Genomic DNA, 288,358 nt, shown 5'->3' with positions numbered 1-288,358 from the left:
GTGTCATCAGTTTTGCTACATAATGTTGAACTTACTCATTGTTAAACTTTTTGAGAAATGTGTCTTTGTTTTGAGAACTGACTCAATGGTTTGGGAAAATGGGCCAACCAAAGCAGTTATATTGTTAACAATCGAGAAAACTGCAATAGAAGATTCTTACCTAACTCTGCTATTAGTTTTTGTGATCGGCATCTTCTTATTGATTTCATGTTATTGTTTCGTCCGATATTTCAGAAAGGCCTATATCCATGATGAAAGTGGAGCGAGCGGTCGAAGAATCGGATCACCAGACAATTATGGGATGAATCTCAGACATATCCAGACGGGATTAGATGAACTTCAGACGACTTCTGAATAAACTGAGAAGGTTAAATAATTGACCTGTTAAGAGTATGTTGACAGTCTGTCTTGAGCTACAGAAAACCAGAAATCAGGCTTTGACAGTTACAGATTTGAAAAACAAAAGGCAGGAAAAAAGTACAATGCAAAGAACCATCTCAGAATATGAACTACATGTAAAAAAAAACTTTAAAGGACCAACTTTTTTTGTAGGTAATATACAGAAATAAAGTTATCAAACACTTTACAGTCTTAACTGCATTAATTATAAATTAAATATAGACTACTCCATATAGCTACAATTGTTGCTATTACCTTTGTTTTTTGATTTGATACCTTTGTTGCTCTGATGCACATCTCATTTTAACTCTTTATGGTAATTTAAGATGTTATCTAACTAATTTTAGACTGCGCTTATGAGAATACCCAACAAAGCAGGATTAAATATTTTTATATTTCCCTGCTCGCCCCAGTTGGGTGGTATTTTTTTCCTCCAAGATCGGGTTCTCTACCAGAGACCTGGGAGCTCAATGGTTCTGCACAGTATTTTATATATACTTATATATATATATATATATATATATATAAAATATACACGACCGCTCAAACGTTTTTAATGTTTTTAAAAGAAGTCTCTTCTGCTCACCAAGGCTTCATTTATTTGATCAAATATACAGCAAAAACAGTAACATTGTGAAACATTTTTACAATTTCAAATAACTGTTTTCTATTTTAATACATTTTACTTCTGTTGGCAAATCTGAATTTCCAGCATCATTACTCCAGTCTTCAGAAATCATTCTAATATGCTGATTTGCTGCTCAAGAAACATTTATTATTATTATTATTATCAATGTTGAAAACAGTTTTGTACAATAGTTTGTTTCAGGATTATTTGATGAACATAAAGTTCAAAAGACCAGCATTTATCTGAAATAGAAAGCTTTTGTAACATTATCACTACCGTTCAAACGTTTTGGGGTCAGTAAGAATTTCTTTCTTTCTTTGGAAAGAAATTAATACTTTTATTCAGCAAGGATGCATTAAAGTGACAGTATAGACATTTATAATGTTGCAAAAGCTTTCTATTTCAGATAAATGCTTTTCTTTTGAACTTTCTATTCATCAAATAATCCTGAAAAAAAAAATTCAACATTGATATCAACAAATCAGCATATTAGAATGATTTCTGTAGGATCATGTAAGACTGAAGACTGTAGTAATGATGCTGGAAATTCAGGTTTGCCAACACAGAAATTAATTGCATTTTAAAATGTATTCAAATAAAAACAGTTATTTTAAACTGTAAAAATATTTCACAATATTACTGTTTATGCTGTATTTTTGATCAAATAAATTAATCCTTGGCGAGCAGAAGAGACTTCTTTTAAAAACATAAAAATTCTTGCTGATCTAAATCTTTTGAGCGGTAGAGTGCATAAATACAATTGCATCCATGTACATTACCACTCAAAAGTTTCATGGAGGTAGATTAATTTGCAGTATACAATAAATACTAGTTATTCTATTAGAATTTCCAACCTGTTTATAGACCTAACAGGGTGGAACATTTTGAGCTAAATTAGCTGTAGTTTTTTGAGTGATCAACATTTAGCTCTCTAACCTTCTATAGATGAACATAACTTTTATAACTATGTCAGATATGTTTTTTATTTTTCTTTGATTGGACAAACATTCTCCATAATATAGCCTAACAGAGTGGAACTTTAAGAGTGTGACAAGCAGGAGAACATTTCAAAAACTTAAAAAAAGGTAGGAGTGAGAGTTGACACTTACTTCCATTTGTACAGTTGAATTCCAGGGGAAAAAATAAACAAGATCACTTGGAAGGTGAGGGAGTACATACTAACAGGGTGGAAGATTACTTTAGGGACATGGTAAATGAAGAATTTTTTTTTTTTTTTAAATGATAGTTTCACATGATTTATATGCATGATTAGATGAAGTTTAGCCTAGACCATAACATAATTTAAAAATATTTTGAGGTTTTTATCATTTCATGGTTAATATTTCTAGTGTAATTTGATTACTTTGAACTGAGGACATGATAAAACTGAATGCCTGTATCAATAAAAAAGTGTGTAAAAAAACAAAATAATATTTTTAATGTCTATTATCTCTGTTTAAGTGATAAAGTAGACCTATTATGTATAATTTAAGCAATTTCTTATAAATATGTGACTATTTTAGAGAACATATGAGTAAGTAAATCATAGAGACAGAAAAGTCACTGTATAACAGGAATGACATGACTTTTACTTGTAGTCATTTAACATTTAAACAACAATGAAACAGTCATTTTACACAAATGAACATTTTTAAAACAAATGTAGAAAGGCTACAGTAGGCTTCAGAATAATAAGAGTTGATATTAGCAGATTCAAAGGCAGACTCATAATAAACCTCATAACTACACTTAAACATTTCTAAACACTGAGGAAAGAGTAGGGCATTTACCATGTTTAATTATAGATCTTGTTAATTCACTAGTGTCAAATGAGCCAATATCATGAATAGACTGACATCTAGTGGTGTGACCCAGAAATACAGAAAGCTGATAGTTGTGAACAATAACAAAGACTATAGAATAGACTTTGACAATAATGCTTCGGATATGCTATAGCCTGTCTACTTTCTGTTCTGTTTGAGGTCTAAAAGTCTATCAGAGTTGCATTAGGCTAATTTACAAATAAATAATCTGATTTTGCAGAAAGATTTAATTAGCCTACACAGCATCCTATTAAACTTATGAACAGCTGTTGAGTGTTTAGGCATTGCTAATAAACTATTAAATAATTTTTTTTTCATCTAATTGCAAAACTAACATCAAACATTGTTCGTTCTTTGCAATCAAATAATTTGTTTACATTGATTTATGAATAGTTCTTATTTTAATGAAACGATGGGTGCATTAAAACCCTTGATATAGCCTATATTTGTCTATGATCTTACAAATTCATCTTTGTAATATATACATCTTTGTAATACAGATTCAAAGTCGGAAGGAGGGCATGAAACGTTCTATAAAACTTTCTGGATGCATGCAAAAAAATAAGGTTTATGTTACACAGCATGCAAAATGAACTTATAGTTCAAACAGTAATGTTTTAAGATATTCAGTGAGTTTTATTAGAACTACTGTAGATGTCATTCATTTATTCATTCTCAATAATACTGAATATAAAGAGTTAAATATTTTATTTTATAGGTGTTTTGTAAAACCTTATTAGGGAAGAAATTTGAGTAGTATTTTTAACATGCTGGTCACGTTGTCCTACTTGAACATTGGACGTGATAAAATTCACAGCCAGTTCTTTTTTAGAACTACAATTGTATGTTATTTCTTTTATTGAAAGAATGATTAGCCTGCAGGTGTGTTTGAATGGCCTTTGTGTGTCATAAACCCCCTGTTTGAACAGATGTGAAGAGCCTCAACCTTCCCCAACAAAGACAGCATGTAATGGAGGTGGGGTTTATTGTCAAAATTAATTCAAATATATATATATATATATATGTATCCATCCATCTCTGGCACCAACATCTCACCTCAGGCACAGGTCAGAACAGGTAAGATGAGGTCTGAATGCCCTTTTCTGTTGTTTTTGCACAGGATGGGACAGTTCAGTTATTTATGTGATAATGCAGCAAATGATTTAGACTAAAACTGCTGCTGTTAATATCTGTTCAGGTGAAACTGAGGGAATGCAGGCTCTACTGGTTCTGCCTCTGCTGTCCGTGCTGGCGGTCAATGAGGGCTGGAGGATGTCATTAGACGTTGCTTCTAAAAGTTTGATAGTCAAAATAGCTCCCTGCATGTTGGTCACCACACATTTGATTTTGGTGGAAAGAAGATTTTGAAATATTAACAACTGTAAAAATGGAACGAATAAATGAATATTATTTAATTTGATCAGGAATTATATTTCATTTTAAACAAATATATATTTTAATTTAAATGTAGCCTATTTTCTACAAGAAATTGTAACATTTTATATTTATAAAGTCAAAATTAATTTTATTTCAGAAATTGAAAACATGTCCATCATAGATAGACTTGATAAAAATTGTAATATAGTAGTGTAAATATAAAGATAAAATGTTTTTGTGATGTCTTGACTTTCAGTGGTAGTGTTTTTAGTGCATACAGAATTATTAAAAAAATCTATTCTTTATTGAAACTGACCCAGGATATCCATCAGTCTTAAAGGCATGTGTTAGTAACTTCATACTGCAGGTCTACGTGTACTAATAACAGCACGCTCCATAGGGGTCAGAGGTCATAGGTTTGTTTAGCATGTATTTCACTGTGGTAACACATTCACATGTCTGTTTAATTTCTTTGAAGAGTTCCCTTAGCCTCTGGCATAATTCAGACTTTGCCAACAGAGTCTTTACCAAGTGGTTTTGGGGTTAAACCCCACATTATCCCTTTGCCTCGCTGTGACTCTATAATACAGTGCACAAACAGGCTGGACAGAAATCCCTCTTAAAAAGCTTACTCCGCACAGATTCTTAAATTAGTGGTTTACATGTCTTAATACTCTGCTCTCCCGATGTCTAAGCACTTTATTCTTGATTTTCTCTTTTTGGCTGATATGAGTTCACACCTGTGCAACATTTATAAGTAGATTTGTCTACTAATAAAGCATTTATGAGTAGACTAATCACATTAAAATGCTGTTAAAGACTCACAGATGTATGGTTTGTTAGGAATTATACTATTGTAGATGTATATTGTATATATTTGTAAAAACTGTTCATATATAATTATTAAACCTGTGTGATTGACTTGTACAATATTTTAGGATTAATAGGATTAATTTCTCAAAATAAGATTTTTTTTGTGTTGAATTTGGACTGTCAAAAAAAAAAAAAGAATTGCACAGAACAATAAAGATATGAATAACATAATGGTCACCTTCTGCTCTTCAAAACTTCAGTAAATAAAGCAGAAATACAGAGTTATAGACCAACAGCATTTGATTTAAAATGGTCCTGGTCCTGGAGATCTACCTTCCTGCAGATTTCAGGCTGGGCACCCCTGATCTACAACAATACATCTGTTTCACTATCAATACTTTCCAGCTACAATAACTTAAGTCTTTGAGGAAAACATTTATTATACATCTGAAATGGTTGCAGTCACCACATAACTAATGTCTGTATTGTCAATAATGTACAGTAGTCAAAGGGTTTTCAAATCAATTTATTAAATACAAAATAGAAAACATTCAATTCAGGTTAATACAGCTACATACAGCCAAAAATCTAAATGCACAAAAGTACAAAAAAAAAAAAAAATACAAAGCAATGTAAAGGCCATACAAACAGGTAACATCTCTGCAAAAAACATCAACTCCTTACTTTAGACTGGACTTGAAATTACCCATTTCCCAACCAGGACACAGCACAATGTGCTTAGCAGGCGAGCCATGCTGCCCACATGAAAAAATATTATAGTAAATTTACCATAGAAAATGTTGTCAAATTTCTCTGTTAAATACTACAGTGTTTTTGAACCATACTATAGTAAAGGTACTACAGTAAATTGTACTAACTTGTGAATGGTAATTTGCTGTGGTAATCCTACAATAGTAATATTGACAAATTACAATTGTTATTGACACTTACTTGTTATCCTAAGTCTTTCTTGGGATGCACGGCTTAACTGGAGTGACTTTTGATGATTGAACCCCAGTCACTGAATGTGTTCAAGCCCATGTCTCTATTGATGCAGACAAACATCAGGAGTTGACTTGGCTGGAGTAGGGCCTAGCACACGCAGTCCTGACTGCAGAAGATTCTCCAGCACTATCTGAAAGAAAGGTAAAGATTACTGACAAATACACAAGTCCAGTGCAGTCTGAACTTGGGTGACTTAAAACAGATACAAACAGATGTGGACAAATTTGTTGGCACTCTTACAGTTAATTAAAAAATGCTTAATTCCTCCTAAAGAGTGATGAAATTAAACACAAATGTCTCATGTGTATACCGTATGCCTCCAACAGGATAATAACCCAAAATATGTAGCTAAAAGTACACAAGAAACCAAGAAACGTGCAGTCTGGAGAAGACAACCCTTGTGTGTTGCTATGGGGTGCAAAGATTTTTATATACATATTTTTAAAGCATACCTTTAATCTTGAACTATATCCATGCTAGTGAAGTGCTGCTGCTTCTTTTTTCATCATTGGGCTTGAGTGTTTCCTTTAAAAAAAAGAATAATAGGATAAAACATGTAAATACTACTGGTTTGAGAGATGTATAAAGAAAAGAAATGTACCATTCCCATTTAAAAGCTGTTTAAAAAAAAAAGTGCAAAAGCTGACAAAATACTATTGAACTTTGTATTTAATATCATGTTACATAATTAAAGTGAGTGCGGCGAAAAGTCCTACACGACAGTAATAGTTTGATTAAGGTGTTTACATGTCTGTACTGCACTTCAATAATGCGACTAAAATAGGAATACTCCACATGTCTTAATTCGATTTGTGTTTACTTCGATTATGACTTTAGCCGGATTAAAGTAATCAAAAATCTCTCTTTACATGGTAGACTCTTAATCAGAGTATTGTCTTAATAATATTAAAATCGGAGTATTGATGTCCATGTAAATGTAGTTACTGTTAGTATTCTCCTAGTTGCATTACAGGGCTGCCTACACCAAACCTGCAAGGGCCCAAAGGTACAAAAGTTGCTCTGGGCCCGAACGGGCTGGCCTACACTGGGCCATCACTGGATTAATGTGGGCAGTCCCATAGTGTGGGCTGCTCACAGAGAGCCTGCGGTGAGCCCAAAGCTGTGGGCCTCGGCTGGGCTAGCCCACACTGGGCCTGTTTGGGTTTGGTGTGGGTTGGCCCTAGTCCAGTGTGCCCGCAAAAAGCCAGCATGGGCCCCGAAGAGGCATGTTTGCAGGGACCATGCTTCAAAACATACCTAACCAGCATATGCTGTTTGTTTTTTTGTTTCAACAGGATAATGCATTCCTGCTGAATAAATGTAATGATTTCTTTGAAAAAAAAAAGTCTTACTGACCACAAACCTTTGAATAATATAGTAAATTGTATATTGCCATTTTTAAGGCCACAAGTTTAAATGCTATTTGATAAAATGCTATGTGGTTATGTCATCAATCAGTATTTGAGATTCCTTTGACTTCACAAGCATTTGTTTGCTAATTTCTTACAAAGCTTTTACAGGAGGTGGTGTGTGGGGCCATTTCTAATAATCAGCAAAACAGCTTTATTAACCCTCTGTCAGCTTATCCCAGCGGGAAGTGAACGCTTGCCGCCAATCTCCGCGTGTTTGTGTCTCCCCAAGAATCTGTTTTGCTGCAAAATGCTCATATGCCACCCAATTGTGCACACACCTATCCCTATACTAATTCTCCCTGATCCTCTCAGTGTTAAAAAATATAAGTCTGGGAACTGCAGACGATGCTGTAAGCGGGTGGTGAGCACAAACTGTCAGATTAACAAGTCTGAGCACATGATCCTCCACAACATAGTCAGGAGGACAGGCACCCAGTGAGACCTCATACAGTCTCTCATTAACACTCTGAGAATAATTTCTGTGTCACATTCACAATAAAACACTTGAAAGGCACATGCACATCTTGCTTGATTTCAATTGACACTGTCTTTTCCATGGAAAAGGAAGCTGGGCATTTAGGTGTCTTACCCTCGGTCTTAAAGTGCTAACAGAGGATTACTGAGGTAAATGTTGAAAGAGGTTTAGCCACTGTGCTTAGGCAGTGCTCTTAATTACATTTCAGCAGAGTGTCCCGCGTGCAGTTGGGCGAGAGATCATAGTGATGTCAGGTAAGGGGGGGCTTAAGCAGGCAGATAAAGCCAAGCTAATAGAGATAACATGAATCTGTAATTAAAGGTCTTTTTTAGTTAAGACCAGGAGCTGGCACTTGTTGGTCGAGGCTTTTGCGGCAGGACTGAAGATCTCAGAGTGCTCTGAGTTGTGGACTTTCTTGCTGCAGCTTCAGGTCTCATGCTCATTTTGGAATCATTTTACTTGTTTGGAATGAATGTATTAATATTTTCATCCTGACTGAGAGTTTGGACAGATTCCCATTTCTCTGGAAGACATTCAGAGGTGAGTCTAATGTCTCTTCGGTCTTTATGGCTTCAATTTATCTTCCACTATTTGTTCTTTTGCTAGTTTCAGCTGTGTGTTTTAACTTGTAATGTAAGGTTGAGGATTTAGACTACATTTTACATGTTCATTTCACTGATACATTGCAATGGTGTGCAACAGTGTTATATGCATTGCAGCTGTCGCTCTGAATTATGATAGCATGTGCTCTTCATTTTAACCAAAGCTTTATTAATTTACTTGTTAAAAATCACTTTTTAACTGCCTTTTTTTCTTTTTTATGCACAAAAAAGTGATCAAGGTACTTGATACTGTTCATATCCTTGCCACTTCCAGTTATACCCATCCTAGACTTGGATGTCTACCATTGGAATTATCTTGTGCCCTTACTGTACAAAGGAAGTACATTAGAACAGATGATTATTATCTTATCTACTATGACCTACCCAAATGCAAGGCTTGATTTAAGTCGTCAGCAGTTTTCCCTTAATTTATTCCTTTAATGAGATTAGCCACAAGCAAATCCATCCAGTTCAAGTCTGTGACTTGGATATGGCATCACTTGTCACATGCATGCCAAAAACTGCACTTGCTTTGGAAATATGCCTAATATAGGGGTTTGGCCTTGTGAATATGTTTAAGCCTCATATGGTATTGTTTTGTAAATATCTTGAATGCTGCAAATCGTCAAATGTTTTTCACGTCTACTCTTACTAATCTGAGGGGGGAAAAATACTAAGGTGGCTACTTAAATTATAATATCTGCTATCTTACAGTCAGAATGAATAATTCGTTTTTTCGAATAAGGAATGCATGAATAATTTCTTTTTTTGCATAATATATCATTTGCATTATATAGAATTATTTTTTATTTCTTTTATATCTATTTTTATATTACATTTTAAAAGGTTTGTGTTACATTTTAAAAATCTGAAAACACTTTATAATATATACATTGCTATTGGTACATTTTGTATTTTTATATGATTTTTTAAAACATTATTTAAAGAATAGTTCTACATATAAATGACTACAAATGATAAATACAGATAATAAATAGGCTATCATTCCTTCATTCCATATTGAACAGGCAGGCAGAATCAGGCAGAATTTTAACACAGTTGTCGGTGTGTCTGGCTGCACCACATTTACCACATAAACCGATTGTATCCCAGATTTATATCCCAAGGTGTTTTTGGGACATCTCTGGGGCTAATGGAGGCTAATAGGCTTAGCACTTAGGGTGTATTGTCCGGTATGCTTACAGGCAAGGTTTGCTGAGGGTAAAACTCTAAACTCTGGGATTACCTCCAACACATCCCTTTAAAATGCTGTATAGTCAGGACTTAGCTAATAGGATCCGAGGGGGGAATAGGGGCCCTGAAGGTAGTTTGGGGGTTGGCTGACAGCAGGACCGCACGCATGCTGGTCAGCAGATGTAACAGGCAGACTGCTGGACTAACAGGAGGATTACAGGACTCAGATTAGAACGGCTCCTCATAACGGGTAATACGCACAGAGGCTGTCCCGTACAGAATACGGAAGAATTTATCTAGGAATAAAGATCTGTAGATTTAATTATCCAGAGACCTATTGTATTATTCCAGTAAATATTTTCACAGGTAGAAAAATTTACACTTCACAGATTTGTTTTCATATGATATATGAAGAGAATAATATCACAATATAATATAATATAGGCTAATATATACATTTTTCTAATGGTTATAGCCCTGTTTTTTGTTTGGCTCTAAGTGTTTGCTTAGTAAATCTCAAATACTGGTTACACTACTAAATTTCAAGATAATTATTTTCCCTGGAAATATCTGCTACCAAGGAACTAAGATGTTGCCAAACTGGTTACAACCTATCATTTTTTCTCTCTGTAGGTTTCTCAATTTCAGACTGAAAGGAGCGACGTTAAGCACAGTGAGTGAACAGGTAGCTACTTCATTACATGATATCTATCCTTCTTAACATTGATGTTTGAGTTCTCTTAATGATTTTATCTTAAATAGGTGTTGTTAACTGACCTGTCAAGAAAGTATTAGTATTAGATAGTAAACAATAATACTGATTTATGAGCCAAGGGATCGGTTGTGTGTCTTGTGTCAATAGTAGGCTATGTAATTCGTCTTGATGCTATTACAGTATTGGCAGTGAATAGGTAGGCCTATGCCAAGTTCATCATGAGTTCCATGTGTTTTACTCTTTCGGTGACTTTATCTGCAGTTACATAGTGGCGCCAAGAGGTGACAAGTGACCGTCTTTATGAATGAATCATAATTCACTAAACCGATTTGTTCAAAATGCTGATTCATTTACAAACTAAATAAGTTGCTAAATTCAGAACCACATACTACTCTTACGATTTGTATTATATCTTTCTATAGGCTGCCTTTCTAAAATAGTAAGAGTAGCATGTCAGTATGCTGTTCTGAATTCACCAAAGTGTCTTTATGAAGTCACTGAATTTTCAATCATTCAATGATTCAACTTTATTTAGACAGGAAACACCACTACTGTGTGTTGTAAGTTATTTAAAGAGGTACACCATCCAAAAATGAAAATTCTGTCATAATCCAAACCTCTAGGCCTATGTATTCTTTCATCTGTTGAACACAAAATAAGTTGATTTGGAAATTGTTGATTACCAAAGAGCTTCAGTTGTAGTTGGCCTCCATTGTATTTTTTTTGGTTTTTGTTTTTTGTCCATGCAATGCAGTGAAAAATTTTCTTTAATGTGCAAAATTTTGAGAATGGATATGTTTGTTACACTCAGGAAAGAGGCAGTGTCATGACCCCACGTGAACAGTTAAGGAAGATATCGGCGCTGGGAGAGCAAGGTGCTCTGGATGAGAAACACTGGTACCGACTGGTCAATGGAATGTCTGCTGGAGGTGAGAGGTCATCATGGAAGTGTTCATAGAACACCTAAACCAGAGCTGATCGCAACCTTGATGAAATATAGCTGAGAAAGAGCTATTAGGCTACTGACACCTACATCTGTTCCCTTGTGTGTGTGAAGCAGAGTTACGGCAAAGACAGGAGCTCATGATGAGGAACCAGATGGCCATGGCTCCACAGATCTTGGCTCAGGGGCAGCAGAGACTGCAGGGTGTGCCTGCACAGTTTGATCCCCGCTTCATGGAGAGGTCTGTTAGAATGAACACCAATACAACCAAGACAGTAAAAGAGAACGAGTTTTTAATTGTTCGTGGATATTTTAGGTTCCATTTACATGAGCTTTCTTGATAGTTTTCAGTCATGTGACCATCTCGAAGACTTGGAGGGCAAAACATCCATAGAACTGCTGCACAAGCGTATCAATTTTTCATCTGTTTCACAGCCGCAAATATATAGATCCCCTCTCAAAAGAATAAAACAAAGGTATTTCTGAACAAAATGCAAGTTTTGGCCATTTTGCAGTCCATATAAAGCAATATTTCAATCATAAACAGTGCGACAAAACGTTGTAAAAACACTTAAAGTGACTTAATATATTTAAAACAGTAATATTAAAAGATAAAATTCAGAAATCACCACATTAATGATACATAGTTTACACAGGCAAGCAGATGAGGCCGGGAACATGAACTCAATCAGGTTCAGTGTTTTCCTTCTAATGGTTTTCTATGGGAAGCCATTTAATGTGAAACTTTGCACATTGCGTTTATATTCTGGCTTCATATTCTTGCCTGTACAAAATATACATCATCAATAAGGTGTCCACTGAATCTCGCCTTTTAATATCTTGATGCAATCTGCGTAAAAATAGCTGGCGGTCAGTGGAGCAAAGTTTCGTATTGCCCTCCAGGTGGGCATTCCTATAAGGGTGTGACGTCACGTGAAAACTATCAATTGGCATGACAGTAGGTACATAATATTTACATAGAAAAACTAAAACGGCAGTAGAATAAAATAAAATACAATAAAATGAGTAAGATTGCAGTGAAGTAACTATGCAGTTTAAACTAAGAGTAGAATTTTATGAATTGAAATCTAAATTCAAATTTTATTTGTCACACACAATCATACACAGTACAGTGTGCAGTGAAATCATTTTATGACTCTATGCGTGACTCTCCATGAACTAGCACAGAAATAAAAATGAACATAGAAACGAAAGGATTAAAATGAATAAAAGGAACATGCAAATTAAAATAAATAAAACAAAAAGCATAAATAAGACATTGGTTATGTGGAAAGAATATGGGAATAGAAATAAAAAACAATAACATAGGAAGAGAATAACAACACAATGTATAAAATAGAAATATAATCATATAACAGTGATGTAAGTTGTGTTAGTTATATTTTTAATGATGATTTTAATCCTCTTTATCCGTAGGGAACTGGTGCCGCCCACTGAAATGGTATCAGCTGATGCTAGACAAATCCACATGGGTGTCCACCTCGGCCCACCTCTGCCCCCAAACTCCAATGTTATTCCAAGCAGAGGATTCCCTGGCACAGGTTAGAATGAAATTAAGGTTAAATGTAGAGAAAAACAGGGGCAGCTCAGTGAGGAAGAACAACCTAATTTTACAAATATTTTCCATTTTGCAGGTTACGGATTCCTTCCAACTGAATCCATGGAGACGGTTGCTAGACGACAAGAGTTAATTCACAAGCAGAACATCGCCAGGTAAATTTCAGTGCATTTGCTATACCTATATTCAATAGGTGTAAAATCATACAGACGAATACAGTGCAAAGCCACAGAGTGCAACAATCAGGTTCCAGAAGGAAAAAAAACTCATTCATTTTGTCCAATGGGAAGACAGATCTGTTGTGAACTTTGAGGTTGTTAATTAATTGTTAATCTATCTATCTATCTATCTATCTATCTATCTATCTATCTATCTATCTATCTATCTATCTATCTATCTATCTATCTATCTATCTATCTATCTATCTATCTATCTATCTATCTATCTATCTATCTATCTGTCTGTCTGTCTGTCTGTCTGTCTGTCTGTCTGTCTAATAGATAGATCTATCATAGATAGATAGATCATGGATATCATAGATAGATCCATCTAACAGTGCTTTTGTCTAATTTTAATTACTTTTGTGCTTTGAATAAAAGTTTTATTCACTGTGTAGCTGGTTGTCTTGGTTTATGACTTATAATGCTTTAACAAATACTTTCCCTATAAAAAATGAATGGAAAAAATAATAAGTAATAATATACTTCCGGAACCACCACCGCTGAAAAACTGGGCGTCCACTAATTGTAATGTTATTTATTTTTTTAATGAGGATGGAGATGAATGCTATCCTGCACCAAAAAGAACTGGAGAACGCCCACCAAAAGGGTCTTATTGGGATGGAGAATCCCATGATGTACCAGGGCATACAACCCAATCCAATGGCTTTCAGGGGACGCCAGCGACTCCCAGATGGTCATGATGTATTCGTCCATCGCACTGCCCTTGAAGACCTGCACGCTAACAGTCTCCTAATGTCAAGCCCTTACCCACCGATCAGCACACTGCAAAGGGAGCGAGGACGCAGGACCGGCAGAAGGACCAGCAATCATAAGAGCTCAGACAGCAGCATCACTCTCCCCAAAGGCCAATCAGAAGAGAAGAACATCGAGCAGAGTCCAGGAGCTGCCTCAGGGGAGGAGAAGGAAGTTGAAGGGAAAGGCGAAATGAGCAGTGAGGTCACCACCAGCAAACCACACCAAACCAAAGTAGAAACAGAGCTGTCTTCTGGATGTAACAGGAAAGGTTTTAAGGAAGGAGAGGCAGGGATTCGCAAGGCATGTATTAGTGGGCAGGAGGGATGTGCAGAAGTCACCAACTGCAATGCTAGCACCAGTGACAAAGACATATCTAACCCTTGCTCGGCTTTCCAAGAAAAGTTTCTGTACCCTTCTGCCGCCGGCCCACTCACAGGAATGCCCTACATGCTGCCCGTGCCAGGAAATGGACTTGTACCACTTGGTGTGTTTGTTTGTTAGTTTCACATTTTTAAATGCAGTGGTTGAGTTTAACTGCGTTGTTTTAGTATATATATTATTATAACATTAATAATATTTTGAGTAAGTCTTTATTATATTTTCTGTTTTCGTTTTAATTTTAGTGGAAGTTTAAGTAATCTTGTTATTGTCATATTTTAGGGGGGGTTTGTTGAAATATTTCTATGTAGCTTTATTTTATTTTTATTTCTATTTTAGTCATTTTAGTATTTAAACTGAAAATATTTAAACAATTTATTTCAGTTATTTTAAAGTCTTTTTAAAGTCTAAGTTTTTCATCTAATATTTTTACTTTATTTTATTTATTTTCAGCTTTATTTAAATTAATGATTTTTTTTTTATCATTTTAGTTAATAATAACAACACTTTTCATTTACTGTTTGTTTGGCACGTTTTTGTCAGCCTCTATATATTTTGTATAAGAAATATTAAAGTGATGATGCATTAAAGTTATCGTTACCTATTAATTTTTTGTTTTAATTTTCAACTAGGACATTCTAATATGTTTCTTAATGGAGAAGAGATGACTTCATTAGAAGATATTCGCAAGTGGTCAGTTGATGATGTCTACAACTTCATCAGTGAAATATCAAGCTGCGCTGAATATGCACAGGTAATACAAATGTAAAATGACAAAATGTGATTATAATTATATAGCTTTAAGTCTCATTCTTTTGTGTGTCACCCGTTGCAGACATTCAAAGACCACATGATTGATGGAGAGACGTTACCTCTTCTTACAGAGGACCACCTCCTTGATACACTTGGTCTGAAGCTTGGGCCAGCGCTTAAGATACGATCACAGGTATTCGCCATCTTTCAAAAGGACCAAATTTGATCTCAATAACCAGGTTAATAATTGAATTCAAATATCAAGTAAAATTAATATATAAAATGAAATATATACATATATAACTGATTATTTTAAGGGTCCTCTCTACCCTCCAAGAGGTCCTTGGTCTTGAGTTAAAGTTTATTTAAAAAATGAACTCATGGAACTCATTTGTTTGTTCTGTTCTGTTTTCAGTTGTCCCGACGGCTGGGTAGCATGTTCTACAACATGATGAACTTGCCTCTGCCCGTCTCCAGTCTGCAGCCTCCGCCTGAGAAAAGTGGTGACAGATCATCAGACATCAGCTCTCCTCTCAACTGCAACAGTGTGGAGCTGCTCAGCAGCCCCAGAGACACAGAGGCTCTTAAATCTACAGAGCCTGTAAGTGAAGCTGATAATCCTTCACCAAGTCAGATGAGTGAGACCACCTGAAAGAGCATGTTGAACTGTTGGACCTCTTTTTTACCTCAAAATCTTTTACTGTTTTGACACCTAATGCATAAGGTAGACAGGCACTGACATTTCTATAGTGAATATACTGATCATATATTTTTAAATATTCATCACAAATATATTATTATCCGTGTTATGCAATAGAATGTGGTCTCCAACAATGTGGTTCAGAATGTGATCTCTAACAGAGTTAGATTTTTGAATGCAGGATATATATATATATATATATATATATATATATATTGTAATAAGTTAGCAAATCGATTACAAATAATTTTTGTCTTTATCATTGCAGCCTTTTTTATTGTAAAATTGTCTTTTGGTTTTTACTTTAAACTTGAATTATTCTCTATTGTCATGTGTTGTTTGCTATGGAGAAAATAAAAAGAATTACTCCTTTGGTCTTTATTTGATTTATTTGATATGGTAAAAAACATATACAGCATTTTCCACACAGAATATATAGTATTACTTTCTTTTTACACAAATGAAAATACATGATTTATGATATGACTGAATCTAGTTTAAATCCCTGATTTGTGTGATTTTTTTTTTGCAATTTTATAGCTAAAAATATCACATCAAATGTAGCCTAAATTAATCTGTTTACTTAGGGGCTAGCTAGTTTGTACCATATGATTTTATTTCAAATTAATACACTTTAAAATATTAAATAAACTTTAAAATATATCCTATATACAGGTGCATCTCAAAATTTGAATAATTTGTTATAATTTTGATGATTAGAGCTTTCAGCTCATGAAAGTCAAAAAATAAGATCAATCAAAAAAAGAATTTGCAAAACAGAAAAGTTCAAGTTCTTTAAATATGTTCATTTATGCACTCAGTATTTGGTCGGGGCTCCTTTAGCACAAACTCCAGCATCAGTGAGGAATGGCATGGAAGCGATCAGCCTGAGGCTCTGCTGAGGCACTATTGAGCCTTCAGCTCGTCTGGATTGTTTGATCGATTGTTTCTTATCTTTCTCTTGAAAATATCCCATAGATTCCATATGGGATTCAGGTCAGGCATGTTGGCTGGCCAATCAAGCACAGTACTATCATGGTCAGCAAACCACTTGGAAGGGGTTTTGGCAGTGTGGACAGGTGCTAAAGTCCTGCTGGAAAAGGAAATCAGCATCTCCATAAAGCTTATCAGCAAATGGAAGCATAAAGTGCTCCAAAAGAGGGCTTTGGACCAATGAGCAACAGTCCAGTTCTTTTTCTCCACAGCCCAGGTAAGATGCTTCTGACGTTGTTTCTGTTTCAGAAGTGGCTTGGCCCTTTTCCTGAAGACGTCTGAGCGTGGTGATTCGATGCACTGACAGCTTCAATCCACTCCTTGTGAAGCTCTCCCAAGTGTTTGAATCAGCTTTGCTTGACAGTATTCTCAAGCTTGCAGTCATCCCTGTTGCTTGTGCACCTTTTCCTACCCAATTTCTTCCTTAGTCAACTTTGCATTTAATATGCTTTGATACAGCACTCTGTGAACAGCCACACCTTTCAGTAATGACCCTCTGTGACTTACCCTCTTTGTGGAGGGCGTCAATGACTGTCTTCTGGACCATTGCCAAGTCAGCAGTCTTCCCCATTATTGTGGTTTCAAAGAACAAGAGATACCCAGAATTTATATGGTCATTTAATGAAGCTCAAATATAAATATTGTAATATTTTGAGATACTGGATTTTTGACTTTCATGAGCTGTAAACTCTAATCATCAAAATTAAAACAAAAAACAAAAAAAAAAACTTTTGAAATGTTTTACTTTGTAATGAATCTAGAATATATGAAAGTTTATTTTTTTCAAATAAGTTATTCGATATTCTAGTTTTGAGATGCACATGTATGCGTGTGTGTGTGTGTGTGTGTGTGTGTGTGTGTGTGCGTGTGTGTGTGTGTGCGTGTGTGTGTGTGTGCGTGTGTGTGTGTGTGTGTGTGTGTGTGTGAAAACTGCAAAAACCTTTATTTTATTAACGTTTATTTTATTTCGAGTTTTATAATAAATTTGGTGCAAGTGTTACTTCTCAGGTGTCAGACTTCTAAGGAAACTTAAAAGATGTGTTAGTTTTAAGAGATTCAAGATTTTTATTTGTCACATACACAATTATACTGGGTATAACCAGCAGTGAAATGTAGGTAAAGCAAGGGCTCGTCCAGGACTTGAACCCGGGACCTTTCGCACCCTAAGCGAGAATCATACCCCTAGACCAACGAGCCGATAATGTTAATTTTTAATTATGTTAATTTTATGAGAGCTAATACTTTATCTAAAAAATAATCAATAATTCTTTCAACAAAAGTGTATCTAGACCCTGCCTGCGTCCCAATGTGCATACTATCCATCCTAAATCCTATGTGATAGTAGTAATTTTCAATACTATTTAGGACAGATAGGGTGGATAGTATACAAATTGGGACGCAGACCCTGACTTCATGCACCGTCGCAGTTTAAGTGCCTCGTCTGCACTTCAGATGGCAGTATTCATTCATCCTGATTTTAATTTGCCAAGCGAAGAAGTGACTGATCCCGAGCTATTCGAAATATCGCGAGACTTCCCTCCCCACTCTGTTCGTGACCACGTCAAGGGAACCCAGAAGTTAGAAATCATGGCGGAGCGCAGGAGACACAAGAAGCGAATTCAGGTACAGAATTCAGGTCACTCTTGCTATTAGAGGCTCAATCTTAGATCGCTGTTTGGCATTGAGTCATTTCTCGAGGTAGTGTTTTGTTTGACCCAAAATACAATGGTACTTCGATCCGTTATTTTTGCAATTCTCTCTCATATGGGAGGTGGATTATTTGTCAGAGCTGGCGCAATTTTTGCGCTTCCCTTGGTTAATGCATTGTATCTCTGTAGCAGGCATCTAATCATTTATACAACTGCTCGATGGATTTGATGTGAGCATGACCTGATTTAGCTGTCTCTCTCCTGTGTGGAGGAGTATGTGTCTGGCGGCACAGCTGATGGAGTTGGCCATCTTTGCTCAGACTGCTCTCTTTAACCAGCTGCTGTCTCATATGCTTCACGAATTTGACCAAATAACGCACATAATACAGCACTTCTCGTCGCCAAATTTGCACCTATTTGCAGGTTGAATAAAGGTGCATTTCACCACAAAAAGTGTAATTTACTCAATTTCATGTTTTTTTCAGTCTCATTTGATTTTCTTTTTGCGTTAAATATACAAGTCTCGGTAGGCAGAATGCATTTCCCATTTATTTTACCCGTATGAAAAAGGTTGCATTAAAAATTATCCGTGACTGTCAGTCCATAACATATCTAATTTTCCATTAGAAAACTCATACAGGATTCAAACGAGTAAATGCTAAAAAGTTTTCCATTTAAAGCCATTCTACATTATTAAAACATGTCTAGCATCCTAAATATGTCAAATCAAATGCAAGTGCTACATTATGTGCATCTGCCACTACTGCACTACTTAGACAGCATTTTTGTACATTGTAGTCAGAATGCATTTATAATCCACAAAAAAACGTTGTCTGGCTTGGCTGCTTATTAGTTTTTGGGTCACAGACTGTGATGTTATGTAAAAGCAGTGGAGTTTTGAGTAATGACCTGTTGTCTTGATAACAGAGTCACTCTTCATGATCCTTCCAGCGTATTTGTTAGTTCTTGCTCTTATGCAACAGGTTGAAATCCACTGTCATTGCTGGTCACTTACTGTGAATAAACATGTATTCACCATATAAGTTAAGTAAACCGAAAGGAGATTTCCCACCTTTTGCAATAGATTAGAAGTCCTGCATTATTTGTGCTTATTAACAATCATTAGGAAACCTAAAACAAACCTTTGGACTTATTCTGAACTAAATCAAATAAAGTAGACCTGATTGTTCTTCTCTGTAAAGGTGCCAGTTAGACCAAGTGTTAATCAAATAGGCTAGTTCAAATGTTAAAGTCTGTTATCGTTTACTCTTGCTTTTTTTTTTGTCCAAACAAAGTCATTTGCAACTAGAACATGTTTTCAAAAAACAATCTTTTACCCGCTCTAGAAGAAAAAGTCTTTACAGGTTTGGGAAAACATGAGGGTAAGTAAATGATGATAATTAGCTTTTTTTGTTGAACTAGTCCTTCAAGCAGTTTATCTGCAGCACACAGCCCGTCTAATCTAGTACAGCTGTCACTATAAGACCACCAAACCATAACTGATAACAAGGCCTAGTGTAGTTCAAGATAAGTTCTTGTTTACCAAGGCCAAGTTGAGACAATATAATCAATAAACATCTGGCTGCTTTCCTTCATCAGGAATATCAGGCAACCTGCCAGTAACTCCTGCACACCCAGACAAATACCATGTTTATATGGTCTTCACTGAGCCATGCATGAGACTTTCTGACCGAATAGAGTATGACCGATGGCTTGTGGAGCTCAAAAACACTCTCATACTAAGACCATTCATTACTCAATAAATGCTGTCTTTATAGCCTGGCTTATTGTCAGGATTTGTGAGGTTTTTTTTCTTTGTGCATAGTGTGGTCACATAGTACTATAATGATCTTTAGCTTAATAAATGGGGACAGTGAGGACTCAGTGAGTCTGAATGGAGACTGTAATTTCAGTGTATGGATTACACAGGACAGCACATCAGTGTGTGGTGAGCTGAGGCTTTTAATTAGTTCACATTCATTGAATAGATGACCGACGAGGGTCCTGCTGCCAGTGCGGGAGATTCATTTCAAAGCTTTTCACAGGGGTTCACTGGGCTGTTATTCCTGCACTGCTGTTATCCCATGCCATTTTTCATTGGATGAAGCACTGGTAGCCAAAGGGACAAACCAGCTTTTTGTCAGACTCTTGGTTTCTGTTTTATCTATTAATCTTGGTTTATGCTATTAATATCTAGGTCCTCTCCCATGGTGAAGTCTCACTGGTCCTGAATCATGCTCTACATAATACGGATGCATATATTAAACTCTGATTATTAAAATATGGTTGGTATTTTCATGGTATGGAAGATAATATGATTCTAAAACAATTTAGCTTAAAGTAAAGAAAAACACGCTTAAAATAAATTGGTTCAGATTCTACAAGTGGATCTGGGCATGACTGTACAGTATTAAAAATGGATATTCTTACGTTTGCCAAGGCTGTATTTATTTGATCAAAAATATAATATATATATATATATATATATATATATATATATATATATATATATATATATATATATATATATATATATATATAAATAGTAATATTGTAAAAATAATGTATTTTAAAATGTTATTTTGCTGAATAAAAAGTATACATTTCTTTAAAAAAAGTCTTTCTAACCCAAAGTTTTTGAGCAGTAGTTCAGTATTACCTAATGGCATGAATTAAGAAATCACAAATATCATCTGATAACCAATATCGTCATGAATAATCGGCAGAAAAGTTTAATCATCATGACTTCATGATCTTTGATCTCTCTTCTTCAGGAGGTCAGTGAACCTACCAAGGAGGAGAAGGTGGTGGCCAAGTACCTGCGCTTTAACTGCCCCAACAAATCCACCAACATGATGGGACATCGAGTGGATTACTTTGTCGGTCAGTGTGTTTCCTCTGCTTAGGGTTTATATCAAGGTTTCATTTATTTGTTGAGTTCTCGATGTTCTCTCTTTGCTGTCATTGAACCAAATGTTTGTTTTCTGCTCATCAGCCTCCAAAGCAGTCGACTGTCTGCTGGATTCAAAGTGGGCCAAAGCAAAGAAGGGTGAGGAAGCTTTGTTCACAACCAGAGAGTCGGTGGTGGACTACTGCAACCGGTAAACCTTGTCTTTTCGCTCAGTTTCATGAAACTGTTTGGAATTTCAAACAGTTGTTGTGGTGTTTGATACAACAAAGCTTTTGAAGAAAGTCACTTGTTGTCACCAAGGCTGTAAAAGCACTTGTATTGTGAAATATATTATTACAATTTAAAATCGCTGGTTTCTATTTGACTATATTTTAAAGTGTAATTGCAAAACTGAATTTTCAGGAGCCATTACTTCAGTCTTCAGTGTCACATGATCCTTTTCAGTTTTTTATTTTTGATGAATAGAAAGTTCAAAAAACAGCATTTATTTGAAATATTTTGATTAATCGGTGCGTCCTTGCTGAATAAAGTTAAACTGCACATTTTTGAATGGTAGTGTATATATCAGTCAAGCACTAATTTGAATCGTATTGCTATTCACAGACTCCTAAAGAAGCAGTTTTTCCACCGAGCCCTGAAAGTGATGAAGAAGAAGCCAGAGAAAGATGTAAAGAAAGAGAAAGAAAAAGAAAAGGCTAAAAGTGACAGCGGCAAAGAAGAGGAGAAAAAAACCAAAAAGGACAAAGAGAAAAAGAAGGACTCTGAGGCTACGGACACAAAGAAGGAAAAAAATGTATGACTAGATCATCTGATAGGATGAGAAAACACACATACGTTCTGTTCCACTTGAGGTATTTGTTTTTTGCATATATGCATATCATGATTCTTATTTTTAACTCTTGTTTCTGTATTTTTAGGATGACAGTCCAGGATCTCCAAAGAAGAAGAAGGATGTGAAAAAGAAATTCAAGCTGGAACCTCATGAGGACCAACTGTTCTTGGATGGCAATGAGGTCAGGGTGACTTTAGAAAAACCATATCTCATGGTTGCTTGTTAATTTCATAGCTTTTTATTTGATATTTGATGCTTTTTGATATTGCATTCAATGTAACCTTAATACGCATACACTTTATGTAACAGTATTTTTTCACATTGAAAATGGAATCAAATAATAATGTAAGATTAACATTAAGGTTTTGTAAACAATACTGCACAGGATTAGCATAGTGTTATTTTGGTATTATTTATGTACTATAATAATATTTAGTAGTATTTTGAATTGGTTTCTATTTTTATATTTCAGTTTTCATTTTAATTTGGTTTTAGAAATTTTGTATGTTCTTCTGTAAATGTTAATGTTTTTATTATGTTTGAGTAATTTTAGTGCTTCAAGTTGACAAATCAACATTTCTATTTTTTTGTAGATTTCTTTTATTATTATTATTATTTTTTTTATATATTTGGATATTATTTAATTTCAGCTTTATTTCAATTACTTGAAATTATTTGTAATCTTTTTAGCTTTAAGAATTTCAACACTGGTAACATAATAATAATTGTATTTAATTACCTTTATATTTAATTATAATAATTTTATGTCATTATATAAGTATTATTATTTTTAAATACTAATGTTTTTTTTTTAACCAGACAACCTGAATATTATGATATAAGATTATTTTTTATATAATTATGTAATGTGTATTGTAACTATTGTTGTTGTGATTATTAAGTACTTTTTGTTCTAATTAAAAACTTATAATATTTTTCTTCCCTACAGGTTTACTTTTGGATTTACGATCCTGTCCACTTTAAAACTTTTGCCATGGGCTTGATTCTAGGTGGGATTTTTTTTCTCCAGTTTAGCCTGACTGTCATTTCTCTGGCTCCGGTACTGATTCAGAGCTGTGTGTGTTTGCAGTCATTGCCGTCATCGCAGCCACTCTGTTCCCGCTGTGGCCCGCTGAGATGAGAGTTGGTGTGTATTACCTGAGCGTGGCAGCAGGATGCTTCGTCGCCAGCATACTTCTCCTGGCCGTCGGTATGAGCTCTAGACATTTATATCTTGTATTATACCAATATTTCACATTACAATGACACCGCATCATCTGTCTTTTCTCAACTTATTTCTGGTTTCCCCTTTGGTTCAGCTCGCTGTATCCTGTTCCTGATCATCTGGCTAGTGACCGGCGGCCGTCATCACTTCTGGTTCCTACCCAACTTGACAGCCGACGTGGGCTTCATCGACTCCTTCCGCCCCCTCTACACGCACGAATACAAGGGTCCGCGCTCCAAGAAATCCAGCAGCGAGAAATCTGACAACAAGGATTCAAGCAAAGCGCAGAAATCAGATAGCGAGGACAAATCGGACAGCGAGAAGAAAGACGGTGATGAGGAAGAGGATGAAGATGACAAAGAAATGGAGGGGAGCGAGGAAGCGGGTGCAGAACGTCAGTCGGACACGGACAGTGACAGACGGGAGGATGAAGGATCGCAGCACAGCAACGGCAACGACTTTGAAATGATCACCAGAGAAGAGCTGGAGCAGCATACAGAGGAAGACGAGGAAGAAGACGAGGAAGAGCAAAGTGAGACAAAACCCTTGACTGTTCAGACATAAATGATTTCCTCACGCCGCACACATACTCCCATGCTCCATGTGGACCTGCTGACGTACTTCTGTCATGTTCGGAAGATGCTTCCCATTTCTGTTCAGGCTGAGATCTTCCTCTGTGAAAACAGACAGGCTTAAAGGTTAAATGAGAGCAGGAAACGGCTACGATGACAATGGAAAATATCGCAAAGAAAATGCTTCCCCCACTATGGATGCAAGAACCGCAAGTCTCCCTGACCCCCATGTTTTTCTTTCATCTTTGCTTTATCTAAGTCTTTTGCTGTATAAACATGTCAGTAGTGGATTGGTGAACTTTCACAATGGTGTTTAACCCACATATGAAGGTTTGCTGTCAAATCTAGTGAGGGAAATTCAAATCTGGAAGTTTTTTCATTTCTTTTCTTTTGTACAGTTAGATACATTGGATAATTTGGACGGACCAATATATTTTGTCTTAGATACCTAATAAGTGTTACTATCTATTATAAGTCTCAATGGCACTTGGCCTGTGACATTTCTGTGTGGAAATCTGGGAGATCTTGCTTGGTTTGAAACGAGAGCTGTATTTTTGTGGACTTGACTCGGTCTGCCTCATACATTTTGTGACCCTGATGAGAAATAGTCCTTGTTAACGGAAACGGAGAAGTTAATAAATCCGAACAGTATCCTTGATTGTAGTTGGCAGATATTTAAAACCAAATATTTGAGTCTCATGAGGTCGACTGCGTTCAGAAGGGGAAACTACATCCACATTTGTGCCAAATGATGCGGGATATTGATGCTTTTTTCATATACATTCAAATTCTGACCATCTTCCAGAGAAATCGAGTTCAAACATGTCATGCCGTAGCTCACATCCATGCATCATAGCCTCTGGTTTTCCCGTCCGGTCATACTTCCCCGAGGGACTGTGGTCCAAAATAGCCTGTTAGTTAAGTTAGTTCGCGTTTTAATAGGGCCGATGTCCAATAGTATCCTTCCGTAGGGTTGCATACTATTGGCTAGAGTATTATTTTGCATTAGCTGTTTCTTTGACTCATACTGAGGATGATATTTAAGAGATGAAATACAAATGTATCATTTATATATGGATTCTATAAATCTACCAGAGATTTTCATGCCAGCAGTTCAGGTTTCAGCATGAACTGTACTCTATTTTATAATGTCAGACATGCAGGTTTTAATTTTACTGCATTTTCTACAAATACTAAAACCACCAAATGATGATGGAAAGATTGTTTTTGGACAATGTATTGGAGTTAGAAAACAGAAAACATTGTTCATCTGCAATGCTTTGACTCTAGTGGTTATCAAATGCGCACAAGCGGCTGCAAAGGTGGTTTTTCTATATTAAAAAACTGAGAATCCTTGTTAAAGCATCCTTCAAAATTCATAGTCATCTCAAGTTCACAAGGAGCAGGGAAACCCCTCGTGCCCGAGTGAACACCTCTCTTTCTTCTTCAAATGCTAAGAATCTTTAACCATGTCTGTAAGTAGATGATCCTGTTGGTCACACTTCGTGTTCCTGTAGAAATACTATGGATGTCCTCAATATTCTTTGTCATTGACTTTGAAGACCTGGATAGACTGGGCATGACACCGTGTGTGTAACTAAAGAATTTGTATTTTCTTTCAATGGAACTTAACTCACCTTTGTTTTCTGTCCCATTGTCTTTGAGAGATAAAGATGCTGATATGCCAGATTTTTTTTTTTAATTGACAGGAACTTTTTTATTTGCCTTTGGCTGTCTGTCATAAAATGTAGTGTTACCTCATTTATAAAAACAAACTGAAATCCCATTATTATTTTTTATGTGGTCAGCATCTTCAACTAACTAATTGTCCGTATTTGGATCAATGTTGAGGACTGTCTTTTTGCAATATCTGGAGAATAATTTAAGTGTCTGTCAGAAACTATATCTGTATCCTTTTATTGCAATAAAAATATAGAACATAAGAAATTTGCATTGTTTTGTTAAAAAACATGACAAAATTGATGCTTTCAGTTTTTATAAAATATTTCACACAAGCAATTTATTTGTTTTTATAATTTTTATAATTTCCATTGTTTTGCAAACATTGTTGCATTAGTAAATACAATAGGTTATAAAGCCCTAAAATACATAAGGATACATTTCAAATGACAAAAACAATAGATAACATCCAAGACAAAAATAAACTTTTACTGAAATATTACAAATGAGACAAACATAGGATCTCTTATTTACATCAAACCGTAAACAGCGTACATACATTCAGCTATACTAAGTTCTTATGCAATGACATGACCTTGCAGTGCCAGAAATATTTCATGAGAAATGCAAAACATACTATGCATCTGTAAATGAAAAGATCACAGCTTAAGAGTATTAAATATTAAACTAAACATATAATGGCTTAAGAAATATGGTTTTGAAAATGCAACATCCTGTGCCGCCACAGGGAGGCTACAATGTTCTTTGACACAAACTACTTGGGTTTGACACCCATCCAACCTGACAAAACATTGGTTATTTGATTCATCTTCAGAAAGGCTCTGCACAGGTAAAAATCAGACACCAACTTGATCTACAGGAAAAAGACTGATAAACCATATTCAATCATTGTAGGTGAGGATAGTTTGTGGTCAATTTAGCTAACAGCTAAAGAGAGTTAAACAAACACACACACAAAAAACCCACCTCAAAATGACAATTTTATGCTCAGTAAATAACTATAATGTGCATTTCAAGTTCAAATACGTGGTGGATGATTTGTTATTTCTGTTACCTAAACTATTTAGAAGTGGATGAATCTACATAACCTACAGTACAAATTTAAATGTTAGTGGTTTTTTAATTTTTAATAAATGGTATTGTAATAAAATATATATTAATATATACTATAATAAATCAGATCAGTTATTTAGCATGTTGTGAAGCGGTCAGCTGCAAAAACAATTCGCTAAGAAATACTGTCTGCATAAGCAGTCACACTATGACATTTTATGTTAACCAAACATTTTGTTGCTGTTAAATTACAAATAATCCAGGCTAACCTCTAACAATAAATGTGTTGTTTCTCAGGTAGTACATGAGCACTTATTGCGATCTATAATGAAATCTGTAAATCTATGAACATAGAAATGTGCAATGTAATGTAAAAAATAAGAATTTTGAACTCTAACCCCCTTTTCAGTGAGTCAGGATGGAATGTATTTGTGTGTGTTTTGTGGTGAGGTTTCAGTTTTCCGTTTCTGAAGAGTCGCTGGCATCAGTTAGACGTGTTTGCTTCTTGCGGACGTTCCAGTGGAGGCACTGAGCCAGACTGTCAAACCAGTCATAAACCAGATCATGACAACAGATAGAAGGGACCGGAAAGCAAGAGGTTGTGATCTTAATGCTATAATCAGAAAAAAGAACTCATGATTAACATATCCAGCATGTGCGGTTGAGAGTGCAGCTTGAGAAAAAAGGGCAAACTGAATTTGAACTGAAAGGTTGAAGTCCCTACTTATGCTGTTGACACTCATTTCCATAACTGTAATACATATGTTGTTGTATCACTGGATTATGGGAGAGGTCAAAGCTGTTTGTTTATGGGATTGTGTAAAAAGAGTGTCACCTGTCCCCATGCTGGATTTCCTGCCTCTTTCTGCCATCAAACGAGACCCAGGCTGTGTTGCGAGCGTCAGGCGACAGTGTTATCTGCAGGGTAAATACAGTTAGTGCAAACAAATGTTCTTCTGAAGCTCTCATCAAATAAACCTAAGTTAAACAAGTAACTGATGCAGTTTTATCACTGAAATGGTTCTCACCATGAGCTCCACTCCTGCGGGTACCACGATGGGTCTAAAAGAGAGGGAGTGAGGGCAGATGGGGGTGACCATGATGGCAGGGACATTAGGGTGGATCATGGAAGCTCCCGCTGCGGCAGCATAGGCTGTGCTGCCCGTGGGGGTAGAAACTATTACACCTGCACAGAAACGAGCCACATATTTGCATTTAATTTCAAGGCGGCTGGACTCTCTTGTCAAAGCAAATGAAAAGCCCATAATGTATTGAGGCATATGCTTGAGCTAAAAGAGAGAAGAAGAAAAAAGATCAAGCACTCAGATAACGAAGTGAATCTAAAATTTTTCTCGTGTATCATGCAAAAAAAATAAAAATCAAAGCCACGCTATCATAAAAAAAAGTCTGTTGTCGATAAGATGCTTTACTGCTTTCGATGTCTCTTAGGCTCAACAAGGCTGTATTTATTTGAAATATTATTACTTGTAAGTGATTTCTATTTGATATCTATCTATATTATAAATGTAATATATAAATACAAATATATTTATTCCTGTCATGGTAAACTGAATTTTTATCAGCCATTACTTTTGTCACATGAGTTTTCACAGAAATCATTCCAATATGCTGATTTGGTGCTCAAGAAATATTTCTTATTATTATCATCTGAAGGAGTGGATGGCAGATCTACAATGGCCTTCATAATAATATTAATTACAATATTTCTTGAATAATTATTAATGCATGTTAGAGAATAAGTTGAATATGGCTTTAGTCTGCCTTTCTACTCTCTAAGAAGCTGCTCTCATTGTGTGTGTAACCATGCCTGATAAGGTTTAGGGCTGAAGCAACCTTGAAGTAAGATAAGTGTTTCTCTGCGTATGTGTGTTAGTATCTGTCTGTACAGGGAGAAGTTCAGACAGTCCCAGGACAAATGTTCAGCTGCCGATGTCCAGCGTAACAGATATACGTCTTTGGAGAGACGTATTGCGTTGGACCTCTGATCACTTGTCACTAAAATAGTCAATAGAAGATATGCTTCAAGCTTGCGTCCATATGTGGAAATTGTTTATCTAGGTTATAGAACCAATCAGAATTATGACGACTTATGCATTGACGCAATTAGCAACCTCTGTTAGGGTATAATTGCTGGTGTTTTTGAATTGTAAAGCAGTTCGGCCTATGAACTCCATCGAGAGTGTTAAAGCTGACTTCTGCGGATGAAACTGCAAACTATTTCTTCAGTAAATTTCTTTAATTAATCGCAATCTGACTCCTGGTCTTTGTTCATCATACCTGGTCCATGGGTTTTAACTGTTATTCCCCAACACATCAATGTTGAAAACAATTGTGCTGCTTAAAGGGATTGTTCACCCAAAAAATGAAAATTCTCTCATTACTTACTCACCTTCGTGTCGTTCCAAACCCGTAAGACCTTCGTTCTTCTTCGGAACACAAATTAAGATATTTTTTATTAAATCTGTGAGCTTTCTGACACTGCATGGAGAGAAACGCAACTCAAATGTTCCCAGACCCAGAAACGTAGGACGTCATTAAAATAGTCCATGTGACATCAGTGGTTCAACCGTAATTTTTAAGAAGCTGCGAGAATTCTGTGTGCAAAGAAAACAAAAGTAACGACTTTGTTCAACATTTCTTCTCCTCCACATCACGTCTTCCGCCATTATCGACAGTACCTCTGCACGTAAACAACGCATGCATGTGATGCTGCTGACGTAGAACACGCATGCACTGAGCCTCGTTTACGTGCAGAGGAAAGCAATACGCATGCGTCGCGACGCTCTCCATCATAGCTTCGTAAAATTACAGTTGAACCACAGATGTCACATGGACTATTTTATAGATTATCGCTTCTGAGCCTGGGAACATTTCAGTTGTGTTGCTGTCTATGCAGGGTCAGAGCTCTCGGGTTTCATCAAAAAATATCTTACGGGTTTGGAACGACATAAGGGTGAGTAATTAATGACAGAATTTTCATTTTTGGGTGAACTATCCCTTTAATATTTCTGTGGAAACAGTCATACTCATTGTCAGGATTCTCTTATGAATTAAAGAACAGCCTTTCATGTCAAATAGAAATCTTTTGTAACATTATAGATGTTTTTACTGTCACTTTTCATCAATTTAAAGCATCCTTGCTGAATAAAAGTACTAATTACATTCTGAAAAACCCTTCACCACCAGACCCCTTTTAAGTGGCTTGCACAATGGTGACAATATAAAAAAAAGGTGATCTATCAGTGCTGTTTGAAGCTGAAGCGTATGCTTGTGCTCACCGTCTCCCTGTACAGATGTGATGAGGCGTCCATCCAAGTAAAGGTCGACGTTAGACAGGTAGGATGAAGGCCCTCTGTCCACCACCACCTCATTTAGCACCTTTATACACACATAATATCCATATCACAGAATTACACATCAAAGTATCTAACAGAGGTGTTTCTGTATTTATCACATGCCACTCTGGTCTAAAATATCTCGGACGTAAAAATGCAGACTGTCAATGACATTATGTTATTGCTATGACAACTGGACATGCAGCCCTATCACAGTTGTTATTTTCAAATAACTCCAATTATGTCTGTTACCATGGAAAAGGTCTCGAAACAATCTTGATTAATAATGAGGAAAGAGAAAGAGTGTACGAAATTACATTTTTGGGTGTTATAATTAATCATAAATTATGTTGGAAATCACATATTAATCATGTAAAAACAAAAATGTCTAAATCCATTGCAATATTAAATAGAATAAAACATATTTTGAATGAAAAAACTTTATATATATATATTGTATTGTGCGCTCATAGTTCCATACATTACTTATTGTGTGGAGGTGTGGAGTCACACATATAAAACCAACTTAAATTCAATATATAAGTTACAAAATAAATCTATTAGGATTGCTAAAAAGGTTGATTATTACGAACCAACAAATAAATTGTTTATTAATTTACATGCATTAAAATTTCTTGATTTAGTTGATCTATATACTTTACAGTTAATGGACAAAGTTTATAATAATTTACTTCCAAATTGTATTCAGAGGTTGTTCAAAATAAGAGAAAGTCAGTATAATTTAAGAGGATTGTATATGTTCAAAAAAGTAAGGGCAAGAACTAATGCAAAAAGTAGGCGTTTATCTGTTAAATGAGTAAATCTATGGAATAAATCTGATAAGGAAATAAAATTATGTTATTCACTTTGCTTATTTAAGAAAATGCATAAAAACAAGGTGAAAAATAATTATATGACTCAGTATAAATAAATTGTGGTTGTATTTGTTTAAAAAAGTGTTTATTTTTATGTTTGTTTTGAATTATGTTTGTACATTTTGGGAAATGTTTTTGTTATATTGTATTTTGTATGTTATATAATATTTTGTTATATTGTATATATATTTTGTGTTATTTAACTTAGTGAAAAGTGTCGCCCATTCAGTTAATTATGTATAAAGGGTAGGCATAATAAGCAAGGCTTCTGCCTACTCCTTTTTTGGTAACAATGTATTTTATTTATTTTGTGAATAAGCCCATTATTTTGATTCTTTGATTTTTCCATTTCACAAATGTCACTGGTTTTGTGTTCAGCAAATACTTTGCGAGTGCTGCGTTACCTGTAATTGTAGTGTGATTTTGCCTGCCTCGTTGTTTATGTGGTTATGTGGCAATATTCCGTTCTCCTGAGCGCTGAGGAGCTGCACCACCTTAACCTTCAGACGACTGCGCAGGATGATGGCAGCATTACCTACAGGAGACAGACAAAAATATATAAAACAACATAAATATCAAAAGCACAACAACTACAGTTCTTCTGGTTTCAGAGATGAAAAATAAAAAAAAACTCTAAATCAATCCACCTTCAAATACTTTATCCACCTCTGTTCTAAAAGACTCAAACTTGAATGGTGTGAGAAATCCTAAGGAGCCCAGATGGAACGCCATGACCGGGGGAACGCTGCCCTTAAACAAATGACACAAAAACCACATTTCATTCTTAAATTAATCTCTAAACAACTCACCTTTGCATATTTAAATTCTCTCAAATTATACGATGCACATAGAGAACATCCAATGGAAAGCAGATGAGACTGACCAAGTAGGAGACTCTTGTGCACAAACAAATGAGATAAGATGAGATGAGAGAATACCTGGAAAAGAGATGATGCATACAGAAGAGTCCCATCTCCACCCAAACAAATAATCAGATCGATGCAGTCTGAGATGTCATCAAACCCTGTGCAAACACAATGATAAATCACTCATTTTCCTAATGCACCCAATCCTTCATTGGTTAATGGTGCGTCAGGGTTATGTAAATCATGTTACAGGTGAACCTGCCGATAACACAGTGAGGTTTCAGTACCTTCCCTGAATGTACACAGCTGATTACGAATGGCTGAAAATGAGTCATCCCTCAAGAGAGAGCCATCGTCCACAACTTTCTTCTCCACATAAACCATCAGATGTTTCTCCTGATGGTGGAAATAATTGTGTAAGTATTTGTGTAACCAAATCTAAAAAAAGATGCTAATGATACAGCGGGAAAACAATGAAAGGGTAACAGTAGCGAATGTAAGTTCCTAGCCTGTAAATCAACTTCTAATGCTGCTTCTGTGTAACCTACCTCCACGAGGACCCTGCAAAGCTCTTTGAACGGCTCCAGAAGGGTCTCATCTCGGATCTTTCTGATGACCAGGACGTTGAGCGGTGGTTTGCTCCAGGTAAGCCGCTGGCTGGCTGGATCCTGAATGTGCCTGCGGGGGAAAGTCGACAGAGTAGGCAAACATGGTATGTGTCGGCACTGCACTCCGAGCAAAGCAAAACGGCACGTACTTTGTCCTGTTTCTACACTCGTTACGCAACTTACAGTCATGGTCAAATGTTGGAAAGCACTGTAATGTGGACTTCTGCTTTTGGTTTCTCATAATTCTAGGATCAGGTCGTTTTCAGTATTAATAAATTAATAAAATAAAATAGCTGTTGTTTGACACATTCACAGTTTGTTTTTTAACTTCAAAAATGTAAATATTTATATACACATCTTATTTATTGTATCAAGGAATAAAGTCCAACAGCTAGGTTTCTATAACTGCGGTAAGTTTCAAAATTGTATCGTTGCATGAAATCCAGAATAAGTCATTTTTAAAGACTCACTCTAATCAGCTTTCTTGACATGAAATATACAGAAACGCATAACTAACATATCTCATACCATCTAAACAACATCAGATATCAAACCATAAACCCCACATTACCCTCTGTATGTGCTTTGTTCTGGGGGGGCGTAAACCAGGCATAGTGCTGGGGAAGTTTAGAAAGTTCCAGCAGGACCACTCTTGTGACAGCCACAGCGGTGCCTGATTGTGCTGCTCTCCAGCTTCATCCAACAAACCACCCTTAACCAATCAGAACTCAGCACACGGCCTTATCGCCACATTTGTCCAATCCTTTGGTTGACTTAAAGTTTAAACAGTAACAAGACACGGATGTGACCTAGCCCCTTACTAAAAGTAAGCCTGAATTTGCTTACTTACATGACTGAGGTTGGGTTGGGAAGAATGCAAGCTTTGGGTCCAAAGTGAGTAGCAGGATATGGTCCATGTAAAAAGTGCCCTCGTCTGCAACAAACAGGCACTTAAGTCACTGCACATTTCTATTTTTAGGGTTCAACCGGTCTAAACCAAATGGTGTGTTTTGTACCTGCATCTATCCCATCTTTTTGGGCAACCCTCAGCAGTGTCCTCCACTGATCCAGAGGCTTCTGATCCGGGCTGCTCAGGCAACCAATGTACACTTCCCCCCGACAGGTGTTCTGGACAGTCCGGCCTCCGAAGAGACCTCTTCACTTCTTTGCGTCTCCTTGGAAGTTTCCCTTGCCGCTCCTGCTGCCTCTGTGACCGTTTAGATGAACCACCCTCTTCCTTTCTGGAGGGCGGCTTGTCTTCCATGCCTTCAATTCTTATGGGGGACAAAAAAAAATTCACATCATTATAAGATAACCAAACAATCTAAATGAGTTGAGAAGACCTAAGTGGACAACGTTCCTGGTTAATCGTTCAATGGTATCTATATTTCCAGGCAGCCCTGCTGTATATGGGTCAAAGATGAAAAAGGGTTTTCAAGCATCAAGATAATACGTATAATACAGCTTTGAACTGTTGTTTTTCAATACATTAGAAAGTGTCCTGTTCAATTAAAGAGTTTTTTATCTGCGCAAAATAAATATCATACATTTTTACCATGATTTACAGAAAACAGCCACTAAAATGTCATTCGGTGTAACAATCTTGTCAGGCATATTTACCACAAGAATCAGTTTATGACATATTTAAAGACTAATTAGTTTTACCCCCAATACTACTTACTTGTAACTTTGCCATTTTTTTTAATTTTTAGACTTTGCCACCATCCCATTTTGGCCATTTGTCAGCAAGATTTTTTACTCATTTAAAATGCAATAAAATTTAGTATGCTCACTTATTCTTTTATACATTTCATACGTACAGGTCATAATAAGTATGTTAAATTTTTACATATTACAGGCTAAGTGTTACACTGAATGACAATGGAATTTTTTCACCCACAGTATTTCACCCGCATTTTGACAATTTATTCCCCCAAAACTTCTTTGAAACCTTAAAGTAGACACTTTACCTGCATTTGATGTGCTTTCTATGTATATAAAATCACTTTTGTAAAATTTCTTTTGATGCGAACATTTAAATGTCTTTGACCCATATAGGACCTTGTTGATCAAAATCGATATTTGACACGCATTACAAAACAACAGCTAATGTGAACAGAAGGATTAAAGCTGGTGTCATGTTCAGTTACATAATAAGACAAGAAATATTTTAGGGAAGTTAACATGTTCTGCATTGAGACATACACAACTCCATTTAAGTGTTACATAATTATTTTTAACAGAATTGTGCGATTCTAAAAGGGTGAAAACAAAACTAAATACCCCAAATATAGTCACTAACTTAAATTACTAAAATAATAACTAAAACCTTGATGTTAATAAAATCAATCCCATGGACCTGTTATTTGTCAGACGCCTATGTATTTGTTTGTTTTTCGTAATGAGCTAACGTTACTTAAACTGGAACCAGACACTAACGTTACGTGCTGCCCATTCAATAAGCAAAGGCAGCTAGTCTGAAACTTATTTATACTACTACAAATGCAAACTATCACGCTACTAACAAGGATTTTGGAGTGACAACAAGAAGCAGCAATCGTGAACACATTAAGCGACAAGACACACTGCACTGAAGAAGGAACATTTTCATCGACAAAAACTTGCGTTAAATTAGCCGCACGGAGCTAACTTCGCTAAACACATTTCACCAACGCTTACCAAATCACAGGAAAAAAACACGCAACTTCCCTTTTGGACTTTACAGTCTTTCACAACTGAGGTCGTCAATTAAATACACTTGAACGCGTTACCTTGACAGCAACACTATTTCCAGGCTTACTCCTTATGTTCAATAATATTATGGGATGTCCACAATGACATCTCGTGACACTAGTGCTGCTGCGCAGAATCTCTATGAAGCAAATAAAAAAATGTGTTTTTTGTATACCTTCGTAATATTTTCCTTACTTATTTTTTGCCTTTTGTGTAGTTTTAATACATTTATTCAGGTCTCTAAAATGATTAACATTATCTCTTCAAAGTCATGATAAGAGTCTCTCCTCCACATGCTGAAAATCCCATTTATGAACTGAAATAATAATAATAATCAAGGAATAAATCACGAATATATATAAAATATATATAATTAAGTAGGCAACACAACTGATAACTTTGGTCGCTATTCACATAGATTTATTGTGAACCACACTACAAGGTTGTAAACAGACATTACAAAATTTAAATAGCCGTTCATTTTTCTTATCTAAATTTTCTGTCACATGATGAATTTAATCCATCCAGGTGTGTAACTGGGACTTTTATATATATATATATATATATATAAAAAAATAGATAGGCCTAATACGTTTCCAGTATGAATAAGCAATGAATAAACAGGTGTGGTTTGCCCTTTATTATGATTTATTCTTTCATCAGGGTTCAATAACAATAACAGCTGCACTTCAGTCATTTCACTTTTATGTGACACATCTGTCTTCCAACAACACTCTGCTTTTGCAAACAGTGCATAAAGCCAATGCATAAACAGCTGCTATGCTATTATACTCATTTTATATATAATTTTTACTCATGTTTACCTACGCATCTTACATTACAAACCTTGCTCTTCAGAAAGAAACTAGCGCTCTGCTTTATATAAACTGCTGTTTATAAAAAAGTAAAAAATGTCATTTGTTTTCTGTTTGCAAATATGCTACTTTTGCATGACAGTCATGGAAAAGGATGAGTTTTGGGTGCTTATGCTTTTTCCAGCAAGGGCTAATTGGGCTAAAAGGGCTAATTGCTAACCAGCATAATCCTGGATCAACATCAACATCCTGGAACAACATTCATGTTCAAAAACATAGTCTGACCCTTAAACTTAACCCTAAAAAAAAAAAAGAGGCATCAAAAATGCTAAACTGGCCTACAGGGGAACATTTTACTGGCAACAACACAATTAAGGCGGGTGTGGCAGGGAGTGCAGCACATTACAAATTTCAAGGGCAGTGCCACCACTGGCTGTAACACCAGCGCATCACTGGCAGAGGAGCTAAACAGTTTCTTTGCACATTTTGAAAAGAAGTCTCCACTCCAACACACATCTCCTGTTACAGGCACCCAGACACTGACTGTACAGGAATATGAGGTGAGACAGGTGTTTAGGTCAGTAAATCCAAGAAAGACTGCAGGCCCTGATGGAGTGCTTGGAAAGGTACTCAAGGCCTGTGCCTACAAACTTGCTGCTGTCTTTACAGACATTTTTAATCTGTCCCTGTCACAAGCCATCGTACCAGCCTGCCTTAATCAGCCATTATCATTCCCGTCCCTAAGAAGCCTGCTGCAGACAGTTTAAATGACCAATTGCACTTACATCTGTTGTTGCAAAGTGTCTAGAGAGACTGGTTCTGACGCATATTGAAGCCAGCCTCCATTCCACTTTTGACCCCTACCAATTTGCTTATAGGTCCAACAAGTCTACAGAGGATGCCATTGCTACAGCACTCCACAAAGCTCTGGAGCACCTGGAACAGAGGTACATACGTCTGGATGCTCTTCATCGATTACAGTTCTGCGCTCAATAGCATCATACCGGACATTCTTATCAGGAAACTCCTTCATCTGGGCCTTTCTGCTCACCTTTGTACCTGGATTATGGATTTTCTCACTAGCCGCCCTCAGTGTGTTAAGCTCTGTCTTCACCATTCCTCCACTCTCACTCTCAGCACCGGTTCACCACAGGGATGTGTGCTGAGCCCACTACTCTATTGCCTTTATACCTTTGACTGCACCTCCACACACTCTTCCAACCACATTAAAAAATTTGCTGATGACACCACAGTGATTGGACTCATTTCTGGAAATGATGATTCTGCCTATCGTGACAAGGTCAGGAAATTGATGTTGTGGTGCTCTGAAAACAACCTGGTGTTAAACACAAGGAAAACTAAAGAACTTATCGTGGACTTCAGGAAGTGCAAAGCTGACCCCCTTCCCATCATTATAAATGGAGACTATGTGGAAAGAGTTTTAAAGAGTCAAAGTTTTACATTTCTGGGAATCTATTTATCTGACAGTCTCTCCTATACAACAGTGGCTGTTAAAAAGGCACATCAGCGTCTGCACTTCCTGGAGGCTGGAGCAGGGCCAGGACAGGGAGGAGACAAGGGAAGCCACCAGGGCGGATCAGGAGATTCGGGAGGCCATGGCAAGACTGGAGACTCGGGAGGCCATGGTGGATCCGGGGGCTTGGATGGCCATGGCGGCTCAGGGAGCTTGGACGGCCATGGCAGATCAGGGAGCTTGGATGGCCATGGCGGATCAGGGAGCTCCGTGGCCTTGGCCCTTGGCCTGGCCACACAGGCCATGACTATATGGCCCCCCAAAAAAAATTTCTTGGGGAAGTTCCCCTCTGGGAGCCATTGAGGAGGAGCGGGCTCTGTGGGGCGCTCTGGAGGAGCGGGCTCTGTGGGCGCTCTGGAGGAGTGGGCACTTGAGGGCGCTCTGGAGGAGCGGAGCTGGACGGAACCACCGGGGAGACAGGAGAGCTGGACGGGACCAGCGGAGACGCAGGAGAGCTGGACGGGAACAGCGGAGACGCAGGAGAGCTGGATGGGAACAGCGGAGACGCAGGAGAGCTGGACGGGAACAGCGGAGACGCAGGAGAGCTGGACGGGAACAGCGGAGACGCAGGAGAGCTGGACGGGACCAGCGGAGACGCAGGAGAGCTGGACGGGACCAGCGGAGACGCAGGAGGGCACTTGCGAGGAGCAGGCACTGGAGGGCGCTCAGGCAGCACTAATTTCTGGGGGCGCTCTGTCAGCATAGGGACTGGCCCTGGAGAATCGGGCACTGGAGAGAATGGCCCTGGAGAAGCGGGCACTGGAGGGACTGGCTCTGGAGAAGCGAGCACTGGGGATTGCTGTGACAGAGCAGGGACAGGGAAGCGCTGGCGTGGAGCAGGCAAAGGAGGGCACTGTAGAAGAGCGGGCTCTGGGGAGAGGACTGGAGCCGAGAACTCCAGGGGTATTGCCATATCCAGGAGCTCCAAATTAGTAATCGTCATCGCCACGGGAGGAATCATCATCATTGTGGGCGGCGGGACCAGGTCGAAATTCCCCGGACCTCCCTTGCAGGGAACCAAGACCAACCACCTCCTCATTTTGTGATGTCTTCTGTACAGGTCTGAGATTCTGTTACGGTTGTGTAGTTGAATGAATAGCGCTCGACGAAGGAATGAAGAAACAGAAATATTTTAATAGGTTTCAACTCACTTATACCATTTAAACAATATAATCTCAGACAAAGACTAGGGAACTCAAGACTTTTAAAGGGACCAACCAAACGAAGAAACAAGATAATTAACTCAAGACAGGTGAACAGGATGAACGATGATTAACTAATGACAGGAAACTAGAACAGGAAATACCAAATAAGGGCAAAAAGGAAACTAAACAGAAACCAAACCGTGACACTACCGCGCTGCCATAAAGATTGTTTTAACATACTGTCTTACGGTGTGGTACGTCTTACGTTGGGGCTGTTCAGGCTCTACAGATGGTCATAAAGAATGCGCAGAATATCACTGGCTGCCCTCTCCCCTTACTGCAGGACATTGCAAACACTCGGTATCTATCCAGAGCAAAAACATTGCTAAGGTTTAGTTAACATTGTTAAGATAATAGTTTTTATCCAAAAGCCATTCAGTCCCTGAACTAAGGGATGCTTTGCACTATTTATTTATGTCAATCCTTGTGGACTGTGCAATAATTTCTGTATTTAGAACTGCACTTTGTCTTACCTGCATCATTCATATTTTTTACATCGATTTGATTACGTATAGTGGTCTATGTGTATGTGCACTGTTAGCGATTTCTGTAAATTACACAGTATTTAACTGTAATATGAACTGTACTTTACTGTAAAACACAGTATTTTACTGTATTTTCAAGTTGCATTATGGGAAATATCCTCTTGGCACCAATAACATACAGTCTTTTTCATTTACTGTAAATCCAAATACAGTAAAAAAAATAAAAAATGAGTGTGAAACCTGACCAATGACAGAAAGGCTTTGGAGAAATAAGAAAAAGAAGAAAATGACGACGCACACGCCTCGCAGCTGCAAATGTATGTCCAATGTTATTGCTTTTTCATTACATGTTTTATGCCAGTGTAATTTTTGGGGTTAGTTGTTGGTTTAATTAAAAACAAAGTAATAATAATAATAATAAATATAGCTGCAAGCAGCGATTAACCGGGGTTCGTGAAATTGACACCCTTTAAGGTTGGCCAACCTGGATGTATGGCTGACAGTTAAAAACATCCAAAATGGAGAGCAGGCTCACAGACACACAACACTCATGCACACACATTGAAATTAAACGATTAAACTGGCCTATTAATGCTCTATAAGCATATTCACACACACACAGAAACACACATAAATGAAATGGTCAGACTATCACAGTAATAATCATTAAGCCTGCTAACACACACACAGTTGTTTGATATTTAAAATAAGTGATAGGTAACAAAGATTATTGCACATATTCACTTTTTAAGAGTTTAGATGTCATTTTTAGGTTCAACTGTAATCATAATCTGGCAAAATTATAAAAACTGATATGTCTGTATGAACAAAATGGTAAACTTTGACCCAATGAGATTTAAAATGTTATAACAGTGATTTTATAATGTTTCATCATGAATTCTTCAGTAACCATTGAACAGTGCTGTTTTACAGCTTAATAAGGCCATTAGTGGTCTTCCGCTGCCATCTAGTGGTTATAAAAGCCAATTTTTCATACAACACTGTGTTTTTAAGCTTTTTACCTATAATAGTTTTATTTATTGCCCAATCTCTATTAAATTATAAAAAAAAAATTGATAATCATTGACCCAGGGAGTCTAGAGAACAGTACTGCAATGATTTGATTCATTTTGAGTTAAAAACTGAAGGCTAGTTGACAAAAGCATGTTTTTTAAGTAATCTTAAATACTTAACAGTTTGATTGACAGCACTGATCCTAGAGGCAAAGTTGATCAGAATGAGAATTAAAATAAGTGATAGGTAACAAACCTTATTGCACCTATTCACTTTTTAAGAGTTTAGATGTCATTTTCAGGTTTCACTGTAATCATAATCTGGCAAAATTATAAAAACTGATATGTCTGTATGAACAAAATGGTAAACTTTGACTCAATGAGGTTTAAAATGTTATAACAGTGATTTTATAATGTTTTATCTTGAATCATTCAGTAACCATTGAACAGTGCTGTTTTACAGCTTAATAAGGCCATTAGTGGTCTTCCGCTGCCATCTAGTGGTTATAAAAGCCAATTTCTCATACAACACTGTGTTTTTAAGCTTTATAACTATTATAGTGTTATTTTTTTGCCCAATCTCTCTTAAATTATCAACATTTTTTGATAATTATTGATCCAGAGAGTCTAGAGAACAGTACTGAAATGATTTCATTGATTCAGAGTTAAAAACTGAAGGCTAGTTGACAAAAGCATGTTTTTTAAGTAATCTCAAATACTTAAATAACAGTTTAATTGACAGCACTGATCCTAGAGGCAAAGTTGATCAGAATGGGGAGATCTATCATATTATTTGAAGATATAGTGTATAAATGAATATATATGAACATTTTATTACCAACCTGTATGGCTGACAGTTAAAAACATCCAAAATGGAGAGCAGGCTCACAGACACACAACATTCATGCACACACACTGAAATTAAATTATTAAACTGGCCTATTAATACTCTATGAACATATTCACACACACACAATTTTGTTGCAGATATTTGAAATAAGTGATAGGTAAGAAAGATTATTGCACCTATTCGCCATTAGTGGTCTTACGCTGCGATCTAGTGGTTATAAAAGCCAATTTTTCATACAACACTGTTTTTAAGCTTTTTTAACTATAATAGTTTTATTTCTTGCCCAATCTCTCTTAAATTATAAACATTTTTTGACAATTATTGATCTAGAGACTCCAGAGAATATCACTGCTGTGGTTTGATCGAGATTGAACAAAAAAAGAGACTATTTAGCAAAAGTAGGTTTTTAACACATTCGTAAATAATTAATGAACGATTTGATTGACAGCATTAGTCCAAGAGACAAACTTGTTCAGAATGAGGAGATCTATCAGATGATATGAAGATGTAGTGTATAAGTGAATGTTATTAATATTTTATTGCAATTTGAGGTCATTTCCCTTAGAAATACTGTTTCAGAAGCCCTTTTTCACTGTTAAAGCACCACCTATGGTCCGATCTCCATGAAACTTTTCATGCTTGTTAACGGTCATGTGTCACATGTTTTCACCAACATTCGTAAAGTTTCAAGTTTTTGTTTACATTTTATAGGCTGTTGGGTTTTTGTGGCCACGTGTCCTTTTTTAAATGAGCCAATTATAGCTAACCAAAGGACAAAATTCAACATTTTTTCGATAACTATTGATCTAGAGAGTCCAGAGATTATTACTGCAGTTGTTTGTTTGAGATTGACCAAAAAACCAGAGACTAGTTCGCAAAAGTAGGTTTTAGACATATTTCTGAATAATTAATGAACGATTTGATTGACATCTTTGGTCCAAGAGGCAAAGTTGTTCAGAATGAGGAGATCTATCATATGATATGCATTATTTGTGGATATGTAAAACACCACGTGATCACTAGGCCAAAAATCTCGTTAGCGCCAACTTGTGGCCGATTTCTTTCAAAATTCTTACAGACCTTTGGGGCCTTGAGTCAAACATGGCCACTGAGTTTCGTTCCGATCGACCTCCGTTAACCTTGTCTAATAAGTGCTCAAATTTTAATGGCCGATGGCGGCCATGTTTTTTTAGATACGCGAATGTCCTCATAGATTTTTCAGCCACGTCGGACAAAGACACAGCATACCAAGTTTCAAGTCGATCGGACTAACGGTTACCCATTTACAGTTTTTTCGATCTTATAGCGCCACCAAGTGGCAGATCAGTGGTATTTCTTGTTGTTTGACCAAAGTTCCTATTGCTATATATATGTACCAAGTTTGGTGAAGATATCTCATTTCGTTCACGAGTTATAGGATTTTTCGTAAAATAGGTCCTCGACTTTTAAACGTTTTTGGGCCCCATTACAAAAGTGAGTGGATGTTTCAAAGATTTTTTTGATAATTATTAATAAGCCCTAGACAGAGAACATTTCGGCAGTAGATTGGTTGCGATTGGGTGAAAAACCTACGACTAGTTCACCAAAGTAGGTTTTAAACCTAATTGCGAATAGTTAAATAACGGTTTGATTGACAGAAATGCTCCTAGAGACAAAGTTGTTCAGAATGATGAGATCTATCATGTGATATGAATGACTTATGTATTTGTGAATATCTAAGATGTTTTTTTTACAGTTAATTTCATGTACAGTTGAAATATTGTGTTTTTGATAGCTTTTCTGACTGTTATAGCGCCACCTATGGTCCGATCTTGATGAAACTTTTCTTGCTTGTTCACAGTCATGTGACACATGTTTTCACCAACTTTCGTAAAGTTTCAAGTTTTCGTTTAGGTTTTATAGGCTGTTGGGTATGTGTGGCCACGCCTCCTTTTTGAAATGAGCCAATTATGGCTAACCAAAGGACAAAATTCAACATTTTTTCGATAATTATTGATCTAGAGAGTCCAGAGATTATTACTGCAGTGGTTTGATCGAAATTGAGTGAAAAACCAGAGACTAGTTCGCAAAAGTAGGTTTTAGACATATTTCTGAATACTTAATGAACGATTTGATTGACAGCTTTGGTCCAAGAGGAAATGTTGTTCATTATGAGGAGATCTATCAGATGATATGCATTATGTGTGGATATGTAAAACACCACGTGATTACAGAGCCAAAAATCTCGTTAGCGCCAACTTGTGGCCGATTTCTTTCTAAATTCTTACAGACCTTTAGGGCCATGAGTCGAACATGCCCACCGAGTTTTGTTCCGATCGACCTCCGTTAACCTTGTCTAATTGGTGCTTGAAATGTTTTGGCCAATGGCGGCCATGTTTTTTGAGATACGTGAATGTCCTCATATACACTTGTGCCCCTTTGGACCAAGATGCTGCATACCAATTTTGAAGCCGATCGGACCAACGGTTGCCTAGTTATAACCATTTATATGTTTTTTCTGTCTTATAGCGCCCCTAAGTGGCAGAGCTTCGCAATTTTTTTTATTTGACCAAAGATTGAGCTCGTACATACTTGTACCGAGTTTGGTGAATATAGCTCATTCCGTTCCAGAGCTATACTTCCAACAACATTTGGCTAACGTTAGCATAGACGCTAATTGGAGTACTGTATCGCCCGAAAATCAAAATTTCAACTTTTTTTTGATAATTATTGATATTCAGTGTCCACAGAATATTTCTGCACTGGTTTGGTTCCGATCGGGCGAAAAACCTAGGACTAGTTCGCAAAAGTAGGTCTGGGATATAGGTCAATTTTAGGGCAAGAAGGAAGCGTCGTAGCTCAAAAATTTCGGACTCCACTTTTGTTCGGGCTAACCCAAGGATTGCAACGATGTAAAGTTTTTGAGTCTACGACACACGGTTTACGACTGTGGGCCAAAAATGTCTGAAATTTTAGGTTTTTGCGCTGTAGCGCCCCCGTTTGGCCGATTTGGCCGATTCTTTGTATCTGAGTAGCGAGCAAGACTACTACCTTCTGACCAAGTTTCAGCTCTCTAGCCCTTACGGTTTGGGCTGCACGATTCGTTTTAAGGCAGAATAATAATAATAATAATAATAATAATAATAATAATAATAATAAAAATCCTAACAAATACAATAGGGTTTCTGCACTACGTGCACGAACCCCTAAAAACACCGACTACGACACGACACGGTGTTCGTTGGAGAGCGGAAACTAATTTGAGATTGAAGAGAACTTTGCGCAAATAATAATAAAGAAGATCTTTCTGTCCTTTTTTGTAGAAAGTTTCACCATCAAAGTGTGAACAAAATCAGGTCTCTGTCTTGGTTCTGACCACGTCAGTAGCAGGTGAGTTTTTATGTGAACTTGAATGAAATTGTTGGCCAACAAACTGAGCTTTCAATGGTACAGCTGTGTAATCACATGCAAGTGTATAATGTACAGTATGCATTTAATGCTAGCATGAAACCCGCAATGTTCGTCTTCAAACACCGTGGCGTCTCTTTGGAATATATTATGCATTTATTAATCATGTCAAAGCGAAAACTTCAGGTTTTCGCGTATGCTTGCTCGTTGTTATAGCCTCTCCGCTCTTCAGTCGCACACGTAACGTTACCGCAAACACAGAAAGCCCCCAAAAATAGTGATCAGATGTGAACAGCACAATCTGAATTCTAGATGCACCGTGGAAAGCTGTAAATTACTTTCGTGTCGACTAAATTCTCCAGCCTTTGTGAACACCTAAGATGGCGAGATGGTCAAAACAAAACTGAATGTCCAGTTAGTAACTGTAAAAGGTATTTTAGAGTGAAGTAATCATTTTCAGCACACCTTATAGGAAGCATAAATGTGATTTTGAGAAATCTGTGCAGATTAACGTTACTGCGCTTTCTGCTGCTGTGCCAGATGTGAATCGGTCCTGTTGTTGATGGCCCACTTAAAAGAAACGGAGGATTAGATGTTACTTTTAGCCGATGTATGTTTTTCATTTAAATATCTGACAACTGATGATTGCTATATAACTGACACTTAGAAAAAACGGTGTGTGTGTAGGTCATAACAACTCTGGCAGATGCAAAGACCAGGCTTTAACTTCTTTCTACTCCAAGGCTGATCATGCTTGGTAAGATATTTTAGTACTACATGATGATGATTTTTAAAAATAAACTTTTTGTCACACTTTATTTTTGGCCTTCTACTTCTGCTCCACAGAAGAAGGAAGTGCATACAGGTTTGGAACGACATGAGGGTGAATAAACAATGACTGAATGAAATTTTTCAGTGAACTATTCCTTTTTAAGGGATTGTTCACTCAAAAATGCTAATTCTCTCATCACTTCAACACCCTCATAATCAGAGGTTTTTAGAAAAATGATCCATCTCTGTAAGTCCATATAATGCAAGTGGATTGGTCCCTCAAAGTTGATGCTTCAAAAACCACACATAGAAATCACAACGCTATGTGACCCCAGTGGATGAATCAATGTCTTCTGAAAAACTATAGATATTTTAAACATTTCAAATTATAAACCTTTGCTTCTGGCCAGCTGTCAAACATGGGTTCATGAGTTCACGCATGAGTTCTGTAAATAACAGCTTATTGTGAAGCCTGACAAGCTTGTTGTGAATCTCGGCTGAGAAGTGATGAGAATGCACATAGGACCGTCACATGTTGCACGAGTTTCACAATGTGCTTATATCATGCTTCACAACGTACTGACATTAACGTCAAACAAACACATGTAGGACACTTGCCCGGTGGTTAAATTAAATTATTTAAAATATTTCTTACACACCTATCATTTTGCTTCAGAGGACTTTTTTTCAGACTTTTTTCCCCCTAAAACTCTCCATTTGTGTTCCACAGAAGAAAGTCATATGTGGGATGACATGAGGGTGAGTAAATGTTGAACTAATGCTTTAAAAAATATTTACAAAGAAAATGAAATGGTCTAATGAATTATTTATTTTATGTGAAGGTTCATTGCGAGGATCAATCCTGTCAACAGCAAGTGCTCTGCAAAATTCCTGATCAGCAAAAGAAGTGAGAAGATAGTGCAAAGGAGAAACTCTGGTCTGAACCCTCATGTGTCCTCTTTCATTAAGGAGTTTGTGGATTTCAGCTGGCAGCTTTGAAAAAATATAGTCCATGTGTAATAAAAGTTGAGTTCTTTTTGAAGATTCACTTTTATCGCTATTCACTATTATCATAATAAGTTGTGCTTAGGATAAATTAGAATAGGATGTAATATATATAATAGTTTGTAACAATGTTTTGTTTGAGTCTTGACTGAATCTGTGAAAATATGAAAATGTTATTGCAAACTGGCAAACTGCAGCCAGTAAGTTACTGTAATTTCTACAGGAAATTTTTTAACTGTGTGGTTATCATATTGTAGCACCTCTGAGTATAGTCTCTGAAATTTCATTGCATTCCGATGCAATGACAATAAAAAGCTTGAAATTGAAAAAACCCTAACTTTACCCATAAAGAGGAAAAGAAACCCTGGTTGTAAGCCAAAACTATCAGTAAGCAAACATTCATTTTTAAAAGCTGGTTTGAGTTCTGAAAATTGAAAGGTTTATTACCACCTCCGGCAGGTCAAATAGTGAAAAGAATTGTAAAAAACCTTGTCAAATCTTTGATCTTCTCATAGCTGACTAGGATTCAATGGACAAGCAAATTCAAATACAACACCTTGCGTGATGAAAGATTAAAATGTGAACCGGCTTGTCAATTTTTTTGGCCAGGGATGGAGACAGAGCCTTTAATAAGGAAGGGAGCATAACCACCCTGTAATTATGTCCAGTGCCTTTGTAGTCTGCTGCTTTTTAAGTTCTGAGCAATCTAATGGTTTTTACCATTAGAGAATACTTGTCCACATCTTCCTCAAAAGAAGGGTGGAGCCAACTTAATGTGCTTGTTATGCAGACATGTCCCTGTCTCTTCTGAAAACACTGTTTTAGCAACACTCAATTTAATTTTCTTTAGAGACAATTATTAATCTGTAGCTTTAGCCGTAAACACACCATTTTAAGGTCAAGTTCCTTTCCGCACAAACCTGTACCTGGATGTTACAAAGAGATATTAATGTGGACTTGTAGTAATTAACCCTTAAACACAATTTTTAAAATTCTAGTTTGTATGTCCAACAGTGGACACATATGCATTACAAGATCATTTTTGGCATGCTTTTCTTGAAAGTCTTAAACATTTTAAGCATTTTGGCATAAAATGAATGACTACTTTAGAGTAGCTTTATTTATTTTTGCCAATATTGTGCAACAACTATAATTTTTGTACATTTCTGAACATGAATATAAACCATTTTCACATAATAAATATTGAAACTGTTCGTGTTCATTTCACTCTTTGCTTAGATCATCAGCCATAAATGAAAAAAAAAAGTAAAGATTGAAATTCTGTGTTTGGACTTGGAGCAAAAGTAGCAATAAAATAAACAATAAAAGTTTTAAAAGTAGCTAAATGAAATGACAGACATGGTAATTTAAACATGGTTTTCCAAAATATTTTAATGTGACCTTCAAATAAATACATACAGAAATTTGTTTGTTATATCAGTACACTAGATTTACACATACAATACACTTAATTTTTTATTGGCAGGAACTGTTGAATCAAGACAAGAACTGGCAAGTACTGCAATGCTGGTATACAGGTTACTCTAGTTACGCTATAGTGTTTATTTTCAGCTTTTATCTCTACATATACAGTTTTGCAAGTTGCTGAATGAGTAGTGTTGTTGCATCAGCATTAGGACAGATGTAAAGCCACATCTACATTGAAATACATGGAAACAATTATATAATGCATATACATGCTTAAACAATAAAGAACTCCAAATGAAAGTGGGCGATGTGTTTAATGTGCAGGGTTGGCCTTCCTCAGTAGGGTGTGTCTACTGACAGCGGGTGTGAACTGTTTCAATGAGGAACTGTTGGCCAGTTGCAAGAAAGTCTGGTCTGTTGATTGTGCTGATTTCAGCCTTGGATTATGGAAAACTCAATCCCTGCACTTCTGCTGGCTCTGTGGCTCAAGGGTTTGCTGAACTGGCTGGTGGTCGTGGTGCAGCGACACTACATGATCAGGAGCTTCAAAGGATTCTTCTGCATTTCCCTGGCACTGATTGACAGTCTCCTGAGCTTTGTCCTCGCAGCTATTTTCTATCTGGAAGACTTCAACATCTCAGGCTGGCACTTCACCAGGTATCACGTATGCCTGCTGACTCAGATTGCTTGTTTAATCTACGCTGTGCTCCACTGGCCAGTGTTCCTCCTTGTAGGACTAGACAAATACTGCACACTATCATCAAGCTCAACGCACACATCCTGGAAACAAAAGCTTACTTACATTGCTGGAGTGAGTCTCCTTTGGATTCTAGCAGCTTTGTATGTCTTCTGGCAGCCTGATTTTGTTCTGTTGTTAGAAGATGATGAGAAGCACCAGTGTGAGCTGTTTAGTAGCCCTCAGAGCTCTCAGATTCTCGTTGCGTTGCTACTGATGGTTACCTGCATCTTGCTTTACTCGTACGCTCCTTTTGAGAAATGGAGGGTGCAAGTGTTTCTGCAGTCCACTCAACAAAGCTGCGTTGTTTGTTTAAGGCGGGCCATGCATACGTTCCTCAGTACATGGGCCTCATTTCTCGTTCTGATGATTATCTCGCCGCTGCTGCAGATAGAGATGCACGCGCACCTGCAGCTCAATGTTATCTGGTTGTGTTTCGTCAACAGCTTTTTCTTCGCTTTGGCTCTGTGCGGTCGCTCTATTACATCGACTTCCAAGAAACCCGACACCATTACAGATGGTTTTTGTTCCTGGTACTTTTGTTTTACATATGGAGCTGACGAGTGGAATTATGGATAACAATCTAGTGACCGCACTCAAGTTAAACATTAAATATCTGGCCATGTTTACTCTGGAGAAGGCGTTTTTCTTTGCTTTCTTGTTTGCATTAAAAAAGAAAAATACAAATAGGTTTAATTTTTGTACAACCGATTCGTCTCTTTACTATGAGAAAAAGTATTATTGGACCAGCACCTTTTAGAAGACTATGATGTAAAACTGAGAGCTCAAAATTACAATTGTTTTTCCGTCTATATGCAAATAAACTGCACTCATGAAAATTACAAGGAAGGTACACAAAAATAAGGAAGTATGTTTACATTTGAACTAGCAGTCTAACCGGTTTATTCACTCGCCGATACAATTGCAGTTTAGGAATGTTTACACAAGATAGCATTAGAGAGAGTTCATCTAAAAATATATAATCTGTCAATATTTACCCCTGTCGTTTCAACGTTTTATGACTTTCTTCTGGGGAACACAAAATAAGATTTAATCCTTTAAAGATGTGAAATAGTCAGACAAATCTATTTTTGTATTGGATTTTTTAAATTATTTACTTTTTTTAAATAAATGCTGACCTTTGATGATCCAGTTCAACCATACTAATAAACAAAAATGACTTGAGATAAACTAACAATTGTGCTTCATTGTTTTTTACTGCTGAAGAGTGCTGAACCCTCTTCTCCTGAGTTCTACTGTACAGACGTGAATTTACTTTTCCTTCAGGCTGAGGTTTATTCATTTCACTTTTTGGTGTGAAAGGGCTTATACATTTGCTATTATTAGAACTTTTTGTATTAAAAACAATCAAGCCCTGCTCATATTTTTTTTTAAAGTAACGCAAAAGTAGCTAAGTAACGTAATTAGTTACTTTTTTAGGGAGTAGTAACGCAATATGGTAATGCATTACTTTTAAAAGTAACTTTCCCCAACACTGTATATATGGCCCATATAATATAGTGAGAAGCTCACACTCATGAACGAACATAAACACATCGTTTTATTCAGAGGTCTAAACTAAGCAAAAATATGCAATTTGGTGCAGATTGTTACTTACATGACCAAAAACTAAAATGAAATTCAGATAGCTTTTAATGTATATTTTTAACAGATTACTCACAGAAAAAGCACATACAGGTGCATCTCAATAAATTAGAATGTCGTGAAAAAGTTCATTTTTCTTGTAAGTTATTTCAAAAAGTGAAACTTTCATATATTTTAGATTCATTGCATGTAAAGTAAAACATTTCAAAAGTTTTTTTGTTTTAATTTTGATGATTAGAGCTTACAGCTCATGAAAATCAAAAATCAGTCTCTCAAAATATTAGAATATTTACATTTGAGTTTCAATTAATGACCATCCCTAGTATAAATTCAGAGTATCTCTTGTTCTTTGAAACCACAATAATCGTACAATAATAGTAAATATTGAAGTTATTGTGCTTTAACAAATACCACAGTAAAACTATGGTTACGGTGGGAGAAGCATGGTATATTTTGTGGTAACTGTGCATTGATAACACATGACATGGTCGAGTGAATATGGTAAATGTGTGGACTTTTTACACGATCCCTTTCTCACCACAGGCAAATTTTAATTAATAACTTCATTCATAAACACGAAGCAATGGAGTATTTTATAAGAGGTACCTGTATATGTGTCCTGAAGTCATCTAAATCCATCGTTTAATGCGCTATTTCGCTGGTCTTTGGTCCGTGTGCAGTTGTTGGGGAAATGATCGCCTCTGTTGGTACTCCAGTGATAACTTCACCTTCATACATGTGTGCGGTGATTAAGGATGTGGATCGATGATAACAGCCTTCTCAGCTTACCAGTAGGCTCAGCAGATCCCTTCTGGTCCATATCTGTGACCTGATAACGGCCACTGGCAATGATCCAGAAGACGAACATTGATGCCCTCCACAAAGAGGGTAAGTCACAGAGGGTCATTACTGAAAGGTGTGGCTGTTTACAGAGTGCTGTATCAAAGCATATTAAATGCAAAGTTGACTGGAAGGAAGAATTTGGGTAGGAAAAGGTGCACAAGCAACAGGGATGACTGCAAGCTTGAGAATACTGTCAAGCAAAACTGATTCAAACACTTGGGAGAGCTTCACAAGGAGTGGATTGAAGCTGGAGTCAGTGCATCAAGAGTCACCACGCTCAGACGTCTTCAGGAAAAGGGCCAAGCCACTTCTGAACTAATTTAGAGGCCTTACAAATTCATGCAACTCTTGTAAAAAATATAATACACATACTGTATAATATCAAATATTATACAGTATAGGTTGTATAGGGTTAAAGAATGTTTCAAATGTTTTGTGTGAAGAAACACTGCACCACAATGGAATTAAAAAAATATTCCACAGATGAAAGTCATACAGGAACATGGAGGAGTTTCAGTAAAAAGATGCCAAAATGTATTTTTGTGTGTGTGAACTGTCCTTTTAAGTAAATCTGCAAACATGCATAAAATGGAAAAAATACAATGACACAGCCGGTTTGACACTACAGGACTTTACTTGAATTGAATCCAAGTTCATTGTCTATACAAGATATATTTACAATGTTTGAAATAGGGGAACTAAACAAAACACTAGATACAACTGAGGTATTAGCTAAAAGCATGTACATGTATTTAACTTGTAAATATCAATCATGATAAACAGTTTGAGATGTGTCATCTGCTTTAGAAAACATCTTATCACAACATGAGGTAGGAGAGCAATGTCTCATTTTCATGCAAGAGCAAAAAACCTCTCATCACACTGTAGGATTGGCAACGTATGCAATGATACACACAAACACTACATTTCATATCTCAGAATCGCAACTTAAAATATCTTTGCTGTTTACAAAGTCGTAAACAATGATATTGTTTCTATTACAGTGTTGATTGTTCTCGAAAAAAAAGCATCACATCTGATTTTTTTTCCTTTTTTTTTTTTTTATAGTAATGTCTCAGTTACACATTAGAAAAGGTGTGATTAAGACCATAGGGACACATGCTGTGCTGGCAGGGACTTATTTGTATACTACGTGTATTTTTTTACCATTATAAAAAAAAAAAAAAGTTTATATAATTGCAATTTTCTTTTCTATTCTGCCACTAATCAGCTCAAGGGAGCCACAGTAATCATTATCCCCAGGAAAATGGGATATTTCCTCTATAATGCAAAATACATAGTAGCTTTGCTGAAAAACTCTAGCATTAGATTGTTTTTAAGTACAATTTTGCTAATTATATTATACCAGGCCTATACATATCAGATATTCAACATATTTCACACCTCTCGAATATGTACAAAGTTATCTGTATTCATTTTCCTAACACTGCAAAAGCCAAAAACAGGTTTGTTGTTTCAACAGTCTAAAGAGTACTGTATTCCTATGCCCAGAATTCAAATTTAACATGGCATTCTACATAGAAGATATACAGCGCCCCCCTGTGTACAAAATGCAATTTACAGGTTTCATAGAATCGTTACAAATGAAAAGGTATACTCTAGAAAGCTTCAGAAATACATTTTAATACCCAAAACTATCAAAAACAGCATTGAAACTGGCTGCTACAGAGGTAACTGTGGTGAAAACAAAAGAAATCTAATACTGATTGTACAGAAATTGTAGTCGACACTGTAGTAATGCATTACAGTGCCAAAACAAACAATCTCTCGAAAGAACTACACATGAAATCAGAGCTATATATATATATATATATATATATATATATATATATATATATATATATATATATATATATATATATATATATATATATATATATATATATATATATAAACACATTGCTCTTTTCAGTACACGAACAGTCTCTCATATCAAATGCTTCTAGCATCTTTATTATTCTCTTGAGCACGTTTTGTGCCCATTTACATAAAGACTACTCTTCTCAGACAATATGGAGTAACGTTTTTGGAAAGTTCGCATGTGTGAGAGAGAATAGAGAGAGAAAAAAAAAAAAAAAAAAAAAAAAAAATTCGCTTCTGCATTTTAGCAATAATGAATCTGTGTTTTAGCATAACAATATAGTAGCTAACAATACATGCATTATTTCACTCCCTTCTTTCTAAGAATTTTTCATTCTTAATTTTTTTAATATATTTATAGGTGTGTATATATATATATATATATATATATATAAATAATGGGGAAGAGGAAAAGCTGAACACCACCAAAATAACAACAGGTTGTCAATCTCAGTGGGATCCAATGAAATGGACGAAATGACCCACTGAAGGGAAACACTGAGGCACTGGACAGCATAAGTCACTGTTCCCGTTCCCCGCTGGATGGAGTGTAGAGGTTCTGAGCATCATGCATCCCTACACCACCTTACACAATTTATCAACAATCACTCATCAGGCAAAAAAAAAAAAGAAAGGAAAAAATTTTAAAAATATTGAACTTGGCCTACACCTAGCTCTTTCAAATGTGATCAGAAACCTTGAAAGATTGTTTATAAGAATTGAGTTAATATATTAAAGAATACTGTATGTACAACGTGTATATAAAGCTTTATTAGTAAATACATTAAATAATTTCTGAATAATTTCAAGAAAAAAAAAAGTTTAAAAAAAATGGCAAAGCACTCATTTACAATATAGTTTTGTTTTTTTGATTCTTCATAGCTGGATGTATTCACATAAGTCAGGGTGTTTCTTTACGTTTCCCTCTTTTGCATCTAAGAGGTTTTGCACTGTACACATTATCAGGTTTAGAAAACTGCTGCGGCTTGGCTGATTGTGAATCCGATGAGTTGTGCACAGTGGAATGTTCTAAGTGAGATATGTACATTACGAAAGAAGCCTAGATTCACGATACACAACCAATCTGAACAGAAGAAAGAAAAAGAAAGAAAGAACAAACTGCTCTAGTGGCAAAACCACCTCACTTCCTGTGTCCATCTTTCTTCATCCATCTAACAGTTGATGTATGAGTGGGCATCAGAGGCAGCTGCCCCATTCTGTGGAGACAAAGCGTGCCTCCTTCAACCCTCAGTGGCTGGGAGCTAACGTGACAGCATTAATTCCTTTTCATCCCTCCCTTGGCCCCCTGTCTGTTTTTCTTCTCCCTGTCAGACCTGTTTGTTCAGTCATCCAGAATAATGACACAGATGAATGAATAACAGGGGTATATGAAGCAAAAAATTCAGGCTAAACACCCAAATCATTTAACCTGGAATCCAGCATTCAAAAACTAGGAACTTTATTAGCAGTTCTCAGATGAATAAAGAAATCAGCTTTAGGTTTATGGGAGATTGTGTACTTCATTGACATCGTCAATTGCACTTCTAATGAATACTTTGCTAAGAAAAGGACAAATATAAGGTCTACTGTGTGCTTTGTTTAAAGATCGGATGTCGATCTCGCAATTTCTGAGCAACTACAAGCAGTATGTTCTTATTGGCACTATAGGAATCCTTTCAATGCTCTCAGAGTGAGGTGGACTGCACTATCCTGAAGCTTCTGCCTGTAGTTAAATGGGGGCCGAGTTTCATAGTGTTCTCCAGCAGGGGGCGAATGTGAGTCTTTGCTTACTGCATCATGCAGGAATGAACTGAGCTGTTTGTCATATACCAGCCTGCAAAGGGTCAGCAGTGCAGACAGGAAACATATAATCAACACCAGACTGAAAAGAAAAATGGCAGGCAGGGAAAGAAAATGGAGGGGAGAAGGAGAGGAAGAGGGGGAGGATTATGATCTTAAACCAGGGGCCTCAATAAGGGGCCCCCTCTACATTTCCGAATCACTTGTATTAAGTATAATGACTTAAATATGCTATATAATAATATTTTACTGATATTTTTGTGACGTTAACAAAAGCCTTCTCCCATTTCTTCTGTAGGAAACGATAATACACAAAATGAAAATAAAAAGTAAACATCCACATGGTTTCTTGCTGCTGCAGGGCATTGGCGTCTTGCCGTTTGGCATCCTTGGCTTCGTGTCACAGGTAGTATTTACTGAGTGTCAGTTTCCTGTATCCAAAGAGCTGGGAGCAGAAAAGTACTCGAGCGCTTTCCCAATGCCACAGGAGGCAAGAAGTCCAACAAAGAAACACCTCCACTGTCCCATCAGCCTCTCAGCACGACTATAAATTAAAACAAACTTGTACATCCAAACAATGCTTAACAACTGGTTCGAGGGCAGGGTGACACGAAAAGTCTTTTTAAATTAAACACAAACATGAAGCCTTTTTTTGTGGTGGTGCGAGACAAACGGAAGCAGCTGCTCTTTTCTGCAGAGGTTGTCTTGTGTTTGTCTGTGACGCTGCAGGGAGTGGGCGAGCGTGTTCCTGGGCTACAGGCGTGGAAGTGTGCGAGAGAGGGGGGCGAGTTTATCTGGAGGTTACCTCAGGGGCCGGTGAAGAGAGGGAATGCTGGGATTGGGGACTTGCGGAAGGGGTCGGGGGCTGGGCAGGGCTAGTGCTGCGGCTCCCCTTGGTGCCAGACTGGACCATCTGCTGCTGAAGCTGCGAGATCATGAGCTCCAGCTTCTCTCTGGCCTCCCGCTCTCTGCAGAGCTCCTCCTGCAGTTCCTGCCTCTCTGTCTCGGCACGCTCCAGACGGCAGCGAAGCTCACACAGCTGCGGACAGAACGAGAGCGTGGTTACAAACACAACACAAACGCACAAAATATTTCATACAAAAAAAAAAAAATCAGAGTACCAGTGATTTCTGCAGTAGAGCAAATCTACAGGTCCTTCTCAAAAAATTAGCATATTGTGATAAAGTTAATTATTTTCTGTAATGTACTGATAAACATTAGACTTTCATATATTTTAGATTCATTACAACACAACTGAAGTAGTTCAAGCCTTTTATTGTTTTAATATTGATGATTTTGGCATACAGCTCATGAAAACCCAAAATTCCTTTCTCAAAAAATTTGCATATCATGAAAAGGTTCTCTAAACGAGCTATTAACCTAATCATCTGAATCAACTAATTAACTCTAAACACCTGCAAAAGATTCCTGAGGCTTTTAAAAACTCCCAGCCTGGTTCATTACTCAAAACCGCAATCATGGGTAAGACTGCCGACCTGACTGCTGTCCAGAAGGCCATCATTGACACCCTCAAACAAGAGGGTAAGACACAGAAAGAAATTTCTGAACGAATAGGCTGTTCCCAGAGTGCTGTATCAAGGCACCTCAGTGGGAAGTCTGTGGGAAGGAAAAAGTGTGGCAGAAAACGCAGCACAACGAGAAGAGGTGACCGGACCCTGAGGAAGATTGTGGAGAAGGACCGATTCCAGACCTTGGGGGACCTGCGGAAGCAGTGGACTGAGTCTGGAGTAGAAACATCCAGAGCCACCGTGTACAGGCGTGTGCAGGAAATGGGCTACAGGTGCCGCATTCCCCAGGTCAAGCCACTTTTGAACCAGAAACAGCGGCAGAAGCGCCTGACCTGGGCTACAGAGAAGCAGCACTGGACTGTTGCTCAGTGGTCCAAAGTACTTTTTTCGGATGAAAGCAAATTTTGCATGTCATTCGGAAATCAAGGTGCCAGAGTCTGGAGGAAGACTGGGGAGAGGGAAATGCCAAAATGCCTTAAGTCCAGTGTCAAGTACCCACAGTCAGTGATGCTGGTGTTGGTCCACTGTGTTTTATCAAGGGCAGGGTCAATGCAGCTAGCTATCAGGAGATTTTGGAGCACTTCATGCTTCCATCTGCTGAAAAGCTTTATGGAGATGAAGATTTCATTTTTCAGCACGACCTGGCACCTGCTCACAGTGCCAAAACCACTGGTAAATGGTTTACTGACCATGGTATTACTGTGCTCAATTGGCCTGCCAACTCTCCTGACCTGAACCCCATAGAGAATCTGTGGGATATTGTGAAGAGAAAGTTGAGAGACGCAAGACCCAACACTCTGGATGAGCTTAAGGCCGCTATCGAAGCATCCTGGGCCTCCATAACACCTCAGCAGTGCCACAGGCTGATTGCCTCCATGCCACGCCGCATTGAAGCAGTCATTTCTGCAAAAGGATTCCCGACCAAGTATTGAGTGCATAAATGAACATAATGGCCATTCTTTTATTGGTCGGATGAAATATGCAAATTTTTTGAGATAGGAATTTTGGGTTTTCATGAGCTGTATGCCAAAATCATCAATATTAAAACAATAAAAGGCTTGAACTACTTCAGTTGTGTTGTAATGAATCTAAAATATATGAAAGTCTAATGTTTATCAGTACATTACAGAAAATAATGAACTTTATCACAATATGCTAATTTTTTGAGAAGGACCTGTATAGCGCCTTTTTAAGATTTCATGTCCGCATGGACAACAGTGCATGTGCGAGGGATTTGAGAGCTTGAAAAGAACGGTTCACTGGATACTGTGCACACGCTGAACGCATCAATCCATTCTCATGGGCAAAGGAGTATACTTTGAAAGGCTTGCATGCTGAACTGTGCATATAGCCATATAGGCTAAAGAAAGAAAACAAGAAAAATCAAAAAATGCAATAAAGAAAAACAGTGCATCAACTATAAATGTTTTAGAGCAGTTAATGTATTTACATCTGCAAGTCTATACTTTTAGAAAATTTTAGAAAAGTGATTTGATATCTGATGCACTGTTATTATAGTATTATTGATATGCTATTATCGAACTGTATTTTCAGTTTTCATTTTAAGTAATCTGATATGTATAATTGATCATTTTTATTATTATTATTATTATTATTTATTCCATTGCACTTTTTTATTTCATGGCAACATTGCTAATTACTGCTTAATTATTTTAGGTGTAATTTTTTATTATCGAACATTTTTTCTAGAGTCATAGACTCCATTTACCCCTTCATTTAGCAACAATAAAAGCAAACACACAAAATCAAATGAATAATAGTAAAAATTACATGCAAATGTTACTTAAATTGCTAATAAAATCAACAGTATTTAGACAGTCTGATTTGATTAGACTGGATATGTGATTTAAAATGTTTGAGCACCACTGCCCTAATTGATAGTTGAAATGCAGAATTCAGGCCCAGTGTGCAAATCAGTCAGACACTGGCTCTCCATCTCCATCAGTGTGCGTGCGTATCTGTCTTCCTGTTACTGAATCCCTCCCACACACAGATGAGCTGCGCTGATCCATGCAGCATATTGCATTGGGTACAGGAATAATTCACACTGGGTATAGTTTATCATTGCATCACACAGTCATTCTGAGCGTGCTGTGAGGCTCTGCTGCGGTCAACGCATGTACCTGCGCGTTGTACTGCGCCTCCTGCTCTTTTGGTTGGCAGGCGCAGCTCTGTTGCCTGAGCTGCTCCAGTCGGTGTTCCAGCTGTCTCTGCTCCTGCCGCACCTCCCCCAGTCTCTGAGCATGCTCAGTGTGCACCGCCTCCAGCTCGTTCTGCAGCTCCAGTTGATCCGCAGACAACTCCCTCAGCCTGGCTGCCTCGCCCCCGCGCACTGCCTCCAGCTCCTGCACACACACGCACATCAAGACAAGCGTCAAACAATGTACAGCAAAGGTCGAGGGTTTGTAGTGGACGAGTCAGGGGTGATAAAGCTCAACTGGAACATACTCCTTTTTGCTCTGGCCTTCACCTTTACTCTCACTATAACAAGGTCTCTCGCTTTTCACAGGAGCACAAAAGAGCTTCTCTGATACACAACTAGTCCATCTCCTTGGCTCTATTCCAATCTCTAGTGAGCTGCCTATTTAGAGGAGCATTTTTAAACAACACAGGCGTGCACCCAACATGAAGGCTGCTCCAAGCAGAAGGCAAGAAAATCACGCTGCGTTTTAAGATAACCCGTTTAGGCCAAAATCTAGGGCAGAATCGCATGTATCATTTCACAGATGAGGCAATGCCAGACGCAATATAAAAAACTTAATGATAATTTCCTTCCAAAATGGCAGCAGGAAATGCATAAATGTGCGCATATACAATGTATATATAATGTGCAGATAAAAATCTAATAAAAAAAATTTACTATTTCATTGATTACATGTTTGCGATCTATTCTTTGTACTCAGCTTTTCAACTTAGGTTAGATGCCATTTTTAATTTCACAAAACCTTTAATTTTTCATGTGAAATTAAAAATGGCATCTAATCTCTAATATATATATATATACACATACTGAACTGACAGGAAGTGAAGTGGGATAGAGATAGGGGGCAGGATCAGGAAAGGTCCTCGAGTCAGGATTCGAACTTGGGACGCCCGTAGCGCTGACTCAACTAATCTTTTTAACAGAAATATTTTTTGTTCCATCTTATATTATCCTATTAGAGAGCAGAAAAAGATACAGTTGACTTATTAGAATTTAAAAAGAAAAAAATATTTAAATTTTTACGACACTAAAAAGCAATTAATTTTAGAAACAACATTGACATACTGTGTTTTTCAAAAAATATATATAAGCAAGGTCTTTGCACAAAAATAAAATTGCTGACTTAAAATTGTAAGGATGGGGGTCTGTCGCAAGGGGATCAACATATCTGAGTTTGTAACGTGTCGTTAGGCAGCATATGGTGTACGAAGCCAACAGGTTACTTATGAGATATGTTGCTTCCTTAGAAGCCGATGTAGACAGCAGACAGCTCATTAAGGTTTCGGACAGAGCCTCTGTGACTCAGGAAGGGATGATTGGTCTAATCTGACTGTCTCACCATCTCCAGCTGCAGCTGTTTCTGAAGGGTGGAATTAAGCTTTTCTTGCTGCCGCCGGTACATCTGTACGATCTCCAGCATGATCCTGTCCTTGTCGTCCTCCGCTCCACTGTCTTTGCCCTCTGTGGGAATGGGGGCGTGCTGCTTGCCGCCCGGGCTGGTCTCCATGGCGACTGACGGAGGAGGTTGGCGGCGCTCGTTTGCTTCGCCCGCGTGGTGGGATTTGGCCTCCTCTGCAATGGAGGAAGGAGATGTGGGAAGATCTGAGGGAAAGAGAAGAAATAGTTAACCACACTCATGCAATCACACACACCTTATCTGTCATGTCCTGAAAGTCTGTGTGACTAATTCTCTGTGGGTGTCTCTCTTTGAAGGTCAGCGTAGAGGGGAAGCGCTGGAAGTATCACACAGAAATGTGAGACATGTTGAGAATTTCTCGATCTAAAGTAATTTTGTAATGCTGCTAAGGGGCAACACATGCTCTACATACACATCACCTGCACTAGGCAAACAGCAGCAGTCTAGCATGTGTGTTTAGATGAGGAATACGGGAGTCCAAAGGAACAGAGAGAGCAAGAGAGATACAGCTCATTTAAATGTAGGACAGGCAGGCTGCAGGTCTGGCACTGCAGAGCCGAATAACAGCCTCGCTCTGCTGCTAGCCTCTACTGTGACTAAGACCTGTCTGTCACACTCAAAAGAATGAGTCAGAGAAGGAGAACGAGAGACGGAAGGGACACGAGGGAGCCAGGATGGAGAACGGGCACGTGGAAGAAAAAGAGACAGGGGAGTCAGGATGGAGACTGGTTGTATATAAAGAAAGTGGCAAGACGGAGGAGGAGTATACTGAAGAAAGAGAGACAGATTGAAGGAAGAGAGACAGAGGGCACCTGGATACAAGAGATACATGGACGACAGTGGTATAGATTAAAACAAAAAAAAAAAAATAAACTAAAGGGGAGCCAGGATGGAGAATGGGCATACTGAAGAAAGAAAGATGAGAGATGGAGCCAGAATGGAGAGCAAGTACATAGAAGAAAAAGAGAGACGAGAGCCATGGGAGTCAAAATGGAGACTGGGTGTATATAAAGATAGAGAGAGACAAACTGAGAATAAAGAGAGGGGGAGCCAAGATGGAGAACGGGTAAACTGAAGAAAGAAAGATGAGAGATGGAGGAGTCAGAATGGAGAACGGGTGCATGGAAGAAAAAAAAAAAAAAAAAAAAACTGACTGACGAAGAGAGACAGAAGAAAGAGAGAGAAAAAAGGGGAACCCAGGATGGAGAACGGGTACATGGAAGAAAGAGACGAGAGACATTGGAGTCAGAATGGAGACTGGGCGTATATAAAGGAAGTGAGACAAACTGAGAATAAAGAGAAGGGGAGCCAAGAGGGAGAACGGATAAACTGAACAAAGAATGATGCGAGATGGAGGAGCCAGAATGGAGAACAAGTACACGGATGAAAAAGAAACAGACTGAAGAAGAGAGACAGGGAGAAAGAGAAAAGGGGAGCCAGGATGGAGAACATGTACACTGAAGGGAGATGACAGAAAGAGATAAGAAAAAAAAAAGAAAAAGAGAAAGCGAGGTGAGCAGTGGGCCAGAGGGGGTTGAAAGAGGATCAAAAAGTGAAAAAAAAGGATGAGTAAGGCACAGAGAAAAAAGGAAAACGAGAGAGAGACAGGACGGGAGGAAATGTGGCGTGCTGCGGTGGAGACTGGAGAGATCCCTCCCCCAGCACACTAGAGCGATATGACACTTGCAAGGACAGCGGCCTCTTTTCATTCTCTTTCTCTTCACTGGCAACTATAAAATGTGAGTTGTATTAATCATTAGCAAGACACTCTCAGCAGCTCCTCACCCTTTAAGTGAGTCAACCACATTCATGCCCATAAACTTCTGACCTTTAACAGCACATCATTCTTGTGCATGCATGTGCATTCATTTACAAGGATAACTAAAGAGTGCGGGGGTACTGACCTGTGGTGGGCTGGCTGTCGTGGGTCAGTGTTCTCCTGCTGTAGTGTTGCTTGAGCAGGGCCCCCAGAACCTCATGGCTCACTTCCCCCTCCTTCCGCAGGGACACGTTAGGGGCCACCATCTTATCATAAGTGTACAGGTAGTAACTGCAAACATAACAAACACCCTCAGGCTGGTGCACATACAACGCTGAAACTAAAAACTCCAACAATATCAGGAGAATTGTTTCTCTCAGAGAGCAACACTTTTCACACGTACAGCTGAGCAGGTAATGATGCACTACAGAGTTAATCGCAATAATCAGATCAGACTGGGAAAAATTAACATTTTTTAAAAAGGTTCTAGTTGAAGTGTGGCGATGCAATTTGATCCCTTTTTATCTTGTCAACTGACTCTGGACCTTCAGGTCAAGTGCTGTTATTCTCTTATGAGGTTTGCAACTATAAATCTTAATTACATTTTAACACTGTAAAAAGATGAGTGGTACAAATGGCATCAGAATGCTAGGGTGTTGTGATTGGTTGACAGAGCACTGCTATGGTGTTTCTAGGGTCAACGCTTGCAGGTTCAAACCAAAGAGACCCAGGTTTCCCCAGAAACCCTAGATAAGCTCCATCTATGGGATTTTGCCCATATTATGATATCCACTTCTTTTATGATCCTGGAACAAGGAAATACTGGGGAAAAAGGGCCGTACCTTGGGTGGATGATGGGCCCTTGTCCTGGTTCCTCTTTGATGTCAGGAAACAGTCGACTGAACACCAGTGAAGATTGCAAGTTGCCCTGTACACACAAACAAGTGTGTATCAATATTAAATGAAGCACTTTAGGACCGTTTGAATACGAAATGGACTGTTTGAGCTGCATTAAAATACATGTCTACACATATTTGTACATGAATACTACAGAAGTTCTTTAAGGTTTCATTACACAGATTATCAAGCGCATTTGCGCAGGAGCAGTCGGACAGCAATAATTACACACAAATGTACAAACACACAGCGGGAAACTTGGTGAGGGGAGTGAGGATGCCTGAAGCAGAGTAAACTAAAGAGAGCAGTACAAACATCCTGCTGTAATATCATGTATGCATGAGAAGAACTCATCCATCAGTGGCCACATAGCACAGGCTGACAGGTAGAGCATTAATGAAGAGGATAAGAGAAAGACGGCATTAAGTGAAACAGCCCGGTTGGGTTTCTGGCTGTTGATTGTTGATATACAGGCTGGTTGAGGAATACTGGGGAAGAGTGTGGCTCTGTTTTAAAGATGCGTCTCAGATGTGTCTCATGTGAACGTATTTTGAGAGGACGGCCTCTGATTGCGTGACTACTGTCTAGTGAATTAATATTTACACTATAAGCACAATGCAGTCAAAAGTCAAATATTTTGGACTTCACGTACACCTGCATTTAACGTCATCCCATTTCAAACGAATCACCTGAAAAATACACTACCCTTAAAAATGTATCCAAATAAAATAATTAAAAATAATTTAAAAATGTTAGAATATAAAAACTTTATAAAGTTTCCACACAAATATTAAGCAGAATAACTGTTTTCAACATAGATAATAAGAAAATATGTTTTTGAGCACCAAATCAGCATATTCCAATGGTTTTTGAAGGATCATGTGATTCCATGTGATCAAGACTGAGGTAATGGATGTTGAAAATTAAGCTTTGCCATTAGAGAAATTAATTACATTTTAAAATTTATTATTATATTATATAAATATATTTAAAATTTCCATAATATTTTCACAATACTACTGTTTCTGTATTTTCGATCAAATAAATGCAGCCTTGGTGAGCATAAGAGACTTCTTACCTAAAATTGCCGAACTCAAACTTTTGAACTGTAGTGTGTTAATAATAAACAATGCCCTCCACTGAAAGTGGTTTGCATGAAACAGTTTGGACCCTGTTTCACCTGACCCTGCCCAATTGTGATTAGGTCAACCCAAAATCACCACCCGAAATAAGAAAGGAAGGCCACAAGGTGACACCCAGATGGCTGTTGGGGCTCTTTTGTGTGTGAAATTAGATATTTCTGAATGAATGTGTGACTGAAAGAGAAAATGAGAGGAAGGGGTGTGAATGTGGGAGTTGTCTAGGGGGTGGGTGAGAAGGGTGAGGTCGGGTTTGAGGCCTGCGATGAGTATGAGTGAGTAAGATAGAGAGAAGCTGTTTCCTGCTTCTGACTCTATGAGGAAGAGGGTGTGTGTGGATAAACGGGGAGGCTGTTCTGTGCCTGTGTGTAAACAGAGACAAGCAGGAGACGGGCCACTTGAAGAACAATTCATTTGGAGAAATGGCAATGCTCAGAGAAATGGCTGTAGGAAAGGAAGTCCCACTGTACACTGCCTTATTAGCCTAATTTCCGCTAAAGAAGCTTAATTTAAGAAATAACGTTTCTTATTAGTGATTGAACTGTTATTACACACTAAACAGTTTTGGAGATTTTAGATTCAAGCACACATGATCATGTACTTGCAGGCCTATTGCTTAGATAGAAAATATCTGCCCGGGAGCAATGCCAAGATCCCCGTCGAGTAGCCTGACTTGCATTAAATGGACTTTGTTGTAAAATGATGCAGTACCTTAGATGGTACCTTTTTCTCCAGGATGCTATCAGACAGCTTGCTGTTAGGTGGGCAGGGTGCAGGACTGGACTTCCTCCCGTGACTGTCGTCATCCACCACCTTCTGTGAGAAAACACAAACACATGCTTTATGAGCACAAGTGTTAACACTTAGCTGCAAGCGTTCAGACATGTAATACATCTGATAATCACAGAGCTTGTGCACGAATCACCACATTCAATCTGTCCGTCACCTCCTCTGCTCAACGTGTTCGGCAAACACGCTGCGAGGATTATACATGTGTGCGCGCAAGTCACACACCATGAATCCAGGGCAAGCTCCGCACTGATGGTTGTCAGACTCAGACAGAGCTTAATATAGCTGACACAGAAGGATAGAGACCTTACATTCATCCAACATAACAACTGTTCACTTCTTATGACTGTGTGTGATTCATATGTGCATTTCTAATGTTTACAATCCGTAACATCCTCTATTTGGCAGAGCAAACCAGAAAGCGCAACGCACATCCTCGTCCCTCCATCACAGAGACACTAACAGTAGTGACTGGGTGAGTGCCAAAGGAGGAAGAACATGTTTTATCTGGAGTAAATTACAACTTCCTGCAGACAGCGGGATCTCCTGTTTCCTGTAGCCTGAAGAATGAATGACGATGTCGTTGCACAACATGACATGGCAACCCCACACATTTGCGCTAAACGCAAGAAAACGTGCACGTAGGAGATAGGGCTGTTTTTCTTGAGGGAAGAGGAGGACTGCAGCACAAGGGAGGGGTGGGCGGCTGCTGAGGGGGGGCAGGAACAATGAGCACACTGCAGTGGTGAGCCCATCTAACCTTGACAAGCCCACACACTATGTCTGTCGGCCCATCTCTCCACACTTCACGGCCCAGCCAACACTCCCTCCTCAGCCGTGACACATGCAATCACGCAGTCTCCAATCTATCTCCTTTATGTTTACAGTCTGCGATGGGAGTTCTTGTCCCTCGAGAGCCAAGTATGCAATTCTAATGTTTAAAACTGGTTCAATATGCTATGTTTGGAACACACTGCACAGTACACACACTGTATAAAAATAGTATACACACCTTTTTTGAGTGATTTTATTATTGCAACGTAACAGAAATTATATACAGTATATGAAATAGAACGCACAATAAAATTTTAAACATTAGCATGCCACAAAGACACAAGGATTAATCATGTTTAATTAATCAACTGGAGTCCATAACCATATTTATCTCAGGAAACAAATATGGATTTCTAATCCATTATGCAAATTGAGCAAAAAAGTGTCTTGGCAGTCCAATCAAACGAGTCATGCAAAAGATGTTAAGATAATAGTCCTAATTCATTCATCATACTAGAAATAGAAGGTCAAATCAAGTGCGTTGCATTGTGGGACACCGTTAGACACAGCACATTTCATATTAGGTCATGTGGGGATGCTGTGCATACTGAAAATGATCATATTATGCAGAGTATAGATATACACTTTATATCCAGCAGAAACAGCAAAAGTAGTATGCTATTTTGAACATAGCCATAGAGACGCCACATGCACCGTTTCATATTAGCGCTTCCAATCCGCTGTACCACGGTAAAAGCAGTGCAGCCTTGACGCAAGACCTTAGAGCAAAACAAACAAAAACAAGAGGATTTATCTAGCTGGCCTGCAGCACACGTGAGAGTAGTGATTGGGATAGTTGTGCGAAAGCTGTGGGCGCTGTTTACTGAGAGAGTTATTGCACTGTTCTCCTCAAGGACATGAGAAAATTACACTGGAACAGGTGTCTCATGCTCTCAAATGCACAAACATGAGATACGCGATATAAATCTACCATATAAGCGTGACGTGATATATAAACTAAGTGGTAAGAAAGCACCTGCTTACAAGGCCGTTGTAATGCACAGTTTATAAATTACAGTTTTCTTGAACGGTTATTTCTCAAATTCCAAATCCTACGGATAAGGTTGTTATGAGTTTCTCTCCACGCTCTCTTGCAGGGACGCAACACCTCAGCCACTCTAATCTCTTTTTAATTCGTATGTTAAAGCCCCACACACACACAATCGTACTCTGTAACACTACGTACTTGTGCACAGTTGACAAATGTAACTACCACAAATCCCTCACGACGCGACATGCGTTCAGAACAATAACACACAAACACCCAGAGGACACAAAGCCTGTTTGTCACAAACCTACGTGATATTCAAAACTGCAAAATTGTGTGTGAGAGAGGAAGGCGGCCCACATCAGCAACGGTGGGAGTTAGCATTCCTGCAGCTCACTCATTTGAAACGTTCCCCACTGCTCCGAACTCATCAGCGCATGCATGTTCGCACGCACACACCCCTCGATCTTCAGCACCAGAGTCCGTGCCGTTTCCTCTGCGCCCTGGATCTCTCGCACGCCCACGTCAGCTCGCTAACCTGAGCACCAAAACAACATCCTAGATCTAACGTTTTAAACCCCCCTCAAATTCACGTGCGCTCCCTCGAAACAGGCACAATGAGGTCACTGACACACAAACACAAATTCCACTTTGGCTCATTGACAATGAATGCTGTAACATGTGCACGCCTGACCGCATCGCTGAATTACTAACTACGGAGATCCCCTGGCAAAAACAGCTAAAAAACAACAACTGTACGCACAGAGGTTGACAGGAAAGAGTCATAAACACACGCAAGGTCTTTGCAGTTCCCGCACGAGCACGTTTTATGAGCTACGCCGTTAGTGGGGAATTACGAGCCATACGGGCTGATGATGAATCTTATCTAGGCCGGCCTCACACCTGTCATACAACGCAATGACCTTTGAGAGAGCGCAAGTGTGTACCGTAGGAATGCCATTTAACTTTTTTTTCTGATGTGTAGATGTGTGTAAAAGCATATAATTTGTGAAAATTTGTGAGTGTGTGTGTGGACTCGCGGGTAGATTTTTCATTGTAAGTACCTCACACACACACACACACACACACACACACAGTTTAGCACAATTCGTGTGAAAGACGGCACACGAGGGTGATTGTGTGTCCATCTGTTGCAGCTCTGGCAGAGGGTACTTATAAAGCGAAATGCAGTGCAAACATGCAGTTTTCAGTCACAAACACACAGAGGGCTGCTGGGGCCCCTCACTGTACCCCCTACACAGGTCTCCTATTCACACATCATTAGCACTGCAGGAAAGAAACGAAAGAGGACATATGTAAGCTGGGTGTATGGCGGAAAAATGTAGGTTTATTTAGAAAAAGTGTGCAAATGATTTATAATCTGAAAACGAATGATAGACTAGCATGTTGTTTATTACATACTATATAAGGGTTTTAAACAGTAGTATACTATGTTGTCTCATGTTCTTTGGGAGCTATATCACCCAAAAAAGTAAATTCTGCTTAGAAGAAAGTCGGTCATTCAGGTTTTGAAGAACATGAAGGTAAATAAACAATGGAATAATTGGACAAAACTCTGTCAGCAGTTTGTTAAGCAATTGTAATACAAGTGTGTGTAAGAATGTCACATCAAATAATGAGTCATGAAAATCAGTAAGGTTATTACTTCCGTTTCATTTGTCAGACTAGAAAAGTGTTGTGCACTGCATTGTGGGACTCAGTGCTCAGTGCGCTCTGTGGTATACTGATGAGGCATCTTTTCCATGTGGGCTGGATTGTGGACAAAAGTAGGCCAACTTGATGCAGGCTAAGGAGATAAAACGGAGGAAGAGAGGGAACCAAAGAGAGATCTGAAATGGTGACAATTTCTCTGTTTTTCTTTACCATTGAATGTAAAATATTACATTTAATCTCTGCTAGGGTCACGTTATTTGTAGGTCCTCAGTGAAATAAAAAAATTTAAAAAACGATGCAACAATCACATTAAGAACATGGTTAATGTGCAGATATACACTACAGTTCAAATGTTTTGGGGTCAGTAAGTTTTTTAATAAATAAATTAATACTAATAAGTTAATTAATATACTCGAAAAGGATGCTTTAAATTGATCAAAATAGACAGTAAAGTCATTTTAAATTTTATGAAAATTCAATCCAATTAGATTTCTATTTTAAGCATTTTATTCAAAGAATCATGAAAAAAGTATAATGATTTCCACAAAAATATTTAGCAGCTATTTTAATATGAATAATAATAAGAGGAAATAATTGTTCAACATAAAATCAACATATTAGATGCATCATGTGACACTGAAGACTGGAGTAATAGCTGCTGAAAATTCAGCTTTGCCATCACAGAAATAAATAGCGTTTTTGAAATATATTCAAATACAAAATTGTTAACTTTAAACTGTACAAATATTTCACAATACTACAATTTCTACTGTATTTTTGATCAAACAAATGCAGCCTTGATAAACATAAGTGACTTCTTTTAAAAACATTTAAAAAGAAAATTTGTACCAACTCAACTTTTGAACAACGGTATGGCAGAACAGGAATATTATAGTATGTTGGACACTACACTAAATTGTCATTCCATGGATATTTTTCATAAAACACAAGCAGATGAATTTAAATGTAAATTAATTCATATGTAAATTGTCCTACTGAAATGAATGTAATAACTAATGCAAGAATGCATGAATACAATTTACACAAATTATTTTCCCACTTGTTTACTTGAATAAGAACCAATGTGTGTACAGAATAGAGTCACTCCCAAACCTGTGAATAAATCCAGCAACAATTTGGTTTCTTTCAGCAGTAAACAAGTTGTCACCTAAATCATTCAGGAGTGAATTCAGTAGTGAAAGCAGACCTGGAAGTGCTCATGGCCAGACTGGTTTTGCATACACATAAGTAAACATGCATTCCTCACATTACCTATGACGCCTATACACACACTGGAGCACTAAAGTCCACGTCCTACAAAAACACACTAAAACAACCCAAACATTCATAATCAAACTAAAACACTTGCACAAAAAACCCAAGCAAACAACACTCCTCTAAATACGCACACACGCACAGGGATCAAACACACAGGCTAAGACGTGCTCATTCCTGAGAGGATTTGGCTGGCAGCCTGGAGCAAATTTTTTAAGGGAAGAGGGAGGGAGACGAACATTCTGTCTAGACGCGGTCATCAATAGTGTAAAGTCTGCCTGTCTGTCCCGACAGCCGTCTACATGCATCCACTGATTATTCTACAACATACGACCTGATCACGCACACACACACACACACACATGGACCAGCCAAGTTATCTGCTCACATACTCACGCAGACAAAACTAACATACTGTGCCGGTGATCACGGATCGGCTTGGAAGACAGAGCCGTAAACACAGAGGAACGGTCTCTCCCCTCTACTGCTCTCAGATTTCACACAGTCGAACAGAGCTCTGCCTGTTCCCTTCCCTACACATGGGCAGCTTTAAATAGGCCTATGAATGGGAGATCTCTATGCACGCGTGTTAGAACTGAGTACTCTCAAGTGTGCGCCGGTGAAAAGCAGTAACCGCATAAGCCTCCCATGGCGCGGCTGCGCTAGTCTAATACACACACGTACTCACGCATGCACAAAGACATTGGCAGCGCATGCACAAAGACATTGGCAGACGCAGTCTCGATGGAGATGAGTCTCTGAGGTGTGTGTTCTCTGAGCTGTGGCACCCTATGGCTCATTTCAGAGGCTGCTGTCAAGCCTCAACCAGACTCTGACATTGGAAACGCCCTACGATGCTCTCTGTAGGACGTGTGGGGGGCAGAATGTGACCTTCCTCTCTCGGCAGGACACACACACACACACACAGTCTGTGAGAGCTGTGGTCAAAGGGACAAGAACACAAGAGGACAAAACACAAACATCTGGATATTCGTGTGGCAGCTGTGAATCTCTGTGCTCTTTTACAATGGGGGTCATGGCCAACCTTGGTTCCATTTTGACTAGCTAAGGGAGTTTCTGACTTGATCTGCAGTTTTTGTACTGACACCAATGAAAAATGCATGATTGATACTACAGATGGGTCAAGATGGTTGAATAGTCAGCCAATACTTTTTTTTTTTTAAGACAGAGCTTTAAAATAATTCAGAAACCTTTCTTAAAAGGGTTTTAGAAGGCTGTTTTAAAAAGTGTTAAACCACTAGCATGCTAAAATCTTTCAGAGAAGTTAGACTTTATCTAAACTGTTGGGTCAAAAGGACCCCATGAATTCATAATATACTTATTTTATCTCTTTATTTCTTTATTTTGAAATAAATAAATACTTTCATTCACATTAAATCAATCAAAATATACATTAAAAGACATTATAAACAAATGTAATGTTACAAACGATTTCCATTACAAATAAATGCTGTTCTTTTGAACTTTCATCAAAGAATCCTGAAAAAGATAATGAATGATTGTGGAATTAAATACAGCGAAATGAAATGTTTTTCCAAGCACTAAATCGGCACATAAGAATGATCTCGGAAGCATCATGTGACACTGAAAACTGGAGAGTAATGGATGCCGAAATATCAGCCTTGCCATGCCAGAAATAAATGACAGTTTTTACTGTATTTTTGATCAAATAAATGCAGACTTTGTGAGCATAAGGGACTTCTTACTGACCCCAAACATTTAAAAGGTAGTTTAGCTTTTGTGGCTTTTTGCTCACATATGTTAGCCTGTGTGCAGTCCTAAACATTGATAAAATTCACTTCAAAAATCCTTATAATCCTACTTTCTCTTCTGGGGAAACAGACCAAATATATTAATAACTCATCCTACACTAAATAGATTTTTGTCCATTCAAATACTCTATAGTATGAGAAAGTTCATCCCCCTATTTTACCTGCCTCTTACTATCAATCGCAAGTAGCAAAACTTTGCTAATGGCTATAAGGTACAGCCGACTGGCTATTAAAAAAAAAAAAAAAAAAAAACTGAATGCTTCAATAGTAAGCACATGACAGAAAATTGCACTAATCAAGGCAAATTATAGTTATTAAGCCAAATTACTTGATATCTGTTAGTTAGCCAGACTAGTCAACCAGTTGATTATGGAAAAATCTAATACATTCCTGATATCTAATAGATATTCAAAGCATGCAGTCCTCCCAACCATTACATTAGGTGTGTGAGAGGGAGCCAGTCTCTATCGGTGCACGTCTTTAAACCGTGCGTATCGCACAGGAGAATCAACAACATGACAAAACTGGCAGTGCATTTCACTGCCATCTCCAACAGCCCCAGAGAATAAGACAGACAGACAGACAGACAGACAGACAGCAGAGACGGAGCACAGGAGAGAGAGAGCAACTGCCCACCCACAGAGAGCTGAGCCTCATAGACCGAGTTTGAACTGCAGACAACACACACAATTTCACTCTACACACTCTACACAAGCGGCTCATGCATTTTGCATGGCGGAGCCTGTTAGGGGCTACAGTGACTGGCTTTGCATAGAGAAAAGGAGTTGGAAACGAGAGAGAGAGAGAGAGAGAGAGAGCACTCTCCTACCCATCCCTACAAGAGGAAGCTGTCAGCACACATCCACCCGGTTACCAGCGTACATAAACACTCTCATATTATCAATCAATCAATCTCATATACAGCAGAAGATAAAGGACAGGAAAACAGGACAACGTCACACACAGGGTGTCAGGCGCACATTTCAATCAAAATAAACAAATATACACCCTTGCACACAAAATAGCGCATCTGACAACCCTAAACACTCTTTGCAATGCAAAATATTTCCATCATACATTATCTTAGTTTATAGATTAACCTCAAGGTTAACATATGTGGGCTAAAAGCCACAAAACGACACTGTAACCTGTCTTTCATGCTCACCAAGGCTCTTTTTTTTTGAATACAGCAAAAAAAGTAATTAACAAAAGTAAATTTATTCTCATCAGTGCTGAAAAGACTTGAAGTTTTTTTTTAAATGTGAAGATACTTTAAAGTTATAATCATACTCTCTATTCAAGCACTCGAATACTGATGCAAGTGCTTAGCCAAACCGTTGTGAACATGCGGTTCCATTGTACAACTTGATGTGCGTTCTTCCATTACAAACCTCAGTACTCAAGGGGATGATAGAGTTGCCTTTAAATGTCTGTGCCATTAAAGGAATATTGTAGGTTCAATATGAGTTCAGTTTAAGTTCAGTTGAAAGAACTTCACACAAAATGATACCATCACAAAAACATTTCAATTTGTCCCTTCTTTTCTTTAAAAAAAATAGCAAAGACCTTGCTTACAGTGAGGCACTTAGAGTCAAAGCAGATGAGCAAATTTGTAAGTATATCTTGTGTATATATATATATATATCTTGTGTATATATATATCTAAGTATAGTCACAAGATATACATGCAAACATGATTTTAGTGTGATAAATCGCTTACTAACCTTTTCTGTGTACAGCCACGATAATGTAAAATAATTTAAATACCTTTACAGCTCAAGTAATACAGAAGTTTTAACAGAGCAATTAATGCAAATGCTCATATAAAATTATAACCTTCATATTTATTCTCGAACAGACTCAAAAAACTGGTCCTATTCATTTCCATTATAAGAAATTTTTCAAACTGATGCTTCATGACAGCAGCCTGTAATAGAAAACTTGCAGCAATGACTGTTTCGAATCAAAAAATCATGACTATTCGATTCCCAAGTCTACCATCACATTAAAGAGCTGAAACGTGCTGAGACGAGACATAAATAAAAACATAAAGGGACTGATGTATGTCAGACACGTGGGACTTCTTTCTGGGAGAGATCAATAGAGAGGATGTCTTGCATTAGTGATCAATAATTACTGGACAGATGGACAGTCATTCAAATCAATGACATGTCATACAAATGTATTTTGTTTCGCCTGTTTCAGAAAGTTAAATGTGTTCAGACTCTAATGTGTGCTGCTCTCCAGAGAGACATGAACATGCAGGCTGGTGCTGTTGTTCAGGTCGAGGAGTCCCCCAGCTTGACGCAAGCTTGGAACAGACTGTCCTCATAGAGCCAGGAGAGCAGAGCGAGTCTACGTTTAGAGCCTCTGCAGGGAGAGGAGGGAAGAGACGAGAGGGGATGGGAACAAAACAGCCAGCCCCTCACTCACGTTTTCTGATGCTTTGGGATATATAGGCTCAAGTGGGAGGAGAAAGAAAGACAGATTTACAGCATAGGTAATGTATGCCGTATGTAGCGTACCGGCACATTAATCACAAGCCGGTGGCGTTGTGCGTGCGTCTTCGGAGCCGTCTGCAGAAAGACACATCTTCCTTTGGGATGAGCTTGGCGTTAGGAAACAAGAGCACTGCAGTAATAGGAGGAAAATATGCAGTCTAATGAGATTGTGGTGAACCGGGGGTCGAAAACAGCAGATTCATATGAAAAAGTGCCTCACAAGCACGATGAGGGTAACTGCAGGAAGCATCTTCATGACCCATTTTTGGCAACTTCCCTGATGAAGCCAGACAACCATGGCTTCTGCATTGCATTCCATCAAAAGTGTGTCCGACCACAGTGTGAACACATAATCGCAGCACTCTCAATGTTTTGCAACGGGACATTAAGATGAATCACTAGCCAGCACAGTCAGATGGTCTTATCTGGAGCAGAGGGACACTGACTCCGCTCGTGTCCCCGTTAGGTCTTGAGAAAGAACTCCTAGTTTGTCCCCGTTAGAGGAAGACGAACACTGCTGATTTTGCAAAGAGCAGGGAGAGGAGTATATCATCAGATAAAGTTATAGTAGATCTATAGCAGTCAGAGAGGAAGCAGAAAAAGAGAGGGGGAAAATATTAGATTACACATTATATCTGTGTGTGTCTTTGGCAGTCAGCAGGAATGAAAATGGAACAATTTAAATCAATAGTCTTTTGAGGAATGTGCAGATGTCAAGAGATGTTAAAAGTCTGCCTTATGTATACTACTGGACTATGGACCTCATATTAAAGAATGATAAAAGGGAATGGTCTACATAAGATGGAACTCCATGCACCACATAGAATAGCACACAGATCATCACACAAAATTAACGGGTTCGGGTCAATAAAGTTGACTAAGGAATGGTCCGATACTCTAATAAATAAAAATATAATATATATTTTATACAATTAATAGTCCGTTTTTTATATATTTTGCTGTAATGAATGCATTCTTGTTTCTCATAAAATAGAGCATGGTGCTAGCAATGCCAAGGTCATAGGATCGATTCCCAGGGAATGCAAACTAAAATGTAAAATGCAATAACTAAACGACAAGACTAATGCGCACTGTTAATATGATCATTTTGACACCACTGCATGCACAAACTAAGGGAAAAATAGTTATTTTAATCTATTTTTCCTATATTTTTAGTAACAAATGCAATCCAATAGACCATGGTGATAGCAATGCCGAGGTCATGGGATTGATTCCCATAGGAATGCATGACAAAAATTTATACCTTCAATGTAATGGGAGTCATTTTTGGATAAAAGCATCTACCAACATTTTTATTGCTTCATCCAGTATTTTGCTTCTTTTTTTTTTTTTTTTTTGGAGCTTGTCCCAATACAAAGTGCTAATATGACATAAAATACCATCAACAGCAGGCATTGCTCTTGTCTTTTAAACGCATGAGATTTCTCTAACTAAAAAGTGACGCCAATGCTCTCCGTGGCAGTTGAACCACCTGGCTGAATAGTTGAGCATGTCTTGACGAATTTGGGTTATCCGCAGTCTGCGCCGTCCTGGGACTGTTCTGGCTGCTGGCTCATCTCCAGGGACTTGGCGAAAGACCGGTACAACAATATTGCCAGCTTGAGCACAAAGAGCAGGGCCCCCAATATGCCCACAGCGTCCGAATGTTGAGCCAACAGGGAGGAGTATGTTGTCTTAACGGCCAACAGGAACTTTGGGCTTTATATAAATAGGACAGATTGCCAAATCACAGAGTTTGTGCTTTTTTGGGGGGGCTTTGGGGTTAGTTAGTGATTTGTTTGTGCATGAGGACAAACAGTTGGAAATAAATGAACGAAGTATGGAGTGTGTGACTGCCTGAACACATGGACTGCCACGAATCTCGATGAAGGTGAATGCTTGACCATGAATAGAGCAGAAGGAATGAGTAAAAGTTGCTGAAGCTAGCTACCGCCAGCATGTCCTGAGCTGAAACACACATCTTGACATCTTTCTCCTCTTTTTTCATTAACCACACTATTATTAGTACCTTTATCTAACCATCTCTCGTCATGTCTATGGCCAACAGGTGTGCACACCTGTCTATTTTTGTTTATCCACTCAAATAAATGTGCATTTGTCAGCAACTCGAATGTTTGTATGCATTAGCATTTTTTGACATTTATTTGTGTTTGCATGTATGCGAGAAGAGCACTTTTTTTTTTTTACACAGCTAGTCTGACAATGCATCCTCCTGACCAGACGTGACATAATAAAATTACATTTTGAAAAATAAGTTCTGATTAGCAATGATTTTTATCATTTAGCGTTAAAAAAAAAAAAAATAGCCCTGTTTCAATCTCACTCTTCTTCAGCCTGTCTCTCTCTCTTCTATACACACAGTTACTGTCTGACTGAATTCATCCACTCCAGCAAGATCAATAGTTCTCCTCAATCGCTCTCTCTCCCCCATAAACACACACTCACTGCCCTCCGTTCCCCTTATGTAAACAGAGACTGATTAGGTCATTCGGCTGCTTATTTTGAGGGGCTGAGTTGCATCCACTGGAGTCTCTGATATTTACACTGGAGCAAACCCTGAGCTCAACACCCTCGATCAAACAGACAAAACCCTGAGCCTCCACCACCTCTGACCTTTCATTACCCTTCTATCTCTCACCAAACACAGGCGGCATGAAGATAAAGTTCCCAAGATACAATGTCGTGTTCTGCAGATTGCTGAAAATGCCATGGAGAGAGCAGAGAAAATATAAAGCAGAACAACCCTTCATAATATCGATCTAAAGGTGCTGTCACATTTACCACTGAAATTTACCAGGTGAAATTTCAATAGGAATCCGTTCAATCAGGAGTTTCGCATGTGGGTGGAAAAGTTTCACACTACCATTTCACTTGTGTTCAAGTTGGTCAAAAGAAATTCACCACACTGACCAGAACAGAAAGCTGCATGGGTTTAAAAGCTCTTCTGTGCGAGCAGCGCTTCATGCATCGACACTATTGATGATAGACAATGGACCTTTTTTGCCTGCAAAATTTTGCTAATGTGACCCCACCTTAGTGCAGTGGAACTGAGGTGGAGAGAATGAGAATATAAGCAGCAAACGGTGAAGCAATAACACGTGTAAACATATAAACAAGTTGAGTACATTGCATTTTAGACACAATACAGCCATTTTTTAAATGTTAGCCAAATTTGTTGCAGAAGCAGCAACCAAGCAATGCACAAGTTTACAGCTTGAGTGAATCACATAGTGAAGCATTCTAACACCGTGTCCTAACTACACAAGATGCTGCGACACGTGATAAAAGGTATCTTTTTCATGTCAATCAGAGTTTTTGTCCTAACTAGCCGCGATGGCGACACACAACATTTCTATTTTAGAAATGGTTTCTATTTCTGTGACGTCGCAACTGGAACAACAACTAGTGTAACGATTTGTGTAACCGGTTTGACGATAAATCATGATAAAATTCCCTACGGTTAGTATTACCATTTCATATTTAAATTATCATTAAAACCATATTCCATTACCGCGATTTGAACAACTCACGATAAATAAATACTGTGCAGCATAAAGCACAGTTTTAAGTAACGGTCTCACATGCGCACAGCGTGCAGAGTAGTTTTGTTTTGAGTGAAAATAGGGCAGAAAACTGGGAGGTTTTAAAAGAGTGCTAAGGGAATTATACAAATGAATATATGAATTAATTAATTATATGAATGTACCTCTGAAGGTTCTGACTGTCTTCAGAAACGATTCGATGGCATTTTGCTTTCATCTTCACTCCATGTAATACCTAAAGTGTTCTTAATCACAATACCGCTTTGTGTACGGAGTTTACAGGAAACAGCTGTAATTCAGCTTTTCTATCAGCGCCACCTGCTGTCAAAGGGTGGATTTACAGAGACTTATATTTATATTCAGCCTGTGTGCAGTTTCTGTCTGGCCAAAAACAGACCGAATTTGCATGCTCTGCTGTAAATTTTGACCGGTTGATGAAAAAGAAGCGTATGTGGATTCTACAACATTTAAAAAATTAAATGAGTTATGTAGAATTATTTATGGAGCAGATAAAATACATAAACATTTATTAATAAATTATTTTGACTTAACCCTTTTCTATATTTAAAGGCTGAAATGTGAGGTTTACCTTTTTATAAAACTATTTCAAAGCTTTATTTGAACATTTACATTAGATATTTGAACATGCTATTAAACGGTTGTCAGTCAAGTTGTCATTTAAAATCTGAACATAATTGGTAATGTTATTGTTTTAGTGATTATGCAAACAAAAAGTCATTTTATTTGTTGTTTGTTGATTTTTAAATATGTGTTTATGTGTCGGCACTTTTTGAACATCTCCAGCACATTTTAATAATACCATGATAATACTGATAACCGTGATAATTTAGTCACTATAATCAGGATAAGACATTTTCATACCGTTATATCCCTAACAACAACGTACAAACTATATTTATATTAAGGTTAAGGTACACTTCATTGTCCCTGAGGGAAATTTGTCTTAAGCTCAGAAATACAACCACCACATCACATAAAACAGTACTGTTTGTATTACCTTATAGCCATACTGAAAGCAACAACAGATAATTTACCTTAGAATATAAATTAAAGCAAAGATATACGTTAAAGCTGTGAACTCAATGCGAACCAACAAGTGTATTCCATAAAGATGGTATCAGTCACTTAGTATGTACATTTAATAATGTTAAAAAGGTTTAATTTATGAATTAGATCATAAACATCAATTTCGTTGCGAGTGCAGTGCGCTTCCAGAGACCACACACGCTTTTGATTGGCTGTGATATTTGATTCTGTTGCGTTGTGGTGTCGCGTCACGTTTGGTGTGCACAGCCAAATTGCTTGTCGCGTCGTGTGTAGTTAGGACACTGTGTAAGGCTTTAATAAAAAAATAAAAACAAAGGGCTTTCCTGAAAAAAACACATATCCAATCAAATTATTGGACCGGAACTAATTGTAGTATGATAAATGATAGACACCTGACTAAATGGAAACAGCGATGCAAAAAGAAGGACTGTGGCTAAAGAGGAAGCAAAACCAGAGGAAAAAAACAGAGAGAGAGTCTGACAAGGTACGTCACAGATGAGGTTTGTGGTCGAGGTACAGGACGAGAGAACAAAACAGAGTCAGACAGGAAAATGACAGTTTTTCTTTTGTAGACTGAAAAAGGAAGGAAAGAAATACAGAAAGTGGAAATAAGAGAGCGAGATAGGGGAGAATTGGTCTCCGTGCCTGTGGTGCATGAAGTCACTGATTTCACAATTATAAAAGGGAAGATAGAGAGACACAAACAGAGAGAGAGAGAGGGGAAAAGAGAGAGGCAGCTGTCTGGTGTCTGCACCGCAGCCGCTGTCTCAGCCTCAGTGGGAGATCGACAAAACTCTGTCTGTCTGCCAGACACGTCTGCACACCATGCCTCAAACCATCACAGCTGTCTGTCTTTCACTGTCATACAATCATACAAACAAACAAACACACACTGGCTATCTACGAGACCCAAGTGGCACGATTAGAAAACGTAATGAAACGGGAAATGATGAGGAGAAACAGATCAGGTAATGTCAGAAGTTTAAATGACTCAAACTTGCGTCAACAAAATAAGCAGCATGGCTCATTGTACAGTTGATGCATGCATGCTAACCATTAGGCCACAACATTTTAATTTTAGAAGGAAAATCTAACATCAGATAAATCTAAACTTGGGTGTGGAGTCTAAAAATATTTGTGTTCTGACAGTCTCTGGTCAGGTGGTCCCCATCTACCCATGAGCTTTAACAACTTGCTCTGTAGACACACTAACCGGATACAGTGCCTAGGCAACAGACATAAATACAGACATACACAAACTCAAAGGGCATCCAAGAAAGTTCTTTAGAACTCTCTCTAGAACACCTGGAACAGCAGCTGTTTGTCAAAAAAAATTAAAAACTGTTCATTTGTAAATTTGATTATTCATGTTAAATTTTACTTGTTAATTTTGTCTGTTAAAAAAAAAAAAGTATATTAATTATTTATTTTGGCACACAAAAACCTACAGTTTTGTAGTTTCACTAAGACTTTTGTTAATGCTTTGGAAACCATTAAGAAAAAATTAATTAATAAAATAGGTTATCATCACAGGCATGTTTCAACAGTGGCTAGAATATTCTGTGTAGGCAGACAGCTCACTAGGTTTTGAAACACAGCCGGTGTCCTTGATGAAGGGGAAGAGGGCTGGTTCTGAACAAACTGAAGCGCCGTGTGCAGAAGTCTGGCGGTGAGGGTCTGATCGTCACCAACATCCACATGGCCACCTGTGGAAACTCTGAGTCACTTGTTCTGGCACTCCAGCATCACAGATGTTTAGAATGAACATTTCACCCAGTAAACTGATGAGCCTGTCTGCCCTGCTTCCCGTACAGACACACATGCACGCAACGTAGCGAAGCCAGCAGATGAGTGCGCATGTGTTGCTGTTCTTTATCAGCATGACCCGTGTAAGCTCAGCGTCTGAGTAATGACCTTTCACACACACATATGTCTGTTTACAGTTCCTTCAAAAGCCGTTTAACACAAAATTGTAAGCACCTGTTTCTTTGACACTGCTTCAGTCCTAATCAGTGTTACTGTTAACTGAAACTACATCTATATCTGTTAGAAATCATTTCCAGTAATTCAAATAAAGCTGAAATAAATAAAAAATATTATTTCAATTTGAGCTCTGATAATTTTTATAATTTTTATATAACTTAAATTTATTTTTTATTTCAGTTTTAGTTGTTAAAATTATTAAAAATTAAAATTATCAAAACTAAAACTGAAATAAAAATAAAAGCTAAATACTGCAGAAATATTAAAGAACTAAAGCACAAAACAAAACTACTAAAATGTAAACTACAATTTAAATGAGAAAACTGGAACTATAAAAATAAACACTGATTCAAAATGTTAATAAATATTATATTAGTAGATAAATATATATTTGAATTTCCTATATGTGTTTTACACCTGGGGTTTTCAGACCAGGGTCAGTGGAAAATTACAGAGTAAAATGTGTAAATTTATAAATTTTGCTTAAAACAATATAAATTAACAAAACAGGACTGTCACATTTATCATAGTTTAATGGTGTAAAACCCACAGTTTTAGACCATTTAAAGCTACATTAAACCTGGAAAACTCCTTAAAGCATAAAATTAAATGATAAAATTAATTGAAAAATAACAGGGCAAGAAAAATCTAAAGAAAAATCACAAAAGAAACAGAGATGGATCGCGCAAAGCGTCAGGGCAGGTGCAAGACGCTGCCAGACAGGGATGTGTCAGGAGCTCGACAGTTAATGTGTAAAGAGAAGGTGTCACTGACTCATATTTCTGGGAGTTTGATACCTCACCCTCAGCCGAGCGCAACAGAGATGATCCCTGGGGGCGTTTAGCATGTGCGTGTGAATCAATTTCATTAGTGTGCCTTAAGTATAAGTGAACCGAGTGTTACAGTGTTACTGGCTGTTTGTGTGTCAGGGTTAGGTCAGTCTGTGCAGCAGATGTGACAGACTCAAGGTCTGTTTTAGTACATGAAGTGTGTGTGTTGGGGGGCGGGGGGGGGCGGAAGGAGGAATGTGGTTTAGGTGCTAGACGAGACACCAGACGGTATTTCCGGCACACTTGCATAAGCACACAGGAGGGACCGGGGCTTTTCTTCCTCACTTAGACAGAACACATTCATTCGCTCACATTGCCTCTCAACTAAAAATAATTGTGTCTACTGGAACGTTACCACACTGTTAAACCATTAACTGCTGCCACTTGCATCTGAAAAAAAAAACTCTGACAGGACCAACAGGGGTCAATCTTTGTCTAACATGAACAAAAAAAAAGCTCTGGCTTGGTCAAGGGGGTCATGAGACACGGTTGGTCAATGGAAGTGAAACAATCCAGCCCTTTTTTAACCCACTAGGATGACCTTTCTATAGTTTCTAGTGCACTAGTACAGTTTGTGAAGTTTTGTTTCAAAGGTCACGTCATGAAAGTGGAAGAATCTCCAGTGTTCTGACTTTATGCAATGCGGGCTTTTCCCAATACAATGATTTCATTACAAATTTCCCTATTAAAAAGGGAAACTTCAACAGATGACACAAATAAAACCTTATTTTTTTTACTTGGAATTAAGCTACCCTGCTATAGGTAAATAACTACAATAACAAAGTGAAGTGAACGGTAAAATCATTTGGCTAGAAACCAGTGCATAATTATGATAATAAATTGAAATATGAAATCAAATACAAATTTGCAGTATCAAGCATTACATCAAACTGTTTTCATACAGCTAAAATAATTGGAAGCAGCTCACACTGAAAGCCTTGAACATTCAAGAACATTCATAAAACATAACATTCTTAAAAAAAATTACTAAAACTAAAAAAAAACTTGACATTATTAAACATGACAATGCCACTAGACAGCAAAAATAGAATTTTAAAGTGAAATTTAAAGATGTTAAAATGATACCAGTATAATTTAACAGAAATAAAATAATAAAACTAAACATTTAATTAACTTGAAAATCCAAAAATCTTAAAAATCTAACAATGATAAAATGCAAAACAAACTAAATTGAAAATAAAAAAATTAAAATAAATAAGAAAAATGAAATGTTAATTTGTGGATTTTAGATTTTAAATTGTATATTTGTTATATTTTATTTTACATTTTTGTTACATTTTGCATTATTATTATTATCACCTTCATCGGTTTATTTTATTTTTATAATACCACAATCAAGGTAATAATCCACACTTTTATGTATATTATATTAAATTTAAGGATGTCTATGCCCATGCACCCCCCAAAGACAACCCTCTTCTGACCTGGGAGGTAGATAATGTACTTCCCCTTCAGCCAGACCAACTAGAATTCCCTCCCTCCTGCCATACGTCCCCACCTGCCTCGTGCCACCTCATAAAATTGGGTCAACACTAGTTCATCAAAACAACTGCAGCCTGGCCCAGACAATAGCAAACAGTCTCCTCTGCAGACTATCACACATTACCATCTGGTCACACACGTGCAAATCCACTTGCAAAACTTGACCTTAGCACACTAGCAAACATGGAAGGAAAAGACACTTACTTTGTCCAGAGGCCTCTTTAGCTGGTAGTGAAACTTCTCCTTCATCTCGTCCAGCAGCTGTTTGAGTTGTGGCTCCTCCAGCATGCCCTCATGCTTGCGGCCCAGCTGTAGGTAGCAGGGCCACTTGGCTGAATCGAAACCCCAGTGGCAGGTCCTCTTGTCGGGGGACTTGTGTGAGTGCATTACAAAGTTCTGTGGGGAAAACAGCAGCTGGCATTCCATGCACTGAATACAAGGAGCCTCCGGCTGGATGTAGAATTGGGGCAAGAACAGGCCTTGGCACTTGCCCAGACACTGGTGCTCGACCTGGAAACTTGCTTCGCTCTCCTTCAGCAGGCCTTGGCCTGGCAGTTTGCTGTTGGGGTCGGCCGAGAGGGCAGCACCCGGGCGGAGCAGGGCGTTGCAGAGGCGTTGGGCATCAGTTAGGGTGATCAGGCCACAGGAAGGTGCGTTGAAAGGCAGGATGCCCAGCACCTTGAGGATGTGCAGCTGCTCGGCATCGCATCGGGAACAGTAAACGTAAAGTTCGTCACAGACAGCATTGATCTGCTGCAGAGAGAAATCTCGCAGCACCGAATTGAGTACCTGGGGCAGACAAAGACGCTTCTCGCCACCTACAACAAAGCAGGAGATGGACTCTCCTTCCAGCAGAGAATGCGTGAGCTCTGTGGAGCTGTCGCAGGGAACCAAGAGTGGGCCACCTCCGAGGACTGGGGGAGACGGTAGGGGAGCCATGCCAGCAGGAGAGGCGCACTCCTGTGCAGATTTTGCTGAGAAGGCAGCAGGACCTCCCAGGGAGCTCTGGCTGCTCAGTGTGAACTGTGCCAGAGTGTGCTTGAGACCGGCGCTGAGATCTAAAGCCTTGGAAGCCCCGATGACGTGGAACTCTCTTTCCTCGATGTCCATTTCTGAGCTGCAGTGTTCCTCACGCTCCTTCTTGACCTTTGGGGGCTTTGGGATGCTCTCCAGGCTGCGTCGTTTCAGGTGCATCTCCGCCATTACCCGCTTTTTAATGGGTGCATCCTCCAGTCGCTCCCTGTACAGCCGCTTCATGTTGCCTTTGAATGACGTCAGGTCTTTGAAAGGGGTTTTCAGACTCGTCTGAGGGCTGGCCATGTCCGTACACAGGTGATTGGTCTTTCTCAGGTGGAAAATATTCAGCTGTTCTTCAAACACAACACCTTTGAGTTGGTCCTTCTTTCCTCACTGTGTTAAAGGTTGCAAATCCTTTTACGTCCAGCTACATGCATGATGGTGACAGAATTAATGATCTGATGAGCTTCCTGTGAAGGAAACAAAAAAAGAATAAAGTTTAAATTGTTTAAAACATATAGCACTAAACGGCTTAGACAAAAAAAAAAAAAAAAAAAAAAAACGAATCAAGAGTGTGAAGCCATACAAATGCGCATGAAAAGAATATGCTGTCAGGGCAATAAAAAGCATCCAGAACAGTTTTTGTGTTGGGCACAGTGCTAAACTAGACGACAGAAACATTTTCACCATCAGGATCATCTAATTTGAGACCAATCGATACAAGGACAGTTTCTCGGTGGTTTAGTGCGCTGTTTTTCTCTACTGACAACATGCCGAAACCGTCAACGCGTTAAATGAGTCAATGCACTAATAACGTCGGTTTAACACACAGATAACCAACAGCAAGCAGCCATTTAGTCCTGTCCAACCACAGCAGGTTTGAGATAAGATGTAACAACTGTACATAACCACCACATCTATGAAAAGATCAAATCACACGCGCCATCTATAATACAGGAAAAGCTGACTGAATAAATGTTCGCAATTATAAACTGACACTGACGGAAACGGAATTTCCGAGCATGAATATGAAGACAAAATGAGAGATCACAGCCCCAAAATCAGCGCATGCCAGTGAGGTTTCAGCACGAAACGCGTTTAATTGGTTATTCACAACATGCGCCTCTGTTCCACGAATGTTAAACGACGCACACGCGCATACTGGCCACATTTAACACGGTACCAAAACGCAAGTTCCTCGAAATAAAACGACATGTTTGCCCTGGTTACGCTTTACCAAATTTGTGTGACAGCTCGGATTGACTGACCCTGACCGCAGACGTCGTTTCGTTTCCTCGTAAAATAACCATTTTCCAGAAACACTGACAAAATGCTGTCTATTTTTAACCCTGAGCGACAGTCTCGATCTTTTTACCCCGCAAGGGCACCGCGGCTCTGTCCCCGCCTCTATCCGTCTCTCCCATCTCATTCTCCGGGCACAGCTGCACTGAGCGCCCGCGGTGTGATATTCCCCATCCCCGCGACCGGGAGACCCTCAACATAACTACAGAAAAACCGACCGCATATATTAAATCCCAAATATGTCAAAACGACAGCGAAAGCTTGGATTTTAAACCCATTTCTGTGACTTTACACGGCAGTGAATCATTTGCCAAGCTATTTAACGTTAGACTGACACCTGACCCTCTAAAAATATTAAATAGCTATCGCCCCAAATGCGTTTCTGTCTTTTTTTCCTTTTTAATATTAAAAATACTACTCATAATGTTGATCAGGCTGAGGTTTTAAATCAAAGACCAGATCATCTGAGCACGACGATGCGTCTCTTAAATATAAACGTTAAGCAATGTGAATATAAACGTTACTTTTAAATGGCACATCAAAACACATATCCCACACGCTACATTTAACCAAATTACCAAGGCTTAATAACAGCACCTAAACCGGTGTTACATCTAAAAGCTGGCTCGTTCGTAGACAGCTTTAGCAGCGCGGCTAGAACATTTAAACCCTTTAGCACGAGCTAACCGAGCTAACGCTACAAATCCCCTTCCGAGCTCGAAGAACATCACATAACCATTAAAAACGATTTAAAGACAACCAGAGAATCTGCTGAACCGTTTAGTAAGTGAACGCAGTGTATAAGTGAGCTTCTTTAAAGGGACTTGCCTCAGGATGATGTCTCCCGGTCCGCTGTCTCTCTCTGTCTGATCGTCAACAACGCGCACAGACTGAACGCCTTCAGACAGCGCGAGCGTCACGGCGGATGTCGCGCGGGCGTGTCTGTCTGTCTGCCGTCCTCCCCCAATATCTTGTGAAGTTCATACTTGCAAGACTTCGAGTATAAAGGTATAATTTAAAGCATTTAGAGGCATCTGTTTTCATACGGGATGTGGTAGATGTGACGAATTAATGGAAGTTTTGTTTAAACGACATTTCGAAATAACATTTAGCAGACGCTAAATGAGGACAATAGAAGCAACCAAAACTAACAAAAGAGCAATGATATGCAAGTGCTATGCAAGAGCTTGGTTAGCCCAATACCCGAGGTTATATGAGCAATAAAAGCCTTGTGTAGTTATCCTACCAAATATGATACTCAAGAGAAAACACATATGCAGACTTTTTCATATGTTGTCTAAAGGTAAAAAAAAACTGTTCCATTTGAAAAAGAAATATTTTTATGAATATTAAGCTTGACCAGCATGTCTTGATTATAGCTGTCAGTGTATTTTCATACTGAAGCAGCAGATGACGTGTTCGCTGGAGATTCTTAGTGTTTTCTTGTAAGTAATCGTATAAGTATTTTGACAGTTTTTTGTCTATATCGGATTCAGGGAGATTCTTTGGGCATATCATGCGGGAATCGTATGCTACATTTGAATAACGTGGTGACAGAAAGGAGTGAATGGAAATTAAAATGGCATTGCAGCCATTTCCCCAGAATGCAATGATTTATGATGAATAGTGAAGGGCTGCATGAGCAGATGTCTGTAAATGTTTCACAAGTAATGAATCATCTGAAATGTTCCCTTTGAATTAAATTCCTTTCATCTTAAACATCACACTTTTTGTATATGCTTGAGCAATGACTTAACATAAAAACGTGTCTGGGGCAGTGGTATTTTTCATCTTGCACTGTAGAAGTAGAAGCTTAAAAAGAACATTATCGGATATGATGTCTGAACTGACCTAATTATAAGCCACCCAGACATGTTTATGGACATTAGTTAGAGTAACTGTTATGCTAGTACAAATGTTGTGGAGGCTTTTGCCAAGGACATTAAGTAATAGAACATTCTCTGTGGGTGAGTAATGGCCTGGAGCCAATCCAGCTGTTTGCTTGGTCCACAGGGCTTTTTTCAATGAAGCCATGATGGGGTGCTGGGATCACCTTTGGTTCGGTACCCATCTCTGTGTGAGCCATTTGTTGGGTGTCATTTAAATGTTAAATGGGAGAGGCAGAGCTATGAGGGCCTGAATTCAACAGTCCATTCACAAACACCAACTGCATTAACACTTTTAAAGGCTTCTCCACCACACTGACCCAGGTCATGTTCAGGCAAGACGGGTATGTGAAAATTTGAATAGTTTTGATGTGCTTAGAGGTGTTGTGTTTTTGTTTAGACTGAATACTCACACAAAAGAGCAAGAGGTTACATTGACACCTGCCTTGGAAAATCTAACATTTAAGAACTTAAAAAGTGTTTTTTGCATTTGCCAGAAATTTAAATAATGTCAACAGAACTCTGCAACCATACCTCATCAATAACTATTTTAAACCCTTTTAAAAGTATTACTGTATGTATATACAATGCAGTTTTAATAAATTATTTGTGAGACAGTAGATATACATTCATGAATATGTATTGGTATTAATTAATTAATTTTCAGTAAAGTAAATGACATTTATTTAATAAATAAATATATATATACATACTTTTTTATTATTAAATATAAATACTAAATTCCTTTTTTTTTAATAAATAACATTTTCTTGATATTTTAACACCAAAACATGAAAAAACATACTTTTATAATGCATATATTTTTAAAACGTAGATGTTAAATATATATATAACAACACACACACACACACACACATATGCTTATGTGTGTATACTACTAAATAAACATATTATTTTTTATTATATAAATATCTTTTATTTTATATAAATATTATTATTTTATTTTTTGGGGGGTCTAAAATCTTTGAAAAAAAAAAAAGTTACTTGTCAATAACCCACTTTTATCCCTGCTAACTGTGATTTGAACATGACTGACATCATTTGCTGGTGGGGTATAAACAAATTTTTTATGAGATCAATGTCACCAGTCTGTGTGAGGTTTGATGCACCACTGATCAAGGTCCATTTCAGCGCGTTTTCAAGATAGCAAGGTCAGCAGATGTATTATGAAAGCAGGTGCACCCACACACACAGTGTGCTGTGCCTGAACTCCAAACAGCGCATTGATTTTTTTTTCAGAGGGTAATAACATCATCCCGGTATTGTGAGGAGTAATTTAAACTTAATATGGGTAATTACTCTCCAATAGCTGATAGTTCATTTAAAGCTTGACATAATGCTGTTTGCGTGCAGAAGAATGAAGGATAAAGAATGCCAGGAAAATGGGTTAAGCGCTGACGGGCCACACAGTCAGTCAGGCAGCTGTCTTCATTACAGACTATATGGGACTAAGCCCTAAGCACCCCCCTGAGGATGTAGCTTCTGAGAAAATCTATATATAAATGCATCATCAGACAGCAAGACAAACAAACGCTTATCGCCAGCACTACTGTTACAAGGCAGACTTGTGCTACCTGCTCTGAAAAGGAGTTTGGTGTTGTTGTTTAAACAGACGATCTAAAGAAAGCACACCTGGCTCTCCTTCTCTAAAGGTCAATTCAGAATGGCAGATGTATTTTGAGTAAATACACTGTAAAAATAATTTTTTGAAGTTGAAAATAAGTCTTTTAACTAACAGTCTTTTAGTTCAAATTCACATTCACTGTTACTTACTCAGCTACTTGCTTGTTTCATTTAGTGTTTGTTCTAAACTACTAAAACTGAAATAAAAAGTAATAAAATCTATATTTAAAAAATAATAATAATAAAGATAAAAACACAAAATGACTAAAACTAACTAAAATTGAACAGAAAACAGAATATATAAAATATTAATAAAAACTATGATTGTATCTCAATGAACTTAAAATAACACTGGTTACTTGGTGTTTCTTTATGAAATTTATAGCAATTTTTAGAATGCCCTAATTTTTTTTAAGAGTTGGAGTTGGTCATTCTAACAAAAATAGAATCAGACATACAATATACAATACAAAAGCATCTATCTGTTCTCCACCACTAATCAAACAAGGTCACACATCTCTTCTTTAGAGGGCAACCCTGTTCTTCCTTCCACTGGGAATTGTGTGTCCTGCTCTCGTGAGAAAGAGGACACAGAGACAATGTCACAGAGCACAGTCTGGTGCAGAAAAACATTCACATTCATCGTTCCTCGCAGATTTACAGTAATGGCCAAAGTCATTCAAGGTGAGTCTTTCCACCGGCACTGTCAAAGCCAGACGCGTAAGGCGAGGTCCTCAACCATCTGGCCAACAAGGTGCAGCTCCACACACAGGCATGTAATACATATGTTTATTTAAATCACAGGAAGTGGATTTAAATTTTTTAAACTTTGAAGTGAGATTATGTATGCATGGAGGCCACCGGTTCACATCACTGTGTTAAATTTTTAATATCATGTTTACATTTCAGATAGAAAGATTATTATTTGATGCAAACGGTTCAAGCCCAAAGGAATTTACAGCAATGGTGTGATTGATGTAGGAACTTCATTTGTTTGGTCTACAAATGCATATTATATCACTTGCCAGATTGGTACTGACGTTAAAGATGAAACAAGATATACTGTATACATAATGAACCAGCTCAAGATGACAAATGTTCACTTTCTTAACCTTTGTGATACTGTTGTTAAAAAAAGTTCTCTCATTGTTTTTTTGAACAGATGTTTCATCAAATAAAACACACCAGTGTTTTTAAGAACAATTATTCATTTTATGCAATACTTTTTGCACAGGAAATTCATTACAAATAGTTAGATATGAATTTTGTCCAGTCACAACAAAACAAACTGCTTTGACACTCGAGAGATGTTGATTTTTCCTTAAATACTTTAATTAGGTGTTAACAAAAAAGTAGAGTTTATTCCAGTCAGCTGATAGTGTTTTTCAGTGTGCATATTAATATACAGAACATCCAAAGAAAAAAACAGGTCCACTTCAGCCCCCTGATGTTTCTTTAAAGCATATTAGCACATCATTGGCTTTTTTCTGGGAATGCATTGAGGGCTTTAAGAGAGTCAATCATTTATAACGCCGGGTTGCTAACGAGCTCCTCGCAGCTCGAAACCAGTGTGAACATCTGTGAAAATATAAGCGAGTTGATACATGCATGCTGAGGAATGAGAGAGGGTGATGCTGTGTTTAATGTCATCATTGGGCATTATCGAAAGTCCTTTCAGTGTAACACACACAAACAATAATGCATCCAGACATGATCTGTTTTCAAAACGCTCCACCCGAAGGGCTGGGCGCCATTGATGGGGTCGTGAAGGGTAAACACAATCCAGAGCCCCTTAGTACATCATGCATCTGATCTGACTAGAAATCCCCCAAAGGGACAAAATTAACAACAACAACAAAAAAAAGCTTTTCCGTGACTGTAATGAGAAACAACGAACTCGCGTGCATTGATGCTCAGTGTAAAAAGTATATAAACGGAATATCATTACCAGAAAGGCAACGTATCACATTTAACACAAAAAGCAAGAAATAAAAGAAAAAGTGAGAAATACTTTACACATGCAGCCGTTGAAGAGTAAAAACATACTTTCACCTCGTCTCTATGGAAAGCACTGACAGGAACACTCACTTTAGTGTCTTATTTTGGTCCTGTGTTGAAGAAAGCTGTTGTATTTCACGTCTATTTTCTCCCTCCTTCCCCTCTCTATACAGAAAACTTCTCCATTCACAGTTTGTTAGTATTTACAACAGTGTTCATTAGTGTTCCCTGCTCCATTCTTACAAGTTTGATACCCACTTCGATCTAAAGCGAGGCCACATGCCCAATCATCATAAAACAACTTCTTGATTCAATACATTGTGCACATTCTATAAAGATGACCGTTTTCTTAAATAAAAAATAACAATAAAACAAAATAATGTTTTTCTTCCTTACGTTACACTTTTGTTTCTGAGGAGAGGCAGAACAGATAATCAGAAAGTCTTCAAGAATATCCCATGTGGTATAGAGTTTAAAAATGGCTTACTATATATGCTCAATGGATTCTCTTTAATATTTACAAATAAAGTGTGTATCAGACAGAATAAGTATTAGGAGGTCCTGCGTACATCACAGTCATTCTTTTCCTTTAGTTTGCAGAGTGTTCAGTAACCTAAAACTGGCATTTCGACGCACAAAGGCACCGATAAATTGTCAGTGCTGATTTACATGATACAAAAATAAACAAGAAAAAATAGACTTAAGGACTAGTGGTTACAAATGGCAGAAAGTGAAAGAGGTTTGGCAAAGTTAATGATTCATCTGGTCCCAACAAAATGAAGTCTGCTTGTTGCTTTCTTTCTGATTGTTTGCGACCATGCAAATAAAGGCAGCGATGATATGCACGTAACAGAAACAGGCAGGCCGTTCACACACACTCCTCCGCGGACATCAGCAGAGGGTTGATGTACTCAAAGCCCTCAAACTCAGACTGGTCGATCTTCTTTACAGCATCACTGGGAGGGAGACAAAGACGCAATCAATCAGTATTAACTGCAACGGCACATTTAACTCACTACGGCTTTCAAATAGAGTCCAGGCTGTAAAACATCTTCCTGGAAAACTGGGATATGTGGAAATGAGAGAAACCTGTGTAATGTGTCATCAGGGGTCATAAATTTGATATTACTTCCTGATGAAACCTGCATTGCTGTGGTAAAGATCTGAAGCAGATTAATGGTGCCTGAGGTCTGATTCAGAAAGCTTGAGGCGTGACACAGACAGATACACATGAACAGACACTCACTCATCGTCAGGCGTGAGCTGAATGGGTTCATTGGTGAACTGGGCATCAAAGTTATCCAACCCAAACTCGCCGGAGATGTTGGGCTTGAAGGGTGGAACCACTTGCTTCTGCTCCATCTGAAATACAGTTAACATGAGTCAATTAACGACTAGGAATGTGTCATAAAGCAGTCTCACACTTCAGCACGCAGTTCTCATATTAAATACTAAGCAGTAATTACATATGGCATTGGTTTTAAAAGAATAGAAAGAGCACTATTAAAAAAAAATTAATAAAAAAGCTAAACAAAGCTATTTTCTTTTTTTTATAAAACAGTAAAAACAGTATTTGTTCAGTGTTGCTATTAGTTTGGCCGCCTCTGTGCTGTAAACCTAACAGGGCTACAAGGTGAGGATCTGCTCCCCCTGCAGGCTGACTCGGACACTGCATCCTGTCTGAGTAGAAAGTGTAATCTGAGCCCTTCAAACTGCCTGACCGCCACTTTGTGTGTGTGTTTACCCAGACCAAACAGGGACAAGAGGTCACCATGTTCGTCTGAGTCTCGTCTGCTGGTTTGATATCATTTAAACCTGCCTCACACATGATACAGTTCACTGTGACAACCTCAGACCAGAAAAATCAATGATTTGACACTTTATCACCTTCATTAAATCACTGGCCTTACACATGATAGTTCATGTCAGGATACAACCATGTACCACCAAAAGGGTCACTTCACGTCTGCTAGATTATTTAGATTAGAGTATTTGATAGAAGTCAGGAAATGTAGGAAAAATTAAAGTAATGGTTTACAAAAAATTGTAAATTTTATAATCATTTAGTCACACTCATGTAATTTCAAACCCTTATGCTGTATATTACTGTCTTATTGATAATTAATAATAATGTAGGACCACACCCTAAAGTTTCACAAAAAACCGTGGGAAACATTGTATAATAATAATAAAAAAATAACAGCAGGTGTGGAAAAATACAGGTGTAAATATTGACTACTTTTAAAGCTGACATTCCTGAAATGATATTTGAAGTGGTAATTAGGGGTGGGAATCTTCAGGCACTTCACGAGTCGGTCCGGTCCCGATTCTTGGAGTCACGATCTGATTCCAAAACGATTCTTGATCTACATTTTTTCCCCAATGAATTCTTCTGCTGTGCAAATACATTTTTACAACTTTACATTTTAACCAAAATTGCAGTTTCTATGATTTTTGTTTATAGTTGGAATCTCTGTATGTCAGTACTGCCATCTTAAAAATAGGGGTGTGAATCTTGGTTTCACGTTTCAGTTAAATTACGATTATCATTATCAACTAGGGGTGGCACGATACATGTATTCGTACCGAACCGTCACGGTACGGACAGGGCCGGCGCCACGGGGGGGCGTCGCCCCCTCACTCGGACTATCCCGCCCCCTCACTCAAGATGAGTGTGAAAATAGATTTATTTATGAAATATAATGCTTTATTTAAAAAAACAGTTGCCAAATGAATAGGCTTTCTAGCATTAATATGATGCTACTATAGCAAATATTTAGGACAGTCTGTTTAATTCCAAATAGTTCCAAATGATTTTCCTGTTTTTTAACTCTCGGTGTCACTCTCATTAACATAAAACCTAAAAAAGTGCCTAATATGTTGCCTATAAAGATATTATGGGGGAGGCGTCAAGCAACTCAAGCAAGCAACGCGCAAACTTTGTGCAATTCACTAGAGAACGTGAAAGTAAAAAATAAAAAAAAAACTACTGACGGCATTACCGGCGCATATTCTCTCTGAGAAAACGAGAGACGAATCTAGTCTAACATATGCTGATATAACTGTCTTAAATTATTCCCTTAATATTTATTTTTTTGGCTCGTAGTGAAAAACATGAGAAGAAACGTATTTTGTGTTAAACAGGTTGTTTTTGAAAACCAGTGCCTGAAGTAAAGCTGAATTGTCATTGATGACTGCAGTGTTAATCATTTTAATTATAGGCCTATATTCATTGTATAAATTAACAAACCTGTTTAAAAAAAATCTTTCTAAAAGATATTTTCAATGAGGAGTAAGCTAATACCCTATTTTATCCTCAGAAATTATTGTAGGGCAATAATTTCATGTAATTTAATAATAAAAGTAATCTAATAATAATAATAATAATAATAATATGCCAATTAGTAAGAAGAACGTAACAAGCCTACATTAATTGGAAATGATAAATCCTCTTAATATTGCCAATTTTTGACGCTACCTCTGGCTATCATCGACACGATACCATGCAAATCAGCACGGAGCGGTTGTGTGCCCGTGTGGAAATAGTTTTATGAATTGTAAAAAAAAAAAAAAAGTTTTTATTGAATTGAAAAAAGAAGAAGAAAAAAATCCCAACTTTCTCTTTTTTTCTATATTCGTTCATAAATTATATTACTTTGTAAGTGTCATATTTGGCAGTTGGCATTATATTACTAATGACAGTGACACATGAGAAGTTTAATATCACATGCAGGAAAAAAAAGTAAAATATGCCTCTTTCGAAGCTGCTGTATATATATATATAAGATTTTCTAAATTTAATTAGTTTATTTAGCACCCCCTCTGAACTGTTAAGCCCCCCTTAGCACCCCCAACAAAAAAATCATGGAGCCACCACTGGTGCTAGGGATGTCTTTGAATTTGAATGCTGCGCTCTCGTCTTTTATAGCAGTTTCTCAGTGCGTAATACATCATTATAAATACTGCACTGGAAAAAATAAATAAAAAAATGAAATAAAATACCTTCCACTGACCTGTCTCGTGATCAAAACACTATCTGTGAACCCAGTATTCTAATAGTTGTAGTAGTAGTGCGGGCAGGTTTGTTTACAGTCTGACAAATACGTGAATGGGCCACATATGTTTTTATTTATTTATTTTTTATTATTATTTTACTTTGCGCTACGTCATCGCCCCCTTTCGTTACCTCAGCCGCCCCCTCATCAGTGCTTCGCTGGCGCCGGCTCTGGGTACGGACATCTCGGTTCAGTGCACAAGGCCTTACAACGAATACAGACAATTCACCCTCAATCCAGAAGGGGGCGCCCGCAGTAATGCAATGCTGTTTGAGTTGAGTTGCGCACTTGAAAACAAAGCCCATGACAGTGACCATGTGCTGATTCTGAACGCGCCTCTCACAGACTGAATGCTAAACTATTATTTATGTAAATTATAGGCTTTGTACTCCAGTCGCGTTCCAACGGTGACACAGAGGCGGGCACGCTGATGTTTGTATTTTATTTTGATAAAGTACCAACTTTAGCAATGCTGGAACTGATGTGTTTTGTGTGTGTGCGTGTGTAACGCGATCACTTCAACTGTTTCCTTATACCAGCAAAATCAACTTTAAAAACTTATCTTAATAATGCATCACTGTATAAAGGTCTGCTTTTATTTGTGTGCACTCACAATGAAAACAAAACATTGTGGTTTTATAAAATAAAAAAAAACAAATAGGATGCTGCTTTCTGCCATCTGAGTTTCCTTTCTGTGAACAAATTAAGCCGGTCACAAAAATGAACTGAAACTCAGCATATATAGGCTGTGTTACATGTCGCACTGTTCTTTTCCCCTTGTTTATCTGTTAACTAAATCAAATATATTTAAAGATATTATAATAATATTCCTTGTATATATGTACTGCAGATTATATATTGTAATATAATATTTAGTATTACTACTGTACTACTCTCTGTTCAAAATAAATGAAAAGAAACCGAGCATAGTAGATTTGTTGTTTTTTTCCTGTTGTACTGAAATCGAATCGAACCGTGACATCTTTGTACCGTGCAACCCCCATTATCAACTCAATATCACGATGCGTCACATTCTCAGTTTTCAATATTACTGCACATGGCTACATTTTCATATAAATTTTATATCAAATTTATTTTGTGCAAAATTTACTTTATTTTTTTTATTATATAAGCAGGCTACTTGGAAAAAAAACAACCTTAAAGTGTTTTTTGAAGTATCCGAAAGTTTACAGACATAAGTTATGTCTTTTTTTTTTCCTCCGCATTATTGCCGTTTGATTATTACTGATGAGATCATAGACAGTGGCAGCTTTAACAGGCTGCATTCACACTAATCGAGCGTTAGCGTTAATTCTGGCAGGTCACGTGAGTCAAGCTTGCATCAGCTGATTTTCAGCCGATCACATCTACCTATAGGAATACGACACCTATTGCGGCATTCCTATATAAGCTCTATTCAGTTTGAATCGGCAGCTTTTCCCGCTTGCTCAGGAGCAAATTACCCTCCTCCATCCCCAACTCCTCCTTTCGCGCAGTCAGGACTTGGCTTTCTGATTTTACTTGCTGAATCAGACTTCTTGAATAATGTTACACTTAAATATCATTGAGTACATCAATGATATCTGCTTTGTTCTGTTCTGTTAACCCTTGGGGGGTTATGGTTATTATTATTATTATTATTATTGCTGCTCTCCCTGCTCATTCATGACAGGCTGCATGGATGGACAGGGAGTTTTGCCCAGAACAGAACCATACCGCCAAACCAAACTTTATGCTGAGTATCTATAATTTTGACGATAGTGGTCCTGACAGAAATGCACAGATCTATTTCGATATATCAGATGTTTTGTCCAGCTCTGAAAACAGCTGACTGTGTGTAGCCTACATCAATTTCGTATAAAGGTATTCGAAAATGCAAGTGCACTTAACTGCAGCCACAATTGAGCTTCAGGACAAACAAACACAAAGCGCACGTGAAAGTCTGTTAGTGCGCAAGTTTCGTGCATCTAATAGTACTGCATTCCAAACTGCATAAATGAAAGCATATCTAAAAAAACATAGCGGGTGGAAGTGCACACTGTCAAGAAATGTGCACGTGTCTCAGTGCAAATTCTGTGCAATGAATTTGAAATTCTAGCGCGCACATGCCATATGTGGGGAAAAAACCAAGCTCAGAATCGATTCAGAATCGTTGAAGAGAGAATCGCGATGCATCGGAGAATAAATTTTTTCTCCCACCCATAGTGGTAATAGTGCTAATGTCAAATTACATGAATGAGTAATCAAATGGATGGTTACTTGAGGTCATAAACAACACTAAATAGTTCTTCAGGCTCCAGTAAGTCCTCTGTTTAGTTTCACTAGAATCAGGCTACAGCGAATGACTCATGTTTCCGCTGCGGGCTCGAGTCAAAACATCCAATATAGTCAGATAAATGAAACAGAGATAGCGGTGACTCACAAGATCCCAGTCTACATTTCGGAAAAAAGGATGGGCCATGATGTCTGCAAAGCCTGTCTGAGGGTGACATCCGAGGCGTTCCTTTGGCTCCTACAAAAAAAAAGTGAAAAAGAAATCAGTGAGAAGAAACAAGACAGCGAAGAGACAAAAACAGAAAAACAAAGAGAGTAGAGACATTAGAGTGTACGAAAGAGGTGGGGAACAATGATTATGACAGTTCTATAACAGGTCCATATGATATAAGGATATTAACATTGATCTGTCTGGTCTGCTTTACCTTGTTGAGGAATCCTTTCAGCACGCTAGCGGCTTTAACCGATAACGATCTGGGAATTCTGATCTGCTTCTCCAAAATTACTGCAAATGAGGAAGAGAAAAAATGAATGGGATATACTGAGAGACATTGAAAACGTTTTTTGAAACACGTATGCTTGTTGTCACATACCTTGGAAAAGATAATCTTCTGTGTTTTGGTCAGGGTTATCAGAGCTGCCGACTATATCAAAGGGTGACCTCCCAGACATCATCTCAAACATCAGGACGCCCAGTGCCCACCAGTCCACACTAAATCCTTTAAAGAAAACATGTACACACAAAGTTGCACATGTATCATCCTGAGCCTCTGAAATGGGAAGCTTAGCACTGACAAACTCAAATGGCAGAAAGTCATGAAGTAGACACTAATAGGAATAAATGAATTAAGCACTCTGCATTAGCGCACATAGTTGCCAACTGAAAGTCTTTGTGAAGAGGCTTGTCTGAGTGAACTGTGCTTACCGTAGTCGTCTCCTCTCAGAATCTCAGGTGCAATGTAATTGGGGGTTCCACAGAAAGTGCTGGTTGTGTCTCCTGGTCTCAGTCCCTCCTGCATAAAAGATGAATATTGAAACCAAAGAAACACTCAGGCACACAATACGACTACTGATCAATGTTTGTTTTTGATAGCCAGTGGCTATATGTTAGAGACTACATACATGGGATATCTCACAATATTAGATAACATGCATAATTTCTGCAATTAAGTTATTTATTTTACATAATATTTACTAAAATAATAATAAAAAAATAGAAAGTGAAGAAATCTTTTTGAAAAAATTTGAAAAGTCATTTTTAAAACAGTCATACACATCATGATTAAGAAATCATATTATAGCTTTTTACACAAATACAGAAACAGATAAAAATAAATAAAATGGAAGTAAAAACTGTAAAAAACAAACAAACAAAAAAACAGCAGTGCATTTAATAATGATACTAAATGCACTGTTTGTGTGCACTGGGAATTATTTTCACAAATAAAAAGCAGGTAATGTTGATTTTAGGGATGTACCGAAATGAAAATTCTTGGCCGAAGATGTTTGTCGCACGTATCGCATTGCCACATGCCTTTAAAAAATTTATAAAAATGTTACTGAGTAACTGACGAGTAACAGTGTTTCAGCACAGATTTTTCTTGCGCTTTAGACTTTGAACCCTGCCACCTCGAGCTCGTGCAGCGCTTTTTGAATACGTGAAATCCGTGCGAGTATTTGAAAACATAATTTAAAAATTTTTCATCTTTCTATGACAGTTTTAAATACTTCCACACTGCAGACACGTTTGCTGCATTAGTGCGGGCCTCTATTTGATTGTGTCACGTCATTGTTCGGTACATATTATTCGGTCTTTTTGCTTATTTCGGTTGCCGAACATTTTTTTTACATATAGTACACTGTGAACATGAGATAAATATGACAAATACGACTTAAGATTTTTCTAGTCGACTAATCACACATTTATATTATTTAAATGAATTAAATATACTGGGGGTGGGGAACTGAAATCGCGTTTGGTCTCATACTGTATCTTGCTTGGCCATTTTTTGTGATAAACAGGAAAGTGGGTTCAAGCGCCACCAGAAGGCAGTGTAATGAAATAGTCTTTAAGAGAAGCAGTCTATCAGCGGAAGTTGAGAGTTGCTGAAATCGCGTTTGGTCTCATACTGTATCGCGTATCTTTGTCAGTGTCTGAACTCGATTGGCTATTTTTTGTGATAAACAGGAAAGTGGGTCCAGCTGAATTCAAATAGTGATTTGTTAGATAGGTATAAAAAAAGGTTATTATACCGCTGCAAACAATGGTGCCCCAAAACAGCCTGGTTACAAACTTTCTTCAAAATATCTTGAAAGAAATTCATACAGGTTTGGAACTACTTGAAGGTGAGTAAATGATGACAGAATTTTAATTTTTGGGTGAACTATCCCTTTAAGCAATATGGCACCTAATCAACTGAGACATTGAACATCTTTAGACGTACCTTACACATGCCGTAATCAGTGAGTTTGATGTGTCCCTCTGACTCCAGCAGAACATTGTCCAGCTTCAGGTCCCTGTAAATGATGCCACGCTCATGGAGGTAGTTCAAGGCAAGACTGATCTCTGCCGAGTAAAACCTGCCAGTAGAAAGAACAAGAGAAACAGTGAGTGACCTCATTTGTGTTTCTGTCCCTGTGGTGTGTCATTCAGACTGAAGTCAATTCCAACCCTGCTCAGGCTGTTCATTAACACTGAACCATGTTATACTGATAGACCGCTCACATCCTCATACCTGGCATGCTCTTCCGGAAGTTTTCTCTGTCGCTGCATGTGGAACATTAGATCCCCTCCCTTCACATATTCGATTACAAAGAATAGCCTGTGAAAGAAAAGCATTAAATAATCATTAGCCCTCACCAGACAAACAAAACAGTTTCTCAACAATAAGAATGGCCTGAGGACCAATATGAGAGCATCATTTTTATTTTTTATACCAGTTATTCCTTGTCACCATGTCTTATACTTGTATGTTATACCATAAAATGAGTGAGTATGGACAGACCTGCTCTCTGTTTGGAAGCAGGAATGAAGTCCCACCAGAAAGGGATGGTTGGAAGCCTGCTCAAACACATGCTTTTCTGTTTGAACCCAGTCAATATCCTGAAAAACAAGAAAGAGAAGAACAAACACACACACACACAAAAATCAATCTCCCATTGAAAAGCAGAGCATTCTTTCTGTCAGTAGGGGAAACATTTGGAAGGGCATTCAGGACTGTATCGAGTAGAAGCGCCTCACAAGGCTGAAAACCGATAAAGGTTTAAAAGACGGGGGCACCAGGTCTTCCCAAGGAGTTGCTCCTGGATGTGAGGAGACTCACAATGGACAGATACAGAGTGAAAAACTAGGACCTTTCATTGACAGCCTGGTAAAAATATCTCTGACCATGAGACTCACTTAAAGAAGCACTGCGGGGCCAGTAGAGAGCAGCTGCCATTATTGACCATCGGCTGCTGCTGTCAATTCATCACACAAGGCTTAAGTGCATCTAATCATCGTTAAATGCCCACTTCATCAACATCTAGTCATCTGTATGTGTACTTCAACACATCCTGGAAAGATTAGAGCCAGAGGCGGCTCTTTGCTTGTTTTATTCTGCAGTCAAGCCTCAAAAAGCTCAAATTATTGAGTTGTTCAGTAATTTAGTGTCACAAGAAACATTCCAAGTTGTGAAGTGTCAAGAATGGAGCACAGAGTTGGGTGTGACAAGGTAGTCTGGGATGTGGTTCATTTGAACTTGGTACAGTTTGAAACCATTATAAATGCAATCGGACTTCATTTATATAATTACATATCAGTGGCATCTTTGCACATTCCCATTGTATGAAATGTGAAATGTCACCTCATCATCGTTCACCAGCTCCTTCTTGACCACCTTCATGGCGTAGATGCGGTCTGTCTTTTTGAGACGCACCAGCAGCACCTTGGCGTAGCTGCCCCTGCCAATCACTCGGAGCAGGTCAAAGTCTATTAGCCCCAAACTGGACACAGCCTTCCCTGAGTCCCGACTGCCCACAGCCTGAGAGATGGACAAAGATAATATTAAACCACCAACATCTTTTATTTATTTATATTTATATACACGTTGTGTGATGTAGCCAATTAGAATGCTATAATATGCCCCTAAAATTCCAGATATGAGGGCAAACAACGCCCCTTGTAGGGGTTTTGTCTAATATTTATATCATATGACAGTGTAACAAGCTCATATGTGACCCTGGAGCACAAAACCAGTCATAAGTTGCACAGGTATATTTGTAGCAATAGCCAGCAACACATTGTATGGGTCAAAATTATTGTTTTTTCTTTTATGCCAAAAATCATTAGGATATTTATAAGTAAAGTTCACGTTCCATGAAGATATTTTGTACATTTCCTACCGTAAATATATCAAAACTTAATTTGTTTAGTCATATGCATTGCTAAGAATTTCATTTAGACAACTTTAAAGGCAATTTTCTCAATATTTAGATTTTTTTGCACTCTCAGATTCCAGATTTTCAAATAGTTGTATCACGGCCAAATATTGTCCTATCCTAACAAACCATACATCAATGGAATTATACATCAGATGATGTATAAATCTCAATTTCAAAAAATTGTCCCTTTACGACTGGTTTTAAGGTCCATACATAAGCAAGAGTGCTGTTTTCCCCCCTGAATACCTGCACAATTGCAAATGGAATACTTGTTTTATACAATACTGTGTTACATTTTAGACTCAGCATTGTCTGATCGACTGTCCGGCAAAGTTCAACTCCAACTCTAATCAAACACACCTGAAGCAAGGTCTTCAGGATTGCGTGAAAATTAAAGGCAGGTGTGTTTGATTAGAGTTGGAGCTAAACTTTGCAGGACAGTCGATCGCCAGGAACAGGGTTGGGCACCCCTAGTCTATGTAATGCTTTTCTCATTTATCACAATAAAAACTTTAATTGATCTTTTGGGGGGAATTTCAGCCCAAATCGATGAATTAATTAGCAATTAATTAATCAGCACATCATGTCATCATAATCAATTAAATTAAAAGTGTTAATCGCTTGACAGCCCTAATATGTATATAAATAATCAATCTCTTCCCTCTCCTTTCTCTCCGAGTTTCCCATGACTGTGACAGAGCTACAGCAGCATGTGCCCTTAACCCTTTCCCCGTCATTGACGAGATATCTCGTCAATTAAGAGTCAACGCTTCCAGCCAAAGAAGAGTTTTTATGGCAATCCATGTTCTAGGAATATTACGGTAAGGAAAGCCCTAGCGCATGTCCTGAATGAGTTACGGGACTTCCGGGTCTTGCAGGTCCAAATACAAGACGATCGGCACAAATGGAAGGATCAGAGAAAATGTAGATCATATATGTAGATCATATATATGTAGATCATGTTTTGATCATTTTGAATCTGATCGGGACGAAGTAGTCAGTGAGAGAGATGCCTTTACAGACACAGAAACATCTCTAGTTGTGTCGTGGATGGACCGATAGCCCGTCAATCTGAATATGTGTGTGTGTTCGCATGATCTATATCTATCTATCTATCTATCTATCTATCTATCTATATATATATATGTGTGTGTATGTGTGTATATGTGCGTGTGTATGCACAGTATGTATATGTATGTATGTATGTATGTATATACATACATATACAGCTATGCTGGCGGTGGCTGGCAACTTTTTTTTAAAAATGCTGGCGGGGAAAGAGTTAATCAGATTCTAATGACCCTGATAGAAGGTTACTTTATTAGCTCCACTAAAGGAAATCAATACAGCCCGAATGAACCTTGTGCACACCCCCATCCCTTTCCCTGAGTGACAACTTCAACCTGATCATCTGTCAAGAGAATGGACTGCTGAAAGCTCATGTAATCAAACGAAACATTCATAATGGTTCCATTTACACCTGTAACTAAGATTTATTTTGACCAATTGGATCAATAAGTAGAAATTGCTAAAAACATGGTGTGGTCTGATTGTTCATAGTACCGCATTAAAAAACACATTTGTGTGCATTGCATTTCTAATGTAAATGCTTATCTGCCCTGGAGCATCTGAGAGATCATCAAACATGCAAGTGACCAGCTAATGATAAAAAAGAACACCCTTTTCACCCATTTCAATACAACTATAAAATAATAATAACATCAACAACAATTGCTATTATTCAAAGTAATATTTTTATTTTATTTATTTATAAATATTAAAATCAAATAAATAAATTACTATTGCAATAATACTACTGTACTGTAAAAAGAGTGAAATAATAATAATAATCATTATAATTATTTTATTTTACAAAACAGTAAAAATTACAATACTAATATTTGTTGTTGTCTGTCCTACTTTGCTTTCAAACTTTAAACTATAGAGATTTTATTCTGGCATAAAACTGCAGGGAGACTGTAAAGCTTCTCTCTTTTGTTGGCAACAGATTTATAAACAAAAGGGGAAGTGACTGGCGTGTCACGTTTTCAATGCACATTAAAAGCGACTTAAGCTCACATCGCTTGCAGAGATGGAGTTCGTGAGAAGCAGCATTTACTACTTGTGAATGGATCAACTGAAATGGATGTTAAAACCAGGAGTAAACAAGGCCAAAGCGTGTCTTACCTCTTGCTCCTCTCCCTCGTGATTGATACTTTCTGTTGAGTTCTTTTTGTCTAGAACTAGAAAACAACAAAGAGAAACAGGGAAAGTCATCACTCAGCAGCCTGTTGTCATTGTTCATTAACATACTAACAAAAAACTCATTCACAAGCCTCTAAACCTAACCAGGCACCTTGATAAATAAAGCACTTTGAAAAAAATAGGAGATTGAAATTTATCTGACCAGCACTGTAACTAAATTAATTCACGCCATTAATTCCAACAAACAAGCTTAATCTTGTGAGAAGACTCACGCCTGTAGGCTGCTCAATGCATCAATCTGTTTCAGTGCAAGCACACGCCTAATTACTAAAGGGAAACATCAGCTTAGCCCATCCAGTCATTTAAAACCCCTCAAGATGACAATCAGTGGCATCAATGAGCCACTATAGATCTAAGTGAATCAATTTAATCTCTTAATGAATGCAATAACTCAGATGAACACCGTTTAACACCTCTGAATTACAAGTTACTTTTTAGTTAGTGACTTTGTTAACAAAACACATGGTGAGTTTATCTGCTTGACTTTGGATTTTTGCAAATGGATCTCTGGGTAGAATGTTTATGTAGTTAACAAGTTATTATGGGAATCAGGGAAATTTTTCAATTCAGGTTCAGAAACATATACCTGATAAACTGATAAAAAAACAAAAAAACATTGAAATTATAAAATTGATTTTTGAAAGGTCTGAGCAAGGAACAGAAGGTTTATTATTATGTGACCCCAGGCAGAATAATTTAAACTCAGATGGAAAGCCTTGAAAGAAAATTCTTTTTGAAAACTGATTGCAAGTTTAATTGAAAATCTCAAAAGGACATTCTTTCCTGAAAATTGATTTTATACAAGTATTAGCCTGCTGTTCAAGCAGAAAGTAGTAAGGAAAATGTAATAAACACACATGATAGATATATATAATGACAAGTGCATGTGTAGCGCTTGACAAATATAGATGAGTCTACAGTACCTTGATCAGCGTGCTCTGATGGAGTGGACCCTGGATCGATTCTTCCAATCATTGGGTCCTAGAAAAATTGTACGAAATTGTACAAAAATAAAGACAGATTGAAATTCATGGTGTTATTTGCAGAAAATGCATGTCCAACATGTAGGTCTATACAAAAAACTGAAAGTTTTCCATCCCTTGCATGTCGATTTATTAAATATCTGGCATATCTGGTAATACATTTAGATATCAATAAGAATGTCTAATCGATTTTATATTAAAATTTACTTCACAAAAAAAAAAAGTGAAAGCAGCATGCAGATTTCATGTGGACTTACTAATGTCTCACCTGTATTACCTGTCTACCACATTCCACTGTGACCAATTTATGGCATTTCTTATGGACCAGCAGTTTACAGTTTATGCACTTGTATCCCTGCCTGCCCAGGCCCCAGATACGATCTGTGCAGATGGCACAATGAGCACGCTGTACACAACAGAAAACACAGGAACAGGAACAATAAACTATACTGAAGGCATGTGTATTTAATTCAGACAAATTAAGTAACATACCTGGTTTCGGAAATAAAAAAAGAGCATGTTTGTACCCTGTTAAAACGTTTGGCCTGAAATGCATGTCCATTGGCATAGTAGAATTTCCTCCAGCGCCGAGCTCCGCGACGGTATATGGACTCTGAATACAACAAAGGCATGAATTACACCTACTAGTTACCTTAAATTACATTATAACCCAATGCACGCTTTCCAGCAATATAAAGTGCAAAAAAACAAACAAACATGATGGTCTAAATGACCATAAATGATAAAATGCACATACTGTCTTCTCCAGGACAGGGCATGCCAGGCTTCTCAGGGACACACGGAAACACTGTGGAGAGAGAGAGATTGTGAAAAAAACACTGACAAACATTTCCAGAACGACCTCTCTGTGACCTCTCCTCATCTGACAGTGGATAAAGACTTTGGGGTCAAGAAACAGAATCTGTCCAGGCCTGCGAGGTCAGCTGGTATGGAGAGTGGCTATTGACGGACAGTCGGTTGGGGTCTTTTTCTGAAAGCCCTTGTGGCCAGACATCTCCTCCTCAGCATGACTAATTAACTCACACAGCAGGCAGAACAATGTATCTCTGTCAATCATGCCCTGAATTCTATCTCTCCTATACACTATTGATCTAAGGACATGAATAACGCTGTAGGGTGTGTTATAAATAAATAAATACATGTACCCAAGCCAGAACATCAAAATGTGGAGCTTGGACTGAGCTCATTAGCAGGGGTCTGCTATACTGCATGTCACATGTCATGCTTCAAAGGACATGCTGTTATGACTCTAACTGATGTGACAAGTTTCCAGCAACAAGCTGAATGCAAAGCTGTTGTGCAATTTGACACAATCAGAGCCAGTCAGAAGATATTTGATGTTTAAAGGTACAAAATTTTGAACCAGTGAGATTTCATGGTGGGCCAGGCTACCCAGCGTTACACCAGTGAAATGGGAACCAGGTGGCCGGCAATGCAGATTAGTGTGTGACCATTTAAATTGTGGCTATTTAAATAAGAAGTTTGTTTGTTCTGCAGGTCTCTCTGTCTTTGTGTGAATGAGCTGTTTTTGACTACTACATACACTCAAGAATGTGCGGTTCATGTGGCCTTTTAAGCATCTGTTGCTTAAATGAAGGAGAGAAATATATAACTTATGTACAATAGAATTAATGTACTTCTCTTATTAAAACATTATTTTTAGGGAATATCACACAATTTTTCATCCATCTTTTTCATCAATTTTTCATCCATCAAAACTGTCTGCAACACTTTGCTTACTTAAAAACTAGGTACTGGTAAAATGTCATTACAATTTAAAGATAAACTGAATTTTTAAACAAACTTTTAAACATTTGATGATTCATTATGACTGTTTTTGATGATAAATTTGTATTAAATCAAAAAACAATGCAGAAATTTCAAAACGACAACACTGAATTTCTGAAATAAATAAATAAAACATTCACAGGTCACTACTGTCATTAAAATTGTAATAAATGATTAAATTAGTTTTATTAGTTAAACTGATTAGACATCCTTTTTACTTATTAACAGAAATAGGAAAAAAAACAAAAAAGTATTTCATAGGACCCTGTTTGTCGCTTTTTCATGTCACATCAGCTAAAAGACATGGTGTAAGGTTTCATCTGTCATAATTCTTTCATGAATCTACAGAACGACAGAGGGTACAAAATCATACGAAGCCCACCGACATCAAAAGCCAAATCCCAGCATACCGTGAATAATGAGCTCCGAGTCTTTGTTGAGTTCATAGAGACGTAAGGCCTCCTCCAGCTCCAGCTGAGAAGAAACGGTGCACGGATCCCCTACAATGACAAGCACAGTGAACACTCACTAGAAAACGTTACCAAGACATCAGCATAAGCGACATAACTGACACTGCAAAGAGAAACAGAGAGAGTGAGAGAAATAAAGCACGACTGAGAAAGAGACAAGAAACAAGCCACTGCTTGTGATTCTACCGATTTTGGGAGAGCATAATGCAAAAACCTGTTTTTCACCATGAATTAGTAACAGGGTCTGTGGTGTTGTCCGAAGTTGACGTCAATTGTGTTGTCATCTAAAGAGCAGCCTGTGGCACTGACAGTCACTGCTTGTGTAGACATCACAGCGGAGGCAATGAGTGACGGCGGGCATCGATGCCAAGGCTTGTGCAGACAGACGGGATTAACTGCTCGCCATGACGACCCTCTCAGATCAGCTTTGCTAATGAGCAGCGTGACTATGGGCTCAGCGTGGAATGGTGAAGATTTTGGTATTTAAATGAATGTTCTCCCATCACCATTTCCTATCTCGCATGACTAATGCAGCAGTTAATCATCGCACACAGTCAATCTTTCCAGAGTAAAACCTGCTCCCTGCTGCGCGCTGCATTCATATTCACTTTATTTCTCATGTAAAATCCATCCATTTTATTCCTGCCAGTGGAGTCCAGGGTAATTTTGAGACTCTAATGCAATCTACCAAAAGTGGGTTCATTTGTAATACATAAAATGCTGGTGCAAATGAAGCAGACGTTTCAACAGAAAGGCAGGGGGAAGCTTGTTGCTACGGTGACAGTTAGAGGAACAGAATGAGAGGCCACATTTAAACCTGGTATTACCATCTGTCTCAGGGGATCTGATCACAGGTGGACAGCACTATATATAGGTTCAAATAGAGTCCAAAACATTTTGTTATCACTCAAACCACAAATGGAGGTGGTCAGAAATGAAAATTACCATACAGCGTTTATAAAGTAAACGCTAATGCACCTAGCACAGTGTTTCTCATTGCGTGGCTCACAAAGCTTTAATTTGCGGGTCGCATAGCAGTAAATAATACACTGATAAGATCATGCAGTCAAATATTATTTCATAAAAACATTAAAAACAAGCAGGGTTATAATATAACCCATTAAAAAACTCACACCGTGTCTACACTGGACACGAGTGGCGCGACACGACAAAAGACAGTAGAACTCATAAGTTCTATAACAACTCAAAAAAAAAAACAAAGGTTAGAAATAAAGATAATGAGCAAAAATGGGCACTCATTGGTTTAAGTCCTGTGTGTAGTCATGAAATCAGAGTCTGTCTTTAACGAAATCTGATCACAAGCGGTCACAGGAGATACATGTTAATACCAGGTGTAAATGGCAATTTTGACTGCTTGCGTTTGGATCAACAGGGACAGACGTTACCAGCTGTAAATAAGGCCAGAGAGTGTAAAGAAACACAAATGAAAAAACAAACCTTCTTCATCAATCCATTTCATGGTGAAGAGCTGGTCATTGTCCATGGAGCACATGTCCCGCACCTCACTGCACAGCCCCTCATAGGAGACGGAGGGATCGAAATGTGTGATCATGATATCCCTAAAACAGAAAAAGGTAACAGTCATTAAGGCAAGGCAAGGTTATTTAAATAGCACATTTCTTCCCCATTGGTAATTCAAAGTGATTTACATAAAAGGAATTAAAATAATTAAATAATAAAATAATTTTTTTAATCCAATATTTTAAAATTGATTCAAAATTCATTAAAACAGTTAAATAAAATAAATGATTGTACATAAAATACAGTGCAATCAGTTTGAACATAGCACAGTGCTCATTCAGTAAATGCACTGCTAAAACAGATGTGTTTTAAATATAGATTTAAATGTGGATGATGTTTTAAAGGGGTCATATGATGCTTTTTTAAAGATCATTATTTTGTGTATTTGGTGTAACAGAATTAGGGGTCGACCGATATGTGTTTTTCAGGGCCGATGCCGATTAGGGTTGGGCGATGTCTACAGAATCAGCATTGGGCGATGTCTACAAAATCAGCATTGGGCGATGTCTACAAAATCAGCATCGGACGATGTCTGCAGTGAAACATTGTGATGGACGATGACATCGGTAGGCGGGGGTGCGGGCGGAGGGTGGAGTTAGGGGGTGTGCCCGAAGCGTAAATCTGTATTTAGAACGGTAAGGAAAACAAATAACGATTGCCAAAGGTTGCCTGTTACAGTACATCAAATTTAACTTACCACATAAACAGACAGAGTAAAGAGAGATGACTGAAGCTGGTCGCACACTGGACGAGAAAAGCAGTGTCGCGCCGCATCTTTAAAATTCAAACACATTTTCTATGAGCGTACGCAGACCGGCGGTGCCATTCGGCATCTGTTCGCAGCGCCTAGCAACGATTCAAAACAATGTAAAGACGTGGCGCAACGCAACGCGACGCTGAGCTTCTCATTCAGTGTGCGACCAGCTTGAGACGCGAATGATTTGCAGATCCCGAGCACAACTGACAGACATCTGATCTTGTACAATGTTTGGTAAGTACTGCCGCTCCATAGTAAAAACAGAGTACGTGCGATCGTGAATCTCAAAAGTGAAAGTGAAACTAAAAAGGGATCGCCAAAAAGCAGTTTCAGTGCCAGGCATAATAGCAGCTCCTTGATGCCCACAATTTAGGTTATATACAGTATAATTACCCAATGATATAAAAGCAAAAGAAATTAGGCAACTGAAATATATATTTTCCTCCCATCACGTATTTATTCCCTTTTGGGGTCCCGTAGTAGGCTACACGTTTTTTTCTTTCCGAACACGGTACTGGGATGCGGCAGATTGAGGGGGGGTATGGGGGGGGCGTGGAATCACGATGCCGGCTCAACATCGTGATGTCTATCAGCCATCGGCGATGGACGATGGCATCATCTATCGGCCCAGCCCTAATGCCGATACCGATTATTACAGACCAAGTAGACAGATAACCAATATTTGTAAAAATGAAAATGAATGTCAAAATTAAGAATAACATGGGCTCTGACAAAAACTGCCTTCCCTAGTGTTGGTTGCACTTCTTACGCTTGTCTTCCTCCATGCATCCATCTACAATAAGGGTAATATAAAGAGAAAGTTAAGTGGGGCCACTGTATGCTTCATGATTAAGCCTATGAATACTTTACTACAGCTAAACAGCTTGGGGAAATGTAAGTATTTGGCTTCAATAATTTACATGTTAGAAATATATGTGTAATAGCATAACCTCTCATAATTATTCATTAATTATTTTCTGATGATTAAATCATAACCTACAAGAGGTGGCTATTCAATTCATCATCTAATGCACATCAATTGATTAACTTAAAAAGCACAATGTATATAATAAGTGTAAATAATTTAATTGTCTTCATAGCTCCATTGTAGAAGTTGCGAAGAAGACCGCAACTATTTTAATGAAACTATAACACTAATAGCCTGTTATAGGCACACTTGGTTCAATAGCCTATTTAAATGTCCCAATTTCTGTCCTCCTAATCTTGGCCTATGTGACAGCAATTTCCATTAGTTTTAATTTACAGTGCAGTGCAAATGAAGGCATAAAACATTAATTTCATTTATCTTTTAATCAAATGAGAGTTAAACTATTTTTTGGCAAACAAATGGGTTTACTATTAAAATTAAAACATGGAAGAAATAGCGTATTGTATGATTATTCTTTTAAACAAAAGTTGTAATAATTGTTGTAGTAGTATTAGTAGATAAACCAAATTTTTATTTTGACGGGTTGCCATGAGGACCTCTTAAGTTTCTGTAGCTTATGTATGATATGATTCATTTTACTCAAATGAAACGGTCAAATGCTCAGTTCTGGGGATGTTGTTCATGTATTTATGTCCTCATTTAGTGAGACGGCAGATGCTGAAAACACTGCGAGCGTCACGCACTTCAGTGTGTTTGTGTGTGTGTGTGTGTTACTATTCATTTAACGTTAACAAAACAAAACGCAAAAGAGAAAAATCACTCACTATTCTTGACTAAAAAACTTTAATACAGTTGCTTTAGGAATCGGTCTATGTAGTAATTTTTATATTTGTTCATTCAATTTCATTGAGTGCACCTGCTAAATACACCTATTGTACCTGAAAATAAAGCACTGTTTGTTTTATTTGTAATGTGTATCTTTGTTCTTATTTTTTAATAAGAAAGATCAAATAATGACAAAGATTTTGGCCTAAATATCTGCCATGTGTGTTTTTTTTTTTTTTTTTTACCTTGAAAGGCTTTGTCTTTCTAGTTTGGCTGTAATGCTCAGAGAACTTGTAAAACCAAAATAGTAAAACCAACATGACAAAGAATCGTGATATTTAAAAAAAAAAAAAATTGTGATATGATATTTTTTACATATCGCCCACCCCTAGAATGACCTGAGGATAAGTAAAAAAATCTTTAGTTTTCGTGAACTATCTTTTTAAGTCAGATGACCATGACATCTGGAAGAGACAAAGTAACATCTCTTCTGTATTTGACATCCATACAAAAATTCAGAAACAAGTTGCAATATAGGTAAAATCCCCTTAAAGGTATGCTTATTAAAGACATACAACACGTAAGATAGAGCGCAATAAAAACGCAGATGAGTGACCGAAAGAGAGCAATAAGTGAAAGAACAGAGGGCAAAGAAAAAAAAAAAGAGGAGGTGGATAAAGGCTGTGAATTTCATCTTTGCCAGGCTTCAGGGGCTTTCAAACAGAAGATAAAAGGTGCAGCGAGTAAGATGTCCTTCACTCTATTCAAGACTCTACTGCATTCAGGCAGAAACCTGCCATTTAGGCATCCATACACCAAAGGAACAACCTCTGATCGCCTCCATCACGGCCACAATAGAGGTTTACACAGAATAAGGGCGTTGAAACTGGTTCAAAGATTGGCTAAAATTACCTGCTGAAAAACAACAGAAACCAAAGGGAACACACATACAGGGACAACTGGTGGGTTTCAAAACTGTCGAAACCCTTGAATTCGTTGCTTCTATTTTTATAAGGCATGAGCCATCAATTCACGCTCTCCACAGAGCTTTTCTTCAAAGCCAAAATTAAATCAGCTTCACTGAAACTGAGATTTAATAAACAAAGTATGGTATCATAGTGGATGATAGGTTTCCTTGAAGATGTTCAACATCACTGAGGCCAGATCACACACACTACAGGCAGTAGACCGGTCAATGATAATAATATATTATAAGATTTATTATTATTACTACTACTACTATTAATATTATCATCAGCAACTGACAGAAACTGATTGAATCATCAAGGCAGCTGCACACATACAATAGAACAGATCAGTCTCCAACAGGTCTGGCAAAAGATACTAGTCGTACAAGTTTTTCAAGTGCATGACAAGCATACCCGTCATCATGAAAGGAAATCTGACTGAAAATCAGTTATGCATAAACGTGCTCCTTTATGCACATAAAAGATATATAATTTCATATTTGAATCGTTCCCTAAACAGTAAGAGGAATAAGAAACAAATTTACAGGTCATTAGTCCTATTCTGCTATCAATTCACTCATATACTCGTTTAGAAATAAATCTGTCATAATAGTATAAATAATATGATGACCAATATAACGTGTTCATAACGCATGAACAAGCTGTTTACATAAATCATTTAATGAGTTCCATTACAAGTATCTGTGACTGTTGTTTTGCCTTAATTATACTGTTATATAGAACCACCTAAATGTGATATAGAGAACGCAAACGTTATAATAGACAGGTAAACATATCAAGCTCCATGACAGGCGCAGCTCTGAAAACATCACATCATAAGCCATAATTATCTTAACTCGCAAACGATACACAAACATATAATCCGTATGTTTACGTGAACTATCATGAGACGGGAAGAAAGAGCAACTTTAGAGGAAGAAATGGAGAAACGGATGTTTTACTGGAGTTGGTTTCACTTGACAACTTCATCGGAGTTTTGTTTTGGGCTTAGCTAACACTGTCTGCTAGCTGGCTAAATTAATCATTTATTTGTGTATATGCCGAAACCACACAATTAAATAGGTCATAAGATAATAAGTGGATCAAAACATCTAAAATGACAGCGCAGAGTCTCACTGGCAAACGTTACTCACCCTCTGTAGTAAGCTTTTACCCGGACCTGGTGCGGGTTTTCTCCGGGGTGGGACATGGTGCTGTCCCGCAGCGTGGGCATTATGAACTCCCCGTACTCCGGCTAGCGAGCTAACTTAGCTAATGAAGCTAGCCCGCTGTCGTCCGAGGAGAAGAAAAAATAACTACCGGAATTAGAAAACAGGACTTATTCCTTGGTCCAAAATAGTGTTGGCCTCGGTGGTAGAATCGGTGTGTCTGAAATATTATTACTTAAGTTCTGACATAAATTATTAGGACTAGTAAAACTTCTGTGTCTGACGGGAAACACTCCCTTCTCTCGCTCAGGCCGCGAGACGGAATGATCCAAACAGCGGAATGTGGAGGGGGGGGGTGAATTCTATCAAAAACATTACACATTATTAGTTACTGTTAGCATCAGAAAAATAATTTGCCTAGACAGTTTAGAGAAGCTGAAATTATAAAAACCCCGCAATACGATTAATGTTGGATAAATATGTTATCTATGTTAAAATGAGTTGGATTTGATGGAAGCGTCCGGTGGCATTCCGAAGAGGGTGGAGGAGAGTAGCCTAGGAAGTTGGGTTTCATGAGGAACTTAACGATTCTAGCTGGTACCGATTCCTCTTTAAGATTTCTCTACTAAGAAATATTTGGGGAAAATGCAATTCAAAGATGTCAATAGAAAATATATAGCAAATCAGGAAAAAATAATACAATAAAAATATTTTTTATGTCTTTTGAAATGTTGAATAAGTGCAGTCCTTCACTTGCTGTTCTATTTCTATTCTAACACTTGTTTTCTTTTTTAAAAGAGCCTCTAACACTAGCATTCTCTATTCTTTGTCTATTCTTTTGACTTGTTTTATTTTTATTTTAAAAACCCTCTAACACTAGCTTTGCCTATTCTTTTCCTATTCTATCTAGCCTCTTTGTTTTCTTTTTATTTATTATATATTAAACCTTGCGTTAGGCTAACCGAGACTTGTCACATCATTTACATATTGCCCTTTTGTTGGTTTTGATTGCTACTGTCCTGCAGATAAAAGCGTCTGCTAAATGACTAAATGTAAACTGTACACTACAGCATAACACAGTAACCGAGTTAGTCATGAAGAAAGTAATAACCTGTTCATTATTAAGTCAAATTAATTCAGTAACTGTTACGACTGATTCAATAAAAATAACCTGTTCATATTGTCATTTGTTCGGTATGTTTTAGATTCACTAAAAGAACCATCTCATAAGAGTCATTCGTTCGGATTCTTACTACAAGAATCATTTTATGATACACTTTTATAATTCATGGTGTAATACCCCATCTAGTGGCAAAACTACTGTATTAGATTACCGCAGATTCCTACTTGATAGCCTACACTTTTAAAAAATAAAGTGCTTCAAAACGTTCTTCAAGGGATGCCATAGAAGAACCATTTTTGGTTTCACAAAGAACCATCTCTTTCTTACCTTTTTATAATCTGAAGAACCTTCTTTCACCACAAAGAACCATTTGTGAAACAGAAAGGTTCTTCAGATCTTCAAGGTTCTTTATGGAACCATTTAGACAAAAAGGTTCTTTTATGGCATCATGAAGCACCTTTATTTTTAAGAGTGTAGTCTACTCATTGAACCATGTCATTTTGACAATATTATCAAATCGTATAATCTTAGAGGTTTAAAAAAAAAACATAATATTTTAATACATTTAGAACTTTGCATAATTGTTTAATATAATACAGACTGATATTGATGTGCAAATGAAGGCGATGCCCTCCTAATGAAACTGCAAAGTTAATGAAATTACAAAATGAAAAAAATCCACCACTAAACATATTGGCTTATGCATTGTACAATCAATTAATCAGAATTATTTAAGAATTAATATTACAGACTGTTGCTTTCCTTGTGTTAAATTTCTTATTTAAAAAAGTGTACAGAAATACGCACCGTGAATCTATAGGCAACATCATCCCTACATCCTTAGATATTTCACACGCAAGCTCATTTATCAACAGTCAATGGCTCATTTATTTAATTTTACTGTCCCTGGTGAAATTTAAGTAGCCAAAATGACTGTATTTTACATGAAGTTAATAATTTGTCGAACACAATTACAGAAAATTAAGTTTAGGCCTATACTTATTGCAAACTATCAGAAACGTAGCCTATTAGCGGGTTTTAATACTGAATAGCTAAAACTAAGAATGCAATACCATTCGTGTCTTTATTAGGCCCTGAGTGATAATAAAAAAGGGCCAGTGGTGAGAATTCGAGAATTCACGTGGAGAGCAGCGCTGCAAGAAGTCCTCCTACACAGCAAGTGGTGCTGCTGGCTCAGAAATTTCTCAGCCTCGTAGGGTTTTGTTTTTATCTCCATTTTAGAGCGCGCTGTCGCATTACAACATGACTGGGGCCGTGACAGAGCACAGCAGCGCGCGCTCACGTCTCATATTCATATCAGCCAGGTAACTCATCAGATGCGCCTTCAACAATGCATGGGACAAAAGCATCATGATCGCATGATTCCCCAATGACGGAGACGGAAAGTCTTAATAAAAACATATTTAAAAAAATAATTCCCGTCAAATCGTTTGTTAAAAGAAATCTAAGTGTCCCACATGAAGAATGTCATGGTGGGCTCGACTGGAGAGGTGGGCGTTTCTCCATGTCACTGGGTTGTTAGAAGCAGTTAGGACTATAGACAGATGACATGAGGCACACATTCGGCCTGTAACGCACTTCGTAAGCGACGACAGTCTGTTTTTAAGTATTGCCGATTATTGCAATAATTAATTGATAGCCTAAATGTAAAATTCCGCGTATCGTACTGTAACAATGTTGATTTAATAACCCATAACACGAGTTCAAGTTGAGTTGAGTTCAAGTTGTCACACAAGTAGAAACAGATTTTTTATTTTTTTCTACAAAAGCCTGATTAAATAATTCCGACGTGCATGAGTTTTATATTTAATTAGACTATATTTAAAATGTGTATGCTATATAACATTATTAAATTATTTCTTTATAGCCTTCCTTTGCCTTTAAAATTATTATACACAATCATTTTACAATTGACTAATAGGCTTTTTTATATTTTAGTTAGGCTTTTTAAATTTCTCCGTTGAAATTCATTACATTGTAAAGAATTTATTTATTTTGGTAGTCCATAAGGAGGTTTAAATTATTTATTGAATGACTTTAGGGATGGAAAAAGATTAGAATTCCTCTGTTAATATCTGTATTATGATCGGCTAGCTCATATATTTTGGATAATGTGTCTGGATACAAAATGTCGTAGGCCTATAACATAAACTAATATTAAACATTTAAAAAAAAAAATCACTCAGTTGTAAAGATCGAATGAAGTTCGCGGCAAAAGAAAGCGCTTGGTAGCACAATATGCATAATCCATAAACCAATATGCATCCCCACTTCATTATTTTCGCCTATTCTAGTCAATTATTTTCCCAAAAATGTTGTATGTATGACAGTATGACATATACTGTACTGTACTGTACAAATACTGTAATCCGACAGAGAAAATGAATGACAGTTTTAATATTAAAAACCGTAAAAATGCAGATCTAGAAAACAAGCGACATTTGCGCACAGAAATCGGCCAACATGCTGAATATTTGATACGTCAGATTTTAAATAAACTATCCATTCATTGCTGTTAAATATTATTAAATGCAGATGTAAAAGTGCAAAGACTCTATTTATTATAACAACAGTTTTATCAAACTGATATTGTAAATGTAACGTAAAGCCTATAAATAAAATAGTTTTCAATAATCTTATAAAATAAAAATTAATTTATGACATTGTTTGAATTAGCTACTATTACATCTATATATGTACATTAAGTTGTAGCCTACATTTCAATTCTTAATTATAGCTAATGACTGTAAAATTTTACGAGTTTGGAATTTTGTAAACTTGTGAATTTGTTATAAATGTGAAATGGGATTCTGAATGGCCATATTGGTGCAAACATTCATATTGTAGTGCGTTCATCACTTTAATTTCCAGAATATTTATTGGTGTTGTGTTTATGACTGTTTATTATAAGGGGGACCCTTTGAGCTATACTGTATTTATAAATGCATTTGAGATTTCTTAAGAATGACTTGTTTTTAGTGGTCCTGATTGATCTGGCTTTTTGATCTCAAGTTATGACATCAGATGGACCTAATTAATCACATATAACACCCAGAATTCACATTAATGAATTAATTTTTCACACATTCATACCTGTTTAATACAGTATAAGCTACGTTTTATTTTTTTTTTCAATCTGTATGACTGATAATCTAATGTCTATAACATTAAGTGTATTTAATTATATAATTAAAATCTTTTTACCCTAGTATTTTAATGTAAATTTTAGAGCATTTAGTGAAATATTTTAAATGCTAAAATAGTTTTTTGGTAACTGAAACTGTCTGTACTAATTTCTGCAACGTAATTGCAAACATTTACCTTTAGTAATAAACTAAAAAGTTAATATAGGATACATTTTTTCATAGTTCTCAAATATGCCAATAAATATGTTGTAAATAAAAAAATTCTAATTATGTTCTAAATTAAATTCGAAATCTAGTTAAATCAAACTCAGTGAGCTAAATAACCAGCAAACCATGCAGTTAAACAGAAGTGGATTACAAAATACAGGATATTCTCTCAATTTTTTAAGTATTTTTAAAATATTTCTCCAAAATTACAGTGGCTAGCCGTGGCTAACAAACCCTTCTGATGGGCGACACAGATAAACAGAATCAGGAAGAGATGGAGGGTGACGGCTGTGTGACAATAGCCTCCAACAGCACTGCACCCACCGTCAGCTCTACACCCAGATCCAGCACTCCCACAGGCACCCAGCCCAACGCCATTCCTCTGGGAAACATCACTTCAGACAGACAGGCAGTCCAGGTAATTCCCCACCGGTATCAACGGTATAACATATTAAACAAATGGTATTACACATTGCTAATGTATCCTGTTTTATTTAACACTGAGAAAGAATAGCAACAGCCTATTAAAGTAGCCAATTTCTGAACATTGCTTTGAGGCTAATCTAATATTCAGATGCCATGTCTTTGTTGTGGTTTTGAGTAAACAAAATGGGCAAAAAGTTGATTCCTTCCAGTGCCGCGTGAAGCCAATGATGTGGTGTTTTCCTAGGTAATCCAGCAGACATTACACAGACCACAGAGCATGACAGCTCAGTACCTGCAACAGATGTATGCTGCCCAACAACAACATATCCTGTTGCAAACAGCTGCACTACAACAGCAGCATCAACAAAACCTCACGGCTACACAAATCCTGACCACTACAGAGCAGGTATGAGGATATACAGTGCCCTCCAAAAGTATTGGAACAGTAAGGCCAATTCCTTTATTTTTGCTGTAGACTAAAAACATTTGGGTTTGACATCAAAAGATGAATATGAGATGAGAGATTAACATTTCAGCTTTTATTTACAGGTATTTTCATCTGGATCTGATACACAACTTAGAAGATAGCAACTTTTGTTTGAACCCACCCATTTTTCATGTTACCAAAAGTATTGGAACATGTGACTGACAGGTGTGTTTTGTTGCCCTGGTGTGTCCTATTAATTGATTATTCAAACAATAAATAGCACTGAATGTCTGCGAGCAATTGTGAAGCTGAGAGAAGATGAAAAATCAATCAAACCATTGCACAAACACTGGCAATAACAATTCCTGAGGAAGAAAGAAACCACTGGTGTACTAAGTAACATCAAGGAAAACATCAGCAGTTGACGACAGAAACATTGTGACAGCTGTAAAGAAAGACCCTAAAACAACTGTTAGTGACATCAGCAACAACCTCTAGAGGGCAGGAGGGAAGGTATCACAATCTGCTGTTCGCAGAAGACTTCATGAACAAAAGTACAGAGGCTACACCAGAAGATGCAAACCACTCATTATCAACAAGAATAGGAGACGAGCCTCAAAAATTCTGGGACGAGGTTTTATGGACTGATTTTATGGACCAAAGTGATGGAAAGGCTAAAGTTTGGAGAAAAAAGGATCTGCTCATGATCCCAAACATACAAGCTCATCTGAAACACAGTGTACACAGGTGTACATTATAGTACACATTACACAAGTAATGTAATGGCTTGGGCTTTCATCGCTTCTTCTGGGACAGGCTCATTAATCTTCATTAATGATGTAACTGTCACGAACTCAGCCTCTGTGGCTCTCTCCGATCACCACCAGAGGGAACCCTCACCTGAGTATTAACTCTGTCATTCGGACTTCATTTCCCATCACACCCCGTACCTGAGACTGATTATCTACACAGGTGTTCCCCATTGACTGGTCTATTTAATCTGCTCCACCCTTGCTCTTATTGCGAAGTCTTGTTCTTGCCATGCAGACATTTCTGAGCGTTTATCCTGTGTTTGATTTCCTGTTGCCGACCTGGACTGCTTACCCGTTTATGAAAGAATGCTGCCTGCCTAATCTGACTCTGCCTGCCTTGCTGATCTGTTTTGTTATCTGTCTGCCGCCTGCCCAGACCTCTAGCCCGAACTCGGTTTATGATTCTGCCCTGCTTAAGTGGTACCTGACGCCTGTGATTGACTTATGCTTGTATGACCATTCGTGTGATAATAAAGCTGCACATGGATCTTAAAGACACTGCCTCCTCGTTACAGTAACACATGACGGCAGCAGCAAAATTAACTCAGAAGTCTACAGAAATATTTTGTCTGACAATTTACAGAAAGATGCAACCAAACTGATTGGGAGATCCTTCATCATGCAGCAAGATAATGACCCAAAACATAGTGCCAAAACAACAAAGGAGTTAATCAGGGGCAAGAAGTGGAAGGTTTTAGACTGGCCAAGTCAGTCTCCACACTTAAACCCTGTAGAGTATGGATTTTACCTGCTAAAGAAGAGACTGAAGGGAGTAACCCCCCAAAACCGAAGAGGTTGTGGTGAAAGCCTGGAAAAGCATCACAAAAGAAGAATGCAAAAGTTTGGTGATGTCAATGGGTCACAGGCTTGATGCAGTTATTGAAAGCAAAGGATTTGCAACTAAATATTAAGTCTTTTTCACTTTAATCTGTTAATTCTATCTGTTCCAATACTTTTGGTAACATGAAAAATGGGTGGGTTCAAACAAAAGATGCTATCTTCTAAGTTGTGTATCAGATCCAGATGAAAATACCTGTAAATAAAAGCTGAAATGTTAATCTATCATCTCATATTCATCTTTTGATGTCAAACCCAAATGTTTTCAGTCTACAGCAAAAATAAAGGAATTGGCCTTACTGTTCCAATACTTTTGGAGGGCACTGTATATGAAAATATGTGCAATATAATATAATGCTACTTCTTATCAGGCCGCACAAACGAATGGCAGGCAGCCCACCTCCTCCCCTCCATCATCCAATGGGAATGTAACTCAGCTGGCTAGTGTGTCTCAAACAACAGTGAGTGCTTTCATTTTTTATACACTTTTGTCACAAACCTCTTTTTGTTTCAAGTAGATGGACCACATGATCTCATTTGGAAATTATATTGGAAAAAAGAGCCCCGTAAAAAGTGTACTGTAATTTTATTAGCAAAAAGTCCTTTGCTTATAAATGTAAAACAAATCTGTTTTGTAAAATAGGTAATAAGTTCAGGCTTTATCCGGACATTTAAAGGGAAAGTAAATTCTGTCATTTTCTCACCCTCATGTTGTTCCAAACACGTATGAGTTTCTTTCTTCTGTTGAATTAAAAAAAAAAAGATATTTTGAAAAATGTTGGTAAACAAACGGTAGCCATTGACTTCCACAGCATTTCTTTTTTGAGTCAGGTTTAAATTGACTTGAGTAGATGACAGAATTTTCATTTTTTGTTGAACTAGCCCTTTAAGATTTTGATCAAAGATAAATTACATAGGAAAACCCCTCTCTCCCTCTAGATCACCATGACAACCTCTCCTGTAACTCAGCCAATAGGTCGCATCCAGGTCACTAGCTCCAATAGCACAGCGGGAGCCATATCCCAGCAGGCCATGCTTCTAGGAAACAGCTCTCCCATAGGTAGCCAGGCCCAAATGTATCTGCGCACTCAGATGGTAAGTAGATATTTACTAAGAGCATCAGAGTTCATTGGTGTTCTGAAGTCTCCACTGACTTGACCTGATTCTGTTTTGTGTTCTTTCTTCTATTGTCGTGTCACTGTCTCTTAACCTGTAGCTGATTCTTACTCCTGCTGCCACTGTAGCTGCTGTTCAACCTGATCTAACTCTTGTGAGTTCAGTGTCCTCTCAATCAGCATCATCACAGGTAAGACAGAGTTTTTTAGTCAATTTATGGGTTAATGGTGCCATTTGTGTTAGATTTATATATGCATTTAATTATGTAATAATTAATACTATAAAATATGATATAATAATTTATTTGTTTATTTACTAAGGTTATTGATGGATAATGAATAAAGATAAAATCATATTTTCCCCACTTCAGAGTTATTTTATATAGATTGTTGTTGGAATTTAAATGAATTAATTTAATCCAGTCATTTATATATTTGTGTAAGCATTAAACATTTTATAAATTAAATATCATGTAATAATGAATGGGGGAATGCAAACTGGCTGTTTTATTTTTTTGCAATATTAATTTAACAACATTTTACTAAACAGAGTTAAACCTATCAAATACATTTATGACATTCTCCATCATGTATCCTGTTTATAATATCAGTATTAAGTCATGAACACATAATCTGCACCCCAAATGACTCATTATGCACTTATACATTATGTACATATGCACTATGTACTCAACCATGTAGTGTCGGAATTTTATAAGGTTATTTTGTCATTAATAATCAGAGTCTGATAGCCCCTCCCCCTTGGCTATAGAATTAAAGCTGCAAGAGTTTTGTGCATTTTTTCTAACAACTTTTTTCCCTGGTTATTTAAGTGCATCTTCCATGTATTTATAGTGCACTTTTTGGGGGGAATTTTCAGCGTGAACCCGCTACTCGTGCTATTTATACTACTAAATTTAATTGAATAGTGCATAAGTATGCGATCTGGAACCCCGTACAATAAATGACCCAATACATTGCAATAAAATGAACAGTGATGCTCCACATTCATTGAGTATGTTTTGTCCTCTGCAAGGTTCAGAGTTTGGCTCTCCGCACACATCCTCCTGGAGCAGTTAATACTCCCCAGAACGTCCAGATCAAGCCTTCTCTTCAAGGTCAGACGCTGGTGTGCCCCCTGCCCAAGATGTCTATTTGCCCACTGAAGTCCACACAGCTGTCCCAGAACCTGGCAGAAACTTCTAGAAGTGAGTCACTGTTGACCGATGTTACTCAGCCACCATCAGCCCAACCACTCATTCCTCCTTGTAAGTCACAAGATCACATTTCCATCTCCATTACTTTCTCTGTTGTTAATGCAGAATAATGTAAATGTAGTAAATATTGGGGAAAGCAGAATTATTTTAATTGCAAAACAACTAAAATAATTTCATGTTGGTTAAGCTACATATCATAACACAGTGGTTCTCAACCAGGATCCACTAGGTGGCCTCAAGATGGTTTAAATTATTCATTGATTTTATAAAATTAAATATTCCTACATCTGGAAAGGTCACAGAAATTAATGATATAAATAAATAAAGGTTAAATACATCAATATATATATATGAATATACAGTGCTGCTGGAAAGTTTGTGAACCATTTAGAATTTTCTATATTTCCGCATAAATATGACCCAAAACATAATCAGAGTTTCGCACCTGAAAAGTCCTGAAAGTAGACAAAGAGAGCGCAGTCAAACAAATGAGACAAAAATATTTTCTTTGTCATTTATTTATTCAAGAAAATTATCCAATATTGCATATCTGTGAGTGGCAAAAGTATGTGAATCTCTTGGATTAGCCGTTCATTTAACGGTGAAATTAGAGTCCATCTGTGCAGAGGTGTTTTCAGTCAGTACAATGACTATCAAATCTATCTATCAAAGTCTGATCATGTTTGTGGAAGTGAATCAAGTCACGAACAAAGGAGATTACTGAGGACTTCGGAAAAAGAGTTGATGTTGCTCATCAGGCTAGAAAAGTTTACAAAACCATCTCCACAAACCCACAGTCAGACAGATTGTGTACAAATGGAGGAAATTCAAGACCACTGTTACCTTCCCGAGAAGTGGTCGACCAACAAAGAACACTCCAAAGCAGAATGTGTAATAGTCTGTGAGGTTGCAAAAGTTCCCAGGGTAACTTCTAAGCAACTAAAGGCCTTTCTCACATGAATGTTAATTTCCATGAGCCCACCATCAGGAGAACACTGAGCAACCATGGTGTGCATGGCAGAGTTGCAAGAAGAAAGCCACTGTTCTCCAAAAAGAAAATTGCTCGCTAAAGATCATGTGGACAAGCCAGAGGACTATTGGAGAAAGGTTTAATAGATGAATGAAACCAAAATAGAACTTATTGATTTAAATGAGAAGCTATTATGTTCGGAGAAAAGAACACACTGCATTCCAGCTTAAGAATCTTATCCCATCTGTGAAACATGATGGTTTCTTGGACAGCCTACCATCACTGATGGAACAATGAATTCTGAGTTATACCAGCAAATTCTAAAGGAAAACTTCAGGACATCTGTTTAAGGACAGAGTCTCAAGAGAAAATTGTTCATGCAGCAAGACAACAACCCCAAGCACACAAGTCATTCCACCAAAGAATGGTTAAAGAAGAACAAAGTCAATGTTTTGGAATGGCTGTGTTACGGGGCGAACGAGACGTGACGTGTGGATCCATTAGCAAGGCTTTTATTCAGAGACGTGGTCATGAAACAGGCAAGGTTCAGACAATGGTAAACCGGTACAACACAGGCAAGACAAAGAGTAATCCTAGAACAAGTGTGGGTCTTTGATCGGCGAACAGAATCCAGAGGGCTTGACAAAAGGGGTAATCCGTAAACACAAACAATAGTCCAGACAGGGGTAAACAGTGGCCAAACGGCAAGACAATAGGGCAATCCGAAATACACAGGCAAGGATCTTCACACAGGAAAAAAGGCAAGGCAAGACCAGACTAAACTAGGAACTATGAACTAGCCCGGGAACTGGCTTCGTAAAGTAGCTATCGCTAAAAGAGTGATAAGTGCTAAACAATACTTGGCAATGAGAGAGAGAGAGGAAGTCCATGGCTTATGTAGAGACTGTGATTGGCTGCAGCCGTGTGCATAATCAGAGTGAAATGGATTGTGGGAACTGAAGTCCAGTGTAAAGGGTGCGTTCCAAATGGGATATATCGCCCTCTGAAGGGCACTTTGGAGTGAAAACAATCATGGCCGCCATATTGAAGGGTCGTTCCAAACCAAAGTGCTCAAAACTGGCCACTTCAAAGGGCCCTTCGGAATGAAGGATTTCGAAGGGTACAACTGATGGTCACTTCGGATCCCCATGATCCTTTGCGCTGATTCTTTCCATGATGATGGTGCCTCCGTGTGGGCACAGGAGGATAACGCAGAAGGGCACTTCAAGAAACAGTTGTTTGGTCCTCTACACCCTTCAACCCTTCGAAGCTCTCACTCCGGAGGGTAAACCTTTGAAGGGATTAGGGCATAGGGATGAGCCCTTCCGAATGGAACGAAGGGAGAGTGTAACAGTCTGTGAGAGTCAATATGATGGCGGGGCGACCTCTGGTGGCAATTAGATGGAAGTCTATGAAACGGATTTGTGATAGGCTGAGTCAAAGTCCAGACCTTAATCCAATTAAAATGTTGTGGAAGGACCTAAGCAAGCAGTTCATTGGAGGAAACCCACCAACATCACAGTTTTAAGTGGTTCTGCACTAAGGAATTGGCTAAAACTCCTACATGTTATTGTGCAGGACTGATCAGCATTTACAAGAAACTTTACCTTCAGTTACTGCAGCAAAAGGGGTCACACCAGATACTGAAAGCAAAGATTCACATACTTTTGCAACGCACATATATGTAATACTGGATCATTTTTCTCAATAAATAAATGACATAGAAAATATTTTTCTCTTACTTGTTTGATTCAGTTCTCTTTGTCTACTTTCAGGATGAAAATCTGATGATGTTTTGAGTCATATTTATGCAGAAATATAGAAAATTCTAAAGAGTTCACAAACTTTCAAGCAGCACTGTATATATATATATATTCTAATTATGTCAATTAGAAAATAATTGTCGACAATTTATTGGTAAAGAAATGTTGAGAAATTGCGATTTGTGAGTAAACATCATTTAAAAAAAAAAACTTATCCTGTTTTCATTAACAGCTGGAAAAATCATGTGAATTCATTTGTCATAAAGAGTGTGAACCCTGAAGAACTTTCAATTCTTAAAACTTCTGGAATTATGGGATTTAATTATTTTAACAGTGCCACTCTTAGTTTCTCTAAATAAAAATGGTCAAAAATTCAAAAATGTTGAGATTCACTTCTATAACTCATCTGTTTTTCTTTTCAAAGATCTCTGAACTGTTTTATCTGAACACTGTCTGTTTGCTCCTAATGACTGTCTCTACTGCAGCAACCGTCACACCAGTCCAGTCTCATACTTTGGTCAGACACCAGCTGCATTGCCCTTCTGGCCAGAGGGTGACGCCACACCAGCTCTTCATCCAGCAGAGCTCCACCTCTCACAGACGGGTCCATCCCATTGCGCTGCGTGTCACGCCGCAAGATAGCTCTCCTCCACCCCTCGCCTTGCAGACCCGTACCACTCCCACTACAGCCACTGTCCAATCACAGCACACTGAGTTCCTCTCAGTGCCCTCCTCTTCAAATCAGCCAACCAATCAATCAGCAGTGGTGTCTACGTCCACAGCTCCCCCTGCAGTGCTCCCTGACCCTCCACCACTTCATCTGGGCCCAGTGCTAGAGCCGGTGTCCCAGTATTCACCTCTGTCCAGCCCCCCTCCTCTCACCATGGCTCTGCCCAGGCTGGTCCAGCCACAGAGACTGTCTCTCCGCTCAGTCCAGACCGTAGCTGTCCAGTCTGACCACATGTTGGTGTCAGAGGAGGAGCTCCCAGTCGCTGAAGCAGTGGTTCAGTTGCCTTTTCAGAATCTGCCACCACCACAGACAGTGGCAGTGGACCTAAAGGTGCAACCTGCCATGCAAACAGAAGCTCCCTCGGTTAGTCTTATTCAAAGCAATTCAATTCTGTCATTTATTCACAATAATTTAGTTTGAAACCTTATTTTATTTTACAGTAGAAGAGAAAGGGATATTTTTATGTAAGGAGTGTACAGACTGCTCTTTTCCATAAAAGAAAATTTGAACATGATCACTCACTTGAATGTGGACAGGCATGAATGAATGAAATCAGAAGTTGTGACTAACAAATTTCAGTCTTTTCCTCACACAAAGCTATCATATGATTACAGAAGACTCAGAATATACTATATGACATGTATAGATTACATTTATGATGTTTATGGTGCTTTTTGGGGGTTTTATTTGAAGCTACAAAGCGTGCATAAATTTAGGATCCGTAAGAATTAGTTTTTTAAAGAAATTAATACTGTTATTTAACAAGGATGCATTAAATTGATCAAAAATGACAGTAGAGATGTTTACATTGTTACAAAAGACTTCTGTTTCAAATAAATGTTTGTCTTTTGAACTTTCTATTGCTCAAAAAATCTTGAAACCTTCAGCATTGATAATAATGTTGCTTGAGCACCAAGTCAGCATATTAGAATGATTTCTGAGGATCATGTGACACTTAAGATTGGCTGCCAAAAATTCAGCTTTGCTATCAGAAATTTATTACATTTTAAAATACACTAGGATAGGACAGTTGCCTTCAAATTGTAATATTTTAATAATTATTACAGTTAAATAAGTGCCTTGGTGAGCGGAAGAGACTTCTTTCAAAAACATTTAAAAATTTGACCATCCCCAAACTTTTAAATGGAACTTCTTATTCTTCGAAAACAGTAAGAGTTTTTACACAGTTAAAATGTGTAAATAGTCATAGTTTTTGTCTTTGGCTTTTAAATGTCCTTTAAAAATAATCAATATTTCGTCATGTCATATTCATTTTATTTAGACAGGATTTTTAGTCATAGCTTTTGACTTCTGATAAATATTTTTTTAATGTAATTCTTATTAATTTTAGTACATTTTACTCTTAAAATGGCATCTGATTTTAGTTGATGAAAATGTCATTCAAACATTCTTAAATCAGTTTAAACATATTAACCTTATTAACCTATTAACCTTAAAACCTAAACATATTAACAAAAACAACATTTGAAAACTGGCTTACTTTTTGTATTCTTTATTTAATTATCATCATGATCTACCCGTCTACGCTATCAAAAAAATTGCTGATGAGATTTAAGGTCCTTGCACACAGAGTCCAAAATTTTCGTATGCATTTTTCGTATTTGTCATCCTTTCCTATCAAAATGCTTGCTACAGTTGCAAAAACACAGAAAATTTAACCTGATCCAAAACTTTTTATGACAGATGAAAGTTTCAGAGATAATGTGTAGACGTGATTGACACAACGTGAGGTCGTATATATTTTTTAACATGCGAAAATTCCGGACAAGAATTTCGGACTCGGTGTGCAAAGAACTTAACACTGTATTCAAATTGTGTCCCATAGAAGAAAGAAAATCATATAGGTTTGGAAAACCATTGAGGATAAGTAAATGATGACAGAATATATTGAACTATTAATTTAAATATACCATTTTAATCATATGCTTATTATGAAAGCAGGCAACACCGCTTTTGAAGGAGAGTGGAAGCATGGATTTGGTGAAGGATGTAGAACATCCTCAGAACAGAATACCCACCCCACCACCACTGTCCCCACCAGACGAGCCCCAGGGAAACTCTGATGATGTAACAGCACAACCAGAAAACTGTACAGGTATCTTATATAAATATTGAAGACTAGCAAAGTGGTCTGCAGAACTCTAACCAGACTTCTACTCTAACCATAGCCGTTCTGGACCTTCCGAGCGAACCATCCAGCAGATCTGTGATCCGGTCACCGGAGGACCCCACATATGACAACAGCCCCCCCCCTCCCCTCCTCTCCTCTGCGGTAAGAAGCACCAGCAGGCTTCCCCCAGCCAGCCTCCCAGGGAACCCTGAGGGTCGGCCCTCACAGGCCATCGTTAGACCTCACATCCTCACACACCTCATTGAGGGCTTCGTCATCCGAGAGGGCCTGGAGCCGTTCCCGGTATGTCCACTGGTTGACAACGTAGCAACTCACAGCTGCCATGAGGCCCTAATGAAGCCCATGGTTCTCTAGTGTTGCCGTGAAGCTCAAAGATCGCTCACTCCCTCAGAGCAGAGCGTAAGACGGCCTAGTGAGGGTCTGGGGCCAAATATTCAGATCAACCCGATTATTAAAGTCCCCGTCCCAAAGTGCTCCATACTTTCAGAAACCGAAACCACAAAAAGCATCTCAATATGTCTGGTAAGTCCACTGTTGATGTGCTGGTCTTTTTTTATCAGGTGAGACATACTTCTTTAGAGATTAACCTGCAGGCCACACTACCAGAAGATAGAGAGAACGGAGAATCAGCCCAGGATGACTGCCTGATGGATGCGGACCATCTGGAGAACTCCACCGATTCTGACCTTGATAACCCACCTGCTGAGGATGGTGGGCTCATCAGCACATTTCTTATTAACAATATGAGTCAATATGAGCGTTTCTTGCAGAATTTCTTCTTTTTTCAGAACAGACAGTTGAAAACCTGCCTGATGTACTCGAATGTGAGTTCTGTGGGAAGAGAGGCTTCGCTCATACCTTCCTCAGGTCCAAACGCTTCTGCTCCATGACATGCGTCAGAAGGTAAAGAGCACTATGGGTAGTGTTAATCACACTTTTTGAAGTTTGTAGTGTCAGTGGAATTATTATAATTACTTTTAGGATTGTTATTGCTCATACTTTAGGTTTTGAGGATTGTTCTAAACCTCAGTATTTAACTTGTTTAAAACAGTTGTGCTGCCTAATATTTTTTTGTGAAAACCATGATGCATTTCTTTTAAGGATACTTTGATAAATAGAGAGTTCAAAAGAACAGAATTTATTTGAAATAGATTTTTTGTAACAGTTTAGTAGTCTTTACTGTCACTGTTGACCAATTAAATGCATACTTGCTGAATAAAAACTATTTGTTAAAAAAATACATTTTGTCTTACTGAACCCACACTGTTGAACAGAAGTGTATATGCAGTCATTTCTGTAAGAATGTATGCATATAATGAGGAAAACACATTTAAGATATTTGCCTTTTAAGATATTTGTGTTAAAGATGTGCTGTTCAGATCTACAAATGCTTTTCATTAACTGTAAACCTTTCTACTCACCGTGGGAGTTCTACTCGTTCATTCTCATGAGTGTCTACATTCCACCACAAGCGTACGTGAGCTCAGCTTTACAGAAACTCGCTGATCAGATCACAGACACAGAACAACAACACCCGGACTCTGTTCTAATCATTCTAGGGGACTTTAAAAAAGCAAATCTCTCCCGTGAACTGCCTATATACACACAACATGTTACATGTCCCACCAGAGACAGTAATATACTGGATCACTGTTACACAACAATAAAGGATGCATATCACTCTGTCCCACGAGCAGCTTTAGGACTCTCTGATCACTGTTTGGTTCATCTTATTCCGACCTACAGGCAGAAACTGAAATCAGTTAAACCTGTATTAAGGACTGTAAAGAGATGGACTAATGAGACAGAGCGGGTTTTACAAGCCTGTCTCGACCTTACTGATTGGAGTGTTTTTGAAGCTGCTGATGATCTGAACGAGCTCACAGAGACTGTAACATCTTATATTAGTTTCTGTGAGGATATATGTATTCCTACCAGGACTCATCTAACTTATAACAATGACAAACCGTGGTTCACTGCAAAACTCAGACAGCTCCATCAGGCCAAAGAAGATGCTTACAGGAATGGGGACAGAGTTTAATAAACAGGCCAAATACACAATGGAAAAGGAGATCAGAGTGGCAAAGAGGAATTATTCCGATAAGTTAAGGATCCAATTATCTTCCAGTGACACGGCTTCAGTGTGGAAAGGTCTGAAAGACATCACCAATTACAAGACACCATCCCCCAGCACTGTGGAGTATCAACAACTGGCAGACGATCTGAATGAGTTCTCCTACAGGTTTGAAAAAACACCAATCACACCTCCTGCAACCCCCCCTCTCCCCCACACCTAAACTGCAGATAAGAGAAGATGACGTGTGCCAGGTCTTCAAAAAGAACAAGAGAAGGAAGTCACCAGGCCCAGACGGTGTGACACCAGCCTGTCTGAAATCCTGTGCTGACCAGCTGGTCCCCATCTTCACACAGATCTTCAACAGATCACTGGAGCTGTGTGAAGTCCCCTCATGCTTCAAATGCTCCACAATAATCCCCGTCCCAAAGAAACCCAAGATAACAGGACTTAACGACTACAGACCTGTGGCTTTAACATCTGTGGTCATGAAGTAATTTGAAAAACTGGTTTTGGCTTATCTAAAGGACATCACTGGACCCCCTGCAGTTTGCCTACAGAGCAAACAGGTCTGTGGATGATGCAGTCAACATGGGACTGCATTACACACTGCAACACCTAGACACACCAGGGACTTATGTGAGGATCCTGTTTGTGGACTTCAGCTCGGCCTTTAACACTATCATTCCAAACCTCCTCCTGCCCAAACTAACTCAGCTCTCCATCCCCACCTCTGTCTGTCAGTTGATCAACAGCTTCCTGATAGACAGGCAGCAGCTAGTGAGGCTGGGAAAATACACATTCAACACCCGCACCATCAGCACTGGAGCTCCTCAGGGCTGCGTTCTCTCTCCACTGCTCTTCTCCCTCTACACCAACGACTGCACATCTAAAGACCCCTCTGTCAAGCTCCTGAAGTTTGCAGACGACACCACACTGATCGGAAGTTCAACTTGCCACAGGAGCTGCTGAAACAGTTCTACTCTGCCATCATTGAATCCATCCTCTGCACTTCATTAACTGTCTGGTTCAGCTCAGCTACCAAATCTGACCTCAGAAGACTATGGAGGAAAGTCCGGATTGCTGATGAATCATTGGTACAATCCTCCCCACTCTCCAAGAACTGTACTTATCCAGAGTGAGCAAAAGGACTGGCAAAATCACTCCGGACCCCTCACATCCAGCACACTCTCTCTTTGAACTGTTACCATCTGGTCGACGCTACAGAGCTCTGAGCACCAGAACGACCAGACACAGGAACAGTTTCTTCCCTCAGGCAATCCATCTCATGAACATTTGAACTCTTAACAATAAACATGAAACACACAACACTATCATACTTTTGATTTTTTATTTAACACACATCACATTTCAAATTTGCACCTAACATACCTGTACATACTGACTTGTCTATTTTGTATATTGTGTTTGTGCTATTTTGCATATTGTCCATTTTGTATATTTGTACATTATTTTTTTATTATCTGTGTCCTGTCCTGTCGCTGTCATTCTGTCGCACTGTGTACTGTCACTAAAACAAATTCCTCGCATGTGCAAACATACCTGGCAATAAAGCTAATTCTGATTCAGATTTTTGCCAGTTCAATTGAACATAAACTGACTGTTTTACCTAAACAGAATTTAGCTTAAGTTTGTGTTCATAAAACTGTATACTGCAGCACACACAGCCTTGTTCATCTCTCATACCTTACAGATTCAATGTAAGCTGTAAAAAGCGCCTAAACCTGTTCAGGTCAGAAAAAGTTGGCCGCTGGCCCCACAGGCCCATGGGCAAGCGGGGGAGACCACCTAGTCGCATAAACGGCGGGTCCAGGGAACACTTCCTCAGGCAGGTCAGTGAAATAACCAAATAAACATTTAACCAAAATATACAATCCAATGCAATAGCATAATTAATAAGTGAGAGTGACCTACTGTACCACATTATTTCCTTAGCAGCTGCAAGACTGCCATCGTACCAACAACAACCAGAGGGCCTCCAATTCAATTTGGATAGAGAGAGAAGAGGAGGAGGATCCACCAGGCCCGATGACGACAAGACTGCGCTTGCAGGCTGAAAGAGAGAAGGAGCAAGACAGAGAAAGAGAACAGAGCAGAGTGGAGAGCAGCAGCGGCTCTGACTGTCTTCTTGACTCAAGTCCCTCACAGTGGACCGTGGAGAAAGTGTGCTCCTTCATCAGCTCTTTACCAGGTAAATTCAGCTTTGGACCACAGGAATAAATTGCTAGCAAATAGATTTCTATATGACCTTTAGAATCATATGCTAATCTTTGCATCTCCTCCACTTGCTCTAAGGGTGCCATGACATTGCTGCAGAGTTCCGGTCACAGGAGATTGACGGACAGGCCTTGTTGCTGCTTACGGAGGACCATCTCATGAATGCTATGAACATTAAACTTGGCCCTGCACTCAAAATCTGTGCACAGATCAATGCTCTCAAAGAACATTAGATGTCTTTCCACTCTCAGTGTGTGGGTCACACAGTATTCGAGAGTCAGATTCCTCTAAAGTGCCATAATTTCAACGTGTGGCCATTCTACAAATACTGTAGACACTCTTGGGGACCATCTTCATATACCTCAAAGTTTCATGGTGGACTTATCTTGGATTTCATTCCATTCAGTGACAAGTTTTATAATATCTAAAACTAAATTCTGATCTTGTATATTACGTTTAGGGTAAACAGGCCAACTGAAAAGGCAGATTATGAAGAATGAGAGATGATGTAGCTGAGCAGCCACAATTTGTGGAAGTTGGCACACAATGTACGAAGTATTTAAAAAAAACAATTTACACAACACTGTTTAAATATAAAGGAAAGCTTTTCAAATGATGTAAATGTTTGCAAAAAACAGTATATAATATGTGTTGAAAAATAAAGATTTATTGATAAACATCAATTGCAAAGTTCTGAATAAAATTTTTATGTACATTAGACCAGAATTCAGTTGCAGTAAAATGCAACAACTTTGGCATCTTTTCGTACATCGGTGTAGAAAAAGTTTCTATGCACATAAAATGAATGTGAATTGTGAGGTGGATAAAAAGCCAACACTTTTTAGAGACATCAGCCGTGTGGACTGTAAATGCAGCTTGACAGGGTTCAGTTACAAACACTCAAGCACACACTTAAGCATTTTCAAAACAAGTAGCAACCACGTGTTTGAGTTAATCTGATGAATATTAGATTATTTTTTAAATTATGTACACACGTGGTCAGAATTGGTGGTATCCTTGGTAAATATGATCAAAGAAGGCTGTGGAAATAAATCTGCATTGTTAATCCTTTTGTTAATTGTTAATCTATTTTTTTTTTTAAATTCACAAAAATCTAACCTTTCATTGGAGAATAAGAATTTAAAATTGGGGGAAATATTAGGAATTAAATGTTTTTCTCTAATACACATTGGACATAATTAACTGTACCCTTTTGTTCAATACTTTTTGAAACCTCCATTTGCCAAAATAACTGCTCTGAGTTTTCTCCTATAATGCCTGATGAGGTTAGAGAACACCTGACAAGAGATCAGAGACCATTCCTTCATCCAGAATCACTCCAGACTCTTTAGATTCCCAGCTCCATGTTGATGATGCTTCTCTTCAGTTCACCTCACTCATTTTCTACAGGGTTCAGGTCAGAGGACTGGAATGGCCAGCAGAAGCTTGGTTTTGTGCTCTGACCCATTTTTGTGTTGTGTTTGAGGTTTGTTTTTGGATTATTATCCGTTTGGAAGATCCAAACATGGCCCATTGTAAGATTTCTAACAGAGTCAGTCACTTATTGATTTTTTATCTGTTGGTATTTGATCGAATCAGTGATGCCATGTGTCTGAACAAGATGCCCAGGACCTCCAGCAGAAATATATGCCCACAACATAAAACATACAGCAGTATATTTCATTGTACACATGGGGTACATTTTATCTCTGTGTTCACCAAAACCATCTTGAGTGTTTGCTGCTAAAAAGTTCATTTTCTAGTCACATCTGACCATAGAAGCCAGTCCCATTTGAAGTTCCAGTCGTGTCTGATAACTGAATATGCTGAGGATTGTGTTTGGATGAGAATATTTTCTTTTCTTGATTTTTTTAATCTTGAAACGCTCCCAAACAACTTTTTTTTTTTTAAGGTTTTCTGACCCTGACTCAACTATTTTCTGCAATTCTCCAGCTGTGATCATTGGAGAGTCTTTAGCCACTCAAATTCTCCTCCTCACCGTGCATTAGGACGATATAGACACACGCCCCCTTCCAGGCAGATTCATAACATTTTCTGTTGATTGGAAATTCTTGCTCTTTTCTTAAAGTCACTTTCTAATTTGTGAAGCTCAATTATCTTTTGCTGCACATCAGAAATATATTCTTTAGTTTTTCTCATTGTGATGGGTGATTAATTTGGAATTTGGCCTTCGTTTTGTTTTCCATCTATTTTTATTTCTGTGAAACAGGAAGCCATGGCTGGATAATTTCATGTTCATAATCACCCTGGAGTGCTCAAAATTGTGAATATGAATGGGAATATACTTCAGAGATATTTTACTCATAAGAATTTCTAGGGGTACCAGTAATTGTGTCCAACATGTATTTGAGAAAAAACATTTCATATTCATGATGATATTTCCCCCCATTTTAAATTCTTATTAACCAACGAAAGCTTAGATTTTTGTGTTTTGTTTTAAATAAAAGATCAAAAGGATTAACAATTTTCACAGCTTTCTGTGATCATATTTACCAAGGGTACCAAAAATTCTGACCACGTGTGTATTTATGTATTAGCACAAGGCATTTATTTATACACTGCACACATTAAAAGCACCATATTTTGCTGACTTGAGCATCATAGATATACCATTCAGCTCATAAAGTCTCAGAGATTTGATAAACATTTAATAGCAGATTAATTTACAATCAACAGCAAAATCTTTTTTGACATGAAAAATCATTCGACCATCATTCAATTAATTTTCTTATATACTATGATTAGAAAGAAAATATACTGAAGAAAATATTCCTATTCATAAAAATATGAACAGAATTCATAAAAGTTAATTTATTTTTAAAATAGCGGGGCCGTCACTGCCTATGTTGCAGAGTGATTTCCTTGAGCTTCATCTGCTGTTCAATCATCATGTCAAACTCCTGTCTTTCTCTAAAACAATGAAATAAAAACGGCTGTGAGTTACACAGATGCAAGATTCAGATTTTCTGGGCAAGTGAGTTCATAAGTACTCCACCTGTTACTAAAGCACGGCCCTCTGCGATACTTCTCCTCTGCCTTCTCAAGGGAAAGCTTGTGGACTCCAGCAATGGCATAGATTATGGCCTAAAAAGCAAAACTGTCACTGAAGCATGGCAATGCAAGATGCTAGAATGTGGTTGTTTGGCAGTATGTGTCACATATTGTGGTTGTTTTGCAGTATGTCACAAATTTTTGGAGTCTGTAGGATTTAAAAATAATAATATTACTACTTCTATTTAGCAAGGATGCATTCAATTGATCAGAAGTGACAGTAAAGTCTCTAACAAAAGATTTTTATTTAAAATAATTAGTGTTATTTTAACTTTCTACTGATCAAAAAAATATCATGGTTCCCACAAAAAATTAAGCAGCATATCTGTTTTCAGCACTGATAATAATAGTTCATCGAGCACTGAACCAGCATGTTTGAATGGTTTCTAAAAGATCACATGACACTGAAGACTGGAGTAATGATGCTGAAAATTCAGCTTTGCCATCACAGGAATACATTACATTTAAAGGGGTCATATGATGCGATTTCAAGAGATCTTTGAAGATGAGATCCCTAAAGTTGCAAAGACTAAAGTCTCAAACCCAAAGAGATATTCTTTATAAAAGTTAAGACTCGTTCTCACCCCCCTAAAACAGCTCATTCAAACACGCCCCCACATGTCTAAGTTCAGATGTGGAAATATTTGCGTAGTGCCGCCCAAATGATCACGCAAAGAAAGAGGGCGTGGTTTCAGTAACCGCAGTAGTGTTGATGCAGCCATGTCAGGGAGACGCGGTGTGTTTCTATGCGAAAGCAAAAGCACTTTATTTGGCCTTCCGAAAGTAGATGCAATTAGGAATCATTGGTTAAGATTTGTTTACAACACAACAGCACATCGTGTGAGTGTGTGTGTGTGTGGGGAACAGGGTCACATCACAGCGGAGTATACAGCCTGTCAGAAATTATCTTAACTGCGGCTTGTGTACTGCAAATACATATGAGTATCATCAGTGTCTGTCACGCGACTCTGTTCCCCTTTTGGGCTTGAACTGATAAAACTAACTTTAAAGCTGAAGCTCACGATTATGGTAAGGGACGTTACATTTCCGACATGTGCTTGTGGTGTTCGGCCAGTCACAATGCATTGGGTCAGTTGGCCAATCAGAGCAGCCTGCACTTGTTGGAAGGAGAGGCTTTGTAGAAAATGACGCGCTTGAGAGAGGCGGGGCATAGAGGAACTACAATAATGTACAGTATTTGAAAAAAAAAAATGTGTTCTTTTAACATTAAAGCATGTCAACATATTCTATTACACCAAATACACCAAATACACAATACATTTCACTACATGTCGTACTACGTATGTATATGTATGTGACAAATAAAATTTGAATTTGAATTAATGATCTTTAAAATAGCATCATATGACCCCTTTAAAAATACAGTAAATAGTACACTGTAATAATAGTTCAGAGTATTACTGTTTAGACTTTTTTCAAAAACATTAAACCTTATCAAGCCCAAATGGTAGTGTAAATGAAGGTGATTACCTCAGGCAGAAGCACATCAAGAATAAGGCGGATCCGGTCGGCCTGGATGTTTTCTAGACAGGTGTTTATTTGAGGGGCACTATCACAGACTTTGTTCAAGTAGCGGTACACCTTATCAACCTGCTCCTCATCTTCCAGGTAGACATCAACCACTGGGCGAGAAGGCTTTTGAAGGGCTTGCATCCATTTAGAGGACTCACAACCGCTAATGACTGCCTGTGAGCACCAGACAGAAGAGTTAGCTGTGCACACATTTGTCTGTCATAATGGAATAAACATGTCTCCAATTAAAAAAAATACTGGAAATCCAAATAGTTATGAATATATCAGTAGAAATCATACCAATAAGCGGTTTTCGACTTTTCGTCTGATGATGAAGTCAACCAACTGCTTGTTGGCGCGGTTGCGTGCAGCCTTGGATCGGTCGGGCAGCACTTTCTTGGAGAGAAGCTCATCTTGCTCTTCCACGATGATGTCCTCCATGTTATTATCAGAGCTGTCACACTGCTCGCCCAGAATCTCCTGACTGGGGAAGGTCAGCACAGATTTCCCCTCAGAGTACTTCCTCCGCACTGGACAACCTGGGATCATCGGATCAAGGGACCATTTCTGTTAAACCAGCACTGGTGAATGAGAATTACTTGATACATAATGAGATTATAAATTGTTGAGTATGGACATTGATTTATTGTTAATTTTTATAGTCCGCTATCATTAAAATTAACAATCAATTAACTGATTGTTAAAGTACCATAAAATGTGGAGTACTACAAATACCATCTGCATAGTACTACTTAATCTTAAAAATGTAAGTATTGGGAATGTTTTAAAAAAAAATGTAATATTCATTTATAAGTGTAACTCAAAGGTACTTAAAATAATTATTATTACTATTTTATTGATTAGTAAATTAACCACCTATAATGTGTTATAGTTTTTATATTTGTGCAGATTAAGACAATAAAGTGTCTTAAATCTTACATTTTAACAAGTAATTAATTAGCACCCCTAACATGCTATTAAAAACACGCTAGATGAGTATAAAAATCTATAGGAAACCTACTGATGTCAGCAGCACAGTATTCGATGAAGGAACCAGAGAAAGATCCACATCCTGCCAGAAAACATCTGAATTTCAGCTTTTCAGACAGTTTTTGTAAATTGCTGTTTGAAAAGGTGACTCTGTTAAATATCATTTCTAATTTATTAAAATGTTTAATTGTACTACAAGAAAACAGACAGAAACACTGAGAGATAAATACCAATGCGGATCCTATAGTCTGAAATCAGTTCCAGAGACCAGGTAATAGCATTGCCATACTTCTCTTTTGCAATGTCCTAAAATGGATACATAAAATAAATGCACCATTTCTTTAAATATCGTCTTGAAGTATCCTCAGTATAGCAAATGTTGACTAATAGCAGAAAAATGAAAACAGCGAGCATGCACTCTGAAAAATCTAAATAATGCGGTAACAAGGCAAAGAGATGTCACTTTACCACCAAATGTTCACATTCTTCACAATCAAAAGGTTTTAAAGTTCGCAGGGAAACAGAAAACCTACGGATAAAAAAAGGGTTGTTAAGACACTTCAGATTTATTATTTGATTTATTATAAATACACATATACACACTAAAAATAAGTGATATTAAGATACTGATAAATTCTTACCCTTTTCTTATTCTCTTCTGGTCGATTAGGTAACAATCAATAAACACAATGCTGGCTTTTTTGTTCTTGCGATTCACACTTTTAACCTGTGCCATGGATGAACAACTTGTCATCAACTACAGTCTAAAAGAGTTACAAACTGCACAAAATCCATAATGTGCACAGTGAGCTTAACATACCACTGCAGGCCAGTAGGGATATTTCCTCAGTTTGCACCACACGCAAAGTCCCTCTGAGATTGACAAAGGCTCTGGAAACCAAATATTTCAAAGCACATATTGGATATATATAGGATACATATACACACTTTTTTCTTCTTTTTATTGCTCACTCACTTTTATTGTCCTGTTGCAAAAAGCTGGGCAGCTCCTCATCATCGTCGTCTAGGTCCTCTTCCTCCTCAATGAAGAGAGAGTTGTTAAGAGGATGAGGCTTCTCTTGCAGACTCAGCTCGATGGAGAGGTCAGAGGACACGTTTTCATCTGATGGGCACATAACAATACAGCGACTGATTTCAAAAGACAACAACATATATTTGAGGCTCCATTTACAAATATTAACATTAACTTACGAACCTTATTTATGCATATTTACGATAAAGGCACAAGAACAACTTTTTTGTCATGACGTTGAATTTGTAACATTGCATATAAATTTGCAATTTTGTGTTTGTTTTTTTTTTAATAGAATGTTTAAATATTTTATTAGGCTAATACAATATATATAACTGAATAATAATTTTTAATTATTGGCTATTTAAATAAACATTCAATTCAATTACTACTTATAGAATGAAAGCGCTTCAGTGTCCGCATCAAAATAAAAAGGCCATGTACCTAATTCCTGTGGCTCTGGCATCTGGGTTTCAACGTGAGCTTCATTTGGAAGTGGCGTCTCAACAGGTTCTTCCTGAGGAGATTCTAGATCAGATGTTGCACTCTTCTTGCATTGTTTCACTGATGGAGAGGCAATTAGCTGTTCCTCCACATTCTTTTTCTTGCGACCTCTTGGCCTCCCTGCAGCCGCAAATCTCCGAGGTCTTACTTGACTTGATGTTGTAACGTCTTTAGGAGGCTCTGACATCTGGGTTTCAACGTGAGCTTCATTTGGAGGTGGCATCTCAACAGGTTCTTCCTGAGGAGATTCTAGATCAGATGTTGCACTCTTCTTGCATTGTTTCACTGATGGAGAGGCAATTAGCTGTTCCTCCACATTCTTTTTCTTGCGACCTCTTGGCCTCCCTGCAGCCGCAAACCTCCGAGGTCTGACTTGACTTGATGTTGTAACGTCTGTAGGAGGCTCTGACATCTGGGTTTCAACGTGAGCTTCATTAGGAGGTGGCGTCTCAACTGGTTCTTCCTGAGGAGATTCTAGATCAGATGTTGCATGCTTCTTGCATTGTTTCACTGATGGAGAGGCAATTGGTTGTTCCTCCACGTTCTTTTTCTTGCGACCTCTTGGCCTCCCTGCAGCCGCAAACCTCCGAGATCTGACATGACTAGATGTTGTAACGTCTGTAGGAGGCTCTGACATCTGGGTTTCAACGTGAGCTTCATTTGGAGGTGGCATCTCAACAGGTTCTTCCTGAGGAGATTCTAGATCAGATGTTGCACTCTTCTTGCATTGTTTCACTGATGGAGAGGCAATTAGCTGTTCCTCCACATTCTTTTTCTTGCGACCTCTTGGCCTCCCTGCAGCCGCAAACCTCCGAGGTCTGACTTGACTTGATGTTGTAACGTCTGTAGGAGGCTCTGACATCTGGGTTTCAACGTGAGCTTCATTAGGGGGTGGGGTCTCAACAGGTTCTTCCTGAGGAGATTCTAGATCAGATGTTGCATGCTTCTTGCATTGTTTCACTGATGGAGAGGCAATTGGTTGTTCCTCCACGTTCTTTTTCTTGCGACCTCTTGGCCTCCCTGCAGCCGCAAACCTCCGAGATCTGACATGACTAGATGTTGTAACGTCTGTAGGAGGCTCTGACATCTGGGTTTCAACGTGAGCTTCATTTGGAGGTGGCATCTCAACAGGTTCTTCCTGAGGAGATTCTAGATCAGATATTGCATGCTTCTTGCATTGTTTCACTGATGGAGAGGTAATTGGTTGTTCCTCCACGTTCTTTTTTTTGCGACCTCTTGGTCTCCCTGCTGCCGCGAGCCTCTGAGGTCTAGATGGTGTAACATCTGTAGGAGGCGTCTAACAGGAATACCACATAAAAAAATAGGTTAAGCCACAAATTGCAAACAACAGTTAGCAAGTGATATTCCAATAATGATTGTCACACAAACCTTTACTCGACTGGACTCTTTGGCATTCTGATGACTATGCAGTGCTCTTTTTGGAGATATGGGTTGGAAGTCTGAGGTCGGTGTAGAGCTGAAGAGAGGCCTGGTCCGGGGCCTGCCCCGTTTTGGGGTGAATGGTATGGAGCTACAATCACCGTTAGTGTGGCAGGAGAAGAGCTCCGTGAGATGAAGAGGAGATGTAGTACATGTGTGAAGCCCTGTAGAAGCATCAGAGGGGGTCTGATTGTTTTGAGTTGTTTTAGAGTGCCGATAACGTGTCCCTTTTGTTTTTGGAGAGCATAAGTGTTGTTCTGGGCAAGAATTGTGTTCAGAATGGTCCAGTCCGTCTGAACAAGCTTTGCTAGCAGCTACTTCTTTCTCACTGGGTCGAATGACTTTATTTTTTCTTCCCTTATGATACATTTTTGATGTCTCTAATAGACTTTTGGGGGTGGTAATTGTTTGAGGCATCAAGTTCATATGACTTTGAAAACACCAGTCCATTTAGTTGATGTGCTGATTTCTGTAAACAAGCTGACAAGTCAGGAAGACATTTTGGTTTTGTTGCTTGAGGTTTCTCCTTCTTGGTTGTTCTCGGTCCATGTGATTCTGCAGAATTCAGTTCTTGAGACACTGTGCTTTCTTTACTATGAAAGATGGAAGCTTTGTCACCTGAAACAGGTTTGTTAAGTTCTGAAGGAACTTCCAAAATGGTGCAACGGGTCCTGTTAGGATTCCTTCGATGAGAAGAGCTCATTCCTGCAACCATAGGGGTCTCAAAACATCGGCACAACCAAGTTTGGTCTCATTATCCTGAGCTGCAAAGAAACCCACAGTTAGGTCTATTACTTAATTGTAACTATATGTAACTGGCCATAAGTTTTACAGGGGTAAAAATTCACACAGCAACCATGAGCCTGACAATAAAGCTGATAAACTAAGAGCTTTTACTGTAAAGATATAAAAGGCATGATGTTAGATGCATTAGACTATATTTTATAAACATATATCAAATAAACTATAAGAAGGTTCCAGCAACTGCATCACAGATTATACAAAACTTAACAGTGAACATACAGAGAAATTCAGCGTATAAAGCCGCTGTTAGTTCCTGTAAACATTTGGGTTTGCTGAGATACTGGAACTGGCATAACCCAAGTGCTTTAGCTAAAAACATTCGCAAAACCTTAAGGTCCGTATGATGACGGATACAACGATATATAAGCTCAAAATGCAACACAAAGTAAGTATTTAAAAGACGTCAGACGTGTTGACTGGGAGCGCTGTGTTAGCATTAGCAGCTCCATGGAAAAACCAACATAAACACGGTCAGGCAGGCAACGTGTGTTATAGTACCCTAAATCTGCAGAAGAAGGTTTAGTTGCTGCTATTTTTTTTAAAGAGTGTAAAAATGAAATAAACTTTAAAATAAAATGTGTCGCTCATGTGAAATATTAGCATTTCAGTACCTACATTTGCAGATGTTTACGAAGCGTTCTGTCGTCGTTTCAGCTTCAATCAGGAAGTTGTTTCAGTTCTATTCCCTCTTTAAAAAACACGCAAAAGTACAATCTCTCTTTTTTCTTTCTTTATTTTCCCCTTCTTTATTTCTTTTTTGTGTCAATTTTACATTTAATTCAATTTGACTTAAAATGTGCATTAAATAATTATAAATGTAAACATATATATAAACATATATAACAACTTAAAAACAAAAAAAAAACTATAAATATGTATCTTATCTTTAAAGGAATAATTTCTGGTATGTCTTGAGAAAAATAATTAAAAAAAAAACTTTATGTACACTACAACAACAACAATGTATCTAATTTACTATGGAAGTATCTCATAAGGTCTCATTATGAAGAAGACTTTCAGTATATTTTACTTTTCATATACAAATTTAGGCTACTTTACAAACAATAAGTAAAATATTCTCATGTCATCCCAACTTTATAGACACATAATGATGATGTTATTATTTTAATAATTATCGTTTTAATCATCCTCATCATACTTTATTATAAATATGTCACATGTCTCAATATGTAGTACGGTACACAACTTTCCATATAATAATAGGCTATGGTCCAAAGAGGTTCGTCGTCTTTGCATAACTTAGTAAAGTGTAATATCTGTAGTTTAAATGACGTTTGGGCAATATTGTGATGGCGTTTTCTGTTGTTATGGAAGTCCTCTGTTCCTCACACATTAACCTTGCAGTTCTCTCTGTAAAATGGATAAAGAGACGAATTAAAACAACGCACTGTAAAATAAACGTCTATAATCTTTACAATCACTCACAAATAAAAAAAACACCTGCAAATTAAGGAAACATCTTCATCAGTTTGACAACACAACTAAACAAATAAAATTGTTGTGAGCATTTGCAGCGGGTGTGTTGTCAAACTGATGAGGATGTTTTTTTAGTTGCATGTGTTGAGCTCTCTCGGCCACCGTACATTTAAACTAAAAAATAAAGATGACTGAAATTAAATGAAAAAATCTGTCATGATAAACATTGTTAGGAAACTGTTACTATATCGTAGCCTATTCTTTATCACATGCTTACAGCCCATTCATTTATGTTCCTTATCAAAAACCAGATAATGCTCTCATGGAAAAAACATGCAGATGACGTCTTTGGTTGTTTATGAAAACTATTTCCATTTTAGGCCCTCTTACCCTCCTGTTGAGCCAGCTCAGAAAAAAGTCTTGCATGTTCGCTCTGGTACATGAGTTTTTGATTTTCCAAAGCTGTAAAACTTTTCTTTAGGGTCATCTAAAATAGGGGGGAATCCAATAAAATCAGTATTACCATAATAAAAAACAATCCAGTCTTTGTATCAGTTCTTCCACAATAGTACTGTGGTTAAACAGAGAGTAACACCATGGTACTCTGACATAATCACCAACCAACTCAGTACAAAGATTCAACACACATTCATCGCTTTCTGACACTCACTCGCAGTCGCAGACTCTCAGTTAGAGATGCATTGGTTTTCCTCTGGCCTGGTTGGTCTGGTTCTCTAAGCTCAGCTTCAGTGCAGATTTTAAGACCTCTTGCTCTTTTTCCTTCATCACTTTGGCTCCTTCCATCTTCTCAATTAAGGCCTTTCTGCTCTGCATTGTGTAACGCCAGACAAGAGGGGCCAGGTGGCCCAAACCTCAATGACGATCAGAGAGACCATGGACCACAGCGCCAGGAGAGCCATAATCCAATTACAGGTGTTCTGGGCTGAACTGGACCTGGCCATCCTGAGAAAGACGCAAACTAATGCGACCTTCTGCTGTCTGGTCTGACAGGGAGGGAAGTTTATCTGGATCAGGGTTGAACCAGCTGTGTTTTGCTCACTGAGGCTGGGCTGTGTGCTGTGTCTCTGGGTGTGAGTGGAAGCTACTTCAGCATATCTACAAGGTTATTTTAAGGACCTTATCAGTGCTCTGAGAAGTAATTATACATTACTGTTTTAGAATACATCCAGTTTATGTCTTCATGGCATTATGGCTCGTAAATGAGTGTGATAATCCATGATGCAGTAATGAAAAAACGCAAAATGAACAGTTATCATTTAATATTTTTTGGACCCCATTGAGTTTCATTGTATGGACAAAAACAGTTGATACATTATTTAAAAAATAAAGCAAGTCATACATTTAAAACGACATGATGGCAAAAAAATATTAACACTTTAATTTAAAAAATATTAAAATATTTATTATTCCTTTAATGACAGCATGAATTTAAAATTGACCATAAAAACTGGAAGGTTCACATCGCCAGAGCCAAATAGAGACATGCACTGTTGATTTATTTCAACACATCTCACAGGAAGCTTTCAGTTCTCAGAATATTCATAGAAGTCCTGTGGTTTGAAATTTAAAAGTAAACAGTTGCATTTACAAGACCCCAAAAATCCAAATGTTTATCCGAGTAGCAAAACACAATTATGTTACAAAGGAGATGGAAAAATCTTTTGTTTAATTAAAACTCTGGGACTTTCAACATCTCTAGACATGTTGAAAATTAAGATAAAGAGGTTGACAAATGCTTAGAGTTATAAAACACTATACTTCACCCCCCAGTGCATTCCTTAGCCCACACACACCAAATAAAGACACTGTAACTCTATATTCTTCTTCAATTCTTTTATTTGAATGGACTTTTCTGATGTATATAAACTTAATATAATATATCGTAAATAAAACAACATAACAACAGATACAGTCCTGTAAGCAAACAGATATGAATATCCCTACGACTTAACTATAAATGAGCACAACCAGATACTGATGCTCACTCACATATGGAATGACATACAAAAAATTGAATGTTTGAAGTGTGTTTTGAACAAAAGAAACTTGTTTAAGCAATAGTTCACCAAAAAAATTAAAATTCTATCACCATTTACTCACCCTCATGTTGTTCCAAACCTCAAAACTTTCTTTTTCTGTGGAACACAAATGTTTCGATATACTATGGAAAAAAAAAAAAAAACTCATTATTTTGCTTCTTTTGCTTTCCACAAGAGAAAATAAGTCAAAATGGAATTGGAACATTATGAGAGTAAGTAAAAGCCAAACTTTCATTTTTAGGTGAACTAGGTCCCTTTAAATTGTCATATTCATAGATACAGAAGCTGCTTACTGAATATTCGATCTATGTACAGATCATTCAAGACAGCATTTAGGACTATCATAAGTGTAGAAGTCGTTTCCTTGGTCTCATATCATAAAATTAGAATTCGATTTGCATAGGAAAAGCGGACATGCAGAGCAACAAAAGCAACTGGCATCTTGAGATTCTTCAGTTCCTCATTGAGGACTATGTAGTGCATACTCACAATGTACATTAATATGCTTTGCTCTGAGTGCTGTAATAGAGTTGTAAATAAACTTGTTTTTTTATCTACTGATTCAGCATGTATATTTGAGGTGACGATTAAAAATATGAAATGCTTGCACTGTAACAGACCAGCATCACATAAGGACACTGCAAAGCACAGGCGAAACACATGCACACCCTCACTAAGCATTTATAGAAAATACCATTTTGCATTGCTTTTGTTCTAGGAGTAACATGAACTCTACAGGCTTACATGAAGCTTATTGCAAAGTTTAATACTCTATATATGCCCTGCACATACCAAGCGAAGATATTAGATAGTCACTGCATTCAGAAAGCAAACAGAGCAGCTCAAGCCATGCTGGTGCTGCGAGTGTCGTTTTCAGCTGAAATTGAGCGCACCAGCTCTTCAACCCAGCGCACCTCGGAGACCATCTGCTCAGCGAGCACTTCATAGCGGTTCTCCAACCGGCCAAACTTGCGTTTGAGGGCATTGGCCGATAGCATGGTGGCACGGGCCTCTTCCTGGCTCTGTCTGCGCAGGGCTTGTGCTTTCTGCAGCTCCTGTTTGATCTGATTGAGATCTGCAGCGATGCTTTCGTTCTCCTCCTTGTACCAGCTTTCTTTCTCCTCATAGATGGAGAGCAGAGCGGCCACATCCTCAGCGCAGGAGCGCTGGTTCTTCTCCAGCTCTCGCAGGCCGTCCTCGGCCACTGCGATCTCCTCCATGACCTGCGAGAAGCGTTCAAAGTTGATGTAGGTGTTGTTGGGAGGCATGCTGGAGTGGGATTTGATGGTGTACTCCTTCAGACGGGTGGTCTTCAGACGCCTGCGCTCTGTCTTGCGCTCACTTTCCTCAGGTCGAACGTTACGCCTCTTGATCACCTGTATGAGGGGATGGGATGGGAACTAGTCAAGCATTGCTCAAACAGTGACTAAACTCAAGAGGGAGAAAAAGAGAAGCATTCAAACCTTGATCCAAGGATGCTGGAGACTGTCCTCGATTGTCATTCTCTTCCTGAATGTTAAAAGCAAATATTAAATTAAATATTAATAAAAAGGAATGAAATTTGCTTCATATTAAACAAATGAGGCTTACATTAGTGTTAATTACATACCATTACATTATTTACTAATAGTTTTTATTTTATATTATCAGTTTTAATTTTAGTAATTGTGTTATGCGCATTTTTAAAATGTATGTTTTTTTATCTAATACTTGCACTTTATTTTATTACATAATTTTTAATAGTTTGTTACAACACTGGATTTTACTAACTTTGGATCCTTGACCAGCAGTCGGCGAATAAAGTCCTTGGCGAGCTCACTTGTGTTGCTGAAGTACTCTTCATCAAAGTCATAGTTGACAGCTGAAATGTTGGTAAGTGTTTCTTGTTTGGTCTCGCCAAGAAACGGAGAAGCACCACTCAAACTACAGACAATTAAGAATGTATTAATATTAGTCAAGCAAATAAAACAGCATCATCTGAGTGTGGAAAATGCATGTAATCAATGCAGTCATTTATGTGACATTACAACTTACAGTATATATGTGATAACTCCAATGCTCCTGCAGGAAAGACAATCACAAGAGAATTCATTCTGAGCAAAAATAAACAACTGATAAACTGAATATCATTTATTAACTAACCAATATTTTAAAATGATCATTGATAGCTAAGACTCACCACATATCTGCCTCCAGGCCAAGAGGCTCATAATTCACAATTTCCGGTGCTAAAAAGGATAAAAGTTATGACAAAGACCTAATAAACAAGACACCTAATAAAGTTATCATAAATAAGGATTAAAAATATTAAGCGTTATAATAATCTCAAGTTCTCACCAACAAACTCAGGAGTTCCAAAGATGTTTTTAAATTCATTTCCATCTTTAATCTGATGAGCAATTCCAAAATCTATCAGCTTGATTCTGGGGTTCGGCACATTTTTGTCCAGCAGCATTATGTTCTCAGGCTGAAAACAAAGTGATTCAAGATGTTTGTAGTACATGATTCCATGCTCCCCCAAAATTAACATTTTGAGAGATGCATCTACATTAATAAATAGCAAACCTAGTTCACACAAAATGAAAAACTGCTGAAAACTTATTCACCCTCAGGTCATCCAAGATGAAGAGGAGTTTGTTTCCTGCTCAGAACAGATTTGGAGAAATTTAGCATTGCATAACTTGCTCACTAATGCATCCTCTGCAGTGAATGAAGCTTTTTCACTGAAAGAAGCATTATTATGGATTATGTATATTAGCCTGAAGCAATGCCTTATTGATAGATTTATTGCAAACATTTAGCTTTTCACTTCTCAAGATGTTAACTGATGGACTGTGGATTGCTTGTGGAGCTGTCTGAACTCTCATTCTGACGGCACCCATTCACTGCATAGCATCCACTGGTGAGCAAGTGATGTAATGCTTCATTTCCAGCGATAGCGTCGACCTGATTGCACAGATAATATTTAAACTGAACTGAGCTGGACAATGCCATCACTGAATTCAATAATAAAATGCCTTTAACTGAAAATTGAGTGTTTAATCTTGTCATTTTACATTATTAACACACTATTTTCCTATTTTGATATTGTGCAGTTGCTTTGACACAATTTGTATTGTTAAAAGCGCTATATAAATAAAGGTGACTTGACTAAATTTATCCAAATCTGTTGCAATGACGTAACTACACATTGGATGGCTTGAGCAAGAGCAAATTTTCATTTTTGGGTGGACTATTCTTTTAAAACAAATCATCCTAGTGCTCACCTTCAAGTCAAAGTGTGCTATGCGTTTCGAGTGGAGGTAGTGAACTCCATCCAGGATCTGTTTGAGGAACTGCGTGGCCTCCTCCTCAGTCAGTGACTCCTTCTCAGCCAGGAAGTCAAACAGCTCCCCTCCAGACACCAGCTCCAGAATCAGGATCACATCGGTTTTGTTCTCAAAGATGTCATGGAGGGTGATGATGTTGCTGTGCTGGATCTCTCGAAGGATGTTCACCTCTCGCTCGATCTCCTCTCGGCTCACACCTCGTCGGCTGGATGACAGCCGTCTCTTCTTGATAAACTTAGCGGCATATTCTGTTTCGGTGCTTTTTTCTTTACATTTACGCACAATAGCAAACTGCCCACTGGGAAACAGGGTACAATGATACACAGAGAAAACAGAAATGAAAAAGAAGAAATCATGTCATTGTATATAGAAGATAAGGATATGGAATAGGCACAAAATACACTACATATAAGAACAGAAGTACATACTGTACTTTCCACAGAACCAAGCTCTAGTACTTTCTAAAGGAATTAGAGAGTAACTTGTTTAAGTAAATGGTATAAATGCTGCATGATGCAACCAAGGAAATATATATAAAAAAAAAAAGTCACAGATAAAATGTGTACTCTCAGGCCCATCTGTAGTCTCATTTGCACTACAGCTGTTCTCAGGCTCTGAGAGCGAGCATATGCATTGTAAAGCAGTGATGTCATGCTGCAGCAGCGCAGCACAGCACAGAAACCTCCACGTCCATATATAGAAAAAAAGGCCAGGCTTGTGTTTACAGATGATTAAGTCACTGTGCTGGGGATTTTTAAATTGCAGGACTCTCATAATGTTTGTTACAACACTGCACTGATAAGCACAAACACTACGTTCCATTGGCAACTCTAGGCCAAACACTATGATGTATTCACTTATCTTTTATTAAAGAGCTTTCATAACTACATAATTAAAGATCTTAGGCTAATTAAAATCTTAATCTTCGTTTCATTCACTATATGTGAGATCATTTTAAAATCAGGTTAAACTAGTTTTTACAGAGTTTTAAGGAGGGAAATGACATCTCTTACCTTCCTAACTCCTCTCCCATTTCATAGTACAGCTCCACATCCTCCTGCCTGAAGCCAGCCATGATTTGCTGACTTCAAATTAATCAATCTGTTAGAAAATGACCAGAAATAGTGCCTAGTTTAGTTTCATGGTTTTGACTTTGTCTTCAGTCCACTAAAGATTTTGACACTTTGTTTACAATGACTATAAATGGTTTCTAGAGTGCACATGTTTTGGTATTTACTCTTGACCTCACAGGAAGTTGGATTTTAAACTGATATGGGAATGAGTTCCTCGTGCAGAATGTGGGCATTCTTCTATTCCTATTTACGTCATTATCTAAAGTCATAAACCAGGGTTGACAAATTCTTTTTGTTTTGTTTTGTTTCTTTATAGACCTTTTAACAGCTAATATCTTAACAGTGCAGTACAAATTTACACTAAAAATTGCATCTCAAAAGCTATGCTGTAAGTCATGTTTCGAACTTTAATGTTTAAAGATAACTACAAGAACAACAGTCATTTATTTTAACACAGAGGTCCGGTCTCACAGCCCAAAATAAGCATATTACGATAATCCACAAAATATCTATCAAAGCACTGACTGTTTCCAGGTAGCCATCTGGCTAACTTGTAAAGAAACGACCAACGAACACCGGCAAGTTACGTAAGTTACACACAAAACACATTACAGAATAAATATAGAAGACTTTCTCTTATATGCTATGAATGATGTTATCTTTAACAAAGCTATCCAGAATAAGTAAACGCTGAGAGTTTGTCACATACCTCAATGTCGCCGCATTCCTCAGCCAATCGATATCTTCCGGTTGCTGCGCTCTGGAGAGGCGTGGCTTGTTCAGAGACATCATCGAGACGCGCTCTGGAGAGGCGTGGCTTGTTCAGTATGAGGGGCATCATCGAGACGTCACCGCAGGATGATGTCAACATGCGTGTACCTGTTATTAAGCGTCTGCCAGGTGTTAGCACTGATCTAAGTTAAAAACTACTTGTGTGGGCTTGTTTTGCACTGTTCCTTTGTCAGTGTTACCACAACAGACTCATAACACATATAAAAAGGTGTAAATTAATGAAATAATGAGTTTGCCTGGAAATTCTAATAATAAAGGAACAAAAATAGACTAAATAAAGAAATACTTTTTGTTGTGAATCAGTGTTACACAAGAGAGTGAGAGAGATCCACAGTGCTAGGGACCGATTTTAACCTCATTGCCAGAGTCAAATAATCCTCATTTATTGAGCAAGTGTATAAAATTAACTTCATGTGTGCCATAATCTGTTACTGCATGTTGATGTCAGGCGAACATGAAGACGTTTTGTGCATACATATTATTGTGATATGTGAGTCTGTAATTATGTAATTTATTCTAGACATAATCATATAAAGCGTTTTCAGCTCACATTTCATGTTTATTAAGAAACAATAGCTTTAATCTCATTAGTTCATCAAAAAAGTCATTTTGATCACATTTGGCAACCTTTGAAAAGTGAGAAAACAGACAGTCAATAATATGTCACCAGTGTTACCTTAAAAACCATCTTCTGTCATGTGACAACATGCTTATGTATATTATATTATATTATATATTCTGTTTTTGCTGTTTTGTACATTGCCTATTTGGATATTTGTGTATTATTCTTATACATTTAGAGCTTCTGTCACTAACAAATTCCTCGTATGTGTAAACATACCAGGCCAATAAAGCTCATTCTGATTCTGATGTACAGATAATGTCTGTCAGTGGAACAAGATGATGCTCATACTATCAACAATCACTTGATTCTTTTGTTAAAAATTGTAATTTATTTATTTCTTCTCTTCAAAATATCATTAGAAGAAACTTTTAAATATGATAATGCGATAAAATATAATGTAAACATGTTGATTATTAAAATAAAAGGAAACAACAAAAACAAAGGACAAGATGCATTGAAGTAGTTAGAAAAAAATCATTTATATTTACGTTTACATTTAGTCATTTAGCAGACGCTTTTATCCAAAGCGATTTACAAATGATGAGGACAATGGAAGCAATCAACAGATGAGCGAAAGGTTCTTCAGATGTTCAAGGTTCTTTATGGAACCATTTAGACAAAAAGGTTCTTCTATGGTATCGTGAAGCACCTTTATTTTTAAGAGTGTAGAGTGCAAGTCTTAAAGGGTAAAGTGTTTTTTGTTTTTGTTTTTTTAAAAAGAAAACATATAGATAAAATACAATTAGAATAGAGTGCTAGAGTTAGAGAGTCAAATAAAGATGGAAGAAATGTGTTTTCAGATGTTTCTTGAAGATGGCAGCTGCTCGGATTGAGTTGGACAGGTCATTTCACCAGGAGGCAACAGTTAATGTAAAAGTCTGTGAAAGTGATCCCTCTTTGGGATGGCATAATAATGCACCGTTCACTTGCAGAACGCAAGCTTATAGAGAGCACATAAGTCTGAAGTAGTGAATTTAGGTAAAGGGGTGCAGAGCCAGTGCTGGTTTTGTAGGCAAACATTAGTGTCTTGAATTTTATGTGAGCAGGTAGCCAGTAAAGCAAATCTGCAGGACCGGGCAGTTTCAGCAATGTGGTCTGAGAAAATGAGCTGATCATCAATCATAACTCCAAGGTTTCTGGCTGTTTTTGGAGGTATATGTTTGATGTGCCTAACTGGATGGAGACATTGTGATGAAGTGATGAAGAAATGAAGGCGTGGCTAAAATATAATTGATTAGAGCGAAAGCCAATAGGCCACGAGTGGACATTCGGAAGCGGACGAAGTTAGCGAATCGGCAACGTACTGCAGAAGGTGGGCGGGATAAACGTAAACAGCTGATAGTTGAGTCGGAGGAGGGCAGAGCGGATGGGGGAGACGACAACAACAACAATCAGGCATTATGCGGTTTTTGTCAATTCTCCTTTGGGCAGCACTTTTGATCGAACAGGTAAGACGTAAGAAAACAAAACAATCCGTATTCTTTTTTGGTGGGTTCCTCAACGGGTCTGTAACGTTACCCAGTTTGTTTGATTTGGGTTTTTGCCGTTTTTTGCCGATGATTACTAGCTACATGCTAGCGTACGATTAGCTTGCGGTGGACTTCAGTAGGATGTGCTCGTGCATGTTTGGGGGCCGCGTGGCCGAGTCCTCTCGAGCTTCTGTTGACAAGACACTGTTACAGCAAAACAAATAGAAAACACCGATCAAACGAGCGATAAACTGTAATTTTTGCTGGATCACCATAAAGGTTTATCATTAATTTTCATTTGATTATTTATTGCGCAAGCGCCAAGCAGTGATACTGTAGCCTACATAGGGAATGTCAGTCATTTTAACGGAAGACCCTTTCGTTTGCGTTACTTTAATATATACCTTACCAAATTGTATTTAGTAAGAAGTATGAATTAACTGGAAAAAGTAATAAGGCAATAACTTACATATACATTTTTCAAATTACTTACTTTTTTCGGGATTCCCTGCGTGAACAACATTTGTTATGATATTAATAATGTAATGTATTATATTACATTTGATGTTATTTGGTTCATGTTTATGTAATTATTTTAGTGTCACACATGTTAACCTGATGATATGTTTGTGTGGGTGACAGTGAGCTGTGAGAGATATATGCTATATGGCGCACACACACACACACACACACATTAAGCCCTTCTTAAATGATTAAATTATTCATTTAATGAATGGTGTAATGTAATAAATCTCAGTGACACTAAAACAAAAACAGCACAATTTCTCATGTGGTCCTGCAAGTTTAAATGAAACAAACTATTTAAATAAAAACAGGTAGCAAATGAAGGTCAAACATCTGCATACATTAGAAAACATAATTCACATTTTTTTCTATGAGGTTTTATAGGTAACTTTATGCAAGTTCATGTCACCTATTTGCTACAGACATATGCATTTCTCTCCCTTTTCCAAGGTTTCCCTCTTTCCACAGCAATCTTATGCACAAACCTGTTAACCAATCCGCTCTGGTTCACAGGTTTTAGGTGAATATGGCATGGCACATTTCAGTGATGGGGGGAACAGTAAAGGCAAAGATTACTGCATCTTCTTCAACTCTCAGTGGGCTCGATTACCTCAGGACCTCAGTAAAGCAGTTAGTAGCAATTTACGTTTTACACACACAAATAGAAATCCCCAGATCTCTTACTGTTGGATTTCAAATCAATCGCAGCATTTCCAACAAACCCCTGCTGTATCTGAAACTGCAGTTACAATTTAGTATCACAGAGCTGCCACTCATTCACCCTTTTTTGTGTTCCTCAGGCACGGCTGCAGACTTATGATCTCACCACCTCTGTGCTGTGCTCCCCCTCTGATGTCCCTGAGGGTGGCTTCCCAAACAGCATCCCAATGGTGATGAGAGGAAATTGCACTTTCTATGAAAAAGTCAGATTGGCCCAGATCAATGGTGCCAAAGGACTTCTGATCGTCAGCAAAGATAGACTGGTAACACCTCATAACACCGTAAATGGTGCCATGAACATTCGTCGAAATTTTTTCACATGAGTCACACATAAATTAACTTGTTTGAAATGATTTAGACTCCACCCTCAGGCAACAAGTCCCAGTATGAGGAGATAGGCATCCCAGTGGCCTTGCTAAGCTATAAAGACATGTTGGAAATCAGTAAAGTAAGTTCAGAATCACTTAAACGCATATTATATTGTAATTACAAAGGCAACAACAAAAAAATAATTCTGGCTTTAGATGTTTGGAGAGAAAAGGCAGGTGGCCATGTATGCGCCCAATGAACCGGTGGTGGACTACAACATGGTGCTCATCTTCCTGATGGCGGTGGGCACAGTGGCTGTCGGAGGATATTGGGCTGGCAGCAGGGACATTAAAAAGTAAGAATTGTGCCCTTGAGGCACAGGTTACAAGATAAATTAGTGATAAAGCTGACAGCCTGCAGAATTTATTCAACTAAACTCACATCTTTGTGCTTTTAGACGTTATATGAAGCACAAGAGGGACGACGGTGCTGAGAAACAAGACGAGGAGACAGTTGACGTCACCCCCATCATGATTTGTGTGTTTGTGGTCATGTGTTGCTCTATGCTGGTGCTCTTGTATTTCTTCTATGATCAATTGGGTAAATAAATTAATCAGTTATTACCGTCTTTCAGTAAACTGTCCGTATTTTAATCTTGATTTAATTTATTCCTCACCCTTTCTTTCACAGTGTATATGACTATCGCAACGTTCTGTCTGGCATCTGCCGTTGGTCTGTACAGCTGTCTTTGGCCTTTTGTCCGAAGGATACCGTTTGGGAAATGCAGGTTAGAGATATGCATGAGATAGACTGGATAAGCTTCTTTTTGGCTTTGAATTGAAGGAAATGCTTTGTTGTGTGTTGACAGGATACCCGAGAATAACTTGCCATACTGTCACAAGCGGCCACAGGTGCGCATGCTGATCCTTTCAGCCTTCTGTATAGGAGTCAGTGTCACTTGGGGAGTTTTTCGCAACGAAGACCAGTAAGAATAGAGAACACTTTAGGTTTTGACACTTTTAGCATTATTACAGTATCTAATCAAAAATCATGCTCCCTAGGTGGGCATGGCTACTTCAGGATGCGCTAGGCATCGCATTCTGTCTTTACATGCTGAAAACAATCAGGCTGCCAACTTTCAAGGTGAGTTTAAAATGCAGATGGGTGCTGCTGGTTGCCAACATAACATATTTAGGAAGTGGAGATGATACATTGCTTCTTTTTGTAGGCCTGCACTCTGCTGTTGGTGGTGCTGTTCGTGTATGACGTGTTTTTTGTTTTCATAACACCACTCTTAACTGAGGTATGAGTTGTTGTTTTTTTACTAAAACTGGTGTAAAATAGAATTGTATATTATTAGGTATATTTTTGAATGTGATTCTGTGCAGAGTGGGGAAAGTATCATGGTAGAGGTGGCGACTGGTCCCTCTGATTCCTCTACTCATGAGAAGGTAGGAAGGTGTTTTTTTGAATATGCATACATTTAAATACATATTTGCAATTTCTTTGGTGTCAAATTTGGCATCTTTGTCTCAATTAGCTTCCGATGGTGCTGAAAGTGCCCAGGTTGAATTCTTCTCCTCTGGTCCTGTGTGACCGGCCATTCTCTCTCCTGGGCTTTGGGGATGTCTTGGTACCAGGTAATGTCACTACGTCAGTATTAGCTGCATGATGAGGATTTAAAGGAAAGAACTTAGTGATGCACCAAAATATATTTTTCTACCAAAATCAAAATTAGTGTTAATTTAGCCGAAAATGAAGTTTGGGTAACTGAACGTGGTAAGCTTTCCAATAGCTTTTTTTGTTGTCGTTGTTGTTTTGGTTGTCGAAATTTTTATACATCTTTGAAAGGAAATGACAATATTAGGCAAACTTGGTTGTCTGGCTCTGGTTTTATCAAACTTGATAAAATATTTTATTAATGATATAAACAAAAAATCTTGCATCTGATTTCTTGGAATTCAGACTTCACTGTCCTTCAGTTTTTTTCTTCCTTTCTTTTAGTAATCTTGTACTTAATTTTAGTAATGATATTTTGTTCCCTCAGGTCTGCTGGTGGCATATTGTCACAGATTTGACATTCTCATGCAGACTTCTCGAATTTACTTTCTGGCCTGCACTATTGGTAAGACACTGACTACCTTTTAAATTCAGATATGTTGTACGTTTCAAGCTTTAATTCAGTATCTTTTAAACATGCGTGATACATTGTGCCTCTCATTTAAAGACTGCGAATCTGATCTGTTTTTTTAGGCTACGGCATTGGTCTTCTCATCACATTTGTGGCTCTGGCACTGATGCAGATGGGTCAGCCTGCCCTCTTATACCTGGTGCCTTGCACGCTCCTCACCAGCCTTGCGGTGGCACTGTGGCGCAAGGAGCTGCCTTTGTTCTGGACAGGAAGTGGATTTGTGGTGAATACCAGTTTGATATGAGTGCCTTCTGCAGTCGGAAAGGTTCTAGGGTTATGTACAGTTACTAGACTTACAGTTGAGTAAATTCACCCACGTGTTTTTGTTCCGCTCTTATTTTGCTCTCACTTTTACTGTGGGTATTTTCTTCTCTTTAAAGGAGGGGTTCGGTGTCAACCTTAGGAGTAAAACAGTCGTTTCCAATATGCATAACTGTTCTTAACACAGAATCTACATCCTTTGATTTCACAGGCGTTTGTTTAAAATGTTGAGAAACTTTTACAGCATAGATCCAGCATAGTAAAAGGAGATTTTACAGGCTTTAGACAAATGCCTGTTTGACTGAATTTATTATAGCCAAATGTTTTTCTCTAAACCACATTATTAGGAAATGCTGTGCTACGGACTGATACACACAAGTTAAATCCACCGTTTCACAACACAATGGGTTGATAAATGCCAGATCTCTCCTTTAGGCCTGGTAAGAGATCTGTGTGTGCCAGAAGACGGCTTATGTTTTGTTTCCTCGGCTCTTTAGCTAACAGTGTTCAAGCTTTTAATCCAATAGTCGGCCTGGAGATTTGTTGGTCTTGAGTTAATCTATGGTGATTTCCTGTATGAGAAGAATCTGATCTGTGTCATCTCCTCTGATTGTTTTCTTCTTCAGTTATAGTTATAGATCAGAAGCCATTTTCTCATTCTCACTTCTGAAGTGATTCTAACATTTTTCTTCTGCTTTTAATTGCAATTGGATTGGTATTTCTGTCTATATGTATGTATACACTACCATTCAAAAGGGGTCGGTAAGATTTTTATTAATTTTGGAAGAAGTCATGACTCTAGTCTTCAGTGTCACATGATCCTTCAGAAATTATTCTCAAATGCTAATTTGGTGCTCAGAAAAGATATTTTATTATTATCAATCTTGAAAATGTTCAAAATAATTGCTGCTGAGTGTTTTTGTTTAAACCGAGGTAATTTCTTCAGGATTTTTTGATGAATAGAAAGTAGGTAAGCATTGATTTGAAACAGAAATCTTTGTAATATGTGACCCTGGACCACAAAACCAGTCATAAGTAGCACAGGCATATTTGTAACAATAGCCATCAATACATTTATGGGTCAAAATTATCGATTTTTATTTTATGCCAAAAATCACTAGGATATTAAGTAAAGATAATGTTCCATGAAGATATTTTGTAAATTTCCTACCATAAATGTTTGATTAGTAACATGCATTGCTAAGAACTTAATTTGGACAACTTTATAGGCGATTTTCTCAATATTTAGATTTTTTTGCACCCTCAGATTCGAGATTTTTCCAGACCCTTATGACTGGTTTTATGGTCCAGTGTCACATATTATAAATGTCTTGATTACTATTTTTTATGTCCTTGCTGAATAAAAGTATTTTTATTCAAATGAAAAAAAGTGTTTTAAAAAATTGTACTGACCCCACATTTTTGAATAGTAGTGCATATATAAAATATTTACAATTTAATAAAAAACTTTTTTTAACAATTTAATTAAAATTTTTCCTGATTTTTCATCATGTGTGTCTCATTTCGTCCTTAGCCGCCTCCCATTGTCATGGAACAAATCAACTGTACTCAAACCCCAGGACTGTCCACAGATGAACCCCAGTCCAATCCTGAGCCGGCAGACTCTGAAACAACCAATCAGTGTGAGGACCCAGCACAGGAGGAAGTTCCGCATCTTACAGATGCATCTACTACATAAAGACAAAAGACTCGGATGCAAATTTTTTTTCATTTTTTGAAGTCAGTTATATATCTGACCATATATGTAATAGACTTGAGCAGTATGAACATCTCAGTGCACTTGTTTTAAGCCTTTGAAATTGAACTGTCTTTTGAATTGGAGGAGGAGACACAACAACAATTGCTGTGCTTCAGTCACTTTGCTTCAAGTTCACGTTTGATGGAATTAGGAGGGCACAGAATGGATCGCTTTTATCTCCTTCGCAAGGATCTCAACTCGGTGTTATTTTTGTTCTTCCTTGTTTTTTTGTAAATTAACATTCTTTCAGTAAATGAAACAAAGTGCAGCTAGACATTTGAAAACAAATGTCAAGAAAATTCTAGACAGCTCACTGAAAATATTTCTAGTTGGCTTCCAGTTGATAATGCATTACTGACGGGTTCTGTCCTTGTCTCAACAGCGCTGAAGTATCACATCCTTTAAAATACGGTGCTAATAAGGGGCGAATGAACCAAAGGCTTTGGGAATTTATTAATTTCATCCTGAGTTTTGAGATACGAATGCTGTGGATTGTTTATATCATGGTATGCTGTATAAATAAGCACAGTTCTGTTATGCAACACATAATTTAACAACTTTCTTATTGATTTGGGATGTGAATTCTGCTTTAGTTGCATTGAAATAGATCATATTCATATGCTCATGGCTTATTGAAACCATTGTATTTAGAATGTGCTTTTACTTGATGGAAGGGATGTTTGAGATTTCAAAATAAAAAGTGCAAACATTTTTAAAAAGTGCAGTTTTTTAGAACAGTTTCCTGCCCAACTATTGAGTGACAGTCCTTCTGTTTTATAGTAGGTTTTTGTATTCATGGTACTTTTTAAAGTTGTTTTTCGGTGTAAAGCACTGATATTATATTCTCTGTATGATTTAACAGTTTTAAGTTACAGTACATAAGGTTTATTTAAGAAGTTTATGTGGCACTGTTGTCTCATTGAAATCTGTTCGACTTGGCTACAGCGTGTTTTGTTTTTATTGGGTCAATGTTATCATGTGGAATAACATGGGCAAGTTGTAATCAAGATATTTTGTCTGTTTATTAATACTTCTGATGTCTGGAGGTCATGTGTCATGGTTTTTCAGAGTCATGTATGCTGAAGCTCTCAATTAGAGATCAACATATGCTGTAAAAGTGTGATTTTGAAAAGTTGTTGAAGAGTGCACATATTAAAGGATTAATGCATTATGTTGGTGTTTTAATGTGTGATCAGTTGAGAAATACTTAGGATGTTTACTGGCAAAATGTACACACGTGGTCATCTTTTATTTAAAATGTTTTACAAAAATCTAACCTTTCATTGGAGAATAAGAATTTAAAATGGGGGGAAATATTATGAAATAAAGGTTTTTCTCTAATACACATTGGACACAATTAACGGTACCCTTTTATTAAATACTTTTTGAAACCTCCATTTGCCAAAATAGTATAGGAGTTTTCATCTATAATGCCTGATGAGGTTAGAGAACACCTGACAAGAGATCAGAGACCATTCCTTCATCCAGAATCTCTCCAGATCCTTTAGATTCCCAGCTCCATGTTGATGATGCTTCTCTTCAGTTCACCTCACTCATTTTCTACAGGGTTCAGGTCAGAGGACTGGAATGGCCAAAGCAGAAGCTTGGTTTTGTGCTCTGACCCATTTTTGTGTTGTGTTTGAGGTTTGTTATTATCCGTTTGGAAGATCCAAACATGGCCCATTGTAAGATTTCTAACAGAGTCAGTCACTTATTGATTTTTTATCTGTTGGTATTTGATCAAATCAGTGATGCCATGTGTCTAAACAAGATGCCCAGGACCTCCAGCAGAAATATATGCCCACAACATAAAACATACAGCAGTATATTTCATTGTACACATGGGGTACATTTTATCTCTGTGTTCACCAAAACCATCTTGAGTGTTTGCTGCTAAAACGTTCATTTTTTAGTTTCATCTGACCATAGAAGCCAGTCCCATTTGAAGTTCCAGTCGTGTCTGATAACTGAATATGCTGAGGGTTGTGTTTACATGAGAGCATTTTCTTTTCTTGATTTATTTTTTCTTGAAACCCTCCCAAAAAAACATTTTTTTTAAAGGTTTTCTGACCCTGAGACTCAACTATTTTCTGCAATTCTCCAGCTGGGGTCCTTGGAGAGTCTTTAGCCACTCGAATTCTCCTCCTCACCGTGCATTAGGACAATATAGACACACGTTCTCTTCCAGGCAGATTTGCAAAATTTTCTGTTGATTGGAAATTCTTAATTATTACCCTGATGGTGGAAATGGGAATTCATAATCACCCTGGAGTGCTCAAAATTGTAAATATGAATGGGAATATACTTGAGATATTTTACTCATAACAATTTCTAGGGGTACCAATAATTGTGTCCAACGTGTATTTGAGAAAAACATTTATTTCATAATGAGATTTTCCCCCATTTTCAATTGTTTTAGTTCAATGAAAGGTTAGATTTTTGTGATTTAAAAACCCCAAAAAACCTCAAAAGAATTAATAATGCAGGTTTATTTTCACAGCCTTCCAAGGGTGCCAACAATTCTGACCACGTGTGTATGTTTAACGCAAGAAACGTTTCAGCCTTTCATCCAACAAATGCTTTTGTGTGTTGAACTACTTAGCTCAGAAACATTCCAATCCAAGCAGTTAATTAAATAAAATAGATCACAGTGATTAGACACAGTTCTTTTGAAAACTTAAAATTTGGTGCTTTTTTCTGAATGTTGTACAACCCTGTTGAAAAAAAAATTGCATATGCTGCCTGGTTAAGTATGTTTTAAAGCATGGCTGCTGGTTTGAACTGGTTTAAACTGGTCCTTAGCTGGTTTAAACTGGTTATGTGCTGGTCCTAAGATGGTCAGGAGCTAGTTGCATACTAAACATACCTAAATAGGAAATGTTTTTTTCAACAGGGTAGAACATTAGAATACATATGATCTATACAATGGCATTGCAACACAACCATCCAGTAACCATAGATCAGAAGAATCATTTTAGTCTTCTGAAAGTGGTTCATTCAGCTTCTGTTCATTAAAAAAAAGAGCTCTCTCGACCAAGGCTCAACAACCTCTTTTGCAAGTGTCATTTCTTTTGTTCATCTCTCTGCCTGCCACTTCAGATTACTTTAGTATGGCTCATTTTGCACACAATAGATTATATAAAATTTTTATACAAATTAATAATACAGTTCAACAACAGCCTGGAGTTAGAAGTGAGTCCAGTGAACCAGATAAAAGAGTGAATCAAGCACTCATGTCTGGTGGATGTTTTTTTTTTAAATCACAAAAATCTAACCTTTCATTGAACTAAAACAACTGAAAATGGGGGAAAATCTCATTATGAAATAAATGTTTCTCTCTAATACATGTTGGACACAATTATTGGCACCCCTAGAAATTCTTATGAGTAAAATATCTCTGAAGTATATTCCCATTCATATTCACAATTTTGAGCACTCCAGGGTGATTATGAACATGAAATTATCCAGCCATGGCTTCCTGTTTCACAGAAATATAAATAGGAGGGAAAACAAAGCCCAAATTCCCTTAATCATCCATCACAATGAGAAAAAACAAAGAATATATTTCTGCTGGAGGTCCTGGGCATCTTGTTTAGACACATGGCATCACTGATTCTATCAAATCCCAACAGATAAAAAAATCAATAAGTGACTGACTGTTAGAAATCTTATAATGGGCCATGTTTGAAAAAAAAAAAAAAAAACATTAGTCACTGGGCACAAAACCAAGCTTCTGCTGGCCATTCCAGTCCTCTGACCTGAACCCTGTAGAAAATGAGTGAGGTGAACTGAAGAGAAGCATCATCAACATGGAGCTGGGAATCTAAAGGGTCTTGAGTGATTCTGGATGAAGGAATGGTCTCTGATCTCTTGTCAGGTGTTCTCTAACCTCATCAGGCATTATGGGAGAAAACTCCTATACTATTTTGGCAAATGGAGGTTTCAAAAAGTATTTAATAAAAGGGTACCGTTAATTGTGTCCAATGTGTATTAGAGAAAAACCTTTATTTCATAATATTTCCCCACCATTTTAAATTCTTATTCTCCAATGAAATGATTTAAAAAAAATTAAAGATCAAAAGGATTAACAATGCAGATTTATTTTCACAGCCTTCAGTGATCATATTTATTATGGTACCAACAATTCTGACCATGTGTGTATGTATATAATATATGTATAAATATATCTCGCTGACTTCGGTCGTTAAATTAGGGTCAACAAAGTTTAGTAATACTGGAACTGCATCAGTACTTACCTAAACTACTTTGTCAGAGCAAAGAAAAGATTACAGCAGAAGAGATGAGCAAAGAACATAACCTTTCTGTGGCAATCAACCGTCAATGTCACTTTCCCAGAAGAGTGCAGCTGCAGACAGTGCATTTTTCTATGGCTGCATTACAAAATACCAGATTTTTTGATGACAGTGGACTGCCTGTACGTTGTTATTCCAGGACTATCCTGTCTTTCACTGAGTTACTGCAAATGGAACACATGATAACCAGTGGAATTTAGCATCAATGTGAAAAATGGCGGGTTGGACGTCTTATGGACAATGTAACCGAGCAAATTAGTTAATTATCACTTTTAGGCAAACTAGCCACCGTTTTTTGTAAATAAAGACAAACAACGTGAAGTAAAACTGAGCATACAGATTTTACGTCCGTTCATGTAACAGAGCAAATGACAAGCACTTAAAAGTGCAACAGTGCTCGTTGAGAGAACCAAAAAAGCTGCATTTCTTCTGCACTATTTACAATATACATTTCTATTTAAGGCAGTCTGTATTGTCTCAAAATAAAATAAATGTATAAAATAAAAATCATGATCCAACAGAATTGTACCACATGAATTTAGGCAAAAATGAAAAAAGATATAAGCAGTGGTACCTTTGACATTAGTAGTGATGAGAAAGTATCCCCAACTCATGAAGAAAAGATTGGCTATTTTTTTCTAAAACACTACAAAATATTTGTTCAAATATAACAATTTTCCAGTTAACAGAAGTAAAACAATGTTAAAGATCCCACGATCTGTGCAGAAACTGGAGAAAAACTCCAAAAAGAAATTTACACTTTAAACGTATTCCATACATTAAATAAGTCAACACTTTTTTTTTTGAGAGAAGTTCTTGATTACATGACTCCTATAAAGAGTCCAGGAAGAACACTAAGACTTCCCAGTGCAACACTTGTGGGGCTCAAACATCCCTGAATTAAAATCACAATAAATAACTAAAAACAGCTATTTACAGGAACGACAAATCGTTAAGACTAGGAGTATTCTGTAATGCGGACCTGAACTGGATTTTATACTGATACTGCCAGATGTTAAAAATCACAAAGCCTTTAGGAAACAGACTTAAAAGTAAAGAGGCCTAAATCTTAGCTAAGTACTTCTGGGAGTGAATCCTCCAAAAAGTTTTTTTTTTTTTTTTTTTTCACTATCCCAGAGAATTACGTTTTTTTTTTCTTTCCCAATTCAATTTAAATCATAGTAAAAAAAAAACTTCATAATTATGACTAAAATCTGCACGATTACATTTTTGAAAAATGCACTTACGTCAGTGTAGGCCTTGTTAGAGTGATAATCACTCTGCAACAAGGTTGTACTCTCGCAGATTGCAGATTATTAAAAGTAAAATATGTCTTCTGCAGTTGAATTGTCTTTGGTTTTACAATGTCTTGGCTGCGTACTGTGTGCGTTATGATTGTGGTTGCGTTTCCTGATGTCGTTTCCTGAAGGAGAGGGTATGGAGCTGGATAACTTCTCTGGACGGATAAACATATCTACAGAAACACCACAGAAATAGATTTACTAAAGCAGAAAAACATATGAATGGTGAAATGACTAAAACAGTGCTGTTTTGAAGTAATATGAAGATACAGAGTGTACCAAGAAAACAAAAAGGCAGAATAAATGATAATTCACCACCCCAAAAAAACATACAGGCTTGGATTAAAACAAGGGTGAGCAAATGACAATGTCATTTCTAGGCATACTGTCCCTTTAAACAAAGAAAAGGAAACTTTGTAAATCAGAAACACAGACCAATCTCGAGAGAGAAAGAAGCCAAACTTAAGGTGAGACACAGAATCAAGAAGTTTCACCTGGATGGAGCAGGTGGGGACTGTTAGATCTCATGGCTCTTAAACTGCCTCCTTCCTTTCCTGAAACTTTGATGGGAAGTACCTGAGACACCTCTATGCCAGCTAAAAGTGTGAAAAACCAAGCTGAATCAAATTCACCGAAATCTTACTGATAGCTCTTCACCACTGCCCACAAAACAACATCAGCTCATAGACTAATGTAATGGCGTTCATACCTGCGCTCTTTGTGCGCTGGTGGGAGTTCCTGGGCTTGCTGTGCTTCTCCTTGCCTTTAGGTCGGGCAGCCAGCTTGGTGGGGATCTTCTGTTGGACAGAGCTGGCTTTGTGGGATTGGTTGGTGGTGCTAACGAGGTGGATGGGCACTTCGGGTTTAACAGGAAGGTTGGCGATGCTCTCCCTGCGTGGCGGTACCAGAGGAGGCCTCTCGTCGAAGCCGGGAGTTACCACATTCAATATGGAGTAAGGTGGAGGTAGCTAGAAAGAAAGGCGAGTTTATGCATGTACACATATTAGGTACTTTAATTATGATTTACATTATTTTGTCTCTCATTATACCTGTATCTGTTCATTCTCCATGGGAAAGGTTGCAGTGTTTAGAACATTCTCATTCTTCTTATACTTCTTCTCCAGCTGTTCCAGCCTTTCTCTGTCCTTCTCCAGCTTCTCTCTGTCCTTCTCCACCTTTTCTCTGTCCTTCTCCACAACGCGCATTGAGTCTCTGAGGCGCTCCAGATCCTTCTGGTATTCTGATTTACACATGGCCAGTTCCTGTTTATCCTCTTCCAGCTTTTTCTCCTGTTTGCTGCATTCCAGCTCTCTGTCCCTCAGCTCCATCTCCCTGACCTCCGCCTGCACCCTCTGCCGTTCTCTTTCCTGCTCCCATTGAACCTGCTCCTGTTGGTGCTGATTCTGGAGCCGCTGGAAGTTCACCAGCTCCTCACGCTGCTTTTCCAAGTTCCGTTGCTTTTCCTTCTCCAGGAGAGTATTTCCCCGGGGCCGGGACATCAGCTCCTCAATAGTGGCACGCTGTACCTCTATGTGGCTCTCTAGCTGCTGGACGATGGACTGAAGAGGGAAGGGAAGGGATGAAGAAATCAAAGATTCATTTGTGCTGATCTGAATCTACACAGATGAATCTTTTATTTAAAACTATCATAGGCAACAGATAATGAATCATTTGATAACTACGATAGAGAAGCACAAAATGAAATACAGTTTGGATTACCTGAAGGCTGTAAAGCTTCTGAGACAATTTAGTTACAGTGTCATAAAGCTGTGGAGATAAAAACAGGTTATGTTCAATTAAAGTTCAATGTGTTTGAAGTAAGTGAAGTAAACAATAGATTATTACACACTGCAATCATTTATGTTAGTTTGTGCATACTGGTTGTCATAATAAAGGTGCAAATGTGATCTGAACAGCATAAAAACAAAAGAAGTGTTCTTGTAACCTCACAAAACTCCTATAAATATATCTGCAAAACAAATGAAGAAAAAAAAAGAAAAAAAAAAAACACTAAAACCTGCCCTGGTCAAAAAACAAACAAACAAAAAAAAAACTACAAAACAAAACAACAAAACACAACACACAACTCATCAGAAGTTTTGGGTGAAAGCATCTTTATTCCAAACTGACACGGAGTAATCAAATATTAAATCTCACCTCTGCTTTAGGAAAGTCTGAAGGATACGCACTCCAGCTCTGTGGAGGTATCTCCTCATCTGCCTAAAGGGTCAAAAGCAATAAAATACATTCTAGTTTACGGTCCAGTACCACTGCAAAAAATTAGTAGTATGATACTTTAGTGTCAGCTCACCGACAGCTCCAGGTTGTCATCAGGGTCCGAGTTGGCCCACTGACTTCCATCTCTCTGTCTTTCCATTAAAAACTCAATGCCATCTGCAAACAAGTCCATTAGTCAATGGGACTGAATATGTAACTATTACACTAGTGTCAGGAAAAAGTTGAAAGCTTCTCTTACTTCCTGGCTGTATGCAGGCCTCACTGTCAAAGCCTGTGAAAGCACCCGGTCTCTTGGATAGTGGGACCAGATCCATCCCCTCACCAGACGAAGGAGTTTGGCCCGGCTCACATGTTACCAGCATGTTCTGTAAAATCTCCACTGAAGAAAGATTGAAAAGAGATTACAATCAAGCTTTAATATTCAAATACACCACATTAATATAATATACAGATAAGCAGATGTATGTGTGTGAAAAATATTATATAAGGTGTTAAAAAAAACGACACAATGGATCAGGGCTGCGTATCCCAAAAGCATCGTAAACCTAAGTTGATCGTAGCTCCACTGGTTTCAATGGGTATACGATGTACTTAAGCTTACGATGCTTTCGGGAAATGCAGCCCTGATCAGTTCCTATTCTGTTTTTATTTGAGCTACATAAGATGAGATGACATCTAGGAACGTTTGCTTGCCATTTATTGTCCCGGTCACTAACTTTTTATTACTAGAATGGAAGGATGGCGTTTAATGAATTAACTTTAAAAAGGTAACAGCAATGCAAACATTTTTGGTCAATTTTATTGATTTATCAATACATACATTTCCGGTAATCATTGTATAATAGCAATAATATTACTGCAATAACCTAGAGTAAATACACATATGGGGTAACAGGACAAGATCAATGAGATGGAGCCACACTCTTTCTCTTAATCAGCAGACAGCAGTGTTCAATTTGTATACATTCATTGTTTAAAACATTTGTTTAAAGGAGATGCAAATTATTATTTTCTACTTTTCACATTGCATTATTTAAAATAATCGCCTATTAATTTATAAGAGATACAAGTTATGTTCTACTTTCTGCATGACAATATAAATTAATTTTGTTTGCAAAAAATTAAAGTAATTTTTTTAAGGAAAGTTGCTTTATACAATAAAACGGAAATGTGACTTTTTTCATTAGACGTCTTCATTTTAAGCAAGCTCTGATTTCAGTTGTTCAAATTATTCAACAAACCATAAATAGTGTGTTTCTTTCAATTTTTTTTAAATCACAAAGATAAGAAATGCACTCTTTCATTAGAAAAAAACAATATCCCACATTTATTAGTGGAGTATTTTTACACTACAACCATTTAATGAACAAAAATAAGAATAATAATAAAAAAGAATCGTTAAATAATTGTAATCAAGGTAAAGTGTTCAATTAATCAAGGTTTTGCTTTTTAGGTCAAATCGCCCAGCCCTAATTATAACACAATTTCCCTTTTCTACTGAGCAGTGGAAGTCTCACCATCTTTTACGGCTCTAGCGAGGAGTTGTTCTCCCTGCAGGGGCTCTGCTAAATTCCCACGCAGCAGATGGCGCTCCGTCGGTGAGATGTCAGGAACACCTGTGAAGCTGGAGAATAAACTCTGCTTCTCTGTAAGGAGCTGCTCTATCAAGGCATCATGCATACAAAGCTCCTCTACTCAGAAAACACCATTCAAAAAAGAAAGGACAATGTTAAATGTGACAACAGCTCATTGTATAGCAGAGAAAGGAAGACTGAAATCATAGATACAGATACAGAAATATGCATGTTACTTTGAAAGTTCCAGATCTTCTCAGGAAGCTCTTCTGGCTCCTCTTTCTCCTCTTCAGGACAGCTGAAACAAAACCAGAATACTGTTGTTAGAAATAATTCCAGAAAAAAATATGAAATATTACCCTATTTCACTAATCTAAACAATTTTAACAAACTAAACTAAACTAAAGTTCAAAAATTTGGTTAAAGGATTAGTTCACTTTTAAAAAAAACTTTTGCTGATAATTTACTCACCCCCATGTCATCCAAGATGTCCATGTCTTTCTTTCTTCAGTCGAAAAGAAATTAAGGTTTTTGATGAAAACATTTCTCCATAAAATGGACTTCATTGGGACCCAAACGGTTCAAGGTCCAAATGACGGTTTCAGTGCAGCTTCAAAGGGTTTTAAACGATACCAGACGATGAATAAGGGTCTTATCTAGCGAAACGATCGGTCATTTCAAAAATAAATAAAAAAAGTTTAAGTTTTATAAGCACAAATGCTCGCCTTGCTCTGTTCTGTGATGCGCTTTCGTGACGTCACGTAATATGCAATTATGTGGAAAAGGTCACGGTTGAGGTAGGCGGAAGTACAGAGTCAGTAGGCTTTTTAATATTAAAACACCCAGGATACGCACACGAAATGGGCATTTTAAACGATAAACTGACACAAAGACATTTGAATATGTGTATATGGTCCTCCTTCCGCACATTTGTAAACACTGACTCGTTACTTCCGCCTAAGTCAACCGTGACCTTTTCAACGTCATTGCGTATTACGTGACGTCATGAACGCACATCACAGAACAGAGCAAGGCGAGCATTTGTGCTTATAAAACTTAAACTTTTTTTATTTATTTTTTAAATGACCGATCGTTTCGCTAGATAAGACCCTTATTCATCGTCTGGTATCGTTTAAAACCCTTTGAAGCTGCACTGAAACCGTCATTTGGACCTTGAACCGTTTGGGTCCCAATGAAGTCCATTTTATGGAGAAATGTTTTCATCAAAAACCTTAATTTCTTTTCGACTGAAGAAAGAAAGACATGGACATCTTGGATGACATGGGGGTGAGTAAATTATCAGTAAAAGTTTTTTTTAAAAGTGAACTAATCCTTTAACCAAATTTTTGAACTTTAGTTTATTAAAAAAATAAAAAATAACTGTTTATGAAACGCACTGTTCCACGGCCTTCCAGATTTGGTCTCTCCAGGCTTTGCGCTCCTCTCCAGAGGAGGTGCGAAACTCATACATTCCTGGATTGTCCGAGGAGGCTGAGATCAGAAACAAGGCCTTCTCATTGTGAGCCACTTCACGCACAATAAGCTTCTGCAGTGAGATCACCGCAGGCTTACCATCCTACAGAAGCACATTAGGCAGCTGACATTTAATGAGAATAACACTGTAAACTAGACATAGATAACATGCCAAATTATTACATTATGCTCACCAGAGAGGCAAAGGTAAGTCGCTGATCTTTCTCCAGTAACAACAGCAAAACATCTGACAACAGCAAGACAAGGACATCTAAAGGCATATGAGAGAAAATACTGAAATGTCAGTCAGCTATCAAATGAGCAAAGTAAAATGACAGATAATACAGAAAAAAACAAAGCACATGGCCTAAAGCATAAGAACCCAAGTTGATGGGAAACAAAAGATGAAAATGCAAATTAAACTATAATGTTTTAATTATTTTCTATTCAGTCCAATCATGATAGATCTGTTATTGGTAGAATGATCACCTTTGTTTTTGTTAGAATTTAGCCTCCAGTTGAGAACGCCCTCATGAAGCAGCCTCCTCTTGCCCTGCAGCATGTCCTCTCTGCGGAACACTCTCCCGTGGGTCGTCTTGACCTGGGACTTGGGCTCCAGCTTACTGCTCAAGTCCCTCAGCCGTGCCGCTTTCTCAAACTCGTCAACATGGGTATTTACTTGTGAAATGGTGTCTTTCAGCAGTTCCAGACCTTGTACCAGGTTCCTATGCTCCTCCGAGTCAACTGTCAAAAGGAAGCAAATCATACAACCTCAATGAAGGTGTCTTATGGATATGCTATGCTATAACACTATTTTTTTCAACATTGACAATAACAACAACATATACATTTAATAATAACATTTCACAATCTTTTTGTTCTAAAGAACAAAATTCTCTATTTGAAGTCACATTTACATAAAAAACACAAACTATACAAACTCAAAACAGAACATACTGTTTTATTGAAAGAGAAACAAAACTAATTAATTTAAAAAAAATTTACCTTCAGTGTATTTAATTACACGCTCAAATAAAACTGGATATTTTGTGATGCGCTGTGTTATAAGGAGAATTATCTCTGGTATTCCTAATCTCCGCACGATAGACAGCTGACGTAATTTCTGAGAAGAGAAAATTATGTTGTTATCAGAAAGTTAAATGATTCATTGAATAAAATATATTTTTTTGTTAAATAAAAGAATATTATAAAACTATTTCAAGAAGTCCTTTTAAAACATGACAATAAAAGTTCAGGTCTTACTTGTATAAAACTCTGGAACTTCTTGTTGTTTTGCATTAAGTCTTTGTAGAAGTTGACTGCATCGGTGTGGTGACTGCAGAACACTCCATAGCAGTATTGCAGTCTGTCTCCTATATCACCTGAAAACTACACACAATCATACATGCAGATCAGACAGTAGTACCATTGCTAAAAGCAAAAGATTTTTATAATGCTAAAAGTTAATCAAGAAATGTTCAGGTTATTTTCAAATGTAAATGTTTAAAATCAGTTAAGACAATTATGAACACTGCTTAATTTAATCATACATTACAGTTTGAAAATGTTTGGTGTCAAAAATTTTTAAATGTTTTTTCTTTCAAATAAGTCTCTTAAGCTCAACCTATGCTATATTTATTTTAGCAAAAATACAATAATATTGCGAAACAATCTTATAACTGCTTTCCATTTTAAAATATTAAAACATTTAATTTACTGATGAATTTTCAGCTGCCATTACTTCAGTCACACAGGTGTCCAAGCAATGTGGTTCAACATTAACTACGAACACAACCATGTTCCACTTTCTTCTCAAGTTCAAGCCTAATAAAAAACCTTTTAGTAAAATGCTTGAATACTCTGATACTTTGTTATATAATGCAATGGCATTAATAGATTAAGTACAGCTTGAGCATCCAAATACTTTTTGGGGCCATTGTATGGCAACCTATTTTAATGTTGAAACAATCATTCCATTCATTTCAGGAAGCACCTGCTGCTTAGCTCAGCTCTGGGGAATGTGGACCCAAAGATCATATGAAGGACAATGGCTATAACTGACAGCTTGGTGATCCAAAGCATGCAGCTAGAGCAGGGCTCGCAAAATTTCGAAATCCCTGGTAGCCCATCGGGCAGGTTTTCTTCAGATTTTGGTAGCCCGAAAATTTATTTAACTAGCCCAAATAAAATAAAGACCATAAATGTCAATCAAAAACATTTTCAATACATAAATATCAACAAATATCAAGGAAAGAGTTTTATTTAGCTATTTACAAGGTATCTGCAGAATTCTTAAAAATCTATTTAAGGCAAACTGAAGCAAAACTTAAGCTGAGATCTGTAAGTTAAATATAAAAAAAACGTGAACATTGAATTCTTCTATAGCTGTCTAAACATCGTTATGAAGTACAGTTTGTACAATACACTTGTGTGTGACTTTAAATGTGTTTGTTACCGTTCTTTGCCCATCCTCCGCTATTTCCAGCACTTAATCAAGCCACTCTTCTTTAATACAGGAGGACGTTTTATTTCACATGTCATTGCGTTTGCGTTGTCTCTCGTGTTGAGCGCACCGCAACCATTGAAGTATTCACTTTCTACAGCGACTCAGTTGGTGCATATCGTTCTCTTTCTATGAAACGCATTCACCGGCTCTAACTCTGTCGTGACATGAGCTCTATAGCGCTTTGCCCGAGCATTGCTATTCTTTTCCTTTTACTGGCGGCATTCAATTCAATGACATAATTTTTGTGTGCGCGAGGCACATTATTTCTTCTGAGCGGCCTTGGTGGAAGAAGAGCGTGGTCAGCTTAAAGAGAACATTGCGTGGGAGCCCTGTATTTAAGGTAGCCCGTCGGGTAGGGCAGTGATACATTTTGGTACCCCGACTGGAAAACACAATAGCCCCGGGATGTCGGGCTAGCGATTTTGCGAGCCCTGTAGAGAAACAAAAGTCTAATCCAGGTTGGTACTTGGTCTTTGTCGTATAACTAACAATTGAGCCTCAAGTCTTTAGATGCATCTGGCATACTGGGAATCTATGCACATCCTACAGCATATATACACACACACATATATATATATATATATATATATAATAAAAATACCTGTGCAATAAGAATGTCTCCAATACTGTGCATGCAGTAATTCTGGGTACTGCCTGGCTCCAAATATTCGATTCTTCGCTGTTTAAGGCAGCTGAGGAAAAGCTGATGCAGTTGCAGCAAGTTATCCACCTGTGGAAACAGTCTTTCCAGCTGCATCTCGTCCATTTGCAGGGTCTCACGCAGTTCCCGCACATATACACCCAAAACCAGCTTTAGTTTCCGCACATGGTTTATTTCTGTCTGAATCAGCTCTGTCATAATAATGATAACAATCACATATTGCTCAAGCGATAAACTTTACTAAGAAAATGAGAAAAAATATGTAATGAAAGCCCATACCATGTATTACGTCTTGTCTTTTAATGTCCTCTTTGGAATACTCTTTTAAATATTGCTGGTCAACAGTTAAACTCCAGGTGGGAGCCTCAAAGTCCCGAGCATCTGCATCCAGATCTTCACGTAGTGCATTATAACGCCCATCTGTGTAGAAGAGTAAATATACACTTCCCTTAACATCAACAAGCAAGACCTGTTATCATGACACATTTAAATCACATAGCTACAGTAACTAAACAGTTCAAATATCCAACCGTCAATATTGATGGTGTCAGCAGAGTATGTCGACGGGACATTTGAATCTTCTAGCAAAGGCTTGAATCTCACAGAATCGATTTCTTCCATATTTTGTTCTGAAAAACAAAAAGACAGCCAGAAGACTATTAAAATGAGCGAGAAAAACTTTATTTTCTTTTCTAAATAAACCAGCAAACAATTCTTAAAGGTGAAGCATCTCATTTCTGTGCAACCAAACAGAATCATAAGAATAAAATCTAATGTCATCAAATAATTCTAATATGCTTATATGGTAGCCAAAATATATTTTTTATTATTATTATAAATGTTGAGAACAGTTGTGCTGCTTTATATTTTTGTGGGTCCAGTGATGCATTTTTTTCATGATTCTTTGATTAAAGTTCAAAAGAACAGCACTTATTTGAAACAAAATCTTTTGTAACATTATGTTATGTTAATGTCTTTAATGTAACTTTTGATCAATTGAATTTGTCCTTGCTGAATAAAAAAAACATTTTCTTTCCACAAAACAAAAATAAAAAACTTAATGACCCTAAAGTTTTGAACGGTGTAAACATCAGTAGAGCCAAAGCTGCTGCTTCATGAAAAAAAATCATTTTAAGGCAGCTGTCCCATTACTATAGTTTCTGCCCAGAATGCCAGAGCACTGACCTATGGCTGGAGTGATAAATGGAGATGGTTAAAGTCTGGAGGACGCAGGTTTATCTGTGCTGTAAGAGGGTCATGCCTGGTATGTCATGGAGCAGATACAGCCAAATGCAGGATGAATAATCTCTGTCTAAGGAAAAAGAGCAGAAAATTAGATTTGGGTATGTAACTTAAAAAAACATTCTGGATCAAATACATATTTAGACACAACATAAGTTCCTTCCTGGTATTCTTACACCGATACAATGCAGAAGTTACTGGGTTTCCAGGATTTAAGAAAGTTACAATATTTCTTAAAAAATTTAATATTATGAGAAATACATAAAATAATTAATGTCTTACAATTTTTTTCCAAACTGATGGACAAGCAGAAAGTATGTTCAGTTGTAATCGGCAACATGTGACAGTTTAAGCGGGAGTGAGTGAGGACGCAAATGTCATTAAAACTGATTAAAAAAAAAAAAAAAAAAAAACACACTCTGAGACCATTATTCATTGAACAAGACATTAGAGCTAAAAGTCATTTAAATAGATCCATATTTACAACTTTAGACCCAAATAAGATCAAGCGCTGTTCCACACATTTTGCTTTTAAATATATGATGGCCTTAAAGGTCTTACGTGACTACGGCTGTGCAGGTGAAGGTTACAGAAGCATGTTTGACAAGAATACACTTCTGGTGAACAAATAATATATGATCTGCTTTGGTTTGTCTCCAGCACACACACACCCTGAAGTGGATCTGAAACTGATCAAGCGAATGCATGAACATTATATAACAAACTGATATAATGTAATAAAACGTATACGCTGGATCAATGCAACATTAGCCGTTTTCATATAAAAGTGTCAGCAAAACACAAATGCAATGCATCAATAGTGTGCTAGTAGACAGGCAAGAGAAATAAATGGGTGGTGGTGCTACTGTACTAGTCCGGTTCCATACTTGGAAATCAGGATATTGAAACAAATCTGCTTCTCTGAGACAGCAAACTGGTTTGTCAGATTACTAAACTCTTGTCAGACAAGGTTAAAGAGCAGAAGGCACATGACTTTGCAGAAAACAAGCTTGATTTTCTTCTCCTTTCGCATGGATATTTATTTTTGGACTGTGGTTTTCTTTTCCCCTATTGACAAATTCAGAGGGAAGTAAACTTATAATAAAAATGCAGATTTGCATAGATAGGCCTAAATAGTAAAAGTTGCCTTATCTGAGATAAACTGTTTCTTACAGTTTTCAGTATATAAGGCATAAAACTAAAGTATACAAACTCACCAACCAAATTAACACAGGTAGATTATTATATAATTGTATTACAATACTAAAGTTTGGTGCCAGTAATTAATACTTTTATTTACCAAGGACACATAAACATTTTTTTTTTTGGCAACAATGTAAAAGTATGCCACTAATTTCAACAATTTCAAATAAATGCTGTCCTTTTGAACTTTCCTTTTATCAGACAGTTCTGAAAAATGTATCACTGTTTTCACATAAATATTACACAGCACAACTGTTTTCAACATTGATAAGAAATTTGTAATAAGAAATTCTATAACACTCTAGTTGTGTTTTTAGTATTTTTGTATTCTGTGTTTATTGCATCAAATACATGGCTTGGCGAGCATAAAATACTTTTTTAAAAACATTAAAAAAAAGAAGATCGTACTGACCCCAAACATTTGAACGGCAATGCATTTACAGTATATGGTTACAATGTTCCTTTTTGGGGGGGGCTACACCTACAGTTAAACACTGTATTTTTAGATGCTTTGACAGATCACCAGGTTTTTCAGCATTTTAATCACCTTTAAGCATTTTTGCGGTCCACCTCAGAAATAGACTTTCAAATCTTCAAAAATTCTATGTAGTTTCTTAATTAATACGAGGTCATAAAGTGGCAAGTATAATTATAGAAGAATTAGAAAAATGCTGTTTGAAGTAGTTTTATATGAAGTATTGGATGACACTGCACGACACTGTGATGTGACTCATGTCAACTACCCAAAGGCGTCGTTCTGAGAATAGCCAAACAAAAACATGTATGAAGACAAGACAATTTACAGAAATATGACAAATGTACAACACACTGTGAGATTATATTTATACACCAAAGGGTGTGTCCTAACAAAGCACTAAAGACGAATCAATCTTGTTTGACACATCAAGGCAATGACACAGTAAGGAGTTTCAGATCCAAACAACACTTGACCCCACTGACTTTAACTGAATGGGAAACAAAAGAGAGACTGAGACATTCTTCAAATATCTTCTTTTGTGTCCCACACAAAAAAAGAAAGTCATACAGGTTTGGAACAACATGAGGGAGAGTAAATTTCCCTATAATTGTAGTTGTCATATTAAGCTGTCATGGGAGAAAATGTTTTAACAACAACAACAACAACTTATAATTAATACATTTAAAATGACTACAGTTGAAAGCACTCTGCTCTATCTTCAAGAAAGAGAGTGAACACACTAACAATGCTTAATAGCACTCAAACAATGTGCGCACTGCTATTTATACAGTACACTCATTCATAAAGACTAGCATGTGTAAAGTGCATGAAGGCTAAATGAAAGAGGCAAACCAGAAGAGCGAACCTGCTCATAAACACATGACTTTTGCGCCATTAGAAAGAGGAGGATACAGACTAGGATGCAGATTTTGTACTGAAATCCAGCTGCACCTTGATGAATGGTAGTTAAAGGCACTGACTTGCCATCTCAAAGTGCTGGGAGACCAAGTAGTATCTCTCAAATAACTTATATAATATGTTATTTGAGAGTCACTCAAATAACACTCAGATCTCCCCTCAGTAGTTATGTAATGCCATTTTCTGCAGGTGGTTTCATTACGGTGTACCGTTCACGCTGAATGACAACTGCTGCAGGCTGCACTTCCCTTGAATCATCTGCTGGATGGAGATGAGTATAGCCAATCAAAATGCAGCTAAGGTTTATGCTTATCGGTCAAACGAGAAAAGCAGGCTGCCCCAGTCTGGGTGGAATAACGAACGCCCTCCTACCTTTACAATGAGCATAAGACACATGAAATTTGACTCTTCCACCATCTTTGTTTTTCTTATAAACTAAAAAAAAAAACATTCTGAACTGTAACACTACATTGAGGGAGGGCATCGGTTACATTAATATTAACTGGGTTTGCACAGGTGTGATCAGAGGATGCAGCAGCTGCAAAATGTGAGAGCTTTGTGTTTACACATGCTGTAACTGATTTACTAGTTCTGTTACTGTGTGGAAAACGCCTGGCTTGCAAACTGCTTCTGACCATGAAGCCAACCTCCCCCCTCACACATCAACAGGCCAGATAAAATACAGAAAGCCTCCCTGTTTCTCACAAAAAAACAGATAAGCTAAAGATTACCCATAACCTTTAAAGACGATGACCTTTAATGCTAGTCTAAGACAAGGTTTTGTGAGATTCCTGCTAAATGTGGTGAGCTCTTGATCAGAGTAAAGGGACTGACTTTATTAGAGGAATAATGGATGAATAAAGGGGTAGCAGAAAGTTGCATATTATATATGTAAGTATAAGTTTCATATAAGCATTACTGAATGCTGAAGGCTTATTACAAGCTTATTCCTTTAAACTAACAAGTGCCTATTTGTATGTTACTGGTACTTAATTTCTAATTTATTCACTTTAATTATCAATTAGATATATCAGTCTGTACTTCAATGATGGTTCATATTTTATACAGTCACAAGCACTTGTTCATCACATCTAGCCCAGTAGCACTTCTTTCTTCCACTAGTAACTATCCTAACAGTTATTAGTATCAATTCCTGATTTACAGTACAAATACCTTTATATGAGACACTAGTATTGATCCCAATAGTTTCTAGTAATATTTCTTATCTCATTGGTTATTTATTTATAAACTTTCAGGTGATACTTTTTTCTTATTTTCTTTTTATAAATACATCAGTTAAGCACATCTCTGAATAAAATAGTTGTTTATTTACACTAAAAACAGTGCAGTCCAGTAAAATATGTTTAACAGTTGACTTTGAAGAAGGATGATGGTGGTAGTGTGTGTGTGTAAATACACACACACACACGTTTTTGTTTTTAAATATACCTTTGTCTTAGTCAGATGTTCTAGTCAGAATTGCGGTTGCTATAGTTAACGAAAACTTAAACTAATTGTTACTTGAAATAAAATAAAATATTAAAAAACTTAATGACAGATAAACTAAAAATGTAACTAAAAATAAAAAATGAAATATTATATTTTTTTATTATATTATTAATAAAACCATAATAGCAATTTCAATAGTACTAAAATAACACTTTATAGTTCATTAAAAATGTCCCTATGAAGTCAAAAAGTTACTATAAACAACGAATACAATACCGATTTCTATTTAATGACTACTAGGAAAACCTAAAAAAATATTATAGTAACTACTTGAAAAAGTGCTAGTACTAAACAAACAGTTTACAAGTAACTTTAACAGGTACAAGGAACAACTACATGCAAATCAGAAGCTGACATCTGAACCACAGAGTCCTCTAGAGACCCCCCCCCCCCCCCACACACACACAAAATAGGTCTTGTTAACAATGGAATAGTAGTTACCTGTCACTATCCAGACAATTAGAAAAATAAAATTACTAGAAAGTAGTGTCTAATTGAACAGACACTAGTCATTACTGGTTTCTAAGGTATTACTGGAAAAAGTACTAGTTTTTAAGATATGAAAAGTTACAAGTGAAACTGAATTACATATAAACAAATGTATAAGACACTGTTTGATTAAAAACAAGTATCTAAAACAAAGGAAAACAAGTTTAGTCATTTTACAAATACAAAAGAAAGGACCACAAAACAACCAAAAACTCAACCCTTCTACAGATCTGACACTGGTGAAACTAGCCGGTGAAACTAGCCCTGCTAAAGATCTGACACTGGTGAAACTAGCCCTGCTACAGATCTGACACTGGTGAAACTAGCCGGTGAAACTAGCCCTGCTACAGATCTGACACTGTTACAGATCTGACACTGGCGAAACTAGCCCTTCTACAGATCTGACACTGGTGAAACTAGACCTGCTACAGATCTGACACTGTTACAGATCTGACACTGGTGAAACTAGCCCTGCTACAGATCTGACACTGGCGAAACTAGCCCTGCTACAGATCTGACACTGGTGAAACTAGCCCTGCTACAGATCTGACACTGGTGAAACTAGCCCCGCTACAGATCTGACACTGGTGAAACTAGACCTGCTACAGATCTGACACTGGTGAAACTAGCCCCGCTACAGATCTGACACTGGTGAAACTAGCCGGTGAAACTAGCCCTGCTAAAGATCTGACACTGGTGAAACTAGCCCTGCTACAGATCTGACACTGGTGAAACTAGCCGGTGAAACTAGCCCTGCTACAGATCTGACACTGGTGAAACTAGCCGGTGAAACTAGCCCTGCTACAGATCTGACACTGGTGAAACTAGCCCCGCTACAGATCTGACACTGGTGAAACTAGCCCCGCTACAGATCTGACACTGGTGAAACTAGCCCTGCTAAAGATCTGACACTGGTGAAACTAGCCCTGCTACAGATCTGACACTGGTGAAACTAGCCCCGCTACAGATCTGACACTGGTGAAACTAGCCCTGCTAAAGATCTGACACTGGTGAAACTAGCCCTTCTACAGATCTGACACTGGTGAAACTAGCCCTGCTAAAGATCTGACACTGGTGAAACTAGCCCCGCTACAGATCTGACACTGGTGAAACTAGCCCTGCTACAGATCTGACACTTGTGAAACTAGCCCTGCTACAGATCTGACACTGGTGAAACTAGCCCTGCTACAGATCTGACACTGTTGAAACTAGCCCCGCTACAGATCTGACACTGGTGAAACTAGCCGGTGAAACTAGCCCTGCTACAGATCTGACACTGGTGAAACTAGCCCCGCTACAGATCTGACACTGGTGAAACTAGCCCCGCTACAGATCTGACACTGGTGAAACTAGCCCCGCTACAGATCTGACACTGGTGAAACTAGCCCCGCTACAGATCTGACACTGGTGAAACTAGCCCCGCTACAGATCTGACACTGGTGAAACTAGCCGGTGAAACTAGCCCTGCTACAGATCTGACACTGGTGAAACTAGCCTCGCTACAGATCTGACACTGGTGAAACTAGCCCCGCTACAGATCTGACACTGGTGAAACTAGCCCCGCTACAGATCTGACACTGGTGAAACTAGCCCCGCTACAGATCTGACACTGGTGAAACTAGACCCGCTACAGATCTGACACTGTTACAGATCTGACACTGGTGAAACTAGCCCTGCTACAGATCTGACACTGGTGAAACTAGCCCTTCTACAGATCTGACACTGGTGAAACTAGCCCTGCTACAGATCTGACACTGGTGAAACTAGACCTGCTACAGATCTGACACTGTTACAGATCTGACACTGGTGAAACTAGACCTGCTACAGATCTGACACTGTTACAGATCTGACACTGGTGAAACTAGCCCTGCTACAGATCTGACACTGGCGAAACTAGCCCTGCTACAGATCTGACACTGGTGAAACTAGCCCTGTTACAGATCTGACACTGGTGAAACTAGCCCTGCTACAGATCTGACACTGGTGAAACTAGCCCTGCTACAGATCTGACACTGGTGAAACTAGACCTGCTACAGATCTGACACTGTTACAGATCTGACACTGGTGAAACTAGACCTGCTACAGATCTGACACTGGCGAAACTAGCCCTGCTACAGATCTGACACTGGCGAAACTAGACCTGCTACAGATCTGACACTGGCGAAACTAGCCCTGCTACAGATCTGACACTGTTACAGATCTGACACTGGCGAAACTAGCCCTTCTACAGATCTGACACTGGTGAAACTAGACCTGCTACAGATCTGACACTGTTACAGATCTGACACTGGTGAAACTAGCCCTGCTACAGATCTGACACTGGCGAAACTAGCCCTGCTACAGATCTGACACTGGTGAAACTAGCCCTGCTACAGATCTGACACTGGTGAAACTAGCCCCGCTACAGATCTGACACTGGTGAAACTAGACCTGCTACAGATCTGACACTGGCGAAACTAGCCCTGCTACAGATCTGACACTGGCGAAACTAGACCTGCTACAGATCTGACACTGGCGAAACTAGCCCTGCTACAGATCTGACACTGTTACAGATCTGACACTGGCGAAACTAGCCCTTCTACAGATCTGACACTGGTGAAACTAGACCTGCTACAGATCTGACACTGTTACAGATCTGACACTGGTGAAACTAGACCTGCTACAGATCTGACACTGGCGAAACTAGCCCTTCTACAGATCTGACACTGGTGAAACTAGCCCTGCTACAGATCTGACACTGTTACAGATCTGACACTGGTGAAACTAGACCTGCTACAGATCTGACACTGGTGAAACTAGCCCTGCTACAGATCTGACACTGGCGAAACTAGCCCTTCTACAGATCTGACACTGGTGAAACTAGCCCTGCTACAGATCTGACACTGGTGAAACTAGCCCTGCTACAGATCTGACACTGGTGAAACTAGCCCTGCTACAGATCTGACACTGGTGAAACTAGTGTCATGAATGAATTACTGATTAATCAGAGACTGAATGCGAGGAATGTAATAATCCTTCATCACAGCAGTGTGTAAACAGCCATCAAACATGAAACACTGACCGCATCTACTCGCCACTAGAAACATGTACTGATTAAAACACAAAGATATATTTGTGCTTCTTTCAGAATTAAAGAATTGAATTGGTCAAATTTAAGTAAAATCTTTTTCTGCTACTGATCTCATACGTCACACTCATCTGAGGAGCACCGCAAAGATAAATGAATGATAGGCCACAAAAACTAAACAATAAGCACTTAAAAGACGTCGTGTATCTCTAAATACAACCAAAAAGATTGTTTGGTAGCAAAAATACATGTTTCGCAACCTATAAACCACAACGTCAATTAAAAAAACACGAGGCCTCGATGACAAACTTTAAACACAAAGAGCTCACGCAAAGTAAAGTTTAGCTGCTAAAGTTTCTACTCACCTTTTTTAAAGAAACATCACATAATTTCAGCTTCGAACCGTTCATTCCTTATCCTATCCTACCATACCCTCTCCTCTTTTTTACAGGACAGTTTCTTTTCTTAAGCATCCGCCACACTGCTTACAACAAGTGCAGCTCACACAATTTCACACACACACACGCTCACTCTCCTCTCCTCACGCACGCGCACGCGCGCGCTCACTTCGAGGCATCACGGGAACAGAAGGCGCGGGGTTTGTGTTCACCTACAGCAGTTTTGTTTTTGTCACTTTAGTAGGCTAGTTTTCATTTTAAATGTCTGTATCATAAGTGTAGATTTTTGAAAACCACCCCTTCTTTTCCTCACTTCATAAATGAACTTACACTTATTGCTTCATCTCTCTGTACACAGTTTTGCCAATTTACGTACATGCATTATTATTATTATTATAATTGTTTTTAAATTGACTATATTTCATTTTGATTTCTAATTCAAATTTAACCACTGCCATACAATAACTTATAGTTGTGTCTGCCTATTGTTTACAACTGTATATTTCTTTTGTTCACTTAAAGCCTGTTTTGTTTGTACCTTTTTGATTTTCAGTTTATATATATATATATATATATACAGTGGTGTGAAAAAGTGTTGGCCCCCTTCCTGATTTTTTATTTTTTTGCATGTTTGTCACACTTTGTTTGAGATCATCAAACAAATTTAAATATTAATCAGAGATAACACAACTGCATGTTGTGTTTACTTTTTAAATGAAGGGTTTTTTATTATGAAGGGAAAACTAAATCCAAACCACATGGTCCTGTGTGAAAAAGTGCTAAACTGTGTAGAGCTGCGGGCCTCCAGGAAATGAGTTTGAGACCAGTGATATAAACTGAGTGTAATCAATGCTCTAGGGTCAAATCACTCTCTTGTGCTCACATCTCCTCTCGATATGTGTCTGATATGCTTTGCACAGCTTTTATATTGCGAAGCTAGCAATGGATGTCGTTGCAAGAAAAAGCGCCTCAGTTCCGAGTCTTCCTGTGAAGACGTTAACCAGCTGCCCAAAGTCTGTCGTCTCTTGGCAGAGTCTTGGTGACTGGGACACGCAGGATAGTGGGGAATGGGACAGTGAAGGCCACCAGATAGACCTGAGAGCGGCTGGTGAAATGTCCCTCTACCACGGCGAAAGCTCCTCAGCCTCCGTCTCATGGGCCAACGAGGACTACTGGATGTCCTGGGACCTGTGGGACGAGGAAATAGACTGGGATGAAGAGGAAAGGTCAGCGGCAGCCCCAAGAGTTCCGGAGCTGAGGAGCCTCAGCCATCTGCCATCCTGACAGGCACAGGAGTGGTAGGAAGGAGAAATATAGTATGGAGAACAGGAGAAAGCAATCCTGTATAAAAAGATCTGTGCGAACAACACAGGCCTCTGTATATGGGATGGTTTCTAAAAATTGTAAAAGGAGGGAAGGGGATGTAATAGACCGGGGTTAAGAGGAGAGGTCAGCCTAAAGTTATCAGATTTATGAAATGGAAACAGGGAATGTTTACTATTTCAGTGGTCAAAATATCATCATGGAAATTTTTTGTACTATGTATTAATTTAAATAAACAACTGTGCAATAACAAAAATTTTAACTATCAATAACAGTGCAATTTGTTTGTTTTTTTGATAGAGTAATTAATTTTCTTTTGTTTATAGACTTTTTTTAGTCTTTGCTTATTTTTCTTTGTTGCCGTAACATGGACATTTCCCCATTGTGGGACGAATAAAGGTTTACATTTACATTTAGTCATTTAGCAGACGCTTTTATCCAAAGAGACTTACAAAATCTAATCTAAATAAATGCACGGGAAAATACATAATGCAATTTTTTAAAAATAATTTTTCTAGCTTATCAAATGTTATTGTGCTTGTGGAAATAGATCTTAAACACCCCTAATTGGGCTTGCTTTTTTGTATTCACAAAGGGCTGTTTTGAATGTGCTGTAAAACAAGGACATTTCCAGGGACAGCTAGTCTGGGACAGGACCGTCCTGAAAACTGGGCTGTAAGCGACCACTCAGGAGTTCCCACATTTTCTCACAAGAAAAACACAACAGAAACGCACCCATTCGCTCTTGCTGAATGCACCTCACTGCTTTATTTACAGCAGTTATTTCCATTGATATCAAGATTTGACATCTGAAGCCGAAGGCGTCTAGATACTCCTGTGCATCTTGGAGCTGCTGGCTGATCAGAGGTCCAGGATGATTAGTATGATTTTCAGATTAGAAAAAATAAAGATTCAAGACAAACATGTAAAAACATTTCTACAACCGGCAATAACTCTCGAATGACAACATATCATCTATGTACAAAAACATCAATAATATATTTATATATACTTTTTATCATCATCTATACCCACTAAAATATAAAAGCAGCAACTATTGGTCAATCTGAGGAACTCTTTTAGTCCTGAAAACAGTTTAAATATCCTTCAGCTGTAAATGTGTGTGTGTGTGTGGGGTGTGTGGGGGGGGTACAGGTAGGCAAATAAATAAAAAAATAAGAGTCCAAAAATCTTTTTGTTCTCTGTGTATTCTGTAATACTGAGTGGCAGGTAGAAAAGCAGTGTCTTGTACAGGCCTCCCCTGTAGACTGTTTGTTCTTGGAAGGATGCTTAATGGCATCCTACAGTTCCCAAGTTCAACACCAAAGCCAAAAAGTGTACAGATTGAGACACAACTCCATGTTGTCATGACGTAGGCCACAAACAGAGTAAGGCCACTTTTTTTCTCTTAATTTCTAGATTCTGTCTTTTTCTGGAGAGAGTCAGGGAGAGGGAGTCTTGAGGAGATGTAAGGTTTAAAGCAGCCTTCTGGTTGTCTGAGGTTAATTTCACAGTTTGTTCCATTTGACCAGTCCTTGAAACTTGGCAAAAAAAAAAAAAAAAGACAAAAGAAGCAGTTGATGTGTATTTTCTTTAAATACAAGAAGAAGAAAAAAACCTGCACCCTGTATCATCATCATCATACTGAGGCAGTAAAGAAGAAAACGAATGTCCTGAGATTACTTTCTGAAGGGCTTCTGATATAGAGCTCAATAAAAGTGAATCTATAAAATGATGAAAAACAATCTAATATAGCTTGATGGGGTTAATAATATTAAGATGGGTTAGATCGGGGTAGGGATAAGATGCGTCCATTTTTCTTGCTGCCATTCATATGTGTATACGGCACGTGTTCCTCATAACTCCCCCGAAGGCCCACAGATGAGCCCTCGTCCCCGTCTAGACAGCAATCCCTCTGAGAGTACGAGGAAGGGTCCAGCGGGATGCTCTCCATGTTCTCCATGTCCATATCAAACTCTTCCGTCTCAGGCGGCTTGTTCTCCTCACTGTAGAAGAAGGAGACCTCCTGAAATGAGGGATGCAGATCCTCCCGGAGCATCTCGATGATCTCCTGGAAGGTGGGCCTCATTTTGGGATTGTAATGCCAGCACATCTGCATCAGGTTATGCCTGGAAGATCAGGAAAAGGAGATATATGAGTTCAAGACTTATGCTGGGTTAAAGCAAAAATTAAATACATGCAATTACTGTAGATTATATTACCTAAAACACTCTGCCTACAGTTATTTTTATTATTGATTACTTAATATTGACAAAATGTAAAAATATTAAAAAAATCATTATTTCGTGCATCAGTGAAAATGTTGGCAGGGTAAGTAAAAATTGTAACTACTGGTCAGCAAAAAAAACAGGCAATATGTCAGTAATATACTCACAATCTGTCTGCACAGTTGTCTGGTCTGTCCAGATACCCTCCCTCCATCACAAACTTAAGGACCTGTTCATTGGACAGCCCCTGGTATGGCTGCTCAGCCAGAGTACTGATCTCCCATAACACCACGCCAAATGACCTGGACAAGCACAGCATGGTTCATGAGTGATTAAAACATATGCTGTCCTACATCAAAAACGCATGTCTTTGTATGGTTGTTTGTGTGTGTGCACACACTGTCAGCTCACCAGCAGTCTGAGTGAGCTGTAAAAACTCCATCCTTCAGCGACTCAGGGGCCATCCATCTCACAGGAAGCAGGCCCTTCCCACCCTTTCTGTAGTAATCGGTCTCATAAATGTCTCTCGTCATGCCAAAATCTGACAGCAGAGAACACAAGACAAAATAACATCATTAGTAAGCTCTTACAATAATAGATGACACAATCCATTATCCGAGATATATTACAGAACATCCTGTGCTTCAACACTTGTCCCCTCCTTTATCATTATGATCTTGTATTCAGCAGCTCATTTTGAACTAGACCCAAGACTAGTTCCACCCAGACAGATAATCATTTATCATAAAAGGACATAATTAAACACAGTGGTTTTTCATTCACATGAAACTAGAGCATTGGCGCGTCACCTATCGTGAAAGTACACATTTTAACAAGGTATTTACACAGGAATCATAATTGTGGGACACAATGAATCAGTCTGTATTTTCTTGATTGTGTTGACTGTTTATTGTTGTCCTCTTTTCAGAGCTGCTTTACAGCAGAATTAAATTTAGTTTGCATCATTGAAACATTATTATCCTGTTTAACACTGTAAAGCTGCTTTGTTACAATCTGTATTGTATAAAGCGCTATATAAATAAAGGTGACTTGACTTGATTTTTGAAAAGAAAATAGTACAAGATATTGGTTGTGTGTAATGTTTTTTTTCTTTTTTGCAAAACATTAAGCTATAGAAATAAATTCATATAAATGTATTTATATAGTTTATTAATATCTTTTTAGATTTTTCAGTTTTCATTTAAATTGTATTACTTTTATTCGTGCTTTTGTCATTTTATTAGCTTTTTAAATTTTTTAAATAGTTTTAATGCATTTTTATTTCAATTTTAGTCATTTTTGCATTTCAACAAATCTATTTAGTTCAGTTAGTTACCAAGGGAGCATTTCTAATTATCTAATATATATATATATATATATATATATATATATATATATATATATATATATATATATATATATGATGGTGTGACATAGCAAAAATATATATAAAAAAAACTTAACATACAAATAACATGAGAAAAATGTGTCTTCATTCTTAGGGTTACAAATAGCATGAGAGAGGTTTATCTTCAGTGTTACATTTTTCCGTCACACCATAGGTCACATTGATACGTCAACTAACCATATATATATATGCACATATACACACACACACACACACACTCTATTTAGCATTTATTGTTTGGTTTATTCTTCATATATGTAGTACCTACTATCATACCAACTTCTGAAGTTATGTTAGTACCTTGGATCGTTCAGAGCTCTGCGTAGGAAATTTAGAGGCTGGAGCTCTTAAAACTTAAATAAATTCCCTATGATTGGTACTGTACCTCCAATTTTTACAGTCAGGTCTTCGGCCACCATGCAGTTCCTGGCAGCAAGGTCTCGGTGCACAAACTTCTTGGCGTTGAGGTAAGCTATGCCATCTGCTATCTCTGCGGCCATCTGAATCATCTCTTTCAGCGTTGGAGGAGGCCGACCTGGATTATTCTGTCAAACAGCAGAGAAAACAAAAATCCATTATTTAAACTGCTTTTATTAATCTAAAAGTCAAACTCCTTATAACAAATCTAACAGCTGTAGCAGGTCTGATAGTGACTCTTCTGCTATGGTTCGTTACCTCTGAGTCAGGTCTAAGAGAACGTAGGCAACTCTTTAGATCTCCATGTGTCATGAGCTCCATCACCACCAGAGTTGGCTGGCCTTTAGACACCACACCCAGCAGCCTCACCTAACCCACACAATCACATTCGTTACCATCAAAATACCTCACAGTCCAACCAATGTTATTACTGTTGATAACTTAAACTTAGTCTTAAAGACTATTTTCATAATTTAAAAAAAAGCTGAAAAAGATAAAAACTGAAAATATAAAAATAAAACCCAATTCAAAATATAAATAGTATATGAATAGTACTATAATAACACAGTCTAACTACAAAACATGCAAGACAGCAAGGCTGACATGTAGAGAGATGTCTTACCACATGGTGGCAGCTGAATGCCTTCATTACAGAAGCTTCGTTGAGGAACTCAATCCTCTCTCTGAGGCTGGCTGATTCGTTAACCGTCTTCACTGCGACACAGGTCTGCGGCTCACCTTTAACTATGTCCTTTCCGATGCCCTCATACACCATGCCGAAAGATCCCTGGCCTAACTCTCTCAACAGAGTAATCTTTTCACGAGGCACTTCCCACTCGTCTGGCTCATACACTGCACAAACACAACAGATGCGCATGACACACGGTGCCATATTTGAGATGGAGCAGATTTCATACAGAGGAGAAAGTCATTTTAAATGTGATAATCAACTCTAATGAACTCTGGTTCTAAAACAAAATGAAATGTGCATCGACCACAGCATTTTCTGTCAGATGTCATTAAGCACGCTAAAAAAGAAAGGAAAGTGGCTCACCCTCATCTGGGCTGAAATACTCTGGATTTGGCGAGGTATAAAGACGCCCAGTCGGACCTTCTGTTTGCCTAGTCAGACAAACACAACAAATTAAATTCATCTACCTCATAAAAATCAAGTTTCCTGCATTGGTTTTAAGGATATTCACAAGAGAAAACACTTACTTTTTCTTGAACATGAAAAAGCCAACAACTCCCATCACGAAGAGTAGAACGCCACAGATCACAGGACCAATCGCAATCTTCAGTATGTTAGGGTCCATACCTGACCCTATTCACATATACACAACGGAAAAACTATAGAAAAAGTGTACATATCCAAACCATGTTTGGTACAGGTGCAGGACACAATGGAGCAAATAATAATAAAGAAAAAGTAAATAAAAATAGTAAGTATCCATACACTGATAACAATTCACTAATATGTTATAGAAAGCCTTAAAATGCCAAGGAACAGGCCTGGAGCTATAGGGGGCAAAGGGGGGCATTGCCCCCCCAGAAAGAACTTGTGCCCCCTCGGTTTTCTTAACAAACTTTAATTATTTATCCCATTAATGGATAATAATTGGAGGAGCATGGGTGCACCATCTGAGCACATACAGTTGTGTTCAATTTGTGCAGATCGATTAGCGCCTGACTTGAAGCAATGCATGTCATCAAAGCAGGCACCGCAAGAGCAATTCGCAGCAGACGCTGATTAGGGTCATCGTAGTTTCTCAAGTGCGACTGCACAAGCTCTGATGAGGACAGCTAATTCACAATTAACCAGGCTCGCTGTATTTCATGTGGTGCTTTATTAGGGTTACAAACTCTTTTCATGTTAAATTAATGCTATAGCGTATTGTGTCATGTTTATTAAAATAAAAACTGATAAAAAAAGTGAATATTCACACACAAGATTGGCACATTGTTCGACATTATTCTCATTTTGCCAACATCTCTTTCATTATTCTTAAAAGTAATGTAAATTATGGTGGCCTGTATGAGACTGCCAGAAATTTGTCCCAGACCGGCATTAAATTAATGTTTGTGGCCTGAAACAGCTGGAAAATTGAAAGTATACTGCAGTTCTATGGATGTTTTGCCACTTAGGTAGGGTTAAGTTAACTAAAACTATTAAAAATATTTTCTGTTATTTGAAATAAAGTTGAAATAAAATAAATATGAACCGAGAAAAACTGAATACAATCACATATATGAAATAAATAAATAGCCCTTTTCACAAAATATATTTGACTTAATTCACATTTTAACAAAATTAAAGAAAAACTGTTCTACAAGTTCTACATGCTGAGATTCTGTCCATTGTTCTAATGCACAACAAGTTCTCGGAAGGGAAATCAATACTGCAGAAAGAGACTTTTTTTTGAAAAGCACAATGTTTTGTCATTATTGTGACTATACACAAATACAATTTAATAAAAGGTATTTTTAAACCATGCAGCAAACATCTTAAAATATCTTTAAAAATTTTCTTTAAAAAAGGAGTCAACTTTTGTATGTGTGCACGCGGGCGTGTCCTTGTCTGTTTCGTCATTACGCATTATAAGTAGTGGCGTACCCCCCATTTGATTGAAATGCCCCCAGATATGCCATCCTGGCGCCAGGCCTGCCAAGGAACTAAAAATAATCTATAATCAATTAATAATAATGAATAAATGAAAATACAAATGACCAACAAAAAACAATAAAACCAAATTTTTGGTAAAAAAAAAAAAAAAGAAAATTAAAATGCAACATTTTGACCAATTTTTTTTTTTTTTATATGAAACTTTGCCCTATTATATCAGTATGTGTGAATATTTACAAGTTTTCCCACATAAACACAAAAATCTTTTCAAAATCCAGTTATGTGAGACTGAAAATGAGATTCATAAGCATTATATAAAAGCTGTGTGTGTGTAATAGAGTCTTACGTAGGTCTTCCACATAGAAGTGTGTTGGCTCTGTCCATGATCCATTGCCTGCCAGAGAGGTGGCTCTGATCCGCACTGTATAGTTCCCAGGATGCACCACTCTCAGCTTGCAGCCTCCGTCTGCAATATAATTCTTCCTGGATACGCAATGGTGCAACTCCTAAGACATAAAGGCACACAGTTAGACAACCCACACTGCTGTGCACATCCGACTGAAGACATCCATTAGCCAGTGGCAAAGACTTGGCTTTTATCATGGTTTTAAAGTCCATCTCACACTAATACATCCAAATATTACTCAGACTTTAATAAAACTGCCAATGTCAGTGTAAACAGTTACAACAGAATGTTTCAAATCCATCAACAGAAACAGGTGCATGTGCCACTAAGTGCAAAACCGCCATGTTTTGTTTCGCTTACAACAATTATTAGTCTTTATATACTCATCCCTTGTTGTTTTCAAAAACAACATTAGGAACATTTCCACTGTCTCTGGCTAGATTTCTCCATGGTTACAGAAATACACAGCTGACGCAATGATGCTAAAATTGCTTGTTGATTTGCAGCTAGCACATGTTGATTTCAACAGGATAGATAAAAATCTGATTTAAAGTGCAGCCAGCGTTCATGGGAGCAGAGAGCCTGGAAACAATACAGACTTCGATCTCATGTAACATCTCACCTCTGTATCTCCCAGTCTCTTATAATGGACTTCATAGAGAATAATCATGCCGTTAGGGGCCTTAGGCTCCATCCACCGGATGTGCACAGAGTATTCAGACACCTCACAGATTATCGGTCCAACAATGTCATCTGCTTTTTCTATAAAAACAGATAAAAAGATAGTTATTAAGAATATATTCACGATACTATATGAAATAAAATGCATCATAAAATAACAATCCCATACCTTCAGGCATGGTGCGGGCACTGACGTAGGCCGCCATACTGCAGCGAGAGGGGTCAGTCTCATGGTTGCAGGCATGGATTTCGATCTGGTAGCTGGTGAAATGGCGTAGATTGGAGATGACTGTCGACTCCTTGGTCTGAACAATCAGGGAAATCTTATTGGCTTCTGCTTCCTCCTCTGGGCTACGAGTGGCAGAGTCATTGGGCAGTGAGGAGGGCGTAGTGAAAAGACGAGACGAGGTCCTGTTGGCAATGCCCACCAGAGATCGACGCTGTCTTGATGTCCTAGAGACACAGAAACACACAAAGAGATACTAGATTTAGATTCAGTCTTGAAACCTATACAGGTTATATTTTACAATGGTTTGTATCTTGCATTAGCACATGTGAATGACTGATCAGATCTTTATAATGGAAACCAAATGGCTGTGGATGTTGAAAAGGTGTGCATATGTTGTGATATCAGCTGATGTGAGTCATGTAATAATGCATGTAAATTATGCAGCCTTGCCCGAAGATCAAACGATCTGATTGACTGCGGCAAAACAAACATATAAATGGCAGTTCTATACGTTGTAGCACTTATTGAGTCCATTAATCGAATGGTCACCTGAGCTAAACAGATGTTCAAGTCACAAACTTCAACTCTTCAAAGCAACGTGGGAAAAATCAAAAGGGATATGACAAATGCCTTATGACGCAGAGTCTGTTCTTTCCTTGGCTCTGTGACTAAGCTAGCTTCACTACAGCTCAGAAGGGCTTCCATTATCACTTTATTGTTGAATACAGACCACAAATTACAGTATAATTACATAATAGGCATGGCAAATTATGGTTTAGGAAATATATGGAGTCTTAAAGTGACTATTCATTCAACACCTCTGAACAAATTCAAAAAATTGTTGCCTGTTGAAGCAGGTTGTTTGCGAGAATATTTATACTGTAAAAAGAATCAACTGGACAAAAAGATATATCAGTTACATCGGCATTTAGATGTTTGGGGTCAGTAAGACCTTTTTAATACTTATAATGGACACAGAAAACTGATCAAAATGAAGGCAAAAAAACATTAATGACATTACAAAAGAGTCCATGGTTTCTTACAAAAATATTAAGAAAAGCATTATAAAAGAAAGATAAAGCACTAAGGACTATTTTCAACAGGGATCACCAAACTACACCGGCTCTCCAGGACCGAGTCTGGCGACCCCTGATTTTCAACATTGATAATAAGAAATGTTTCTGAGCACCAAATCAATGTAGTAGTAGAACGATTCGGAAGAAAAATTTAACCGGAACTGGAACTGAGAAAATAGTTATTTTAGACGGTAATACTTTTTCACAGTATTATGTTTTTTTTCTGTAATGTTTTTCACTTTATCATCACAATAATGTAGCCTTGGTAGGCAAAAGATACTCTTTCAAAAACACTACAAAATATTACCGACCCCAGACTACTGAATGTTCATGTATTTGACCCATTATATCAGAAGACCAAACCTAAAGGTGTATATTTGCTAACTGTTATTTTGGTCATCTTTTAAGGAGCACAACACTACCATACATGGATTACAAGCCACAAATTTCCAGTTCATCGAGTTCAATACCAACATCACCACTAGAGGGAGCAGAGGAGCATTTCATGTGGTTGGTTTTAACTATTCCAGTGGTAAACCACTACCAGAGCACCACAGCCTTCAGTTATTTCCTCAAATATCAGAGCTCAGAACAGGAGGATTCAGCTCTTTTGGTGTGTTCTAAGAGCCAAAGCATTTCCGAGGATAAAACCATTCTTAAGTAAAACCATATTTTAACATCTAAATAAAATGAACTGAATACTTTTTATAGTCTGTAAAAGCGCTGTGAATAAAACATGCAGACCAGCTGCAAGACAACCATAATATTTAGAACAATGAAGGGTAGTGAGACAAACCGTTTATGTAGGAGTCTGCACTTCCTCTGAACGCATTGTGGTAGTCGTCGTCAACACTGTCTATCACTACTACAGAGCAGACAACATCTTCCTCCAAAATAAAGATTACACTAAACCGAGGCCTGTACAAGGCATGAGAGAAAGTTTGTGTGTACGTGGGAGCGTGCATGTGTGTAGGAGTGGAACGGGATCTTTAAAGCCAGCTGTGAGCTTCTGAAGGCCAAAGATACACAAAGACAGTGAAAAAGCACCTAGTAAAAACACATACTCAAGGTCCTGGTGGAGTCAAAAACCCAGCCTGACCACTAAGATGTTCAACCCTGAGCTTAGAACTCTGGAGAAAACAGATGAACACCATGAACCACAATCTCCACCTAGAGGGTCACATCAGGTGAAGAATCTGACGGCTGCATCTCAAGGGTCACAGAATGGAAAAATATCATCTGTTCCTAAAGGCCTGTTTCACTAGGACTAGCAAAGAACCATTTTGATAATTGATCAATCTGTTGATAAATCTTGCACAATGCTCTCCTTGAAACAGTGTTAAAACTGTCCCATATATGCAAAAAAAACTAAAAAAAAAAAACTAATGTATGATATACTATATACTGACTAGATACTGACTATATATGAAAAAATGTATATAAATGTATGCTATATATTTGCTGATATATGTTGCCCATAAAAAAAAAAGAAGTTTCTATTATGCATACCATATATTAAGTATATTAATATATGCAACATATTGTCTATAAATGAAAAAGTTATGAATAATGTGTGCCATATATAGTCCATATAATATATGCTATATACTGAGCGCAAAAATAATAAAATCAGTGCTGTCAAACGATTAATCGCATCCAAAATAAACGTTTTTGTTTACATAATATATGTGTGTACTGTGTATATTTAATATGTATAAATAAACATACACACATACAGCATACATTTAGAAAATATTTACATGTATATATTTATATCCATATAATTTAAATCATATATAAATATATAAACGTAACATTTTTCTTAAATATATACATATATGTGTGTGTGTGTGTGTGTGTGTGTGTGTATGTGTGTGTGTGTATATATATATATATATATATATATATATATATATATATAAAAACATAAATATACACAGCACACACACATATGTTATGTAAACAAAAACTTTGATTTTGGATGAGATTAATCGCTTGACAGCACTAAATAAAATATTTTTTTTTTTCATAGAAAACCATTTTTTACTACTCAGTGGTGTCACTGGTGCAGGTTCTAAACGATCATTTGTAAATCGTTTATTTTCATTATCGATTACATTTTTCGCAATTGTAATCTACACTAGTTAAATGAGGAACCAGACATTTTACCTGAGCTCAAAGACTTCATTATGGAGGTAGTTCTCGAAGGTTTTGCGGTACTCTGTTTCTTCCGCCTCTTTCTTCAGCTGTTTCTCTGTTTTGGGGCAAGCACAGCAGCGGCTATCTTGGCCCTGCTCTTCGGTTTGGTTCCACTTTTGTTCCTCTTCACTGTCCACTTGTGTGGGGGCTCTGGTGGGCAGCTTCATACCTGAACAACAGAAACACAAGGTTCAGACTTTGTTCTTACCAACCCTAAACTTTTGAATGGTAGTGTGCATGTTCTACATTATGTTCTTGTACGTTTTCTAACCTTTCTGACAGTAATCAAACTTATAGAGCTCGCTGGCTTCTGGTTGCTGCTGGCAGAAGACCAGGTAGTGTGTGATGTTTCCGTTTGGATCGTTAGGGGGCTTCCACTTCAGAATGATCTGAGATGAGGAGTTTGATGAGGATATGGGGTCCAGGGGCACAGATGGTTCTAAAAAAAAAGAACAAAGCACACCTCAAACAAGGGTAAATGGAAAAAAACATTAATCATTTTAAATGAGAACAAAGCCAAAAAAGTAGACTAGTAGAACAGCAGACTAAACTCAATTCTGGTTAGACCACATTGTCAAACTGGGTCACTATTACTAATAAGACAAGAAGAATAACAACAGCGTCCATCTTAAAATTAAGAAGTGGAGGGGCATCATCGATGTCACGGCGTGCAAACCCAACAGTTTGCCAAACCAGAAAAAAAAAGAGAGAAAAACCCTAAATCACTACTTTCAGCCCTTGCCAACCAGCTACCGAAACAATGTTCTCAGCTTAGTGAATGGTTATGTGGTTTATCAGGAACGAAAGACAAAACAAGCTCAAAAGGAAGCCAGACAGACACCTGGCAGCGCTGAAAGCAAACCACATTCATTTTTTCTCCTAAAATCACAGCCTGTCATGCTGCACACTGCTGAGTGATCTCACACCGCTGAAAGTCATCAGCAACCTATTTTACCAGCCTTTGACCTCTTTTATTGCTCTCCCATGCCAAGCCTACACAATAAACACTGCTACTGGAGGCAGAAAACAACTTCAGAAATGACTTAATTCAGCTTAAGCAGGTTTGGTACCAAGATCATGCACCCAAATGCTCCAAATTCAAACCTCTAAGAGAGTAAATGACTCTTTTGAGCAAGGGCTTACAAAAAAAAAAACTGACCTTCTAAACTTTCTAAATTTCTAGCTTTGTTTTCTCCACTTTTGGAAAAATAGTCATATTTTTAAATTTTAATTTTGCATGAGAGTGCAAGGAGTTAATACTTATTTGAATACTTCATAATGTTCTTATGACACTGCTTCTGAAGCTCTTACTGGTAGCATTGGTGCGGACATAGATGATTTCGCTCTTTGCTCCATGGACTTGGTGTTCATCAGAAGCTGAGAGCTGGGTTTTGACCATGATAGCATACTGCGTCCATGGCTTCAGAGGGAGGATGAGGTACCCGGGTTCCTGCTGTTCCTTTCCATCTGTGGCACGAGGCGGAGGGTCTACATCTGCTATGACCCAGCTGTTAGAGCCACATGCATCCTGACCATCAAACTCAGTCACGTTCTTATATGGTCTAGAGAAGCAGAGAGAAATGTCAACAAATCCTTACACAGAAGTCATCACTTCATTGCAATGAACTCAATCTACAAAAACTAAGAACAGCTATAAAATGAACCTTAGAGTCAGGGTAGATGAAAATGAAAACGAGGCGGAAGTACGGTCTGTTTAACTTGCTATGGACCATTAAGTTGGCAAAACAGAAAATACAGACTTCACTTAAAAGTTTCCAGTGGGCAAAATGCTCTGGATTTTGGGCAGTACTTATATTCCTCACAGCCTTGTTCAAAACAGTAAATAAACTGTCTACATTAATTAGGCTCCATATAAAAAGTCACTTACGCATCTTTGTATAAAACCATGAATCCCAGGAGGTCTCGAAAATCTGGTGGCCAGAAAGGCTCCCATTTAATTATGATCTTGTCAGAGAGTGTGCGAATCTGTGTGAACTTCAAAACCTGGCTCTCACCTAGTGAAACAGCAATAAAAATGCATTCAGATTTATTCAGAAAGAGCATATGGGCATAACTGAAATGCAAGGGAATGTCTTCCTCACATGAAGCCTGATCTCCATTGGTCTTTGAGACAATGTCATTCTTTGCTTGCCGGTTCTTAGTGCCCGTCACCTCCTCCATCTTCCGGATCTCTGCCATGCAGAGTTTAGAATTATGATGGAAAAACATGCGACCCTGCTTGATGGTCAGGTTGTGTTTGGACCAGTCCCACAGCTGACGCAGGTTCTGGTTATCGAGGGCGTAGAAGGAATAATTCCTGATGGGAAAGAACACAGCACACGAGTGAGGACGAGGGAATAGGAGGGAATACATAGATGACATGGGATCATTAGGTTTGATAAATCCAATGACAAGACTCATACCCGACTTCCTGTGTCTCTCCATGGATGATTCGGAGCTTGCGAAGGAATGACAGCGAGACTAGGGCGTATGAGTGTCGTACAGTCAGGTAGCCTGTGATCTCCTCCAGCTGTCCCAAGTTAGCTTCCAGCTCTGCGGCTATGTTATCTAACAGGAAGAAACGTAAAGTTTAAAATCTAAATTTTTGAAAACCTGCACTCTGTTGAATGTACATATGAGGAAACGTGTTTTTGGAATTGATTACACGAGTATAATTAATGACAAACCATTAAATTATTGGAAGAAAATGCACACCCAAGGTGTCAATGCAGTCACAGTGATGATTTTCATTATATATATATTTATACTCTAGAATAATTGACAGAATAATTGACAGATTAATAATTAAATAACAACGAAAACAGAAAGTGTGTGTGTGTATATATATATATATTGATGTTTAATTACTAATCTGTAAAGGAGAATGGTTGCCACAGACATTATCCAATTATTATAGTTTAGTCATACAATAACATTTGCAGAACGCTGATTAACCAATCAGAACCATGAATTCCAGAGAGCTGCGTAATAAAGACGTCCTTCTACACTTGCACAAAGAGGAGAAATTGTATCAAAGAGATTGTTTGTTCTTACTCCCTCCGCGGATGTTGATGACCAAGCTGCCATTGATCACAGTGCATCCTCTCAGAGCCTGCGCCGCAGTGACTGAGTCCACTGTCTTCAGCCCCATGCACACTTTGGGACAGAGGCCAGCGCAAGGGTTGCAGTTCAACCTGCGGCACAAAACACAGAGTCACATGTACACAAAGCCGCACGACAAACAAAAGTCACTCATCCACACGTGCTGTGAACAAAACATGGAAACAAAGAAATGCAGATACGATGGCGTGTTTCTATTCTCGTTGACATTGAAGCAAATTTGTGGTATTAGGACAATAACGGATTGTTTGTGTCAAGGACGTGGATCCTGTTGCGCAAAGTGACCTTGCAGGGCAGGCCGAGGGTGAAATCAAGGATGAATGAGACATTCTCTCAGACGTGCCAGAGACACAGCTTAATCACTGATTGTTTTTGTAGATACGTCGGACCTGACTGAGGAACTGTTTGTCTTCAGTGCAGGATGCTATCTGTGCCACTGTTTCCTGTGAAACTACGCTACGCATATTTGTGCAACAACTGTAATAAAGTGTGAATCCACAAACAAAACAAAGGATATGGAGGCATGGTTACATGCCAAAAGTCTTAATTATAATAGCGTCACAACATGAGACCAGATGTGAAGCCGTGCCAAGAATGTGCACAAAACACCTATCGGGTAAAGCGCAAGTAATGGGTCGTCGCTGTGTTTTGCGCCTTGTTACTCGTTTGTGATACCTGCCAAAAAGGACGGAATGTGCTGTGGTTTATCCAGCTAATCTGAAGCGAAGCTGGTGCGTGGGTGAAAGCCGTATTGCAGACATATCAGAGAGTCCAGTATGCCGTGTCTCCCTGCGGCAGGGATGCAACTCAAGAGTCGTTTATCTGTCAGTGGCCAGACGGCGCTCCCTGTCTATGCAGCTTACAGACAGAGGGAGACAAGCTGATGAGACAAGGGTGTCGAAACTCCTGATATCTCAATGGAGGCTGGATAGCATGCTGAGACTGTAACCGAGGGCGGCAGCACAGGGCGAGAGGCCTGACCACTGCGCTGTGTCTGTCCAGCCTCCTTGATTTGTGTGTCTGCTGTCTGAATTCCCACAGTGCACCCACACTGCCCAGAATAGGGGTCATACTGGTACAGGGGAAGCAAGAGTATCATGAGAAAGAGGGAAGGAAAAAGAATAAGAGAAAAGAGGAGTGTCTTATCTGGCAGAACATGCATTTCAGTTCTCATTATTTACTCACCTTAATTTTTCTTCAACCACATTTTTGTTTTTATTCTAATAAACACAAAAGTAGATTTTAGGTCTGCTTTTTAGATACAACAAAACAGGATGGTGATTCAGACTGTCAAGCTCCAAAAATGCTAAAATGCTAAAAAATGCTAAAATGCACGCCCAAAAATGCTAATTGGTTCATACAACATTTGAAGCCATGTAGTAGTTGCATCTGAGAAACTCATTTCACACAAAATATAGTCTGTTACTCAAACAAAGCTATAGAGTGGCTTCAGTAGACTAGGAATATAGTGAAAGAGTCATAAGGGGTAATTTCCTGAAAGATTGCTTATGCTTATGGTGCTTATGCTTTCTGCAGATTGATAGTATGACTCACCATTTTGTATTGTTGCAGTATGAATAAAAACAGCTTGGACATTACTAATTTTCATCTGTAGAATAAACTATTAGATGGATTTGAAGTGAACTGAGGGTAAAAAAGTTAGAGTAAAAAATTATCAAATTTTTATTTCTGGGTAAGAAAAAAAAGTGTTGGCTCAAAGGTGAAAATTTTTTTTTTTACATTGAAATTTACATTTTTTTGCAAGCAAATACAATCACTATTATTATAGGAGATGTTTCACCAGTGCCCGATATTGTTTTGGAGGGCTCTTAAAGTATAAAATGGACATTTCATTAATTTTGAGCACGCTACCATTCAAAATAGGGCTGCACAATATATCGCATGCGATTGTCATGCGCATCTCGTCAGAAAAGCCGGTTCTGTGATAAGTAATAAATCTCCATCACCTGTTTTCAACTGGAGCGGCATTTAATACACAGAGCCGTAGTTCACTGACAAGCTACACAATATCACGTTCAATATCGCAGGCGATTCATCTGCGATTCTGAGCGCGAATTGTGTAGCTTATCGGTGAACTACGGCTCTGTGTATTAAATGCCCTCCATTTGAAAACAGGTGATGGAGATTTATTACTTATCACAGAACTGGCTTTTCTGACGAGATGTGCATGACAATCGCATGCAATATATTGTGCAGCCCTACTTCAAAAGTTAAGGGTCAACAAGAACTCATTAAATTGATCCAAAGTGACAGGAAAGACATTTAAAGGCAGCATATTTGCATGATTTCTGAGTGATCATGTGACACTGAAGACTGGAATAACGGCTGCAGAAAATTCAGCCTTGCCATCACAGGGATAAATTACATTTTAAAACACATTAACCTGAAAACAGTTATTTTATATTGTAGTAACTGTAATTCAATTTTAAATAAAATTGTAATAAGTTTTCTGAAATTTTAATCAAATAAATGCAGCCCTGGTAAGCATACAAGACTTTCAAAAACATATATAAAAATCATATCCAAAAATGTCTGAACAGAACTTAATTTATTCCTGTCTGCTGCTCTTCATATCACAACTCTGGATAGTAGTTAAAGTGGATGTCCCATTTAAACAAGGGTACTATTTTGCTATATTGAAGTACACGTGATACATTTTTTAAATCTTGTATCTAAATATCTCATCTTGATTGTATGCTCTGCTGTTTTCATTGAGGGCTTTTGCTGGTGTCTGACTACAGCTGGACCAAAGAACTTCTGAAAATCTGAGATCTGAGAATGTCAAAAACCATTTATATGAACAATCGTCCATCCCTATGCATACAGAAATGCATGTGTGTGTAGAAATAACGTGAGAGGGAATAAAGATATGAGACATTGGGCATCCTGCATTTCCACCACAAACAAACAAACAATACATTCTGTGTAAAACTAAGTAAAAGCTCTGTAAAAGTGAAGTTACAGCGGCCTGTTGTAGTCGTCCTATTCTTGCTCAGACGTTCTTTAAATGGGCACAAACATTACTGCAGAGCCTCAAGCTAAGTCAGCGCTGCTTTAAAACTCAGTCTTTCTCTCATTAACATACAACGTTCCCTTTCTGACACACTCTCTCTGTCCCAAATGATCCTTTGTGCACTCAGACAGTCGATTGAGGTCAGTACAGCCCTGATCACTCGAAGCCATCTTTGCAGTTTAATCCTTTTCTTCACTTCTTTTTCCTCTTCCATGAATGAAACAAACAGGAAGGATGCATGAAATCCCTGCTGAAAAAATGACTTAAACCGGCCTAAGCTGTTTTGCTGGTCTTAGCAGGTCTCTCAGAATGGTCAGACCTGTCTGGCCCGCTGGTTTTAGGGGGATTTTGAACATTTTTCAGACTGGTAGACCAGCTAGACCAGTTTAAACCAGCTATACCACCAACCCAGAGGCAATACCAGTTCATATAACCAACACTGAGTCCTTGGTGCTGTTTGAGCATATGAAAAACATAAAAATCATGTTTCTCATGTAAATAAAAGAGGAAAGGTTAAGCAGCAAGTGTACCCATTCCATTTTCAAGTCTGAAGTCTAAATGAGGCATAAAGTGGTCCAGTGACCCAGACACCTCCCTCTTAACAGGTCACACTTCATACACAACAGCTTTTATGGATCCTGACGCACACATGTAGCGTGTGAAGTACCCTTTAAAACAATTGGGGACATGTGCGCTAGTATTTGTGCACGTTCACTGAGTGGAGAGCGTACAAGTAGCGGGTTACTTACGTAGTGGAGTTCACAGTGGTGTACCCAGAAGGGCACTCTGGGATGCAGGCGCCGTTGTGGATGACGTATTCGTGGCAGTCACCTTTGCCCGGCTTGCACTTGCTGTGGAGCTCCTGGCAAAAGCTGAAGCTGACACAGCGCCAGCCCTTAAAGGTGTAGAAACCATGTGGGCACTTGTCAACGCAGACGTTATTGTGCATGTAGTTGCGGCATGCCACACATTTGCTCGAAGAGTTGGGCTCCAAGCAGCCACCCAGACACTGGTCGTGGCAGCACTGGTTGTCTTTAGTGCAGGCGCGGTGCTTGCATGAGGATGGGCACACTGTGGAGAGAGGATATATTCAAAGAAATTAATTTTAGGGAAAGAACAGATGCTTCTCATTCACAGTGACATATATTTATATGGGGGTGGTTTGGCCTAGTGCGAAAAAACAAGGCTACCACACTTGATCATTCATTTCCATAGGGGAAATCAAAAGAAATATATATAAATAACAAACAAGTGCAAAAAATGTCTAAACAAAACCGGAATAAAATAACTATACATTTTATTCTCATGGCAAATGAATAAAATATGCTAAAGTAAGACTGCTGCAAGTTAAATCTGACTGGAAATATAGATTATTATCAGCAATATTAATAATAATAAATTATGTTGATAAAATAACACCAGACCACAACACACAATGATCAGGTATTTTATTTAATTTCACTTCCTTTTTTCAGAAATGTACTCATTAATTTAAAACATGCAAAGAAAAAATTGACTGCAAGCATACACCTATTTAAATGTGTAAATCGACAGGCTCATGCAATATTCCTATTTTACAACGTAATATTGGACCGCATCTGTGGTCTGTTGTTGATTACCACATAAAACAATGTTGACGTCAATTTATAAAAAGAACAGAAAACACATTTACATGGAACCCTTGCAGGCAAAGTACACAGATTCTTCAAAAGCCAAAATGTTAAACTGTGTCAAAGACATTTTTTTTCAATAAAAAAAACACGTGAATTATTCAGAGCAATGTTTTTGTTTTTTCTGTGAAGCTGACTAAATTGTTCCTTATGAGGAAAAACTACTTTTCTAGGTGGGCCTACATGATCACATCTTTTCCATGTCTTTTCATGCTAACATGTAAATGTGTAAAGGCAAAGTGTTATTATTTTTTTACTCTCATTTCAGCTTATTTTGCAGAATGAAGAAGTTAGACTGCAGGTAGATTTTTTCCAAAAAGTGTAAATACTTTGGCATTATCAACACATAACTCTGGTTGTTTAAACCCCGATTGGCTTGACACAAAAACACTGGCTTAACTTATGCCGTGAGTTTGAAGAAGGACTATCAGTTTGTCGAACCAGTGGAAGATAAGGAAGTATTTCAATGCTGAACATATAACAAAACTGTCAACTGGAATAAGTGTATACTTTAGAAACGGTGAGAAGAGTGTTGCTGAAACTTGGTAGACTTCCAATGTAAATGCAAAACTGTAAAAGTGTCGAATTTTTTCCTTCCGTTTAATTCAGTATTTTTTGTGGAAATTCACAGATGCTGTCAATACCTCACTTGTAATATACCTTTAAGTATTTTCTCAGGAAATCTACAGTCACGCCCTATCTTGCTATAACACCACATTACAATAGTCAATATTAAAACAATGACAAAATGGCCTACTCTGATAAGCAGCTCCTAAAATGGTGTAACCGCATTCCTCTGCCTTTTATGTGCTCGTTCTTTCCGTCATACACAAGCACACAAAACCCCATAAACACACACTACACAGAGCAGCACATTGCTGCCAGTTGCTTGACAAGAGTCTTATTGTAAGTCCTTCTCTCCCACAGAAGTCCGTGTTTACATATTTATTCACCCCCCACCAAACTGACAGAGGTAAAAGAGGCCACGTGTTGCATAGGAGAAGGAAAGGAAGATAGAAAAAACCCAAAAGATAAATTCTTGAGGGTGATCTAGGCTATAGATTCCTCTGGAATCACTCTATGTGACTCTACTGGCCTCTTTCTAACAGCGTGACCCGCAAGCTTGTCTCTGAGACAGCCTGTTAAAAATAAACCACGCATGGCTAGCTGAAGCATGCACTGCTGCCCTCAAACATACATATGAACGCGCTTGCGTGTGTGTTTGAACATGCGCACACAACCTCCCTCTCACAAACACACACAAGTGAACAGAGTGTTGTTGCTGGCTGTGGGATTCTTATATAAGAGTTACTAGAAATGAGTTCCTAGAAATCAACTCTTTGTGGCTTTAAACAGTTTTAAGTAGTAGTAGTTATTTATTTCTATTGTCATGTCAGCATCCAAGGCCATCCTCATGGCAAGAACCAAACTGGAAAAACATTTGTGTTGTTACAAACACAAAGTAAATCCCAACAAACACACAAATACAGTAAATAAAATTATACAAGACTTTTTAAACTACCATTAAAATAAAAAATCTTTCATAGTAAACTTACTAAACAAAACTTCCATAAAAGTAATGACTTTTAATGAAACATTACATTTAAAATTGAATGACTATAAAAAAAATGGTGTAACCAACAAATAAAAGTACACTTTCATTATTTTAAAGTTTTAAAATTTCTTCACATTTTTAACTGTTAAAATAGAAAACAGTTCACATAAATACTGTATTTTTGATCAAATAAATGCAGGCTTGTATGAGTATAAGAGATTTCTTTCAAAAACATAAAAAATAATAATAAAAAAAACTCACCAATCCCAAACTTTTGTATAGTAGTGTATGAATTGCAAACTGAATTAATTAATAAACAGAACAAAACAATTGGCATTATGTCATTAATCTCGATATGTGATTGTATCAGCACAACCCTAATGTACACAGAAACACACACCATTAGAGCTGTGCACAAGGAAAGGACATAATAATAATGAATCGCATTAAGACACCAAGAGGACAAAGAACAAGCCACATAAGAAATGTGTGTTTGTGTGTGTGTCTACTAAAGGAATATTGGCTCTCGCCGGTGATGTTAACACCACAACTCAGTCGAACACGATAGTTGGTTTAGTCCATAAAGAAAGGCCAGCAAACACCTCTGACTCCATGACAACAAGACAAAATGAGGGATCAGAAATCTCCAGACTTGCCTTGTACATAATAATTAAACATTCAACTGACTTTTAACACCATGTTCAAACCTCCGACAAGTGATTCAGGCAAACAAAACTAAGCTTTCAGAAATGCTTGGAGGCTTCTCTGAAATTTCCAAATGCTCTTGACAAGCTCTGACAAACCCAGGAATCATGAAACGCCTGGTTAAAAAAAAAAAAAAAAAAAAAAAAAAAAAAAAAAAAAAAAGTTAATTTATGTAGTGCTTTGGGGAAATAGAGCGTGCTGAAAATACAACAAAAAAAAAAGAATGAAAACAAGAGGAAAAATTGTCATGAAAAGTGAGAATGCTGGCGGTAATCCGAGCAGCTAAAATGGATTCATATGCAAGTTCAAAACAATTCTGTTTTTCCACTGAACTCAATACATATTTCGAAACACTGAAAAGGTTTAAAACGGAGCTGCCTTTCACACATATGTTTTTATTACACATTAAGGTATAAAACAAGTCTGGCGAGTGTATAGCTGTTGTTCACTTCAATGTCAGGTGACACCAGGTCAGCCAACTCAAGAGCAAAACAACATTACCCTCTACCCCTTATACGCGACAATCCAGGGAGGGCCACCTCACCGCCTGCCGCGAAAAGAAGGGGAAGCATTTGTGTGTGTGTGTGTGTGTGCGCACGCGCACATGTGACAACAACGAAGGTGCCAAGTTGGAAAAAACAAGCAAACCACAAAGATTGTGTAAATTGAAAGCACATTAAATTAAGAAGAATTCTGTACAAAAAACAACCTTGTTGACTCTATTGGCTTTCCGTGAAAATTCATTATCATCTATTCTTTGAAAAACCCTACCGCCTCTGCCCCTATTTTCTCTCCCTCCCTCCTTCTCCTCGCTCTCCCAGTTATAAGCAAACAGACACATGGTGTGCACAGCGACTCCTGATCCAGAGAGTCCAGTCCATTTAACAGCCCCAGCTGCAGACCCACCCTCAACCTTAACCAATGTGTTTGCTGGCTGTAGAAGGGAGCCATTCAATGGCCTGTACTGTCTGTGAGGCAGAGCCACCATGTATTAACCCTTTATTGCTAACGTGTCCGCAACCTTGGGCAGAAAGACAAGGGGAGGGGAAAACACTGCTACAAGATTTAGAAAAACTTGTTCCTCTGCTCTGGAAAGATGTCTGCTCCTCTCTGCATTCCACCTACAGAGCCGCTGGGAAGCATGCTGAGAACTCCTGCAGTCCGGAGAGTTGTTTTTGATAAGTTGTGCTTGCTAAGTTGTGCATGTTTGATACCTTAAATAGTGCGGTTTATTGAGGAGAAGTGTGCCATTATCTTTCTTACAATACAACCAGAACAGCCTAGCATTGTGGCAGAGTATGTCTAGGTAATATGTCAAATATTCACTATAAATTATATACTAACTTTTTTTTTATAATATTCAGCAAGGATGCATTAAATTGATCGAAAGTGACAGCAAGGATGCTACAAAAGATTTAAATTTCAAATAAATGCTGTTCTTTTGAACTTTCACAATCCTGAAAAAAAATGTATAACAGTTTCCATAAAAATATTGCGCAGTTAAGCACTTATAATAAATGATAAATGTTTCTTGAGCACCAAATTAGCACATTAGAATGATTTATGAAGGATCATATGACACTGAAGATTACAGTAATGGCTGCTAGGGCTGTGCGATAAATCGAAATCGAACTGCAATCGCGATTTGAGATGTTGCGATGTGGACACGATACGACTGGTCCAGAGCAAACGCAATTGCATGACTGCCAGCCATGAGTGACAGTCTTACTAACCAATTGAGTGAGCACACCTACGTTCTCCCCAATCAGCATTCAGCACTGCCCCAGCCAACTGCGAAAAGCCCACCATTAAAAAAAAAAAAAAAAAAAAAAAAAAAAAATGCACGTGGGAGAGAGAGCAAGTGGTATTATGGCGTCTACAGGGTCAGATCGATAGTCAGGCAAAGACAGTAATACTAAAGAAAAACTTATGACATTACTTTGGCTTCGAAATGACAGACATCGAACAAAACAGGTCATTTTCAAGAGCTGTGCCACAACGCATAAGAGTTCCCGTATCGGTTCTGCTTTTAGTACTGGAGGATAAAAGATACATTCTTAAATGTTTTTATCTTACACATTTTTTCTCCCCAACAATTAATTTGAAATAAGTTTATAATACATGTTCGCTATTCCCAATTCGGAAGACCGCACACAGCCTGTGTCTCTGAATGCTTCTCATACTCGCTCCTCTCTGCTCCACGCGGCGCGAATCCCAGACGAGCCGTTCACACTTGCTACACACACAGCCTGTTTCGTAATGCTAGTTTACACTCGCGCCCGGCTCCGCACCGCAAGTCTCCACGCGTGCATCTGGCAGTATGGGGTATCAAGTCGTGCCTGGCTCAGCGTTTAAAACAAATGTAAATTCAGTCTAACTGCTTGCTAATTTCACTTGGATGAAATTAAACGTTCAGCACATTTTCCAGTTGTTCTTAAAATCCCAAATACTTAAAAAAACTTTATTAATTGACTAAAGTAATACAGTTCTTTAAAAAAGTAAATTTCACAAAGAAACAGTAGTAATACCATTATAATCTTTCCTGCTGAAAAAAACAACAGAACCCCTCTCAAAACGCAATAGAAAATTTAATGGATTTAAGGGTTATAATGAGAGTTGCATTGGTTTTAATGTAAACTATAATGTTGTCTACTGGTATTTTATGGATTCTATAGGTGGGATGTAATCTGGCAGATGGGAACCAATACAACAACAGTAATTCCTATTGGAATAATGCCCAAAACACAATATATAAAAGGAATTTTGTAATGGTTTAAATGAAAGCCATAAGAATTTCTGTGATGGTTTCTATAGTTTTTTTCAGCAGAGTAACAATACCCATACTGTGCTGCACACTATTGACAATATTGAGCTGAAGTTTGACTTGGCAAAATTAAAAATCGCAATTGCAATATCTGTCATAAAACAACCCGCAATTAGATATTAATGGCTGCTGCAAATTCAGCTTTGCCTTCACCGGAATGAACAACATGCATTAAAGTTTTTTTTTTTTTTTTATATATTGTAATAACATTGTAATACATTGCAATAACATAACTAACACAATATTGCAATTCTTATTGTATTTTTAGATCAAATTAATGCAGGCTTGGTGATCATAAGAAACTTATTTCAATTAAATATATAAACAAACTACATATACACATATACACTATAAAATGCTAATTTTATGATCCTTGAATTAATTCAAAATGTCAGTGTCAAAACGGAGTCAAAAATTAATCTGAACAATTAGAAAAAGTTTATGTTTTAGTTAACTTTTTATATAAATATTACTGATTATTAGTGTGCTACTGTAGTGCTGCATACAAGTAAATATGATTACATAGCCTTTTATTTTTCCTTTGGTTCAACTAGTGAAAAACAGTTTGGAAAACATTGCCTTTAAAAGACAACTAATTGACTGTTTTGGTCTAAATGATGGTTCTTCTGACACCCTTTTAAACCTTTTAAGAAGAAATATAAAAATAATGAATTATATAATATTGAATATTATTAAGAGTAAAAAAAAAAGGGAAAATAAATAAATATTAAAGCCATGCCAAGCAATACAAAAATGTAATTTCTTCAATGTTCCTTCTCTCCATGTGCACATCTGAGTGAGTACAGACAGAGGGATCATTCATTGCTCATTAGCTTTCATTCATTCATGTTCTGGGAGTCTATCTGCTGGATCTGGGTCACATTTCAACATCAGGGTGGGTCTTGTGTGACTCATTTATCAGAAACAGCCAGCTGTGCTCGTACGCTTAGCGGCAGTGCCATTCAGTTCAGCACGAGCAGAAACGCCATCTACACCTGTGTACAAACACCTGAGATGGGAAGATCAACTTCCATTAAGGATATGCAGTGCATAAGTGTGTGATAAAAAGACAGAAAGTGAAGAACGTTAAAGAGATGAGAGGTGTGTGAAAGGAAGAGAGTATTTAACTTAACTTTGGCGCTGAGACACAGAATCTGACCCTAGCAAAAGACACGTCCTCGCTGGACAGCTCGGCCTATACTATACACACAACTATACTGCAGGAAGGAAAGGCAGCACTAGAGAGTTCAGCTATTGTTTTTATGACAGCCGACATCTGACACGTAAAGCAAGTGACAAACAATCTCACAATCTGCTCTTTGTCACCGCAAATACACAGTAATTCAAACACATTATAGTATATAATTAGCCGTTTGCCTTGTTTAAGAACGGTTTTATGTCTTTACGCAGAAACAACAGATTCGGCGAGGAAATGTAGGGCAACCATGACTCAAATTATCCTAATCAAGCCGTGCATATAAGCATCCATGAAAAGTTTAAAGCAAGACAAACAGACACCTTAACAACTGCAAGAGAAAAAACAAACAAGTTATCTCTTTAAATTATTTGACTTTAAACTGGGTCAAAGGCTATGAGATACCGATTCTCCTCAGAGAAGCCAAAATATTCAGTGCTAAGACCATAACAATCACAGACAAACAAAAAAGGATTCAGTCGCACGTCTTTTCTTGTTAACATCATGCACATAATTGCAGACAGAACTGTTTATGAAATTAAACTCGGCTTTGTGCACTTGTCAGACAATTTTCAAGGTTCATATCTTGAGGACTTCACTACAGTAAGGGGCCCCTTATAATTCAACAGATGGGTGAAAGGATTTCTCGGAAAGAGTAGAGATCTCAGGGGAAAGCAGGGCAGATCCAATGGCAATATCCTGGCAAACTGACCTGGATGCTTTTGACAGTACAAAGAAAAAGATTCTCTGCAGTAAACATCAGTAGTGCTTGCCTGTGCAAAATACCTGCAAGGGAGTCAATTCCCAGTTGCTAGGGTTTTCTAGATAGTTTAATCACTGGCCCAAATCAAAAGTATTCATTAAAAATACTTTTTTTTTTTTTTTTTTTTTTTAAGTTTTATAATTTATTATGTTTTGGTCTTTGAAATGTAGTAAAAGTTACACAGTCAGTTTTAGGGCTGTCACGATTCCTCGACTCATTTCAAGTACTCTATTTAAAAAAATCATCGATTACATTTTGCCTGTGTCGAGTAACCAGCAAAATACCGGAAGCGATGCATTCCATGGACGAGAATCCATGAAATGTATTATTAGACCGTTTCCCAAGGCTCCATGATATATTAAACCCATTAAAAATCACAGTGAAGCATAATGCTATTGTGAATTCACAAACGCTATGACTCAATTTAATAAACATATGCGAGGCTTAATATACAGGTGCATCTCAATAAATTAGAATGTCGTGGAAACGTTCATTTATTTCAGTAATTCAACTCAAATTGTGAAACTTGTGTATTAAATAAATTCAATGCACACAGACTGAAGTAGTTTAAGTCTTTGGTTCTTTTTATTGTGATGATTTAATCACAGAACCGGGTTTACTGACGAGATGCGCATGCGATTTATCGTGCAGCCCTACTCGTGGCAGTGCACCGGCATACAGTGCTGTTGCGCTATGGGTGTCCCGAGTTTGAGTCCCGGCTTGTGGACCTTTACCATCTCATCCCCCTCTCTCTCCCCCAATTTCCTGTCTACATACTGTTCTATTGCAATAAAGGCAATAAAATGCCAAAAATAAATCTTAAAAAAAAAGACTGATGACCATCATAGTAGTGCTGGGCGGTATGACCGAATATTTTTATCAAGTTATTTTTCAAAATGATACCGGTTTCACAGTATATGATGGTATTTTAATTTTTTTCATGCATGACCGGGTGTTAGCCACATTTTCTGAGAGAGGAAAAACTGCAGTAGATTGACTTAGAGTACCCTATTTTACTGTCATGATGAGCGAATATTGTAGAAAAATTCCACACTAACTAGTGACTAAATACGACCCATTAATAGCCTACATGTTAACCAGGAGTCACTCTCATTTATAAATGCGACATCGTCTGATAAAATCAACATGCATCTAACGTTACACTAAAGAGCGCGTATGCAGTGGTTTTGGCTATATTTTTTTTCATGCAGCGCACTTGCCTGCGTCTTGAGTAACAAACTTAAAAAAAAGAAATAAAAGTAAGTGCGTAATATTAACAGACGACCTATACTCATATTTATAATTCCAAACTGTCAGTACTCATTTACTGGTGAGTCTGCTAGCTGAATGCACCGCTTCTTCTCTGCCGCTCACTGCACAGAACAGACGCAGAGAGAGGCGACACTGTGCCGGGAGAGTCAGATCTCGCGCTCGCGGGGCAGCTTTGGCGACATCTTCCAACTGAACCATAAGGTTTATCCAAAAAAGCCGCTAGGTTTGTCAGTTTGTATAGTCTATGGAAAAAAAGCCTAAAAGGGTCTGAAAGTTGCTAAATATAGTGATAAAGTTGCGCTAGTGTGTGAGAGACGCGGGAGCTGATAGCAGCGCGTGGTGGACCTTGTGGATGAGTTCTGTGTCACGTTCTACTAGTTCTACAGCTTCAGTTTCGGAACTTTCATGCTTAAAAAACATACAGCTGTTCCCTCACCACAATACAATAGTGAAAAGAGACCCCTCTCTAATAGTGTCGTTTCCGAACATTATTTAAATGACATCGGTATTGCGGTATTTTAACAATTCATATCATAAGAAAAATAAACACCGGTATTCGGTATGAACCGGTATACCGCCCAGCACTACATCATAGCGTCTTCCTATTTCCTTCTGTCCATTTTTTCTATGGGTAATTCCTGTCAGATTTGTGCTTGTGTGATTTTCCTATCTGAACTACAGAAGGGTAACCTGCACGCAGACACCTAAACACACTGCTCAAACTACACCTCACATGTGAAGACAAGACTAATTCTTTACTTATGGGCCTCTCTGCTAAAGTAACTTGAGACTGATGAACACCTCCTGTCCAAATAACACATAATTCCAGAGTAAGGCGTTGTTTTATCATAAACTAGCGTGATGTTCTGTACTTCTTCAACTGTAATATTTCCCAGCCTGTCAGAGAGTCATTTAAATGCTTCATCAAAACAGTGAAGAGGAATTACAGTAAAGTTTGGATGACCCTTTATAAGTTATAAATATTGTGGTGAAAACAGACTAGTGGTCTACTACATTTGCACCTGCGTTCAGAGGACTTCTCAATTCGCGTTCAGAATTTCTTTCAACATTTTCTGGTTATGAAGTTACTTCCGAGTGGATTAATTTGATTTCCTTTCCCATCAATCAATACTCTGTGCTGCATAATGATTTGGTAAAAATTTAAATCATGAAGGTGATAAAATAATGACAGAAATGTCATTTTTGTGAACTATGACAACTGAAAAAATGAAAACCCTTCTTTACATTAGATTTCAGGCCATTTACTTCAAAAATTAAACTCAAAAATGCGTGTAACGTGCTTGCTGTAAATTCACTGTGCTGTATTTAGAAAGGCACATGACTACAGGAGGTGTCACAGTTCACGACAGGGCAAAACCAAGCCATGAACTCTCTGCAGACCTCTGAGGCTTTTTCACCTTTGAGAAGAATATAAAATTTAACATTCAAGACTCTGAGGTGTAAAGTCAGAGAGGTGAGAAAGCACCCGATGGCCCCTCAGAGCTCCCGAGTTACTGTGCAGAGTAGAAAAACATCTCAGAAGGACAATCAAGTCTTTAAGCAAGGACTGAGAGACTGGCTCAGCATCACACAGCTTCACACTAGAGAGGAGATTTAGTAAGACAACAACTTGAAGCACACAGCCAAAACAATGCTCAAGTCTCTGAATGCCCTTGATAACCTTGTTGTTGTGGGCATTTGTACGTCGACTGACAGCAAAGAAATCTTTTCAGTTCATTTTGAATTGAAGTCTATGGCTGCATTTTCCAACAACGCACAAAAAGCACATAGGCTATTTCTTTGGTGATAGTCTGTGCATACATAATATAGGCCTACTTATGATAGTGTAGGTATACTTGCGTATCTAATTCACGTAATCATTCCTAAATAGGCAAGAGGAACAAGCCATTTATAACATCAGACGCTTCAAGAAATAACCGTCCCAAAGAAATTGCTCAAACAACTAAATAATCTTATATTGAGTGTAACTGCGTCAGAGAGTGCACATTTGGCTCAGTAGCTGGCAGTCAGTCAGTTCTCTTGGCCTTATCACGTGCATTTGGGTCCTTGTAACCAGTTTAGCCTCACAGGATGCTGCTTTAATGTGTGCTTACACATTCATTGAGAGCATTGAAGAGGATGTGTGTGGCCAAGAGGTCCTAACGCGTCAGAGATATGCGCTCGTTCTACGATTGGATGAGGACTGTGAGAACAAGACAGAGTAATGAGATGCTACAAGGACAGCTATTAATTAGTCTCCGTGTTTTGGGGTTAATCGTGGTTTCAGAGAGGTGACAGCACTACGTGACACACTGCAGGCGGTGAAACAGTGGCTACTAGCAGAAGAGCAGAGACAGATGCTGTAAACACTTTCATTAAGCAACCAGCCACCCGTAATGGAGGAAAAACACTCCAACATCACGATTTTGTTTTTCATTGCCACCAGTTTGAGTATTGCAATGACAGGCAAGATATTTAAATTAGACGTGAAGATCCAGATCACAAACAGTGCTGTATCAACCGCGCTAATGTGTTGATGAATGACGCAGGGACATCATGCAAATAAAAAAAAACATCTACATAGGAAATTTGTTTCTCCCCCATTGTGTTATAATAATTTATTGAGACGGTAATGGTCATGAAATTTCATTGAAGGGATGATTCACCCAAAAATGAAAAGCGTCATCATTTCCTCAACCTCACATAATTCTAAGCCTGTATGACTTTTCTTTCTGTGAAGCACAAAAGATGATAAAATGGCCCGGTCCCAGAGTTATTTTAGCAGCACTGAGATTAGATTTTTTTTAATATTTTGATTTAGTTATTATTTTTATATTTCCTATTTTCATTTTAGTGATAGTTTTAGTCATTTTGATTACTGTTTTTTTCTATAATATGCCTAAATTTATTACTAATTTTTAATTCAATTTTAGTTTTTTAATTTAGTACACTGTTATACTTTAAAATGAAAGGTTGCTTTGGCAACTAGCTGAAAATAATGTTTAATAAATATGTTTGTCTCAAGTTTCAGTTCATGTTAATTTTATTTCAAGTAACAAAATGCTTTTTTTTTGTTTTAGATTTAGTCAAGGTTGTTTTAAAGCCCAGTCTTCATCAAAATAACATGTTCTGTTTTTAGCAGAGGAAAGATAGACATTCAGGTTTGGAATGACACAAGGGTGAGTAAAATGATGACAGAATGTTAATTTTTAGGTGAACTATCCCTTTAATGACTGCTCTCTTCTAACAGCAGAGAGGAATGTCAGATCAACTTTGACTACCACACCCCAAACTGAAGCTTGAGGATCAGTCTGGACAAAGCACCCCTACGGCTACTGAAACAACAGCACCGTCTCCTTCTCGGTGTGTACCACATTAATATGCGTTGGGTGGATCTGCAAAGGATACTTAGCAGATACTTACACAATTGAAACTGTCAAGGAAAAGATACTGTCTCTGAAACATCTGAACTTCGTAAGCATATTCCAATTCTTCTGAAGTCATACAATACCTTTGTGTGAAAACAGACTGAATTCATTATGAAGTAATTACTTGACTTAATTATTTTTATTAAATTCACTGAAAATCTTGGCATCTGCACAAGTCTCCTTGGCACGTTAATAAGAATTGAAAAAAAAAATGAACTTGACCTTCAAGGGGGGGCAGGGGGTGCCGTTGGGGGGGCTAAGATAATTGCAGGGGAAACACTGTATGTGCTGATGTCATTTTAACTGAAACAGGAAGACAGGGTGGGACATATCAAGCAGCCCCACCCCTTTTTAAAATAGCGTTCGTTTATATCACAGCTTGCCGTTCAGAGCCGTTGAGCTCCGTAAAGCCACATTTGACAGGGTATGACAGACACAATCTCATCCATATTGCTATATAACATAGCATTCTGTGTAGAATTCAAATAGGCCCGATACGTTTTGTGGTCTGTGCCGACTCGCGCATGTGATTCGCTCCGTGCTCTAATGTCTCTAGACAAGAGCAGAATGAGTGTGTGGTGCGGTGGTTAGCGTGACAGCGCGAAACCAGACTTTCTTTCCTCAATGGAAAGCATATTTACACTGTCTGAATCGTTCCCTGTCCCCTATATAGTGTACTACGTGCCATTCACCGTATAGAAAATACTAATTCTGTGAACAAGTGATGTAATTCAGCATCTATTTATAGTGTAGGGGACGGGCGCTTCGAATTCTAGAGAGCATTTGATTGGACAGAAAGTTTGATGAGAAGATGAAGTACGATGTGACATCAAAATAAATGTTGAGCTGTTTTGGCGGAAGTGACTAACTGCAAGCTTTGAATGCTTATTTCTTCTAAATGTGAATTTTGTCACTGTATTAGAGCACACTGGCATACAGATAACCTTAAGACTAACATATTGATACTAAGCCAAAAACCCCAAAAATGGGACCTTTAAAGACGTGTTAGTGAGCTCATGGCTAAGAAGAGGCAGAGAGTTCAAAAATAGGGATGTAACTATTCACTCAACTCACGATTCGAGATCTTGATTTCACGATTCGATTCACTTTATGTTTTAACAAAATTAGATTTAAGACAAATTATAAATTAAATGTGTCCTTTTATTATTGCTTGGACAAAATGCTGCACATTTCTTTGTGAAATTGAAATATAACACTATAATAACATACTAATATATAGCACTTTATTATTGCTCTTTTGTTGGTTTTGATTGCTTCTACTGTCCTCATTTGTAAGTCGCTTTGGATAAAAGCATCTGCTATGGGGCACCGAACCCCCAACTGCTCCCCGGGCTGCCCACTGCTCCGGGTGCATGTTCACTACTGTGTGTACACTTGGATGGGTTAAATGCAGAGCACAAATTCCGAATATGGGTCACCATACTTTTCCCTTTCCCTAAATAATGAAATTTAAATACAATGTAAATGTAAATAAAACTAAATTGAAATTTTAAAACAAGCCCCAAATCAAATAAATAAGTAACACAAATAAAAGAAATCTCTTCATATAAACAAAATAAGGCTTTGTCTGTCCTCTTTCCATTTAAAATTAGAGGCAACCACTACATTTTAATCATGATACAAACAAAGATGGTGCAAACATGCAACATGAGCAGTTTTTAATTTAAATTAGATTGTATCATTTCGAAATTTTAAGCAAAAACAGAATGGTCTGACCTCAGTTTTGTGAAACTATGCATAAAAAAAATATCTGCATGCAACAGAAACAGCAGACGAGCTGAATGAGACGCAGATTCACTCTCTGCCAGCAGGTGGCGCTTTAAGCGTTTCCTTTGTTTCCGCTGTAAACAAAGCAGCGCTGCACTTATAAAGTTCAATATGCCTTATACAGAAGCAAGATGAAAAGAAAAAAATACCTTCTAAACTTTTTTTAAAGACAGTAAGTTCACCCTCAGACATACATTCATTTAAACTCCTACCTGAATCGCGATTTGTTTAGCATCTCAACCGATTTGAATCGTCACATATTTAAATTAATTTTCAACTGGCTCACGGTATCGTTACATCCCTAGTTAAAAATATTACAAATAAATAACAAAAATAAATTGAAACAAAATAAAACACTATTTTGGCATCACTGAATGAACTAGTCAGTAGAGAAATGCATTACAGCGCCATTGTATTTAAAGTGTTAGTTCATCCAATCATGACAGATTCATTTTTGAGTGAACTATCCTTTCAATCCCCGATAAACTGACAAAACCTGAGATTTGAGCCAACTGCAAGCAATGTTTTGATAGTATGCAGACCCAGTGTAGAAATACCTCTCTCTGCAGGCTTTGATCTCTTAAAACCTAGTAGATCTAGAGTTACCACATTTATTGTGGAAAAGGATTGTAACAAAAAGGCAAATACTTCAGTTATAAATTTTCCAAGCACCAGCTCATACGTAGGACAGCACAAAATAAAAACACTGCCAACTTCTCAGATAAAATAAGATATCTTGTTTTATATTTCAAGCTTCTGTGCTCCACAAATCAAATCTGATTGCCATGATTAAGTTAAAACACTATTCATCAACATGAAAGCAGTTCTGCAGATGTGAAGAACATCTAAAGAGCCTGGCCAGAGACGTCTACACAGAAGAGAAAAACTTAAAAACCCTGATGAAATGCTCATCTGCTGAGGTTTAATGAATGCTTTGGATGTCTGGGATTCCAGGAGAAGGGCTTGAGCAGTAAGGCTTTTGACTGAGTTAATACCTTTGGCACTCAATGAGCCTGTCTCAGCCCTAAAGGAGGGGCTCAACTTGAGTATACGGCCTTGATAATCAGTCCAGTGAGAACTCAAGCATCCAAAAGTGCCAAAAATGTATGTGGAAACTTCAAAAAGTTAACCAGATCCATTAAACAGGCTGTTATCAGCCAATTATAATCAATAATCATAGACTTTTGAGTGGTTAAAGGATCCAAATCTTTTTCCAGATCTTTGTGACCTCATAAGTGGGAAGAGAATACCTTCAAAATGTGTTTTTGGCTTTCTGCCAAAAACTCCACCTGATGAATGCATATTTTGTCCATCCACAAAATGCTGAACAGCCCATATAATTACAGTGGATTAATGCTGAATATGGCATGATTAATTTCCAGATATTTCAGAAGGGCTATTTAAAGAGGCTTAAGAAATCACTTTTAGGGATGTATGTTCAGAAGCCATGTTCAAACATTTCACCAAGAGGAAGAACGTTTTGTTGAGTAAGGCAGAGCTAAAGAAAGAAAGAGTGACAGAAGATTGGCTGCAGAGTAAGTGCATGGTTAAAAAAAAACAGACAGTGATGACAGAGAGAACAAGGGCGAGAAAGGAAGAGAGTAAAAGTGATTAATTTAGAGGCAATGATGTGGCTCTGGCTGGGCTTACAAACATGTGTGTTTTAGGAGGCTACAAGGTGCGTAATGAAAACTTGCTATGGAAGAGTTTTGAAAATGACTTGTGTAGCAGTCCTAAAAATGTTGACAAAATTTATTTATACACATATATGTCTTTGTCTTTCAGGAAAAGAAACCAAAAACATTGACTCATCCTGTGCTACAAAGGTTTTGTCCAATCAAATGGTAGAATGAGAATTTCCCACACCCAAAAAAACTAATAAAACTGACTAGAAAGTAACTAAACATGGTACACTTGAACGCTACTCAATTTCACCAGTATTACAGTATTTATTATTTTGAATTTGCTTTTATTTTTAGATTTCTAATTTTAATTGTATTTTAAGTTTTAGTAATTTTATACTAATAGCGCCATGCGCTTTTGTATTCTTTTTATTTATTTTATTTCTATTTTAGAAATTTTTGTACGTTAACAAAGAACACTTAAGTTTAGGTTAAATTAACAGTAACAATAACAACGCTGAATATGACATCCAATGTCTCATTTAAATATCCAGTGTGCCACATACACACAAAGCAATACTTTAAAAGATATTACACATATGGCTGAAAATGTTGGCCCATTTTGATCAACTGTATTTAAAATAATCACTTTTTTAACATTTTCTGAAGAAAGTGTGAGTAATGCTCGCCTGTGCCAACGTTCACATATTTTGTGGGTGGTTATCAAGGAGTTTCTATGTGACTGCTAAGGTATTCTGTGGTTTTTGTCAAGGGTCCATTCTCCCTTTCTCCCAAATCAGGCATAGTTCATGTGTACGGATCCTAACACGTTTTGTTCTACCCTTGAACTCTGGGTAAAACATCCTCCCCACAGTGAAGCGATACACTGGAAAGGTTCGGTTCCTGTCTAATATTGGTGGTGCTGATGGTCAGAAGGTCTAGGAGCTCTGCCCCTGGGACCATTCATAACCTCCAAGCAGGAAGCCGCCTAACAATGCCTGGAAACAATTGGGACGAACATTCTGTGAAGTTCGGTAACAGCTATTGTTCCATGCTGAGATTGAATTGGCGTCAGTGTATCCTGTAGTATCGGAGTGTCAGGCAATTGAGGGGGAAACGGGGGACTCAATAGTGAAGCCTCCTGCCGTAGACGGTCCTTCCTTTAGGATACACCCCTGCGTGCACTTTATACACACTTTCACCCCAGAGTTATTTATGTTTCTTAGCAGCACTGAGAAACAACAAGTGTATACATAAGATCTCATTTCCACACATAAATAACAGAAGCATAGGTGGGTTATTTTCTAGCTGACCCTTATGGGCCCTCAGAGATTGAAACGGATGGAGACGTGAAGGTCACTGACGTATGTGAATCTGGAATCATCTCACATGGAAAAAAAACTACAGGAAGGATCACACTCCTCAAGGTCTAACACTTATAAACAGTGTTAAAAATAAAACAGCTCCATTAAAAATGTTTCCTTCAGCCTTTATCGTCATTTCTCATGCTATTAATATATTTGACATGTTCTTTTGCAGAATTTTTAAAAATAAGACAAAAATAGAATGTCTTTTGGATCTGTTAAAGATTCCCATAAACAAGTTATTCTACCGATGCGTGCAGAACCACACTGAAACACTCAGACAGTGTTTCCTGCACTACTATTCAGAGGCACCACAACACTACTAATCTACAGTGCAAAACCATGCTGTCCATCATCCGATTCCAGAGTTGGTTCTTTTTCATGAATCAAACACGTCCAGCTGGCAACTTACTTGAAGCAAACAAATTAATAACTTAATTTAGTAAATTTGTTGTTCAGTACTGTTCAATGTATAGTTAGGTCAATTATTGGACTGCATTTAAGCTGCTGGTAAAAAAAGACTGTATAACACTGGTTTAAAATATATATTTTTTTAAATAGTTATAATAGGATTTATCTAATATTTAAAATAAAATAAACAGGAATCAATTACAGGAATCTAAACTGGAGGTGTTACACTGAATTCCTTATTATTATTATTTATTTTATTCATTATTTGACAGGGACAATAGACAGTCAGAAAACTGCCCCAGAATTAGCTACAGAGCTAAATTTCATCTGCTGTCCCCGAGCAGGAGAATACCAAAACAGATGAAAAAAACCATCAGTATAATACCATATACAATAAACCCCCCCCAAAAAATTTAACAAATAAAAAGTATAATCCCCCACATAGAAACTACAATCCATATTTCTACAAAATATCCCCTATAAATACTACAAAGCATCAAGAAAAAAAAAAAAATTCAACTCAAAGTTCCATTCAGAATACAACGATACTAATGGTCACACACCTGACTCGTCTTTAACCATATTTTCAAATGTAGCTTAAACTGTGCTAAGGTGGAACACTGTCTTATATTAATTGGTAAATTATTCCAGTTTTTAACAGCCCTTACAGAAAATGCAAAAAATCAGTAACTCTAAAATTCGCTTCACAATGACCTCTTGACAAAGCTCTAGTTTGTCTTATATTTTCAGTACAAGAGAAAACTATTTTTTTCAGGGGTGAAGGTGCAAGATTATTAACAATTTTTTACATTAAACAACAACTGTAAAACAAACTAAATTGTCAAAAGTAAAAAAAATGTACCTGTTAATAATCAAACGATGATATCTGTTAGGTTTCTTGTCAAATACTTTTAAAGCACGTTCATACAAAGTATATAAAGGTCATCAGTGAATGGCACAAAATCAGCAAATTAAAATGATTTCTGAAGGATCACGTGACACTGAACACTGCTTTGCTATCACAGGTATAAATTACATTTTAAAACAAATAAAAAACTGTAATACAATATTTCACAATATTAGAGATTTTTGATCAAATAAATGCAGCCGTGTAGTAAAAGATAGACTTCTCTTAAAACATTACAAATCTCTTACAGCCTCCAAACTTTTCAACAATTATGTACTCGAAATAACTTTGTTTCCTAAACTAACACTCCTTTAAATGGCATCTAGTGAGCTATTTTGAGTCATAAACTACTTTTTAAAAGGGTAGACAGTCATTTAACGACTTTAATTTATGTGTAGCTTGTATCTTAGGAAGCTACAGTTTCAAAGTAGTTTCCTTAACATTGCCGCGAGTGAACAAGTAGTCAGACAAACTATATGACCCAGACTGAGCCTTGAGCAAATCGGATACGAATGGCTACACAATGCTCATTTAAAAAGAAACATACTGTATTCGCTAATCAAATATGAGCCACTTCTCTAAGCCAAATACAATCTGCCACAAGGGAGGTGGACGTTAAGCCACAAACTTAAACATTTAGCTACATGTGGTGTTTCTATTCTCCTAGTCAAACTACTGTTTCTCCATCCCAGCTGTGTTTCTAATCCCCTCTGAGGACAGATAACGAAGATCATTTAAAAAGCACAGCCTGATTCAGCACTGGCTGACAGCCTCAACAGAAGCCTCGGCGCTCCCCTAACAGATCTAACACAAAACATGGACTTTACACCGACAGCGAACTTCCCAGGTGTGAAGGACAGGCAGAAACTGTTCCCAAATCACCAATGTTCTCCTCATTTGTACTGTACATGATTACACGAGCACCTTTAGCATTACAAGTAAAAAAAAAAAGTATTACATTAAAAGCATTCAAGTATATCATCGTCCTTCAACGGTTCCCGTTTACCCTTTTATTTGCCCATTTAACGCCTCAGTTCCCCACAGGGCAGCTGTCAGGCACAATGAAGTCAAGCCCATTGCTGTGTCATCGTCCAGGATGACGCTCGGATATTCAGTTCGGCGCGGTTGGTTGGTATAAGCAAGCATCAGGCATTTAAAAACACCAAAAAAGGGCCTGATCTACCGTCAGTCTTTATTAATTCCTCAATGGCGATAGATTTAAATCAGTTTTACTGCTTCCAATAGTCAAAATAGATAGCAAAGAGCAAAGATACTCAGGAAAAACCAGTGCCGACACTTCCAAAACTATTCCAAATATGAAACAAAACCGCTTTTGTACGGCTGCCAACAAAACCGCGGAAATCTGCAAAAGAGACTTTGGCAGCACGTCCCTGCGCAGTTACCAAAGGCTCCTTTTTTCCCCTCGCTATCTCTTTCTCTCCTTCTCTTTTAGAGGCAGCTGCGCAAGAGGCCTGCTGATCTGGCCGTCCTCAGTAACTTTCCTCTTTCTTTGGATCAGACACAAGGAAGGGAGCGCGGCTGCAGTCGACCACTCGCCGCCGATCACCTACAGACAGAATTGAGCAATGCAACTGCAACTCCCTCCATGTGGCGCAGAATTGAGGGCGAGAGACACGCTTGGATTCCTGGTGAAATCCAGCATCTGAACAGACGTGTGCGTAAAATAAAAGCTCTTATTGTGATTCAATATTATGCAAAGAGGCATATGGGACAGAGGGACCTTAGCAAATGAGCAAGAATGCTAAAGAGAGAGAGAGAGAGAGAGAGAGAGAGAGAGAGAGAGAGAGAGAGAGAGAGAGAGAGAGAGAGTGTATGTGTAACATCCTCCACGTAGAGGGATTAATGAGCGAGGAAGACTCACCTCACTAACAGCTTAATCCCACAGGGATTAACGCTCTATTATGGAGCTCATCAAATTGATACACTGTGTAGAAGCCCTCATGTGCTTTAAATGTACTTATGCATCCTGAATAACCGCAACCAATGGTAATAATTCACTAGCAAATAAAACAAACACTTTGCCAGTTACATGCATCTTACAAAATAACTTGCTGATAACATCATTTAGGATAGGAAATCATTTTTGAAAACCGTGATTTCTATTTTAAATAAAGTATGCTCTTTTGAACTTTCTATTCTTCAACTAATCCTGAAATAAATGTAACATCACAAATGTCTTTACGGTCACTTTTGACAAATTTAACATGCTTGATGATGAATAAAAGCAACAATTTATTTAAAAAAAAATCTTACTGACCCCAAACTTTAATCCCTCTGGTGTTGCTTTTTTTTTTTTTTTTTTTAAAGAGACATAAATAAATGTACTATGTTTTTTATGTAATATTTTGCATTCTTAGGGTATTATATGGCACTAATTTATATTTATGTAGTAGTTATAATCCATTTACTACTTGTTAACCCACTGTTGTAAATCTTGAAGACACTTGGCAGATTATGCTGAAGTGAGAAAAAAAATTACTATTTTTAAAAATTTTACTATTAATAGTGTGTCAACTTTGTGTCTCCTTTACGCAGCAACAAACTGATATAGTAAGTGATGTATGCAGCTATGAATTCAAAGGCTCTCCTCTCAACCAAATCTGATCACAAGTGGCCACAGGAGATACATCTGAGATGCATGTCAATGCCAAGTGTAAACAGTAATGTGTCTCAACCGACTACCTGTGATCAGATCAACCATGACAGATGTCAGTGGCCCAGTTTTTATCTAGCATTCTGTCGCCAGGGGTGTATTCCAAAAAGCATGGTTAACTTACCGTCAGCTAAACCCTGAACTTTCGGTTGATTAACCCCAAACCTTGCTTACTCGAGGTATGTGATTCCAAAAACGCGTCCGGGAGTAAGTTCATTCAACTCAGAGTATGTTCCTGGTTAAGACTCCAGACATTCTTAACAGAGCGACGAATCACTATGGAAATGGATGCTAAGAAAAAGATTCTTCTTTTGTTCAATGGTCATTTACATGCTCAGTGCGAGTGAATGTCCAGCGCTCTCTCCACCCTCAATACCACGACTGAGGTCCCCTTGAGCAAGGCACCGAACCCCCAACTGCTCCCCGGGCGCTGCAGCATAAATGGCTGCCCACTGCTCCGGGTGTGTGTTCATGGTGTGTGTGTGTTCACTGCTGTGTGTGTGCACGTTGGATGGTGCTTTTCAAAATCCAAAAATATTCCTAAAACAGGTGCTTTTACATTTCGTTTTGAAACTCTTCTGCCATCGTCTTGTCTTTTTCACCTCACTCTTGTCAGTCAGCTCGACTCACTCTCCTCAGGTGATAAATTAAATCTGATCTGTGATGCGCGACTGTCGTTCGTTTGGTGTGCTGCATTGAGCAGCCGCGTTCAGTTTTAACTGTAGTGTCTGTTCTCTAACTGAACTAAATGATTTTTATTACTATTAAAAAAATCTAAATGACAGTGAGGGACGGTGCTGCGGTGGGCGAGTGATAACCGGTGTTGCGATTTATCAACCTTGGTATGAGAATGCACTTTATTTTTGTTGAGCATGCACTTTTGTTTTTCATTTTTTTCGAGGCTGACAAATGTCAATTAATTTTTTTATAATGTATTTGAAAACACGTGACTTAAAGACAGTGTTGTGCAAGATACGTCCAAACTGTAATACAGTACATTACAGATTACTTGTTACTATTATTTAAAAGTAATTCCTTACCTTACAATATTACTGTCTCAGAATTGTAATGCATTACATGACTCCTGTATTACTTTTGAGTTACTTTCACCAAAATAACTACACTGGGGTCGACAATATAATTGGCCCGGTGGCCCGGACGTACTTTTAAAACCGTCAGGGCCACCAGATCGCTCCAACCACTAGCCCGGTGGGGCCAGTAAAAATAATGCCTCGATTAAAAAAAGTCTAATTTCACATTAATTACCTGTGGTTCTGTGTTTTGATTTCTGTTTAATCGTCTCGGTAACCACCGCTAACACGTTACGTGATCCCGACAGCCTTACAGATGCAGCGGGTTTATGCGCTCCGTCTGCACCGCCTTGCTCGCTCCCGCGGTTGCACACTGCTGCTCAGCACCTACCTATAGCTACTATTAAGCTAGGCTACATGTTTCTGAAACCCACATCACCCGGCCAAACGCCGGGTAAAAAAGAGAAGGCAAGGAGGAGAAAATCACCAGAGGAATTGAGGGAAAGCGAAAGGGAATACGAAAAGAAAAGGCAGAGAAAGTTTCAGCCCCAGTGGCGAGACCGCTGGAGTTGGCTGGGCTTAGGGGTGTGCGATATGACGATTTTTGATCGTGGACGATAAAAATGTCTCCACGATCTGCTTTTGAAGAAATATCGTAGTATCGTGCTACAGCACACATTATGTCAAATACAGTTCTGGTGCCTCCGTCTCTATTTACTGTACAACAGGACATATAGCAGTAGAGTTACTCTGACAGGACGCTGCACTTATTCGCGATCGCAAAAGTACATTATTTGCACACAAGCCTTGCTGGTTAAATGTTTCATTCCCGCGCTGGTCTGACGTGCGCTTGTTCTGAGCGCATACACCTGAAGCACGCGCACTAAAAAGCCTGTCTAACAGCACCTGATTACTCAACTAACTTATTTTTTGCGCTAATACTGTCAAAACACACAAGGTTTACATACAGACTCAGTTGGTTATCTCTAAAATGAAAGTAAATAGTTAAGAGAGAAACGGATGCGTGCCTGTATATTAGATGCGTGCAGCTCTTAAAGGGACAGGACACTAAACATGCTGTCGACTGTCATTAAAGGGATAGTTCACACTACAATTTAATTTGTCATTATTTACTCACTCACATGTTGTCCCAAACCACTATTAATTTCTTGTGCTGAACCCAAAATAAGATATTTTGAAGAATGAGGGTAACCAAACAGTTGCTGGTCCACATTGACTTTGATAGCAGGAAAGAAAAATCCTATGGAAGTCATTGAGGACCAGCAACTGTTTGGTTTTCCACCTTCTTCAAAATAGCATTTATGTTCAGCAGAAGAAAGAAACTCATTCAGGTTTAAAACAACTTGAGTAAATGATGGTATAAAAATAAAACATTATGACAGAATTGACAGACAGATGACAGAATATTTATTTTGGGGGAAGTATTAATTTAACGTTAACAAAACAACAAAACACAAAGAGAAAAATCACTCACTATTCTTGACTGAAAATCTTTAATACAGTTGCTTTAGGAATCAGTCTATCTAGTGTTTTATTTTTATATTTGTTCATTCAATTTCATTGAATGCTCTGCTAAATACACCTATTGTACCTGGAAATAAAGCACTGTTTGTTTTATTTGTATATTATGTGTATTTGTAATGTGTATCTTTGCTCTTATTTTTTTATAAGAAAGATAGAATGATGACAAAGATTTTTATCTTCGCCCACTTTGGCCTAAATATCTGCCATGTCTTTTTTTGTTTTGTTTTTTGTTACCTTGAAAGGCTTTGTCTTTCTAGTTTGGCTGTAATGCTCAGACAACTTGTAAAACCAACATGACAAAGAATTGTGATAAAATCGTGATATGATATTTTTCCCATATCGCCCACCCCTAGCTGGGCTACGATCAAGAAAAAAAAAGAGGTTTACTGTGAGTTCTGCAGATCAATGCCCACATATGCAGACAAGTAAGTTAGAGAAAAGTTAACGTGTATGAAACCTATGGTATGAACATAATATAATGAATTGCTGTGTGACTACGGAGAATGAATCCTATGCAATAGGTTTATTTGCACTTGTTTCATGTTTTTGCACAGTTTTGCTGCACTTTGCACTAAACCTACCTTAAAAAAAATAAATGTTATTCATGTTGTTCAAGCAAACTGTTCTTTTTCATGATTATTGGGATCAATACCTGACGCGTTGACCTGGGCCAGTGAACTTCAAAAGACACTGGCCCGGAGGGCCAGTGGCAAATTTCCCTTATTGTCTACCCCTGCTACAGAAGTAGAACTTAACATTCTAAAATGACAAAATGTACTAGAGCCCTGCTCTAATGGCAAAGTGTTTATATTTCGTTCTGGCTTTTTATTAAGTTCATTTAGAAAAAACGTTTGGAGCATTTTTTGTTCATTAAATAAGTTGTTTCTTTCTTAAAGTAACCACCAAGCGGCAGATAGCTTATGTTTGATCAATTTAGCCTTCTCAAATCATCATGACTTGCCTAAAATAAAATCTATAGATATAATAAAACAGGTCAAGCATATACCAATGTTTAAACGTTAAACCTAGATAAATGTGCGCTGCATCAGTAGTTTGTGCGGAGAGTGGAAGCTAAAGCGCAGGACATTGAGGCACCAGCACAATCAATTGCAATTTTTTTTCAATGGAAACAACTTGCGCCATAATTTTTGCTCATAAGTGTAATACATCATTCTGAACTGTAAAGGGTCTACTTTTATTTGTGTGCACTCACAATATCAACAAAACGTCCTTTTATCTTGAACAGGAGCGCTTCACAAGAATGAACGAAATACATGCCTCACAGACATGATAAATATATCTATAGAAAGCTTTAAATTGCTACTTAACGAAATAAATAAAAACAAAAACAAAAACTATTTAATATAATCGTTATCCGTGAAGATTAATTTCTCTCTAAAGGCGCGTCTAACGAGGCAGCGAATCCTTACTATTTCCCGCGGACACATTCATGGTAATTACTTTTGCTGGGGCTTTTGCTTTATTGCGTGTATTTGAAGCAGAAGTCTTCATCTGTGCTGACGGCTCGCTGCTGCTGCGGGACACTAAACACCGTCGAGCCGCTCTTGACAGTCACGGCAGCACGGACTCATGTTGTTTTCACCAGCGCGGCAATTTTTTTTCATCAATAATTGATGGATGTCTAAAATATAAAGATAAGGAGAAGCCTAAAACAGGCCCGAGGCCCGGCCCGCGTCGGAACTATGACGTTAATATTGGCCCGAAGCCCGGCCCTAGGGACATAAAAAAGTAGGAGCCCGACTGTAAATTAAATTTTTCAAAATAATAATAATTGGGGGCTAAAAGTGTGTTGTAATGCTAGCGTTACTGAACATGTACCGAGTAAAATATTACTGAAAATTCATTAGTAATGCCTTACACTACTGCGTTACAGCAGAAAGTAATACGTTACTGTAATGCATTACTTTTGTAACGCCTTTCTCCCAACACTGCTTAAAGACTATATAACTTTCTCATCCTCGTGCACTAAAAATGTTGAATAGATGCATTTCTTTATGCAAGAAATATCTGAATATAAATTTGTTGTTAATGAGTTGTTTGTTGTAATGCTACTAAAATATCAGTTTAATCAGTTAATCTTAGATTTTGTATTCTCCTGGGTGCACAAACTGCAGATTATATGAAAATTATAATATAAAAATATGAATTTATCGGTATCGGCCATGAGAAGGACTTAATTATCGGTAAAAAAAATTCATATCGTGCATCCCTAATATATATATATATATATATATATATATATATATATATATATATATAAAAAAAGGCTATATTACATATTGTAATAATATATAATGTTGTGCCCACTGAAGGCTCGTCAGTAGATCACGTGTGCGCTGATAGCGCTGAAGTGAACTAAGCCTGCAACATAACCTGCTCCGGAGCCGGTTATCTTCAGAGAGCAAGTTACTATGGTTACTTACATACCCTGAAAGTTACCTCCGATTTTGGAACCGAAAGCTGAGGTTATCCGCCTCTCTCTTAGCCTCAAACATACCCAGGTGTGTCACATAACCTGCTTTTTGGAATACCCCCCAGGACACTGAAAACATGTTATTTTCCACAAGAGTATTTTAGGTTAAAATGTATATATAAAAGGGAAAAGTTTATATTGTAGATGCTGTTGTTTTAGCACTTCAATAATCTTAAAATCTTCAGTGTAGCATATTGCAACAAGTACACATATTGCAACAATATGTAGTCATGAAAATAAGAAAATAATTTGTAAAAAGTTTTTAATAGTCTTGAAATACACTGTCAAGCCACAAAACAGGGCCTAAATACAACATCTTCAGGCATTGCTACAACATGGATGACGTAAATAAGACAAGACTTATTGCCAGAATTCGCTCTCGAGGTCAAGTGCCAAATGGCAGAAAACCTCGTATAAAAATGTAACAAATATACTCGCTTGACTTTACACAATCAGTCGTTTTCTGCAAAATCCACAAAACAACATCCAAAAAGGGAACTTTACGGCTCACTACTTTCTTAATCCATTATTAACAGAGAGTGTAATTCCTGCGGTACACACAACAAACACTATGAGGTCTGTGCAACATATACGAATCAAAACTGTTTGAAAACAACATTCATCTTACAGTATTTCTTTGCTCTTTAGTGCTGTGTGGTTTTATAAGCTGCTGCACACTCTGAGCAATATTGGACCCCTAACCACAAGTCCTTCACCACAGACCAAGCAGCAGGCCAGGACTGATTCTATCATTAGATAATGTTTTTTTAATCTCCGCCTTTGGCCAAAAACTCCATCCCTACTGCACAACTGCAACTCATCAGACATGAGTCAAAGCGGCCCGAACAAGGATATTATCAAGGCACTTAACAAAGACTTCAGTCTATCCTAACTCTTGCATTAATCACCTACAAGCAGTTTGTCCCTCAACTCCACATAAACAGATAAAGGAGCATTACGAAAATCAGCTGCTTTTGTCATTTAAAAGTTGTGGAGTTTATACACTACCGTTATTCAATTCAATTCAATTTATTTATAAAGCACAACTAAACACAACTACCATTGACCCGTGTGCTGTACAGAGTAAGTAATCACAAACAGAATTAAAAACAAAGACAAGATCACAAATAAAACTGAAAGACACTGGGCAGAGCAAATGCAAATCACGAATAATAAGCCAGCTCAAATAAAAACGTTTTTAACGTTATTGTTTTCTGAATGTTTTTCAAAGTCTCTAATGCCTAATGCTCACCAAGGCTGCATTTATTTGGTCAATTATAAATTATATTGTGAAATATTACTACAATAAAAAAAAAACTGGCACAAGTCAAAAGAGGCCACCTCTATGTATTTATTTTGGTCACTAGAGACTCAGGCCCTTCTCCAATTTAAGACAACGGGATTTCTGCCTGAAACAGAGCAAGAGAGGAGAGTCTTTTCTTTTTAAAATGGGGCTGCAGAAAGACCATTACCAAACCGAACAAGATCATGCCTCCAAGACACACATGACACCATACAGCTGGTTCAAAGAACAGTTACATGACGTGTCCCATGTGTTGCATAATTGTGTGAGCTCAAGGGCTTTGCACCAATATGTAAAGTTCTTCCGTATGTTCAAAACTCAAGCTCTTCAACACTTCAAAAAAAAATTGCTGCAGATGCCTTCATCGGTCGCAGACCAGCTCAAAATGTGCGACTGGCCACTCCAATGGATCCTGTCAGGCAAAAAGAAAAAACCCACACAAACACCTACACAAAGCACCTCCCACACCCCGAACTACTGCACAAACAGGGGAGTTGCGTCATAATCTGGAACATGGTTCATGCTTTGACACAGAAACTTGGCCTACTTAACTGCAGCTGATCACCTGACTTGTTGCTTCCAGCATGGTTGATGTTGGCCGTCTTTATTGCTGAAAGAAACCAGTGAATGTACTGCCAACACACTGTCTGACACACACACACACACACACACAGAGAGCCCTGACAACTTTCCGCTCACTTCTCAAAACATCTCGAGACTCTATGGTAATATAAATATTATTACCCTTATGCGCCAGTGAAAACGGAGATTTGAAACGATTATCTGACGACGAGGGGGAGGCGAAAACGAGTGGTATTCCTCTTGAGGGCGTAAATACATTCTGTTTGATGGTTTAAAAGCACAAAACTAAAATAAAACAAAGTGCTTTAGGTTACGTACTTCTCTGGCAATGCTTCTGGTTCCAGCAGCGCTCGCTGAAGTCCCCGTTGATGGTGGTGAGGGGGCAGGTGGTTTTGCCCTGAACTGTGCCGGGGCAGACGTCTCCGCACTCTCGATCGTTCTTATTGGCCACGATGTAGTTGTCCTCTACCGAGTCAAGGATCGTGGACCAGTCGAGGGTGGAGAGGTAGCAGAGGTCAGGGTTCTTCTCCACGCGCACGGCTCCTCGGGTGATGTTCATCAGGCTGTGAAGGCCGATCTCTTTCAGCTGCAGCATCTCGAACAACACAAGCGCATAGTTGAAGAAGAGATTATTGCCGCGCACCACTGTGAGGTTGGGAAATAGGTTGCTGAGGCTGTCCAGGCCGTAAACGCGGAACAGGAGCAGGTAGTCCGTCACTACCGTCAGCTTGGGGTAACTCAGGCCTCGGAAATCCTCTGGTTTGGTTGTGAACATGAGCAGGATTTTTAAGTGGCCTTCGATTACGGTGCAGTTCTCCAGCACCCGCAAGTTGGTCACATTATTTCTGATGTCTTTACTTGAGCAAACTGCAACAACAAAAAAGATAGCATAATGTTAATTGGTTTGGTGAGAATGTACAGCAAAAATTGCTTACAGATGATGAACTTCAATTTAACAGGATTATATCCTGTAACGAGCATAAACAAACAAAAACAAAATGTATTCTGTAGAAATCTATAAAGGAGATCATATACAGAACCATAAAAAATTATTAGAACTACATAAAGTTTTCTGTCGCACTGCTCAATTTTCTCCCTTTAAGCTGATGCTTCCATATGACATAACATGGTTAATGAAGATAATAAAAGCTCTTCCTGCAGCTTTTCACATTCCAGTGCTTCTTTATTAGTGTATGAGCTGCAGAGATGCTTCTCAAGTGATCCAAAATTGCTTTGCCTAAGGTATGAGACAATGAAATAACAATGCTTGAATTGTATACAATAATGTATATATTGTTTTTACAAACATTTTTTTTTTTTATTAAAATTATATACAATCTTTCAAACTGATGTTTGACAAAAAAAAATTATAAATAAATAAATAAATAATATACCAATCATGATTAGAGGTAGAATTAATGAATATGATATGATGCCATTTCTTCAAAAGACAAAAGAAATAAACTAAAATGGACAGAAAACAAAGAACACATATGCAATTAATCACCGGTCACAAAATCATAAACAATAATAATACCTAGAATGCTACACATCTAATTGTGTCCAGTTGGTTCCCCGGTCCCCTTTAAATTAAAAAACGGCCCCTGCTGCTCATGACTTAAAAGATTCCACAACGGTTTACATGAATTACATGCATACATGAACTCTAATGAGCGGTCAGCCCATGCATAACTGAGACCTTTCAAACACTGGGCACTCACAGCATGAGGCATTGGGAAGGTTAAAAATACCTTGCGCTGGCTACTTGTTTACATTAGTTATAACAGTGGCCCCACCACAGGGATTCATAAATGTGGCAGTCTGGAAGTTTTGGAGCACGAGGAAGCTGAACATAACCCTACTGACATGTGCGTCCTCTCTCTCTCTATCAGACACACACAATGTGCAATACCTCTACGCTTACACTTATTTTTAGCACCACACTCCTAATACACCATGTACAAATGGGGTGCCAGGCACTTGAAAAGACTATCGTTGAAGCACATGAAAGGAACGGGGCACAGTGAGATGAGATGTGTCCTGGCTGACTGTATGTCGTCATTCACTTTATGGTATAGGGCTGGGCGATAAATCGATTTTATCGATTAACTCGAATGTGTAGTTTACGTCGACTTGAGAAAAAATTATTTAAATCCTAAATTGGATTTTTTGTGAAAAAATCTGGGATTTTTTTCTTAGGCCGTATCGCCCAGCCCTACTTTATGGAATGAATCTCTGAATGACGCTCTAGCCAAATTTAAACCCTGAATATCTAACAAGGAGTATTAGAAGTAACTAGCATGCATTCATTTAAGAGACGGCTGCTTCAATTTATATGATTTTTGAGCTCATTTGTAAAAATGTAATTTGTTTTAAAGACAAAAATAATATCATGCATTTACATTTAAATTCAATTATTACATATTTAAAGTTTTAGCAAGGTGTTATTTTATACAGGTTACACATTATTTGTTTTATTTATCCAAGTAAAAAAATAGGTAAAAAAACATTTTTCATTTGTAAAAGATCAAAACATAAACTATAACTTTAACAGGTTAATCTTAAAGTAAACTACAGGTTTAAGAAGAAGAAAATAAAATGTCTAAAGAACAAAAGGCATGTAATTGAGGTAGTGAATTATGGCAATGCTTATTTTACACTTTCTCTGCAGCTAGTTCTGCTTTGTTACAGAGCTGAAAAGTATATTTCGACCTGACATATTGATTGAAATATGCATTCAATCTGCTTAAGTGTGTTTGCCTTTGCAGCCACCATTAAGAGATCAAAATAAATCTTGCGTCAATGCAATGCAAATGTTCTTGAATGAAAAAATGTGTTAATATAGCAAACAGCTAAACAACACAAAGTCCTCACTTTCCTCTGAAATAAGACAAACAATAGCAAACCAGGACATGGGAAGGAACTGTAAGTGAGACTATTTAAAAGCAGAAGTCTTAAAAAGAGGCGGGTCTCCACACCTCTCGTCCCACTTCCTCTTTGGGGTTTCGATGGTTTGTATTCATCTGCTTTTTGGGTTTTACCCATCAAACCGAATTGGAAATGAACAATATGGCTTTGTAAGAAAGCGACTTACACATGAACATACATTCAAAAATTATCAATATCAAACAATCTCATTCTCATTATTACTTTAAAAATCATGAATTTCCTCCAGACATGCTTTGTGCATTGGGCCAAACTACCATTATGAACATCCTTCATATCTTTATACTACAGTATTTTAGATAATTTATGTGAACACATAGGGGGCATAAATGTGACACCATAGTAACACATCTCACCCTGTGAAAAAAGACAGCAATAAAGGTTAAAGGAAACAAATTTAGCATACAGAATGATTGGGCAACCAATAACAGTGAGCACAGTGGAGAATCTAGACACGGGATGATTTAAAGATGCACCTGCACACCAGCTGCTGTGGTGTCCTCAAACTGAGTGAGAAGAACAATATTACTGGGCGGCTTTCCACCGCTAAACTGTGTAAGACCCTGGCCACACACTTGAAATCAGAAGAAACACGGGGTCTAACAGTTGTTGCACAAGAATTTGCGCGAGTTCTGATTTGAGTCTGCAACTAGTTGAATCTATTTTAAAACTCGTGAGAGACAAACTGCATGGGAAAATCACAATAACTCAAAGATTGGGATTTGATATAAGAAACTATTTTTTTTGGACAAAATGACCCATAAATGTGCTTTTAAAAAAATCAAATGCCGTGTAATAATAGCATGAATATAGCTGAACCAGTAACACATTCTTTATCTGTTCAAGAGTAATAATGAATATAAGCACTGAATGCAAACAATGAAATAAATATACAGAAGATTAAATGAATGAGACCCAGTCAGACTCATTGTTAACAAATATCCTGCAAACCACTCACAATGATACAGCAGTAAATGAATTACTTAGTAAGCTCCTTGTGAGACAATAAAACCACCTGAAGAGCTATGACGAACTTTAAAACAGAACAAATAACAAGCTCTTAATGGGAAGCTTTTAATCGTTGGTTTGAATGAGGTGATCACAAGGGGATCGTAATAGAAACTGACAATGTGTACAATCAGGAAGCACAATGAGCCGCAAGATCTGAGAAAGCATGGAGTAACGTGGACAAAGGGTGTGGCAAATACATTTGAAATGATTTCTCACAGCTTCAATGGTCATGCCATGTCAGCCAAGACTTGACAAGATTGAACATAGCAATTACGAAATTATATATGACTTGTTTTTGGATATTAGCAATGCAACCAAGCAGGTGATTCAGTCAAACGGTTTCAGATTCTAGTCTGCAAAGGTATAAATTATGTTGTCATGTGCTGTCCGGGTCTATAAAGACACACGACTGACAGAAGAATTTTAAGAGTGACAGCTGTACTATTAGTTTGACCAAATAAAAACTTACAGACTAGCTGATTGACTGCAAAGACGACAGATAGTAAAACGTACAGACAGCATTGGGCAATAGAGTACATTTACTACATTTTTAATTTAGCATTGCAACCACAACAAAGCAATTAAACATGAAAAAAGCAAAATGTGTAAACCAAAAAGGATAGTTTATTATTAATAATAATAATATACAGTCAGAAGGGACCTTATTGCAAATCTGAGATTCAAAGTATAATTTGTAAGTATAAAAAACAAGGTTAATAAAGTGTTTTGATATAGAAAACTTTCATGTGTAGAAATATTTTGACAATTGAATAAAAGTAACTTAGAAAGATTCTGCATTATTTCTAAGATAATAATCAAATAAAGAAATTTGCGATATTGAGCAAGTGAACTCCTCTGTACAAAATGTCAGATGTCCTCCCTTCCATTTAAGAACAAGATGCTTTTTGGATCATTCACAGATTAAACTTGAAAATATGATCATCAGGCTTACTTAGGGATTTCACACAGTTTGTGTGTTGCTGACATTGCAGCAAAAGTGTTACAAACAAAACACTAAAACAATCTTGTTAATTTTTTATGAATTTTTCAATCCAACTGTTACACTGGGATTATAATTCGTAATGGAGAAAAATGTATTCAATCAAAACAAATGACAGTATAATATAGCGATCTCAGATTTTTCAACCCCACTGTAAGATAGAAGATGAACTTTGAATGAATAAATGTTCCAAGATGAGCTAGACTCGGAGCAGATTTCCAATCCTGACGAGGCTGAACTGAGGCCCTAAAATAGTTCCACTCTTCCCTACAGTGGTTCACTACAAGCCTAAGAGCAACAAGAAGGGGACCAATTTAGCAATTACACGACTTGTTTATGTTCAATCTGCCCTTAAAATCTCGAACAAACTGGTTTCACGATATTACTCAATCTTTTATTATCTGTATTTTTTAACTTTCCAAAAAAAAAATTTAAAACTAATTTGTTGAGCGAACTGAAGATACCCCCAATTATTAGTTTGGAGCTGAACACAGCCAAGTGTGTCAAAAGTATGCTTATATTTATTTAGCTGTTGCAGGAAGTCTTCCAAGAACACTAAAAAACAAGTGGTACCTAATTACGCAATCATTTGAATGACAACTGCCTAATTAAAACCAATTACCAGCGTGTATGTTTAGTAATTCTTTAGTAATTCGAGTGTTTTATATAAAATATTACTACAGAAGTAATAGTAAACGACACTATACATTGATATACTCTGTATAATCAAGCATACAGATAAACTGTAGCAAACTAATATTCAATATCTTCTATTCATAGTCTTCAAAGTGCACTGCCTTGAGTTGACTGAGAAATAAATACTTATTGATCAGATGTTCCGCCGCTCTTAAATGTCTAAGTAGTTTGCTAATAAAATTTGTGGCCCGGTGATATCAATTTACAACAGTTTTATTGTGCAGAAAGCTCAATTTTAAAAGGACATCTGCGAGCTCTAGTACTAGTTTGCTGTCAAAGTAACGCATTTTCCAAACTCAAAGATCGGATCACAGACTCCAGTCAGGTTTCGAGACTTCTTTGAATAAATAAAACAGCCCTGTAGGTCTCGACTGATCTGATTAGGATTTAAAATCCTCTTGCAACTCTGTCAACGCTGCAAATGGCTGCATGAAACGGGCCTGGCTGAACTTGAAAACCATTTCCGAGCCTTACTACAAATAGATCAATGCTGTCCTCAAACGATCGATAATCTGGCTTTAGGGTCAAGGCGCACACTCCATATAATCGATCGTACCATTAAAGCCAGTTTGAAGCGATTTGTCTAAATCAAAATGACCCGATATTTGATTTATTCGCCCCTTGCTCTGAAATGTCCTTCTGTCTGGCTCTGCTTTACCAAATGTGTCACAGTGGTCAAGAGCTACGATCATCTTTCCCCGTTCAGACCGCTCGATAACGCTTGTAGATTAACATTTAAACAGACAAAGACTCCTGTGGTATTAAATCCGCATCCATGTGAAAGACAAAACAAAGCCGTTAAACTACACTTACTTTCTCCATTCGTTTGTTGACAGTTGCAAACAGTGTAGACAGACGCAACCAAAACAATCAAAGTCCGCAGCCGCATTTTGACCCCGGGGAAATGTGACCAAAAATCCCCTCCGAATACGTCTTGGTGTGGGTAACGATCTGTTTTAATAGTCCACTGTTGTTTTTGGAAGATAAAAATTAAAAAGAACTAGAAAAGCCCTCTCTCACCCCCCTCAGAAAAAAAAAATGGGCGGAGAGGAAAGTTCAACGTGTTCAATCCGCTCTGCTGTCGCGCGCACTGACTGATGCTGACGCTCGAGCGCTAAGCTAATGACAGCGCGTGCTGCGACTTTCATTCACTGTTAAACAATCCACACCTATAACGCACGCGGACTGCATCATTTACAAAGAGCGGCCGAATCATCTCCGATCGATTGCATATATTTGTCCAGCACTTGCGCAGATTGCTACAAGCCTGGCGAAAAAAAGGGAAAACTGGTGAAGCACGGGGAGGAATGGCGGCGCACACCGAGCGCAGACCGAAATAATCAATTGAGCGTCTTTTTTGTTGCGGTGTTTCGATTTATTATTCAGATTAAAAGATTTTATAGTTCGAATGAGCGGTCTACGGACTTCAATTGCAGGTAGAGCTGCAGCAAAACGTCCAAGATTTCCAGGGTTCGTAACGGGCAGATTTCAGTGTGCACTTTTTCCAGGTTCCTGCTGACTGCGAGCTTTTGCCGTAGTGCGTTTACGGGTCACAAGCGCGGTAGTTTCTCCGTAGTTTACTATTCCTCACGGCGAGCCTGTAAACTGGCAGTTTAGTGAATCGTATCAGTTCTGGAGGCGTCTGCTGAAAACACTGCAGTTGCTGAGATTTCCGCGTGACTTCCAGCACAAATGCTCCACATGCAGTCTTTCTGCGTCGCTTTGCTGGCGAGCAGTTGCCTTGCTTCACAGATCAATACAACAAAGTGAAGCTGACTTTTTATTATATTAAAAATTTTTTTTGTCCCCACGCTGGTTGTTGCGAGTGCATTGACATATCCCCTCTCTCCAATGATCCCCTTTCCTGTCTTTGCGCCAGTAAACAAGACCTGCCAGAGAGGCAGATCGAGCACAGGGGAAATATGGACTGGAACCGTGGACCGAGACACTAAACATTGGCGTGCACTTTGCATATTCTAAAACACTGGCTTCTAGGCAATGCATTGACATTAAATTATGTGGTATCCAGAGCACAGAAAAAAACACTTATTTACTCTTGTTGTGAATCTTGTCATGGTAAAACATTGTAAATCTGCATTACAGTGAATGGGGTAGATCTGTAAACTTTAAAATACCCAATTTCTAACGTATAGCCAGAAGACAAACAGCATGCATGTTAACAGTTTTAGTGTGAACGAATCGCTAACTAACCTTTTCTGTGTGAAGTAATACATTTTACAGTCTCACTGTCATTATAACATAAAGCCATAAACCATAAAATTCCTGTAAAAATGACGAGAAAAACGTTACAGCTAAAGATATGCAAGTTTTAACAGAAGAGTAAATGCAAGTGCTTTTATGAAAAGATAAACTTCCCTTTTCTGCTTTTAATTACTCCAAAAACATGCCCCATAACATTGCTTTTTTCTTTTCTAAAAAACAAAACAAAACGAGGCACAAGTTGAAATACTTTTTGTGGTAATCAGCATTTTTAGCTACTTCCAATTTACACTAAATCTACAACCTATTAACTAATTTAATTTTAAATACTGAACGTAATCAACTTGATTGAATTCAGTGATCCTGGATTCTCGTAATAAAATGATTTCAGCTCAAATCTATATTTAATGTCCATTTACTTATGTATTAGTTAAGCAATCATGTTAAAAGCCAGATAATGTTCAGCCAGCCAGTCATTATGCTTTACTGTCAGGGTTTATTCTGTGATAATGGAAATAATCTTTAGACAGTGTAGTCTAAAATCTGACTTGCACTGTCCAGCATTAGTATCTGTAATTATGCATTGACAACAGCAGTATTTATGAAAAACATGCATACCACAAGAATATTCATATTGTTATGTATTAGTAATGCAGGAGTTTGCCAAATAGATGCAGTAAAAACAAAACATCCAAGTGATAGCTGATGTTGTAAATGCCTAAGACTCAGTTTGATCCAAATTACCTTCTAGGTTTCTTTAGGTAAGGTTAAAAGGGTTTGTTCAGAAAATTACTAGTTTGTTTTAAAACTTATTGGTTATGAATCTGTATTTGAAACTTGAGGAAGTAGTAACACAACTATATTAGTTTAACTATGTTTTCTAAGACCAAGGAAAGTCTTTGAGAGAAAAAAGGAAAATATAGGTTGATGTTCTGTTGAACTTATGAGCCTCTAAGATGGAAAGAGATCATCATAAGAACACAGTGTAGACTATGTCAATAAACATACACATCCTGGCTGTCAGTGAGAACTGTGTTGGAAAGAAACAGGACTGTGTTGTACAAGGTGATAAATATGTTTTTGCTGCCACACATTCCTTACAGCTCAGATAAGTTGTCCAACTACATATGTTTAGGAATATTCTGGGCTCAGTAGAAAGCTGATGGCACAATGGTGATTACAACAAAAATTATTTTGACTTGTCTCTTTTAAAAAGCAGAAATGTGGGTTACAGTGCAGTACTTATAGTCGGACTGATCTGTAAATGGTAAAATACTCTGTTTCAAAAATTAGGCCACAAGATGTAAATAATATACATTTTAACATGATTTTAGTATTTCTGTGTAAAGTCACATGCATTTTTAACAACTCTGGTGCAACTCCATGACAACAAAACACCATAATCTCTAACATCACTGTTAAAATTATGAGATCAACTTTACAACTCAAATAATACACATATAAACATTAGAAATAGAATTCAGCTCCATTTGCTTCCATTCTAAGTGCCCCTCAATTTTTGCTTTTTTAATACACAAGTCAAAATTAGTTTTTGTTGTAATCAACATTATGCCACAAATGCCTTAGCATAACTTATTTTGAACCTGATATATTTCTTTAACATCCATTTCTCTGTAGAACTATACAGAAAATCAATCCGTAATCCCTGGTGCCATGTAAATTCATAATACATTTAAATCTGCGATTTTGCCCATATAATTGTGATCTGGTATAGAAGGGTGGCTTATGTGTACACAGCCACAGGCCGTGTCTTAAAACAAATCACACAGTGTGTAGTCTGACTGATGCCTTCCCTTCCTGATGAACATGAGAGAAAGGAGGAGGCACAATAACATCCCCAATCCCTCTTGCCCTACAACCTGTTTACATCCTCTGTTCTAAGAACCGCCACTATTATGTGTGGGAGCACCACGTTAAACCCTTCCAAATGTCAGGTACACAGAGAGAAAACAACTGTCTTCGTCACCACTGGAAGTGAAAAAAGACACCAACGCCTTTGCAATATAAAATACATAAAAGCTTTTTGAAATTAGTTGTGTAACAACTAATGTAGTAGTGTAACATAATGGACTGAATTTCATAATGGACTGAATCCGAATGATTCATCTAATGCAGCAAACATACAGATGAAAAGGGAATCTGTGAGAATGAACAGGTTGCTAACAACACTGAAATTGTTTAGTTATTATTATTATTTATTTATTTATTGCCTTCATTTGACAGAACAGATGAGGACATGACGCAAACAGAGAGAAGAGAAGAATCGGAAAAGGATATATATATATATATATATATATTAGCTGGACAGTTGGCAATGACAGGATGATGATTCAGCCTGTAAGCCAATGATGGTAACCCTCATGATATATTGGATGTATAATCTGATGTAATATAGAGATTACACCACATAGTGGAACTACTTAAATGGGATCATCAACAGTATGCTGACCACTCATAACATGATTTTCATAATCTCAGACTACTTTAATAATACTAATGAATTCTGTGGTCAAAACAAAACAAAAAATGCACCAGAGGGGGTAGAAATGAACTTTTCCAGTAAGGGGCAATATTTCTCACCTTTAAGGGCAATTTTCTAATTACCTTACTAAATGTATCTGTTTTTATGCCAAATTCTTGGATTTAACTAGTTATTTTAGTTTTTGACTGTTACCAATCATTTTTCAGCATCAACAAAAGCCATCTTTACACTATGGTGGAGAAACTGAATTAGCAGCTGATTAGAGGGTGAAACTGCAATATCATGACAAATCATTATTGATTAGTGCTCTTGATATTGTAATAATGATTATTAATGGAAATTAATAGATTTATTTTTAATGGGGGAGATAAAGAAAGACATATTCTGGCTAGAGACAAAACCAACTAACAGCCATTTATTCATTTGTTTAGTGTTTTTTTTTTGGGGGGGGGGGGGGGGGGGGGGGGGTACGGATTAGAAAACCAAAAATAAATGTAAATGCAATGTAGGCAAACCTAATGTAAATGAAATCGACATTTTTTATTTATTTATTTCAAAGTCATAATAGATCTAGCGTTATTGTGCAGAGGCATTTTTTTGCCCCTTATCTGGAATTTGGGGAGCATTTTATTAATTTTGGTCAGAAAAAATATGAAAGTGATGGTCATAGATGGTTAAACATCCAACAATGACTAGTAGACATCTAGGTCATTGGATGGTCTGTGCTATTTGCCATCAAAGTGGTCTGATCTGGTTTAATACCTTAATTTCCTCTCAAATTACTCTCTCCATATTACAAATATTTATATTAGGAGCAAATAAGCATGAATGAGAAGCAGGAAATCATGAGAGTAAATTGCTAAAGCTCACTAATCACTTCTTTACAATATTTGGTGTTAGGTCACCATGACAACATGCTTTTATATTTCAGGACTGTGTATTGCGTTCCTTCCTGGGATTGGTGGATTGGTTAAATGATGGTGGAAATGTCAGTGAAAATAACTTGAAAAACATGACACTTTTGGAGATGGGCTAAAAATGAACACAAAACAGGACAGGATGTTATTTCTCTGGTCACGTAATGTAAGAACGGATGTCCTATTAATTGCTTTATTAAATCTGCTTCCTTTCCATGCTGTTTTGGACTAAAAGGACAACATGAAGTATTATCAAAATTACATGTGAGTGATTTTTATATTCTTTCTTATTGAAATGCTGTTGGGAACTTACATCTGAAATCAGATTTGAGCCTCCCCGGGGGAACTAGACCTCTCATGGTATTACTGCAGTGATATAACTGCTCACAATAGGCTCAGTTAAGAGCTTAATCAACGACATATACAAGCAACCGTGGGATAAATATGATCAAATAAAGTATTAAAGATGGGGTTTGGATTTACTGTTTGTGGGGTTTCATAACACAGGCTTCGCTTTAGCAGGAATTGTATTTAGTTGTAGAAAGACCTGATGATTTTCACATGGTAAAGAAGTCACAGGTAAGTTTTTTAAGAAAACACTATAAGAAAATACTTTTGTTTAGCAAAGACAATAAAAAGACAAAAAGTAAACTCTTTTAAAATGTGCAAAATATTTCTATTTCAAATATATGTAAAAAATGTATCACAGTTTCTGCAGAAATATTACAGTTTTTCTCGATTGCTTAAACACATTTCTTGAAACTATGCCTCGTGTTCTCAAAACAGGAAACGCGAATCCATAACTTCTAACTCAATTCCCCAAACTTCCTATATTCAGGTCAAAATGAAGCTATCCACTCAAAACAACTCAATCTTGCTGAAAAACCAAACTTTGCTCTCAGACATGACACACAAACAGTCAAAAACACACACACACTACAACACAGTTTTACACACTGATGAGATAAATTCAAAATAATACTGCAAAAACCGCTTATAAGTGTTGCTTGTGGTACTCCCCAAATGTTTTATTTCTTAATTTAATACAGCAAACAACAACAAAAATAATTATTCTGCCCCAGTATCCCGTGTTTGGTCTGGGACAGGCCAAAGAACCTCTTCAACATCACAGGCTATATTGGCCCTGGCCTGGCAGCGGGGGTAAAATCATCTTGCATGCCTGATGTCTTGTGCCATTGTTCACAAACAAGCACTCTGTAAGTATTACCTGCTGTAAACTATGACAACAGTCTGGATGACAGTTACTGTACTGAAAAGCAGAAGGCTGTGTCATATATCCTTTCAAAAGTACAAATGTGCACATTACTGTATGTGGGATACTGATTGAAAAAGACTGGATATGATTCACAGTTACACTTTTACTAGTGGTCTGACCAAAAAAAACACACATTACAACGTCATTGTGAAATAGAAAAAATAAATAAATGTGTGCACAAAGACGAAAATAAAAATTAGAAAGTCCACCAGAATTTGTAAGTCTTGTGTTGTCCTCTGTCTATATATGCTTTCTAATTGAAGGTTCATGAGATGTAGCTTTGAGCTATTTCAGAGAACTATATAATACATTTTGAGCAAAATGACAATAGCAAATGATAATGTAGGAAACAGCAGACAAATGTACATAATCAGTTGCATGACTGTACCAAAGCAATCACAACTTGTTCAAAAGAATGATAAACTTTTTATGATGTGCACAAGTGACTAGATGATGCGGAGGTTGAACTAGTAGTTTTGAGAATTTCATTTCTGATCTGAGAAATGCACCAAAGCCACTGAGAAACACTGTTAGCTGACTTTGGTCCTTTATCCATCGAAGGTTCTGATTGGTGCGTGTTCAATTTTGAATCCTAGTGTTTCCACTTGGATAATTGTGTGCTAATTGAGCTCAAACTGTGCAGACTCCAGTGAACAATATTGAATGCTAGTGCTTTCTAAATGAGCACATGGTGTAAGCACTGAGAAATGTACAAAAAAAGTTTTGCAGTAACAGTTCACCAAATCTGACTCATGTGTCAAAGCAGGGGAATAGCGTTTATAGTTCAGAAAAATGGGTGTGCTTTTTGAAAAATGGCGTTATGGTTTTGAAATTTTAGCTCAAAAGCCTGGTTATAGTTTTTTAGCAATCGAGAAAAACTGTAAAAACCCCAACTATTTTAATAATGACAAAATAATGAGAAATGTTTCTTGAGCAACAAATCATTTCTGAAGGATCATGTGACACTGAAGAATAAATGACGTTTTAAAATATATTACGTTAGAGAAGCTTGTAATACTAAATTGTAATACTGTTTTACAATATTATAGTTTTACAGAATTTTTTTAAAATTAATAAATGCAGCCTTTGTGAGTATAAGAACTTTCAAAACCATTAAAAAAATCTTACCGACTTCAATACAGTTTTGGTTTAAATAGACCATTTTCATATTAATGTTGCTGTAATGTTTAGAGTTTGCTGAAAATCCATTAAATAATTCATTTTAAAATATGTATTTATAAACGATAAATAAACAAATGTGTTTATTTACCTCTGCCTCTATCTCTATATCTACAATTATGCCTTTAAGGCAACAATGTGATTTCTCGGTCATTTCATAATGTATGGAACATTTAGCTTAAATTCCCTTCAGATAATATGCTCTTTACCTTTGAATAACCTTTCCAAACTAAATTCATTGCTGTTATCTTCAGTAAGCGCTCAGTGTTGATATGTTAACTCTAGGCCTTTCATTTTTCTGTTACAGATATAGTGTGAAACAGTTATTATGCAACTTCCACATCACCTCAGGAGGAAATGAGGCCAGCTAGGGTAATAAAAAGAACAACATATAAATATCAGCAGCTCCTATGTAAAAATGTTTGCTGTTCCAGAGATGTAGTCGTTCAGGCCAACTGAATCATTCCTTTGTATTCAGCACCCTCACTGATAAAACTCACTCACTCAATGCAGTTCAATCCACTTGCACGTACTCTTAACACATTATGCTTGCATTCACAACCCAAATATGACCTGACAGCACAGTCCCATGAGCTCTGACTTCTTTTGTTTAGCAGAATACACACCCGCTGAGGGTTAATGCTCAACCTCTGCCCTTAGTTCGCAAAGGGAAAAGGCAGAAACCTATTCATATCTGCTTATAGAATGGGAAAGGAAACAGAACAGGAGCCATGCAGGCTCCCACACTGGACGCCTGTCAGGAATGAATTTCAACAGAGATTCACCCCAAAGGTTCCTCCATGCATTGCTATCTAATGTAAATATATATGCTGGGGCTGATTGAGTTTTTAATCAGTCCTCCGTCTTTACCCTTCCTACGTTTCCCCTTCGTAGCCACTCCAGCTGACAGTAGTGTCCTTCTGAAAACAGAATGTATCCCGTTTCTGACCCTGTCCCTGTTGCACTGACCCTACAGCACTCTAATAGGTCTAATAGGATTACATGTACTGAGGTTGCTTTGAAAAACAGTCCTGAGCCACTGTATCGTCTGTGTGAAACAGTTGCAGAGGCAGAGGTTGCAGAGACAGTGCATTTAAAAGAATCTTGCAGATAAATGCAAAACTAAATGCAGGCCAGCAGTTTTAGTATCATTGAGATATTATATTATATATATGCATATTTATCAATATGTTTAATATATTATTTTTTTAGTTCGTTTTATTTCAGTTTACCTTTATTTTAAGGAACACAAATGTTTTTCACAGTTTTAGTTAACTATAGTATGTATATATATATATATATATATATATATATATATATATACCTGTATATGTGACCCAGGACCAGTGTTGGGCAGTAACATGTAACGGAATTACGTCATTTAATTACACAATAAAAGTAATTGTAATTAGTAACAGTTACTAAGAAAAAAAAATGTGTAATTAAATTACAGTTAGTTATGAAAATGTTAATTACAAAGGGGGTTACATCTGATTTTTTCACACACTCTCACATACAGATTTAATTGATTTCTCTCATAAATTGCAGTGACTGCTCTAAAATATAAAACACCGATGTTTCAGAAGTTTATAACATGCTTATCTGATCACTCTTATACGTATTTCCTATATGGGTTTAAGTATATGCTTTATTTTTTTAAGATTAACAGTTTTTTTCTAAGGCATTCCAGTGCAAACCCTGCCTGCTTTACATCTATGAAAATGATTAACAGTTGAAAACATTAGAAATTTAGAAAAGTAATCAAAAAGTAATCAGTTACATTACTTTAATAAAGTAATTGAAAAGTTACACTACTTATTACATTTTAAGTAGGGTAACTTGTAATCTCAAAACTTAATTTTTGATCAGTAATAATATGCATTGCTAAGGACTTAATTTAGACAACTTTAAAGGCCCTTCTCAATATTTAGATTTTTTTTGCACCCTCAGATTCCAGATTTTCAAATAGTTGCATCTTGGCGTAATATTGTCCAGTACTAACAAACCATCAATGGAACGTACATTTATTCAGCTTTCAGGTGATGTATAAATCTCAATTTCAACTGACCCTTATGACTGAAATTGACCCTTATGACTGGTTGTGTGGTCTAGGTTCACATATATTTCTTTGTAAATAAATAAATGTAATTTACTCCGCCTAGTCCTAGACTAAAATCTAAGTCTGAGCTGTTTCAACTGAAAGAAACTTGCACTGACTGATCATAAAATATAACAGCGCCTTTGTTTAGCCTCAGGATGCACACCAGTAATGTTTTTTCTAAGTACGTTTATAAAAATGACTTAAATGTCTTAATTTAACTATGGCCTAATCCTGGTTTAGTTTAAGCCCTGTCTGTGAAACCAGGCCATAGAGTTAACTATAATTTTATGTTTTTAGTTTACTATAATAACCCTGATGGGCAGCCATTTCTACATAACCTGCCTCTTAAAAATTCTGTTGGTGCAATCTAGTCAGGTTTAAGTCCAATTAAATTTGACTTTTGACTTGTATGAACCAGGTAATTTGACATTTCTCTTTTTGTATTGCTCATATGCAAATCTTATCTGATTGAAAATATGCGCGAATTAAGTGCAAGAAGAGCACTTACGTATTATTACATGTGGTGTAGCTCTGGTGTTACATTGTGAAACTCAGGCTCAGCTCTTTGTGTCACTCACTTCTCGTGTGATTCCACCTCCTTGTTAGACGCATTTCTGACATGCTGTCGTTGGTGGCAAAATTACGCCAACTGCTAAATTTATTGTCTAAAACTATGGCATATTCACCAGTCACCAGCAACCAATCTGCATCACGAAATGTCTTCAGCCGCATCGAGTCCAGTTTACAAAAACGCTGTACAGGTTAGTTATAAAGCTGTTCACTGCTGCCCTCTGGTGGATTACCATCGCATTGTCTATTACTAAGCAGTACAGATGTGTCTTTGGAAATTAGAGTTACTGTCCCCAGATTTCAAATATATTAGTCTGAATATGAAGAGCCAAGACAATTTTTCTCATTGCCTGCTTTAAATGGCAACATATTGTACACTCTGAACATCCCTTGTATTGAGACTCAAGAATCATCTTTTAATTTTAGCTGATAAAAAAAAAAAAAAATCCACACTAAACAATTTTTTTTTTAAGAAAACACAAAGACTTCAATATCAATAAACTTTTAATAAATAGTTTCTCATTAGTTCCTAATATTTACAGCCGGTTCACCATTCACATATAATGTTTCTATTATTTTAGAGCACATTTTAGGCACAAATTAATTGGCTTTTTTTTCTGAGGCAAACACCAGATTTCTTTGCAAGTTAGTGGCTAGTGGATGAAGTAATTATGCAGGTACAAAACAGGATGATAACCATTGTCTCTGTTCCTTGCTAGGATATATGACAAAGAATTCCATTCAAGTTTGGTCATACAGATCAACGCAAAACTTCTGTCCGTTTTAAATAACATTTACATGGTTTTCAATGCTGTAAGAGAATATAAATGGTCCAAAATGCTAGCTAAAAGAAGTTACAATGACTAAGCCTGTGGATCATCTTGTTGATTTGTCTTGAAAAGTCAAAGAAAACCATACAACCACCAGAAAGTCAATAAAAACACACAAAGACAGAAATAAAGTCATAGGTATGGCACCTAAAAACCAAATAAACAAAACCTAGACATCGGTTAAAAACAAAAAACAAAAGTGATCTGAATGCACTTGAGGTTTTCTCTTGAAAATCAAACGGTCATGTTGAGATCTGATAAAAGTATTCAAAGTTTCTCACCAGAGAGAGAGGAAGAAAAAAAGAAGAAAAAGCGCACCGCAAATAGAAATTGGCCACAAAATTTGGGGTCTAAAATTACAACGACATACCCAGAAAGCTCAGTTCTAATAGAAATACCACGTTTAGAGTCTAGTATAATACCACAGAACTTTGTAACCTTGTACATCCTACAGTAGCAGCATGTGATATTAATTGACTGGATCTAGCGACACTCATCCAATAACATGTAAGCTAATCCACCCACATCAGTGCTTACAGTAATATGAAAACTAAGGTATGCGGTCAGTAAGCTCGTAACCCTGCTAGCCTGTTGTAACATGGCAGTGCTGACGTTCACAGGGAGCTCTGGCGGTGAGGCGGACCATAAATGAGAATGAAATATGCGCAGGCTCCGACAGGAGCGATACGATTGACCCTTCTCAGAGTGAAGTCTTCATATGGGTTTGGTAATTGCAATAGAAAGTCACTTAAAGGCATCTTTTACTTCCCCTGCATGAATTGACATACCTCTCATGATAGAAAAGGAGAGGAAGTACATTCCATTCCATCTGATGTACAAGAACAGAAACTGTAGGTTGAAAGGGCATGATACTACAGCGATGACTGAGTGAAATGACGCTGATGACCTTCTTTCTTACATTTCTTGGTTGTTTCCTCTAAGATTCAAAGAGAAGACGCTCAATTTGTTGTGTCTGTAGTACAAAACCAAGAACCAGTAGAAAGCAGCACATCAAAAGTTAGCCTGTAACGTCACGACAGACACGTTCCCTATTGTTAGTTACCAGGTCTTTGGACAAGGAACATTTATATAATTTATGTTGAAATTCTGAAAAAAAAAAAAAAACTACGTAACAGTAAAAATTAGGAAAACCGTCACCAAGTCTGTATCGGCACACAACTGCGTCTGCTCGCATTTCCCTCACTTGTGCAAGGCAAAATGTCTTTAGCTCCACTTCCTGTTCCTCAAGGCCAAGGTCAGCTCCCTGTTGGCCCAGTTACGCACTTGTAAGATCTGCACCAGTTCCCACAGCTCGTTCTGCGAGGGAACAAGAGAGGACTGTGATGCCATCTTGTGTAAAGGTGCACTGCACGTGTGCGTTTGGGGAGGTTGGGGTGGTGATTGTGAGGGGGTTTGGGGTCTGTTGCCCGTCCCCCTCATCAGTGGGGTTATACACTGCTGTCATCCAGTAGAGGCTCCTTGCCCTCGCAGGGTCCGCCCTGCGAACTGTGTAAGTGGCTCTGTGCGCCGTTGTTGTGCTTCTTGTAGCTGCCGGGCCGCTGGTTGAGGGCATTGTGCTCTGGGATGAAGAGGGCAACCAGCAGGGACAGCAACACAGAGCACGCTCCGAACAGGAAGGGAGGGCCGGGAATGATGGCACTCTGAAGAGGCACGGATAGAGAGATTTGTGGGTAGGCGCATGTTTTGTAATACAAAGAGATTTCTTAATGCTTATCACTCACCTCATCTGTAGGGTTGGCCATGTTGGGTTTGGCACCCTTCTCTGGGCTCTCTGCGGGGTCCATTTCACTGAGCTCCACGTGGAAAAGGTAGAAGACGAAGCCGTAGAGCGCTGGACCCAGACCGTTACACAGACCTCGGATTCCCGTGATCATCCCTTGCACCACACCTGACACAGAAACGGGACAAATTGAATGAGAGAGCATTTTTCCAATCACTTCTTTAAAAAAGTAAAAAGGTTCATAATTTGATTCAGCAAGGACACATTAAACAGAAAGACACCATTACAAAATGTTACAAAAACTTAATCCACAAAAATATTAAGCAGCACAACTGTTCTCAAAGATTGATAATAATAAGCAATGTTTCTTGAGCACTGAAACAGCATATTAGAATGATTTCTGAAGAATCATGTAACACTGAAGACTGGAGTAATGGCTCCAATTCTATATTAAAATAGAAAACAGTTGTTTGAATTGTAATAATTTCACAGTATTACTGTTATACAGTATTTTTGATCGTAATAAATGCTGCCTTAAGAGTATTCCTTCAAAAATATTAAAAATAAATAAATAAGGTTTTAAACTGTAATTACTATCATTTTAGTTGTTAGTATTATTCTACATTTACACAAAATAAATTGTAATATAAAATAGAATATAAAAGTAAATTAAAAAATGTAATGCATTTTACTGTCAGTATAACATTTAAACTATTAATCAGCTTATTAATACGGACCACAATTCCATACATCAATAATAATTCAGCCAACTGCATAAGATCAGACAGTCATTACTGGGTTAAAAGTAAACCGGTTTATTCTGCACTGGCTGACTGTATATTATCCTGTTATTACATGGCTACCAAATACATAAATACACAAAATATCAATGAGTTTAAATTATTTTATTACTTGAGACGAGATTACATAAGAGAGCAATAAGTAATAACAATTAACAGTGGCTTATAATCATTCTGTGGCTAAGCTTAACTAAACGTGCCAGCCAGAGGATTGTGTGTGTGAATATTTTAAAATTGGGACACTTTGTGGCTGCACGCGTCTCACCTTGTTGGTCGGGGTCTGCGTTGCGGGACACTATGGCACTGATTGCTGGGAAGGTGATACTGGACATGGCAGCAACGGCTCCAGCGGCCCACATCATCCTTAAGAGACAAATCAACCATCAGGCTCTCTCACACACACACACAGACTCAATCTGTTTTAGTTTACATGCATGTGTAACTGGTTTCAGGAACAAGCACTGATCCAAAACACACACTGTTGAGGTCATGTTTACTTGTCTATTTGAGTTCCAGCCAAGAGACACGGATAGATAACTTGCTGATAGCTTTCCTATAGTTCAAAGAGTAAGGCACGGTGCTAGCAATGCCAAGGTCACGTGTTCGATTCCCAGGGAAAGCATGAACTGATTAAAAAAAAAAAAAAAATAATAAAAAAAAAAAAAAAAAAAAGTGTACCAGTCGCTTTGGATGAAGTTGTCTGCTAAATGTAAATGATGCTTGTAATGGCAGGATAAAGGGTTGACATCTTTTCATCTAGTTCAAGTGCTTTAAATAAAGCTTATGAAATACCACAATACGTTCTGATTTTCAAGTACAAATCCGATTACAAACTGAACTGTACCAGAACTGAAGTTTGCTGCCCTCTAGTGGGTTTCTAGATGATCAACTCACCAGGGCTGGGAGCCAAAGCCATACCAGGCCAGCTGCAGGATCTGAAAGCCGAGGCCTAACAAGATAGTGTTCTTATTCCCTATGGAACGCATCAGGATTCCCAGGACAACCGTCTGCACAGAGAGAGGAACCATTACTCTGAAATCTTCACTGCCTTCCATTTACAACCGAACGCCTGACGCACTCGCACAGTGAGCAGATTAGTGCAAATGCGCACATGCTGTGCTGCTCAGAGTCAGGCAGTACAACCTTACAATGGAACAGCTGAGAAAAAAGCCTGGAAACCAACCTGAGCCAAGATGGACAGGATTCCCACCACTGCAATGAAGGCAGCAACTGTTTCTGATGTAAATCCAATGACCTGGGAATTAAAAGAGAAAACTTGGGTAAATTTACACAGTTGAAAATTTTATGATTTAGGTACTAGAATTTTAGTTAGGGTGCAACAACCCAGTGTATCTAATTGTGCAAATAATGGTGTATATATATTATATATATATATATATATATATATATATATATATATATATATATATATATAAATAAATAAATAAATAAAGGTATATATAATAATAATAATATATATAAATATATTTTGAATATCTTTTTATTTCTGTCTCAGTTTTAATTCACTTAATTTTAAAAACGGGTAGATCAAGGAAAACCTCTGCAGTTGATGACAGAAACATTCAGCAGATCCTTTCTTTCGCCAAACTTTAGCCTTTCCATCACTTTGGTCCATAAAATCAGTCCATAAAACCTCGTCCCAGAATTTTTGAGGCTCGTCTCCTATTCTTCTTGATAATGAGTGGTTTGCATCTTCTGGTGTAGCCTCTGTACTTTTGTTCAAGAAGTCTTCTGCGAACAGTAGATTGTGATACCTTCCCTCCTGCCCTCTGGAGGTTGTTGCTGATGTCACTAACAGTTGTTTTAGGGTCTTTCTTTACAGCTGTCACAATGTTTCTGTCGTCAACTGCAGATGTTTTCCTTGATCTACCCGTTTGAGGTGTGTTACTTAGTACCCCAGTGGTTTCTTTCTTCCTCAGGAGACTCCAAATGGTTGTACTTGCTATTGCCAGTGTTTGTGCAATGGTTTGATTGATTTTTCATCTTCTCTCAGCTTCACAATTGCTCGTTTTTCACCCATAGACACCTCTCTGGTTTTCATGTTGGTTACACGTCTAACTAACTATGAATGCAGTCTGCACGGATCTGAAACTGAGCGCAGACATTCAGTGCTATTTATTGTTTGAATAATCAATTAATAGGATACACCAGGGCAACAAAACACACCTGTCAGTCACATGTTCCAATACTTTTGGTAACATGAAAAATGGGTGGGTTCAAACAAAAGGTGCTACCGTCTAAGTTGTGTATCAGATCCAGATGAAAATACCTGTAAATAAAAGCTGAAATGTTAATCTCTCATCTCATATTCATCTTTTGATGTCAAACCCAAATGTTTACAGTCTACAGCAAAAATAAAGGAATTGGCCTTACTGTTCCAATACTTTTGGAGGGGATATATTATATATAAGCTTTATTTCAATTAACAAAAACATGTTTTAATAGTTTTAGTTTCTGATTGCAACACTTTCGTGAAATAAACCTCTGATTTATTAATGGAAAAACCCATCAACACCAACAGCATACGGTGCGATTCATGCAGGTTTCCTTATTTAGATTTATTACCAGTCATTTAATATTCCAGCAGCTGCAACCTCAGAGATCTGCCGTGCCAATACATAAGTATTACAGTGGTCTTTGAGGTATTGATACAAAAAGGTGTGAGCTGTACCTGTCTGAGATACAGGAAGAAACTGGAATACTGTCCAGCCTCAGGCAGGTAAGACAAGAAGACTGTGATGCAGATCAGGAGAACCGTGGAGTCCTGGCCCACCTTACGCAAGGACTGTGAACAAGAGTCACAGAGAGAACATGAAACTGAGGGAGGAGGACACTGAGAGAGAATGAGTGGGCAGCAGCACAGCAACATGATTAATTTAATAAGTGACAAACGACATCTTCGCTATTCTTCTTCAAATGCTTGCTGGTGTACAGCAGCTCAGAGGTTTGTTTTTTTTCATCATCAAAATGGTATCGACACTGGTAGTGATTTGAGACAAGGCAGCCAGAGTGGGAACATGCCAAACGTTTCAGATGGGAAAATATAAACAAATTAACATTCAAATAATAACCATCATAATTTTTATCCATCAAAATCTAATATGAATTATTATGTAATATACATTTTGTAATAAAATATACATATGTGACATTATCAATGTTTTTACTGTCCCTTTTGATCAATTTAATACATCCTTGCAGAACTAAATTAATCTTTTTTTTTTTTTAAATGTAGCGTTTTCCAAAAAAAGAGGGTTTATCAATTTATTCATAGTTCATATTTTAATTTATTATTCATATTAAATGAATTATTATTCATAGCTGTCAACTGAATATTGATAAACTATGATACATGATATTGAATATTTATAAACTACATAAACTATGACTGCTTTCATTAGCTATGTTTCCATCCAAAGTTACGAATTAAACTTCCAAAAAATTGGAATATTGCATTTGCGAATAAAGCATCCAGTGTTGATGAACAAAAATGTTGATGACAACAAAATCTTCACTTCCTGATTAACTTGCACTAAATATCATGAAGAAAAATGTAATTTGCTGCAGTAGGAGAAGGCAATGTATATAATAATTTTAGTATACAATAATTACGAGCTTCAGAGCGCGCAGACAAAACACGGTCATGTTATCTTATTTTCAGAGCCTGCTATTTGGGAACGCAGTTCTATGAGTTAATTTTAACGAAACACTTTACTCAAGCATTTTAGAATGACAACAATGGCAACAAGATCCGTCAGCTGGTTAGTCAAGTTATCCCATCGCAAAGTCACGTCTTTTTTGATGCACCTTAAGGAATTTAAGGTGTTTCCATCATAGTTTGGGAGCATGTTTTCTTAGTGGATAAGAAATTTATCCTACTTAGTTGAGTGCAAAAGTTTTTTTAAAGTGCATTTTTAGAATTTATGCGCATCTTGCCATTTCCATCCAGTTTTTTTTTTATTTTATTTTTTTTATCCAATATCCCAAAATATGCATAAAAAGATGGACGGAAACATAGCTTTTAACATCAGTGACTCACTGCAAAGGGGTCTGCCTGCTCCCATGAGATGGGGGCTCCCCATGAAGCTGGTCTCATCTTCTCAGGCAAGGACTCAGGAACCGCTACCAGGATAAAACAGATGTCTAGCAGAGCAATGGCCGTCGCAAGGATCACCACCAGAGTATCTCCATATGCCTCTGAGAGGTAAGCACCGATCGCTGGGCTCGTCACCAAACTGGCTGCAAAAGTGGCCGATACCTGCAGGAAAGAACCGGAATCTTGAGATTAATCAACTGCGCTGACAGCAAGGGAAATGTTCATTAAATGCAATTAACACATTCATTTCTTATTTGCAGAGCAAAAACGGAAACCGCAGATGGCTGTTAAAACAACAGGAAACCAATATCAGCCAAAGCACTACAAAAAAGTAATTGCTGTTGCACATACAGTATGCTGTGAAGTCAGGTTACAAGCACAACATCAAAAGTAAGTCATGAATCATGGTTCTCTTCTCACCAAGCCATATGCTGTGCTCCTTTCATGCTCCTGAGTGATATCGGCCACATATGCAAAGATCACAGAGAAAGTGACCGCAAACACACCAGACATGGAGATCACTGCAAAGTACCACCTGTGGGATCAGACAGAGAGAATGAGAAGATCTCCAGAAAAATGCTTAAATTAAATGCTTAAAAACAAAACAAAAAAACTTGATAGTAGTAAACATTTCACTTAAAATAACTGTACATGACATTTACAACTTTGGCAAACGTTGGACAATTATTGGCACCCCTAGAAATTCTTATGAGTAAAATATCTCTGAAGTATATTCCCATTCATATTCACAATTTTGAGCACTCCAGGGTGATTATGAACATGAAATTATCCAGCCATGGCTTCCTGTTTCACAGAAATATAAATAGGAGGGAAAACAAAGCCCAAATTCCCTTAAATCACCCATCACAATGAGAAAAACCAAAGAATATATTTCTGATGTGCAGCAAAAGATAACTAAGCTTCAAAATAATTAGTGAAGTGGCTTTAAGAAAAGAGCTAGAGCAGTGAAAATTCCCATTTCCACCATCAGGGCAATAATTAAGAATTTCCAATCAACAGAAAATGTTACAAATCTGCCTGGAAGAGAATGTGTGTCTATATCGTCCTAATGCACGATATAGATAGATATATTATATATATACACATACACACACACACATATATACACACACACATACACGCTGTATATATACATATAGAAAATATTTACATGTATATACATTTATTGCTTTATACGCGTATATTTTATATTAATATATTAACGTAACTTTCTTAATATACATGCATGTCTTTGCATTTTTTTATATTTAAATACACATTATGTAAACAGAAATTTTTATTTTGGATGGGATTAATTGTTTGACAGCACTAATAATGTATGCATGTATAAGCATTATTCTACCCAGACACAATGACACATTTTATCAACATATTAAAGAATATTGTGTTTGACATTACATTAATTAGAATACATTTCTGTAAATGGGTGTTCAAATTACATAAAGCCTTAATTTTATTAATATTTTTCCTTTTTTTAAATTGCAACATACAACATTTCTTGAAGATTTTTGTGAAATTAACTTACTAAACTAATGCTAATCTATGCAGAAGTTATATGTTGCCTATAGAGCTGTGACAGATTATCCCTAAATATGAGTCAAGAAAACAAGCATTTGTAATGTTAAGGTGTAGGTGATCTAGATTTTTTATGTGCAGTCAATGTGAAGTCTATGGTGGGTGATTCTTGAGTCTTTGCCTGTCTGCATTGGTCTTCATGTAAGAGACGTACCATGGGCTGATCTTCATGAGAGGTATGGGAGCGCAGGTGAAGAACACAGTGAGCAGCAGGAAGGACTTCCGGCCCCACACATCTGATAGAGCACCGATTAGTGGAGCACTCAGAAAAGACAGCAGGCCCTGAGTGAATACAAAAGGCACATGACTCCCTTAAATGACACATTTACTTTAAAGTTATGAAAACCTCAGAATGACATGACCAGACAGAGGTTGTCAGGATGTGATAAACTTGATATTTGACAGTAACACTCGGGTTAGGCTGATCACAGAATCTTCAGGGCTCTAGACTGCGACCATTTTTTGAGAGTGTGCGAGTAAAAATTTGACCTTGTCGCACTTGTGCGAGTGCATGGTCTGCGCTGCTCCAAAGCGTCTGCTTCATACAGCGCGTGCTGCCAGCTGCAGCACATTGTAGCAGGAGAAAGATTTCACTGATCACGTGAAGAGAGGTGATTTCAGCGCGAGCGCTTCAGTAGAGCCTGGTTTATACTCGCCACATCAGCACGAGCGCGAAGGAGCATGCAGCGGACTGAGTACAGGAGGATTTGGTTTTCAAACTAAAGTAAAAGACCGCTTCTTAAACCAGAGAAGGTGAACATGTTGGTATTCTTGTAGAAAAAACATGCAAGTCCTGTCAGCAACAGCCAGTTTAGTTTTACTGTTCTTTTTGTTTTCGTTTTGAAAAGCTTGTTGTCTTTGCGGTTTACCTCACGTTATGCTATGGAGGCTTTCCTTCATTTTTTAATTATTTATTTGATTCCTAAGTGTTTGCTAAACATTCTGTAATTTATTAGTCGGTATATAATACAGCATGTAATGTGTAATGCATGTAAAAAAAAAAAAAGGAATTCCTCTTCACAAAACTAAAAAAAAAAAAAAAAAAACTAAAAAAAAAAAAAAAAAAAACCACAAATAATACTGATGAAAAAGAACGGGTTGAATGTTGAACTTTCGTTACCATATAACTATAATATAAACGATGATAAAAGTTCATCAGCATGCATTGATTAATCAAATGTTGTATCAAATAAATAAATAAATATATAACTAAATAAAAAATTGCGACCAAATTATGTGCTCGTGCGACCAACTGAAAAAGTTAATCGCAAAAGTGCGACCAGTGGGAAGAATGAGTCTACAGCCCTGATCTTGTTTATTGGTCAGATTTAAGATAAAAAATGGTGCATTATGTACCCACTTCACTGTATTTAGAGGTATCACTGCGTGACCAGGGCTTATCATGAATAAAGATGGGAACCGAAAGAGAAGCAAGCTTCAATCATGACTTATCTCTTCTCACATCAGAAAGGGAGTAGGGCTGCACAATTAATCGAATTTCTAATCGCAATCACGATTATGGATGCCACGATTACATAATCATTCAAAGCCGTGATTACAAAAATAAATAATTAAAAATGCCCACTTGCATTATTCTGTGTGCTTAAGAGGTGTTTGTAGCGCGGGGTTTAACAAACTCAAACACACTGGATAAAACTGATAGTCGTTGTCACTCTGTTGTGCATGATAGATATGCTAAACACCAAACGTGTCAAAAGCGGAACAAAGTAGCGGTACTCGTTTGAACTGCACGCCACACTGACCTTTTATCCACTCGCATCAAAAGATAACAGCGCAGCACGAGCTTAGAGCATATGCGTTTATTACAGTGACCAGTCGTGATCACGCACTAAACAACGCTGTGAAATCCAGTAAGAAGCACTCGAGTTCAGAGCAGAGTTCTCCAGTACAAATCACGTCTCTTTAATTTAAACTAGTTTAAAGCCAAATAAATCAGAGCTGTGATTCTCATCAACACTAATGCAGAAAGCAGCAGAAACAGTGCAACAACGAACCAGTTAGAAGATGTTTCAATCCACAAATCACCCGCATTTACTATAGTTTTACTGTAGTAACACTAATGGCAACAATGGTATGGTGGCAGAAAAGTAGGATATTCATATTGAGTATTATATTATTAATATACTAAATATGTTAAAGGAGTAATGGAATATAATTACTTTATTTTGTAAATTATTCTATCAGTTGATGTGGATTTGTAATTGACAATGTCTTTAGGCTACTGTTCTTCAATGCAAACACCATAGAAACCATATAGTTAGGCTACTTTTTTACCATGATAATGAGGTGCTGTTCTTTTGGTTATGTATAAAAAAAATGAGGCTGTTACAGTTTTCACAATGGTACTGTCAAATGTACATCTGCATCCCGACTCAAGCTCCTGTTCTAATGTGCATTTCTAAAAGACAAAACTTGTAATATTACAATCAGGTGCTGGTGCCACTGCTCTCGGATGTTAGTCTGGAGCAATGATAATATAAATTGTACTGTAAAATGTTACTGTAATTTGAAATTTTGTCTGTTTAACTGTAAAGGAAATGTATAGCTTTAGTAGACCATTTTTTCTTTTTTTTCCCTTTTAGTTTTAGTATAACATTATTATACCATGCATAATTTTACCTTTTTTTGTTTAAAGAAACCAAACCAATGTATAGTTGACATTTGAGGCTCAATGCTATAGAAAAGCAATAAAAGTTCAGGAAGAGCATTTTCAGCCTTTTTTTTTTAAATATATATTTTATATAAACAAAAAAAATATGGCATGCAGCTTCAAACAATGACATAAATCTGTTCAAAATAATCGTTATTAATAATTGCAGTTACAATCTCAAGGGAATAATCAACAATTATGATTTTTGTCATAATCGTGCAGCCCTAAAAGGGAGAAGAGGAAAAAGCATGAATAAAAGTGAACAGTTGGAGTCAATGTCCTACCTTAACACCATGAATAAGTCCGTTCATCAGGAATGTGTGCTGGGGGAATGTCTGATGTAACACCTGAAACGAAAACATAGATTGACCATAAATTTATGCTGTAAACTGATAATCTGTTGGCTACAAAATAACCACGAGCTGGTAATTATTCACTAGCTTTACTCTCTGACAGAACTCAAAGAAGCACTGCTACTAGCTAACAAGAAGGATTGGGTGATTCATCAAAATATATTTACACAGACTTTGCTCACAATATAAAAATATGTAACATCATGAACCTTACAATGATTTTAATGCACTTTTAGACTCATTTCAAGATTCATCTTTGTCGGAGTATGCTTTATTAAGCTCTTATTTAAACTTCCAATTTCAAATAAACATTTAAAAACTGACTTTATATGCACTGAAATAACAATCACAACATGTCAAAATATCAATAAATGCATTTATGTAGTATACAACTGTAGAAAACTTGCCTAATATTTCACTTTACTTCATGCATTAAATATTTTGATTGTACTTGGCAACAATAAACAAGTTTGATTAAACAGAATACAAAAATGAATTTGTATACAGGAAATCTATTTATTAAAGACAAAGTCCTCAGTTCAGGTCCAAAAAAAAAAAAATCTAACGGCATGGTCAATTCTTGATTCTTCTAGGCTTAAAAAAAAAAAAAAAAAAAAAAAAAAAAAAAAAATAGGCTTTTATCTGTTATTTTTCTATAACTGCACAGCTACAACAGACTTAAGAGAAAACCAACTGGTTAATGGCAGTTCAACGTTGTTGGTCTGTTGCAAATGACTTTACAAATTAATTTTTTTTTTTTTTTTTATTACTGACCCCAAACTTTTAGATGGTACATATATGACACATACATATATGATCAAATATACATTTAAATGCATATTAATATGTTTTGAGCTTGGTCCAGATTTCACTCTAAGGGGTTGCTGACTTGTACGGAGTCAAACCCAACACTACTTTCAATTCATGCATTATTCAAGAAAAGGAAACTGCAATTCCACTTTGCATGCAGTGTAAATCTTAACGAAACACCGGTTACACTCAGACCCACGGATCACTTTGAGGCAAAAGGTTTTGCAAATAGCACGTAGTGCAGCATGCTGTGACTGTACTGGATACAGCGTCAACAATAGTATCATGCTGACCTGCATAAAAACAACTGGCACAAAGTTACAAAGTAAATCACAGGTTCAGCTTCATTTACAACCATGTGGCCTGACAAAGCCTCCAGTTAGCCTTCAGAATAAAAAGGTCATTATTAGCATGACGCCGTTTGATGTTGTTTTAATCTGGCTGGGTCCATTATACTCTGCTGACACAATCAACTAAAACGGAGTGCATCATTCTGCCCTCTCCGTTTGATCAGGATTCATTTATTCTGAAATTTGTACACGGCTCCTCAGATCGGGGCAATGGGAAATGTCACTCCTTGTTATGGATACAGAAGGAAGGATGAATGCAAACATTCATTGCTCATTATTCGCTCTGATCTGAAACCTTGAATGTGGGCGATGAAGCAAAACTGGTTTACCGTAAGCATGGGAGTGGTGAGCAGTCCCCAGGCGAAGAACTCCAGGAAAATAACCACCACCGCATGGTAGACACTGGGCTCTCCAAACCCCTGTGGCTAAACAAGGAGGATTTACATTACAGCCTGTATTTTGTTTGTTTGAAGTAGCATTATTAGTAATGTAAACAACATAGATAAAGGAAGCAATAAGGAGGAAGTTTAGACAAGAGAAATAGGAAAAGGCATGATACACAAATATAATATATTTGACAAATGTTTTATCATCATTTACGATCACTAAATAAACAAGATCACAGTTTGCAATAACAGGGTCCAAAGGGCCAACAATGCTAAACTCATTATCTCACACTTACTTGCACTTTATCTAGTGCACTGCAAAAGCTTTCACTAAACCAACCCCTAAAAGACCAAAACTGCCTTGCCATACCTTTATTGAAATTATGCATGCTGAACATCGGAAGTGACTTAATGGTACACAAGAAAGCCCGTACTCCTATGTAAAATACCCTGCGGACTGAACTCAATGCTACAGATCATTAGAAAACGGGGAGAGAAAGAGCCGTGGTCTGTGTCAAAGCCTCTAACTGCAAACACATCTTGAATATATTTGTCAAAGCTCTCAATAAAGTTTAGAAGATCAAAATATTAACAGGTGAGTTTGAAGAGCTACTGCTGATACCTAGAGCTATTGTGTCAAACGTTTAAATTGATTTCCAGGGGTCTCAAGCTAATCACTTGTACAACAAGTCAATGATTAGAAAGCTCTTGTTATGTACAACTTCTTTATGGTACAGTGTAAAACCATCTTACCCTTCTTGTAAAATGTGTAAGGTGTTCAAATTACATAGGAGAGGTCAAAGAAAAAATATTTACTTTCATAGCAAACATATAATTTAGCATGGTACAAAATTACCATTCAACTAAGGGGGTTTTTTGTTTGTGATGAGAGTTGATAAAAACCTAATCGTTAATTAAACTCGATGTAACATTAAAATAAACAAACGAGGCTGCACAATTAATCAAATTTAAACTGATATAGTTATATCTTATGTAACAATTATCAAAACAAAGGCTGCAATTTAATTGAAGTGTTGCATTTGGAAATGCAAAGGCAGGTGGTTCACTTTATTTACACAATTTCCAACATTTTTGTGGACAGAAGTTGAGTGCTTTTTAGCAATATTAGATTATAAAAACAAACAAAAAAAAAGTTACATGTTAAAAGCTTTGGGGTTTAAATGTTTGAAAGTGAAGAAATTAACACTTGTGTTTTGTAACTTAGAACCCTGTATTAGACCATGCACACAAGCACAGGTTTCAAATACATGCACAAAACACCATGATTTCAGGGTATTTAACAAAATGTTGTTTTACTTTATAATTAATCTTAATGCCCTTGAAGTCTTTACAGACATTTGTGAGTTTAGGACACTTAAAATGTATAGAAAAGCGTTTCCTTAATAGACAATGGTGCCATAGACTATACAGAATATCATGGGAATACTTGATCCATTAAAAATTGACAGCCGATTAGCAGCTTTCTTGACATTTTAAGCCCAAATCGACTCTTTTAAAAAAAGAGTTTACAACCAAAACACCATGATAAAACCATAAACACGTAATTTTTATAGAGAACACATCAGGTGAACTGTCGAACAAAACATATGTCATAAAAAGCATGTTGATTTCTATCCTGATAGGACACCCACTTCTGCCACTGGTGGTCACCATAAAGACCATTTCTCTTACTAAATTATTCATTATCCTAATTTCAAGCTTCCAGTTTGATTTCCAAGTTTTAAGCATAAGGTAACTCACGCGATGTCAAAACGCAAGCCATGGTTGATCTGGTTGGCTTTCTCGCCAGCTGGCTTGTTGTTTTCACTGTTGGCTGCCTAATGCAACTATAGACTCTCACAAATTACTGTTCATTTCTTCTTGTAAGAAAGAATATACGAGTTTACGTCACGAAACAGATTAAATCACCAGAAGGTGTCTGACAGGTTGCAATCGAAACGAGACTCAATGTAGAGCTGTTACCGCTCATTCTGTAAAAACACTTGCTTAGCTTGCTAGCCCTAACTAGCATATGGCTAACTGCCACAAAGAAATGTTTTACTCACAGTGCCTCCATCTTTAATGATGATTTTCTTGGCTAGAAGAATGCTGCGGTTCAGCCGCTTTTTCTTCTTTTTCTCTCCAGTCATTGTTAACTAATATCCATTCTTATTTGTGGGAGATGTGGCTAAATATTAGTTTACCGTTAGCATCCACGCTAAGATATGCGACTTCCTGTCATCAGTCCTCGCTCTCAGGAGTCCGGCCCATTTTTCTCAATGCGGGCTTTTTATTGGTCAATATCTTACGGGAGTGGTTTTCCTCGCGATTTGATTGGTTGAGTATGTCGTCCGTGCGAGTGAACCCAAAGTGCTTATTACCATAATCGGATACACAAAACAATGAGGAATCCCTCTGTCTTGTAAACTGCTGACTGTTGTGCTGTTTTTATTGTGTTATCCTCACTAACAGGCTGGGTTTTGGCAGGCAAAAAACTCTAGGGATGTTATTTTGTTACTTTAAAAGAATAAATGACAGCTCACAATCATTTTGTTGGATCTTTATATTGAATGTCTTCAATGGCAACAGCAAAACTGAAATCATTTGACTTCAATTTACATAACATAAAACCATTTACAGTCAAGGTGTGGCAAGATGCGTTTACAATCTGCAGCATTAACCCAGTTTTGACACACCTGTTGTAACCATTTCTCCTCACTAGAGCGGAATTTATCTACTGTCCTTACAGTATAAAACATCTGCCTTTATGACACTGACATTTTCTCAGATTTCTCCTTAAAACAAAAGTACATTGACTGCTGATAAGAGAACATGCAGTGGATAACTGCATTAAAAAATGCATCTATATCTTGCAACGGCTTCAACAGTGCACTTCACACAGGCATGCAAGAACAGCAATGATACTTCCAACATCTCATCTTTAAAAAAAATAAAAAAATTATAAAAATAACTCATCGGATTTGATTTCATTGAGAAAGCACTGGTTTTTCATAAATATTTACACCACATACAGTAATTTCACAGAACACTTAACAGAATAATGCATTAAGAGAACAGTCCTCTACAGTTTTTTGTTTGCGTGTAGAATGAAGAATTATGACAAAATAGAAAGAAAATCAAAATGTTGCCAAGATTAGAAAGAATGCTTAAATAATCCAAGCAAAACAAAACAAAGTAATTATGGCTTTAAAGATAAAAAAAAAAACTTGTTTTACAAATGTATTCTATAAACACAACATGCTATAAAATCACTTGCATGAACCTGGCATTTGACTTATTCCTCAAAACAAAGTGAGTGCTGATATGGTCAGAAATGGGATACCGACTGTTGCTTGAACCGTTGCAGGAAAGACAAACATTAAAATGAAAAAGGTGTAACTTAATGTCAAACATCCTCATCTATAAAAGGAATGTCAAGGTCTGAAAATCGTCTCTTGCCCTGATTGCCTGCAGAAACGGAGTCGGCGAGGGATTCTGCAACATCTTGGCTCTGGATGACACACATGGACTGGACTCCTTCTCGGCGCGAGGCAGAACGGTTTTGGTTCTGTTCCTCAGCGGGCTGTTTGCTCCCTCTTTTGGGATCATGTGTTGGATCAGGCTCTTTAGCAGGTTTCTCTGGCTTAGAGCTGTTCAAGGCAGTGTTTGCTGAAAGAGATGCTTTGGATTAGCCACCGGGGACTAAATATATTAACAGAATTTGTAAATGTTTTATATAAGTAGCAGTGCAAACCCATGGTTAGAGAAACAGCAGGTTAAATAACTGAAGCTCAACAAACAGCTCACCGCAAGAGCAGCGAATCCAAGCCCTCTTTAATGCAGAGCATGCGGGGTGTCCAAGCATAATGTAATTAAAATGTCCTGTACCTCAGTACTGACCTTCCGAGTCCAAACTCACACAATGGTCTTCCAGTTGACTATCAAAGCTGACTAATGATTCTGAGTCCATGTTCTCGGCATCGGAGCTATCCTGGTCAAACTCAGGAAGTGTGAAGGCCAAATCGTTCCTAAACGACAAACAGAAGATATTGTGAACTATATAAAAGAGGTACTAATAATTCTCAACATCAGCACAAACCTAATATGTGCCCTTGAACAAAAGTTACTGAGGTTTGAACATAAAATCAAAATGTGAACTGACACTACTTCACTGTAAATTAAACACCAGAAACAAATAACAATTTGTAATTATTTTCCCAGGAGCAGGAATAGTTAATGAATGAAAAAATGTTAAACATTTATTTCTCAACTTACTTTTCCTTCTTAAGGGACTTGATCCTCTCAAGCAGGTTCTTTTCGAGTTCAAGGTCAGCTCCATCCACTTTTGGCCGCTCAGATGTCTAATGGAAAATGAGATCATGAAATCATGATAGGTTAGAGCCATGAGATGTATTTTGCTAACTGTTATTATACTAAAGGGACTAATTATTAAGACTAGAAATGGCACATACATTTAAGCAATGAGGTAAGTAAGGCTTCACTACATTATGAATAGTTAGCAATGTGTCACGGATTGTCTACAGCTATAACGGTATTCAGAATTTGGTTTACTGCTTTTATAAAATGGTTAACACATACTAAAAGTATTAATCACACAATATTTTGGATTCATAATCACACCAGGAGCATGATCTTTCCACTAAACAAAGGTTTAACAGTTCTCTAACTGCAGCATGGTGATATACTACACACAAGTGGTTTGTGTTACTATATTGCATACTTTAGCATGCTTGAAAAAGTGGTTAATAATGGCATTACATAATTTCAATGCAATAATACAAATTTTACTTTTCTTAAAGTGTGATATCCTTATTTACACTACTGGTTGGTGAGATTTTAAAAGGTTTTTGAAAAGTCTCATATCTAGCAAGGATGAATGTATTTGTTTAAAAAATACATGTTTTCTATTTGAATATATATTTAAAATGTAATGTATTCCTGTGGTGGCAAGGGGGAATTTTTAATCAGCCATTACTCCAGTCTTCAGTGTCACATGATCTATCAGAAATCATTCTAATATGCTGATTTGATGCGAAGGAGTGATATTCTCAAGCAGTGATATTTTTTGACATTATTTGATGAATAGAAAGTACAAAAGACCAGCATTTATTTGAAACAAAAATTAGTTTAATTTAATTTTTTAATTATTTGTCAGTTTGATCAATTTAATGCCTACTTGCTGATTAAAAACACTCATTTCTTAAAAAAAAAAAAAAAAAAAAAAAGTGTATTTTGCAACCTAGCTTGTGATGCTTTTCTTACCGTGTTCTGCCTTCTGAGCTTGAGCTGTTTAACGGCCACAGCTTCTGCATTTTCCAACTGCTGAATTTCTTCCATTTTCTGATTATAGTGCCTTCTTTGCTCATTAATCAGAATCTCCACACAACTGCACATGAATGTTAAACATAAGGGTCATATGTGAGGCAATGTAGTTAAAGTTGGCAAAAATGTTGGCCTTTTTACCAAGTGTTGGCCAATAAACAATTAATCAGTAATTATAATTAACAATTTATCTGCTTACACAATTTATGTATTTATTTATTTTTTTTCCTTTTTCTGTTTTACTACCAACCACCAGCACCAAGTCAAACCATACAAATCTAATCATAAAGAATACAAATAAATAAAAATGATTCTCACAGAGTGGTCTTGTTTATATCTTTCATACTGAGAAGCGGGTCAGAAGAATCTGGACAGCGTAGAATGCAGGGCGCAAACACGATAGCCAGAGCGTTACTGGACATTCGATTGTGAGCTTCCTCTTTTGCCACTCTAAATATAAAAAGAAAGTACACAAGCGGTGAGGTAATTCACAGGATGTCTAATATTCACCATAGTCATATGCAATGGTTCCTTACTTCACAAGATGAAAAATAAGCCTTTCGAGAGTAGAGACGTTTGGGGGAGGTAGTTCGTCCAACTTTCGGTAGATAGCACGCAGCCGCTCAGATGCTTCGGGCAGATCTGGAGCGGAAGAAAATTTATCATTCTTTCTGACTTGTGTGGCATGTATGTTCAGTCTCCACACCCAAAATTGCATGTGGTGAAAAACCTACCCGCAGCATACAGGAAGTCATTGTAGAGACTGTATGTCATAAGTGGGTCGGGTAGCTCCCGTAACCACTGTTTGACCAGGCCGGTGATTGTGTGGATGGGGTAATTGTCAAAACTGACAGTCTGTGGATCTGGGGAGACAAAAAACTTTTTAATGCATAAAGGTTAAGCAGCTATCTTAAAATAAAATAGATTCCAGTAAACAGTAAGCACATGACAAAGGTTGCAAAACCCCAAAAATTATTATCTGCTAAAATGAAAGATTTTGAGTTATTTAGCATCACTTGCTCCTCAATGGATCGTCTGCAGTGAATGGGTGCCAACAGAATGAGAGTCCAAACAACTGATCAAAAATATAATCTATAATCACTAATAATCACAAGCAATCCACACAACTCCAGTCCATCAATTAAAGTATTGTGAAAAGCTGCGTGTTTGTAAGAAACAAATCCAACATTAAGTCCATAATCCATAATAATGTATCCTTCAGTGAAAAAGACCATCCCTTGTTATTACGTTACAATCAAACCGCTTTGTACTGTTTTTGCATGTAAACGGTACTTGATCTGTGCATATTTCTCTCCTGATTCAGACAAGACGACTTTTTCACTGAACAAAGCAATATTATGAATAGTGGATTTACATTTTAGCAAGAAGCACTGGTCTGAAGTTAAAATACATTTTAATGATGGATTTGTTTCTTACAAACATGCAGCTTTTCATTTCACAAGATGTTAATTGATTTACTGTATTATGATATTTTTATCAGCTGTTTGAACTCTTATTCTTATGGCACCCATTCACTGCAGGGGATCCATTTGAGAGCAAGCAATGCAGTGTTAAATTTCTGAAATATTCCTTTAAAACAATTGACTTTAAGGACGTACCCTCTAATTTCTGAGGTTTTTAAGAGCATTTATTTATTTAATTTATATAGCACATTTAATGCAACCACAGAATTAAAAAAAAGAAATACACAGAGAAACACACAGAGTTATAGATAAGGTAAACAATCAAACAATCAATTGAAACCACACTATCACCTTTCTCTAGTAAATGATGAAGCTCTTTGGCTCGGCAGGCTGAGCCAGACTTGCGGTAGATGCCCTCTGTGTACAGTCCGTTCATTTCAACATGAACCAGCATCTTCTCCATGACGAATGGTACAGAGTCAGCTGTGCGGACCAGGACACAGATAGGTACACCAAAGTGAAGGGTCTGCTCACCATCTTTCTAAATAATGGAAACATACAAATAAACTGCAAGTAAATATATGATCTAACACATCTTTTATTACAAATAGAAATTAAACTTCTGTCACCATCTACATGTTATCATGTTAGCGAGGCTGAGTAGATGGCAAAAATTTCACTGTGTGTATGTGATGGAGTAATACTACGTAAAGTAATATGACAGCAATGCTCACCTTCCTGTCACAGTGACCTGTGCAGTTTACTGTTATCTTGCTCAGACACTTCTTATGACACACCACTTTACAAGCTGAAACAGAAAACACAGCATAAAGCACCACTGGATTCCTGTCCATTCACATAGTTGAATGAAAAAGGATGGTAGATACTTACAGCTGCACATGAAGGCCTTTTCCATTCCCCATATGAATGAGTTGCACTGGTCACATGATTGCATAATGGTCACCTGGTATGTGCTAAATAAGTGACCCAGTGGGCTGTCAGGCTTACAGACAAAGCAAAAGTTTTTTGGAAGAGGTGAAATAAATGTTAACATCATATATCATAAATATGTGTTTCCATGTCACAAAAATAACTTACAAATGTATCTCTTTTAGATTTTCTTCTATTCCTCTCCTTAACCTGAAAATTAGACAGAGGGGCACATAAATTCAGTTCAAGGATAAATGATAACTAGTTTGGGTCAGATTAAGAATATTATAATATATATATATATATATATATATATATATATTTTTTTTTTTTTTTTTTTTCATGAAATTGATCAAAAGAACATTGGAAAATTAGCAAAATTGGATTCAATTGGGAATTGTATTTTTTTTTGTGTGTAAAAAATTCTGCAGGCCCAGATTCATCGAGGATCTTGTGATAACTTCTCAAAAAATATTTAAGCACAGCTAAGCTTCTGTGGAAATCTTTACAACTTGTTAAGTTACCTTACAAGGCTCTGCCTCCAGTCGTTTGAGCTCTCCCCTGATAAATCCATCCAGAACTGACTGAAAAAGATTCACCACCAGCGCCACCTCAGATGCTTTCTTCAGCCCTGCGAGACTGGATACCCTCGTCTGGTAACCTGACATCAGGGCCTTATAGCCAATATTGGGATTCTTTTGGGCACAGGAAAATGTCAATTTCAAACACTTGCCAAAAAATGTAACTGCACTATGATGAGAGTAAGGTTCTAGATGAGTGCAGATAAACTTACTGATATGGAGTACATGCTTTTGATGGTGTCTCTGAACTGTGTGGTGGCTAAAAAGAAGATTTTCTCCGTTTCTGAGAGTTCCTTTGTGCGGGTGCTTAGATCGTTCATCTGGATTCAACACCACACCAACAAATTAAGTACTTAAAAGTGCAAAGTCATGACCATCAACAAACTATCAGGATCAGGACTATCAGGAACTCAGGAATTTTTTTTTAACAACTAGGGTTTCAAATCCAACTTTAGAATTAAAATCAAAATGCCTTTCAAAAAAGCTGATGAAGAATATAAACATCAACACAAACCTGATTTCCCAAGAACTCATCCAAATGGCGAAGTTCATTACTGTCAGTGATTTCTCTGTCCAGCGAAGCATTCCACTTCTCCTGGACACGAGTAGCTCGGCTGATTTTAATGGTGGGGTTGCGACGGGGTCCAGGAAAAGCAGCCAAGCTCTTGACATGTGGAGAATAAGAGTGAGAGCCACTGGCTTTTGGCCCGAAGAGAGAGAGGTAAATGAGAGAAAAAGGCAAGTCATTGCAACTGAAACATTTACTCACAACTGGTCTACTAAATTTTTGTACTTATTTTTTATTCATTCATTCAAATATTTAACTAATTCATGAATAAATAACTACAAGATTAATTCAACCTAGCGCCTCTTTTTCTGCCAATGTCTTTGCCATAGTTATATTCCCATCCTGGGGTGTCAGACGCTTCTTGAAATATTTTAGGAATCCCCGCCTACAAGGTATAAATGGAAAAAAATTATTAAATTGAAATGCAAGCAACACGCTTATATGCATTATAAAATATTAAATCAACAAAAAACACATTACATTAGCTTTGATATCTAAAGCTAGAACAGCAAGGTACCATGCTGATGGAAAAGGACTGATCACCTTTCTGGTGTGCTGGACGGTGCAATTACTTCTTCACTTGTCCTCCTGTTGATACTAATGCATCCATCAGTTTCTACAGGTGACTGGATCTGAAAGACCACAGCATGTTGAGAGACTCAATAAAAACGTTCATCATGAAATTGCTAAAAAAAAAAGTGGTTCACTCTGAATGCCTGACAATAACTCCAATCAAAATTATACAACACAATGAGTTTTTATAGTATATATATATATATATATATATATATATATATATATATATATATATATATATATATATTTATTACTTTGTTCCCAATAGTCCCGCCATGCATTCAGATCAGCAAAGACAGTTCAGGAAAAAGCAAGACAATATTCAAGCGGATGCAAAACAACAGTTTAGCTGACAACCGTTTAGCGAAGAATGTTTTCCAACCATAATATTGACTGACAATGCAAATTGATTGGGTTTATTTCCTCAAATTAGTGCCATCACCAACCTCCCACACTGCATCCCAAGATCCATGTTGACCTTTTTTGCTATGGGTTATGGAATTTTAGCAGTATTTCATATTGCTGTACAAAATGTATCTTGCTAAACCTGCACAAGGCCTGACAATTATTAGTAAATGAATGAAAATTACTGTTAAATTAGTTGGGAAAGCTCTTCAGAGCCACAGTATCCACCATTGTGAGATCATTCTCTGTGGCAAATAATTGAATAAATAGGAAACTAAAACCTCACAAAACTGATACTGGAGCTGTTAAAGCTTGGAGTCAATTTTGAGGAAGTGAGTGTACAAAAAAAGTTATAAGGGATAGTTCACCCAAAAATTATGATAACGACAAGATTTCCATTTTTGGGTGAACTATCCCTTTAATATAAAATAGAATGCGTTTAGCATAAAAATATTCTAGTATATAATGTTATTTAAGACCCAAATAGTACAATAAAAGATGATTAAATCACTTCTATAACGAAACTAATTGTCGAAGCCAAACAAACATCAAAAGCATTGGCCAGTTTTATGTATATAGAGGCAAACATTTAAAACATCTGCAACTCAACAACCACAGCATTATTTTTCTTATATCTATTTACTTTTTTCCCTCATTAGCATACTTAGCAGCAGCCTCATTGTGTGTACGTTGTCAAAATAAAACAAAAAAGGTCAGAAACCAGCTTCCAGTCAGAAACATCCAAGAACAGGATCAGCCTGGTTTCCAAGAGAAGTCTTTGAAACGTTCTATATTGAGCTAATGCTGATTCTCATGGTATGTTAGCTGTTGCGTGCAAAAGCAAAGCCCACAGCAGCTCGAATGGTCCCTTTGTAACTGGGTCAGTCTTTTACCACAGTCTCCAGTTCCACGAGGCTACTGGACTGGTTGGGAGTGGAGGGGCTTATGGGAGGAAGGGGAAAACTCCAGCACTCCGTATCGCTTAGATCCATATGATCCCACTTCAGCCCGCTGCGCGGATGTGCTAGTCGACGTTTGTGTCTGATGCGCTTACGGTTGTGAACCATAACCTATGAAACGTGAACCGGTTTAGATGAGGAAAAAAAAAAAAAAGTAACCTGTACCTGCTGATCCAGTTATCCAATAACACTGTAAAATTATCAGTAAAGCATCTTTGATTCTCTCAACATACACTACCGTTCAGAGGCTTGCGGCTGGTGAACTTTTTATGCAAGCTGTAGGTATTTGTTTATTTTCAGGATTCTTTGGTGAATAGAAAGTTTAAAAGAACAGCATTTATTTGAAATAGAAAACTTTTGGAACATTATAAATGCCTTTAGTGTCTCTCTTGATTGATTTAATGGGTTTTTGCGGAATAAAAGGAAAAATTTTGTTCTTCCAAAAAAAAAAATCTTCCAGAACCAAAACTTCTGAATGGTAGTGTATATTTTGGGGATAAGAATAAATGCAAGTCAAATTTTTTTGGAGCTTTTTGATTTAACAGACAGACCATAACTAGTTTTTGAACAGTACCTCATTTCTGGATGATGAGGCCGAGCTGTCCGACTCTGAAGAACTCATTCTGGACATATTATCCAGGGACAGGGAAATACCACATTTCCTATCATATAAGAAATAGTAACAAACAAATAAGGAATAATGTATTATCAGCCAGGAATTACTGCCTGAAAAACTGAATATACAACATTACATAGCTGCTTAAATGACAAATTATTATACACTAAACATTGATGGTAGTTTCTGGTACAACAGTCAAATATACAGTTTAATGGTTTAAAAACAATAATTAATTACATAATGACCAATCAGAATCAAGCATTCCAGAGTCACAAACTAAAGAAAAGCAACATAAAATGAGCCTTCACTTACCGTGCAAGTCTTTAATTAAAAAATGACCAAAACAAAACTCTCACCGTAAACCCAATTTTCTCTGGCTCTGAAGTCGTGATATCTCAGCACTGATGTTCTCCATATGTGCTGCTTCACTGCTCTTCTCCTTCCATTTCTCAGGCTTCTCCTTCAACCTTGTTGTCCTGTTGTGACGTTGTAGGTGTACAGCATTTTGAGTTTCATCAGAAGCACTTTGGCTCATGTTCATTGGAAGTGACACAGGCCGAGGAAGTTGTTTTTCTTTATTGCCAGTCTTGCCTTTATCATCTTGAACAGGTCGGTCCTCACTGATGCTGAGTTGCTTTTTGATTCTAGTAGGTTGTACTGTGACCTTAGGCTTGGTCTCTGTGTTTGCCTGCAGGCTCAGTTCCTCCATCTTCTTTCGTTCAGGTGTGCGGGATTCATCAGGCAGTGGAGGCTGTGGCTTTGGCTGACTTGACTTCTTTTCTTCAGTCTTGTTCAAATGGCCCAGCTCTGTCTGAGATCTGAAAGAAAGATCAAAATGACTAATACTGCTTTACCTAGAAGTAAAAAACACTCAAAGGTAACTTGGACTTACGTCTGTGCTTTGAGTTTTTCTTTCTGCTTCAGATATTCAGCTCTCTCCTGGGACCTTCGCCATGCAGTCTGGATCACAATAGCTGCTCGGCATCGGTATGTCTCACGCAAATAACGCCATGATCGCTGAGGGATGAGAGAGGAAACATCTGCTCAGGTACATTATCAAATATTGCAGAGTTTCCCAACCAGGTCCACAAACCGTTTGAGGCTCATGACGATTCAAAATAAAAATAAGTTACACAACACTGTTTAACAGCATTACATACTGTAAAATGAGAATATTTCATAGGAACATCTATGTCTAACACAGGATGAGTCTTAAATACTATTGGTTTGTTTAAAACGAAGAGAAAGACTTTTAAATGCATACACAACTGTTCAAAAGCTTGTGATGGTAAGAGTTTTTAAGTTTCTTATGTGTTCATAAAGGATGCATTTATCAAACATACAGCAAAAACAGTAATATTACAATTTAAAATAATCTTTCTTAAAATGTAATTTATTCCTGTAATGCAAAACATAATTTTCAGCAGCCATTTCTCTAGACTTCATTATCACATGATCTTTCAGAAATCATTCTAACATGCAGATTTGGTGTTCAAGAAACCTTTCTGATTATTATCAATGTTGGAAACAGGATCTGATTGATATCCTTTCAGACAAGGTTATATAAGATTGTCCCTAGGCAACCCCTGGATAACCAAACAAATAGTACCTGTATGGTTATAATTCCTTCCCTCCCACGCAAATATTGTTTCCTCATCAAACAGGCACGGAACCACCTCTGCAGGATGATGATGCGCCTCATCACTTCTTTATGAAGTGCTTCTTGAAGTATTTGTCTTTCTGACTCTTTCAAGAACACCTGTGCACATAGACTCAGTCAATTATGGAAAGCTGGAAACAGATCTGAATGACAAAATGCAGATTGTAAGTACTTCTTAAATGAAGAGTTTAAGTGAAATAAACCTTGGTTCGGCCAATCTGAAAACTAGACCTGGGTAATCCCATTTTGGTCAGCAGATTGATGATATCCTGCTGAGGTGTTGATATTTCCTTTGGCAGCAGCACTCTAAACTGATCTGTAAACTCCTGCAGTGACATTGTAAAATAAGACATGCCTGTTTAAATCAAAATATGAAAGGAATTTGCATTCATCCAAAATGCGTTATTTCACAATAACTAACCTTAAAGTAGTTCATCTTAAAAAAGATAATTTGCTGAAAATCCAAGATGTAGATGAGTTTGTCTTCATCGGAACAGATTTGGAGAAATGTATCATTACATCACTCACCAATGGATCTTCTGCAGTGAATGGGTGCCGTCACAATGAGAGCATAATATGAGCAAAATTTGTGTTGATAATAAATAATAATGTTTCTTCCATTGAAAAAGTCCATCTCCTGTTCTCCTCTGACATATTAGTTTAGAACTGCTTTGGACTGTTTTCACTGGTAAACGGTGCTTGATCTGTGTATATTTCTATTTGATTCAGACAAGATGACTTTTTCACTGTAGAAAGCAATATTATAGGTAGAGGACTCACATTTTAGCCTGTAGCAACTATTTAAAGTTAAAAGGGCTTTTTGCTTCATAAGACATGATGGACCGAAGTGGTGTCAATTAGTTGTTTTTATGAGCTGTCTGGGCCCTCATTCTGACGGCACCCATTCACTGCAGATAATCCACTGGTGAGCAAGTGATGTAATGCTAAATTACACCAAATCTTTTGCGATACAGAAACAAACTCATTCGCATCTTGAATGGCCTGAGGGGTGAGTACATTTTCAGCAAATTTTCATTTTTGGGTGAACTATTCCTTTAATAAAAGGGTTATTAATTAAAACAAATCAAGCAATCAAATTAACCTCTAAAAAATTGCAAACAACTGCTGAAAAGTCTTCATATGAATATGAAACTAAGAACATTATTTTAGCAGACGAGTAAAGCATTGAATAGACATTAAAAAAAAATCAATATATGCCTATTGCCTAGTCCACCGCAAACCATTTTGTAACTTTGTTAATCTGTCCCTTTTAATGTTTATAATCCTCTCAATGTTTTTTTTATCAATAAAAATTAAATGCCATAGTAGCATTTTATATAAGGATTAAGGGGCATAACAACTTGGTTATTTAAACAGTTACTTAAAAATTACTTTAAAACTGTATTAAATTCAGAGCTCTAATTAATAACTCAACTAAAAACAGTCCATGTTACATTACCTTGAAGGTGAATTTGGCTCCATAGCCAGACCTTCTTATCCGAACCGTCTGTAGCATGCCTGTGTACCTCAGCTGCTGCAGTACTAGAGCATCATCAAAATGCATTTCCTTCTGTAAACACATTCACCAACATTGTTCTTTATATATGATCCTTGACCCAATACACAAAATGGACGAATCGCAAAACTTACTATAGCTCTCCACCATACCTTATCACCATTTGATCTGATACAGCGGACAAAGAACGGTTCTGCTTTCCTCAGGGTTTCCAACAGCTTGCTTAGAGATGCCTGGACAGTTTAAAACATGAAAGCATGTGACTCATTGATTCATCCATCAGCATCCATTAAACCCCTGCAAATCATATCAAAACCTCCCCACAGCTTTGGGGATCTGAACCTTTTATCTCATTTACAACTACCACAAAAGAGGCTTTCACAGAGAGATGGAACAAACCGATCTATGATGAAGGAGCTTATGCTTTCCACACTAAGGTAATAATAATATTGAACCTGGAACTGAGCGCTAATGCTTGGAGGCTTCTTCTTGGTGTGCAGATGAAGCAGAGACCTGGTTGCCCGGTTGTGCTGCGTCAGGCCCATAATGAACTTCAGAGAGTGTGAATCTATGAGATTCTGTACAGAAAACAACACAATAACATTTAGTACCATCTCTCATATTTTAACCATGGAAAAATAATACACACATACTGCAGAACAGAAAATGTAGATTTTCTTTTACATTTTTTTGTAGTGAGTCTTGCCCATGTACTTTGGATATACCCAAAATGAATTTATTTCTCATAATTCTACAATAATTCACATAATTCTTGTAATCTACAGGCATCTAAAACATTTAAAAATATATTGTATTTTATATAATAAATATTTATATACAAATATAATAACAGAAACAAAAACTGAAATATAAATTGCGACCATGTATGACTTTGAATAGTAAAATGTCTTTTACTTTTTTTGTTATTCAATGAGCTAAACAGCCAACAAGTATCACGCGTACATGGGCACTCCTTCAATACGGTTAAAAACAGTATACTAGATGGTACCTCAAAGTTTCCTTAGCAAAAATCGCTACAACAGCAAGTTTTGATGAATGAATTTACCTTAGGAATTAGCTGCTTGTGTCTGTTTGGCCTGTTCTTCCTAGATAGTAGTAAGATACAATTAGGCTTTTGATTTAAAATATTAAGATTTCGAAGAGAAAAACAACAAAAAAAGGACAGATTATTCAATTTGATTTTGAAATTACACAAGCACAAGCTGAAACAGAGAGCAGTGGAGCCGCCACAGACAGATGGTCACAGAACATGTGGCCCACTCACTGAGAGAAGAGACGAGACTTCCTCACAGAAATTGTGGATAGATGTAACTTTTGAGGAACTTCACCACCACACTGCTTAAGAGATTGGATGACTTTGGCATGCAATTCCCTGATTGACCCCAACCCCAAATCAGAAAAGTTAAGAAATGACATAAATATTACAAACACAATACATAGTAAACAGCTGAAATTAGTCAGTCCAAACACCCATTTCACAGAAAACTAATCCAATCAAAAAGGAAATCAGTTAGACTCTTAATTCACAGAAGGAAATCCTCGTCAGTTGTAGAAGAACCCAAGCCTGGAAAAAGCCTGGTAAAAAAGAAGTGATGGTGAACTTACTTCTTATTTTCAAATGTTGCAAAAATGTCCTCAAATGCTTCGAGTGGACCCTCGTCAGACCGATCAAAAGAAAAGTCAATCAAAGACCCCTGGCTGTAGAGATCAGAATGCATTTAAAATCAGTTAAATGGTCATTTGTATAGATCAAATATAAAACAAACACCGTTATTTGCCATAAATCCACTGCTCCATCAAGAACCCACACATCTACAGGAACTAATCCAGTCCATTTACCTCTTTAGCTTCTCTTCCACAGTGCTGGGTCTCCTCATTTCCCCAAGAGAGCGTCTGGAGTAGCGCCTGACCTGATCTGATATGGAAACAAACATGTTAAAATCAATGGTAATCCACTTCTGCAAACTGTAAGTAAAAAGGTGTTAGTAGATCGCATAGATGTTACCTGGATATTTTTCCGCCCAGCTTCGCCCAGCCTCGTTAAACACAGCCAGTGTACGTATGGTGGCCCTAAGGATGCCCCACCTGAACACAGCCACCGGATTAGCCCCGATCAGCTGCCGCAGGTAACTACACTCACTACTACGAAGTAACGCAACAATATCTGGCCTCATGTGGTCTGTGTTCTTCTCTCTGAAGTCCTATAGGAACATCAAAAACACTATTCAGTATTGTTTTCCCACCATAGACACATCATTTGTTTCACAACTACACTCTTGTGCAAAGGGAAAAAAATAGTTTCAGGGTCTGTTCCTTTACCTTTATCTGGTATTTGACCTTGCCAGCAAAATGCTGGATAACAAAAGCTGGTTCCCGCACTGGGATCTGCACAAAGAACGGATTGTCCTGGTGCTGTTGCTTAAACTTCTCTAGTAGAGTGCTATCTGTGGCTCGAGGAAAACTAAGAAGGGAATTACACAGAATATTAATTACTGAACTACTAGAAACCACATAATTCATATTCTGTACTATTCATCCTAACTTGTATGCAAGATACAATTCATGTAGTGGATTTGCAGAAGATGGCTTCAGTGGATTTTTACAGCAGCACGCACATGCTTTTAACAATAATTAATATACATCTGAATATTATTTTGTTTATTTTTATTATATTTATTTTTTGCATTTGTTAAAAAAATATATGTATTTTTTTATAAGGAACTAAAATTCTATTAGTCATTGTTGCAAAGTAGGTCCAAAATGTTTAATTTAAGAACTAAAACACTGTAAAACCTAAGCAACTGAACTTTTCACTAAAGGAATATTACAATACATACAGTAGGAATATTGTATGTATTGTAACATTACTGAATAGTGAGGGACTGAACTCACTTGCTCTCCTCATCCAGCAGGTAAAACAGCCCGGTGGGTTTCTTGCTGAAGAGACTGATGCAGCCAATGTTGTCGGAGTAGTCAATATTGTGCCATGTGATTCCTTCTACCCTGTACTCCTCCTAAAACACAAGGCAAGCATGAGGCATATGCTGCAGAAATTCCCATCCACCACAATTACTGGAGAAGTCAAAGTACAACTCAACTCACTTGTTCAAGCGTAAATATGCGCTGATTGCAGTAATACTGTAGTTGTTCATTAGCATAATTAATGCAGAACTGTTCGAAGCTGTTTGTCTTGAAATCTTCAAACCCAAAAATGTCCAGAACACCAATGGATAAGCACTGTAAGGAAAATAATATTTTATAAAGTACAATGTCAAGGCAGATGCTTTCAGTTTGCCAAGTCAAGCCCTTCCATATAAACTGCATATGTTACATGTAAATATAATATAACACATAAACAAATGTTAAAAGTATAAATTAAGAATTCATACTGGGACAGACTCCTCCAAATCTCTCTTGTTTAGTAGAGCATGGTTGATTCGCAGGACAATCCAGTCAAACAGGGCACTGTACAGAGACTTGGCCATGGAGTCTCTGGCAGTGATGGCCTGAAGACAAGAGTTTCATTATGAGGTCAGCAGATTTTACAGAACCGAAATTAAAAAAAGACAAATGGAGAGCACAGAGTCGCCTCTTCAAACAGCTGACTTCATGCAAAAAGTATGAAAGATATGCATTTAACACATGACGAGTCAATAAATGGATGGCACAGAGTTGACAAATGTCAATAAATGTACCACCTAACACTTAACAGATGTATTTACCTCACTGAGGCTATAAGGCAGGATCAGCTTGTCATTAGCAGTCATTGCTTTCCTTGTGGTCAGTGCTTCCACAAGCAGCTCCACTTTAACCTGTAATTGAACAAGGATGATATAAAAAGAGGCATTCAAACAGAGAATGACAGGAATCTGTCACCTAATCTAAAAGACTTTCACAGATTTTGTAATCCTTTAAATGACAAATCAAAAAGTGTGAAACGGGTTAGGGATTCTGACCAGAAAATCTGAAAGCCTATCATAAAGAATCTAAAAGAAAAAAACCTGCTAAGAGTCCTCTAAAATCATGGTTTAGGGTTTTTGATTCTACAATATTCATTGTATATGATATGTGAATGCATATCTGGGTTTCGCTTAGTAATGATGATGGTATTTCTTAGCCATGTAGTTGTGATTACCCATTAAATGAATAGATGTCACTGCACAGTATTTCCAAAGAACTGGGGGGTGGGGTGAGGTTTAATGTTGAGTATTACTATTCAAAGTAATTCTGTTTCTGTGTGGTGTACCATAATGAACAGAAAAATATTTGAACCAGAAGGAGGGAAAGAAGTTCAGCCTCTTGTGATGAATTTATCTTGAACATGTTAAGAGTATGAGCCAGTGGTACCTTGAGAAGGTCAGAGATAGCAGAAAGGACACAATCAGGCCCAACTTTAAGCCCCTCGCCAACATCTTTTGGCTGATACGTCACATTTCCCAGGTACAGAATGGCAGAGAGTACAGAGAATATCCTGAAAAAAAACATCAATCATTGAACTACAATACAGTATGAAGTATATTTATAATAGATTTACGTTCTTTGCAAGGTGCCTCAAGGAATTACATGTCCAAAAAACATAATACAGTGGAATGTTTGTACTTTTTTTTTTTTAGGTAAATCGAATGGCACATGGGAATAGATCTTGAATAATTTAATCAAGTTCCTATTTTGTCTAAATAATTATGTTATTATTAGTTACCAGATCTATATAACCACATTTACATACGGAAACATTGCTGTTCCTTGGAAGACAGCTCATAATGATCTAAATACATCAGGTCTGACATTGGAGTATTGCATTCTGTTGTCATGGCAAAAAAGAGCACAGTGCATATCGAAAGGTTTGATGTATTTTTTCCCTCCGTGACAAGCACAGACTTGCACTGGAGCAGAATTCTTCATTTGTTAGTCACGCAAGCAGCTGCTAAATTTTCTGCAGTGTGACTGTATCCTAGGACAAACCTAATTAGACACCATAAATCTTATTTATACTAAGTAATCTGTACATATATTTACTATTTATGGGTAATTGATACAATTCGGTGGTTTAAACAGAGCTAAATAAATATTTCAGTAATACAAAAATAATACAATAATAATACAAAAATAAGGTTTGAGTTCATTATAAACATTATAATTTAACCTCTGAGACAACTGCACTAAAATAATTTAAGATTAATTAACTTAATTTCAGACTTAATCTAAAAAAAAAAAAAAAACTTCTGCATCAATATCTTAATATTTATTTTACTTGAAATCACTTCTCACTTACTGCTTTTTGGTCGATGGCAGAAAACCAACCATCTCCATGGCCTGATGAAGTCTCCTGAATTCATGTTTCATTTCTGCTTGATCCTCCAAAATTGGGATTTCCTTTGTGGGGCAGAGGAGTGAAGAATTAATGTTAAGTATTAATAAATAGCTATATAAATAAAATGGACAGGTCAGCCTAGAAAATATAGTCTTGAAAGAATTTTACTATTACAGTGTTTTATCAGGATAAAAAACTGACAAGCTTAAGCAGAAGTCTCCATTTGCTCTCTGTGTCATCTCACTTTTGCCCAAAAGACAATCAAGAGCATCAAGAACACTAATTGAAACTAAAATGGCTTTGTTAGGGAACACTGATTCTATGTGAAGGCTGTTCTGAGAGTTACTTCTTTGAGGTAGTGGTATTTTTCAGGACGCAGGAGCTTGAACTCATCTTTCTCCTCTTCTGAGGCTCCAATCAAAAGGTAGTAAAAAACATGGTAATTCCTGAAGGTCAGATAACAAACAGATACGGAATGCATGTTGTTGTTGTTGTGATACATTTTTATGGATGCAGATACTGGTTTTCCAAATTTTCTTTTTACCTTTCAGTTTTTCCTCTGGACACTAGGCGGCATTTCTCTAGTAAGTATTTCTCAACAACAGCCCTAAAACATTGAGCAAACGGTATTAGGAATTTTAGATCAATTCATATAAATGGCATGTAATTTTTGTTCTTTTCTGCCAATTTTCTAAAAGAAGGGGAATGAGATCAACAAATGTTGTGTGGTGGTTATGAACATGAATTAGCAGTATTACATAATATTTCTAAATTAACATTATCCTCATAAGATCAAATACATTAGCATCAAGTAGCAGAAAATCTCTTATGTAAATCTTGACTCTTATGTGACTGATGAGAAGCTGAATTGGCAGAAGTATACAGATGACTCACCCTCTCACAATGCCACTCTCCAGATAGTTCACTTGAATGAACTTCCCAAAGCGGCTCGAGTTATTGTTATATGCTGTTTTAGCATTTCCAAAGGCCTGAGGAAGACAGAAAGGAATGCATTAGAGAGGCAAACTGTTTTAATCTCACAGAAAAAATATTTCAGATTAAAAAGAAAAAACACTGATATGATTTTCATGAATGTTGACAGACAACTCGTGTTGAGACAAAGACGGTGGCCTAACTTAATTAGTTCAACTAGTCTTTAAAACTTGTCGAACAGAGAAACTGGATCTGAAACTACAGCCAACAGCCTGACAATAGAATATTACTATTATTATTAGTTGTTCAAACCACAGCATGCAGGTCGTTGTAGATAACAAAATGGAAATTAAAAAATGTGGGCAGCACAGAGCTACTTTTATATCAGCCACAAGCATCACAAACAAATGAACACATCTATCTTAGATGGCTTTGTTGCCCAGTTTGACCTGCTTGTTGATGTAGTTAATGCTGATGTGTGTAATTTTCCTCCTACTCGAGTTAAAAGCAATAGTTCACCCAAAAATGAAAAATTTGTCATCATTTAACCACGTAAATTAAAACTCATCTGACACTCAGCGACTTACAAATTAAGATGTTTTGAAGAATCTCTAAACCACTCTTTTTGATACAATGAAAACACTACAAAGTTCCAAAATGTACAAAAAACATAAAAGTACTCAAAATAACTTGCTACATTTAAGTCTTATGATAGCTGTGTAAACAAAAGATTAAAATTTGAGTCATTATTCAGTGAACATATAGCTCTTTTTGCCAGAACAATAGCAGATAAGGGGAGTTTTTATGAAATTATATCTGATATTTAGTTTTGTGCCACAAAAAGTGAAGAAATTCCATACTGCAGTTTTTAAACTAAATTTTCTGTAGATGGATTTTGAAATGTGTAACATGTAATGACAGGCTTGCTCACTGCTCCCTATTAATTCTCAACATGTGCATACTTTCAAGACGATCTCAACCGTCGCCATCATTCGGGACTTTATCCTGTTGTAAACTTGTTTTAAACATAGTTTCCCTGTTCCAGTTCCATGTTCAAATGAAAATGAATACTGAGGAAACGCATGAATAGAAAGAAAACTGAATTAGAGGTTACATCGGTCAGTTGTTAAGTTTTTAATCATCTGGACTGACAGAGCCTGTTATGACTCGTTCTGGTATTCTGATGAGGCCAACGCCCAGGGCTTCCACATATGACACAAAACAAATCAGAGTTAGAAGCTCAACAAGGAGGCTGAGATCAGGCCTAACACTGCTGTACATTTTCACAGCTGCTAAGTGTGCTTTCCCACAGAGCTCTTTCTTATGTGAAAGGCCAAAGTCACAAGTGCACTCCTCAGATGCCATAAAGCACTGGTACCTCTCACAGAAACTCTTAATATCAAAGTTCAGTGAAAGTGAGAGTAAAAATTCAGTGCAAGTGCAACAAGTTTTATTCTCAAAACATGACCCAGTTTTTTTTGTGACCCATTTTTGTTTCTCAAAAACACCCGTTTAGTATGTTTTCAACATAACCCTAAATATGAGCAGTTAAAAAAAATGATGCTTGCATTATAATGCCCATAATTTCCATAATGTAAATCAACCACAATGACAACGTACATCCCATCTTACCTTTCCGGATCTTTTTCAGAAACATACCTGTTCTTATTTTGTTACAAAAAAGTGGCCAGTAAGAAGAACTCTCTTTTTAATACAGGACTAATTTAATAATTTCAGAGTTTTCAAATCTGTTTGAACACCTAAACGGGACAATGCTAACTGGATACCTAATGAAGAACTCTTTAGGTGAGGAAAGCTGTACAATTATATGCTCAAAAGCTAAGCTTTATGAACCAAAACATAAAACACATTTACTGCGGTCATGGAGTCTCTAGAGCTGATGCATAATAGATAAACAGCAGCATGTGTAAATAACACTACCAGACAAACAATGTGCATATTGTTGTGAGGGGTGCATGTGAACACAACACACAAAGGTCTCTATGAATGAGTGAAGCAGGAGACAGGAACAGGTGTTTTTAATTTAACAAAACCAAAGGAGGATAATATAGAACTCAGAAATATGAAGCAAGACTTATTTGTACCAAAAAGTCTCCAAGCACTAACAAGTTTGTGTATTTCTATGTGTTCATATTTTTGTGTGTATTTTTTTCCAGGATTCTCAGATGAATAGAAAGTTCAAAAGAACAGCATTTTTTTCATATCATTGTCAAACAAATATCTTAACTGTGACTTTTTTCAATTTAATGCATCCTTGCTGAATAAAAGTATTAATTTCTTCTACTTCAAAAAAAAAAAATCTTACTGACCCCTGACTTTTGTACAGAAGTGTCGCCTTGTTCCCAAATTAATATGCCAAGTTAATTAATGTTAACAAGTGGAACCTTATTGTAAAGTGTTACCAAGTACTTAATCTGTTAACAAGAAGACTTCAATGATTCATTTCAGGAGCATGTTTAATTTATCATTTACTAAGACACATGAGATCCAATAATCATCAAATCTATTCATTTAAATGTGCATCAAATATTAATGGTCACACACAACCTCAGGCGTACAATGATAAAGTTTCACCAAGCCCACTCTGTTTGCTTGTTCTGCTTCTTCTACCAATTACACACAACCACTCAAAACATAACCTAATTTGTATATTTTTTTTGCCATTCCTTTTTATAAGAAATACAGCCTATTTTAAACCAGCAAGGCATGATGCAAGCTGCTTGTTCCTCTTTGCCATTTACTTTCTTTGTAAGCAATACTGCAGAACTGAGAGGGGCTGGGACAAGCTGATAAAAGAAAGCTTTTACGAAAAACAGAGAACTTGCTCAACCCGTTTAGGATCAGATTGAGAATCCCAGTAGGTTAGTGCATGACTGACAGCTGTGTTTAAGAGGGTGGGACTTCAGGCCACATGTAAGGAAACCCAATTAATTATGAGTTATTTCCTCAAGAGAACTTCATTGGCACATTAGTAGCACTTCATACTAAATCCTGAAGAGGAAATTTAGGAAGAGGATTATTCAGAGATATATACCATACTTGTATTGAATGTACTGTATAAACCATGGAAAAACTCCTAAAAGTGTTGTGAACTAGTCATTCATCTCATTGTTTTGAGTATTAACAATGGTAGCACCTATAAATATCAGAGTGTGTTGAAAACCTTAAACTGTGACTGAGCGTTTCATGATCTATAGTGTCTATTTATAGTGTACAAGGAGTCAGAGGTCTCCCCTTTTCCCTGGGAGAAGCAGAGGAAGTGGTGTGAAAGTGCACTGGACATGTGACGAGGCAGAATGGTTTCTAGATCCTAGTTTGGCCATGCTTAGTGGAGAAAAGGGGAAACCATTCTCACACAATCTGTTGCACTATTTAAGGAAAGTATCACATCTTTCATAATTCTCTTGCACTGCTAATAGTCCTCAACATGAAGAGCTCAAAGTGCTAAATACTATGATAGGACAAGCCACTTCCTGCATAGAGGTCATCATTTCCGTCCCGAAAGGGACTCTTTATCAGCACATCAAGAAATACAGATGAGTCAGGCAACTCAATATTAAACGAGACTACAGTTACAGACAAGAGTGTAACTTTAAAAAAAAATCTAGACCCGTGATTGTTTCAGTGTTTCTTCACGTTTTGTCCTTTTTCTTTTTGTTATATGAAGATCACATTAAAACTGACTGGGACTAGTGTTGGTTACTTCTAAATACATCTGAAATTCAAAATGTGGTTTTGGTAAATGAAATAGAATAAAACACAAATATTACATTGGAAAAAGTAAAAAGAAAAAAAGAAAAAAGAAAATTAGAAACGGAACAACTTAAACTCAAGCCGAAGTGATAAAATGACTAAAAAGGTTTTGTTTTTTAAAGTAATAAAAACTATAAAAGCACACAGTAAAAATATGAAAATGTAAATTAAAAGTATAATATTAATAATACTATAAATAATTCTCACATAAAACTGACTTGGACACTGAAAATATTATTTAATATTGTGTACTAAGGATATAAAAAATGCTAGCAGTGAAATGAGTGCTAGCGAGACAAAGGAGATGGTCTTGAGTCCAAGATGATTTTCATGGTCTTGGTATTGTTATGAACTCTGGACCATTTGGACTGAAACTCAGACTTGACCTTGTTCTGGTATTGGGACCGGTTTCATAAAACAAGTTTAGCAAATAAGATAGGTTTATTTCAGTTAATCTGATGTATTGTCAATTGATTTAGTTCAAAATAAGTCAGACTAACCGAAATAAGCCTTGCTTATTTGGTAAACTTGTTTTATGAAACAGGCCCCTGGTCTTGACTTGAACTCAGCCTACTCAGGTCTTAGCCTAAACTCGAAGTCACATGAGCCTACAAGACTAAAACCATCGTCATTTCCACTACAGAAACGCTGTTAAAACCAAAGCATCATTTGAGATGAGGTGAACATGATGTGATGGAAAAACCTCTAAATGTCCAAAAATTTAAAAAAATTTAAGTTGAAGAAATCATTTATTGCTGAGTCCTGAACAAGGCTACAGATGCCATACATCCAACAGACATTCTCATCGTAAAACATCAGAGTCTCAACATAACTTGCTGTTTTGCATCCTTTCTTGATTTCCTATTACAGCTACAGCACTACCAGACTTCAAAGTAGAAAATGAAATCTGATAAACCTCAAACCCACAGCAGAACTTACCTCAAGTACAGGGCCTGCCCCCAGGATGGTTCGTTCCACTCCACTAGTATAGCCCTTCTGGCTGAGAGCAGTCAGGCAGTGGATAAGGAAGTTGGTGCTTTGCGTCTTACCAGAACCACTCTCACCGGAGATGACAATGCACTGGTTGACCCGTTTGTTCAGCATTGTGTGGAAGGCAGCATCCGCAATGGCAAAGACGTGAGGTTCTAGCTTGCCCAGCGTGTGGTTCTCATACATCTTGACATATCTGGGATTGTAGATGGGGAGAAACTTGAAGGGGTTGACCGCAATAAGAATGTTGCTTGCAAACGTGTAGATCTTCTGCTTGTGGAAGCGATGCTGCAGGGTTCCCAAAATGCTCTCCTCTGTCAGCTCGGGGAGGTTACATAAATCGTCATATTCCTGAGGCTGTTGTGTGACAAAACCCCGATTCAAAAGTCCCTGAGCTACTTTCTCTTGCCGGACAGATGTCATAACGTCATACTGGATGGATCCATCATAGCTTCCCTCTTGAAGGACGAAAAAGTATCCATTACTTTGAGGGTGCTTGTCTTGGGCCTTTCTAGGCCAGAGAAGGACTCTTTGAACAGGCTGATCGCTGGCTTGAAGGACCCACTCCTCTCCGCCATACTCCTGGACCTCCACAAGGACGTAAGTCTTGGACGTGTCCAAGCCAAGCGTGGCGAGAGTGGTCTTGATCACAGTGGCTGCCGTTGTCTCTTTTGGGACTCTGAGGTTGCAGCTTTGCCCAGGTTTGATGGACAACCTGGTGTAAATTTGCAAAGTACAGTCCGTTTCATCCTGGCAGCTTGTCGTCTTGCCGATAGTGACATTCATTTTTTAAACACAGAAACATGCATCAGCATATCACACTGCACAGTACAGCGTGATAAGGATCTGGAGACAAAAGAGAAGAAAAGAAAGTGAGTTTAAGTAGGAAGCAATAGGAATGCATGTAAATACTTGTCTAACTGCAACAGATTATAAATCAGCATAAACTGTGTGCCACAAACTATTATTTTGTTAAATAAAAAAATTTAAAAAACATACATTTTAATAAAAAAAAAAGTTATTTTCATATTTATTTATTTATTCTCTGCTGGCTAGGTTGACTTTCCTTTCTGTGTGATTACATGTAAACCATGTTAAAATATAATGTGAAAAATAATATTGTCCTCAATGTTCACAACATGTTCAGAACGTACAAAAACATTTTTTTGTTTTTAAAAATATAAATACACCAATTCCATCCTAGCATATATTTAATGTTATATACAAATGAACGGTGTAATAAAAACGCGTGACAAACTGTCTATTTAGAGTTTAGAAAATCTGACTATAGTTATCTGGACTGACAATATCTGACAATAAAAAAAAATTAAGTACATTAAATACCAATCAATTTACCTGTTTCAAAACACCTTCGTTGTGTTCCAGAACGGAGTCATTTCCAACATGGAAAAAATCCTGCCGTGCTTTCCAGATAAAACTTCCAGTGCTTCAACTACTATTAAAAGCCGTCCACCTGCATTAAGCGGACACGGTAAACCGACATGTACTGCACAGTTAACACAATCAAGATTCTGTAAAAAGCATAAATGACTGACGCCGAGAAATGTTCAACGAGAAATAAGGAAGAATACTAACTCGCCTCCAGAATGTTGACGACGCTCGCGGCTTGTTACTTCCTGACATCGCAGCGTGTTTAATTGCAGTAGAAATGTGTGATGACACGCCGCCCTCGCCTGCATTCACACTGACACTGCAGCTGCCACGCGCTCACGCAGGTAAACACCTGCAAGTTTGATGCCTGAATACAGATCCAGTACCCCTCTCAAAAGTCATTGTTATATTTGCGATTATGATCGGGGGGTATTTATTTATTTAAATTTAAAAAAGAGTTGGAAACAGGAAAAGTAAGCATAAATGGCCATGTGTAACTCCCAATGCATGTTTGATTCTCACCAGCAGGTGGCAGCATACAACACCAATTTCCCTTCAGTAAGGCAAGCTAGGGTCCCTCACTATTATTTCAATGAGAGAAAAGCTTTCATTAACAATGTAAACAAACATTATTGCCAACTACAATGCAGTTTTTAATATTAACCATTATGTGCTGTTCAGGGTCATTTGAGACCCCAAATTATATTTGCTGAATTATACAAAAAAAAAAAAAAAAAAAAATAATAATAATAATAAAAGGTTACCTTCATCTAAATGGCATGAAACTTCATGTCTTTGTCTACACTTGCTAAAAGAAAAAAAAAGAAAAAAATGAATGATTTCTGGTTGCATGTTAGTGTGACAAAAAGTCATACAATGAAATCGAAAAAATCACTAAATCAGTCACCACGCAGAACACAAATACACAGAAACGAAGTGACAGTAATTCTACACATCCACAATGAAAAAAACTGCCACTCACTCACACACACACACACACACACACACACAACTTCTGTTTATATAAGTTCTGGTTTGACTGTAATAATGTGTCATAACTGAAAAAAAAGATTCAGTACACAAAAATGCTCAATTTGGACATTTCCGTTAACCTTAACACAACGCAATGAAGGGCAAATTTCAAAATACAAGTAAAACACCTGCAAAAATAAAGAAAGAAAACTCCTTCATATTAATATAGAATATTGTGTATCATCCTATTTAATCCATGTGTTTTCTATGTTAAAAGTGTTTGTTTTCCAGTAGATGACAGCCATTTTCCATAACACCGTGGCACGTTGGCCATGTTATCTCCAAGAATGAAAGTTAGAAATGTGGATCTAATAAAATTGAATTGTACATAAAAGTTGCTCATTTATTTATATAAATTAAAAAACATTAAAACCCACAAAACTGCAGAAATGTAGAGGAAAAACACAAATAAAGTGAGTGATATTACATTCGTTTAGAAAAATGGCATTACTATGTTTACAAAATCACATTTCACTGTCTGAGCTCTGGGGAGATCCCAAACACCCTGAGTGTACATGAACAGTGCAAAAGGGTTGATGTTAAGATTATTAATGCACCACATTTAGAAATAGATTTTGAAATATAATAGATTTTCTTTTTAAAGAAAATTCAAGATGTTTTACAAATTTACTAGTTTACAAATCTGTCCACTCTCTCTGCACCAGAAAAAAGGCATTCATCTTATCTGGTGGCAAATGTAAATGACATTTGGGATTAATTTGCAAGAATTCATTAATATTATTTAATAGTTTAAAAAAAAGTAATGTATTAAATGATTATTAATACATTACTTTTCAGAATCAGAATCAGAATGAGCTTTATTGGCCAGGTATGTTTACACATACAAGGAATTTGTTGTAGTGACAGAAGCTCCACAGTGCAACAGAAAGACAGCAACAGGACACAGATAATAAAAGAATAATATACAAATATCCAAATAGGCAATGTACAAAGCAGCAAAAACACAATAAATAATATAGACAGCTATGTATGTACAGGTCAAGTATGTGCAAATTAGAAATGAGAAAATAAAAATAAAATAAGTGAGTGTGGTGAATGGATAGTGTATTATAGTTGTGTGTTCCAGATTTATTGTTGAGTGTTCATGAGATGGATTGCCTGAGGGAAGAAACTGTTCCTATGTCTGGTCGTTCTGGTGCTCAGAGCTCTGTAACGTCGACCAGACAGTAACAGTTCAAAGAGGGAGTGTGCTGGATGTGAGGGGTCCAGAGTGATTTTAACAGCCCTTTTGCTCACTCTGGATGAGTACAGTT

At 37.5% G+C, this 288,358-nt stretch overlaps 14 protein-coding genes across 38 annotated transcripts; 5 read left to right on the top strand and 9 right to left on the bottom strand.

Annotated features, from left to right (window-relative positions):
* Positions 1-8,142: 8,142 nt before the first annotated feature.
* LOC306881845 (sterile alpha motif domain-containing protein 7-like) lies at positions 8,143-16,149 on the top strand. Of its 2 annotated transcripts, XM_079436171.1 has the most exons (10): positions 8,143-8,472; positions 10,362-10,413; positions 11,255-11,372; positions 11,501-11,627; positions 12,824-12,948; positions 13,042-13,120; positions 13,738-14,426; positions 14,953-15,074; positions 15,156-15,266; positions 15,489-16,148. In XM_079436171.1, the coding sequence occupies exons 3-10, from the start codon at positions 11,270-11,272 to the stop codon at positions 15,723-15,725; spliced, it is 1,593 nt and encodes a 530-aa protein (XP_079292297.1). In that variant the 5' UTR covers positions 8,143-8,472; positions 10,362-10,413; positions 11,255-11,269; the 3' UTR covers positions 15,726-16,148. The 2 variants fall into 2 exon arrangements, with proteins under 2 accessions (XP_079292297.1, XP_079292298.1); XM_079436172.1 differs by lacking the exon at positions 8,143-8,472 and having other exon boundaries at positions 10,368-10,413; positions 11,504-11,627; positions 15,489-16,149.
* Positions 16,150-18,315: 2,166 nt separating this feature from the next.
* On the top strand, positions 18,316-25,972 carry LOC306881854 (translocation protein SEC62-like). The gene is made up of 8 exons (XM_079436185.1): positions 18,316-18,389; positions 21,190-21,298; positions 21,411-21,516; positions 21,930-22,119; positions 22,244-22,339; positions 23,108-23,168; positions 23,249-23,368; positions 23,478-25,972. Exons 1-8 carry the CDS (start codon positions 18,354-18,356, stop codon positions 23,945-23,947), a joined length of 1,188 nt encoding a protein of 395 aa, XP_079292311.1. The 5' UTR covers positions 18,316-18,353; the 3' UTR covers positions 23,948-25,972.
* Positions 25,973-27,037: 1,065 nt separating this feature from the next.
* LOC306881849 (NAD kinase-like) lies at positions 27,038-35,204 on the bottom strand. Of its 2 annotated transcripts, none has more exons than XM_079436179.1 (12): positions 35,186-35,204; positions 33,431-33,688; positions 33,265-33,348; positions 32,355-32,484; positions 32,094-32,202; positions 31,879-31,964; positions 31,588-31,690; positions 31,345-31,475; positions 30,009-30,108; positions 27,738-27,895; positions 27,545-27,627; positions 27,038-27,322 (listed from the first exon to the last, which is right to left on the bottom strand). In XM_079436179.1, exons 2-12 carry the CDS (start codon positions 33,676-33,678, stop codon positions 27,163-27,165), a joined length of 1,392 nt encoding a protein of 463 aa, XP_079292305.1. In that variant the 5' UTR covers positions 33,679-33,688; positions 35,186-35,204; the 3' UTR covers positions 27,038-27,162. The 2 variants fall into 2 exon arrangements, with proteins under 2 accessions (XP_079292305.1, XP_079292304.1); XM_079436178.1 differs by having other exon boundaries at positions 35,094-35,201.
* A 12,855-nt stretch (positions 35,205-48,059) lies between these two features.
* LOC306881860 (putative G-protein coupled receptor 160) lies at positions 48,060-49,083 on the top strand. The gene has a single exon (XM_079436196.1). It carries the CDS (start codon positions 48,086-48,088, stop codon positions 48,953-48,955), a length of 870 nt encoding a protein of 289 aa, XP_079292322.1. The 5' UTR covers positions 48,060-48,085; the 3' UTR covers positions 48,956-49,083.
* A 4,370-nt stretch (positions 49,084-53,453) lies between these two features.
* Positions 53,454-85,490, bottom strand: skila (SKI-like proto-oncogene a). 2 transcript variants are annotated; one of them, XM_079436160.1, is made up of 8 exons: positions 85,419-85,490; positions 82,476-83,758; positions 64,182-64,286; positions 62,277-62,362; positions 61,580-61,725; positions 59,598-59,860; positions 58,179-58,400; positions 53,454-55,544 (listed from the first exon to the last, which is right to left on the bottom strand). In XM_079436160.1, the coding sequence occupies exons 2-8, from the start codon at positions 83,589-83,591 to the stop codon at positions 55,296-55,298; spliced, it is 2,187 nt and encodes a 728-aa protein (XP_079292286.1). In that variant the 5' UTR covers positions 83,592-83,758; positions 85,419-85,490; the 3' UTR covers positions 53,454-55,295. The 2 variants fall into 2 exon arrangements, with proteins under 2 accessions (XP_079292286.1, XP_079292287.1); XM_079436161.1 differs by having other exon boundaries at positions 53,456-55,544; positions 64,194-64,286; positions 85,419-85,468.
* Positions 85,491-88,992: 3,502 nt separating this feature from the next.
* On the bottom strand, positions 88,993-112,890 carry LOC306881840 (protein kinase C iota type-like). The gene is made up of 18 exons (XM_079436165.1): positions 112,532-112,890; positions 107,855-107,976; positions 106,337-106,426; positions 104,875-104,925; positions 104,645-104,730; positions 104,386-104,523; positions 104,058-104,115; positions 103,057-103,112; positions 100,293-100,469; positions 99,453-99,550; positions 99,183-99,269; positions 98,892-99,027; positions 97,373-97,460; positions 97,041-97,166; positions 96,873-96,952; positions 96,596-96,685; positions 91,365-91,480; positions 88,993-91,074 (listed from the first exon to the last, which is right to left on the bottom strand). Exons 1-18 carry the CDS (start codon positions 112,609-112,611, stop codon positions 90,987-90,989), a joined length of 1,767 nt encoding a protein of 588 aa, XP_079292291.1. The 5' UTR covers positions 112,612-112,890; the 3' UTR covers positions 88,993-90,986.
* A 2,019-nt stretch (positions 112,891-114,909) lies between these two features.
* On the top strand, positions 114,910-132,485 carry LOC306881834 (polyhomeotic-like protein 3; the record flags this gene model as incomplete). 2 transcript variants are annotated; one of them, XM_079436156.1, is made up of 15 exons in its annotated part: positions 114,910-114,994; positions 117,256-117,461; positions 117,714-117,875; positions 119,917-120,006; positions 120,485-120,640; positions 120,762-120,851; positions 121,697-121,928; positions 125,096-125,703; positions 127,300-127,456; positions 127,530-127,774; positions 128,053-128,203; positions 128,281-128,395; positions 131,281-131,419; positions 131,523-131,778; positions 131,883-132,485. In XM_079436156.1, 14 exons carry the CDS (start codon positions 117,285-117,287, stop codon positions 132,035-132,037), a joined length of 2,733 nt encoding a protein of 910 aa, XP_079292282.1. In that variant the 3' UTR covers positions 132,038-132,485. The 2 variants fall into 2 exon arrangements, with proteins under 2 accessions (XP_079292282.1, XP_079292283.1); XM_079436157.1 differs by lacking the exon at positions 114,910-114,994 and having other exon boundaries at positions 117,285-117,461; positions 127,303-127,456.
* On the bottom strand, positions 132,451-141,878 carry LOC306881832 (uncharacterized protein). Of its 4 annotated transcripts, none has more exons than XM_079436148.1 (13): positions 141,796-141,878; positions 140,326-141,140; positions 138,877-140,233; positions 138,376-138,522; positions 138,220-138,290; positions 138,041-138,126; positions 137,868-137,928; positions 137,630-137,705; positions 137,431-137,481; positions 136,710-136,948; positions 136,368-136,583; positions 134,821-134,909; positions 132,451-134,735 (listed from the first exon to the last, which is right to left on the bottom strand). In XM_079436148.1, the coding sequence occupies exons 2-13, from the start codon at positions 140,824-140,826 to the stop codon at positions 134,660-134,662; spliced, it is 2,970 nt and encodes a 989-aa protein (XP_079292274.1). In that variant the 5' UTR covers positions 140,827-141,140; positions 141,796-141,878; the 3' UTR covers positions 132,451-134,659. The 4 variants fall into 4 exon arrangements, 3 of the variants coding, with proteins under 3 accessions (XP_079292274.1, XP_079292275.1, XP_079292276.1); XM_079436149.1 differs by having other exon boundaries at positions 141,792-141,861; XR_013785168.1 differs by having other exon boundaries at positions 134,412-134,735; positions 134,821-135,024; positions 141,796-141,847.
* Positions 141,879-145,201: 3,323 nt separating this feature from the next.
* LOC306881851 (death-associated protein kinase 3-like) lies at positions 145,202-149,841 on the bottom strand. Its single transcript, XM_079436181.1, has 9 exons — positions 149,789-149,841; positions 149,020-149,107; positions 147,944-148,304; positions 147,015-147,144; positions 146,857-146,905; positions 146,712-146,738; positions 146,448-146,600; positions 146,141-146,186; positions 145,202-146,053 (listed from the first exon to the last, which is right to left on the bottom strand). Exons 2-9 carry the CDS (start codon positions 149,079-149,081, stop codon positions 145,520-145,522), a joined length of 1,362 nt encoding a protein of 453 aa, XP_079292307.1. The 5' UTR covers positions 149,082-149,107; positions 149,789-149,841; the 3' UTR covers positions 145,202-145,519.
* Positions 149,842-151,722: 1,881 nt separating this feature from the next.
* On the top strand, positions 151,723-158,903 carry LOC306881842 (signal peptide peptidase-like 2B). Of its 6 annotated transcripts, none has more exons than XR_013785173.1 (16): positions 151,804-151,944; positions 153,004-153,120; positions 153,291-153,473; positions 153,569-153,658; positions 153,735-153,874; positions 153,977-154,119; positions 154,210-154,306; positions 154,388-154,504; positions 154,581-154,662; positions 154,748-154,822; positions 154,908-154,970; positions 155,060-155,159; positions 155,567-155,644; positions 155,773-155,933; positions 156,319-156,411; positions 157,506-158,900. XR_013785173.1 is itself a non-coding variant. In XM_079436167.1 (15 exons), the coding sequence occupies exons 1-15, from the start codon at positions 151,897-151,899 to the stop codon at positions 157,668-157,670; spliced, it is 1,659 nt and encodes a 552-aa protein (XP_079292293.1). In that variant the 5' UTR covers positions 151,733-151,896; the 3' UTR covers positions 157,671-158,900. The 6 variants fall into 6 exon arrangements, 2 of the variants coding, with proteins under 2 accessions (XP_079292293.1, XP_079292294.1); XR_013785174.1 differs by having other exon boundaries at positions 151,856-151,944; positions 152,941-153,120; XR_013785172.1 differs by lacking the exon at positions 156,319-156,411 and having other exon boundaries at positions 151,723-151,944; positions 155,773-156,008.
* A 2,914-nt stretch (positions 158,904-161,817) lies between these two features.
* Positions 161,818-181,263, bottom strand: LOC306881833 (rho guanine nucleotide exchange factor 18-like). 5 transcript variants are annotated; one of them, XM_079436151.1, is made up of 20 exons: positions 181,068-181,263; positions 172,982-173,108; positions 172,327-172,425; positions 172,076-172,216; positions 171,737-171,987; positions 169,893-170,018; positions 169,635-169,752; positions 169,119-169,373; positions 168,824-168,900; positions 168,554-168,732; positions 167,393-167,454; positions 167,100-167,273; positions 165,821-165,961; positions 165,656-165,738; positions 165,502-165,564; positions 165,064-165,111; positions 164,394-164,903; positions 164,054-164,312; positions 163,839-163,940; positions 161,818-163,517 (listed from the first exon to the last, which is right to left on the bottom strand). In XM_079436151.1, the coding sequence occupies exons 3-20, from the start codon at positions 172,415-172,417 to the stop codon at positions 163,360-163,362; spliced, it is 2,838 nt and encodes a 945-aa protein (XP_079292277.1). In that variant the 5' UTR covers positions 172,418-172,425; positions 172,982-173,108; positions 181,068-181,263; the 3' UTR covers positions 161,818-163,359. The 5 variants fall into 5 exon arrangements, with proteins under 5 accessions (XP_079292277.1, XP_079292278.1, XP_079292279.1 ...); XM_079436153.1 differs by having other exon boundaries at positions 162,362-163,517; positions 173,058-173,108; positions 181,068-181,233; XM_079436152.1 differs by lacking the exon at positions 172,982-173,108 and having other exon boundaries at positions 161,837-163,517; positions 181,068-181,259.
* Positions 181,264-183,158: 1,895 nt separating this feature from the next.
* Positions 183,159-236,533, bottom strand: LOC306881827 (insulin receptor-like). The gene is made up of 21 exons (XM_079436140.1): positions 235,444-236,533; positions 229,296-229,844; positions 200,594-200,915; positions 196,745-196,884; positions 196,114-196,258; positions 195,793-196,007; positions 195,579-195,705; positions 195,002-195,252; positions 193,962-194,129; positions 193,661-193,859; positions 190,356-190,639; positions 190,128-190,267; positions 189,446-189,605; positions 187,695-187,800; positions 187,531-187,598; positions 187,099-187,328; positions 186,735-186,845; positions 186,445-186,604; positions 185,063-185,192; positions 184,819-184,953; positions 183,159-184,552 (listed from the first exon to the last, which is right to left on the bottom strand). The coding sequence occupies exons 1-21, from the start codon at positions 235,517-235,519 to the stop codon at positions 184,198-184,200; spliced, it is 4,071 nt and encodes a 1,356-aa protein (XP_079292266.1). The 5' UTR covers positions 235,520-236,533; the 3' UTR covers positions 183,159-184,197.
* A 9,354-nt stretch (positions 236,534-245,887) lies between these two features.
* LOC306881847 (hippocampus abundant transcript 1 protein-like) lies at positions 245,888-261,315 on the bottom strand. Of its 2 annotated transcripts, none has more exons than XM_079436174.1 (12): positions 261,117-261,315; positions 258,994-259,089; positions 257,436-257,498; positions 254,635-254,762; positions 253,305-253,419; positions 252,828-253,046; positions 251,460-251,573; positions 249,951-250,022; positions 249,662-249,774; positions 249,033-249,130; positions 247,969-248,135; positions 245,888-247,887 (listed from the first exon to the last, which is right to left on the bottom strand). In XM_079436174.1, exons 1-12 carry the CDS (start codon positions 261,198-261,200, stop codon positions 247,675-247,677), a joined length of 1,482 nt encoding a protein of 493 aa, XP_079292300.1. In that variant the 5' UTR covers positions 261,201-261,315; the 3' UTR covers positions 245,888-247,674. The 2 variants fall into 2 exon arrangements, with proteins under 2 accessions (XP_079292300.1, XP_079292301.1); XM_079436175.1 differs by having other exon boundaries at positions 258,994-259,083; positions 261,117-261,314.
* A 279-nt stretch (positions 261,316-261,594) lies between these two features.
* On the bottom strand, positions 261,595-286,310 carry LOC306881826 (unconventional myosin-IXb-like). 8 transcript variants are annotated; one of them, XM_079436132.1, is made up of 43 exons: positions 286,261-286,307; positions 286,017-286,134; positions 284,610-285,506; positions 279,858-279,952; positions 279,508-279,570; positions 279,310-279,409; positions 278,925-279,025; positions 278,000-278,123; positions 277,375-277,464; positions 277,042-277,158; positions 276,755-276,889; positions 276,545-276,666; positions 275,972-276,113; positions 275,658-275,853; positions 275,492-275,567; positions 275,258-275,350; positions 274,917-275,024; positions 274,698-274,737; positions 274,087-274,209; positions 273,784-273,864; positions 273,575-273,685; positions 272,319-272,441; positions 272,065-272,214; positions 271,348-271,472; positions 270,812-271,273; positions 270,411-270,498; positions 269,771-269,947; positions 268,440-268,528; positions 268,190-268,281; positions 267,843-268,027; positions 267,541-267,648; positions 267,272-267,442; positions 266,916-266,957; positions 266,709-266,820; positions 266,552-266,625; positions 266,169-266,358; positions 265,128-265,256; positions 264,930-265,035; positions 264,712-264,843; positions 264,334-264,457; positions 263,326-263,411; positions 262,951-263,078; positions 261,595-262,719 (listed from the first exon to the last, which is right to left on the bottom strand). In XM_079436132.1, exons 3-43 carry the CDS (start codon positions 285,444-285,446, stop codon positions 262,457-262,459), a joined length of 5,910 nt encoding a protein of 1,969 aa, XP_079292258.1. In that variant the 5' UTR covers positions 285,447-285,506; positions 286,017-286,134; positions 286,261-286,307; the 3' UTR covers positions 261,595-262,456. The 8 variants fall into 8 exon arrangements, with proteins under 8 accessions (XP_079292258.1, XP_079292260.1, XP_079292263.1 ...); XM_079436134.1 differs by lacking the exon at positions 269,771-269,947 and having other exon boundaries at positions 286,261-286,310; XM_079436135.1 differs by having other exon boundaries at positions 261,606-262,719; positions 262,939-263,078; positions 286,017-286,297.
* Between the last annotated feature and the right edge of the window lie 2,048 nt (positions 286,311-288,358).

The sequence above is a fragment of the Barbus barbus genome (genome assembly GCF_936440315.1).
Source record: "Barbus barbus genome assembly, chromosome: 15".
Taxonomy (NCBI): domain Eukaryota; kingdom Metazoa; phylum Chordata; class Actinopteri; order Cypriniformes; family Cyprinidae; genus Barbus; species Barbus barbus.
The sequence above is the reverse complement of the archived record's forward strand: the minus strand, read 5'-3'. Positions and strand labels throughout refer to the sequence as shown.

Bases quoted from the DNA above. Each gene is read 5' to 3' on its own strand.
- LOC306881826 (XM_079436132.1), bottom strand. From the start codon at position 285,446: ATGAATGTCACTATCGGCAAGACGACAAGCTGCCAGGATGAAACGGAC. The intron at 277,159-277,374 runs GTAAATACATCT...TCTTGTCTTCAG, and splicing joins TGCCTTATAGCCTCAGTGAG to GCCATCACTGCCAGAGACTC. The intron at 267,443-267,540 runs GTAAGTTTATCT...TGTGCCCAAAAG, and splicing joins AAAGCATGTACTCCATATCA to AATCCCAATATTGGCTATAA.
- LOC306881832 (XM_079436148.1), bottom strand. From the start codon at position 140,826: ATGGACTGGTGTTTTCAAAGTCATATGAACTTGATGCCTCAAACAATT. The intron at 137,929-138,040 runs GTAAGAATTTAT...TTTTATCCGTAG, and splicing joins CAGAAGAGAATAAGAAAAGG to GTTTTCTGTTTCCCTGCGAA. The intron at 134,910-136,367 runs GTAATCACCTTC...TTTGCTTTTTAG, and splicing joins TTGATGTGCTTCTGCCTGAG to GCCATAATCTATGCCATTGC.
- LOC306881827 (XM_079436140.1), bottom strand. From the start codon at position 235,519: ATGCGGCTGCGGACTTTGATTGTTTTGGTTGCGTCTGTCTACACTGTT. The intron at 196,008-196,113 runs GTATGAGTCTTG...CTTTCCCATCAG, and splicing joins GGAGAGACACAGGAAGTCGG to GAATTATTCCTTCTACGCCC. The intron at 187,599-187,694 runs GTAAGTGTTTTC...TTGTCTGACTAG, and splicing joins TTTTTCATGTTCAAGAAAAA to GCAAACAGAAGGTCCGACTG.
- LOC306881845 (XM_079436171.1), top strand. From the start codon at position 11,270: ATGACCCCACGTGAACAGTTAAGGAAGATATCGGCGCTGGGAGAGCAA. The intron at 13,121-13,737 runs GTAAATTTCAGT...TTTTTTAATGAG, and splicing joins CACAAGCAGAACATCGCCAG to GATGGAGATGAATGCTATCC. The intron at 14,427-14,952 runs GTGTGTTTGTTT...ATTTTCAACTAG, and splicing joins AAATGGACTTGTACCACTTG to GACATTCTAATATGTTTCTT.
- LOC306881860 (XM_079436196.1), top strand. From the start codon at position 48,086: ATGGAAAACTCAATCCCTGCACTTCTGCTGGCTCTGTGGCTCAAGGGT.
- LOC306881842 (XM_079436167.1), top strand. From the start codon at position 151,897: ATGCGGTTTTTGTCAATTCTCCTTTGGGCAGCACTTTTGATCGAACAG. The intron at 151,945-153,003 runs GTAAGACGTAAG...TCTGGTTCACAG, and splicing joins CAGCACTTTTGATCGAACAG to GTTTTAGGTGAATATGGCAT. The intron at 153,659-153,734 runs GTAAGTTCAGAA...TTCTGGCTTTAG, and splicing joins ACATGTTGGAAATCAGTAAA to ATGTTTGGAGAGAAAAGGCA.
- LOC306881847 (XM_079436174.1), bottom strand. From the start codon at position 261,200: ATGACTGGAGAGAAAAAGAAGAAAAAGCGGCTGAACCGCAGCATTCTT. The intron at 249,775-249,950 runs GTTGGTTTCCAG...CTCTCTGTGCAG, and splicing joins TCCTGTCCATCTTGGCTCAG to ACGGTTGTCCTGGGAATCCT. The intron at 249,131-249,661 runs GTGAGTTGATCA...TTGTCTCTTAAG, and splicing joins GGCTTTGGCTCCCAGCCCTG to GATGATGTGGGCCGCTGGAG.
- LOC306881851 (XM_079436181.1), bottom strand. From the start codon at position 149,081: ATGGCTGGCTTCAGGCAGGAGGATGTGGAGCTGTACTATGAAATGGGA. The intron at 148,305-149,019 runs GTAAGAGATGTC...CCTGTTTCCCAG, and splicing joins ATGGGAGAGGAGTTAGGAAG to TGGGCAGTTTGCTATTGTGC. The intron at 147,145-147,943 runs GTGAGCACTAGG...CTTTGTTTTCAG, and splicing joins TAGCACACTTTGACTTGAAG to CCTGAGAACATAATGCTGCT.
- LOC306881849 (XM_079436179.1), bottom strand. From the start codon at position 33,678: ATGGAAGACAAGCCGCCCTCCAGAAAGGAAGAGGGTGGTTCATCTAAA. The intron at 31,965-32,093 runs GTACTGAAACCT...GTGTTTGCACAG, and splicing joins GCTGTGTACATTCAGGGAAG to GGTTTGATGACATCTCAGAC. The intron at 27,628-27,737 runs GTGAGAACCATT...TTTACCCTGCAG, and splicing joins CCGCAGGAGTGGAGCTCATG to ATAACACTGTCGCCTGACGC.
- LOC306881840 (XM_079436165.1), bottom strand. From the start codon at position 112,611: ATGCCCACGCTGCGGGACAGCACCATGTCCCACCCCGGAGAAAACCCG. The intron at 99,028-99,182 runs GTATGAGGATGT...TTCTACTGGCAG, and splicing joins CTTCCGGAAGAGCATGCCAG to GTTTTACTCGGCAGAGATCA. The intron at 96,953-97,040 runs GTATGTGACAAC...CCTCATTTGCAG, and splicing joins AGAAGATTATCTTTTCCAAG to TAATTTTGGAGAAGCAGATC.
- LOC306881833 (XM_079436151.1), bottom strand. From the start codon at position 172,417: ATGGAAGAAATCGATTCTGTGAGATTCAAGCCTTTGCTAGAAGATTCA. The intron at 167,455-168,553 runs GTGCGTTTCATA...GTTTTGTTTCAG, and splicing joins ATCTGGAAGGCCGTGGAACA to CTGTCCTGAAGAGGAGAAAG. The intron at 165,962-167,099 runs GTGAGACTTCCA...ATCTTTCTTCAG, and splicing joins CGCTAGAGCCGTAAAAGATG to TGGAGATTTTACAGAACATG.
- LOC306881854 (XM_079436185.1), top strand. From the start codon at position 18,354: ATGGCGGAGCGCAGGAGACACAAGAAGCGAATTCAG. The intron at 21,299-21,410 runs GTCAGTGTGTTT...TCTGCTCATCAG, and splicing joins TCGAGTGGATTACTTTGTCG to CCTCCAAAGCAGTCGACTGT. The intron at 22,120-22,243 runs GTATGACTAGAT...CTGTATTTTTAG, and splicing joins ACACAAAGAAGGAAAAAAAT to GATGACAGTCCAGGATCTCC.
- skila (XM_079436160.1), bottom strand. From the start codon at position 83,591: ATGGCCAGCCCTCAGACGAGTCTGAAAACCCCTTTCAAAGACCTGACG. The intron at 62,363-64,181 runs GTACTGCATCAT...TTGTGTGTACAG, and splicing joins AGAAAAAGGTACCATCTAAG to GGCAACTTGCAATCTTCACT. The intron at 58,401-59,597 runs GTGAGACAGTCA...GTGTGTGTGCAG, and splicing joins AACAGCTGCAGCTGGAGATG to GAGCTGGAGGCAGTGCGCGG.